At 37.7% G+C, this 218,517-nt stretch overlaps 3 protein-coding genes and 1 long non-coding RNA gene across 4 annotated transcripts; all 4 read right to left on the reverse strand.

Moving 5' to 3' along the window:
• Window positions 1-15,449: 15,449 nt before the first annotated feature.
• Window positions 15,450-51,449, reverse strand: LOC106905237 (complement factor H-like). The gene is made up of 10 exons (XM_088005790.1): window positions 51,377-51,449; window positions 46,995-47,180; window positions 46,766-46,865; window positions 40,881-40,951; window positions 40,606-40,788; window positions 36,871-37,056; window positions 24,109-24,208; window positions 21,137-21,207; window positions 20,866-21,048; window positions 15,450-15,695 (listed from the first exon to the last, which is right to left on the reverse strand). Exons 1-10 carry the CDS (start codon window positions 51,447-51,449, stop codon window positions 15,499-15,501), a joined length of 1,350 nt encoding a protein of 449 aa, XP_087861916.1. The 3' UTR covers window positions 15,450-15,498.
• Window positions 51,450-52,154: 705 nt separating this feature from the next.
• magi3b (membrane associated guanylate kinase, WW and PDZ domain containing 3b) lies at window positions 52,155-196,984 on the reverse strand. The gene is made up of 21 exons (XM_088005791.1): window positions 196,075-196,984; window positions 104,599-104,715; window positions 93,423-93,542; window positions 84,378-84,584; window positions 81,292-81,451; window positions 80,262-80,341; window positions 78,387-78,444; window positions 77,245-77,351; window positions 70,553-70,744; window positions 68,407-69,054; window positions 65,356-65,387; window positions 64,514-64,679; window positions 64,312-64,406; window positions 62,178-62,385; window positions 61,794-61,976; window positions 61,405-61,590; window positions 60,023-60,119; window positions 59,205-59,310; window positions 58,936-59,073; window positions 58,131-58,269; window positions 52,155-55,482 (listed from the first exon to the last, which is right to left on the reverse strand). The coding sequence occupies exons 1-21, from the start codon at window positions 196,379-196,381 to the stop codon at window positions 54,401-54,403; spliced, it is 4,428 nt and encodes a 1,475-aa protein (XP_087861917.1). The 5' UTR covers window positions 196,382-196,984; the 3' UTR covers window positions 52,155-54,400.
• LOC106913698 (uncharacterized) lies at window positions 138,108-146,516 on the reverse strand. Its single transcript, XR_001417403.2, has 2 exons — window positions 146,208-146,516; window positions 138,108-145,986 (listed from the first exon to the last, which is right to left on the reverse strand). It is a non-coding gene; the product is annotated as an uncharacterized LOC106913698 (long non-coding RNA).
• A 1,542-nt stretch (window positions 196,985-198,526) lies between the features above and the next one.
• Window positions 198,527-218,084, reverse strand: lrig2 (leucine-rich repeats and immunoglobulin-like domains 2). Its single transcript, XM_014968047.2, has 18 exons — window positions 217,399-218,084; window positions 216,906-216,980; window positions 214,982-215,116; window positions 214,462-214,605; window positions 214,114-214,257; window positions 213,791-213,934; window positions 213,386-213,529; window positions 211,454-211,534; window positions 210,099-210,170; window positions 209,848-209,916; window positions 208,419-208,582; window positions 207,882-208,193; window positions 206,936-207,217; window positions 205,541-205,981; window positions 204,600-204,752; window positions 203,546-203,686; window positions 202,480-202,704; window positions 198,527-201,617 (listed from the first exon to the last, which is right to left on the reverse strand). Exons 1-18 carry the CDS (start codon window positions 217,584-217,586, stop codon window positions 201,385-201,387), a joined length of 3,147 nt encoding a protein of 1,048 aa, XP_014823533.2. The 5' UTR covers window positions 217,587-218,084; the 3' UTR covers window positions 198,527-201,384.
• Window positions 218,085-218,517: the final 433 nt, after the last annotated feature.

The raw sequence follows: 218,517 nt of genomic DNA on the forward strand, positions 1-218,517 counted from the left end.
CTCAAAAAACACAAAATCGATGTCTTTGACTTCTTTCCATATTTCTGGAGCAAGCTTTCTTTGGACCGGTTCAGTGTCCTTCTGTTTGTAAGCCCCATAGCTAGATCTATTACTGGACTTGTAAATCAATCTCCATAGGATCTTTTGCACCATAACTCTCCTTTCATCTTCTGTTCCTCGCCTGAAGCCCATCCTGTTTGCGTCCCTCAAAAATTGTTCAGGGTCCATGGTTGCCTGAGTATAATCTTCACTCAGGCAGTTTTCATCTGCGTACAAGTCCTCGGTAGGAAAAAACGTCTTTCGGATCTTTCTTTTTGTGGACGTTAACATCTTCTTTGGGCGAACGGGATTCTCCAGGTGCTTTTTGAATTTCTCCACAATGACTTCGTGTCCTTCTGGGTAATCAAGCAGTGCGATTAAATGCAGTCCACTGGCAAAGTGGAATGCATCTCTCGCAACACTTTGGAAAATCCTTTCAGCGAGCTCTTCTGACACCTCAAAGAGTACGTCCACATTTAAATCTCCAGTTTTTCTCAATAACAAAATCAAAATTTTGCTATGTTGTTCCTTAAATGTGGGTCGGACAAGATGCAGAGTTGGTTCATCTGCAACCTTCTCAATTACCTCCCACAGAAGTTCGCTGAGAAACTTTCTCTTCTTATAATCTGGGCTTCTTTGGCCAGGATGGACTTTGTTGGAGAATGTCTTTTTGACTTTTGTCCAAAAAGAGGCCTTAGGCCTCACATCCATTTGCCTCTGTGGGCTTTCGTCAGTCATTTTTATTGTGGCGAGCTAAAACGTTCAAATGAATCTTGTGTCGACTGATTTGTGGTAACTGATCAGAGAATTAACTGATCAGTTGGTTATGTCATGGTCTCTATGACATCATAAAGTCATCCTCAGAAGGGCCTCATGACACAGACATCATTTGAAGTCATGCTGATGACATCATTGTCAGAATCATGGCAACTGTTGCTAAGGGTAAAAATAGCACGCATTGAGCATGCGCTATGAAAAAAAAAATAATATGTGTGCACTAAAAGCATTATTCCCACAAGTCTGAACTGGCAGTGATGTGCGCAGTTTAACAGGAGGGGTTAGGGAACCATTGGACCCTCCACTTTACCGCCCTACCCATTTTTATTTGTTATTTGGGTTCCATCTCCTAACAGGCATAGAGCAAAGTGTCAATGGAACCACAACACGACCTGGTGGGCCGGTCTATCAGTCTTGTGATGCCCACTGGTGTGTGCCCACAAAAGTGAAAAAAGAGCATGCATTTCTTTAAATGTGTATGGGATTATGATAAGAAGATAATTTATTTGTTAACAGGGGTTAAAGATGATGGGTGCAGTAACGGTGTTTCACCGGTAGGTGGTGTATTGGGACTCTGAGCTGCCTGTTGCTCTGCCATTTCTCATAAGCTGAGAGAAATTGGAGTAACACAAACTGCGTCTCCCGTGTGCTCATTTACTTGAGGTGAGAATAACCCTAAAGTTTATTTTAACTAAGTACTTTTATTATTTGGTACTGTTCAATGATTGTTTAAGGAAATGTAATGTGTTAAAAGATATTATACGAGTTTTGTTGTGTTTCAGAGCCAGCAGCGGCTAGAGGAAGTAGCCAACAGGCCATGATGCTAGTTGGTTAGCACACACTGTAGCGGTGGGAAAGAGCGGGCTACTAGGTGCAACCATAGACATTAATACAGGGGTCCCCAAACTGTTTCCTGTGAGGGGCACTTAACTTTTCCTTTCTCTGCTGGGGGCCGGAGTCAGTTTGTAACAGAAAAAGTGTGATGATTGCAGGAGTGCCTAAATGTAAAAATGTATTGTTTTCCAGAAAGCACAATCAAATAACCCTCTCTGGGTTCTTCACAGAAAAAATCCAGGAAATAAATAATAACACTATTAATTAAATAAATACCGTATTTTCCGGGCTGTAAGCTGCAGACATCTCTGCCGCTCCAGGTTTTCCACAACGATGCAGCAGCATCAGAGGGGGGCGTACAGCCAACTTTTGAGTCATAACAGGTCAATTGAATATCACATTTATTACGGTTGAAAAAGAAAAAGTTGCCAAGTTCAGATTTAACTGAACTGATTGCGGTAGTTTACGAACGGTAACTGTAGCAGTAAAAGTGCTGATCCTTCGTGTCTGCTACTAGCATGTGCTAAATGAAAATAGGGGCTTCTTTCTTCATCTTTAGATTTCAACGGTAGCTTCCATCCATTATTGTTGCACTACTGCCATCTATTGGATCCTAATGTCTATACCTCACATTCTCATAATGATCCCAGTATTATTAAAAAAAACTGAAAAATCTTCTTTTTCCCCTCAATGTGATTTAACTGATCAACAACATTCTCAAATTTCAATTCCCTATTAAAACCTAATTCTGTTTTAATAGGCGCTTTCTTCTTTTATTTCCAATTTTGACTTCCTATGATTCACTTCTTGCTAAAGAGCCCCCTGGTGGTTGAAGAAACCACCAACGTGGAGGCGGGCCGGATCCGGCCCGTGGACCGTAGTTTGGGGACCACTGCCTTAAACTCACAAGAGCAGCCTCACTGATATGCAGCACTGTTCAAAATGTTTTTATAAAATATATATTGGTATGTAGAGATCACAGAAGACTGAAAAGTGATTTTTGGGGATAATGTGCTGAGCTGGAGCAAATAAATCCGGTAGAAATCATCAAAATGTTTTTGTTCTTGTCATGTTTAAATGTTTACATGCACATTTTAAATTTAGGTAAAGATGATATGAGTAAAAATCTAAATGCAGTGTTTGAAAAAATTAAATAATAATAAAAGTAATTTATTAGGAAAATGTAACCAGAAATAACTGGCTTATGGAATATTTTTGCTCATTATTTTTCTTCTTTAAAGATTTATTTTTAATTCAGTCCCACCTTGGGCAGCCTGCTTAAGGAAAAGCCAAACCATCCATCCATTTTCTTACACCCTTGTCCCTTAGGGGGGTCAAGAGGGTTGCTAGTGCCGATCTCCAGCTAACGTTCAGGATGAGAGGTGGACAGGTCGCCAGTCTGCTGCAGGGCAGCACAGAGACACACAACCATGCACACACACACACCTAGGCTCAATTTAGACAGGCCAATTAACCTGACAGTCATGTTTTTGGTCTGTGGGAGGAAACCAGAGTACCCAGAGAAAACCCACACATGCACAGAGAGAACATGCAAAGTCCATGCAGAAAACCCAGGCTGGGAATTGAACCCAGAACCTTTTTGCTGCAAGGCAGCAGCTCTACCAACTGTGCCACTGTGCAGCCTGGAAAAGCCAAACCAATCAAATTTAAATCTGGGCTTTACCTAGGCCACTTCAAATCCTTTTTTTTTCAGCCAATCAATATCAGACCATCTATTGTGCTTTTGATCAAGTGAGTGTTAATCAAGTGAGTGTTTGAATTTCTACATTATGTTAGATTTATGCCAGATGTAACGAGATGCACACCTTTTATTCAGAACTCAGACGAACGGATTTAAGTTTTAAAGTCGTTTTATTTGAGATTATTAAGCATCACATATCAGAACTTTTCTTTGTCACCACATGATTCCCCAGAACAAACGTCCTCTTCACAAAGCCCAAGTTTGGTCATTCTTGGACAAAGAATAAAGAATAATGAGAGGGAGGCAGATGAGGTGGAGGAGGACACTCGTATGTTTTGCAAAAAAAAGTCAAAATAAAAACTATTCTCTACTCCTAATCTCCCACAAACTCACTCCCACATGCATGTGAGTACAGAACACTGTAAACCTGAAAACTGAATATTTGTGAGTAAGAGACACAAAGAAAACCAGGTATAAATGTTTCCATGTGGCTCTAAGAGCATCAGGCTAACTCTGTTGGGCCCTTCCCAAAAAAGCTTTGGGAATGGCCTAGTCAAAGTACAGTTTCTTTTTACATCCCCTAAAGATGGCTATGTAAACTTTTTAGATTATCAAGTGAAGATTCTTTTGTTAACTTGTAAAGTTTTAAGTGGGTTAGCCCCCCCCCCCTTATCTTTGGGACTTTTTAAGTTTCCGGTCTGTGTCCAGGACTTTACGATCAAATAATCAGTTATTACTGACAGTTCCTCGGACTCGACTTAAGAGGAAAGGAGATCGAGCTTTTTCTGTTGCTGCTCCTGTTTTATGGAATAACTTACCTTTCCAGATTAGATCTGCCCACAGCATGGATCATTTTAAATCACTTCTTAAAACTCATTTTTACTCTTTGGCATTTAATTGATGTATTGTTTTATATACTATGTTTTGTCATTTGTGTTGTCGTTCTTGTACAGCACTTTGGTGCAGTTTTATACCTGTTTTAAAGTGCTATATAAATAAATTTGACATTGACATTGAAGCACTTTGAGCTTTGAGATGTAAAAATTAGAGGTACAAGAATTTACACTACATTATGTAGTTTGATGTAAATTGATTAAATAAAAGGTTCAATTTTAGTAATTTTAATGCAGCTCTGCTGTAATTTAAGCATTTGTCCACTCATCAATATAAAACCTAACTTTAATTGTGTTAAATATGTTCCATTGAAACCCAAACTGAGAAAATTATTCTAGTGAATCATTATTTTTTATCACTGAGAGCAGCTTCACCGTTCACTGGAAACGTCCTGTTTTCATTCAAGATGCCTGTTCACATAATCAGCTTCTCTGCCTTCTGTTTTACATGTTTGAACTTAAATTAACTCTTACTAATGATGTTAGTATTTATTCCCATTACTAGTCAGATTAATTATTTTTATTTTAACAACCAATCAGAGATGGAATCTGGGACAGAAACAATGTCACATTAGGCAGCCAATAATAAAAAAAGTTGTTTGTTTTGTCAGGCAGAGATAATGAATTGATCTATATACGACAATACATAGAAATATAACGTGAATATTTACTGTAAACTAAATGAATTTAAAAGTAAAAAAAACATTATTCTGTACTGCCATGATTTAACCATTTTTGTAGGCTGCAGGTAAACAAACTGGGAAAGGCTTAAAGTGGTGTCTTTTATACAATGCAAATACAAATTACACCCCATTGTTTCATTATTCTAACACATTATTGCATGTAATGAAGGATTGTAATTTATCCTCTTATAATTTCATTGTATGTCAAGAACAAAAGTTATTTTATCTCTTTTATGAAAAATATTTCATTTGAACTCAGGGTAAGTTTGATTTTTAAACCTGTTAGAATTCCAGAGAGACTTTTTCAAAAAACTACAAAACAGGTGAAAATTAACAGTTAGTCCTGATGAAGTTAGGTTTCCTTCTCAGGATGGATCATTGTCAGTTTTATACAGTGGTGAAATGATAGGCTGGACATTGAGTTAACATAAGTAATTGGAAGATGGTTTACATTATTCACTTATGTATTTGCAAACTTTTTGTATGTTGTCCTGGCTATAGCAAATCTTCTGTGAAGTTAGAAATAAAACACAAGAACTTACTGAGGCATCGTGGTGGCTCGGAATCATATTTGCCAGTTTTGGTACACTGAATACTTTCACTCCCAATCAATGTGTATCCTGTGTTAAACAATATACTTATCTTTTGTTGATATTCTGGTTCATTGTCACTATTCAGTAATGTAAAGGCTGCAACGCCAGTTTAGACTTTGTTAAAGTCCACATTATTTTATTGTCAAAATGACCCAACATTAGAGGAAAAAGTGATATTTGCTTTTACATGTGACAGCAATAGCTACAGATATATTAAATCCATTTAGCCAAATTACTGAACTGCAAGTGCAAGATTTCCAATAAATAGGTACAGGATGAGGAGTTTTCTCTGTCTATGGATGTCCAGTAAAGCCTCCATAACAGGCTATGGAAGGAGATACAAACTGTCCGGAAAAAGCTACTTCTACCCCAGTCCACCTTATTTAGAATGGTAATGCAATGTGAAAACTCTCCTCGCGGTCTTGATTCTCCTTTCACTGAAGACTAATGATGAGAATTTCAGCTTATTTCGGAGAGCACCGCTGTGTTTGAAGAATGGCTTATAATGATGAACGTCTTACAAGCCGGCTCCCGTCGTTCACTTCAAAGAACCAATGCTCTTCAAGCAGAAACGTTCACAATCGACTCTCAGTATCGAACGCTACGTTCACAGAGGTCTGAAATGACCCAAATCCGATTTTTTTTTTCTTAATTCAACCTGTATCTGAACTTTTCGTGACACAGATCCGATATGACCCAAGGTACTTGGATTTGGTTCTAAATCAGAAATGCCATCATGAAATGAATAACTTCTGTGCCACAATTCAAACTGAAACATAAACTCCTCTATTTCTGATGACGATGTGGTCAACCTTGTGGGGATATGTCGTTTGGATAGAAGCAGCGCTCTCAGTGGCAAAACCCGAGGTGGTGGTGTTTGCATACTAACACCTGCAATCATGGCAAGGTCTCATTTCACGGCTCTCCAGATATTGAGTTTTTTTTTTTTTTGTTTTTTTTACCATAAACTGCAGATCATTGTATATTTGCAGGGAATTTACCATAATTATCATCACTACTGTTTATATGCCTCCTAGAGCCAACATTAACGACGCTGCTCTACTGTTCCATCAGTGACTTGCATCACTGATGGAAGTCATTGATGGATGAGGCTATTTTCATTATTGCTGGAGACTTTAATCAGGACAACATGAAGATGGTTCTCCTTCATTTCCATCAGCATGTGGACTTTTTAACCAGAGGCTCAAACCCACTGGTTAGACTCGCTGTGTCCAGGGCTCGCAGCCTGCTGCCACATTGCTGTAAGGGTGGCAGCAGGGAGAACAACCCCTCCCCATGTTCTCCCTGCTGTCCTCTGGGAAAAGGTTCAGCAGCTTCAAATGCAGAACAACCAGATTCCACAACAGCTTCATCCCTCATGCCATACTAAACTTGCATTAATTTAATGTATTTTGATACTTTATTATTATTATTTATTTTATTATTATTATTGGAGCCTTGAAACAACATTTTATTAAATATGTACATTTTTAAATGTACAATGGAATGACAATAACATCTGTCTATGTCTACCTTTTTAAATGTGACCTGACTCTAAACAGCCAGGTCACATTCATCCAATCTGAACACCATTGATAATCGACAAATGTCACTATTCTGTGTCCTGATACACGCAAGCAGGAAGAAAAGCAACAACCATGAAGGATCTTAATGAGGAAAAAGTTATTAATGAACTGGCTCGGGTCAGACAGGTCGAAATTCAAAATTACAAGATAGGCTCCATTACCACCCACTTCTGTTTCCTCAAACACCAAGCGCTTCTTTTTATGGAGGTTGGCAAAACCATAGGCAAAACACTGAGTAGGCTCTGTATGTGTGATGTTATTTCGCCCTCTACTGCGCATGCGGGACAATTTCAGGTTGTTTGCAGTTCACACTGGAGTCACATATATTTGGAAGTGTAAACGACCACAACAACAAAAAATCTGATTTAACAAAAAATCGGAATTGGATCACTTCAGGTTGCATTATGAATTTTTTGTAATCACAATTCAACGCCTTGAAATTGTGCTTCTGTCTCTTTGAAAACTCATGCTCTTCCTGGTACTCCAAATTCAGGAAATCAACACAACATTGCTCCTGTTTTAACCCCATAGTGTTTTCACCAGTGTCGCAATGAGAAAAAGCTTGTATAATGAGCCCAGCAGGTGTACAGTTCCAGCAGGTGTTTGCTAATTGCTGCTAGTCTGAAGGAGCTGACTTGTGGAGTCACAGGGTAAGGGTGCTCTGTGAGGCGGAGGCTCGGTAGATTGGAAACTGCACCTCAGAGGAGGAGCTACACCTCGAAAACAGGAGGGGTTGTGCCTTGGTTCCCCAGGCGTTTTGCAAAGCTGAATGGTTGCCGTGGGAGATTTAAGGATTTCTCAAACATGCATGAAAGAATCAAGTCAACAAACCAGGTACATGTTTGATGACGGAATGCTGTTATAGCATGATGTAAAGTTCAAAAAAGTCAGAAACCATAAGTAGTAAAAACCTTCAAGGGACTTAGTGTTTCATAAACATGTTTATCTTCATACATGAATACTAAAATATATTTTACACTCATTCTTCTATTGTCAGAAATAGAAGACTTCTTCTATTTTATCTGGAAATGTTTCATTTTAAAGATGATTTGAAATCTTTCTGAATGAAATGGTTTGTTATTGTTCTGCAAAGTGGACAAAAATCTGACAGTCAACATTCATGAAAAGAAAGAATTTTCACCGGCCAACAATACAGTCTGTAAACTGAATTAACTCCATTGTGTCGTTCCTGAACAACTTGGATTATGTGTCTGTCCTGATAAAACATCACAAAACAGAAAAACCTGGAAACTCAGGGCTTAAGATTCATCAAGAACTCTAAGCTACATGTTTTATAAATAACTAAAATAATTTCTTACATAAATAGAAAAATGGTTTACAACATAATTAGTAGAAACAAAAAGAGAAGTATTTTCAAATTTTTACTAACTTGGTAAAAATAATTATAAAAACTGCCTCTAAGGTTGCTGTGGTGGGAAAGGAATAAAGCACTACCCACCATGGAGGCCTTAGTCTGCAATCCAGACATCACAGGTTCGAATCCTGACCTGATTATCTTTGCCACATCTTCCCCTTTTCTCATTATTCACTTTTCTGTTTAACCATACTCAAATAAAGGCCTATAGTGCCAATAAAATTTTAACTTTGACACAATACAATACCCTTCACAACGTTTGGTTTTCTTCTTTTAAAAGTGAAAAGAAAAATAGAAAATGATAAAAGGGAGCCTGCTTGCTTGGCCCAAGGCTTGGTAAGGCACTCAGAGTTTGGCAGTCCTTCATCTGTAGTAGATGTCTTAACAGATGGGTCCAGTTCCAACTGAGATACAAACAGAGATAAGAAAGCAAAGACTAAGTGTTTAATCAGAGTTGCATTTTCACTGAGTGGAAAAAGAAAATTGACAACAGTGATGTTTTTTCTTGCTTCATATTGGTACTTCATATTTCACTCAGAAAAGAACAAACAGAAAAATGTTAAAACAGCTTAAACAGGATTGTTTGGTATTCTGAAAATACATCTGAAATGGATACCTGAATGAAGAAGGATACTAAAAAAGTTTGGAACTGTAATAACTCCGGCGTCAGCTCTTCTCCAGTGTCTTATGAGCTATAGTGCCATCAAATAAGAAATTCATGTGAGAATTATTGGCTTGTAATTTTTTAAAATAAATGTTAATTGATTTAATGCATTTGTAATTAGCATCCATGGAGTAAAGGGTTTGTCACTGTAATGAAAATATGTTTCTGTAAGAAACATATCGAACACCAGTAACATTTGACATAATTAAGGCTGCCTTTTACCCAATTCTACATTAGTATAACATGAAGTCGCCTTGAAGGAAGCAGTGATGGTATTCCAGTCTAAACATTGTGTGTTGTATTTTCACATCAAGAACAGATGACAAAAAAAATCCTGAACATCTTTCAACTTGTTTACGAGGCTATTTCTAAGGCTTTAAGAGCACGTCGACAAATTATCAAAAGCATCTGTAATGCATCAATAGTAAAGAGTCTGAGCAAAAATGGCATCTATAGGGGAGTTTGAATTTAAGTTGAAGAGAGATGCTTTAAGATGAGATTAAACAGGTTGATGTTGCTGTAAAATCCTTTAACATAATTTTAAAAGGAGTGGATAAATGTTCTAAAAGCAATGAAGAAAGCCTACATTGTTTTGTAGGTTTTCAATTTAGAGTTATCAATTTAGAGGAATTGTTTTCTTTTTAGCAATTTCCAATGAAATCATAATTTGAAGGCTGCTTTTTTACATGTTATCAAGTTATTTTAGATTATAATGAAATTCATCTTGGCAACAAAAAAAAAGAAACCTGTAAATGGACTGTATTTAGTTTCAAGGAAAGAATCTCAAACATTATTACACAGTTAGTTAATGTGCATTTTCCTCCTTGGCAGTATTTTTCATTTTCACCCAGTTAGGTTGACATTGCCAATTAAAATTTAAGCAACCAAATATGCCTGTCTGGTTTTACATTGGTTTGTTAGTAAGAACCAACTAAATCAATGCACAATAAAACCCCTGAAGATTAATGATTGTACATTGTTTCAGTGACTTTCAGTGAATTTAATATCCTATAATGGAATCAAAGTGTTCAATCTTACCATGCATTTGCATGTAACCATGCAGATGTTGAAGGGACAGAACATGCAACAGAGAAAAGGAGCAGGATTTGAAAAGCTGAATTATACATATAAACAAATCTGATTATTTGTAAATATAAAATACAATATCTCACCATCATCTTCTCTTTAGACAGATGTTTATAAAAATTCCAGCTATGGAGCAAACTGTGAAGAAAATGAAAGAAAATACATGTTTTTATATTTTTCATTTCACTTTCAATCAGAGAAAATGCTAATATTAATTTCACAGAGAGAAACTTTAATTCATGTTACCTATTGCAAAAATGGCCACACTGCCTATAGGAGGTGTATTTCCTGTAAAGACAGATAAAATAATTTCAAAGCCCAACCAATGATAACACATCTTGCTTACCTTCATATAGTCTCTACTATACTCTGCTCTGCAAGTACAAAACAGTGTAGTTAGTGGATTTACTTAATTACAGCAAAGATCCAATTAAATCTTTATAAGAAAAACATCTCAGACTTCACAATTCTTCAGGAAACTGATAAAACTCCTGCAGAGGTGTCCAGAGAGGAGAATCATCCATTTATAATTCTCCAAACATGCCACATTACTTGTTAGATTATCTCATAAGGCAGTGGCTCGCCAAGGTCGTCACCAAACCGGTGATCAGTGGTTTTCACTCCTACATTGTCTGAGAAATCTATAATTTATTTCCCAGTGTGGTACGCAGAAAATCCACTTGATTATGACAAAAAAACAAATAACAGAACAGAACATAATTGCTGCACTGACAAATTGTAAGTTAAAAATTTGCTTTTCACCTTGATTTAAAAATACATTTATGACATTTAGAGCGTTTTAATAATTTTTTTTCATAAAGTGGATTATGATGCACTGGTGTAGTAATATTTTCATCACACACATGGTATTAATCTATAGACTTAAAATGACAAAGTTAGCATAATTCTCATATATTTCCTAATTTGGATGAAAAAAAAATGTGTGTAATCCCTCCCTGGGCTGCCTCCATGCAGTGGTGGAGGAATTAGAGTGTTCCAATTATTCTAGGAGTTATATTGTCAGGGGCTTCATGCTTCTAGAAGGGTCACCAAAGGCAGAAAGGTCCTAGGTGAGAAACCAGACAATTTGCAGCCCAAAGATCAATTATGATGAGTACAATCAATGGAATCAGTGTTCCCTCGCCCGGACACGGGTCACCAGGGCCCCACTCTGGAGCCAGTGCTCGAGGTGAGGCAAGCTGGCAAGCGCATTTTGGGTGGACTTTCATCCATAAATCCTGGCCAGTAACAGCCCAAAGAGGACACATGGGTCCCCCTTTACATGGACTCATCACCTGTGAAAGAGGGACTGCAGACTGAGTGTGGTTTGCTTCAAAGGAATCACAGTTTTAAGCTTAAGGTCTATTCAGAGATTCGGGAGAGAAGGATTAATTGGATAGTGGAACTTCAGATTCAAGAGCAGTATGGTTTTCATCCTGGAGGTGGAACACTGGACCAATTCTACACCCTCGGGATCCTAGAACATGTGTTGGAGATGGCCTGACCATTTTACATGTGCTCTGACAACTTGGAGAAGACGTTCGACTGTGTCCCTCCCTGTGGGACTTACTCCGGAAATATGGCGTACCAGGCCCTGCCATTCAGTCTTTTAGGTCCCTGCGTGATCTATGTCAGAGCTTGCCCTAGATGATGATAGTAGGTTGGGCTCATTTCCGGTGAGAGTTGGACTCTGCCAAGGTTGTCCACTGTCACACATTCTGTTCATAATATTCACAAAAATAATCTGTAGGTGCAACTAAGACATTTAGGGGGTTTGATTTGGTGGCCTTATGATTGCGAGCCTGCTTTCTGCAGATTATAGGCTTTATCAGGTCATTTTGCTTTTGCTGGAGTGTTTTGCAGCTGAGTGTGAAGAGGCCAGGATGATGATCAGTGCCTCCAAATCCAATACCATGGCCTTGAGCCAGAAAAGGATAGAATTCCTTCTACGGGTCACAGAAGGGATCCTGCCCTAAGTGGAGGAGTCTAATTATCTTGGGATATTGTTCACAAATGAGGAAAAACTGAACAGGAGATCATTAGGCAGATTAGTTCAACTTCTACAGCGAAGAAGGCGGCGCGGTACTGGTCTCTTGTCGTGAAGAGAACTAACTCAAAGGTGAAGTTGTCAATTTACCAACATAAGTCAACTTATGATCCTACCCTTATCTATGATGATGAGCTTTGGGTCATGACCGAAAGAATGAGATCACGGACACAAATGGACAAAATGAGTTTTCTCCTCAGGGTGTCTGGGCTCCCTCTTAGAAATATGATGACAAGTTTGGTCAATCAGGAGAGACTCAGATTAGAGCCACTGCTTCTCTACGTTGAGAGGAGCCAGTTGAGGTTGCTCGAGCATCAAGTTAAGATGCCTCCTGGATGCCTCCCTGGTGAGGTGCTACAGAGACTTCTTACTCAGTGGAGAACCACAGGAAGAATCCAGACATGCGGAGGGACTATATCTATATCTCTTGGCAGGCCTGGGAACGCCTTGGAATTCCGCCAGAGGAGCTTGTCCAGGTTTCTGGGTAGAGGGAAATCTGGGACTCCGTACAGAGGCTGCTATCCCCACAACCCGACTCAATATTGTGGTGTGGTAAGGAAGTCTCTAAAGGGGACACATTCTTTTTAATAAACTTTTATAGAAATATCCTCATCACAAAGTACAGTAAAAATGTGAAACTGTGCCAAACTATTCTTGTTTCATATTCTACACATTGTTTTGTTGCAGGAGCAGATGAAATACTTTTGGTTGCAATTTTGCCTTCTGTGATTTATCCTTTAACAAAGGATTCAGCTGCAATCATCCGGAGTACATTTCTTCTGCATTTTGAAATATTCTAGACATGCAACATGCAGCTAATATTAATTTGGCATGTACAATAGACATTATCTACAACTGATATTCATGCACCATCCATTTGCTTATAGATTTCGTTCGTTCATAGTACCTTTTTTCCGCACTATAAGGCGCACCTTGAATGAATGGACCTTACCATAGGGGCCGCGTTTCATTGGCTAATGCCCATTTCACGTCACAGCGCAGCTACCACGTGCGTGACCGTCTCACAAACACAAGCCACAGTAGTAAACACATGCTAATGTACATTGTGGACTAGCAGACCGGCATAAAGTTTTTGCGTCAGGACTCGAAAAAGAATGGTTCTCCACTGTCAGTGGGGTATCTGTACAGGCAATGTCAGGTATCCTGATCGTATTTGTGGAACTAAAATTCACAGATTTCCAAAATCTGAAACGGAAAGCCTTGCTTGGATCAAAGCTTGTGGACGACCGCATTTGCAGCTCAACCGTCGTAGGATCAATAAGAACAAAGGAGTGTGTGCTGGTGTAAGTATTATTGCTTTGCTTTCTTTGTGTTTAGTGAACAACAAAAAGAAAGTCAATAATTAATACATCCATTATGAAAACCTTTTAGCTAAGTACAGCATAATGGCAGTACCGATACAACTTCTACACCTTGAAGCCTGTCTGCACAGTCTTATGTTAGCTGAATCAATATGCAATGTGTACCGTATCAGACATGCATTAAAGATTTTATTTTACCTGAAAAGGCTTTTTACTAAACTGTAATCGTGTTAGCCACGCTAGCACTGAGTACAGTGTGTCAGGCCTAGGCACACTCATCCTGTTCTGTTTTTGTTTGCAAACAACAGAAATCACTGATTTCAAAAGTAACCCTCAAAACCATGAATGCCCGACTTACACAGCCACGTGGGATTTTAGGGGGCGTTTCTGGGCGGAGCTTGGTAAGGTCCATGGCCTATTTTAAAACTTTTTCATATATAAAGCGCACTGCATTATAAGGTGCATAAAATATACCCTTATACAGGTTGCCACCGTCCCAAGCCAGGTTCCACCTATGGGGGACGCGATTTGTTCCATGCTCTACAAATGTGGACGTATAATAATAATGAAGTGGTCCGAGTACTTTATATAGTAGGCTGCCGCAGTCATTGTTTCACTCACGGTGTTGGTGTTGCGCTATTGTGCCCATCTGTACGGTGGCCCTGAGGTGCAAAGCACAACAACTTTAACGAAGCATAATTACAAATTACAAAATCACTACAACATTAACGAAAACATGACAACATTAACAAAAACACAACAACATTAACAAAAACACAACAACATTAACGAAATCACTACAACCTTCACGAAAACACAACAACATTAACAAAAACAAAACACAACGACATTAAGAAAACGGAAAAGGTAGGTCCCAGTGGAGACCTAAGAAATCGCTGATTGGACTACAGCTCGTTAGAAAACGGAAAAGGTAGGTCCTAGTGGGAGACCTAAGAAATCGCCTGGGTAACACAGACCAACCGACCTTATAGTGCGGAAAATACGGTAATCATCAATGTTGCAATCTCCTATTTCAAACCGCAAATCTCCAATTAGATATGTTAGCAAAACACATTTTGACAAATTACCAGCAGTTTAGGGTAAAGTAACTTTAATATGTAAGTTAGACAGGACTCACTCTTGCAGATTAGATCTGGCTCAGTCCAATTCCCATCAATGCAGGTTATGTTCTCAGAGCCACTTTCTTTTTCAAATCCATTGCTGCACTTATATATGACCTCGGTTCCATCTGGGAAATGCTCTTTTAGGAGGGATTCATCAGTGAGAACCAAGTTCTCTCCACCTTTAGGTATGCGGCAATAAGCTAGGAGGAAATAAAAATCTTGCATGAGCCTTGTAATTTAGCAGCATTTCACCTGCCATTATCCAACATGGTCGCTCCGGCCTGCCAACAAGACCACCAAGCCCCCATGAAGACTTGTGTAGTAATCGTAGATTTTCATACTTATTGTTATTCATTTTTTCAACTAAATAACTTCAGATCACGTTGTCAGCCATTTCCTTCCATATGTGATCACTCCTCCACTTTCAGTTCTCTCTAAAGCTAGGTTTATTGTTGACAATTTGAACTGGGGCCAAGTGTGCGCCTGCTTGATCACCTACAAATATGTTTGGGGATCGTTCTGCATACACCATTACGATGGTGTTATAGAGCAGGTTGATCTTTACCAGCATTTCTATGATCCTTTACTGAGGAGTCATAAAGAATCAGGGATGGAAATATATATATATATATATATATATATATATATATATATATATATATATATATATATATATTCTTTTTTTACACTGGTCATATAGGCTGGTGGAGAAAACTTTTCATTGCCCACATAAACATTTTACAAGCCACTTTTTTTCATGTGTGTGTGCAACATCAAGACTCACCCTTGCAGATTAGATCCGGCTCAGTCCAATTCCCACCAATGCAGGTTATGATCTCAGAGCCACTTTCTTTTTCATATCCGTTGCTGCACTTATATGTGAGCTTGGTACCATCTGGGAAATCCTTTCTTAGGAGGGATTCATCAGTGAGAACCATGTTCTTTCCACCTTCAGGCATGGGACAATAAGCTAGGAGGAAATAAAAATCTTGTAATTGAGCAGCATTTCATCTACCATTATCAAAGGGAGGTGCTCTGTCCGCCAAAAAGAGTGCCAGCCCCTTCATGAAGACTCATGTAGTGATTGTAGGTTTTCATAGTTAATGTTATTAATTTTGTCAACCTATCTAAATAACATCAGATCATGTCAGCCATTTCCGTCCCTATGTGATCGCTCCTCTACTTTTAGATCTCTCTTAAGCTAGGTTTTATTGTTGATGATTTGAATTGGGTGTCCAATACGCATTTGCCTTGAGCACTGTTGTGGCTCCAAGTTGTGGACCTTCAAATTTTTATGAGGATGACTCTGCACACACCATTTTCCACTCAAACCGTACGGTGCTGTTGCAGAGCAGGTTGGTCTGTACCAGCATCTCTATAATCCCTCTATGAGGACTCATTTTTGAAGATTCAGGAATGAAAATTTAAAATGTTCTCCACTGGCCACAGTGGTTGGTGGAGAGTGTATGCAAAATTGTCAGCTCGCTACTTCTGAGAACCTTCACCACATTCTATGTTTCCTCCATTTGATGTAAGTGGCTCTCATTGTGCTCAACTGGAGCCTGAAAGCCTCTGAAATATTTGATAACTCTTTTATATAATAAACAATGCTGGGATTTTGCTAGTATTGTTTATACACTGATTTGCAATAGGGATTTGTTGTTGTACCTTATATACAACAACAAATCCCAGTATAGTTTTATTATTATGGCACATTTTTAAAAATATTGTAATATAAGATTCTAATTTCTCCTCTTTTACAATTTTAATGCACGAATAACAGTAAGATTGTTGCTTTAATGTAGACTGGACAATGTGCTATTTTACAAGTGGTTGAAAGATGGTTTAAGTTATTCACAAATGTATTTGCAAACTGTTTGTATATTGTCTCAGCTAACCAATCTTCTGTGAAGCCTGAAATAAAGCACAATAACTTACCGATGCATTGTGGTGGCCCATAATCATATTCGCCAGTTGAAGTACACTTCATGGTTTCACTCCCAATCAATGTATATCCTGTATTACATGAGAAATTTATCTTTTGTAGATATTCTGGTTTATCGTCACTACTCCAAGAATGTTCACCATTTTCCACTTTGGCTGGTTTGGAACAAGTAACAACTGCAAAAATTAGAAAGAGAACATTGTAGTTTCAGGTTCAAAATGTTTTCACCTAAGTCTTTTTAGCCTACTTCATGTTGTCAGGCAGTTTATTTTTACTGATTTCTTGATTTTACAGGTCTTGGCAGTAATCAAGACTTCAATGAGTGACATTTAAAATAATGTTATATGGTATTTCACAAGGCAAGCAATTACTTTCTCCCATAGGGCAAGGCTGTTCCAGACAGTTTTTTCCTTAAATAAAATCATCATGGTAAGAAAAAAAAATTATGTTTACCTTTTTGTCTATGTCTGATTTTAAAAGGGATTTGATTTTCCTAAATATTTAGGCACTGTAAAGAAATCTATAAAAGATGGCAAATACTTTTTCATAGAACTTTATATAAATACATATTATCCTTTTGTGAATGTGTCACAAAGTACAATATATGAATATGAAACTATGCCAAAAATATTTTTCTTACATATTCTATTCCTTGTTCTTTTGTTGCTGGAGGAAATGAAATAATTTTTGTTGTAAATTTCCTTTCTTTGGTCACTTCTATGAATAAAGAAGTCTGCTGAGATCATCCTGAATAAATATGCTGCTCAAAAAAATAAAGGGAACATTTCACTTTAATTTTGTGTGTGGCTCCAAATCCAGGCCTCCATTGGTTAAATTTGATTTCCATTGATGATTTTTGTGTGATTTTGTTGTCAGCACATTCAACTTTGTACATAACAAAGTATTCAATGAGAATATTTCATTCATTCAGATCTAGGATGTGTTATTTGAGTGTTCCCTTTATTTTTTTGAGCAGTGTATCTTCTGTACTCTGATACAGACTAGATCTGGAGCACAAAGCTATTTGACATGTACAGCAGATGTTCAATCAATCAATCAATCAATCAATCAATCAATCAATCAATCAGTCAGTCAGTTAGTCAATCAATCAAATTTTATTTGTATAGCACATTTCAGCAGCAAGGCATTTCAAAGTGATTTACATAATAAAAAAACAGCATGTGACATTGAATAAACAGTAGGAAAGAGAAAGAGATTTTGAAAAAAAAAAGATTTAAAAAGATAAAAACATTAAAACCCGCACCCCTTTTAGGACTTCAGTTAAACGGCGTTTAACTGGGATTCTAACCCTCTGGGACTTTAGTCAAAAATGCCGTTTGACAAGGACTCCAACCTCTAGGCTTTTAGTCGAAATGCCGTCAACTGGGACTCTAAACCCCATAGGACTTTAGTTAAACGTAGTTTAACTGGGACTCTAACCCTAATTTAAAAATAAGCAAGTCTAAACAGGTGGGTTTTAAGTTGAGTTTTAAAGGCACCCAGTGCCTTATTTACAACTGACAGTTATGCAGCATGTAGCATGGAGTTTAATTCACATGACACATCTATTTATGTGGCAATCTCTTACTTAAAACTGCTATACTTCCCTTAGATGATATGTTAGCAAGACACATTTTGACAAGTGACCAACAGTTTAGTGTTAAGTACATTTTAGGTAAGGTACTCTGAAGTGGTTTAGGAGTGAATGGATGATTCAGATAGTAAAGAACCCACAGTGGATAAGCACAGGCATAAAAGGGCAAATAGAAGAGAATGGTCTGATCCTTTAGCGCTTATACATAAAAGCCAGGTTATTGTACTAGGTTTATATGGTGATCCTACAGAAGATTCTGCTGTAAAATCTGTACCGGTACACTTTCTTCAGCTTAAAGACAAACTAAATTAAGATTTCATATTAGTTAAGCAATTGCATGCAACAGGAAAAAGCCAACAGAGATGGTCTTGTGATACACCTTTAATGCTTGTAAAAAAAAAAAAAAAAAAAAAGCAACAACCCAGGAGATATTACAAGCCAAACTAAGGATTTCAGGGGAATAAACATTATTCTGTACTGCCACGATTTAACCATTTGTGTAGGCTGCAAGTAAACAAACTGGGAAAGGCTTAAAATGGTGTCTTTTATACAGTGGGGAAAATAAGTATTTAGTCAGTCACCAATTGTGCAAGTTCTCCCACTTAAAAAGATGAGAGAGGCCTGTAATTGACATCATAGGTAGACCTCAACTATGAGAGACAAAATGTGAAAAAAAATTTGAGAAAATCATTTTGTCTGACTTTTAAAGAATTTATTTGCAAATAATGGTGGAAAATAAGTATTTGGTCACCTACAAACAAGCAAGATTTCTGGCTGTCACAGACCTGTAACTTCTTTTTTAAGAGGCTCCTCTTTCCCCCACTCATTACCTGTATTAATGGCACCTGTTTGAAGTCGTTAACAGTATAAAAAACACCTGTCCACAACCTCAAACAGTCACACTCCAAACTCCACTATGGTGAAGACGAAAGAGCTGTGGAAGGACACCAGAAACCGAATTGTAGACCTGCACCAGGCTGGGAAGACTGAATCTGCAATAGGCAAGCAGCTTGGTGTGAAGAAATCTTCTGTGGGAGCAATAATCAGAAAATGGAAGACCTACAAGACCACTACTAATCTCCCTCGATCTGGGGCTCCACGCAAGATCTCAGCCCGTGGGGTCAAAATGATCACAAGAACGGTGAGAAAAAATCCAAGAACCACAAGGGGGGATCTAGTGAATGACCTGCAGAAAGCTGGGACCAATGTTACAAAGGCTACCATCAGCAACACACTACGACGCCAGGGACTCAGATCTTGCAGTGCCAGACGTGTCCCCCTGCTTAAGCCAGTCCATATCCAGGCACGTCTGAAGTTTGCTAGAGAGCATTTGGATGTTCCAGAAGAGTATTGGGAGAATGTCATATGGTCAGATGAAACCAAAGTAGAACTATTTGGTAAAAACACAACTCGTCGTGTTTGGAGGAAAGTGAATGCGGAGTTGCATCCAAAGAACACCATACCAACTGTGAAGCATGGGGGTGGCAACATCATGCTTTGGGGCTGTTTCTCTGCAAAGGGACCAGGACGACTGGTCCGTGTACATGAAAGAATGAATGGGGCCATGTATTGTGAGATTTTGGGTGAAAACCTCTTTCCATCAGCAAGGGCAATGAAGATGAAACGTGGCTGGGTCTTTCAGCATGACAATGATCCCAAGCACACTGCCAGGGCAACAAAGGAGTGGCTTCGTAAGAAACATTTCAAAGTCCTGGAGTGGCCTAGCCAGTCTCCCGATCTCAACCCCATCGAAAACCTTTGGAGGGAGTTGAAAGTCCGTGAAACAGTCCGTGAAACAGCCCCAAAACATCACTGCTCTAGAGGAGATCTGCATGGAGGAATGGGCCAACATACCAGCAACAGTGTGTGCCAACCTTGTGAAGACTTACAGAAAACGTTTGACCTCTGTCATTGCCAACAAAGGATATACAACAAAGTATTGAGATGAACTTTTGTTATTGACCAAATACTTATTTTCCACCATTATTTGCAAATAAATTCTTCAAAAGTCAGACAAAATGATTTTCTCAATTTTTTTTTCACATTTTGTCCCTCATAGTTGAGGTCTACCTATGATGTCAATTACAGGCCTCTCTCATCTTTTTAAGTGGGAGAACTTGCACAATTAGTGACTGACTAAATACTTATTTTCCCCACTGTACAACACAAACACAAATTACACCATTGTTTTATTACTGTAACCCATTTTTGTATGTAATGAAGGATTCTAATTTATCCTCTTATAGTTGATAATAATAGTTAATAATAGTAAGTAAGAGTTGATAACTTTTTTATATAATAAACAATGCTGGGATTTTGCTGGTATTGTTTACACACTGATTTGCAAGTTCCAGTATCGTTTTATTATTGTGGCACATTTTTTAAAAATATTGCAATATAAGATTCTAATTTCTCATCTTTTACCATTTCAATGCATGAATAAAAGTAAGATTGTTTCTTTAATGTAGACTGGACAATGTGCTATTTTACAAGTGGTTGAAAGACGATTTAAGTTATTCACAAATGTATTTGCAAACGGTTTGTATATTGTCTCAGCTAACCAATCTTCTGTGAAGCCTGAAATAAAGCACAATAACTCACCGTTGCATTGTGGAGGCTCAGAATCATATTCGCCAGTTGTAGTACACCTAATCGTTTTATTCCCATTCAATGTGTATCCTGTGTTACATGAGAAATGTATCGTTTGTTGATATTCTGGTTTATCGTCCCTACTCCAAGAATGTTCACCATTTTCCACTTTAGTCGGGATGGGACAAGTAACAACTGAGAAAATTAGAAAAAGAGAATTTCTGTTTCAGGTACACAATGCTTTGGCCAACTGTGTTTAAAAAAAGAGAATTCAAACACTTACGGATACAGTCTCCCCTTCCAAGCCACCCTGTGTCCAAACATTGTCTGTAGCTCGATCCACTGATCCAGTAACTGCATAAAGACAAAATAAGTCATAAACCATAAAAAAAGTTTAGCTTGCCAGTAAGATTTAATAATTAAAATTATGCTACTTATTATATATTTACTATTTACTCTTTCAACATTGACTCATACTTTGGAGACAGGGTCCAAACAACCCCCTGCACCCTTTTAAGTACGCTGTAGGTGTTTTCCCAAAATAACACTGGTTATATAATCCTTTAATATAAAAGAGAAAGTTTTGTTTCGTTCTAAAATAAAATTGTACAGTATATATGCACAGCCATCCATGGTACCTATGATTCACCCCTGAAAATAAGGGAGAAAGTTGGTAAATTTGCTTCACAATTATTTAATCAAGCAAAATCTAATCTCAATTAAAAACATGCAATTGTGGTAAAAGCTTTTGGATTGTAATGATTTTTTTTAAACAAAAATGTTTTGTTTAAAAAGTTTTTTTTTTTTATTAAAATCACAATTTTTTTGTCTGATGAAGTGAAAATGTTTTTGCAAAACAAACTTATCTGCGAATGTCAGAAATCAGAAATCTTAGGTTGCAATTCTCAAACTTTCAGTTTTGAAACTCGCATTTTTTGGTTGAACTCAGAGAGTTTTGATTGCTGGAAACATGAACATCCTGGGGTGGGCCTAAAGACGAACGATGTAAGATGTATCCCTGTTGATTAACGCTGACTAAAGCGGAAGACTCTGACACCTTCCACTTCAGAACTTTGGCCCAAGCTGCAGGTAAGTAATCTCCACAAACTTACACCTTTTAACAGCTACTAAAGTGTCCACACTTTTTCAAAGAAGAAATCTGATGAACCATGAAAAAAGTGATTAATATTAGCTTCAGGTAAAGTGCATAAACAAGGCTTGTGTAATATTCGTCTATTTTTATGTTGAATTCGTTAACTAGCACACCTTTGTCGAGTTGCATTAAGTGTGGCAATATACAAAAAATAATAATAAAATAAGAAGATTTGAAAATATATCTGCATTTTGACGATTGTTTTAAAAAAACAGATAAAGATGATTAAATTGCTTTATTTATATATTTGTGATCACTTGAACTTGTATTTGACTGTTCTGAGGAAACAATCTGTACAGGGATGGTATGAGGAATGAATTATATGCATTTCGTTGAAAGGTAAGGTAAGATAATTGTATTTATATAGCACATTTTCAGCAACAAGGGAATTCAAAGTGCTTTACATGAGTTAAAAGAAAATACAAACACAATAAACCAACAGAAAGAAAAAAAGAGGAAAGAAAACTAATCTAATGTTGTTCTAAAGTATGTAAAATAAGTGCTCCTGTTCAGGGTTGCTAAGTATCTAATTCCATTTCTAAATAGTGAGTACTCTACTGTTTCTGATAAAATAAGCTAAAGAGTGACTGATCTCATTTCTTTTCTGGGTTAAAAGTAACATAAACTAAGCAGTGACTGTTCCTGTTAAGTATTTCTGGATACCAAGTTCGTAGTTATTCTAATTCAGATTCCATTTCTGGACTGTATAATATTGATCTAAATAGTGTGTACTCCACAATTTCACTAATAAACTAAAAAAAAAGAGGAAAGGACACATTAGGGCAAATGGCAACATTCAGACAAAACAAAGGGCAAAACAAAGACACGAGTGAAGGTGGTGACATCAAAGGGCCATTAAGCCACGTTACTGAGCCTCCTGGCAGAGTCCGATAAAGATGTTGTTTATCCAGTAATGTCCTTGGGAGCGCTCAGCTTCGCAACTTCATGGATACAGGAGGGGGTGAGGAGGGAAGAGCGTTGTGTTTACATATCTTCAAGGAGATTAGAAATATGCAGCCCTTCCAAGGCCACACGGGGAAAGCCAATTCAGAAATAGAATGTCTTAGGTCGGGAAGATTATAAATTTCTATCTTCCCTAAAGTCTCTCCAATACATCTCAGTTCCCAATCATCCAAATCAATTTGGTTGTTCCAGTGAACCAAAGTCCATTGAAGTCTGTCACAAATTTGTCGATAATCCAGGAATCCACAAGCTCCAAACAGCAGAAATCCTGTTATCGTGAATAAATCCAGGGTGAATCCCACCGGGTGTGTCCTTGCAGGACAAGAGGGCTCTCCTGTGTCTAGACTTCTCGTCAAAAAATTGATAAATTGCATTGCGAGATCGGTTGACCAGATCAATAATTTGTAGATTTGGATGATGTATAAACTGAATGAAGTTTTTTGCAAAACAAATGAGGTACGATTGGCTGTTAGCGTCTGGCTTTAGTTGGGTGGGGCCTAACTGTAAGTAGTTTGTAGATAACACAAAGAAAATTGAAAAATTTTGCTTCACCCAGATTTTTAATTTTTATCTCTTGTAAATGCACATTGAGTGTTGAATGTATTGAATGGGAAATACAATAAATCTGTAGAAAAAAGTATTCTACTCGTGGATTTCAAGACTGATCAAAATACCTCAAAGATGCACACATTACGTATGGTTACGCATGCAGCTGGTGGATTCATGTCAAAATAAACCCCAAAATGCCTTATATCCTTATGACAGGACATGGGTTGGCTACACATCGGTGGGTTTAGATTTAGTTTCCGAGTTGACCAGTTAGAAATATTCCAGAAAGAATACAGGCATGTCAAAACGAGCTCAAGTCGCTCTCTGGATATTATTGGCTCGGAAAAAGCCACTTCATAACATTATTGGTTGAATGCGGTGTCAGTCAAAAGGAAGGAGCTGTAGGCTGCCCAATAAAAGCATCATAATGGACATTGGCAGAGTTTAAACTCTCAATTAGACTCAATTAGTGAATATAACCAAAAGAAACGCAAGAGTCTAATGCCAAGGCATATACTTGATTTTCTGAGATAACACAATGACATTTAAGCAGATAATAATGGAATTTAAATATTTGGAATCATACATACCCTTCCTCACAGGTTACTTTTAATAATGCACCAAACAGAGTACTCTGGCTGGTGTCAAATATCATGTGTGGTTTTGCTTCAAGGGGACCACAGTCTTTCTCTTTGATATAAAGGAAAACAACATAACCAAAATAAACAGTAGACATCAGTGTAGGATTACATAGAGTCAAGATGACCAGGTAAAGCATTTTAGATGTCAGATGTAAAATGCAAGTTAGACAGGACTCACTCCTGCAGATGATATCTGGCTCGGTCCACTTCCCATCGATGCAGTTCGATGTCCCAGTGCCACTTGCTTTTACATGTCCAAGTCTGCACTCATATGTGATCACAGTACCATCAGGGAATTCATTTATTAGAAGGGACTCATTTGTGAGAACTGTGTGCTCTCCATGTTCAGGTAGGGGACAATCAGCTAGGAGCAAGCATTAATTAAGAACAAACAAAAATTATGAAAAATCACACACAAACACACACATAAAAGCTAAGCTGTTATTGTGGTAATTGGTGTTAAGAGAATAAAAATAAAATTCTGGCTCGTTATATTCTCTTGTGCTCCCAGAATTAATGATTAAGAATTTTGTTCAAAATGACCATGCTCAATATACCTTTTTCACATATCGTAAGATTAACTGTATTAAACACTAAAAATATTCATTTTTCCTCAACATTGGTTATTTTAAAGTGATTCTACAAAATATGTTGAAAGAATAAATTAGTTGAATTTTATGTTTGCACACGCAAAGGTGAACTAACAAGGAAAAACAAATATTGACATCTTATATCTTGGTATACACATAATTAATCAAATACTCTACAGGCATAATCTTGCAGGATCCTAAATAAGGATTCAATTAAGATAAAACAGCAGACTAAAAGGCCAGCTAAAAATATTTAATGGGGCCTTACAAGTGCTAAACATAGTCTATCCTTCATATACTGTAGTTTCAGTGTTTTGAATAATAATGTTTTTAAACATCCCAGCTAACAAGCAAGTGTTCAGAGGATGTTCAATGATTGTCATCTGAAAGTCAAACTTTGTTCCAGGATTGTGAAAATAATCCAAAAATAAACCTTTTGCCTGAACATTCACTCTAAACATGACCTCACTATGGATATTATTTGATTGGATTTAATTTAATCAGTTTGTGTATCTTTAATATATTTATGGATAATTTTTTAAATGCTTTGAAATGCTTTTACAAAACTTCTATACCACACTCCTCACCTTTCAAAGCTATACCCTCTCAATTCAAAGAACGGTTACATGTCCGATTTTCTCACTTCCGTTCATGCATGATGTGCATTTCATTTATTTAGACATTTTTTGAAGGAGAACTTAAACCTCCTGTAGTCTTAAGAGACGGGGTCCATTGGAAGCTGCTTTTTACACTGTGCACGGTCCGGAGGGGTCGCATTGACCCTGAGTGTACTTTTATGAGACTAGTTTTTGTGTGTGCTTTCGAGAATTGACAGCCTGACAGGACACCACCATAACTTCCCCGTTGTCCAGCCGCGACATCTGGCATGATCATCCCGAACATTGCACAGAGACTGCAGGACAGGCGCGGAGCTATATGGGGGGTTGGGGGGGCTGCTGCCCCCCAAACCGGGCCGGATGGGGGCCTGGGCCTGGAGGTGCCAGGGAGGGAGGAATGGTTTCAAGTCATTGAAATATGTGATTATAGACAGAGAAATGCACTCTCGCCTGTTGAGAAGGGTGTATTTAATGTTAAATACACTCACCCCCCTCAACAGTTTCAGTTTCACTCCACGTAAGGGGCCCGGTGATTCGTTAGGGGCCCGGTAATTGGCTCCGCCCCCCGGCCCGATGCTGACATGTTCTGCTAGTGCTGCAGGAGTATATATATATATATATATACATATATATATATATGTAGACAAAGAGAGAGAGAGAGAGAGAGAGAGAGAGAGAGAGAGAGAGAGCGAGCCAACAGAGGATTAAACTGTGATATTCGTGCAATATAACCTAAAAGAAGTTGCCTACCTGAATCGGGCTTCTGGAACAAAGTTGAAAAGGTTTTTTTTTTTTTTTTTTTTTTTTTTTTTTACCAACTACATGTTTTAAAACGCTGAGGGTTTTCTTGATATATTTCATCTTTTTTTTATTTCTACATCCTTTGAATTAAAATCGATGCTTTACACCATTCTTTTCTTTCTTTTTTTTTTTTTTTTTTACTGATATCTCCTCTTACATACAATTATAGTAAAATAAGTATTTTTTTCTTTTTTATCGTTACTTTTGATTTGGTAGTCATTACAGATCTTTTGAGATTTAGCGAACGATGCCAGTTAACTTGGAACAGCTAACCAACGCTCGCTAAACGTCCGCAGACAACGTCTGTCGGCTGTTTAATTGTGTCCTTTTGACGTTCCGTGAACGTTGTCCTGCGTTGTCATGACAACGTGGGTGAACGTTTAATGCTACTTGGGATCCTCCTAATGTATCAACGCACACCTGTTTTGCCTTCTAAATGTTTACCCTAAACAAAATTAGTACATTTCTGTTTATCGTTAGATGTATTTTCAAAGTTAATAATGTGGCATTTAAAAGTAAAGAAAAAAAAGTCTCAACAATAAAATATTTCAAAAAATGTAAATGCTGCGACGCCAGTTTGGACTATAGTTGTTAAAAGTCCAAGTTATTTTTAAATAAAGGTGCTCTTATTTGTCAAAGTGACCTTGACATCATGAACGTAATCTGCTTTTATAACAGCAATATCCATTCTATTTGAACCCGGCTTCCCCGGCGCCGTACTACTGACCTGCAATATTCCAGATAAATAGGTACAGGATGAGGAGTTTTCTCTGTCTGCCGGTGTCCAGGAAAACCTTCATAACATATTGTGGAAGGAGACAAACTATCCTGATAAAGCAGTTTCTGCCTCAGGCCAACTTTAGACATGGAGATGGTGTGTAGAGACTCTCCTCATGGTGTAAACGATTCTCCCTCCACTTAATTCACTTTATTGGTCAAGTCAGTACTGTACACATAGTTACTAGAGGCGAACGGGCTGAGGTAAAAAATTTTCAAAATAAAAGTCTTGTTTTTTCTATAAATGCTGTTTCGGAAAAACTAATTCATGGTTTACTGTTTTTCTTCAAAGTTAAACACAACTTTCACAAAAAAATATAACATGGATTGCTATCGTTATAGAAATAAAAGTTCTGCAATTCACCCTGAAAAACTGAAAAAAATATATTCCTGTAGACATAAATTCTTCCAATCACATAAGTAGTGCTGGTGTTTTCTGTCCACCAGTATCTTCAGATCTGCTTTTGAGTTACTTTGTCTTAACCACGTATCCATTATTATGGCATTATTATTTTTAAACACAATAACTTGTTGTTTATATGCAGTTCCTCTCATTAACCAGACATTATTTGATGAAAATCTAAAAGATTCAGAACAAAGACACAGAAAATCATATTTTCAGTAAAGTTTTATTTTTAGTGCATGAACAGAATTCTATGTCAAGGTCATAGCCTACCCTTTTCAATCCATTTTAAATATTTTCTCTTTTTAATTTTTTTTTACATAAAAAATAATAGAGCAATTTTAATATATTTCTTCTCCACAAAAGAGCACTCAGCAGGTTTGTCATCCTTCAGGCTAGTCTAATGCACGACCACACAACAGGATAGACGGACGACATACAGTAGTCAGTTTCTCTGTAGTTAAACATAAAACAACCAGGAACATGACTCAAATCTGGTAAAGCTTTACATAAATTACTTTGAACCCTTGAAAACATGTTTAGAAAACATGAAATATCATTGTAAAATAATTAATATTACCAATGCATTATACAAAATGAATTGGTACTCAGTGAACATCATTAGTTAAATACAGCTCTTTCTGTTATGCTACAGGGGCAGATGCAGTGCAATGGAATTTAATAGATATCATTTGTAAATTATGACACATTCAAATATGTATATATATATATATATATGTATCTATAATATAACATATTTCTGTACCTGGTATTAGAGCTGGATTTACTCAGACACACCAATCAAACTATTGCACAAAACTCATAGCGTAAGCAGACTCGTAAACTGAAAACAACTTGATACAATCAAAGTTTACCCTCCACTTGGTTTTCATTATATTAATCTTATCACATATTTGCTACAATACTGTGTTCCCTGAGCTCATCTGAGTGTGTCTTAAATTGTATATTTCAATTTCTCAGATTTCACTGTTTTAATTTCAAATTGATCATTTTCTGTTTTCTCATAACTACCTGCTTTGCAACTCCATAATGTATGTTGATGGCTTGCCTACGCAAAAGCAATAAATCAGCAGCATGGACAGTGTCTCAGTAAAACACTACATCACTCTGGCCTCTGTCATCCTTCAGGCTAGTCTAATGCACGACCACACAACAGGACAGACGGACGACATACAGTAGTCAGTTTCTCTGTAGTTAAACATAAAACAACCAGGAACATGACTCAAATCTGGTAAAGCTTTACATAAATTACCTTGAACCCTTTAGAAAACATGAAATATCATTGTAAAATAAATAATATTACCAATGCATTATACAAAATGAATTGGTACTCAGTGAACATCATTAGTTAAATACAGCTCTTTCTGTTATGCTACAGGGGCAGATGCAGTGCAATGGAATTTAATAGATATCATTTGTAAATTATGACACATTCAAATATGTATATATATATATGTATCTATAATATAACATATTTCACAATGAGACACATTTTGAGAGATTGCAAACATTTGGTACAGCAATTTGAATTTCTATACATTTCATGAAGTACTATGAAAAGTCTATGATAATTCCTACAAATGAACCACAGTAGGAATCAGATGAAAGATCTGATAACTTTAGTAACTGGGGACATTTTAGTGTATCTCACACACACATTTGTCATCTCAATAAGTTACACGCTCTGTTATTATACACATGGTAAAATAAGATATTTCTGGTCTTTTATAATGATGCTGAAAGAGTGCCATGATGAAACCCTCAGAACAGTCAGAAGTAACCATTAAAGTAAACACTTTTACACCAGTATTTCAAATCAGCCCAGTGTTAAGAATGAGAATTATAAACAAGGAAGCGGTTCATCCTGGGTGATGTGTAGAAAACGTGCAGTAAAATAAATTTAAGGACCTAACAGCATGCACTTAAACAAGCCTGTAAGTAAAAAAAAAAAAAAAAAAAAAAGAAAGAAAGGTCTAAATGTCACCAATGTGGAAAAATTAAACCCTACGATTTCAAAACATCATTTGTTATATTTGCATATATAAGGTTAAGGTTGAGGAAAATTAAAACCCATTTTGTCCCTATTCTCAAGAATCACTGATATATCGACCTTTTAGACATACCAACAAAGTGATGTAAAAAGCTAACTTAATATAGCTGTTACTCCTCTCATGTTTCTTCACATGGCTTTAATTTTTCTTTGCAGAATGCTTATTTTTTTACCACACACTTCACTGCTTCAACAGCCTCATCTTGGGTATGGCTTAATTCTCATCCATTTTTCACAAAACTGCAGGATGAAACAGTTTTATATTAAAATGCAAGGCTTATGACTTTGACTTCCAATTTTCTGTTGCTGCAAAGTCCTATCTGGTAAAAAAAAAAAAAAAAGCAATATTAAAAGCTAAAATTGACTAATTTGTGGTACTTAGAGTTTCATTAATTAATTAATGCTATGTTTCATTTAAAAAGTAGTAAGTGTAATATTAGCTTAAAAAGTGCAGGAAGAGGGAAAAAAACTTACGGTAGTTTAATCAAAAATAATCGCATGTTCCCTTCACTCGAACAACAAATTATGAATTTTACATGGGAGTTAGCGACATCTAGAGCTGAAAAAGACAAACTGCAGCAAAAATAAATACATAAATAAATAATGTCGACAAAAACATGATTAAACACATCTTTGAGTGCGCTCTACTGTTCTGGAGACTTTAATCAGGACAACATGAAGACGGTTCTCCTTCATTTTCATCAGCATGTGGACTTTTTAACCAGAGGCTCAAACCCACTGGTTAGACTCGCTGTGTCCAGGGCTCGCAGCCTGCTGCCACATTGCTTTAAGGGTGGCAGCAGGGAGAACAACCCCTCCCCATGTTCTCCCTGCTGTCCTCTGGGAAAAGGTTCAGCAGCTTCAAATGCAGAACAACCAGATTCCACAACAGCTTCATCCCTCATGCCATACTAAACTTGCATTAATTTAATGTATTTTGATACTTTATTATTATTATTTATTTTATTATTATTATTGGAGCCTTGAAACAACATTTTATTAAATATGTACATTTTTAAATGTACAATGGAATGACAATAACATCTGTCTATGTCTACCTTTTTAAATGTGACCTGACTCTAAACAGCCAGGTCACATTCATCCAATCTGAACACCATTGATAATCGACAAATGTCACTATTCTGTGTCCTGATACACGCAAGCAGGAAGAAAAGCAACAACCATGAAGGATCTTAATGAGGATAAAGTTGTTGATGAACTGGCTCGGGTCAGACAGGTCGAAATTCAAAATTACAAGATAGGCTCCATTACCACCCACTTCTGTTTCCTCAAACACCAAGCGCTTCTTTTTATGGAGGTTGGCAAAACCATAGGCAAAACACTGAGTAGGCTCTGTATGTGTGATGTTATTTCGCCCTCTACTGCGCATGCGGGACAATTTCAGGTTGTTTGCAGTTCACACTGGAGTCACATATATTTGGAAGTGTAAACGACCACAACAACAAAAGATCTGATTTTACAAAAAATCGGAATTGGATCACTTCAGGTTGCATTGTGAATTTTTTGTAATCACAATTCAACGCCTTGAAATTGTGCTTCTGTCTCTTTGAAAACTCATGCTCTTCCTGGTACTCCAAATTCAGGAAATCAACACAACATTGCTCCTGTTTTAACCTCATAGTGTTTTCACCAGTGTCACAATGAGAAAAAGCTTGTATAATGAGCCCAGCAGGTGTACAGATCCAGCAGGTGTTTGCTAATTGCTGCTAGTCTGAAGGAGCTGACTTGTGGAGTCACAGGGGAAGGGTGCTCTGTGAGGCGGAGGCTCGGTAGATTGGAAACTGCACCTCAGAGGAGGAGCTACACCTCGAAAAGAGGAGGGGCTGTGCCTTGGTTCCCCAGGCGTTTTGCAAAGCTGAATGGTTGCCGTGGGAGATTTAAGGATTTCTCAAACATGCATGAAAGAATCAAGTCAACAAACCAGGTACATGTTTGATGACGGAATGCTGTTATAGCATGATGTAAAGTTCAAAAAAGTCAGAAACCATAAGTAGTAAAAACCCTTAATATTAAAAGGGACTTATTTTTTCATAAACATGTTTATCTTCATACATGAATACTAAAATATATTTTACACTCATTCTTCTATTGTCAGAAATAGAAGACTTCTTCTATTTTATCTGGAAATGTTTCATTTTAAAGATGATTTGAAATCTTTCTGAATGAAATGGTTTGTTATTGTTCTGCAAAGTGGACAAAAATCTGACAGTCAACATTCATGAAAAGAAAGAATTTTCACCGGCCAACAATACAGTCTGTAAACTGAATTAACCCCATTGTGTCGTTCCTGAACAACTTGGATTATGTGTCTGTCCTGATAAAACATCACAAAACAGAAAAACCTGGAAACTCAGGGCTTAAGATTCATCAAGAACTCTAAGCTACATGTTTTATAAATAACTAAAATAATTTCTTACATAAATAGAAAAATGGTTTACAACATAATTAGTAGAAACAAAAAAAGAAGTATTTTCAAATTTTTACTAACTTGGTAAAAATAATTATAAAAACTGCCTCTAAGGTTGCTGTGGTGGGAAAGGAATAAAGCACTACCCACCATGGAGGCCTTAGTCTGCAATCCAGACATCACAGGTTCGAATCCTGACCTGATTACCTTTGCCACATCTTCCCCTTTTCTCATGATTCACTTTTCTGTTTAACCATACTCAAATAAAGGCCTATAGTGCCAATAAAAATTTAACTTTGACACAATACAATACCCTTCACAACGTTTGGTTTTCTTCTTTTAAAAGTGAAAAGAAAAATAGAAAATGATAAAAGGGAGCCTGCTTGCTTGGCCCAAGGCTTGGTAAGGCACTCAGAGTTTGGCAGTCCTTCATCTGTAGTAGATGTCTTAACAGATGGGTCCAGTTCCAACTGAGATACAAACAGAGATAAGAAAGCAAAGACTAAGTGTTTAATCAGAGTTGCATTTTCACTGAGTGGAAAAAGAAAATTGACAACAGTGATGTTTTTTCTTGCTTCATATTGGTACTTCATATTTCACTCAGAAAAGAACAAACAGAAAAATGTTAAAACAGCTTAAACAGGATTGTTTGGTATTCTGAAAATACATCTGAAATGGATACCTGAATGAAGAAGGATACTAAAAAAGTTTGGAACTGTAATAACTCCGGCGTCAGCTCTTCTCCAGTGTCTTATGAGCTATAGTGCCATCAAATAAGAAATTCATGTGAGAATTATTGGCTTGTAATTTTTTAAAATAAATGTTAATTGATTTAATGCATTTGTAATTAGCATCCATGGAGTAAAGGGTTTGTCACTGTAATGAAAATATGTTTCTGTAAGAAACATATCGAACACCAGTAACATTTGACATAATTAAGGCTGCCTTTTACCCAATTCTACATTAGTATAACATGAAGTCGCCTTGAAGGAAGCAGTGATGGTATTCCGGTCTAAACATTGTGTGTTGTATTTTCACATCAAGAACAGATGACAAAAAAAAAATCCTGAACATCTTTCAACTTGTTTACGAGGCTATTTCTAAGGCTTTAAGAGCACGTCGACAAATTATCAAAAGCATCTGTAATGCATCAATAGTAAAGAGTCTGAGCAAAAATGGCATCTATAGGGGAGTTTGAATTTAAGTTGAAGAGAGATGCTTTAAGATGAGATTAAACAGGTTGATGTTGCTGTAAAATCCTTTAACATAATTTTAAAAGGAGTGGATAAATGTTCTAAAAGCAATGAAGAAAGCCTACATTGTTTTGTAGGTTTTCAATTTAGAGTTATCAATTTAGAGGAATTGTTTTCTTTTTAGCAATTTCCAATGAAATCATAATTTGAAGGCTGCTTTTCTACATGTTATCAAGTTGTTATTTTAGATTATAATGAAATTGATGATCTTGGCAAAAAAAAAAGAAACGTGTAAATGGACTGTATTTAGTTTCAAGGAAAGAATCTCAAACATTATTACACAGTTAATTAATGTGCATTTTCCTCCTTGGCAGTATTTTTCATTTTCACCCAGTTAGGTTGACATTGCCAGTTAAAATTTAAGCAACTAAATATGCCTGTCTGGTTTTACATTGGTTTGTTATTAAGAACCAACTAAGTCAATGCACAATAAAACCCCTGAAGATTAATGATTGTACATTGTTTCAGTGACTTTCAGTGAATTTAATATCCTATAATGGAATCAAAGTGTTCAATCTTACCATGCATTTACATGTAACCATGCAGATGTTGAAGGGACAGAACATGCAACAGAGAAAAGGAGCAGGATTTGAAAAGCTGAATTATACATATAAACAAATCTGATTATTTGTAAATCAGTGATTCTTGAGAATAGGGACAAAATGGGTTTTAATTTTCCCATATTTTTTTTAATTATTTCTCAACATTATGTATGCAAATATGACAAATAATGTTTAGAAAATATGAAGATGCTAAGGTACAGGCTCCCAGTTGCGAATTTTTAAAAAAAAATTACATTTTTAATCGACCTGACCCAAAACTTTGTCATCACCATCTGACAAAAATAAATCTAAAATGATTTTTAAAATACCCCATTAGTGATATTTTTACTCAATTTACAGACAAATGCTTCTCAAGAAATAAAATAAATATTATTTAAAACAAAAAACAAGAAAAAGTCCATCTGATGGAGTTGACAGTGCATGACGGAGTTGACACAGAACTGAAGGTGGTGACAAACTAGTGAGTAAAATGAAAAACGTGGTACATGTGAAGTAATGCAATTCATGTAAAATACATTAAAATGAATTAGTTGCACAATTAAGTGAGATTTGACAACAATTTCACTGAAAGAATCAGAAAAACTCTGACGGAGTTGACATCTGACGGAGTTGACGAAATGCCAAACTCGTCAGGTCCATGAAATCTTTACATTATACCAAAATTAAGCTTTTATTTCGCAAAATTTCATCAAAGTTTTGTAAATTGTCAGTTATGGAGTTGACACATCATGGCTGTGACAAACAACTTAGGAATAAAACAGGAGAAAAAACTAAAGAATAACTTAAGCTAACCGGAGCTAACTAGCCCTCCTAGCAAAGGAAGAGAAAAGACAACGTCATGGGGTCCTCAGAAGTTCTGGTGCCCCCAATAATGCCTGATTTTTTTTATATTCTTTTCATTTCTGACGGTGTTGACAAAAACTAAGGACAAATTTCAACGGAGTTGGAAAATATCTAAAAATTGTTTTTAATTCAATTTATCGATACTTTTATAATTATTTATATGACTACTTATACTTAATTGTCATAATATATAATTTTAGTATTTCTTTAATTGTTTTAAACTATAAGAATGTATTGAGTTCTGCTACTGGACAAGGGCTTTTACAGGCATCATCCACCGACTACAATGTTTAAAATAAAAAAATATTCAGCAAAAAAAAAGAAAAATATACATTGTTGTGCTCACATGACCCAGGTTAGTTTAGTTAGATATTTGAAAAAAATATATTTTGTGTATATTTTATTCAAATTTCATGCTTTATCCATAGGACCTGTTTTGTCCCTATTCTCAAGAATCACTGAAATATAAAATACAATATCTCACCATCATCTTCTCTTTAGACAGATGTTTATAAAAATTCCAGCTATGGAGCAAACTGTGAAGAAAATGAAAGAAAATACATGTTTTTATATTTTTCATTTCACTTTCAATCAGAGAAAATGCTAATATTAATTTCACAGAGAGAAACTTTAATTCATGTTACCTATTGCAAAAATGGCCACACTGCCTATAGGAGGTGTATTTCCTGTAAAGACAGATAAAATAATTTCAAAGCTCAACCAATGATAACACATCTTACTCTCAACTTTAGACTTCATATCAATAACTCACCTTCTTTTATAGTCTCTACTATACTCTGCTCTGCAAGTACAAAACAGTGTAATTAGTGGATTTACATAATTATAGCAAAGATTCGATTAAATATTTATAAGAAAAACATATCAGACTTCACAATTCTTCAGGAAACTGATAAAACTCCTGCAGAGGTGTCAAGAGAGGAGAAACATCCATTTATCATTCTCCAAACATGCCACATTACTTGTTAGAATATTTCGTAAGGCAGTGGCTCGTCAAGGTCGTCACCAAAACGGTGATCAGTGGTTTTCACTCCTACATTGTCTGAGAAATCTATAATTTATTTCCCGGTGTAGTATACAGAAAATCCACTTGATTATGACAAAAACAACAACAACAAAAAACAAAAAACAAAAACAGAACAGAACATCATTGCTGCACTGACAAATTTTAAGTTAAAAATCTGCTTTCCTCCTTGATTTAAAAATACATTTATGACATTTAGAGCTTTTTAATAAAACTTTTTCATAAAGTGGATTATGATGCCCTGGCTGTAGTAATATTTTCATAACATGGTATTACTCTGAACAGGAGCTCATTAGGCAGATTAGTGCAACTTCTGCAGCAAAGAAGGCGCGGTACTGGTCTCTTGTTGTGAAGAGAACTGAGTCAAAGGTGAAGCTGTCGATTTACCAACGTAAGTCAACTTACGATCCTACTCTTATCTATGATGATAAGCTTTGGGTCATGACCGAAAGAATGAGATCACGGACACAAATGGACAAAATGAGTTTTCTCCTCAGGGTGTCTGGGCTCCCTCTTAGAAATATGATGGCAAGTTTGGTCAATCAGGAGGGACTCAGATTAGAGCCACTGCTTCTCTACGTTGAGAGGAGCCAGTTGAGGTTGCTCGAGCATCGAGTTAAGATGCCTCCTGGATGCCTCCCTGGTGAGGTGCTACAGAGACTTCTTACTCAGTGGAGAACCACAGGAAGAATCCAGACATGCTGGAGGGACTATATCTCTCGGCTGGCCTGGGGACGCCTTGGGATTCTGCCAGAGGAGCTGGTCCAGGTTTTGGGTACAGTGAAATCTGGGACTCCGTACAGAGGCTGCTATCCCCACAACCCGACTCAATATTGTGGTGTGGTAAGGAAGTCTCTAAAGGGGACGCATTCTTTTTAATAAACTTTTATAGAAATATCCTCATCACAAAGTACAGTAAAAATGTGAAACTGTGCCAAAATATTCTTGTTTCATATTCTACACATTGTTTTGTTGCAGGAGGAGATCAAATACTTTTGGTTGCAATTTTGGCTTCTATGGTTTATCCTTTCACAAAGGATTCAGCTGCAATCATCCAAAGTACATTTCTTCTGCATTTTGATATATTCTAGACATGCAACATGCAGCTAATTTTAATTTGACATGTACAATAAACATTATCTACAACTGATATTCATGCACCGTCCATTTGCTTATAGATTTTGTTCATAGTAATCATCAATGTTGCAATCTCCTATTCCAAATCGCAAATTTCCACTTAGATATGTTAGCAAGACACATTTTGACAAATTACCGACACTTTAGGGTAAAGTAACTTTAATATGTAAGTTAGACAGGACTCACTCTTGCAGATTAGATCTGGCTCAGTCCAATTCCCATCAATGCAGGTCATGATCTCAGAGCCACGTTCTTTTTGAAATCCATTGCTGCACTTATATATGACCTCGGTTCCATCTGGAAAGTCCTTTTTTAGGAGGGATTCATCAGTGAGAACCAAGTTCTTTCCACCTTTAGGCATGGGACAATAAGCTAGGAGGAAATAAAAATCTTGCATGAGCCTTGTAATTGAGCAGCATTTCACCTGCCAATATCAAACATGGGCACTCCAGCCTGCCAACAAGACCACCAAGCCCCCATGAAGACTTGTGTAGGACTTAATGCTATTAGTTTTTTCAACTAAATAACTTAATATCACGTTGTCAGCCATGATCTGACAACATGACTGACAACAGAAGTGATCACTACTTCTCAGTAGTGATCACTCCACTACTTTCAGTTCTCTCTAAAGCTAGGTTTATTGTTGACAATTTGAACTGGGGCCAAGTGTGCGCCTGCTTGATCACCTACAAATATTTGTGGGATCGCTCTGCATACATCATCTTTCATTCAAATTGTAGGTGCCGTTATAGAGCAGGTTGATCTTTACCAGCATTTCTATAATCCCTCATTGGCCACATAGGCTGGTGGAGAAATCGTTTCATTGCCCACACAAACATTTTACAAACCACTTTTTTCATGTGTGTGTGCAACATCAGGACTCACCCTTGCAGATTAGATCTGGCTCAGTCCAATTCCCACCAATACAAGTTATGTTCTCAGAGCCACTTTCTTTTTCATATCCGTTGCTGCACTCATATGTGAGATTGGTACCATCTGGGAAATCCTTTCTTAGGAGGGATTCATCAGTGAGAACCATGTTCTTTCCACCTTCAGGCATGGGACAATAAGCTAGGAAGAAATAAAAATCTTGTAATTGAGCAGCATTTCATCTACCATTATCAAAGGGAGGTGCTCTGTCTGCCAAAATGAGTGCCAGCCCCTTCATGAAGACTCATGTAGTAATTTTAGGTTTTCATTAGAGATGTGCCGATCAGGTTTTTTCCTGCCGATTCCAATTCCGATCACCCTTAGGGCCGATCACCGATACCGATCACCGATACCAATCACATAATTATTATTTTTTTAATCATAAACACTACCGGTTACATTATGTGGAAAAAGAAACCATGAATTCACCTTAATTTAGATATAGAACTTGTTTTTAATAACTTTTTTCAACAACAAAACAAAACAGGCATTGTGCAAATTGTACTGCTATCGGTAATACTATCTTTAACAGACTTAAAACATATGAAGGCTCTGAAGAGGCTAAATAATGCGAAAAGTCCAAATAAAACCTCTCAACATTGCCAAAAAAATTCAAGTATAAAACTTAACAGTCAAAGGCTCCAGGTTCCATTACAATAAACAATCCTGAGTTACTTAATGAAAACTTCCTGATAGCATGGCGGCTAGCTGATTATTACTAGTTCTGATTGGCTGTTTCTGACTGAGCGGAGTTTTTATGCAGGACAGGGAGGAGGCAGAGGAGATCGATTATTTTTTCAGAGATTATCTATCTCATGTTATGACAGCGAAAGTTTTAGTGCGTATGTAATTTATTTATTTATTTATTTTTTAAGTTAGATTCTGCAGCTTTAAGCAGATGTTCGGTGTGAGAGTCACTACCAGGTGGAGCAGAAGCGAAGCTCCATCTGTGAAATAGTACTACCTGTAGCGTAGCAGCGGCTCAACAGCGAGAGCAGAACCAGCGTCTTACATCGCAGCTCGAAGAGTTAAATAACTTTTCGCGTTATTTGTTTAGCTTTCTGACCGTCATCCTAATCCGGGTGAGTGTTTGTAGCTGTGAGCTGCTTTACCTGCTATCTGATCGCTCCATATGTCTTTTTTACTGCGCCTCGATGTCCACACTCCGTTAAGTATGGCATTGTTTTTATGCCATATTAGATTCGTCGTGTTGATGCATTTTGACTTGCTTCACCCCCGACGGCGAGGCAATTTTCCGCCACAACACGCAAACTTCCTTCACTCTGCGTTTGCGCAGAGTGAAGGAAAGAGGAGACCAGCTGCACAGGCAGGCTGCGAAATGAGATGCAGGTGATCGGTTTGTGTGATCGGCAACAAAGAGACCTTGATCGGCGATCACCGATCATACATTTTTTTCACGGAAACCGGCCAATTATGATCGGTGGCGGATCGATCGGCACACCTCTAGTTTTCATAGTTAATGTTACTAATTTTGTCAACCTATCTAAATAACATCAGATCACGTCAACCATTTCCGTCCCTATGTGATCGCTCCTCTCCTTTCAGATCTCTCTTAAGCTAGGTTTTATTGTTGATGATTTGAATTGGGTGTCCAATACGCATTTGCCTTGAGCACTGTTGTGGCTCCAAGTTGTGGACCTTCAAATTTTTATGAGGATGACTCTGCACACACACCATTTTTCACTCAGATCTTACGGTGCTGTTGCAGAGCAGGTTGGTCTGTACCAGCATTTCTATGACCCCTCTCTGAGGAGTCATGTCTGAAGAACATTTTACAAGTAACTTTTTTTCATGTGTGTGTGCAACATCAGGACTCACCCTTGCAGATTAGATCTGGCTCAGTCCAATTCCCACCAATACAAGTTATGTTCTCAGAGCCACTTTCTTTTTCATATCCGTTGCTGCACTCATATGTGAGCTTGGTACCATCTGGGAAATCCTTTCTTAGGAGGGATTCATCAGTGAGAACCATGTTCTTTCCACCTTCAGGCATGGGACAATAAGCTAGGAGGAAATAAAAATCTTGTAATTGAGCAGCATTTCATCTACCATTATCAAAGGGAGGTGCTCTGTCCGCCAAAAAGAGTGCCAGCCCCTTCATGAAGACTCATGTAGTAATTGTAGGTTTTCATAGTTAATGTTATTAATTTTGTCAACCTATCTAAATAACATCAGATCATGTCAGCCATTTCCGTCCCTATGTGATCGCTCCTCTACTTTTAGATCTCTCTTAAGCTAGGTTTTATTGTTGATGATTTGAATTGGGTGTCCAATACGCATTTGCCTTGAGCACTGTTGTGGCTCCAAGTTGTGGACCTTCAAATTTTTATGTGGATGACTCTGCACACACACCATTTTCCACTCAAACCGTACGGTGCTGTTGCAGAGCAGGTTGGTCTGTACCAGCATCTCTATAATCCCTCTATGAGGACTCATTTTTGAAGATTCAGGAATTAAAATTTAAAATGTTCTCCACTGGCCAGAGTGGTTGGTGGAGAGAACATTTTATCAGCCACACAAATATTTCACTGTGTTTTTTTTTTCTTTGTGTATGCAAACTTGTCAGCTCGCTACTTCTGAGAACCTTCACCACATTCTATGTTTCCTCCATTTGATGTAAGTGGCTCTCATTGTGCTCAACTGGAATAGTTGATAACTCTTTTATATAATAAACAATGCTGGTATTTTGCTGGTATTGTTTATACACTGATTTGCAATAGGGATTTGTTTTCGTATGCAACAACAAATCCCAGTATAGTTTGCAATATAAGATTCTAATTTCTCCTCTTTTACAATTTTAATGCACAAATAAAAGTAAGATTGTTGCTTTAATGTAGCCTGGACAATGTGCTATTTTACAAGTGGTTGAAAGATGGTTTAAGTTATTCACAAATGTATTTGCAAACGGTTTGTATATTGTCTCAGCTAACCAATCTTTTGTGAAGCCTGAAATAAAGCACAATAACTTACCAATGCATTGTGGAGGCTCAGAATCATATTTGCCAGTTGAAGTACACCTAATCGTTTTATTCCCAATCAATGTGTATCCTGTGTTACATGAGAAATGTATTGTTTGTTGATATTCTGGTTTATCGTCACTACTCCACGAATGTTCACCATTTTCCACTTTAGTTGGTATGGGACAAGTAGCAACTGAGAAAATTAGAAAAAGAGAATTTCTGTTTCAGGTACACAATGCTTTGGCCAACTGTGTTAAAAAAAAAAAAGAGAATTCAAACACTTACGGATACAGTCTCCCCTTCCAAGCCACCTTGTGCCCAAGCATTGTCTGTAGTTCGTTCCATTGATCCAGTAACTGCATAAAGACAGAATAAGTCATAAAGAATGATAGAATCTGATGAACCATAAAAAAAGTTCAGCTTGCCAGTAAGATTTAATAATTAAATTTATGCTACTTATTATATATTTGCTATTTACTCTTTCAACATTGACTCATACTTTGGAGACAGGGTCCAAACAACCCCCTGCACTCTTTTAAGTACGCTGTATGTGTTTTCCCAAAATAACACTGGTTATATAATCCTTTAATATAAAAGAGAAAGTTTTGTTTCGTTCTAAAATAAAATTGTACAGTATATATGCACAGCCATCCATGGTACCTAAGATTCAACCCTGAAAATAAGGGAGAAAGTTGGTAAATTTGCTTCACAATTATTTAATCAAGCAAAATCTAATCTCAATTAAAAACATGCAATTGTGGTAAAAGCTTTTGGAATTGTAATGATTTTTTTAAAATAAAAGTTTTGTTTAAAATGCTAATTTTCTTATTAAAATAACTCATTTTTGTCTCATGAAGTGAAAAGGTTTTTGCAAAACAAACTTTTATTTGCGAATGTCAGAAATCAGAAATCTTAGGTTGCGATTCTCAAAAGTTCAGTTCTGAAACTCGCTTTCTTCTGGTTGAACTCAGAGGGTTTTGATTGCTGGAAACATGAACATCCTGGGGTGGGCTTAAAGACGAACGATGTAAGATGTATCCCTGTTGATTAACGCTGACTAAAGCGGAAGACTCTGACACCTTCCACTTCAGAACTTTGGCCCAAGCTGCAGGTAAGTAATCTCCACAAACTTACACCTTTTAACAGCTACTAAAGTGTCCACACTTTTTCAAAGAAGAAATCTGATGAACCATGAAAAAAGTGATTAATATTAGCTTCAGGTAAAGTGCATAAACTAGGCTTGTGTAATATTCGTCTGCTTTTATGCTGAATTTGTTAACTAGCACACCTTTGTCGAGTTGCATTAAGCGTGACGAAATACAAAAAATAATAATAAAATAGGAAGATTTGAAAATATATCTGCATTTTGACGATTGTTTTAAAAAAACATAAAGATTAAATTGCTTTATTTATATATTTGTGATCACTTGAGCTTGTATTTTACTGTTCTGAGCAAACACAATAAACCAACGGAAAGAAAAAAAGAGGAAAGAAAACTAATCCAATGTTGTTCTAAAGTATGTAAAATAAGTGCTCCTGTTCAGGGTTGCTAAGTATCTAATTCCATTTCTAAATAGTGAGTACTCTACCATTTCTAATAAAATAAGCTAAAGAGTGACTGATCTAATTTCTTTTCTGGGTTAAAGTGAGTACTCCACAATTCTAAGTTTGTTCTAAATCCTTTTCTGGGTTAAAAGTAACATAAACTAAGCAGTGACTTGTTCCTGTTAAGTATTTCTGGATACCAAGTTCGTAGTTATTCTAATTCAGATTCCATTTCTGGACTGTATAATATTGATCTAAATAGTGTGTACTCCACAATTTCTGATATTACTAATAAACTAAAAAAAGAGGAAAGGACACATTAGGGCAAATGGCAACATTCAGACAAAACAAAGGCCAAAACAAAGACACGAGTGAAGGCGGTGACATCAAAGGGCCATGAAGCCACGTTACTGAGTCTCCTGGCTCCGAAAATATAGAAAAAGACAGGACAAAAACAAAGCAAGCAGGGCAGCTCTGAGCAGGGAGGGAGCAGAGGAAAAAAGAGTCCACCTTCATCGAGAGCAAGAGATAAAAGAAAAGAAAAGTTGTGTTTTTCTTTCCTTTTAAATTGTATTATGCAAGCAAAATACAAATGTATGGAATTTTACATCCACAGGCTGCCTCAATAAGCTGTAAATAGCTTCTTTGGAGACCTGATTCACTCACTATAATTTTGCAGTTATGATCTGTGTTGATCTATGATCTGTATTATCTGATGAATGTGGCACAGTAATCGATCACTGATTACCGATATATGAATTGCAATTTTCTTAAATAAAATAATAAAAACATTAATTCCACATGAAAAAGAGATTTTTAACAATTTTCTTATTGTAACAATACTGTTAATAGACTTATATAAAATATTAATTAATATTGATTCTAAAACTAATATCGATTCCTAAAAATCTAGGTCTCAGTAAGATTAACCCAGTAACCTTCACTGCCTAAATCACTAAAAATGGCAGAAAAGGTAATTCCTGATTAAATCAGCTGCTGTTCTTGAACTATTTGGAGTACATGCAAAAACATGGTCTCTTTATGAAGATGATAAGCTACAGTCTCTATTTTTGCAGTCAAAAATACTCTAACTGTAAGTACTTTGTAGATAACACAAAGAAAATTGAAAAATTTTGCTTCACCCAGATTTTTCATGTTTATTTCTTGTAAATGCACATTGAGTGTTGAATGTATGGACTGGGAAATACAATAAATCTGAAGAAAAAAGTGATGACGATTCTAGGGGCCTTGACCAGCAGGGGGCCCTCCACAATTTAATTATTTATATTTTGTTCATAGACATAAAATAAAAAAAAATCAGGGTCCTGTCAAATACAAAATTAATCACATTGTATTTTCAAAGATTGTTTTTAGCAGTAAAAGTTGAATGTTGTCCTTCCCCACATATTTTTTAAAACGGTCATTATGTTGTGACAGTATGATATGAGAGGTAATCTGTGAAAAATTGATTTCCTCTGCCTTCTCCCAATGCTAGAAACAACCAGTCAGTGGCAGGAGAGTTTTAGTGCTGTCAATCACAATCTCATGTCTCATGGTGCTGCTCATCCTTCCTCCTCGTGTTGTGCCATGCTGCAGCTAGCATAGCACAGAGCTGTGCAGATTCAAACTGTAAATGCTCAGTTTAGTTAGCATAGCTACCAATGACGGCAGATAAATGGTTTCTTGTAATGATAAGTTGTTTCTCCACCATTAGCACATTTAGCAGTGAGTGAATGAAGTTGATTGACAGCGCTAAGAGCGTCCTAGTGGTCCTGACTGTTTGTTTTGGTCAGAACGGTGCATTACTTTAACCAGTAATAGTAATTCAAGAAGGAGATGGAGGAGATTGATTGTTTTCACAGGTTATCTGTCTCATAACAAGCTATGACATTGTGAAATATGGAGAAAACATATATTTTTATTAAAGTTATGTACTGCAGATTGAATAAAATGCAACTAAATATCTTTTTTAGAAGTCTGGAGTGCTTTATGTGTAGTTGTACATTGTTTTTGACTGTTGCTCATGGGGAAACATTTCAGTAAGCTAAAACTAATAGAAACATTTTAAGCAACCTACTTGCATACTGGATGTGGACTGTTGGATGTTAAATTCATGAGCAGTAAATATTGTGCTAATTATGAGTATTGAACCAAAGAAAGCAAGGCAGATGCAAGCCTTTAAAATTGTGACGCTTTTTATGGGTCAAATAGACTCAAAACATTGTAACACCAGCTGCGCGGGGGTGGGGATTAAATTTTTTTTTTGTCAGGGGGCCCAAGATTTCTGGCAGCGCCTCTGCCACAAAGACGCACACATTACGTATGGTTTCGCATGCAGCTGGTGGATTCATGTCAAAAATAAACCCCAAAATGCTTTATGTCCTTAAGACATGTTGGCTGCACATCGGTGGGTTTAGATTTAGTTTCCGAGTTAACCCGTTAGAAATATTCTAGAAAGAATACAGGCATGACAAAACGAGCTCAACTCGCTCTGGATATTATTGCCTCGGAAAAAGCCATTTGGTAACATTATTGGTTGAATGCAGTGTCAATCAAAAGGGAGGAGCTGTAGGCTGCCCAATAAAAGCGTCATTATTAGGCCTGTCCTAATAACGATATGTTGTGAAGAAATCAATTATTCGCACGACAAATTAAACCTATCGACCTCATTGTAATTATCGGCTTTATCGTCTCTTCCTGCCTTTTTTTCTTTCTGATGATGACACTGAATGAAAAAAGGCTCAGCTCCGATGCTCTCCACTGACCCTCCCTTCCTATTTCCTTAGTGTAATATCCAGCGCACACTACACAAGTTGTCGGCCCATTTTCAAAACCTGAGCGACACATTAGCCGACAGAAATCCTAGGTATAACGGTTCAATCGGGTTTGTCGTGCCGTGTGGTGTCCAGCCACATGGGCACAAAATAATGGCTACAAGTTCAGTTAACTCATTTTAAAACCAGGCATTAATCAATGCTTTACTAGAATCTACCTGTGATGCATGTGGCTAGAGTCAGCTTAAAGTTCTGACTGACTGAAAATCATTATAACCTATTTATGTCAAGTTAACGAAGAACAGCTGAAAAGTTACCGGGTTTATCAACTGCGGTAGCAACTTGACTCCAACTCCTCTCCTTGTCATTTCTATATTCTTTCTCGAAATGTTGAATAAACATTAATGTCGTTTCCACATATCTCCGATGTCCGCTGGACTTTGGGTTGCCCCGTGTCAGCTGTTTGGGATTCCCCTCAGTAATTTCCCCTCAGAAAGCACGGAGGAGAATCTGCGCATTCTGATTGGCTACCTGTCACATTCAACAGGCTGCGTTAAGCTCCCAGTCGGGGAAAACCACCGATTTAGATCAGAGTGGCCACGACGATCTACCATAACACAGCACACACTGTAGAATGATCGGTTATGAAATCACCAGCAAGAATCTTAGATCAGCCAACGATCTAAGATTGTCATAAGGAGAAAATAGGGGCAAAAAAATCGTGTAGTATGAACTACTGCATTAGGTAGTCGGATGTGCCCATCTTCTCTATTTAAATCTAGTGACTACTGAAGGCCAATACAATATACAAACTACATAATCTACACTCTTTTGGTTGAATGCAGTATTTATTTCCACTTTGGCTTTATCTTGTTTAGTTTTTATTCAAGTATGTTTTTTGTTAATGGAGACTGAGAATCCATTTTATTTTTGTTTTTGGTTGCTTTGTTTATTTAGTTTATCAGTTTCAGTGTTATGTGTTCTTTTGAAAATGAAGTGCGTCTGATCTATGGCAGGAAATCACATGCATTATTAGTCATTTCCATTAAATCAGTGTCAAAAGGTCTTGAAACAATATTATCGTTTATCGCAATAATTTTTTAGACAATTAATCGTCCAGTAAAACTTGTTATTGTGACAAGCCTAGTCATAATGGACATTGGCAGAGTTTAAACCCTTAAATCTGAGCCCCGGAAAATACAATGGGAAAAACAGCACGCAAGCATTCCGGTGCGGGTTAAGGGGTTAAAGTGAACTCTGGTGTGGTTCATATGCAGATGAAAGCAGACCATAGATCGTTCCAAAAGCAGAAAGAAAACCATGTTGCAGGACGCAATTAGTAAATATAACCAAAACAAACGCAAGAGTCTAATGCAATGGCTCATGGTCTTTTGCTAAAAACAAAAGAAAAATCGTATTAAAGCATTGTGTTTATATGTTGTGAAGAAGTCACACAATATGAAGCCCTCCAGGGGACATAGAAGATTTTTTTCTTAAGTACTTGGTGGTGCAATTCCACCACAGGTGAGGATGTGAAAAGGTTTTTCAATTACTTTGGATTATTTAACACAGACCAGCACCCTTCCCTATGCCACTGGGGATATGGGTGTAGGGGTGTATGTATGTATGTATGCATGCATGTTTGCATGTATGCATGTATGTATATGTAGGTATGTAGGTAGGTGTAATGTGAAAGTGAACCATGCCAGCTAAAATGTAACAAATGCTGCAAACTCAGTCCCCAATTGAACTGATTTACTGCAAGTAAAGGCATACACTTGATTTTCTGAGATAACACAATGACATTTAAGCAGATAATAATGGAATTTAAATATTTGAAATCATACATACCCTTCCTCACAGGTTACTTTTACTATTGCACCAAACAGAGTACCATCACTGGTGTCAAAAAACATGTGTGGTTTTGCTTCAAGGGGACCACAGTCTTGCTCTTTGATATAAAGGAAAACAACATAACCAAAATAAACAGTAGACATCAGTGTAGGATTACATAGAGTCAAGATGACCAGGTAAAGCATTTTAGATGTCAGATGTAAAATGCAAGTTAGACAGGACTCACTCCTGCAGATGATATCTGGCTCGGTCCACTTCCCATCGACGCAGTTCGATGTCCCAGTGCCACTTGTTTGTTCATGTCCAAGTCTGCACTCATATGTGATCACAGTACCATCAGGGAATTCATGCATTATGAGGGACTCGTTTGTGAGAACTGTGTGCTCTCCATGTTCAGGTAGGGGACAATCAGCTAGGAGCAAGCATTGATTAAGAACAAACAAAAATTATGAAAAATCACACACAAACACACACATAAAAGCTAAGCTGTTATTATGGTAATTGGTGTTAAGAGAATAAAAATAAAACTTCTGGCTCGTTATATTCTCTTATGCTCCCGGATTCAATGATTCCATGCGTGGAGACAAAAGCCACACAGAGATGACAGTGAACGCTTCACGTCATACATTTTCAGAGTTTATTCTAACATTTAAAGTGTAACATGACATTAACAACACAGACAATTTATACGGACTAAAACAGACATTCATTTACCTGAGACAAAGAGGATAGAGTAAAAAAAAAGAGCAAAGATGTGTCTTTGGAGAGTGCTGATGCAAAAGCAAAATAAGGCAGCAATCTGATTTGTTACTCCTGTGTACAAACTTTTATAGTAAAGGCATATTCTTGTCTTTTAATTTATTCAAATAATGCTTGACCAACTGAAAGCTGTCTTGGACCCTCTTAAAAGTTAGAAACTCCTTACAATTTGCTTCCAAGATCAAAGGCCATTTGTCCCCTTTGTCTAAACAAAGTGAGAGCAGAGCTTCTCCTGAACTCCTGCTGTTTTAAGACTATCTGGGCAGAGAAAAACTGAGAAAGGTACTTCATAGATAGGTGTGAAACCTGGAATCTCTCTCGCTTTCTCCCTACTCAGATACCTCAGGAAGAAACGTAAAATCCTGTAGATAGTTAAAGCAAAGGTTAACTTCACAAACCTAATTTTATTCTTCTGCATTCAGCACTTCAAAGGATTGAGTCTTGCTGTAAACCAAAAGTAATACAAAAATCAGCAGAACAGAATGGGGTAAAATTCCTTTTTCTAACTTATCAAATATAATAATCAATCCTGAGTGTAAGAATTAACACAATCATTTTCCAAAAACCTTTCACCATAAACCTGAGCAATTTTCTAATACTAAACAAAACATTTTCTTTCACACAATTTCTATTTGATTCTGATATAATAACAGATAATACAATTTCAGAATACATTAATCACTTACTAAATTAGTAATTCTAAAACTATGATTAAACTATTTTCAATCAGAGCATGCTATTAATAACTAAGAAAAATGTCTTACAAATTAAATGATAGTGGTTTTAAACATTCTATGTTGTATTCAGTTTTACACCATCCCAGATGCTAGTTTGGAAGACTTTTGATGATCTTACGTGAACCGAGCAAACTTCTCTCTCCCACGCTCATCCAAGTGATACTGCCTTCCTGCAGATGCTAATTTTACGGCCTCCTGTCCTCTCTGATAACACAACAGGAGCCTCAGTGAGAGTTCCCTTTTGATCTCTATTTTTCCTTCCCGTAAGTTGAATACGTACCCATCAATAGTTTTAGTTTAAATCATTAACACAAACCTATTCTAAATTAAGAATTTTGTTCAAAATGACCATGCTCAATATACCTTTTTCACATATCGTAAGATTAACTGTATTAAACACTAAAAATATTCATTTTTCCTCAACATTGGTTATTTTAAAGTGATTCTACAAAATATGTTGAAAGAATAAATTAGTTGAATTCTATGTTTGCACACGCAAAGGTGAACAAGGAAAAACAAATATTGATATCTTGTAATTTCTCATACACATTACATAATTAATCAAATACTCTACAGGCATAATCTTGCAGGATCCTTGTAAATAAGGATTTAATTTAGATAAAACACAGCAGACTTAATGGCCAGCTAAAAATATTTAATGGGGCCTTACAAGTACTAAACATAGTCTATCCTTCATATACTGTAGTTTCAGTCTTTTGAATAATACGAAATGTTTTTAAACATCCCAGCTAACAAGCAAGTGTTCAGAGGATGTTCAATGATTGTCATCTGAGAGTCAAACTTTGTTTGAGAAGTGAGAAAATAATCCAAAAATAAACCTTTGATGTTCGCCAAAGGTTGCCTGAACATTCACTCTAAACATGACCTCACTATGGACATTTTTTGTTTGGATTTCATTTAATCAGTTTGTATATCTTTAATATATTTATGGATAATTTTTTAAATGCTTTGAAATGCTTTTACAAAATTTCTATACCACACTCCTCACCTGGCAAAGCCATACCCTCTCAATTCAAAGAACGGTTACATGTCCGATTTTCTCACTTCCGTTCATGCATGATGTGCATTTCATTTATTTAGACATTTCTTGAAGGAGAACTTAAACCTCCTGTAGTCCTAAGAGACATGGTCCATTGGAAACCGTGGGCTTTCTAGACTGTGCACGGTCCGGAGGGGTCGCATTGACCCTGAGTGTACTAGTTTTTGTGTGTGCTGTCGAGAATTGACAGCCTGACAGGACACCACCATAACATGCTCATCCCGAACATTGCACAGAGACTGCAGGAGGATTAAATAAATGCCCAAGAAGTGCTTTAAATAACAGTTGGTTAGCGACTATCAAAAAGTCGCTGAGCGGCTGAGTAGGGGAGTGGTTGTTGACGCGCAAGCTGATCGAAACGTAAATCCAAGCTGTAGTTGCGATGATTTTATTGTCAATATCTAAAGGCAAACAGTCTTCAAAAGCAGCATAAAAACGAATCCGTAGAATTAAACAGTGATCAAGACAAAACGTAGCGGTCAGCAAAAAGTAGACCTCCCCCATCACCCACTCACTGAAGTCACCAAGGTGAGCAACAGGTGATTTACAATCACTAATAACACCACGTGATCTCACGTGATCTCACATAACCACAACAATACAGAGAGAGAGAGAGAGATAGCTAACAGAGGATTAAACTGTGATATTTGTGCAATATAACCTAAAAGAAGTTGCCTACCTGAATTTCCGGATTATGTCGGGCTTCTGGAACAAAGTTGAAAAGCTTTTTTTTTTTTCTTTGTACGTTTTTTTTTTTTTTTTTTTTTACCAACTGCATGTTTTAAAATGCTGACGTTTTTCTTGATATATTTAATCAGTTTTTGAAATTTCCAAATCCCTTTGAATTAAAACTGTTGCTCTACACCAGGGGTCCCCAAACTACGGCCCGCCCGCTTCCACATTTGGAAGCGGGCGGGCCGCTAAATACACATTTAGCGTATTTTCCGGTTTTTATTTTTTCTTCAACCACCAGGGGGCTCTTTAGCAGGAGGTGTGTCCTGTAAACTGTGGGTGTTTTGTTTTGCATGGCGCATTGCTGCCATCTATTGGACTTTTAGGGAACTGCTTGACTTTTATGTTATTTAATCAGTACGGTTGTTTGCTAGCGGTAGAGCAGATGAACACACGTGTATGAACGCCGCATTCCAGGTTGAATTCTTCGAAGCAATGCCTGCAAGTGGCAATTTATACTTCTAAACGAGCCTTTATGTTAACATATGAGAAATTAATATATTAATTAATACTCAATGGAATATATACTAGTTAGTCCCAGTGATGGTTTCACTCATGGTTTTTGCACATGCTTCATTACATGCACAGGTAAAAATCAATCGAGAAACGCACCCCCCTCACACTGCCCCCCACCACAGAAGGGAAAAGTTATGTGGCCCTCACAGGAAAAAGTTTGGGGACCACTGCTCTACACCATTCTTTTTTTTCTTGTTTTTACTGATATCTCCTCTTACATACAATTATAGTAAAATAAGTGTTTTTTTTCTTTTCTTTTCTTTTTTTTATCGTTACTTTTGATTTGGCAGTCATTACAGATCTTTTGAGATTTAGCGAACGATGCCAGTTAACTTGGAACAGCTAACCAACGCTCGCTAAACGTCCGCAGACAACGTCTGTCGGCTGTTTAATGGTGTCCTTTTGACGTTCCGTGAACGTTGTCAGGACAACATTCATGGACCGTGAACGTTTAATTCTACTTGGGATCCTCCTACTGTATCAACGCACACCTGTTTTGCCTTCTAAATGTTTCCCCCAAACAAAATTAATAAATTTCTAATATGTTTACCGTTAGATGCATTTTTAAAGTTAGCAATGTGGCATTTAAAAGTAAAGAAAAAAAAAGTCTCAACAATAAAATATTTCAAAAAATGTAAATGCTGCGACGCCAGTTTGGACTATAGTTGTTAAAAGTCCAAGTTATTTTTAAATAAAGGTGCTCTTATTTGTCAAAGTGACCTTGACATCATGAACGTAATCTGCTTTTATAACAGCAATATCCATTCTATTTGAACCCGGCTTCCCCGGCGCCGTACTACTGACCTGCAATATTCCAGATAAATAGGTACAGGATGAGGAGTTTTCTCTGTCTGCCGGTGTCCAGGAAAACCTTCATAACATATTGTGGAAGGAGACAAACTATCCTGATAAAGCAGTTTCTGCCTCAGGCCAACTTCAGACATGGAGATGGTGTGTAGAGACTCTCCTCATGGTGTAAACGATTCTCCCTCCACTTAATTCACTTTATTGGTCAAGTCAGTACTGTACACATAGTTACTAGAGGCGAACGGGCTGAGGTAAAAAAATTTCAAAATAAAAGTCTTGTTTTTTCTATAAATGCTGTTTCGGAAAAACTAATTCATGGTTTACTGTTTTTCTTCAAAGTTAAACACAACTTTCACAAAAAATATAACATGGATTGCTATCGTTATAGAAATAAAAGTTCTGCAATTCACCCTGAAAAACTGAAAAAAATATATTCCTGTAGACATAAATTCTTCCAATCACATAAGTAGTGCTGGTGTTTTCTGTCCACCAGTATCTTCAGATCTGCTTTTGAGTTACTTTGTCTTAACCACGTATCCATTATTATGGCATTATTATTTTTAAGCACAATCTTTTGGGAAGCCAATTTAATAACTTGTTGCTTATATGCAGTTCCTTGCGGACCACTGGGGGCGCCCGCGGACCATCTGGGTCAGTCTTTCATGACCCAGAGATGAATTGATAAATTAAAGCAATTTGACTTAATTCAGTGACAGTCATTAACCAGACATTATTTGATGAAAATCTAAAAGATTCAGAACAAAGACACAGAAAATCATATTTTCAGTAAAGTTTTATTTTTAGTGCATGAACAGAATTCTATGTCAAGGTCATAGCCTACCCTTTTCAATCCATTTTAAATATTTTCTCTTTTTAATTTTTTACATAAAAAAATAATAGAGCAATTTTAATATATTTCTTCTCCCCAAAAGAGCACTCAGCAGGTTTGTTTATAAAGGTGCTGTACAATGTACAAACATTTACATCTACTGGTCCTACAGAATGTAGAAGGTACCACAAGGAGTTCTTTTTTTCTAATGAAGCAATGCAAGGCCACAGTATGATGCAGAGATGACATAGAAAATGGTCAGAACAAAAGCGTCTGGAAGTCAAACAGTGCAGGAGAGATCGAGTAGAGCTGTTATCCTTCTTAGGACCAGAGTGGACAAGCTGTACCTGGTATTAGAGCTGGATTTACTCAGACACACCAATCAAACTATTGCACAAAACTCATAGCGTAAGCAGACTCGTAAACTGAAAACAACTTGATACAATCAAAGTTTACCCTCCACTTGGTTTTCATTATATTAATCTTATCACATATTTGCTACAATACTGTGTTCCCTGAGCTCATCTGAGTGTGTCTTAAATTGTATATTTCAATTTCTCAGATTTCACTGTTTTAATTTCAAATTGATCATTTTCTGTTTTCTCATAACTACCTGCTTTGCAACTCCATAATGTATGTTGATGGCTTGCCTACGCAAAAGCAATAAATCAGCAGCATGGACAGTGTCTCAGTAAAACACTACATCACTCTGGCCTCTGTCATCCTTCAGGCTAGTCTAATGCACGACCACACAACAGGACAGACGGACGACATACAGTAGTCAGTTTCTCTGTAGTTAAACATAAAACAACCAGGAACATGACTCAAATCTGGTAAAGCTTTACATAAATTACCTTGAACCCTTTAGAAAACATGAAATATCATTGTAAAATAAATAATATTACCAATGCATTATACAAAATGAATTGGTACTCAGTGAACATCATTAGTTAAATACAGCTCTTTCTGTTATGCTACAGGGGCAGATGCAGTGCAATGGAATTTAATAGATATCATTTGTAAATTATGACACATTCAAATATGTATATATATATATATCTATATATGTATCTATAATATAACATATTTCACAATGAGACACATTTTGAGAGATTGCAAACATTTGGTACAGCAATTTGAATTTCTATACATTTCATGAAGTACTATGAAAAGTCTATGATAATTCCTACAAATGAAGCACAGTAGGAATCAGATGAAAGATCTGATAACTTTAGTAACTGGGGACATTTTAGTCTATATCAAAACATGGAATGGTTTGGCACATATATATATATATATATATATATATATATATATATATATATATATATATATATATATATATATATATATATATATATATATATATATATATATATATATATACACACACACACACACACATATACACACACACATTTGTCATCTCAATAAATTACACGCTCTGTTATTATACACATGGTAAACAAGATATCAAACCACAAGTTTCTGGTCTTTTATAATGATGCTGAAAGAGTGCCATGATGAAACCCTCAGAACAGTCAGAAGTAACCATTAAAGTAAACACTTTTACACCAGTATTTCAAATCAGCCCAGTGTTAAGAATGAGAATTATAAACAAGGAAGCGGTTCATCCTGGGTGATGTGTAGAAAACGTGCAGTAAAATAAATTTAAGGACCTAACAGCATGCACTTAAACAAGCCTGTAAAAAAAAAAAGAAAAAGAAAAAAAAAGAAAAAGGTCTAAATGTCCACCAATGAGGCAAAATTAAACCCTACAATAGCCACATTGGGTGTTCACTACAAATCAAAGGCAGGGCCTTGCTCCTTTCTTTGCATATGGGTCATTGCATTGTTGTGGGAATGGTCGTTATTATTCCACAGGAGTTTGGCAGGATTGGCACATTTTCACATTTTAAGTTGTCTTTTTCTGACAAGGCCCCAAGCGTGCCGCATGTGCTGAAGTCCCACACTGAAGATGCTGAAGCAGCGAACAAGGCAGAGGGAAGTGCTACATGTCACGTGATATACTACTCCCAAAATATACATCTGACCACAATCTAAGGATAATGACAACGGGTCAGCATGTTGCACATCTCTGTTTCATGGAAGATCTCTGACAAAGAACCTACTAATATGATGAAATTGTAAAGATTTAGTAGCAGTTTGTGTCAGGGTGATTTAATGTTCTGTCACTGAGGGTCACGGAGGACTTCTGCTTTGGTGAGGATTTTGGCAGAACTTGGTACTTTCCAAGGCCCAGGGCCAACAGTTCCCTTTTGACTCTGGGTGGTCCCTGGAATGCTGTCTGTAGAGGCCACTGCGTCCTCTTTTTTACGGCGTTCTTTGAAGTTAGATGATTTACCATCTCTTCCTTTTGTCTCCTGTGGTGATGTTTTAGAGTCCTTTCTGCTCCAAATATCTTTAAAAAATGACAACGAGTCTCTTTTGTTACCAGTGTCTTTGCTGTTAGTCTTGTTTTCTGCAGGGTTGCCGTTAACTTCTCTGAGCTCGGAGTCTTTGCTTCTACTTGTTTGGCTCTCTCTCACTGTAACAGACTGCGTCCTGTGACGAAGAAACTCTCCCTCACTTCTTTTAAAGCTTTCTTTCTCAAGGCCAGGCCTTGTTCTTTTATCATTTCCTATGGTGTATCTTCTGATCTTAGGAGTTCCCTTCTCATCATTTTTATTTTCATTACCTAAGTTCTCTCTACTGAAAGAATCCTTTATTTTCCTGTGATGCGCTTGTTGATTTTCCATCTGCTGCAGGTTTGATACCGATTGAGGCCTAAGTCGAGCCATCTTGTGGTTAACAGTTTGTATTTTTGTATTACTCATCTGAGGCATTTTGCTCCTGCTTGGCGTTGCCTCCTCTGACTGGCTCACAGTCATTTTGGGACTCTGATGTTGCTCTTTGGCTTTAGGAAATGTCTCCCCTGTTTTCTTTGGGCTGCTTAACTCTCTGGAGTCTGTTATGGACCTGGTTCTCTTGGAGAACTTTGATTGATCATTAAGAAGGGGAGAGAGCCCGTTGATCTTCTTTTCTGCCCACTCATCACTCTCTTCCAACGAGCCCAAACCCCTGCTGTGACGGGGCTCATGGCCTTGCAGGGATTTAGTGCTCCCGCTGCGAGAATGTTTCAGTTTGCCTGATAAAGTTGAAGAAAAAAAAGCGGAAGCCCCAGTGGGATATGGAGAGGACTGAGGTGATGTGTCAGAAAGAAACACCTCCTCAGAATAACTTGTGGGTGATATGGATTTTTGATAACATCGATCTGAAAGAGAGACAAATGTTTTCCTTTTTTACATGTCAGCATAAGAATACCTCCATGTGGCATACAAGAATTTCATTTTGAGTATGTAACACAGAGAACTTCAGTCACTCAGGTTAGTAGAAGTAGGAAAATGTGAGTAAGAAAAGAATTACCAAGGTTAAAGAGAAGAGACCAGCGTAAGCAGTGATGGTGTTAGTGTTGGTGCTCAGTGTAATAGCACGTAGTAGAGGCTGTGTTACCTGCATCAGGGGCAATGAAAGACCCAGAAGAAGCAAATGATTAGACAACAACAAAAAAGATTTATTAAATATTAGCTACACACCAGTAAGATTTTTTTCACTTGTAACCAGTTAGCAACAATAAATATTTAATCAACCGCTTCTGTACAAGTCTTTTAAAAATAAATTACAGGTGCTTCTCAGTAAATTAGAATTTGATAATGAAGAAGTTAATTTGTTCAGGAGTAAATTTTTTGTGACCCTGAATCTCTAATGATCTCTTAAGCTGAGTTTTATTCAAAATCCTCTGAAGAATTAGGCTACTCTGGTTGCCTTTGCATTTTTTACAACACTTTTTCTTTCACTAAACCTTCTATTAATGTGCTTGTATTCGGTTCTCTGTGGATAACCAACTTCTCTAGTTTTGACCTTTTGTGACTGAACATCTTTGCAGCAGGTATTGAAGACGGATAAACAAAGGTGATAGTGTGTGAGCTATTAGCTGTAAGCCATAATATTTAAAATAAAATAGAAGAATACACTTAATATATAAAACACTGTTTATCATAATGCAACTGAACTGCTAAAATAAATTAAAATATTTTTATTGCCATTCTAACATGGAGGTGCACCTGCAGTATTACGGAGGGCTAAATCACTGTTTCTTACTAGAACATGTTTATGTTATACATAGTTCATCTGTGAATCATCTGTGTTTTTAGCTGGCATGACACACACTTAATTGCATCTCAAATGATATGTTGTGTGATGCTACAAGATATTAAGTCTTCAAGCAATTGCGATACTCTTTGATATATAACAATTATCAGTTGTGATTAATCTACTTGTTTTTCCAATCAAGTTCTACTATATTTAATTAAATGACACAGAGCAAAACCATCACATTGTAATTTCTATTCAGTTTACCGAATTACCAGGTCCAGTTCATATCCAGAACATTTGTGTCATTAGAATGCTTCATACACTCTCTGTGACCTTTATCTTGTATCTAAAGCCCAGATATCTCAGGGCGTAAGCCTCTAGTGCAGCGAGATTCTGTCCAACAGACTGAAAATACCATCGGTATGCAAAGTGTAAAATCATGACACTGACACCTGAAATATACCAGAAAACACATGTTGCATTCTAAACAGTCTTTTGTGATATATTTTTGTGATAATATTTTGCTGAAAATGCGATGGCAAATGCATTTCCTTTTTATCACTTGCGTAAACTGAGATTGTTATCTGTGAAGAAACACTTACATTTCAATTTAATGTTAAAGTTTGTTTAAAAATAAAGACAAAGACTATCTGGATGGATGACAGGAGGTGAATCCTCATAGAAAAAGGGTTTTAAAAAATCACAAAAAAACTGTGTATATGTCTGTTAAGCAGAATAAACCCTCATTTGTCTTTGTGTGTCTTCCAGTTTAAGGTCCAGGAGAGAATCAGCAATTGTTCCTGGGAGTTTTGCTGTTGGCAAAGTTTGAAAAATTGAACTGTCTCTAATATAAATCCAACACCAGTGCCTTGATCATCACAAGCTCATAAGGCAGGGCCTAACTTTGTTATTTGGAAATACAATAAAGTAACCTTGAGGCTTGAATATAAAATGCAGGTAAATATTAGTCAATGAAAATATCATTGCTTAATACATTTACTTTAGCAGCTCAGTTCAAAAAGTGAAAATCATACATATATTAAAAGGAATAATATTTGATCTGCACTGACAGAAAAAAACTGGAGTGTTGCCCAGTGATCCAAACTCCTCTTTTTAGATGAAAATACATTTTGCTTCTCATTTAGGCCCTACAATGCATTAAATTGTTCAGATAAAGAACGTTTTTGATTAAATTCTAATTTATTGTGATGCACCTGTTTGAGCAGAACAAAGTAGATTTATTCACTCAGCCATGTTATGGATACCTCTGTTACCTGATCTCATCCCACTGGGCTTGTTTGAAATAAGCTCGACTAAAGAGTCTAAACCAAGCAGACTCTCAATGCACAAATGCTCTGGGAATGTTTGCAAACTGCACAGGGAGAGATTACAGAAAGCTTTCCCTAAATAACTCAGTGCTGCCAAGGTGGAAATTGCAAAGCTGTAATTTAAGCCTATGGCGACAATTTAGAAGAAGATGGAACATTAAACATTTATGCTGACTTGAATGATGGCATTTGGAACTAGTCCTTTAATGTTCACTGACATTTTTATCAGAATCCAATGAATTAAACTAGAGTTTTCATGCAAAACTTTGCACATTTTTAAAAACATTGTCATTTATTAATACAATTCAACCGAGAGAATAAATACTTAAGTTCCCCACTCTCTACTAATGCTTTTTCACCCAACATGCTATTAAATTGCACAACAGAGTTCTTCAAGGCACAAAGCCTTTCCAAGAGGAAAACTGAATATATCACTCACTTCCGTCCTGGGCCAGGCCTGCGCCAGGTCGCAGCAGCAGCACCACTTTGTTTCCTCCAGCTTGAATCAGATCAATTGCCCGTGTATGGGAAATGCCACGAGCCGGCTCCCCATTAATCTCCACTATCTCATCTCCAACCTGTCAGCAATGCAGAAACACACCAATGAACAGCTAACGTACTCTGCAGAGTGTTTGTGCACACTGAGTCTCATTATCAGCGGATCTAAATTTTATGCTGCTTGCAGATCCAGCTTTATAACACCCTATAGGCACTTTCTTTTAGTGAAGATGACAAAATAACTCTGGATAAAGCCTGTAAACATGTCAGGCTGCTTGGCTTTAATCAACGTTGACATTCTTCACCATCCTTTGAAAGGCAAAGTCATGACCAAGGATCACAGTCTGGCAGACTGCAAGACTGCGTCACAAAAAAGGCTCTTAGTTTTTTTTTTTTGCTCATTTTAGAGTCTCATTCAAATTTTGATAATGTAATAAATTCTTTCATAATTGTAAATCAAATTATGAGAGAAAATATATAGTGCCACCTTTCTGGAAATAAATTTAGTTAGTTTCATCCCTTTTTCATTATGACCTTTCTTCTCGTAAGGTTTAATTTATTCACCAAAAATTGATTTATGCAGTTTTTCTCTCCCAGCTCTGTGTTGCGATATGCAATCATATTTCACCCTTGAGAAGATGATTGTTCTAATCAGATGAGGAATCCATGTGAACTATAATTTCATGTTGAAACCAGAAAAACTTGCTCATATTTAATGTGAAGACTAAGTTTCCTAGACTACTTACATGGATTCTTCCGTCCAGCTGAGCTGGTCCATCTTCTGCAAGCCTCAGGATATACAGGCCCATATTGTACTCTGTGCCCCCGCGCAAACTAAAACCAAAGCCTCTGGGGCCTCTCTCCAGCTCCACAGTCAGACAGCCCTCCAATAAAGAAGAAAACTCTCAGAATGCACTTAAATATAACATAAAAATGCAGTCTAAACATTATGCATTCATTACACACCTTTGTGCAATTTGTGGAGTTTTAATACACTCAAGATATTGATAATTACCTGGTTGGGTCCTGTCACACACAGTGTTCCCTGCTCACCAGGTGGAAGAGTTTTATGGTCAGACCAGTTGACTCCATCCCTTTTGTCCTCCATGTCCAGGTTATAACTAATCAAACATTATTATTTATGATTACTTACTTCAAATGGAATGCATCAGGAGACCAACTCAAACAGCCATTATGTAAATTATAAAACTGAACGTACTGCTAGATCAGGGGTGGGTCCTCGAGGACCGGTGTCCTGCAACTCTTAGATGTCTCCTTGGTCCAACACACATGAATCCAATAACTGAATCACCTCCTTGGTGCAGTCAGACTCTCCAGAGTCCTGCTAACGACCTCTTTATTTGACTCAGGTGTGTTGAAGTAGAGCTGCATCTAAAAGTTGCAGGAGACCGGCCCTCGAGGAACTGGAGGTGCCCACCCCTGTGCTAGATGCTTGCTGGGAGGAACAATTATAATGGGTATAGTCTTTTGTATTCGTTCTGTTATAAATGTATAATTATCATGTCTCTTTAGCTGACAGCATGTCTCTTTAGCTGACAGCTCTCAGCTTACTGGAAGTGTGCTTAGATTTTGTGCCTTATTGTGTAGTTGGGTTTTTTTCAGATTAATATCTCACAGGTTATTGTAACAGTATTTCAGTAAAATTATAAAATCTCAAATGTATGTATTTTTATTGAACAAAAGTAAAGTTCTTTTCTGTTTTATTACTATTCATAACTGGACAGTCATCTTTGCATGAACAGTGAATAACAACTTTTGCTGCAATAGGATATTTTGTGAGTTTTTTTTCTTATCTTTCCTTCTGTATCTTACCGTTCATCATGAAGAGCTGACCTTTGTCCAATGGGCCTGTGTTGAAGAGCTGGACTCTGTTTAGCTGAACTTGCTCCCGATGGAGGGCCCTTATATTCTGAAATAAATTAGTATCATACTGATTAGTGCCTAATAATTAGAAAAGCTAAAAAAAAAAGTCATTTCCAGCATGAAAATTAATGACTTTAATTGCAGAGATTTAATTTATATCCATATCAACCAAAGACTAAAAACTACATGTTGCCAGTTAGAAAAAAGCAAACTAAGTCTATAAAAGCTGCATGCAAGTTGAAATTATTTCAGGGCAATATATTTGAGCAGCTAGATTGAATTGTGTAAAAAAAATGTCATGTCACAAAGTTAAATTTAAAATGAAATTAAGAACTTGAAAATTAGAGTTAAAAGTACATTTATCAGCAGCTTTGATGGAATGATGCTATGAATGACTGGTCTGTAGTCAGTATTACTGCAGCCTTCCGCACCAGATACTGAAAGGTCCTTGGGCAAAATGCTAGCCACTCACATCGCTCCTATTCTGCAAATCAGTGTAAAAGGTTGTGTGTGAATGGTTGAATGAAGCTTCTAATGAAAAAGCCTTTTGAGTGTGGGGCGAGATTAGCAAAGCGCTGCATAACGAGCATCCATTCAGTGTCCATCACCTGCCTATGTTGGACATCTGTAAAGGCACCATTATTTTTAATGTTTTAAAATAACTTCTCACATCTAAACAAGATCTTTCTTTCAAAAACCCATCCATGTTTCAACAACACAAATAAAATTCCAAAAGTATTACAACAGCATCGGTATCGTAAACGTCCTGAATAACTGCATGCCACAGATTTCTTTGATCTGCTGTAAATATTCAGCTCCTTATTAAATAAAGATGTCAATAAGAAAACAAATCTCCACTTAGGGTTATAAAAAAAACATTACATCAGCCAAGAACAACCATTAAAACTATTTTCAGTTCCACAACACTTCCACAGTGTTGCTTGAGGTGATGCAACAGAGTGTTAACATAATCTTTTTAAAGCCACGTTGCTGACATCAGATTTAAATTGAGGATTTAAATACAAAAGTACAATCTTAGTTCCAACATTTGATTTTATTTCGCTACATCCTTTTCATCTGTTTATTATTCCAAGATTACTATACGTTAGTATTATATGGAGTTTGAAATAACCTTAGAATACGATTTTAATGTATTTAAATATTCTGATTAGGTCAAAGCTTGATTACCTTAATTAACATATAAGCTTGCAATAACTAATTTCTCACTTCCAAATTTTAATATTATGGAACCAACTTTAACATTGTGATAACAAAAGGCAGGGATTATTATTAGTTTTTTTTTTCTTTTCTGTGCTTAAAAAGATATTCACCGTCTTCAGGAACCACAGTGAGAGTGACGACAGTGCCAGCCTCCTTGATAAGCTGAACAATGTCATTGTGAGAGAGCTCAATGATGGAGCGGCCATTGACTGCCGAGATACGATCCCCAACGTGGAGCAGGCCGCAGCGGTCAGTCGGACTGCCTTCAATGATACGTCCAATTTTGTGAGGGATAACTGAAATGACGGATATGAAAAGTAATGAGACATTCAGATTCAACTCAGGTAGCCACATAAGATTTATCTAGCATATAACGATATTTTTGATTCACATTGATACTTACAAGTTCTACATTTATAAAACTTATTTATGTAAACATCCAGGTTTCAAATTTTAATAGATTTCTCTAAAAAAACAAAGTTTGACATTTGATCCTCACCACCATATGGGGGTTTGCTCTTTGATGTGAGGATAACAAAGCCAAAGCCCTCGTTCTCTTTGCGGTGAAGTGTGATATCAAAAGACTCGTGGTCCAGAGCGCTAGGCATTGGCAGGCGAGGTAGCTTTGGAGAACCGTTCACCAGCACAGGAGTCATTTCCTGAATGTCTTCATCTGTTGCTTCTGATTTGAAATAAAACAGATTTTAATGCATTTGTATTTTATGCAAAAAATGTTTTAGAATGTTTTTGGTTCTATTTTACAAGATTTAGTACTGTAGGGAATGTTGAATAAGAAAGACAGTCAAGGTAAAAGCCAAATCATGATGATGTTGATGCAATTTTTGATATGACCTCTCAAATAAATTTGTGCCTTTATACTAGCCTCTGTAGATGACCTTCCGACGAACAGTCAGCATGACCTGACCGTTACGGGCTGCATTGGTCATCAGGTCCAAAACTTGCTTGTGAGACCGTCCTTTGACCATCACTCCGTCGATGCCAATGAGCTCATCTCCTGCTCTGAGGCGACCGTCCTTCTCTGCAGCTCCGCTGGGCACGATGGCCCCGATGTAAACCTGGGGAAACACATTCTGATGTCGGGTTAGGAAGGAGCTAATGGGAAGGCAGAAAATGTTGCAGCTGTAAAAGCTATGAGACAACAGTTAGCACTGCCACTTTGTCAGAATTTGATTTCAGTGCACAAGATGCATCTTGTTTAACTCTTAAAATCAGATAAAGAATGCTTTCCTACAAATGTACAATTCAGAATCCACATTTTCTTAAAGACCAAGACTTAAGTGACTTCAGAGCTCGAAGAGATAAAATACAAATTATGAGTGAGTGGTATGATAAATTCTGTCTTCTTTATAATTATAATTATCTCGACAACATGATACAATAACTGAGAAAAAATAAGGCTGATGTACAAATTTATTAAAATGTATGGAGATAAAGGGCAATAGCAGTTGCTAACAGTATTTATTGACTCCATCATGTTAAATGAAAAATAGTATAGTGTTCTACTCTATTTGTATTTTTAAAGCTCTTTTTTAAAGTTTCTTTATGAATGTTGAAATCCATATTTGGATGTTTTTTATGGATTTTCTGATGCCCTGTATACTTTCAAGATAAATTAAAATCACATTTTCAGTCATGAAAGAATGTTTTCTTATGAAAAATGTGATCTGTTCAAATTTAAGATAATTACATTATTGTTTTATTCATAAGCATTTTTTTCTAGCTTCAGAAAATGTAACTGTGAAATGCATGGAGCTCCGGCATAATGGACATAGTCTTGCAAACCAACTTGACTACAGAGCTTTGAATTTGAGAGAGATACAAGCACTGGTCAGGTATAACATTATGGCCACCTGTTTAATGCATTGAGGCCTTTTGATGGCAAACCACGCCTGGCCTGTTGAGGTATGTTGCCCAATAGACCCCTTCAGCTGTGCTGCAGTTCCTGGACTAAGATCTTTTAAATGCTGTAAGTTACATTATGGAACCTCCATTCATTCTTTATGAGAAGCATAAAGATCTCAATTCCATCAATTCGATTTGACTGAGTTGAGATCTTTTTGCTTTGTGGAAAAATGCATTATCCTGCTAAAAGAGGCCACAGTTGTCTGGGAACTGCACTCAGCCATCAATGTGATGTAAAAGAAAGTGGGACTCATGAGACAAGGCTGCATTCTTCCATTGCTCCACATGGTCTGGTTCTGGTTCTCATGCTCTCTTTTAATGGTAAATAGTGGTCCTATACACAACAAACGATGATGCACTAAGTACCTTCACACCTCCCTATCAGAAACAACATTAAGTTCTTCAGCTGTTTGAGCAACAATTCCTGTTGGACTGGACCACACAGTACAAACCAGAAACACCACAAAATAATAGCAGTTTTTTAGAAGTCATCTACCCATCACAATATGGCACTGGTCAAAGTTGCTATAGTCTATAAACTTGTCCATTTTTAATGTTTCTAACACAACAGCTTTGAGTACATTTGCTCTCTAATATAACTCAGCTACTACAGAAAGAGCTTCCTCAATGAAGACATAATCAGAGCCTCATCTGCCACAATGTTATGCCTGGTGATTGTAGAGCAAGGTCTTTTGAACAGACAAAGAAGGGCTGTTAGGTATTTTTCAGGCACATAGTGACATTTTATAGCACAGTAAAAAAAAAAAAAGATGTTAAAAAATGCTGTATATATCACACATAACTGAGAGGAAATTTGATTTTGCCTTGAAATTGGCCTTTGCCTCTTTAAGAGTCTGCCACTCTTTCCAATGCTCCCCCCTCAGCAGAGAGTAGGAAATATAGCATAGGGAACACATAAATAATGTCACCAAGACTCTAAACAGGATTAAAATACTATATTTGTTTTGAATTAGTTAATTCTTACAATTCAAACAATGACATAACTTAAGAAAAACAGAAGTCTGGAGATGTACATATTTTTTTAACAGCTTTCCATATTTTCTTTTTCAAAGTAAGCTGGATTTAAAACTTACTGGCTGTTGTGGGCCTTCTCCTCCCAGAACCCGGAAGCCAAAGCCTGTTTCAATGTCTCTCTTCAGAAAAACATCTATGTCTTTGGTGTGAGGCTCTGTGAATGGGAAGAATTTCACCATCACTTAGTTTCAGTGTAGGATCACAGCGGAAAGTATGACAAAACAGACGATTAAAAAGCAGCTTATATCAGTCAACACTCACGCCTGCTCTCCAGCAGGGCTTTGGACTTCAGGTACATCTCTGTGGCATCTCTCTTGGGGGAGTCGGATGAACGTAGGGTGCTCGTGTTGGAGTGGTACGGCAAGGCCTGGGGGGTTGCGTCTGCGATGGTGTCCAAGGTTTCTGTGCTTGCTGTCATTTCCTGTCTCTGATGACATACAAAGGAGGCATCATGACCACATGCTGCTTTATGATTAATTATTACACTAAAGGACAAGCTTTGTGAGTAACTTTTTGTTGTATTGTTGAATTTTATTATATCACAAACTTTTAATGAAAGTCTGAGCACCTCATTATCTTTGACAAGTGTCTGGGCATCAAACAGTGTTAGATAACAAAAGCTGGAAAGGTCACTTTTAATATCATACACCAGTTTTACCTCCATATTTCTTCTATTGTTTTGAGGGTTAGACACTGGGTTCTGAGCGTAATATAAAATCCAAGAGAGAAAGTAAAGATTTCCCCAAGGCTGCGATAGGCCTTCTCCGCATGAAAAGGGCACCCTCTTTATCTAAAACTGTTGTATTAATAATACTGCCAAATCTAAAGAGGCTCATCCAATCCTCATTACCACTGCAGTCCCCAGACAATAGCCCAAAGCATATGAATAGCGAACGGAGGTAATTAAGACTGTTTTTGAGAACAAACAAAAGAATGAGGGCTGAGAGATAATCAATATTCAAATTTATTGCTATCATTTAATTTGACGCAACAGAGGCTTAGTGGTTAAGCTGAAGGACAAAATGTTTTGAAATCAAATTGAAGGATATGTCTCCATAGGGAAACAATGGGTAAGAAAGAGGGAATAATGCATTTTTACTCACAGGCTTCAGAGTCTTTACAGGGGATGTCTGACCTGTAGTAGCAAAAAGACAGACAAAAAGAAGAGTTTGAATTAATTATGTTCATATTTGGAACAACAATTCACACCAAAGCTCCAGCAGATGGCACTGTCTCTCTGACTAAGAGATGGTGGCAGGAAGTGTAAAAATAAACCAGTGAGCTACTCAAAACTCAAGAGGTGTGCTCGCTAAAGAATGCTCCATTAGCGAATATTTAGCCATCCATGAGATTAAAGATATGTATGGCATATAGTGTTGGTTCATCACATTCTGAGCTGAGTACATACTGCACCCCAACCGTGGAGCTGAGAAAGCAAGTAAAGGTTTTCGTGTTTCATGCATATAATTCCACAGCTGATAATTCTTCTTTCTGCTTTATAGTACACCCACATGTTTCATCTAATGCACTCAGATAGTTCCCTATAGACCATCTCGCACAGCCCCGCTCCCGTCTCCCATCCTCCTCAACTCTCTGCATTAATTGAATTAACAGATACTCCTCTGAAACTTGCAGCCCTCGGGGCAAGGGTGAAAACTTGGCCTCGTCTGAGGTTAATGGAGCCTGATGCACTGTATAGAAGAAGATATTTTTATGCAACACTGTAAAAATCCCTCATCCAACATCATTCTCATCAAAATCTCACAATGCAACGTTTGCTGCACACCCAGAACACACCCTACTGCACCCTGCTTTTACCTCCACCCAACTGCCTGATCTTTTTGTCTTCAGCGAAACTCACCAATAATAAAGACACTGTCCAATTGTGAGCCACCTCTAAGCTACAGGCCATTGTCTAATGAGTGTTAAAGAGGACATTAGCTGTTCAGTTTAGCAGGCTGGGTGAAGCCAAGCCCATATATACTTCAACAGTGGGATTCATGCAGTGGAACAGGACATGATGGTGGTGGCACAGCAGTTAGTGCAAGTAGCATGGGTGTTTGGGCAATGAGGGAAGACGACTCAGGCGTGGCTTGGGGCAAGAAAGACCCAGAGGACCTCCCCTCCTTAGCAGTTTAGCCATGGATCTTTTAGAGGCCAAAGATAAAGAGGCATGCAGAAATCCCCTGCGCTCTGTTGATGATCAAAGCCAATCTGGGGTTCACCGACTCGCGCAGTGAGTCCCTTAGGCGGCCACGGAAAGATGTAGGAGACATTTGAAGGGTGCCTTCCCTCCTCCCTCAACTATGTGGAATCAAGCGCATCCCCACACTTATGTAATTCCCTCTCTCAGACTTGTAACAGAGGCATTTAGCCCCTTTACAAGTTGTCATAAACACAGGCAGATTGAGTCGAGGTGCAGAGGATGAATATTCGAGAGGAACTTGGGATGTGCTGTCTGTATATGCAAGAGGTGGTAAGAAACAAAACTCTTAGGAACTGGCTTTAAACTGCGCCTGCAGTAGTCACAGTGGAGAAGTTGGAAATATTTAGCAAAAAGAGGATGCAGCCTCTCCAGTGGAAGCTTTGAAACACACTGCAGACACAGTGGCACACTATTACAGTGCAAAAATGTGTTATCACTCAGTGCCCCTAAACTAGCCACAACACCACCTCACCTCCCATTAGTATCAGCACTCTGACCTCACCTCCAAGCAGCACTGTAGAAGTATATCAACAATATCAACAAATTATATTAGATCAAAATTATGAGAGGAGAAAACAAAATGAAGGCACAAAGGTGGTGAAAACAACACAGAAACACAGAGACATCTGTGTTCAGAATAGCAGCAATCCAACATCTTTAATCCGATCAGTCATGATTTCTTGTAAAGATTAGAATTTAGAATTCCGTAAATAATGTACTAGTATACTAGTAAGTGATAGCATACCAACAGACGTGTATGCTACTGATTATGCATAACTGAATCATCAAAAGAAAGAGGCGGGTTCAAAATGATGGTAATGTGGAGCTCACTCACTTAAGGAACACTTGTCGAGTGTTTCTAAGGTTTCTAGTGACCCCCATTTTAGAACAAGAGAGTAAATGTTTTATACATGCTGGTTTTTGTGCTTTTCCACTCAAGAATTGGAAATAATTTGGTTGTTTTAGACAATAATCCAAAACAACCAACACTGTGAGTGTTGGAGTGCTCACAGTAACCTGTGAGCACGCCAAAAATTAGATAATGTCAGTGTGAAGACCAAGCTGTTGGCAAAGAAGACCTCTGAGAGTCTCATTTAAAAATTAGATAAAGTGGAGGTTAAATTTTGCCACAGAGCACAAAGAGAAAAAGCACATCATTTTGTTCCCTGCTGAAACTAAAATTCAGGCCACAACACACTGTGAAGCATCGTTTTTCAAGCATCATGCTATGAAGATTTTTCTTATACTACGGTGTCAGGCCTGTTTATTACATGTGAGGGGTCATATGAAAGAATACATTAAAATACACAAAGAGGCAGCAATGCGTTAAAATGTGTTTCAAAAATACAAACAGGTTTCTCAGGGAAAACCAAGAAAAACAGAAGAATGGTGCCACAAGTTGATCTAATCTGTGCACATAGAAACTTGGGTTATACAACTAAATGTTGGTTCAGGGCCATTGTAAGACATTTGACCTTTACTGACTTTTGTAAACACAATGGTATTACTTTTAGCACAATTGTTTATATTGGGCAGTACGTTAACCACACCAATAAACTTGATAGAGGTTTTTCTTTGAACTCAGAAGCATTCACCCATTTGATGTCCACTCTGTGAACAGTTGACCATGAAATACATACACACTTTATTTGTCTGTGAAATGAGGAAATTGGAGAAGTGGAGAATAAAATAAGAAGCACTAGGTCATAAAAAACACATAAAGTCTTTTTTTATAAGAAGAGGTCAGGTAATGGACTGAATTAAAACAAGTTAAATTCTGTTCAGGTTGTTTCTCAGGATCACTTTAAAAGATTAAAGGAAGGTCTAACTGCCTGGAAGCAACATTGTAATAAACGAGGAATGACTCAACATTTCTGTACAGTATACTACCTAAACATCCAGATAGGCAGATCAGATACAGAAACATATAAACACTTTAGTCTCTCACCTCCTCTCAGTACCAGCACGCTGACCTCACTGCCCACAGGAAAGTCTTTCAGGATGTCCACCACTTGTGCATGACTAAGACTTTGAACATTTTGCCTGTTGATCTCCTTGATTACGTCTCCTTTTTGCAGCCCACGGCACCACTGGGCATCCAGAATCATTTTCACCTTCTGGCCCAGAGGACAGTCAGCAATGGCAAACCCAAATCCTCCAGGCCCCTTCACCAGTGGTACGCTCACCAGCTCTGGTTGGAGCATTCCTGTGGCCCCCTCTCCCTGGTCGGGCTGTCGCCCGTTGGGCAAGGCAGCTACAACAGGCCGACCGCTTGCGTCGGTGGTAACATAGTGCAGTTCCTGTGAAGAGCCATGCAGGACGTCGCCTTTGACTAGCAGTGGTTGTCCGTTAATGAGCGGCACAGCTGTCACCACCTCCCCACCGTGGAGAGGCTGCTGTGGCTGAGTAGCTGGTGGAGGGGGTGGAGGAGGAAGGGGGTCGTCGTTGTTCAGGTCTACATCCGGAGGCAGAGGGTACCCGCGACAAAGAACCATGTCTACGTATTGGTTGATGGGGATGGACTGGAACATCTGCACCACCTCTGGATGGGTCTTTCCCAGAACACATGTCCCGTTAATTTCAACAATCACATCCCCTGTGACAAATGAAAAAAAGAAAACAATTAAAAGGAAGACATTTTTTTTCCTCATGTTTCATCTAGGAATTACTTCTCCACATCACTTTGAAAAACACTTTGCATTTTCTGTGTCAGATATGTGGTTCCCAAATCTCCTCATCTCTTACCTTTTTCCCATTTCGGCAAGTCCCTTTACTGCTTTAATTTCTTTTTTATCTCATTCACTCATTTTTATCCCACCCACGCTTACTACATTGCTCACCCGAGCAGTATTCCAGTTACAAATGAAAAGAGCTGTGAAAGAAATAGATTTCTGTCACATAATCCTATTCAAATGAACACACACACACCTTACCAGACTGACAGCTCCTGGTGTCACAGGAACCAAAGTTAGAATAACTGCTGTTATAGTCCCTATGTGTTTGACAGACAAATTACTGTTTTTTATTGCACTACTGAACCCATGGGACAGGGTTGGCTTAAAGAAATATGAAAGAAGTAAAACTAATTCAATAAAATTGTATTCATACAATATATATTTTTTTTAAATTCTAAATTCCAGATTTTTAAGCAGCTTTTTGAAAGGGATCATCAAAACAATTGCTAAAAGCATTTAAGACAACCAAGAATTTAAAAGAAATAATAATAATTTTGGCCCATATTTCTTTGGATAATTAATTCATATAGGAGGATCCTTAAGCTTGACTTACCTATTTGGCAGTCAAATGTACAGCACTTCAAATGTACCATTTGAACATTTGAAGTACTGTACATTATCTCAATTCGATTTAAAGTGAAAACTTTGACTAGGTCACTCCAAAAGCCTCAGGTTTTTGCTCTTCATCACAATTCGATTTAAAGTGAAAACTTTGACTAGGTCACTCCAAAAGCATCAGGTTTTTGCTCTTCGGGTAAAGTCACAATGATGACCGGACATTTTCCTTCTGGACTTAATGCAATTAATGCAATGACCTGCAATTCATACAGGTCAAGAAGCAAAGCAGCTCCAACCAGGCACACCACCACCTCCACTTTTGACTGTTGGTATGATTTTCTTAAAATGCTGCTGTTTTACATCAGATATGACAAGAAGCACAGAATGTTCCATTTTAGTCTAATCAATCTAAATAATATTTTCCTTAAAGCTTTTTTTTTTTTACCAGTCTCTTTACAATTACCAAATCATGAAATCTTTACGTGAAGACAAGTGAGGGCTGCAATGCTTTAGGTGTTGTTTTGGGTTATTTTGTGACCTCCTTCATATGTTGTGAACACACTCTTGGCGTAATTTTGTCAGGCTAGCCACTCCTAGAAAAGTACACCAGTGTTCCCTATTTGATCCATTTATGGAGAATGGCGCTAATTTGATGAAATCCTAAAGCCTTATTAATTGGTTTGCAATCAGTTCCAGACTTTTAAATGTTTTATATTTGTTTTACAATTCGTTTAGATGACTTCATTTCTTCATGACTTATCATGAGATTTTAATGTGCATCTTTTTGCTGGATTTGCTCACCAGAGCCCATCTTGTTGTCCTGGGCAGCAGGGCCATCGCTGAGAACATTTTTCACCTGCAGAAACTCATCTGTACGGTCGCCTCCGATGATAGTAAATCCAAAGCCCTGGGAGCTTTTCTTCAGAGCTGTGTGGTACAGCTCCCCCTTCAGCTGGCTGGGGTCTGCTGTAAATCCAAGCATACTTCCCTTACCTGTGTACAAATTGCACATGTAAAACAGTTGGTGACGCATTTTTAAGTGCAACAAATGACGCACAGCAAAAAGAAAGTGTGAAGAACTGCAACCTCTGCACAGTGCAACACATCAGTTACACTGTGCAGACCAAAATATGAAAATATTGACATTCCTTTTGAATGACTGCGAAATCCAACCATGTGTGCTGAATCTTAATTATACACACTGTGTGGCAACAAAATCAACACTTTAATCAGTCATTATCCAAATAATAGACATGATGTATGTTTAAGCACAACAAACCCATCAAAACGTTTTTTGTGTGGCCCTGTTGAGAAAGAGGCCCACACACAGATGAAGTGATAAAATTATAGCTTTTGAAGCTAATTTATACTTGCCTCCTTTCATTATAAAACTATAGAGCAGAACATGCATACAGTACCTCTGACACTATCTAATTTAGCGTATTGTCCTTTTATCCCCTGCTCTATTTAATAAATGGCTGAGGAAAAGTAAAGCTCTGAGACTGTTGTGATTGCAGGATTTATATAAGTTGAGTAAGGAACACGTAAAGGTCAGCAGCGACATCAATAAGAACCAGCAGCTCTGCGGTGGCATAAGCAATACATTACACATCCAACTCTCAGGGTTGCACTAAGCTGATGATCTTCCGTATTTAGCAGTACTGTAGTATCAGCACTTTAGATCATGGACACATTTTTTCTTTCTCTGGCTTGTGGTCTGCAGCCTTGGTGCATTATTGCTGTTGCTCAAAAACAGTAAAACAGTAAAGGAACCCAGAGAAAAAAATCGTTGTCCAGCTGGATTCTGGAGTAAAAGACAGTGTTGAAGATGTCAGATACAGTGTCTGGGAACAATATTCATCCACATTGAACTTTCTCTGTCATGTTACAACCACAAACTTCAAAGTATTCTGGTGGGTTTATATGACAGTCCAACACAGAAAAGCACATAATTATCTAGTGGAAGAAAAATGATACATGGTTTTCCATTTCTTTTTATAAATAAAATCGTCAATAGTCCAGTGTACATTTGTATTCAGCTGCTGTGACTCAAAACCCCTTTTGCTTTTATTACACCTGCAAGCCTTTTGAGTTATGTCTTTTCCAGCTCTGCACCTCTAGAGACTGACATTTTAAAATTTCTTCTTTGCAAATCAGCTCAACCTCATTCACACTAGATAAAAAAGAGACATTTTCAAATCCTGACACATCTTGATTCACAAGTGAATTTTGTGCTGAACTTTGACTGGGCTATTTTAACTCATGAATATGCTTTGATTTAAGCCATTTCATTTTAGTCATTGATGTATTTTTAGTATCAAAGTCATGATGGAAGGTGAACCTCCTGTCTCAGCTTCAATATTATTGCCGTTTCTTACAGGTTTCATTCCAAAATTGCTATTTATTTAGCTCTATGTGTATTTCTTACAACCAGTTGCCTCACAGTGTTTTGTATGGTGATCGAAATGTAAATTCAGTCTAATTAGGCCAGACCGGATTTGTGGGATGCACTAGTAACAATGGTTATGTCAACAGATTCTACCATATGAGCTGGTAATGTAAAACGGAGAAATGGAAACTCTACCAGAGTGACCATTAATGTGACCGGGTCCTTCACACAACAGCTTTTCTATACTGAGATTAAATTACATGTATTGTGTATGTGATATCATACGTACATGGCATTCAATTACAGCTATCTCCTTGAGATGTACTCAAGGAGATTAACTGGTGACGTCTGAGGCAAGTGGTTGCACTCGCATCTTAGGAATATCAAAGAAAAGGACTGAAAACATATGCATGCTACACCTTTTATTGAATATAAAATGTGTCCACATCAAAATTATGAATTGCTTTGTGTGGGTACTTATAAATCAAAATAAAACACATGGAAGTTTGTGGTTTTAACAGATAATGTGTAATGTGCAAAGCACCATGTGAAACATTCAGTGGGAATAAATACTTTAGAAAATTCTAAATTAGCTAACAATAAATACAAAAACAAAATTAAATGAATTTAAAAATGCAATAATACTATCCAAAGCTTTCTTCTAAGACCAATGTCTCAGGTAGTTTACATATTTGTGCACAAACATTAAAGGATAATATGTCACTCCTCCTTCCTTTAACAAAGCCAGCATTAGTCTCTCCTAAGCCCCATCACTCCTACTGAACATGTAAGCTTGTATATACATGTCACGGATACAAGGACTACAAGCCTGAAGCATTAACTTGAATAAACCTGCGTCATACCTTGCTTTAAATGTCAGACAAACAAGAGAATCCATTACATTTTTAGGCTCCCTACTATTGGTGGACCAAAAAATCTCTATGAATATTGGAGGACCCCACAAATTTGTGGTTTAAGTTAAATTTCAGAATATATGCTTCAACTGCTACCAAGCTGGAGGTGATAGCTCCATATTTGTGTTGCTTGGTTTGGGTATATCTGTTTCCCTGTCCTGAACTTGCTTCAAATTAGTACAAGCTTTTCCACATTTAGTTCCCAACTTCCTGTTCTGGCTGGTCTAAATAACAACTCCACACCTCCCTCTCACTTCCCTCAGCTTTTATAAATACTCCATAACTTTCAGAGTGTGAGAGCAATTTAAATGCAGACACTCTCAAATTCTCGTATGGTTCACCAGGCTAAAAACATCCAGGGCCGACAACTGCAAGTGTAAATTATAACAGCCATTGAGGACTCCAGATGTCCGCTGCTGTTATGCGGATCATGCAAAGCTTATTTACATAATTATATTGAAATGGCTTGATGAACTCTTTTTATCACTTCTCGCAAGGAGTCCTGAAATATATTTTTGAAAGGACATATTTGTATGAACAAAAAAAGGCAGCTGTAAAGAAGGGTGACAGAGAAGGAGACAGAAGAAGGAAGTGAGTGTGAGTGGTGCAAGCCTGGACTCGAGTAGGATGGTTCACAGAAAGTCTCTTGGCTGAAATATGGAGATTGTAAACAGAAGACAAACAAAACAGTATTTCCACCTTGTCAAGCAGCCACGCGGTCTGACTGCTTACATGTGAGTAGGCAGGGGAGTAGACCTCCATCTTTATTTATCATATGTGAGAAAATATCCACCGACAACTTTATTAGGAACACTTATTCAATTGCTTGTTATCACATGGTGAATCAGTCAATCACACTGCAGGAATTCAATGCATTTAGACATCTAGATGTGAAGATTTGCTGAAGTTCAAACCAAGCACCAGAAAAAAAAAAAAAAAGATTTAGGTCACTTTGAATGTGGCATGGCTGCTCCAGATGGGTTACTCTGATAATGTCAGAAGTTGCTAATAGGGATTTTTATTTGCTTTATTAACTGAAACACAGCCAACCAAATCACCAGTCAGTTCTGAAATTCCACTCTTTTTTGTTACAATATAATAAAATAAAATCCATTTCAGAAATTGAAAATGATTTGTTTTCTGGTCTGCTTACTAACATTTTCCAATTATTTTTCTTCGAAGCGTTTTTGTGCACTCCGGCATAATGATGCTGTACATTTTACATAGAAAGTGTATCGATATTAACCAGCTGTCAGCCATTGGGTGTCACGTATGTAAACAAACCTATACTTTAAAAAGAAAAAAAACAAAAAACAAGGAGAAAAGTTTCTTGGTGTGTGTTGTTGCCTTAGGTGTAACCGCCGACTGCTGATGTCTTGGTTTGATCATAGCAACCATCTGAAAGCTCAGCAGGTTGTGTAATCAGTAATCAGCAGTGAGATGGCGTTTACTCAGTCCCAACACACCTGAGCAGAGAGACGCCTGATTATGCTTGGCCTCTTTAACGGGATGTTCCACCAGCTGTTGACACATGCACCGCTAAAAGGCGGCCTCCTCCCCTTGCATTCCTTCTTTTACGGCCCTGAAACCCTGCCAGCACCACGAGCACGTCTCACTTAATACTGATCAGCAGCTTGATCTTCCATAACATGTCTATTGTAACGGAAAGGTTTTGTTATGTTTATCAGGCAAGAAAAAAAAATGTAGAAGTGTCATAACTGGAGGCCTTACAAAAAATGACTAAAAACTAAAAATGTTGTTCATATATGACGTTTCCTGATGGCTGAAGTGATGATTCTCTCTCCATTGTTTCTGGGAAGTATATTCATCAAAGCAGGCTGGCACACAGAGCAAGCAGAGTAAATCAAACTGCTTTCATATTTTAATAAATTAAGCTAATTCCAGAATCCACAATGATCAAAGTGAAAACAGAAAAGGGAAAGGAGTGAAAAATAACCATAATGACACCAAAATTATTAATCAGTAAATTATTTTGACTGATTGAAACAGTAGAGTTAAAAAAGAAGGTTATGTTTATTCATAAAGAACGCTCATAAAAAACTGCATGAAGTAGTCTGGTCAGCTTAGATGAGTCAAGTTTAACAGGATTTTCCAGATTTAAAAAAAAAAAAAAGACAGACAATGGTCGTGCACGTTAGAACTTGTGCTGAACTAATTATAAGTAGACATGAATGTGCAAGTCTTAAAAACCTGAAGGTGTTGTCAAGGCTTAACAGGTACATTACAAAAGTGCAATATCTTGTAATACTTTTACAGAATGTTGTCACACCCTGTTCTACTGTAGAAATGAAAGGACGAACTTTGGAAAAAAAAATATTAAAGCTTAAAGAAGCATTTATTTAATTTCCAGATTATCTCAATGTGGGAGGAGGGGTGGGAAGTGCAGCATTACAGCAAGTTCTCACAACAGAAAAATCTAAGAGATCATCTGCTTCAGGCTCTACAATTTTTTTTTCAAATGTTTAAAGTATATTGCTGTGGTTTATTTGTCGCAGATGCATAAGAGAGGGATGCCTTCATGGTATTCCAGCCTGGGAAGTATATTCGCAGGTTGGGAATATACTTCCCAGCCACTGTTAAATACAGGCTAAAGGTAATGAGCTACAAAGTGATGACAGAAGATGCAGTTATGGAATAATGATACGACAGTGTTGCTGAATTTTGTTTACTGCAACAGGGAAGACAGCAGCTGGAGACTGCCTATTAATACCAGCTCATGCCAAATCTAAATAAAAAAACCTCATGGCGTTAAAGTCGCATCAAAACGTAATCCTCCTTAATTTGTGTCACGCTCCACCTCTGGAAATATCCAAATAAGTCTATCTGTTGCTTTTTAAAGTACGTCTGCTGACAGACATGCAGACAAGAAACTGGAACAAGCTCAAAACCCAACTGGGAATTAATGTAAAATTCATGTTAATGAACTGAACAACAATGTCTTTACTGCCATCATTTATTATGAGCAGAGTGATGTGGAGCACTTAGTCTGTAAACAAGCAAAGTGAAAAACAATTTTTAGTGAATAAATTACATAGGGAATGTATGCAGCAAGCTCCAAGTTGTTTTATGGTGTAGATGGGTAACATTACAGTTTAGATATTTTTAATCTTATTTTAAAACGTTGCTATGACAAAACTTAGTATATATCTTATTATTTTCTAGTAATTACTTAAAGTAATGATTAGGCCATATTTTGGCTCTGACATAGTATGTTCCTTCAACTTTTGTTGCTGAGAAAGAAACTAAAACTGTCATTTCAGTGAATATGTGCCCGTCTCAGACAGTTGTGCATTTTATAGGTTGGAACAACAATGTTTTCTTTTTTTAATGTAGATGTAGAACATGTTTCTACCCCAATGTACTTTTCCATATTTCTGCTCCTATGGGATGTAACATACCATAGAGGCAATCATCCTGCAGCTCTGCTAAGGCATTATGGAATCCCAGACTGTTTTAACAGAAACATTGTCTGCATTGTTGGCTCTGCCATCTATCGTTTTCCTCATTACTCTACTCCATTTCTCTGTTGATCAGGTCAAGGGAGACCTGATTCTGATGTAGTCTCTGATTTAGGAGCAGTTTAACACAGGAAATGGAACAGCACAGCCCATGTCCAGAATACATGCATATGGAAGATGTTGTAGCAAGGCTGCAGTTGCAGCTCGTACTTCACCTAATCTCCCCCAAATTCCTGAGTGTGACTTGCTTCACAATGGTGCAGCTATCACTGTAGACTGTGCACATTTTTCTACAACACTTTTTCCTTCCACTCAACTATACAATAATATGCTTGTAGCACATCATATAATTATTTTTTTAGCCATGAAATGGTGTGATGCACCCTTCTTGTAGAGCATGACACTGACTGCCTGATAGACAACTATCTTGGTTTGATATAATAAATCATTTATGTGTTAAAAACAAATTGTATTGTTTTTGTGTAATATTAAGATTTTCTGAAAAACTGAATTTTTGATTTTCTTTAGCTGAAAACCATATCAAAGCTAGCATTTTGTTTCACTCAAATTCAGAGTGAAACATATTACTGAATTTGAGTTTTACTTTTTGAACTGAATTTCTGAAATAAATCAATTTTCTGTTGATTTTCCAGTTTCTGTAGGTATAGAAAATAAAAAATGTAACAAGATGAACATATCTGATGTTGTTACCTTGAGAAGATGCAGTTGCAGCTTGCTGAATCGAAGCAGTGTCTTTGCTTAGCTTCTTCTTTGCCTCCAGAACTGGGTTCTCAAACTGGGTCCTCTGATTGATGTGGCTGAAACAAACATGTTCAGTTTTAAGTGATGAATGACTCTCAACCATTTGCATCAGTTTCTTGTGGAGGGATGCTGAAGCAACACCGCCACCTTTTACAAACGGAACACATGTAGAAAACGACTGGACTGTATCACATTGTTTTCTGTGGAATGGCTTTTAGCCACCTAATATTCCAGGAAATGAAGCTCAGACTGTGAGAAACATCCTGTTCCTCAACAAGAAGGTAAACAGCTTGTTCCCCTCCTGGCATACAAACCAGGACCATTGTTTCAAAGGGAACTCATTTCAAACTAAACACTGGCAGCTACAAGCTCCATCAATATGGCATTGACTTTCCATGTCCAAACACTGCAAGTTTCTTCCTCTTGTCATTTCTACCTTGAAGGTTTTCATCTGCTGCCTGAGCAATAAAACAACACGAGCTTTTCCCTTCCGTTTCATCACAGCAGCGAACAGGCTCTTCCTTCAGCCCTCATTCTGCTGTTTGAATGTGTTCTGGTTAAGAATCTCCCCATTCCATTTCCCTCCATTGTTGATGAAATGCTAAACTTAATGGCTTCTTCACTCATTTCCAACTGTGATGCTGAGTGCAAAAACATATAACACACATACAACCATCATGGAATAATATACTCTCCAACTATTGCTCCATGTACATAAACTGACTGACACATAACACAGTGAGAGTCCAATCAATGTTGTGCGTACAGGCAGGCCACAGCACAGAGTTTCACTTTGCCACCCACTGATAAACAAGAGGAAAATCCTTATCAAACGCTTTCAGGTAAATGCTTCCTCTCTGCATGTTACATAACTCAACGTTTTCTCACCCAAGATGACGCTACAGCCATTTGTTTTATTTTTAGACAGAACAGATTCTTGCCAATTTGCTCTTCATAAACACAAAGCAGTAAAATCATTGCACGTGCTCTCATCCTTTATGTACATCTGGGTATAATAGGATCTAAACAACAAAAAAGAACAAGCCAAAAAAAAAAAAAGAATTTCAAAACAGAGGATTAATTACACTTACTCAACGTAGTACGTGCCATATTGTGGGTCATCAATTTCCTCCCAGCCATACGGTAGCTCTGGACGAAGAAAACAGTGTGTCATTATTTTGCAAGAAATGCCGGTAACAATCGAGAAGGACGAACTGAATAAATAGACAGAATATTTATGACATGTCTGAGAATTGTAACCAGTTCAGCATAATGATCAGGCACAATTTTACACTGTCAGATGAAAAGTTGATTATTTTCATCCCCTATTGGTTTTTTCACTGTGGATAACAACGGTCCCTTTACCAGCTTGAACAAGCATCATTACCAGGGCTTTTGCTTTTGTTCTAGTGTATATTTAATACCCTAACACACTGGAACACAAAACCCGCCTGTTTCCTGAACTGTATGATGTCTGGACTTTCCCATGCTGTTTCTACTTGACTTGATATTATATTTGCATACCATTTTTTTTTGAACAAATAACTATATTCTGGCACCTTTAGGTGCACATTTTTCTTCCTGATATCTCTTTCAGACACATTTGATTTTTGCCTTAAAATAGATCCACAGATTATTGCCAGATAATCTGTGGATCAATTGTTTAGAGGTGAGCACTCTTAGAGTACATACACTTCTGACTTTGAAGAATGCAATAAATAAAAGTATCGGAAAAAAAATGTTCTCCTTATTCTGACTTTTAGCAAAAATAAATGAACTTGGGGGATCGAAATATCTTAAAAAAGGAAATATCTTCTTTCTTGACAGACAAGAACAAAATCTTGTATTTTCATACGCTGCGTGCAAATATCTGATTTCAGTTCTTATTCTTATAAAAACTTGTCTTGATTAACATCACACATGATGTAAATCAAGTGTTTTATTGTAAAATTAAACTTTTCTTTTCCCAATTAATTATTCATATAGTGTCCAAACTGCAGGAAAAATGTCCACCAACACAAAAGTGAAGTAGAAAAAAGACTTTTTATAGAAAATAAAACCATTTTGTACTCCACTGTATGTTCACATCGATTTATCTCAGAAACAACAGAAACACATCAGAGTGTGTGCCAATGACTTGTGGTACTCACTGGTGGAAAATTGTGTCATTAGGAGACAGTTTTTTCTGAAAATAGCTGCTAGATAAAATGCTGCTCTTAACCTCACCATGGCAACCTGAACTCGTAGCAGATGGACAGCTGATAATCATCAGCATCTCTCATCTATGTTCTGTTTACACAGAATTTAATCGCTGCAGATTAAACTTTTCAGCGTCAAGGAAGCAAACATTAATATGAAGTATCTCAATTCCCTCTGCAGTTACTCCAGAAATGACATCTCTAGTTGTATAACTACGTAGCAGTTAAAGTTTGCATTAAACTTTTTTGCAACACGTAGAGCACAGTTCTATAGTTTGTAATAAGCAAGTAGACTGGAATGAATGATGCACGTAATTTCCAGTTGAAAATATAAGCCAGAAAGAGAGAAAACAGAGAGAGAAAGAAAAAAAAGCTCTCAAGGCAACAGAAAGCTTGGAGTTGCCTTTCAGAAGAATCATGTAGGTTTTTCTTGTAAAAATCCATTAAAAACTTGCTGAAGGGTTCAACTCTTTCAGAAGAGGCCTCTGTTCATTTCTGTCTGCACTTAAGCCAACACTATCATCCTGGGGATACAAAAAGAACTTCATGTCTGATATTCCTTTAAGGAGATGCCTGTCTCCAAATTTAAAGATATTTAGGCCATGTTCCCAAGGGTTATTTTAAGTGGTCAAAACATTTCAAAATTAAAAATGTTAGGTTAAAATGTAAGGCATGAATTTTATAAGACAGTAGATTATAGATTTTTCTGAATGTAGAGGTTAGCAGAACTATTTATGCTTGAGTAAACTAGAAAAGCACAACACGTACCGCCGTCCTCACACTTCTCTGGGGGCTTCGCCTTTTTCGCCAAGCGGGGGTCCAACCATGTGGTTGTCTTTGTATTGTGACTGTGTACCACAAAAACAGCAGACAGAAAATATCAACAACATTATTACCAAAAGGGGGAAAAAAAGCTGAAGCAAGAGAACTGACTGAAAGAGTCTCCAAGCTCCATGCATAATATGCTCTTATGGACAAGTCCATTGGTTTCTGTTCGCCTGCCGCTGTGTTTATGTTAACTTGGCCTTTTCTCGGAGAAGGACTAAATCCTCTGAATGTGAAACATGTCTAGTTTATTCTCAAATGGATTAAATATCTGGAGTGTGTAATCAACAGAAAGAAAATCACAATAGTCTTCTAATATCTCCAGAGATAAGCGGCTTATAACCAAATATGAATGAAAGACAACACTAATAACAAGGCCTTGGAAATGTATGTTTTCTTTTCGATAACATGAAAAGAAAAGAAACTGGTTTTGCACAAAGAGCTTAAAATATCTTCATAGAAAGTCCAATATCCAAAACCTATGTTGTGATGAACTGAACAAGGACAAAAAAATAACACTGACAAGTTTTTTTTTGTTTTTTTTTTGCTATTTTCTTTTAGAATCAGTGAAATTCTGAGATATTCCTCTGCTATCAAGAACAAAAGAAAGTGGATTTACCAAAACAACAGCTCTATTGTTGCCAACCCAGTGATGACACAAAAGCACAATTGTGCAGTGACAATCAAACCTAATATAATATCTCATGCCTTCTTTGACAGGTTGAAAAGTACATCTGTACTGAAACGTTTGATGTATTACTTATCAAATTGTGAGAAGGTTAAACAAATACTAAATGAGATTAAGTGCAGAAACTAACTTGTATTAGTTTGTCCTTTATTATATGAAAAGCAAGATAAATCAAGCCTGTACATAGTTTTAAAATAGCTCTTTTTTCATTGACTCTAATCGGTGTGTCAGATGACTAAAGTGTCTCTCAGCAGGCTATCGTCACATCAGCGCTGTCTCACTTACTCTATGAAGTAGACCATGCCAGTTTCGGTGTAAGCCATCTCCCAGTTGTAAGGCAGGGGTTCCAGGCTGTCATCGCGGGGAAGAGAGCTCCATGTACGGAAGTCCATGGTGCTGCTGGACTGATTGTAGCTGGGCACCGTTTTCCTCCAGTCCTTGTGCTCTAGAGAGAGTGGATGGACATGATAAAAAAAAGGGGAATAAAAATAGAAAAAGACAGTTAAAGGTTAGCCCGCAGAAACACAGAGGCCAGCTACTTTATATTACCTGCTGCAGGGGAGTAAAAGAAGAGGATATTCGGCTCATAAGATTTGCATGGAAGTGATGATGTGTGTGCGTGTGTGGGTCTGCCAAGGGGTTGTTTTGCATTTTCCACAGCATGCTGTTAGTCCTTTTGCCTATGTATATACACATGTATATTTCCCACAGTTCACAGTGATAGAGGGGAGAGTTCACACACGTAGACCCATTTCAATTCAAAAGCAAATACGATTTTATAATTCTTCCATTCTGTTTACACTGTAGCATACTCTTTTTTTTACTGAGAAACTACATCATAATGAACATGAAACATGCAACAAAGGCCCAGCTAATTCACTTTGCACTCAGTGCTTTTCCTCAGAAGATGATTATAAAAGATGAAAGACAAGAGCTTTTTATCCTTTCCTTTTTATGTAGAGCCAACCTCCCAACAATAGAAAATAATGTCAAAAGATGTAATGTCCAGCGCACACCTAAAGCATTTCAAAGCATTCGTGTTTGCAAAATAAACTGCCCCACATGAGCAGTAGAATTAGTTTTAATAATCTGAACACGCTGTTCTACAGCAGCACTCGGGTAATATGGTGTCGTTTTAACTGGTCTCCTTTTGCCTCTAAGATCAAAAACACACACTTGTGCTTCATCTTTACAGATACAAAATGCACATGGCATGTTTGAAGATGTGCGCTTGTCATGTAGACACTTAAAGAACCAGCCTGAGGGAATGGCCCAAGGGAAAGCTGAGTTCATCAGCAAGGTTCAAAGCAAGGTGAGGGCCCACTTGACAGTAGGACTGTAGTTGATAATGACAGTCTGAACTCTGATGAAGAGCTTAGAAACACAGAGCTCACATTTTCCATTAACCTTCCTTTTTCATTCCACCATGCTTGTTCTGTCCATCTATGGCTGGTCTGAGATCGCTCTGCAGCAGTGCTTCAGCAGGGCAGTCATTTGTGACCAGCTTTCTTCCATAAAAAGAAGTCCTGGATCATTTAGTGTTTGATTTCAATATGACAGAGCCGTTGGGTAAACAGACACTGGATCTCTGCGAATCCTTTGTGCAGCTGAGCAAGCAGTGTTGGAGCAGTTTCTGTCAAAACAATGTTTCATTCTGCAGAACTTATTTTCGGCTTGGACTTGATTCAATGTTCACCCCAATTCTCTCACTACAAAAAAAAAAAAAAGGCCAGGTATGTTACAAAGCATGTAACCTACTTCTGTCACAGGAGTTTTCTCCTTGAAAGCTTTAAGGGGAGATTTACTCTCTGGAGAGACGAGGAGCTGAGCTGATTGAACTCCGAGTCTCTGTCAAGGTGACCTGTGAAAAAGTGAACTGGCTGGACTCAGCAACAGCTTTGTTAGGTGTAGAGATGCACAAATTATATTTTTCCTTGATAGTATTTGTTTCTTGTTCATTTAGAGATCTGAGTTGCTAATTGAGCTTTTATTGTTGTTTTTCTGAGAACAATTAACAAATAAAACAGAAACATGCTACAGGTTCTTTGTTAGAGCAAGGTTTTAATCGAGTTTAACCAATGTGTAAATTTGGTTTTTGCACTGAACTCAACCTGCCCTTTCGAGCTTTTACCATTTGAATCAATATTTTATAAACATCAAACTGTGTTTTAGAGAACCTGTAGAATTATTCAGTTAATGTTTGAACAGTGTAAGTATTTTAGAGTTGCTGTCTGACTGAAAGCAACTTTATTTGTTGTTGTCTATCACTTTTACCAGTTCCCCAAGCTGTTCCAACTTTCCACTAGACAAGTCAAGTCACTCCATCTGAGTTGCGGTTTGCCAGAGAGCCTTTAGCTTTAGAGTAGCATTTTGATATTGGGCGATCTCGTGAAATGCCTTTTCACCACATTCAACATTCATTTTTGCAACAAAATGACAGAGGCGTGTAATTTTGACAAAGAAACCTAAAAACTACTTTTTCTCGCATCTGTTTTAACGTAATCCGAGTCCACAAGACACGTATATTTTTGACAAAACAACCATGAAGAATCCAAAACATTGTCCACTAAGCTTTTTAAAGTTAATCTATTTTCTAGACTATAAGTTGCACTTTCTTTCATGCATTTGGTAGTCCTTCAACTTGTAGTTAGGTGCGACATTATGACGCATTTTTTGACTGATACATTAAATATTAATTCACACTGACAGACAAGAGCCAAGGAGTAAAGCATAAACATTACCATCTGCAGCCACTTTCCTTAACAAGTTGAAAGGAAGATGTGCTGCTGGAAGACCCAAGAGTTACATCTCCATGCCCTGGTAGTTGCCAAGGAGATGAATAAAAATGTCTTTGCAGGTGAACCTACTTGGTGTTGCCACTTTATTCAATGCGTAAAGCAGTATCACCCTGGATTTACAATGCATGCGTCCCCAACAGCGAGTTGCGGAGTGGAGCTATGACTGACCACACTGACTTATAGAAAGGACATCAGTGTGTCAGAAACTACCATCAGACCTACAAGCTTTGGTTGACAGTTTCCATAAGTTCATTGAAAAGCAGGTACCCGAACCCAACATGTCACCAGTTTACATATGTTGTAGAGTTTCCAAATAAATGCAAATTATATGTTTTTTTTTTTACTCTTCACGATGCATTTTTTGAATAATGCAACTTACAGTCCAGTGCGACTTGGTGACGATACATTGACTTAACAGGGTCCACTTGAATACACAGCAGGGATTGAAAAATGTGTAAAATTCGCAAACATGAAAGAAAAACAGTTACTAAAACCTATCTTTGTAACAATAAGCAGGCAATGGTGGAATGACTGCTGTTTAATGTAACACGCTGTGCTTTGAAATGAACTGACCAGGCAATCCATTGACCAGCGGGGGCCTCTCATCATCATCCTCCTCCTCGGGTACGGCGCTATCCTTCCTATCCATCTTACTGACTGAGGTGGTGCGCTTCCTGGGAACCTCGCCACTGAAGTCCTCATCAAACAGCACCTGATCCACCAGGTCAGGCTGCACCAGGTTGGGCTCTGCTGGAGGCTTGGGGGTCCCATAGTAGTTACCTTATGAATGAAAAAAAGAAAGAATGATGAAACAATAGAAATACAGAAACTGGAGCTCTAATCAACAAGAAAGCAAATGATTAAAAAAATATATATCTGCCTGTTTGTGATAGGTGATATATAAACCAGTACATATAACATTAATCAAATAAGCTGATTATATTCTCAAAATGTCACACAGCAGTACCTCAGACTCCCAAGTTCCTTATTCCTTATACTTCTTCCTTTGCATGATTTTCACGTCTCTTAACCTTCTGCTTTGTTTTCCCTCAATAACTGCACCACAGGGCGGTCATGACTCATGTAACATTAAAATCACTTCACTTACTTGCCAGCAACTAATTACACTGATCATTGAATACAGCAATTATCTATCTCTCACTTCATGTTTTTTCCTTGATGAAGAAAGACCTTGTGTATACCTAGCATAAATATCCAAAAGACATCACAGCACCCTTAAAGAGAAGGGGATGAAGTGCAAAACTTTGTTAAATTATTTTCTCATTTAACTCGTGGGGTGATCCATCTATCTATGGGCTGGTGAGCAGTATGTGGAATGCAATTTAGACACAGAATAAGTAATTATTCCACCTCCATTAGGATTATAAATAATGTGCCCACTAATTTATATTCAAACCATTTATTATGATTATTTGTTTTTTAAGCGTTGCTCTGTCAGATGTGTTTACTCTAAAACCACCAGATTATTTTCTGGCAGTCCATTTGGAAGATAAAATATTTACATAGTTCCCACAATAAGCAATCTCGGCTAAAACAAGGAATGTAATTGGATTAATTAAAGTATGTAGAGAAATACCACAGGGAAATGGGAATCTCTGGCAATTTAATTAGCCGCCATCAACTTGATCATACTTTAAGTTACTCCCAGTTGTGAAGGAGCTGTGATATGCTGTGCTTTTGATGTACTTTAGTTTTAACACACCAACATAACAAATGCTGTTTTTGTGGAAGAAGCATTTATCAACTCTAGATCTTTTTATAGCATGAGGGGAAAGAAAAGAAAGCTGACATCAGCATGAAGTGCAAAGAACAGAGGGCTCTGAGGACAACATCACAGTCATTCCAGCAGCTTTACAGCACTAACACTGACACCACAACTGCTTTTCTGATAAGTGAGCTCATCTTGAACCCGGCCTCATCTCTGCAGGCATGCTAACGACAATACAAAGCGATCTAGGTTAATGCAACGATTGCCGATCTCCCTTCAAAGCAGGAGGAAGATTGAGGTGGAGAGGGAGGCTGGATGAAAGCCGGCCCCTCCTCTGTTGACATGCAACTCTGTGTTTACTAAATGACACTCATCCGCATTTGTCAAAGATGGCTTCATTAACAGCAGTTGCATAACGATAGCGGGGAGAGATTGGATGTGCTGCCTAATCCCTGCCTGTCTCCCGCTGCACACTGACATTCATCAGCCAGACGCTACCTCTGTGATTAATTACTTACAAACATGTGTCTTGGCCCCAGATAAATGTGTGCTGCATATAGAGAAGTGTGTGAAAGCAGTGTGTCAGTGAAGATTTGTGGCACCATTTGCCATTACAAATGACGGCAAGCCTCATAAGCAGATGAGCCCGGGAAGCTTGTCCGGCGGTACTTGTGAACCTCGTGTCACAAGGTTGATGAGCTGGGGGAAGAGTGAGCCGACTCTTTCAAAGAGTGTGCAAGCCATTTCATGGTCGTGGGCTCAGCTAGTGGAAATGAAAAGATTCCTGTCGTCAATGACACTCTGTAGAGGCTGCACAAGGTCACGAGCCCCTTCATCTTGCCACAATCAGACAGAGCAGACAGATACACAGTCAAAAAACCATTCAACTATGACCTAATGCTCCATTCACATTCAAATCCAATTTAATCTCCTTTCCTTTCTTCTGTCTCATAAAAGTGTGACTCATTAACGCTGCGGGGAGCTCCAAAACAACTGGATTGGAATAGACGTCCATTTGGGAAAATGTTTGTATTTCTTTGCGGCAAATTACACAGTAAAACCCAGTTAGTTCTCCTTACTTAAAAAAATATATATATATTTTCAATATCATTTCCCCAAAATGTTTTAGTTGTTATTGATTTGACTGATTAAGCAATGTTAACTTGTACAATTCTAGTGGGCGTTAACTTAAGTTAACTTAGTAAATTAGTGTAGAGATTAGTGAATGGATTAGCTCTTTTCTAACAATGTCAGCTTTTCCTGTCAGCTGTGCAGCTAGTCTTGAACAGGACTAGTCACTTTTGGTCCACTGGCTTAGTTCAGGTTGAAATCAGGGGACCCAGAGGCACTGAGATTGAGAAGGGACCAGCACACTCAGAAAGTCCCTCTGCGAGTCCCTGGCACAGATGGCTTCCAATTCTCCTTGCCAGAAAGTATGAGAGCCTCTGGCTCAACTAGCCTTTACTAAAGTTTGCAACCCACCAAGAACAGCAGGAACATACAAGTAGATTCTTTCAATAGTTATGCAAAGGTAAAAAACTGTATGACGAGATTAGGATTTTTTGTAGAAAATTGTGAAAATAACATTTACTGCACCACACTTTCCTCTTAACTCGATGATTAATAATGATGATGTCACCATTTCACATTCAAAGTACAGAACAGCTTTCAGCAGACAATTTATTTGGGTCAGAGAAAATAGGGAAAATGTCACATTAGTGCAATTTTAAAGTGTGTTGTGTTTATCCTTTCGCTCATTGGCTGTTTGGTGTCAAATTTATTTTACTTCACCTTAAAATTTTTCTTACCGTAGTAAAAACCTGCCCACTGGTCTACACTTTGCTCTGTACAGAGGATCTGGGCTCTCAGCTATTGACAAATGATTGCTTTCTGGAAGAGTGATCTCTGTTCAGGTATTAAATTTTACCCAATCGCCAATGTTTGGCCATGATGTATGTAAGGCGTATGAACCTCAGCAGAAATTGCCTACGCTGTAAACAACCATCCTCCACTGTGAAGGGAGAAGCGTCACTGCCATTGCTAAATCTACATGTAGACTACAATTCTGAAACAACACAGAAAATCAACGTCATCATTCTTAACAACTCCCTTATGTTTGCTGATTGACTCAGTAGAAACTCTACCAGGGAAATCAATATCAATTGGAGAAAGCCCGGACGAGACGTTAAGGCAGATTTGAATCGAGTGGATTTGCGTACTCAACTCAGCCTGTTTGACATGAGAAGGTTTCTTTGCTGAGCACAAAAACAAATTTCAAAATAGCAAGAAGCCAAAGCAACCATACTCACACAAGTCTCTGGGACCTGGCAGTTGTTTGGAACTGTGTTTGTGATCAATTTTGTCTTTGCGTCTCTTGTTATTATTTTTTTTTATGTCAAAGTAAAGCTCTACCATTTTTTGTATTTTTCACCCATCTTCAGTGTTTTCTTTACTTCATTCAGTAATGTGTCTGAACACAACTTCTTTGCATTAACACTCTCATTCCACATGAAGAGTGAAGAACCTCCAGATATTCCAATCCGAAGCAAACGAGACCAGTGTCGCTTTCCTTTCTGAAAATGACCTCTGTTGGTCCCCAGAAGCAGTGCTGTCATCTGTGGCCAGCCATGTCTCTGAGCCAAAGGGATGGTCGACAAGGAAGCTGCCTGTGTGTTGGGATCCTGCCAGTTCCTTGGGCAACTGATACTACAGCCTGTGTTGGACCTAAAAGGCACTTTCCCCTTTGTTTTAAGCAGATGCTGATGAGATTATGGGTGGATTCTTTGCGTCTCTTCTCTTTCTCATATTCTCTTTTCACGTATTAGAACTAGGTTCTAATTTCTGAATCAGCCCCTTAGACAGAGGATTATTCTTGACATCTAAATATTAGTCAGCTTGACTTGACTAAAAAAGTCCTGATTAAAAAAAGAGCCTATGCTGCATTTTGGTGCATTTTAAGTGAGCTATTAGATCTTCATATTCTATTATTTAATATTACACTTAAAATTGTGCAAAAATATCTTCTTTTATCTTTTAAAGTGAGACAGTTAAGGTCAAGAATCCATCTTCAGCTGAAATTTATGTTAAAGATAAATCAAGAGACTGATCTGTTGTTTGATCACCGGTGATATTGTTTGGGTTATTTACATTAAAATCACTTAAACTAGCAGACATGAAATGTAAAACCTTACCAAACGCTTCATCCAAGCACTTCTTTGTGGCTGTGAAATTACACACATTGATTTCGTGAAGACTATTGTGTTTCACAGAAAAGGTAGAGTTAATAGGACCATTTATGAAAGGATCATTGATAAAGAAGGATGAAAATCACTTGTGACACGACGCCAATAAAATATTTTAAAATGGAGAAAAAAATTATGTGCAGGATTCATTAACATAATAAGCATTCAGGCAAGCCATTTGGGACTATTAGTGGAAGCATTATGATTACCTAAGAATCCCATTAGCTCAGGACCTTGAGCACAACTCACTTACTGTACACTAATAAACTGAAGGTACTGTAATTCATGAGCTCTTCAATGAAGGACTGAAACCCATGTGAGCCATAAAAAGGAACAAATGTCCTTGTTTATTCCTCCCTTTTCATAGAAAAATGGGCCGCACTTCAAGCACTGCTAAATGGAATAAATCCCATTCCCCGGTCCGATTACTTCCAGCTCCTCTTTAAGTTCCCTGTGCAGCTGGGAGATCAACACTGTCTTCCACAGAAGCCGGGCAGCGCCTTCTGCTGACTGGGCTTATGAGTAAGGGAAGAGGAAGGGGCAACTGCTATCAGAGTATTCCCTCTCGGGGATACTGTACCAAAATCTCCCCACTTTTCAGGGCTAATCCACACGTCTCCTCACAACCAGCCGGTCCTGCTTACACTGCTTTCATCGGAAGCTGAGAAGCTCAGCATCCTCCCAGTTCAGCTACTGTAGGCTTGTCTGCTGTTTGCTCTCGATGTCTCCGCCTCTGCCTAATGTCAACATTTTACAAAGATGGAAACCCTCCTGGCTCCAGTTAGAGGAACATCTTCTTGTTGGCTTGTCAGCTATCGATATTTGAATTTTTGGATCATTTATTCAAACACAAAAATGGATTTATGATTATGTGAAACTTTTCACATACCATATCTCTACACCAGGGTTTTTTTTCTGACAATGATATTTTCTCATATATTGATGGTGGATTTTACCGTAAAGGGGCAGTATTATGTAAAATCTACTTTTTTGAGCTTTACATCATGTTATAATGTTTGATATGTACAGCATGAGTTTTAGTCACTGAATGTAATGTGGTTACGTGATTGTACTATAAAAAGACTATGCGGCTGGAAAACACATAATACTCCCCTTTAACATTGGCCAATTGCCCCACTGGTCATTTTATCTGTATATGTAAGCTGATAGAGATTCACAAATGCACAGAAGAAGAAATGCACCTGTGCACATCAAGCACCAAGCTGATCTCACCTGTGAACCTCCTTCACTTTGGAAAAGGATTAGACTTTATCTTTTAATTTCATAACTTATAAGCAGCAAAAGATGCAAAAGATAGGGAATGACAGAACAGTGCAGTAATGGTACATTTTGATGTAACCGGAGGTTTCCCTCCCCAGACTTTTGGAAAAATCCTCTCCCATTTCACAGCAGCTCGGATTTGCCTCCAAGAAGAATGAGCTTAAAGAGAATGGGAAGATTATCGTGTCATTGCCATAATCATTGTGCAATGAGATAAATCCTCCTTTCCAGTTCCTTTATGAAAGAAATACAGTGAGACCATCTGACTTTCCAAGACATTTGAGTCCTGAGAAAAAGCACATGTTCCATTACATTAAAATAAAAGATGCGGACAGTCTAACATAAAACATCCCTGGTTTTGTACTCTTTACTGTAAATACCTCAACAAATGTTGCTAACTTTCAAAAGCATTTACATCAATTTTTTTTTACATATGTCCACAAAAGTACAAGTATTTCAAAGAGATTTTTTTTTAATGAGATCAACAAAATGTAGGGCATAATTATGAAATGAAATGAAAAATCTGTAACTATTGTACATTGACAAAATCTGCAGCCACTTTTACCCTTAAATAAAATCAGTCTCCTTCATAAACCACCAAATTATAAATTAGAGTCCACTTATGTTTTAGTTTAACCAGACATAAACTGAAATGGTTTAGACAGCATGTGTCAAATTCAAGGTCATTGGGCCAAATGTGGCTCAACATAGATATTTGCATGTAGACTCCAGATGGCCACATATGTAGAACTTCAAGATAACAGTTATTTGCTTGAATATTATTTAATCAGTCAAATCAAGTTAATGTTGTTTGTATTGTTTGCATCAATGTGTAAAGATTTTAGGACGTTCACACAGAATACAGAGAAACTATTTTAACAGTTTAAATGGTAGTTTTATTAATACATTCTGCCACAGCAGGCCCCTAGAGGATATTCATGAAAATCACTTTTATTGGCCTACAATGAAAATGAGTTTAACACCTCTGGTTTAGACCAAATCATACGAATGTGTTAGAATGACTCAGCCAAAATTTGAACCTAACTCTAATTGAGAATCTGTGCCAAGAATTAAAAATAGAAGTTCACAGAAGCTCAACATTCAATCACTTTTCAGATGTTTATTTTTAAAAGAAAAAAATAATACTTTGCGTTGGTGCATCATGAAAAATATATTGAACTTTGTGGTTATTTTCTGAGAAAAATAAAATAAAAGAAAAGAAATTAAGGGTATTAATACTTTCACACAAAACTGTTTATTGTGTTTACCTCATCAAAGTGCTGCCTTATAAACATTTATAAACAGCTTAAGGTGAAATATATGGGGTACCGCTCTCAGAGCTGATGTTTTGGACGTCTGATGATGAACTAAGCATACTGGTTGTGTCTGTGAGCGAGGGAGAAAAATAAGGCTGCTGATTTATCCCATGAATAAAGCATGACTTGAAAGTAAGAACACAAGTGTGTCCTGATGTGTGCCTGTGTAAACAGCCGGTGGGATCAAGAGATTGGCTGGTTTACAGAAGGTCACCAGCAGGTGCTACATCTGCTTGCATATCCACACCTCGTCGACTGAATGTTAATAGTTTATGGGTCAAATTTCCACTTGAACATGCTGACACAGATAATAAATGTAAAGACAAGGGGTTGAAACAATATATGAGCTTGTAAGCCACAGGACTATTAGGATACTGTGGAAATACAAGCAGGTGTGCATGATGTGACACCAAAAAAAAAAAAAAAAGAAAGAACTTTTCCCTTTGCACGTCTTTGATTCCATTTTACCTTCATGAGATAGTTTTGCCAGGATTAAGAACAACTGATTAACATGCAACAAACATCTTCCTGCGCTGTTGGCGGAAATTATTGTTCCACCAGCACAACACTTTCATCGTATTAGAATATTTCACCCGGGCTGTCGCAGAGATTTTACAGAGGTCATGCAGTGCTTTTGACAACTAACGTGTTTGCCTTGGGGTTATGACTGGAAGGGGAGAAAGGGTGAAAACAACTGAGAGAAGAAGACTTGTTTACTCTCGCACTGTGTCATCATCTGTGAATGTGGGGTTGTGAGAAAGCCACAGAGAACCTGAGAAATGGAGAGAAAAAACGTCTGATCACAGAGTGATGCTCAGAAAGAAAGATCATTGCCCTGCTTTGTGGGATGCTATTTCCAGTTATTTTAATTATAATAAAATTGCAGCTGTTTCACTTTCTCCTATTTGTATCAGTAGTTTTGGCAGCAGAAATGACTGCAACAGCTAATTAGGAAAAGACTAGATAGCTTCCTAGCTATTAGCTGAGGCCCTTCATCATCCTTTGATTTAGCAAAGGATTTGATCTACTGAAGAAACAGTCTCTGCTCTGCATCAATGCCCAGAGTCTTGTCCACAAAATACTTCCAGGTGTCACTTAGGTATCGCTGTCCTTCTCCAAGCAATTACTGAAAGGCCTGAGACAGGATTGAGGGTTGAAGCAAACACCTCAAGGCAGCCAACTAAGGTGGTATACTTTACACTTATTTCAGGGGATAAGGCTGATTTCATGACTTAAAAGTGTAGTGTGGCTTGGTGTACTATTTGTGTAATCTGTGCACAATTTATGAAAGAAAAACAATGATCAACACATTAAATTCAAAGAAAAAGAGGAAAAAAGAAAAGTAATTCACTAACAGCCAAAAAGAGAATTGCAGCTGAGTCGATCTGACTTCACTGAAATCAGCTAATTGCTGAATTGGACCTAAGTAAAGGGTTAATTAACCATTTTAAGAAATTTAAAATAGTTAATAAGCTGGTTTGATTGATTTTAGTACAAAACCTAAACTGAATGGTAAAAGGTAGAATGACTTTACACTGCTCACAGATCTGCTAAAACCCAACTTATTGTTTGTAAAACTTTTTAATGATTTTCAAAAATACAGAAAATAGCAATGTCAGAGGCCCCAAATCGGGGCTAAATTATTGGTCACTGTTTAAAAATGCTTGAAAATGCATCTTGTCATTTAAGACCGTATTAATTGTGATTTTAGTTTACCCCCAAATTACTGAAAATGCACATTTTAATTTTAATCAACCATAAACTTTATTTTAATAGTTCTGTTATCAGGATACAAGAGTTTAGTCCCACTTTTTTACACTATAGATTTTGAAATAGAGCCGCTCAAAGTAATGCAGATTTCTTAAAATCCAGAGCAGCCTTTTCCTCAAATTACAAATTGGAAAGCAATTTAATGGATAGATGTCCACACATTTTATGAATCATGTTCCATGTCAACATAATGCTTCATCATCTTGTGGATGTGGGTGTCTGAATTGCTAACTTATAGTTTTTAAAACTTCGTATTTGTGATTTATTTATACATACATACCATCATAGGTCCCACTCTCCAGAAGGAGCCCACTTTCCTCCAGGATCCTGAAGTCTCCAACGCTGATGAAGTTGTAGTCCACTCCAGGCACTTCCCCCTCTCGAGGAAGCCGTGTGGTGCCTGAAAAGCATAAAGATGAGACACAGGTAAACATGCAGTTCTTGACATGTTTTCATATAAGAAACGAAAGTGCAGACAAGAGACCATTTGATAATGCAGCTGTTAGATGCAGAGATTAGTTGCGCTATTTTGATAAATCCGGTCAGTTAGATCCAAGCACTTTTAACGTCAAAAATCCCAGAAAATCAAACACTTATGTATTCTTGTACGAGTGTGTTTTTTTTTTTGTTTTTTTGTTATTGTTCTGCATGCACAGTAAATACAAGGTCACATCTTGTTTTGCAGATCAGTGGTGTCCAAATCTCTAGTGGATGGACTTAGCATTTCATTTTAGACAAACATCCTTGGAGTTTGATGCCATATTGTAAGACATTGACAGCTCATAAAGCCCTGTGGAACACCAACAGACCTGGGTTTTTTCATCTCCTATGAGTGACTGCCGCTTTTACAAATTATTACTGGGACTCTCTTGATATACTGTATGTGGCAACAGCTAAAATCAGAAAACAGCAGTGTTAATTATAGATGAGAATTGTGATGGAAGTAATGAGTTGTGTAACCTCCTGGTGTGATTGAGGTTCATTCACGATCATAAAGAGTAACCTGAATACAAATGACATGAAGGTATTCTGCGAGCAGTTTTTGCTCCCCTGGTGAAGCCACAGACTACATGAGTGTTGATGGGAGGAATGTTTTCTACTAAGATGAACATTCAAATGGTGTCAGATTGTTTTTGTTTTTTCCAAGGGAAGCAGAGCAGTGCACACAGAAATAAACCATTTATCTGTGCTTTGCTTCAAACCCTTCATTTGAGCTTCTTTACTGCATTTAGTTTGAATTATTAAGAAATGCAAGCATGTCACTTCCTTCGGAGGGGCTTCCTCTTCACTAAATTCAACATTGCTGTTTTTATTTTGGCTCAAATGAATTCTGCAGATCATATTTTGCAGAATGGAGTAAGTAAGCAGGATTGCTATGGCATTGCTTTTTACTTCATCTTTCCTTTTTTCATTAGAAACAACTACAAACACTTGATTGAGCCAAAAGTTTCAGCATTTCCTTGTGTAGTCATTCATTTTAAATTCAGTTGACATTGAAAAATGAGTTTGCTCAAGCCTGGAAAAAACAAGCTTTTATATTTTTGTTTTTAAATGCTTGAACAAAGAAATTGTAATCTTTCCCTTTTCCATCTTGCTGTGGTCAAGACTCCTATCACACCACAATAATACAAAACAACATATTAATCAGCCAGAACATGGATGGTCTCTAAGGGGTCTTGGATAAGACCATAAAACCCCCCAAATGTAATAAAGTGTAGTAAGACCAATGAGGCTCATTACTGTGGTGGCTGCACATCAGCATATTCAGGGCAGCAGGGTGGAGCCTGCAGCAGCAGTGGCAGCTAATCCATAATTTGTGACTCAAGTCCTGAGCCATCGTTGGGTCAACTGACCATCAAAAGCAGATCTGACAACATTGATTCTACCCACACTGGGAAAGCGGCACTCCAAATAATTTTATATAATGGTCTTGGTTGTCCGCCTATTATGCACACTGAGTTGCTCATGGATCTAAGCAGCAGAAAAATTAACAATCCATAGCCTGTATCCTAATAAATATAAACTGAGGAAAAAAGGAAAATGACCACAGAAAAAAAAACTGTGACCAATAGGTTTCTAACACTCACTACAGTTGGAATGTTGATGAGAATGTGGTCTTGATATGATCACATTAATCAGGATAAAATTATGAAGTTTGGATTTTGGCAACAGACTTGTTTTTATCTGCATAAACACATGCACCATGCCATGCCATAGTTATTGCACAAGATGACTGACACATTGATTGTCATTTGCCTTGAGGAAGAATTTCCAAACTTGGTGCAGTCCAGTGAGGGCTAAATAGTCAATTGGACCTTGGAGACCACCAGTCAGTCTTGATCTGGTGTGAACAGGCCCTTATCTAAATTTTAAAAGTGCATTCTTCAGGGATTTAATGGCACAGAGGCTTGCAAAATGTTGATTGTCATCCGAGCCTGGTGTGTTCAGACAAATCAAAGTTATAGCTCATCTTTTTTTCACTGATCAATATATGTACTGCTGTCTAGACAAGGCAAATAATCTGGTAAATATATTAATGCAACAACTGGCCTGTGGAACTGAAAACATTAAAGGAAACCGGAGCTCATCAGTCAAAGTCTCTTTATGTGAAATTCTTATTATGAATTTCTGGTATGTGAAAGAATCCTATCTAGTCTAAATATTCTCTTATGTCAATTTCTAATACATGTTAGCAACAAGTAGCAGTGACAATAAGCTGCAGTTTCATATTCTCCTCATACAACAAAGAATCCTTTTGATAACACTGTTTATTGACATAACCTTAAGTGGCATTCAAGGCTTATGATGCAACTATTTTGAAATCTCACTGAAAGAAGCAGCAGCATCTCTAAAGTAGATTTTTTGGAAAAGTATAGAGTCTGTGCCAATTAGCAGTAGAAAGACTTCTGGAGGCTCAATGGCCTATTAACCAACTTTATGTTGCTGCTTTCTTTTATTCTTTTCCCATCTTACATTTTCTCCCTAATTGGACTGTGACAGGTCCTCTGCTCAGGTACAGAGCAGCAAAAAAACAACCTAACACACAGGCATACAAAATCCCTAACACTTCCCTTTAAAGTTTATCTTAGTAAAAGCAGGTAATTTTACTTTGTGTGAAAGAATGCCTCTCATTAACAGCTTGTTTTTCTTCTGGTGATAACTAAGGTCCCTCAAAATGCCCCTTAAAGGCCAATTACTAGTCAAGCAGTCATGTATCTGTCAAAAATCTACCCAAGAAATCTTCCTGGATGTCAAACTGATATTTACCATAAGCTTATCATTGTAGAGTTGTTGCCGAGGGCAACATAAAAGCAGCACACTTTGAAACGGCCTTTTAAACATCTTGTCATACTTTCACCTTAGTACAATTAGCTTTTGAGACAAAATATTCCAGTGTTTTTTTTTTTTTTTAAACACAGAAAAAATCCATTTATGTGTCAATAGAGTGTTACTGCCAGACAAAAGGAGCCTAATGTGCAGGTGGGTCATAAAAAAGAAGACATATTTTCATTATGCATGGTGGTGAACTCATCATGTAATGTTTCAGTGTAGCTCCTCCTGAGTTAAACAAGATCAGTAAAAAAAAAAAAAAAAAAAAAAAAATATATATATATATATATATATATATATATATATATATATATATATATATATATATATATATATATATATATATATATATATGCGAACGAAAGTGATGTGAGACATGCGGTGGTTGTAAATTTGTAAATTTTACTTTCCTTCTTTTCTGAAAATACAAACAACATTCATTAATCCGACGTGCGTCACAGGATGGCTGCTATGTTCTACTGAGCTTACGTTCTTCAACACAGAAACTTAGGACCCAAAGCTGCCCTAAGCGCCTGTTAAAAAATCATATTTTTCCTAGACTCATTTCACTCTCAGCTAGAATAGTTACCAACATCTATATGAATGTTCAGCTTAACATGGACAATGAATTACAGTGCTTTTTATAACAAAACAAAACAAAACAAAAATATTCATAGGAAAGAGAATATAATCATATTTTAATGGCAGTGGGGCCTGAGGGGTTCCTTGATCTAAGGGCCCCAGCAACTTGTCCCCCATATAGGTATATATTTTACAAACTTTGTATTTATTACCTAAGATGGAGTAGCTTTCAACAAATAAGCAATGTTCCCTTGGGGATCAATAAAGTATATTCTATTCTATTCTATTCTAAAATTCATGTCTGGAGATCAGTATGGCAACCGACCTGTTTTCATCTGCATAAACACTGGAAACAGATGGGCAAAGCTAACATGTGTCTTTTCAAAGAACCTGCTAAACACATTAAAATGTTTCATCTTTTATTTTTTAGGTATACAAATTACGTGAAAACAGTTGGCAGTCATCCATACAATAATGATGAGGCTTGGAAGTAAATCTAAATTCTGATTGGAAGTTTTCCAGCTCACATATCTCCTGGGTGGTATAAAAAAAAAAATCAAAAACTGCACTCTAATTACATCTTTGATGTGATTTTCGTGATTGTTTGCATTCAGGCCTGGGCTCCATGGTGGTATGGAGTTATTGAGAAATCAGACTAAGCAAACTAAAAGAAAACTGAAAAATGAAGCATGGGCGAACAACAGAAAATCAAGGGGAAACTAAGTGCTTATACTGCAGAAATACAAAATCTTACCACGTATTTTTGTTCTACTTTTCAGGGTAAATAGTAAACTTGAAATAAGACTAAACTAACCTATATAGCATGATATAGGAGCTTGTTTTAAGTCAATAATTTCTTAATATTGATGAAAATGTTATAAGTGAATTAATCTGCCAAAGGAACAAGACATTATTCGCATATTATAAGTTAAAATGTTTTATTCCACCGGCAGGTTATTTCACTTAAAACTAGTACTTTTTCATCAATATTAAGAATATTTCTTACTTAAGCGCCTATATTGTGCTGAAAAGTTACCTTAAGTTAGTTATGTTTGCACAAGAAACTAGACCAAAATTATTTGGTAAGATTTTGTGTTTTTTGCAGTGTAAGTAATGACGATGAGTGATTACAGGAATAGCTTATAGATCAGTTAATAAGCAGAATGGTTTTCTGTTGTGAGCAGAGGAAAACTAAAGCTCAGGAGATCTGACTGATGCTACTGATGTGTGAAAACAATACAAGCCAACATGGGAGATTAAAGATGGACTAACTAGACATACAACTAAAACCAAGCTGACAGTCCACAACACCAATTCATGCTATCCAACCCACCATCACTCATGAACATGAAAGAAAATACTTGAACTTATTCATGAAAAACATACCAATGATTTCAAAATATATGTCACTTTGGCCCTGAAAGGTTTCACTGCAATCTTTTATAACTATCTGCACTGAGAGAATGTCAAAACAGGAACATCAGAGCTAGTCAGTCAGACGAGGCAGGCGATAAATTTAACATGGGGGATTTGTGCACAGTTTCATGATGGCACTTCAGAAATAGAAGCTCAGGACTTTGATGCTGAAAAAGTTGGAAAGAAATTCAGATGGTCGTTTTTTAAAGCACTTTCTGAAAAAAACAAAACAAAACAAGAAAGGCGTTGTCAAGACATTTAAGATATTAATGATGTCCTGTAGATTAGATTCCTTTTATTTTTAACCATAAATGTGATTCATTTTACATATTTACCATATACAATAGTTTTCTTTCGTCCCATGAAAGGCTGCAGTGATTATCAAATATGAAGAAAGGGAAGACAAGAAAAAAAGGAAATGAGGAAACGATATATGCAACTCTCCATTTCATCAAGTAGCGTGATCTTAGCATAAAGCTGTATGACTGTTTGACATGATGTTCTCAGTACTGCTGAGCAGTTGCACTGGTACAGTTTGTTTAAGTGAGTGAGTTATTTTGAGGTTAAACTCTTCACACCAATCTCTTATCACAGTGGTCAGTCCAATGATTGCATGTAACCTTGTGTACTCCCTGTTTCTAAATAATCCTCCTCTTTTTGCCCTCTTCTGGTCGGAGTACCAAGCTAAAAATTTGCCACACATGGACAGCATTACACTGCAAAAACACAAAATCTTATCAAAAAAAAATTTTGTTTCTTTTTTTGAAATTAGACAAAATTAAGTTACAAGTATTTTTCATTCACATACAAGAACTTGTTTTAAGTCAATAATTCCTTAATGTTGAATTAAATAGCACTACTTCCACTGGTAGATTATTCCACTTATAGCAAGTTTTTTCCATGATACAAATGAAACTGACAGTGAAACTAGTATGGTTTCATCAATATTCAAGAATTATTTACTTAAAATAAGTTCCTATATATTGCAGAAAAGTTACTTGTAAGATAGTTTTGTCTTATTTCAAGTGTACTAAGATATTTGAACTAGAAACTAGACAAAAATCCTTGATAAGATTTTGTGTTTTTGCAGAGTAGACTCTCTTGCTACCCCTTTATCACCGACTCATTGAATGCACGATGTTGCTTCTTACTGAATAGTCTCATTTAGTGTTTCAGTCTTGACGTAAAAGCCAGAATAATATTAACTACGACTTCATATTACTTTGGTTCAGCAGAACTGACCCTGTGGCGTCGGTAGAACACCAACACAGACAGAGATATGCTACAGTGATATGAGAGAACAAGTGTGTGAAGTGGACCACTGGCACAGCGACACAAACCAAGCCTGCTAATCCTCTTGCTGTCTGCATGATTGTCACAAACATTTGGGGTTAAATCCATCTTCACATCGGCTTGTTTATCATCAGCTTTGATTTTCGACAAACTGTGTGAATTGCTTTGGCTTGGACTTTGCAATTTAACGACAGTCCATGACTCCCTGAACCTGCCTTTAATACCTCTAAAGAAGACAGACAGGTATTGATTTGTCACAACGAGAAAATGACCACTCGAGCTTCAGCACCCAAAAGATGTGAAGTCGAGCCTTTTTCCTGCAAGAGCAAAATGACTGCCAAGCACGAGAGGGATTGAGCTTTGAGAGTTGAAATATAGCAACCAACATCCCCATTTTCCAAAGAGTGACTTGTCTTGTGGGTGTATTAGTCCACTCCACTGCTGCCAGCTTGTCACGCACAGATACTTGTTACTGATGCATTCGATTTTCTCTTTTCTACAGTCAACACAGCCTTTAGCATCAATTCTCAATGAACTGGAAAGTCTGATAGATTTGAACTCAAACTTCTCAAAGTCATAAAATTGTGGGCAAACATTTTCTGCAATTAGTCTCCCTTTGAACTCTTCAGTACGGTAAACGGAATAATGGGGAAGCTGTCATGTGGTTACAGATGTCAGAACGTATCATTACCTACCCTACTGAGTTTTAACATTTAAATTCAAAATACATGTGAATATTTAACCAAACTACAGCTAAAAATTAATAGAATAGCTCAAAATGAACCAAATATCACTCTGTCAGAATAGAATCAGCAGTCAGGTCTGGTTTAGTTCTGACACCATCTGTTCAAATTTAAGCGCTGGCCACTTTCTATACACACTTCTGAAATATTCAAAAACCAGATGTCTGCATAAAACTAATGAGAGTTGAGTTTGCCCAGTCTGTTCCCAAGCGTAAAGTTTGAAGAATGCACAGCAAGCATTTTAGTGACAAGAGCTGGTAATTGTCCAGGGATTTCACGGCATGCGTGTGTGTCCGCTTCCCACTACAGTTGATATGGCAGGTGTGTCCATATAAATGCCCTGTATGATTAAGCAAATTTAAACAATGTCATCCAACAACCTTTAAGGAGTCGTCCATTAGAACACTTTTGCTATAAAACTCACCCTTTTATGTGCTGTACATTAAAACATTGAGAGTAAAATTAGCTTTTTGAAATATCCTTAAGAGACTTGATGCTAAAATATGTACCTGAGGGATTACTAAGTGGGTTTGAATGTGATGCTAAGGACTCCTGACAGTGCATGGCCAATGTCACTTTCAGGTGCAGATGAGAATACTCAAATGGTGTTCTGGTAATAAACCTCACTTCAAAGATGCAGTAGATGACATAAAAGCCTAATTTGCATTTTCTGCATAAGCATAGTGATACACTCATGATGAAAAGAACGTATTTCCAATGTCAAGTTGAGGATTTCAAATAGAACATAATAAACATGATCTAGTTTTTTTGATCAGTTTCTAAAATAACTTAGACCTCAACTTCACAAGAACAAAACAGCTTAGGTTGGAATATGTTTTACAATTACAATGCCGGAACAAAAAACCTGGATGTATAAAAATAAATACACCATATAATTTAGTAGCTTGAAGAACCACCTTTAGCCGTGATAACCTGAAAGAGTCGTGACTTTTTCTGTCTTTCACATTTTTGTGGAGGACTTTTGGCCATTGCTTCACTACCAGACATTTGCTGAATGCTTATTACACAACTAAGCATTCACTTGACTTTGACTAGGCCATTGTAACGCCTCATTCCTCTTTCAATTTTTAGTGGTTTTATTTTGCTTGTATATTTAGGATTGGGTTGATAGCAGTCCCAAGCTTTAGTCAAAGAACAATTTGATTTATTCATACCTAACGTTCCAAATCTCAGTCGTGGCATCATTCTTTCTAGGCATCAGATTTTTTTTTTTTTTTTTTCTGGCAACATTTCCAAACAGGCAGCACTAGTTCAGCCTTTCTCTATCTCTACTGCAATTAACTTTATATTATATTTCATGTGATAACTGCAGCCCATAGAGTCTGGGAGGAAGCCCTTGTCCTGTCTTATCTTGTTTTGCGTTTTTCTGACCATTGCACATCTGATGTTGGGGTGAAATTCTGGGATGTCCACTCTGGGAGAAGATTGGCAAATGTAAATAAATACTCTCTCTTTGAAATGATTGAATTCCAGTTGTGTGGAAATCCCAGCTTGATGGGTAGTTACAAGTATTTCTTTACGGAAGTTGCTGATTTCCTTTCAGCGTTGTTGTTGAACAGATCTGCATGTTTTAGTTCAGTACATTTCTTTTTGAGGTGATCAAGGTGATCAGTCAAGTAAATCTGATCAGCAGAACCTGGCAGCAGAACCCCTGTGTGGGGTTAACTTTTCACTCCCATCTTTTCTATTTCTGCTTTGCTTTTGTTTAACGAATAATTTAGAGATTTAATTAATTTTAGAGCCAATTAATTGATGAGGTGAAGAGATCATTCCATTATGCTTATTACATAAAAACCAAGAAATTAGGGTATTCTTTCTTTTCACCAACCATGCAGTTGTATAGTATGTTTATGTAATTGTAAGTAGGATGCAATCTTAGGCCACGTCAGTTGTGGAGGAGGTGATGCTTCTGATATTGCAACACAATGACTTTAGAAGGTGGAATACACTCAACATTAAAATATGTTTACAATCTCATTCATGTGATCATTTTGTCCCTTTAAACCATTGTTATTAGTGCTTTATGCAATTAAAACCCCAATGTTTTTCTATTTCTTTGTATTCAATACATAATTCAGAGGTAGAAGTGACAGAAAGAGAGAGAGAGCGTAAAACTGAAACAGAGACGTATGGAAGACTGAAAGCAGGGAGTAGAATGATGGAGGTGCCGTCACTGTGCAAGTCCCCGTCTCTTGCTCATTAAGACAGTAATTCAAGCAGGGGATTAGAGAGCCAGACTCGTGGAGCTAGCCTGCTGACGGCTGCTGATGAATAGTGGTTAGAGGCTACAATTGCAATGAACAGCTATGTTAGAAGTAGGAGACACACAAGCAACAGAAGGCAGTATGTGCAGGTGTGTTTAAACTAAAGAGGTGAGAATGACAGGCAGCAGCAGTGGCAGAGAAATCCCTCTGTAATCATGTTGTGTCCAACCACTGTAACTGGCCCAAAAATACTCCCTGTGCAACTGAGCTTTAAGAGGAAAAAATCCAATAACTATTCAGTTTAAAGCCAACAGCCCAGGAAACAACACGACTCAGAACACGACTCACAGGTATATGAAGGCATAGGGGACAGACAGGAAAACCACTGAAAGGTAAGGAGAGGAAGCGAGGAAAGGGCAGAAAGTGACCAGTGTTTGCAGGAACAATCCTCTACTTGGAAAATAAAAGAGAAAAAAGAAATATAAATGAAACGTAATCGGACTGTTTTGTTAACAAATCTCACACTTGTACATACTAGTTGTAAATAGAGCATCTTCATGTCCTGAAGAAGCATGAGTTACAGTGACAGTGCTGTGTACACTGTACACAGTGTATTTCCTTAAATACACTAAATACACTGTGTATTTCCTTAAAACCTTGGAAATACGTACTTGTGGGGTGTCGAAAATACTTGTGGAAGTCTGTTTCTATGAAAATGATTTAATAAATCCCTTGTCCAGTTAAATCTGTATCAAAGTCACTGAAGCAAAGTCAGATTGTCCAATCAGTCCAGTTTAGAAGCAGAAAGTAGATTATTTTCTTTCTTTACTCTTGTAATGGGAATTAAATTTAAACTTGAATTTAAAATCTTATCAAAAATGATATTATTTTAAATCTGGAGTAGTTATTGGGCATGTATAATACCCGATAACTGTCATTGTTGCAGCCAGTGGAACTGTTCATTTGGACTTCAATGTTGCACTTTAGCAATTTAGTCTTTTATGCTGATAACTTCTATGACTCATTTTCTTTTAAAAGATTGCATCCGTAAACCCTGGAAAAATAACACAATCAGTATATCTGATGACAGTAATACATTTTCCATCCATTTGCGGTGTTCTATTGATAACATTTTCTTCCCTGAGAAAAGGGGAATTGTACATATTGTTAGACCCTCCAAACACTGTGCCATCAAGCAGTATTTCCACATACTGTGATGAGAAAAGGAAAGTTTCATTTCGAAGAAATTGGAGCCCCACGGTTGCTTTGCAACACCTTTAGCAAATGGAAACTACAAACACATTTTCATTAAGCATAAATTACTGCCAACAACACAGCTGCCATTCTTTGCAGCGGTTCTGTCGGTTCACAATTTCAACCTTATTTAGCTCTCTCATTATTGATCTCAAATAAGAAAAAATGGCGTTGACCGCACAGAATACAGAGTCAGCAAAGGAAATCACAGCCAGCCATAAAAAAAGAAGTGCTATTTGTGGGCAAAATGTGACTTTGATCACTGTGATGATACCTTATAGAAGTAAATAAGTTACATAGGGGTTCAAGAGATGTCCTTGGCTGCGTTGCTATAGTGATGCTTAAGTGTGTGCTTTTTACTGTGCCTCACAAGGAGATGCGGATAACAATGCAGGGGTGCGTTTCTTAGTGGTTGTGATTTTGTGTATGTTCGGAACTATTTAATGGAAAATGAGTGCTAATGCAGATTCTCGTTTCCCACAGCGTCTTCAATATTCCCAGAAGGTGCTGTACATAAAAGCATACATATGCTGAAAAGTGGGTTAGGATCCACATGCGTGGTCTGCAGCTGCGGTTTAAGAGCCTTGTGTAGGAGCGTGCTTGGAGTACTTACAGGGTATGGTGCGTAGGTAGAGGTTGTCTCGTATGATCTGCTGGAGTTTGTGGTCGAGCGAGCCCTTCTGAAACTGCAGACTGAGGTAGTGGCGCAGGTCTGTGTTCAACACTTTGCCTGCAATAAGCAAGAGAAGGGCAGGAAAAATCAGGCCAGAACCTAACAGCGTCTCATGTGGCATATAGCAGCATCTATATAAGACAATTCTGTTTTATAAATACAAGAATGTGACCATGATTTGAGCAAGTTTATGCAACAAGCTTGTTGAACGATATCGGAAATATTTAATCCAAGCCATACAGTTTAAAAGGTGATTCCAGAAAATGCTAGTAAGATGAAGGTCACTTCTTAGTCTCAAGAATAAATATCTAAGACACTTCAATAGTTTCCCTTCATTATGTTTTTGTCATCTATTAATATTTTAGACATTTTAAAACACAAAATGAGCTATGTGACTTTTTTTTTACTGTGAATGTAAATATCTGGTTTCAACTGCAACATTTTTTTGGCAATTACTGAGCAGAATTTTGCACAACTATATACCCCAGCAGTCCAATCCCAAGTGCTTTACTTTGGGCTCTTTTTGTCAGATTTTAGAGGGTTGTTATCAGGTAGCTACTCGATTAAATGAGATTTGAATGATAAAATAGCCTCAGATGATTTAGAGAAACTCCAACTTCACCACTAAGTTTCCTCTTCAGTCTGATTTTAGTCTTTTCATCTTTAGATTTCAGTTTTATGCCTTTCATAAAATGTTTAAATATGAAATGGGATTCAAATCCGAAAGAGTAATTTTAAAAAATGCTGTCCAACTAAGTGCTAAGTGCTCTGAAAATGTATTGAAGATTGTTTTGCTCTCCAACTGCTTGCACACTGGAAAAAAAGAACAACCTAGTCTGAGCTGAATTTATTTAATCTCTGCCTTCTTATGGCACACAGTAAATCTAAAACCTAAGCTGTTAACCATTGATGGATGCTGAGTTCATACTCAATTCCCCTTTTTAACCACCTTGCACAAAACAGCCAAAACAGCTTTCACAAACGTGCAATACCACAGCCTCATGAGGAAAAGACCATAGATTTTCATGCAGAAACAAAAACAGAAATCTGAAGAGGATTTGCATCTGCTTTTAACTCCCAGATGTCTTTGTAAAAACAAAGGAAGTTCATGCAAAGCTTGACGCAGAGGGAGATTCTCAGAGCTGTCAAACACAAGTGGGGAAAAAAAAGTTCATGTATTGAAGAATATGATGAGGAGTTTGGAAAACAAGGCTTCGTTGTCAGCTTCCTCATCTCTTGAGTGAAGGGAAGAGGAAGCTTTGAGAAAGATTGTCGACGGACAAAGATTTTTTTTTTTTCATCATTTCTCTTCTTCATGTCTCCCTCATCTTTTTAGCACTGAGACGAAACTCTACCAAACACTTTTCTCCTCTTCTTAAAGAGAAGAAATATACTGGATTAAATGATCACAGAAAACTGAAAAAATGAGGTAAAACCCCCCCAAACATTTTCATAAGTCTCCTGAGTCTTTAAAGTTTTTTTTTTTTTTCCACTCATGACAGGTATTGGTATATTTTATTTAGTTATCCTCAACCTCTATGTTCAAAACATAAGTGCTCTAATAACTTTAACATCCATCCATCCATCCATCCATCCATCCATCCATCCATCCATCCATCCATCCATCCATCCATCCATCCATCTTCTTCTGCTTATCCAGGGTCGTGCTACAGGGGTAGCAGCTTAAGAAAGGAGGCCCAGACTTCCCTCTCCCCAGTCACTTCTTCCATTTCCTCCGGGGGAATCCCAAGGCGTTCCCAGACCAAGCGAGAGACACAGTCCCTCCAGCGTGTCCTGGGTCTTCCCCCGGGACCTCCACCTGGTGGGACGTGCCCAGAACACCTCACCAGGGAGGCGTCCACAAGGCATCCTGACCAGATGCCTGAGCCACCTCAACTGGCTCCTCTCAACATGAAGGAGCAGCGGCTCTACTGGGAGTCCCTCCCAGATGATCGAGCTTCTCACCCTATCTCTAAGGGAGACGTAATGCAGTTCTCTTTAACTTTAACAACCAATTTAAAATATATGTTTTGTTCAGGATTTTCAATGTCTTCTTGAATCAGTCAAGCTAATGAACCTAGACTTTTATAGCAAGGGTTGGATGTCACGTCAGTGTTGCTTTTTTAAAGAGAATTGCATTACGTCTGTCTTATCTAAATAAATAAAATAAAAGTAAAACACGCAACATACAACAATAGGACATAGTTTGAGTGGAAAATTGTGTATTTTTTAAATAATATAGCAAATTTTATATTGAAAGCTTCGTTTTTGCTGTTCACTTCCCTCTCAGGGTTCTGTACCCTGTGTGGTGTATCTCAAGGCATTGTTTTAGTGCCCTTTTCCATTCTGTACCACTTTGAAGTATATAGTGATAGCATTCTGTGGAGTTGAACACAGAAAACTACCACTTTGTTTCTGGGTCATCTCACTATTAATACAACTAATCCATTATGATCTCTTTGCAATCATTGTTTTACTTTACCAATTAACTATAAAATAGATGATAATAAATAAATCTATATTTCCTCATCATTACATTTGGAGCTCTGCAGATGCATCATTTATAACTGTAGGCATCATTCTTTACACGTGACAAAGAGGAAAAATCCTGTACCTAGCAGCTTTACAGATATAATCACCCATTATTTAATCTGAAGATACTTTTATTTACTAAAGCTGTGAATGGTTGAAACATTAATTATAGTAAATCAAGTAATTCTTGTTTTGCCTTGCTCTGTCTTGACTCGCATATTTGTATATACTTGAACAAGTTATGCAAAGTGGACTTACGTAAAAGATGCTGAAATAACGGCTAGAAATCAGGACTTGCAATGACACTTTGAAAGCATATTCTAAATCTTTTCGCTGTGTTTTTGGTAATCTCCTCTGATTTCTTGTCACTCAGATTTTTTTAAGTCTTGTTCCTGAGTTGAATGACATTCCTAAGTTAAAAGAGCTATTATGAATCAATTTAGTTTGACTTCTTTGACAGATATGGGTTTGCAAAGCTTTTTCCAAGACTTTTTCGCAATATGTTAAAGTTTAAAATCTGCCTGACTTGATTTTTTTCAGTTTTCCTGAATTTATTCATTAAGGTACAGAAATGGTTTTGGATTCCTGTAGGTATGGAAATTCTGTCCACCAATCCTAAATACCACAATTTCTCTTGTACGGCATGTCTGACTGCAGAACGGAGAAGTAAATTTAAAAATGTATGCATACAATGTGACATAAACACACTGCAGTGCAACACAGTGAGGTCTTTGTAGCTTCCTGGGTCCTGTCAGAGACGGTTAGTGAGACCGTCACATCAGAGAAGTTTCTCATTCCTCCTATCCACAGATAACACTGCTGCTGAAATAGGACTCACTTTTCTGTGACAGTGCCAATTTTAGCTCCTCATCTATCCACTTAGTAATTGCTTATTTTTTTTTAACACCCAGCTCAGAAGAAGGCAATGCTAAACTGTAACTATGACTTAGCAACATTAAATAATGAGGAATATAATTTGGTTAATTTTATACTTTTTGTTTATTCTATCCTACATATCAAGAATACTCTTTAGAAAGCAAATAATAAAAAACATATTAATTATATATTTTTTTATTTTCGGCAAACTCTTCTTAGTGATGCCTTCTATCTTATTCTACCTTGACATTTTTGCAGCAAGTAATGACAGGGAAAGTGTCAGAAAGGAACAAGGTCACCCACGGGAATCCCTTAGGAACATGTTGCTATTTCACTGAGCATCAGCAGCACTCTTCCTCCCTAAAACTGGAAGCTCAGAAAAAATATCTGCACTCGCTTTGCAGTGAGGGAGGCTTTGCCTGGCACCCTTTTGTGAAGCGACAGACTGTTAACATAGTCACTTAGACCAACACCTCACTCTGCAGCCACAGAATTAGATTAACACTTGAAGTTGTGGATTTAACTCCTTCTCACATGCATACATTATTGATCTATTTTGAGACATCTCAGCAGAAAGCAGTCACCAATTTACACAAAGGAAACATTATGTAACGCTGACAAAACTTGATGTAAGGTATAGCTGAGATGCTACCACAAATAAAAACAAAAGAAGAAAAATATTTTCAACAGAGATAATGATTTTAGTTCAACCTTATCCATCTACCTATAATCATTGCTTTATTTGCAGATAAAATAGGTTGACAGATAAAAATGTTATTGCAGTGAGAACGTTCATGCTGAAAAGGAAAGTAATTTTCTTGCATCAGAATTACACATTTTAACTTTTTTTTCCTGAAAAAATTAAATATGATTTTAAGTTGTTTTCTCTAAAATACAATGACACAAAGAAAAAAATAAGTTATTTTGTAAGTGGGAGACAAAAGGGAGGTTGCTTCATTTATTTTATCACCAACAATAACAACTGCTGATTGTAAAGGGCTTGTATGCCAGACTGTTTCTTGGACCATGTAACTGTGATTTTTCTCACTTTCCACAATGAACAGGTGCACCAAATTACTTGTCTCTGAACTTTTTGGGATGAAACAAATTAGCACTGATGCCAACAATCTCTGTAAATTTATTGCGTGTGCATGGTTATGCACAGCAACTCTTTCTCTCCTCTTTTTGCTGCTTTCTCTAAACAGTGAAATTGGAGCAAACGCCTTGTGTCAATTTTGACATTTTATTCAGAGACATTCTCCCTCAGGCAGGTGGACATCCACCGGGAGGTCATTATCTCTGTTGTCTGACAGTCAATTAACAGTCCTCTGAATAGGGAATCTGTCTGGTCTGGATATGTTCCCTGATACTTCTCTCAGTGCACTGAGCTACATCATAGTCAGACTGATTTCAGCGAATTATGTCTGATGTCAGTAGAGATGCACCATCCATAAATATAAATGTTCATACAAAAGACCAATGTATAGCTTCCTCAACTGAAATGACCGTTTTCCTTTTTCTCCCTAATAAACACACAAGGGTCGACGTTGCAGCCGCTGTGGTTTAACAGTCATGGAGTCATTCTTGGGTCATTTGTTTGAGTGGAGAAACAGATTATCAACCTCGACTTTATTAAAGGGATGTAGCACAAGGTTCAGCTGAAAATATGTCCGTTTTCACAGGTATGGAATCTGTCAGGCTGATTTGTGGAAAATGTATTAAAATATTCACAACATGCTTTAATTTTAATGAAATGCTTCTGCAATAAAGGATGAGCTAAATCACCACTGGCAGCTTCAGTATGAGATCTGGACACTGTCATTGGTGGACAGCAGTTTCAAACAGCCAATCTCATTAATGATTTACTTTCAACTGAATGAGTTTTCCAGATTGCAAAGTTATAAATCATGTCAACATTTACGATGTGCAGGGCACATTGCATGTAAAGCGTATGCAATTTTTAAAAATATATATAATTATTACTCTTCTAATTCATGATATACACATAGATAAAAGTGTCATAAGATGGATAAAACATTGAGCAGCTGAAATAAGCTTCTGCCATTGACTGGCAAGGATTAAATAAATGAGGAGTTCAGTCATCTACAACCTCTTTCCCCACATCTCACCCTTGGCTGCCTCCAAGGATGAGGCCAACCTATGCTTTCCAAGAAGTCATTGGAAGCCTTTAATTCCCTAAAAAGCTCTCAGGAGCTATGGTCTGCCTGTTTCAGTCTCACCTGTAGGAAAAGCCTGGAGAACATCCCCATGCCAAGACAACTTCAGCTAAGGAGTGGACGGAGAAAACAGGGTGACCACACCAAGTTAATGCTGAGGTTAGCTCAAAAAGAAAGATTTCTTCTTCACAAAGATGACCAACTAAGGACATGCACACAGGGCAAGGAGTATTACCAGCTCTTTAATTCATTCAAATGTCCCATTCTCCTCCAAATATCCATTGTCCTCTATACCAGGTGTATGAAAACATCAACGGATAGAACACGAGATCTTTAATACAACACACGGTTCGCCTTTTCTTTTGTCCTGGTTCAGATCAGCAACTAAGAAAACAAACTTTGCTCACAGAAGTAAGTACAGTTTGGCTCAGGAGGTGGTGGTGCTAAAAGAAATATGTTTACCAAACCGGCTGTGTGAATCTGGAAATGCTTTTGGAATCTTGTGTATTTGATTGATGCAGCACCAGATAATGTTTTAAGCTACTTCTTCACGTGTTCTTAAAAAGTTACCACAACAGTAATTATGAATGCCTTAAAGCACTGCTAGTTCATGTTTTCAGTTACCAAGCAACATGTTTACTCAGAATCAATACTCAAGGCAAAATACTTTTTAAAATAGTATTCTGATCTGACTGTAACTATTCAATTAAAAATACAAACAATGCAGACAACCTTAAGGAACTATTTGTTCTGTGTTTCTGGGTTTTCATGCTGTGTAATTTATAAGAGAAGCTACCTTTCTACGTCACTGCCTCTTTTCCAGGTCTCCAGGACTTGCCCTGATCACCTGTTGTCCTCATTTTATCCTGTTTATTCACATATCCTTCCTTTGTTCCCACAGAAAATTTAGCAGCAGGAGAAAATTTCCCAATCATGTAACAAACCAGTGCATCAAATGCTGTCTTACCCCCTCAGTTTAAGCAATCCCCTAAGAAAGACTTGCTTTTGCACTGAGATTCAGCTTCAGCCCAAGCAAAAATGTTTTCAAATTGTTCCATACTAAATAAAATAGATGTTCTTACAACTGACAGTGGAAAACAGACAGAAACAGCAAGTCAGGGCATCATAAATTATTCTTTAACTCTACCAGTTGTCACACATCCAGAAAGGGCTGTATCTGGGACATGTCCTGTTTTTTATGTATATATATATATATATATATATATATATATATATATATATATATATTCAAATTACTCTAATAAGGGTTGAAAAGTATGGGACTTTATTTCAGTGTTTATTCCATAGTTATGTAAACTGCTCTTGTCTGTATTTTCAAAGTGAAAATCCAATCTAAACCAATTAGACATGCTGAGAATGTTCTTCTTTTGCTCTCACAAAGACCTCCAACCAGTCAGGGGGCGGACACTTCTGCTCGCTGCTGTCTCACCGTAGAGACGTCTCGGTCCTTTGTGTCTGGAGGTGTGACTGGTTTCTAGGCAAATGCAGGGTTTCGAGATTTTTCTAGCAAAACTTTCATTGTAAGAGGTAGAACATAACATCAAATATGTAGGTTATGCTGTTCTGGTTGTTCTTTATGTGTAGAGATGCACCAGTTAGATTTTAAAATCTATATTGGTCCTGATATTGAAAAAAATATATATTCTAGCTCGGGTATTGACAATATACCTGATCCATAAGGACAAATCTTTTAAGTCTAATTCTGTGCTTTGTGCTCTGAGCAACATCAAGCTTTATTGTTTGTTTTACATTATACTTAGAATTCCTAATTGCACCTTCTGCACCATTTGAAGGAAGGTTTGTTGCAGTTATTTTTTAACATTTTTAATCAAGTTAGACATCTTATTGTTTTTGTCCGTTTCAGTTTCGTTATTATTTATTTTACATAGGCTGTTATCCTCCTTATTGCACTGACTGAATAAATTAAAGTTTGACCAAGCTTGTGAAACTATCGGTTTATTTCAATGTGCTGTACTAGTGCAGGTAATTCACTACATTATGTCTGTGTTTAAAAAGAAAAAGAAAAAAAACATTTTGAGTCAATTTAGCTGTTTTTCTGTGTCAGACTGGTATTGACCAATGCTAAACCTCAGATATCTGTATCGGTGCTGGAAGTGAAAAGAGTAGATCGGTGATTCCTATTTATGAGCAGTCAGTAAAAGCTTAGATATGACCAAAGACAGAGTTTTTAAGTCTCAGACAGATTTATTTTTTTCTTATTTTTCCTAGCTTTAAATATCTCCTTTGCCCATGCTGCAGCGAAGGCAGACAGATGCTGCCTGCACCTCAATCTTGTCCTCCCTTGACATTCATCATGGAGCATAATGACAGGTCACAAACATCATCTTTGTCAGGGACTGCTCCTCCCCTGTGGCCCTCAGTCAAACCAGGCACCAACACCTCTAAGACCTCCGCTTTGACTCCTTTCATCGTTCTCCTCGAGTGACAGCATACCTCCTTCCTCTTTCCATCCTCCTCTAACCTTTCAGCTTCGTGTGGACATTTTAAGGGGACAAAACCGCCGCAGGGTGGACACCTTTGCATGAGAAGTTTACCAAAGGCTCTCTGTTCACATTTTCAGACAGCTGAACATGAAACTGGGATCAAGGCACACGTTGCTGACTTCGTCGAGAAAAAGCAGAGAGTGGTGTGCTATAAGCCTGGCTTATAATCTCACACCTCACACAGCGCCGTCAGATGAATTCTCTTCACTTATATAACTGGCATGTGGAGTGTTACTGTGGCTGGAGGCTTCTGCAACAGAGGAGTGTGATGGGCCGATGTTGTGTTTTTCAGTCTGTTTGTTCGGCCGGGTGGACACAGAGCCATGCAAACTTAAACAAGCGGTGGCCCAACATGCCTGAACCGCTCACTGCATACTTAATTTCCTCTCATTTCAGCAGCAAGTCCATACTGGGATATAAGTCTGGTGAAAGCATTTTGGATGACCAAATAGAGATGTTTGAAATTTAAAAACAGGTTATTTTTTAAAAGGAGAGGAGGTGTGTATGAGTGCGACATAAATGCATGACCATTGGTTCATGTTTTATCAAACCTTTCATTAGGACTGAGTGACATGGCCTCAAAATAAAACATGCTTGTTAACCAAGATGGGGGCTCTGTATGGGCCAACATCACCCTGAGCTATGGAAAGCGAAGGAATGCGTTAGTGGAAAAATATCCAGATTTTAGAAAATTTGATCTTCAAGTACCAAAAATTCAATTAAAATCAATTCATCTAGCCCTGCCTTTAGTGCATGATTAAATTAAACTGAACTGAACATATAAGTTTATGAGAAATTAATCTAATTTTACCCTCATTGTAAGCCACAAATGCACAGGTTAGAGCCACAGCCCCCTTGACATTACAGACTACAGATATGCCCTGCCATGATCATAACATAACACGTTTCCAGCCCACTGATCTCTAAAGAACCGAGACATCTGCCCTTGCGTTAAAAGTTAACTAACCATATGCTCTTTTCTCCTCTGCCCGCAACCCCTCCCCTCTGTCCATCACTGCTCTGGAGATGAAGGATTGACCTTCTTCCTTTAATGTGGAGCTGGATCTGCTCAACTCAGCAAAACAGGAGCTGTGAAGCAGACAGAGCAGCATCAACTGCAGTGACACCAGCACTGCTGTGATAACCAAAGCTATGTCCACCAGCCAAAACTTGTGGACATAGGTGATTCTAAAATGTAAGAATCACCTTCAGGTGCTGAGTCATGTCTTGTTTCAGTGTTTCAGTGTTTTTAAATCATTTTGTTTGTCAAATGTGCAGATTACATCTTTGTTGTTTTTTTTTTTGTTTTGTTGTCTTATATTTTAACTTTTCATGGTTTTTCCCCTTTTTACTTAATTTTTTAAAAGCAATACATAGTTATTAATGCCATTCTATAATTTGTGTTCGACTAAAATAAATTAACTCAGTAACAGAAACAACGACCTTCAGTTCACTTCCTACTGAACATCTGGTTCTGAGAATGTGCGTCACTACCAGAGTATTTATCCAGCCACAAAAAGGTGGAATGTACAGTTGAATAGTACATTTATACCTAGAGACAACTTTTTAAATTTGATTTTAGTAAATAAAATCAAGGTGGACTTAATTTTCATTTTCAACAGCAAGAGATTTGTGCACAAACATATTAATTAAAATTAGCTCTGACTGGTAATTGACAGGTAAAACCATGAAAAATGGGACTTTTTCTCTGGAGTAACCACTAAATCACAACTGAACACTAACTTTTTGGTCTGCAGCTGCACAAACAGTACAATCTGTAATGCAATTTGTTTTGAGTTTAATGAAAATCAAAGAAATAATAAGTCTTTAATCTTGATGCATGAATGAGGAAAATCATTCATGCATCTAATCTGTTAGTTCTGTTGGATTCATTACTTTCTCTAGCAAATCTCTACTAAATTTAATACTGATTACTTTATGTGAATTGTCGTCAAACGTCAAAAACTAACCTTTGAGTTATTTTTGCTGTAGCTTAGCTAAATGAAAATTAAACAATAGGTAAATTTAATTCAGAGCTTTTAATTCTTATCAATCTACTACAATTGAGTCATTTTAACAGACTTATTTTCAACTGCGTACATTTCATTTGGATTTTACTTATAATAACGCCTGTGCATCTCAAATAGAAAACACAAAATTCAGAAAACAAATAGAGTAAACATCCTAAATGTTTTCTTCACAAATTCAGTTATTTTCTTCCAGAAATAATAATAAAAAAATTGTCTTCTTCAGACAGTTTTCCATGACAAGGAAACTGACTATGTGCTACTTTGTGTTCAGGTTGTCTTGAACAAAATAAAACTTGATGGCCTTGCAAACATTGCAGCAGTTTTAGTTGTTTATCTTCCCCGGATGAGTCACATGCTTTTAGACTCCTTTTTTATGCCAATCTACATGTTTCGCTGTGCATCTTCTCGGCTGTAGACCTTTCAGTTTGGAAATAACTACTGTGACCGCTGAGCATTTCTTATTTACTCCCACTCCTCACTTCCACCTGTTTCACAGCCAACAACATGTTTCACGTGGAAAAGAAATGGCGCAAATGCATCCAAACTGTTTCTGCGAGGGAGAGAAGCAACTTTTCAGGTCATATTTAAAGAACAAGTGTGACTCAATCGGGCTGCCTTGTTCTCTGCTTGCAAAATGGTCGGCCTAATCCCAAGCTTGTTGTCAAATCGTGTCTCCATAAAAGTGAAGTCATGTTTTTTTGGGGAGGAGTGAGAATCCAACCAGAAGTATTCAATTATTCAAAGCGAGAGAAAAGTGTTAAGGAGGGGAATGTATTAGGAGCTGAAAATAGGTGGAAGTGAACTGCCACGCTCAGGCAGTAGGAACCCGAAACAAAAGCTTGCTTTTCTTTTAAAGTGGCAGTATGATGTTTTCCAGGCACACAGTGCCATTTCATAGAATAATCAAGTAACTATGTTGCCTTCAGTTATCATATAAATGCTATATATATCAAATATGACGTAAAAGAAATGTGACTTTGTATTTTAATGGCTTGAAATTGGGCCTCTGTCTCTTTAAAAACTCCTGCTGTGTCTGAAACTCCGCCTTCAAGGCGAGGGAGGAGGAGAATTTCCCAAGCACACATGAAATAATCAAGGTAACACTCCAGATATGATTGTGATGAGGGAATAACATTTTAAGATGATGTAAAGCTCATAAAGGTCAATTTTATATAATACTGTCCCTGTAGCCAAACCCTGACTGTGCCATCTGGAACACAGGTCGCTCAAAAATCTTTAATGGAAGGGAAACTGAAGTCACTTAGTTGACGGCTTGAAACAAAAAGACTTTGGGCTCTATTGTAACAACTAAGCTCATCAGGCAACCTTTTTGATATTTAATAAGTCCCCAATGAGCAAAAGGAGCAGAGTCATCCTCAACCTAAGATGGCTGGCAAGTGTCGTAGTCTGCAGCTCCGCCATTAATCACACCATTCACTGGAGAGAGATGAGAGAAAAATAGGCTATCGCAGTTATCTACCTCAATTGCAACTGATGGGCATGAACCTACAAAGTGCTCCTTAGTGCCTACAATCACACAGCAGAGGCAGGGAACATCTCTGACTCGCAGTTTATCTGAGGCATTTAACCGATTGATAGATCGACGCTGGGACATGATATTAACAATTCAACCAAATGCAGCGTTAGGCAAAGATAACCTCGGAAAACAACCATAATTGTTGCTGTGGGGGTAACACGTGCTAGCCTAGTTGTTTTCAGACAGCAGCTGCTTGGCCAGATTTTGCACAGAAATAAAACGAACAGGGCTATGTGTGCCAGAACACACGCGCAGGCCTGTGAGAGCGAGAATTTGTGTGTCACTCAGCTCTCTTGGCTCCCCTGTTCTGCAGAAGATCTCTGTCGGATGTCATTAAAAGTTATTTTACTAGGTCTGTATTGTGTATAGACTGAACAAAAGGTGCAGATCACTTCAAATTTTACTCTCCAGGAAAAAAAAGAGCTCCTATTCTGTTTGTCTCTTTTATTACCATGGTCTCTCAGATGTCTTTTCCGCACAGCTCAAAAGCAAAGCCAGCCCATTGCTCCCAATACGATGCAGTTTATTGTTGAGTGAGCAAAGAGCATCCCGAGGGCAATAGGGCATCTTATAAAAGTGCACTGTGCTAAGAGAACACAAAGCAGATATACATTTCACCCAATATACACAAATGCACATGCTGTGAACTTAGCCCTGGACTATGATCAGGAAGAATAGGTGAAATCACAAATGTACCACTTTCTATCTGCTGGGATGAGGAGATACAGGAAAATGTGCTGCCTCTTCCTCATAAATTTACATTTCATTAAGTTATGATGAGCTGAAGAGATTCCATTTTGAAAATAAGAAAGGGACTGCTATGACTGTGTTCTTCTGATATTATGACCAGATATTCAAAGACAAGGGATTCCCTGAGCACTGGTTTCTGACAATGGTAGGTCTTTACAACTGCAGCCTTTAAATACAGCAAACTGCAAGGAACTGCAGTTTAATTACACATTAAATATTTAAAATGTAGAAATAATTTAACAAGAAATTTACCCTAGATATGAGAAACAGCTCCCCCACCCCCACAAAGCAACTCAAGAAAATAAATTAAAACAAAGCAATCTGTAAATAAAGTTAGTCATAATAAAGATAAATTACATGTGGAACAAGTATTGAACATAAAGAAAAAGACATGCAAAAAGGCATATAGAGCTAAGAATTCCTCCAAACCATATAGTAATTTATAAAATATTCCTGACCGCTAGTTTAATCTGAAGTTTTGATCAATACAAATGCTCGTCATTATCAAGGAATCACAAAAGCACTTTATATTGTGTTAAATCTCAATGTTTCAGCAAGAAATATTAACACAATAATCTGGGCGTGAAATAAAGAAGTGGAAAAAAGTCACCATAAACCAGCCAGAAATAGGCACTACTCACGAGATGTCTGACAAAGGAGTCAAAAGAATAATTAGAAGAGTTGTCCCACAGCCAAGATCCACCTGGAATTAGCCGGCCGGTACAGTTATTGAAAAAGAATGTAAAAAATTAAGACAATAATCAATCCATTCAAACAGGGACCAACCCTACCAACTTATTTATCCACACAACATTTATTCGCTGCCTCATGCCACTTCATTGCACTTATAGATGGATTAGTTTATTATGATTTATTCATATATGTGGATTACTTATCATGTTAATCTGTTAGACATTTAGTGAAAAAATGCTGATATCTTAATTACAATATTTTTTCTGCTTTAAATAGAAGTATTAAGCAAGTAAACTGCAATAAAATATCAAATATTCAAATGCATCATAACGAATACATCAGCAAAGATGTCTTTTTATATATTTTTTTAAATCTCAGATTAATTACAAAGTCACGTGGAAAGAGAATCAGAAAGACCTTGGCCATTTTTGTGTTTCTTTCAATCTGTAATGTTGTTGAACGCAATTTCAGAAGAAAAATAAAGCTCTTTTATTCTGTGAAATTGTCAAAAGACACATAATACACACAACATCTTGCTAAGGCATATGATTACAGCAGGCTAATTCCAGCTCTGATAACAACCCATCATTATGCTTAGCAAACTGCAAGAAAACATCAAAGTAAATTTTAGAAATGAAGGTGGGGAGAGCTGCAAAGTTCAGACAGCCCATTTTAAAGAGTGACACCTCCTGAACAGCTGTACTTTTAATGTTTCGCAGTCGTGTGCATTCGGCAACTGCTGCGTGCAGAGCTGCTGAGGGAGCTTGGAGGTGATAAGGTCATGATGAGAGATCCAGAGGATAATGATGGCAATTCCAATAACTCTTCTCGCTTGCTGCACGCCCACTCGCTCATGAAGCAGAATCTTAATCCTGGGCTATAATCCTGCTGACTGAGAGGTCCCACAGAGCCATTTATAACAATGAAAGTAATAAAAAAGGAAGCCCAACATCCATCCACCCTGTGTTTATGACAGGACACTCAGATTACATCAGCTCTGAAAGCGAAAATATCCAAAGAGGAACACAGATGAATCCCCGACCTTGTTAAGTTCATGTTATAACCTGCCAAGCTTCTTGTGTATTTACTGCAGCACATTTTCAATGGATTATGTTTCATACACAGAAAGAGGAATGTGGTAATCTTTCCACATTGTGTTGTGTTTCAAACTCATCATACAGTGGAGGCAGCTTTTCTGATGTCATCAGTCTGCATACAACATTCAAAACCGTTAGCAACTTTAGCAGAATTGACTGCCTCTGGGTTTTTTATGGGAATGCAGAAACACTTCACCTAAAATGAATAGTATAAAGTCATTTTTACATTTTCAGAAATGCTCATTGGGGTCCAGACTGCAGAGGAGTCACACTAGAGCTTTTTGAAGCTTGTGTGTTTTTGAGATGTGCTTTTGGAGTACTCTGGTGAAAATCTGACACTTCACCTCAGCTTCAAATCTAACAGGCTCTGGAAAGGCCTTTGTTTGATGGTTACTCTGAACTTTCCTGCATTTAGTTTTGCATTTTCCGCAAAGATATCCCTGACAGAAAAATAAAATAACATAAAATGATGTGCAAGCTTCAAATTTAAGAGCAGAAGTCACGTTAGTAGGAAGTTTTCTCTGCACCTACACAATTTCCTTCTTGTGGTCTGGAGGCTTATATATGTTTTCGCTTGTGCTTCGCTCTACAATAGAACTTTGGACTTCCATTATAATAACCATTATTTTCCAGTTTCTCCATGTGCATGTGTGGGTTTTCCTCTCAGTATTCCACTTTCCTCCCACAGTCTAGAAACACACATGTGGGTTTACTGGAGATCCTAAATTGTCTTTAGCTGTGAATGTCTGAGTAAACGGTTGTTTTTCATGGTTTGCTCTGATACTGGATGCGGTTGGATGGATGGAGGGTAAAATATATCAATCTATTTTCATAAAGTCCAACAAAATGCGACTCTCTAAGGAAAAACATTTGAGAGCACAGTTGGATTCCTGTATAACATACATTTCCATGAAATTCTTTTCTAAACTTTGACCCGATTATTGTTCCACCATACAAGCATCATACAAGCATTTTACCCAGACAGGAAGTAATGAAAATATGTTACCACAAAAATCCAGCTGGTTTTCATTGGACATTGGAGTGTGCTTGCTGATCTGTAGCCTGGGATTAGCTGTTTCCACCAATTATAAATCTTTATTTTTGGCTATAGTTCAGTGTGTGGGAGACTGTAGAGAAGAGGCTTGGAAAACAAAGCGCTTCAACCCTAATTGGTAAAAGTAATTTGTAAAACAAAGATGCTAAATGACAGACATTCTACCAGTAGTAGGTTTGCAAAATAGAAAAAAGAAAAGATCCCAGTTACCATTGTGAAGTTTTAGGTCCTGAGGAAGAGTAATAAATGAGCAACTTGTTCATCATCAGTAATTGTTTTTAAAAAGTAGTAACAAATCCACGGTGTTGTAAAACGCACTAAACTTTCATTAGAATTTACTCACAAATGTGTTAACAGGTATCAAATAGTGTTCATTCCACTAAGACTCAGAATGGGAAACAGAGCTACAGTAAGCCCTGACTCATACAGCAGCAGCAGTCTCCACCAGACACAGTTGTGTTCACAAACTTGGCAAAGGGGGGCTGACAATTTTTTTGCAGCCATGAACACAGATCTGATGTTACGCTTAGTTTGATTTGTTGACTGTATTTACTTTGGGGTTTGGAGCATATGGCGATCTATTTTTTTCCCTTGTATTAGAGTCATAAAAATGTTGGTGGTACATTTGTGGCAATTTCATTAATGGACTGTGGATCATAATCAAGTTATACAAACACTTGAAATAATGGGATCACATTTGTAAGAATGCAAACTTTGACAGCACAAATTCATGCATACATTTATGCAATCACAGGAAATCCATATTTCCAAGTGGCTTAGTGTCATTTTAGTTTGGTTGAGGGTGGCATATAAATTCAAACTAGTGAACTGAATTAAATGTGATTTAATATTTTTTTAGAAACTACGGATCAAGAGAACTGCAGTTTGCAATGAGCACAATCTTTTATGTTTCAGTCCATCATGTGGTTTAGAAGCCTGGCAGTCTGCTTACTCAGGAGACATTAGCAAAAGGTGTCTTTGTTTAACTTCAGTGCAGAATAAAATAATTCACAACAGAAATAATGCTTCCAGAAGTATTTTTTTTGTGAGGGAAAATTTTTCCTTAGACAAAAGAATATCTTGTTGAATTAAAGGAGAAAATGAAAGCTCAGATAAGTGAGTTCACAACATCACTCTGACATTATGTACTGATGTACATTATGTCATGTACATAATTAACAGTTATCAAATAGTACATGTACAATGTACATTTCTTTTAAAATGTAGAAACAAACTAAATACAACTTGCATTTTGTCGCAAAACTTCATGTATTTTATTAGAATTTTTTTGTTTTTGTTTTTAACATCCTTTAATGTATTTAATATTCTTATAAATGACACTTTGTAAATCTGGAAAGTATTCCAGATGTACTGGAAATAAGTTTTGTCAACTTCACTTTTTCCATAGAAATTCCATTATGTTACAATCTTTTTCCATATAGATTTTTGCAAATTTATTAAAGATAAAAAACCAATAAATCACATATAGTCTTATTCCTGCGTATGTGTCCACAAGAATAAGACTATAACGTAACAAAACATGGAAAAAGTGAATCACTGTAAATACTTTTCGTTGTACTGTATTCAGCGCAATGATATGAATTTAGCACCCACTTTAGTTGCAATTACAGCTGTAGAATTTTTAAGTTTTGTCTCCAGCAGCTATACATCCAGAAACATAAAATGTGTCTGTGAGTAGCAATTTTCTGGTTTTTCAAAAAAATATATATATATAGATTTAGATCTATGAACATGACTTCAAGCCATTGCATTGTAGTTCTGGCTCTATGCTTAGTGCTATTCTCCTTCTCAGTCTCAAGTCTCTTCCAACTTCTAAGGCCTTGTTGCACAGAATTCCATTTTGTCTAGCTTTATGCATCTTCCAGCAACTTGACCAAAGAATGCATAAATCTGCTTTAAACCTGAAAATTAAAAACTTACTCCAACTACATGCTGGATGAGGTACTGCTGCTGGCCAATGGGCAGATTTTCTTGAGCAATTTATGTGAATTCAACTTTGAAACTTTTTTTAATCAATAAGAGGTAGCACATTTGACAAAGGCTCAGTTAACCTGTACAGTCAAAATAAAACTCTCAAGGATGCAATAAGGATTCTGGGGATCATTCCCAACCTGCATAATGAGAGGAAATACTTCAATGCTGCAAGAGGGGACGAGCACAGAAAGGACAGGAGGGTATAAATGGATAAGGAAGGAGAAATCCACAGAAGAGGCCCAGGATTCGCTGTCAGTTGCATTTTGACACTTATTAGGCAAGAAGTCAACGTCGATAAGCATACAGGGTAGGCTTTGACATGTCTGTGGCTTCGAGAAAAGTTCGTTTTCATACTCTGTCAGGACAGAGGGGCATATGAGTCAGCAGAGTCTGGAAATAAATTGAAGATGAAATAACATGTGAAAAGAGGAAAAGCTCTTAGAGGTGGCTGGGGATGTGAGGAGTACCCATGACATTCCAGCGACAATCTGGCTCAGGTGTGTGCTTTGACCTGTTAATAATCACACATGGGCTCTTTGTGACAAATGGGAGAACCTAAACATGAGCATTGGCAGCATGAATGCAAAAACGGCACATGAAAGAACGTGAATGTCCTTAAAAAGCTTCCAGGTTTTACGAAGAAATGCGAACAGAGCAGTAAAGTCATCTGGGGTTTTGGGATATTTAGTCGCCAATTTATAATTTAGATTTTCTGCTACAGTTTAAATAATCAACAAATTATTGAACAGTAAAATTTTGAGGGGAAGGTTATGAAAATGTTTGCATCCATGTAAAGGACAAGAGCACTGACTCACTACACACACCTCAAATAAAGCTGCTAACAGCAGTGATCTCTGAAGTAGAAACAATGTGTTTTCATAACCTCACTAAACCAGCGGCTCTGCAGCTCTTTTTCCTCCCCTATTTGCACATGGCCCACTTCAAAGCACATGCAAATCTACTGCAATCCGAGTGCCTTCTCTGTAGTTAACTGTGAAATCTGCAACAGATACATTGATGCTATAAGACAGACAACCTCAGGTAAGTGAGCAGAGTTAAAAGTAGAAAGAGAAAAAAAAAAAAAAAGGAGGCCATGTATTTCCTGCAGACAAATTATGTAACCGTCAGATCACGGTATCCAGACCTGAGAAGCCAAACCTAAAAGGCATTTCAGGCAGGATGTCTGCTCAGCAAGTGGATCATGATGTAATGTGATGAATCTCCGGAGACACGGAGTACGGATGGTATAGAGGCTGAAATTTTTCACAGAGTAAACTGCACTGCAGCAGGGATGCATGAGTGCACAAAACTTTATATTCACCATTATAGTAAAATGTATTTCACCAAAGACTGATATCCAAACAAAATGTTCACAATTTTTCTTCATGTTTGTAAGCTGTAAAAAAAAAAAAAAAAAAAAAAAAAAAAAAAAGCAAGTAGTATTCCATGCACACAAAGACACAAATTAGTCAAAAAATAACGTGGAATAAAGTGGAATGACATATACAGTTACTGAACTTAATACTTTAACACTATTCTTGTACTAAAAAACTAGTTACATATATTTCTAAGATGTGATTTTGATCCATTTTTCAGAAAAACCTTTAAATCTTGATGTTTTCTGACAGACTCCTCTATACATTGTTAAGCTTTTTTTTTTCTCCACAGATTTTCAATTGGATTTACGTCAGGTCACCGGCTGGTCTAGCAGCTTCATTCTCTTTATCTGAAATCATCTGAGTTTCCATCAATGCATTCAGAGTGATTCTCTATTCAACTTCCCTTCAATTACATGAAGAGTGGCAGTACCATATGCCGAAAAGCAACCATCACCATTAAGCTTCCACCTCTGATCTTCACTGGTGTTATGGTGTATTAAGAGGGATGTGCACTGGAATTACTCAGGTGTACAATCTGATATGATTAGACCAAAATTGGTATAATCATATCAGGCTATATTCTGTTTCAATGGCTTTTTTAAAATTGTCTGCAGGATATCTTAAATCCTTTCAACTTCTCATTATGTTGACATTGTGTGTTCCCAGTTCTTTCTAAAGCTCTTGTCTGTCTCTTTAATTGTTCATTTGACTTTGTTGTCAGAAATCTTTTGAGAACAAAAACCACCTTCTATTGGTGGATATATCATAAAATCTTTCCATGTCAAGATCATGGTTCCAAGGTTGCGATTGTGCCATAACTTTGTAAAAAAAAAAAAAAAAAAAAAAAACCCTTTACATGGATCATTAGTTAAGATGATGTTAGTTGATGATGACTTACATTAATCAGAATTAAGATTGCTTTTTAAATACAGACAGATTTGAACTGTCTTCTTTTTGCTACTTAGTGTGCTTAATTATGGCCCCTCTGTTATTCTGCTTTATTACGCATTATTAATGGACTACTACTTTAAATCAGTCTGCCATTTAGAAATCAGTCTGAGAAACCATTAACATGTTCAATGCTTAATGTTAAAAAAGTTTCATTGAGCTTTTTTCTAATTTTTATTACCTAAAGCATTATAAAACAAACATCATACTCCCACTATTCCTTTTTCCAAAAGCTTTATATATATGTGACCCCCTCTTGATTAATAGGAAATCTCAGACGCTTTCAATAATCACACCCAAGATGATCACAACTCTAATCCCCACACTAGTGGGGGTAATGTAACCAATTGTTTCTGTAAAGTAGTTTCTCTGCATAGTAATTATCCACCATAAACACTACTGCAAAATACCCCCACTGAGGAAATGGCTGTAATTATTTTCTTTGAGAGGAAATTTTTCACGGTGTTCATTGAAATCCACTCAGCGGATGGTAACTTTTAAGATTCTGCCGTTGCATAATGACAGGGGACATTCTTGCTAAATGGAGCCTCAGCGGGCTTCGCTTTCAAAGAACGGCACTGGCTTGAGAGAAATGGAGATGGACGGATGGCTGTAGGCAAGGAAGTAGGAGGTTTATTGTCTTCCCAAGGTTATGCTGTATCCTATTCACCTGAGAAGCTTCATTGACCACACTGATCTTCATGGGCTATAAACAACAAAGTAACAACTGCCTGTTGGCAACACACTCACACACATTTACACACTAATTCCCCACTCTAATGCGTTCTGCAGTGGAGGCATGACGCATGCTGACACCTCTGTATGAATTATGAAAGCATGGACCAAATCAGGCATTAGTCTCTGTCAGGCTGAACAAAAGGAAACATGGCCACCTTCAAGCAATGCAACGGTGAATAATATGCAGAGGCTAAATTCAGCCGTCAAAAACTCTGCCGCCACCTGAAGACCGTCAGATTTCCGCTGTGCCCACTAAAGCTCTGCCAGTGGTCTCACAACCCACCACTGCATGCTATAGAGCAAGTACGGCATACCAAATCAATTACAGCAGAACTATGCAATTTGAGGACATTTATTTATCTCCAACAATATCCACAAGGAAAGTCCATAAGGGGTTTTGGAGGACAATGATTAATTTAATCAAGTGTGAGTGAACTTTCTCCAAAAATCATGCTGCTCCGAAAGATAATCCGCTTTCCCTGAAACGTTTCCAACAGGATTAGCCCCTGAGGGAAGCTTGGATGCATTTTACAGGGGAAGAAAGGGAGCAACACCAAGAGAGAAGGAAAGTAGATGCAGAAAAGGAAACAGAGTGATGGAGATGTGAAGGGAAAGTTAGACAGCTGGACAACAATGGAAGGAGAGAAAACAAATGGAAGAAAAGGAATAGTGGGTAGAGAGCTACCAAAGACTGACTGTGTCTAAATTGTGACAAGCTGCGTAATTTCATAATTTAACATGATTTTTTTTTTCAGCTCAACTTGAAGTAACACTGGCCCTCACTGAAGCAAAGGAAGTTGGTTTATTGCGCATTAGTTGTTAGCGAAATGTGAATATCCATACTTTGTACCAATAAGTATCTCCTTAATGGGCATCATTTCCCTTTTATTTCTAAAAGACCTCATATGGACTAAATACATTTGACAGAACCATAGAGTTGAACTCTGTGTTCATGCAACTAAAATGTAGCATGAAGCAACAACAAAACTAAGCAGCATGGAAAACCTGGACAAATTAGACTTAAAGGAACCCCCGATAATTAAAGACTGCTCTTCAAAAAAAAAAAGAAAACAGGATTTCTAAGGCAACAACAGTAAAAATGAAAAGAGATATGGATAAAAAAAAACAGCCTTATCATTCAATACTGATAAGGTATAAAGCTGCCTCGATTAATTTAATTACACACTTGAAACAGTATCATATGAATAAACAGAACTGGTAGGAAGTGATAAAACAAGATAAAGTGCAAACCCAGTTGTGTGGGGTACTGACGATAGCCCATCACTGAAAATTCAGAATTATCTGTTTCTGTTGAGAAAATTCACTGTCAACAGTATTTTGGCCAGAAATTATGCCAGTTATATACAAATAAGTATATCCCACAGTCCTCTTTAAAAAAAAAATCTGTTTTTTCTTTGTTTCCCTAAATATAACCATACCAAAATGAGGATTTTTGGATCATAATTTCTGTGAAATATTAAGACCCTATGAAGCAAGTGTCAACTCAGATGGTGCTTCAGATTGATTTGCAATCCAAATATTTGCATGTACTTGAAAACTGTGCAACACCTTTGTTTATTTTAGTTTGGCACATGCAGACATTTCCACAGCCCTTTCACTTTTCTTCTTGCATTTAACACATGACTGATTCATCTTTATCATCTGCAATCTGAATTAATTAGCTGCTGACATTTAAAATGTTCTAACCATGCACTCTGACAGTACTAGTTATTTTCACGAGTTTTTGTCTGTGAAAATTTTTAAAAAGGCAAATAACAAATTTGCTGTATGGTCCAGAACATGTACGGAATGAAGCATGGAACAAATTCATGATAAACAGATTGTCCAAATATTCCACTAAAACAGGTCTGTCTTTGTTAGACAATACATCTTCCATTAAAAAATTATGAGGAAAATTAAATCTGGTTCAGAGTTAAAAGTTCCTTGTTTTTTTCCTTTCAGAGTCAGTGTGTACAGAATATTATGTTGTTGTTGTTTTGTCTGAATCGAACTTTAATCAGAAGAGTCTGTCAAACTTTAAAAAGCTCTCCGAAATCTGCCTCTCGCCTGATCGTTCAACCTTCGATTTAAGATCTCCGTTGTGCCAAACTTGAGGTTACAACTGCCAGTGGGGTGGCGCTTAGCTGCTGCCTTTGATTAAGTTCTGCTTTTCCAACCCTAATGCCCTGGCTGTGAATTATTCACCAAGTTGGAGAAGAGGGGTTGTGCAGACTACAAGCTAGCTAAGTGTGTTAGAATAAAAAAAAAAAAAAAAAAATCATAATGCAATAAAGCTCATCCATACATAATGGTTCAACGACGGAAGCTGGGCACTCTCTGTCATAAGACGGCAGAATTAAAGAGAGAGCGGATCAGGGAGGCAGATGATGTTGCCAAATTGCCGTCCTCCGAAGCCAAAACCCCTCCTCTGCTTTCTGTTTCCATCCATCCAGCAAAGCTTTAGTAGCCCTTCTTTCAATTTCTGGGGAAATGACAAGTGTAGGACATTCCTAAACAAAGAACCATAAAGTCACCAGAGGTCACAGTGGAGTAAGCGCAACAAAAAATGGATTACATTCAGGATTTAGTGGGTTTAGAATTTGGCAACCTTAAGCAGGATCATAGAACATTTTGCTGGTTATAATTAATTCTAATACACGGATAATCATCTCTGTGTCACATGATTGCATGCAGCGCATTGTGTAATCAACATGTCTCTGGTTCTAGCATGCCAACACAGCTCTTCATATTTACAATTAAAGAATTGATTATCCCTGGGGTACTGCGTGTCATGCACGCTCATGTTAGGCTTCCCGGTGCGGCATCACTCTGAAAGTGAAATTTACACTTTCAGCATCCATCACGCTCTCAGAGAAGTTCTCAGCTGCCTATGATGTTCAAGGTTAAACAGTCACTAGGCAGAGTCCTGACGAATAGCTCGAATTAAGCCTCAGCGTCGTGAGTGTTCTTGCAAGAGATTCAAGGATGTCATCTTTTCTTCAAAAATGATGAAGCATACCAGATTATAATTATCAAAGTAAAGTAATTTAAGAGCATTTAGTGAGGAAGAAAAGCCAAACAAAATACAAGAACTTAAAAGTGACCTATTTTTTCACAATAGGTCCCGTTTATTATATCCTAAACCTTTACTTTTTCTTGTCATCTGGGTGGAAACTATGTGTTTTCTTTTTTTACATAGCAACATCAACACGCCATGAAGGAAAACGTATCCATCTTGTTTTTACAAAGGTTTTCAAGTTTTAATTTTTTTAAAATAAATTTGCTGTCCTTTAAACATAACACATTTCCTACAGTAAATTATCAAAACTTAAATGTGTCTTTTCTCAAAACTTTATTTAACATTTGCAGCTCCAATCAAGTTTTATTTAGCTGGACTGAGGGCAAAAATAGCTTTTTGGATTTTTGAGGTCACGGATTCCTAATCAAGCACATAAAATCTCCGTTCAATACATTGAGAGCTGTGGTTACAATGTGACATATTATGGGAAGTTTCAAGGGGTATAAATACTACTGCAATGGAGTGCATAAAGCAACCCTGCTGAATCAGCTGTTGAGTGCTGAACAATAGGATGGACAACAGGGCTAATTGTACTTTGATGTTCTCAGTGAACGCTTTCTTGCAATCCAACAAACAAAGTAGAGAGAATCTATTATTTGCATTTTGATTTGTTGAGCTGAGGGCAGAAATCTCTCAGGAAGCAGAAGGCCCCTAAATGTGCCGTTTAGTGGCTTTGTTTGACAGGTAAATGTTTGACAGCGCTTACTGCATTGGTCGAGTCTTTGCTGTGTCTCAACAGGGAGAAGCTCATAAAAAGAGGAGCCATTTTCATTTCCACTTTCATGCCCGTGTCCTTGAGCACGACACTTAACTTCACCGCCAATCTCACGATGTATAAATTTAAAATGTAATTACCCTTTTTCTGCCTCTTTTCTGCACAAATAAATGTCCTGAAACCAATATAAAACGGTTTTGAGAATCATTTTGTCTGAGTCAAAACTGGTTTCCATTTGCGGTCTGAGGTCGGTGTGGAAACAGAAAGAGAGCATTATGCACACAGATACAGTGTGTAAATAAACTACTAAAACCAAGCAGAGTGCTGTTAAGCATGCATAAGCCTTTTGAATTAGTCTTCCTGATCTGCCTTGGATGACAGCCGCTCATGCCGGTAGAATACAATATGAGAGCATATCACCACAACACAGACTGCTCTCTTATGTCTACTCTTCCGCTCCACACAGAAAACCATCTTTGGCATTAATCACTCATTATTCCTCGCTGCAGCAAACATGCAAACTCAGACAGGGATGTGAAAAAAAAATCACCATGGTTGGACTGTGGCTGAGTGATTTGAAAAGGAGGAGTGATGAGCTGCTCTTATCGAGACACCCTGTCCCTTCAGGGTTTGTCTCCGATGCCGTAACAGTAAATTTCCTCTGAGACACTTGAAAGCTCTTTTTCTCTATGCACTCTGTTCACTACTAGACAGCATGTAAATGGCTTCAGGATTCATTAGACATTGCGTCTCATAAACCAGACCCTCTGTCTTTTTACAGCTGACTTACTACTGATGGGAAAGTATTAAAGCCTCATAAACATTCCTTAAACCCCCTTATAAAAAAGGGAAGGGTAAATCTCCATTAAAAACTAAACAAAAGTGCTACAATTAAATATTCAGATCATTGTCTTTTGCATAAATAAATAATATATTATTTCCACTGGAGTTTTTTTTTTTTTTTTTTTACTTTGCTGTGATTTAAAATCACAGCAAAGTGATTTTGAATCACTTTGTGTTTATTGTGGACAAAAAGGTCCACAATAAACACAAATAAACCAGTTCTCTTTAGTCAGAACAAGGCAATTAATGTTAGTTAAGAAATAGTTAAGAGTCAGGGGTTGTTTGAAATGCACTGTAATGCAGTTCTGCCTCTCCCTTTTTCCACCTGTTGTAATGCACTTCTATTCAGCTGGCTGAAAGAAGGCCACTATACTTTAAAATAAAGATTCATGTATAAATATTATCAATGGTGAAATTATTTACACAGAGGGCACAGATTGTGGTGGCATCATGCTGAGTGATGCTTGCCATCACTCTAATTAAGGTAGCATTGCTTTAAAAGAGTTAGAAACAGCAGAGGAGAGTTTTTTTTCTACCTTTCAAAATCAAAATATCAATAACTAATGGTATAGATACCTTTACATTTAAAATAAAAAAAAATTAAGCTGGGGAAAATTAAGTATTCATATTTCACTCAAAAATTGAGTATTCAAATCATTAAATACTTAAACTTAAAAAGACATATAAAGTGAAAATCCTTTTCACAATATTTTTTACAAGCATTCACTTGCATGACTCACTTCCAAAAGTAAAATGGCAGTCTGTCTTGAGCATGGCAGGATCACAACAATCCATCGTGGCTGAGTTTGGACACCGTAGGACAGTTTTTGTAAAGAACTTAAGAAATCCGATGAGATTTGGGAGAAAAAAGACAAGTGGTTCACCTGAACAAGTCGTTAAAGTTCATGTCTCCTTCGACCTTACAAACATTCCCTTTAGACTTTGCAAATGGAACACCAACCATGGGGGGATAAAAGAATGAAGGTTTTATTCTCGTTAAAATGTTAAAATGAACAGTCCTGATAGAGTCCTACTCTCATCACAAGAAGAGATTCCACTAGTGAAGTTTTCTTCATGGGACAGAAGAGCAGGTTTTTCCTTTAATGGAACAATAAATCTTTAGGTTGTGCAAAATGTCCCATGGTGGCTCACTACTTAGAGATGAGGCAACCCTGCAGACTGAGTGCCCTCATTTGTGCAATGAAAATGGCTTTCAACAGGAAAACACTGCAGTTTGCATCCCATTTAATATACTTAGAGGTCAATCAGAAGGGAGACTTACAGAAACAGATCTCAGCTTCAGACTGTGATTGTCAACCAGTCTACTGGAAACAATTTGACTGAGGTTGTCTAAGCCACTGTTTGAAGTAATCAACAATAACAGAAAGTCTACTCACTTCTGAATCACTTTTCCTTTGATGGGTCTTAAACTTTTGAAAGATAGATTTGTTTAGCGGGGTGTTTGGTCTCATGTGTCTGAGCATCTAATACCAGTCCGTTGTCAGGACGTTATATTTTGTTGGACTGAAGTGTCTCATAAAGGAGAAACGGGAGGAGGAACAGGCAAAATGAGCTCATAGCGAAAGACCCTCTATATTTCCTGTGCTATGGTGCTGATGTTGTCAGACAAATGTGGTTGCCAGGCTGCCCAGTATTTGTCACTTGTGGATGTGTGCAGTGGGGAGAGCTGGTGTGTGACATTGCATTACGCCCGAGGGGGAGGAGTGACACACAAGGATTTAAAAAGTCGTTATCTTTGATTGACTGCGCATATTCCCGTCACTGCAAGTCATTATGGCTGTTTATGCTAATGTTTTGTATAGAGTGGGTGCATTTTCCACATTTGCCCTTTGCATGTTTGCGTCTCCATGAGAATGTGTAAATCATGGCCTGCTACAGGGCCGTGACACAGCGTGTCATTGTGTCACAGCGAGAGCCTGGCTGTTCCGAAAGACTAGCCCCAAGAGAGGAAACAAGATGTCATGGCCTGTCAAATGTTTAATCCTCGTCCTACTGGCCAGATTCACTTTTCAAGAAGAATGGAAACAAAATCCATCTGCTTACCTTATTGCGTACCTTACAATTTACCCACTTGCGACGGCAGCAGTTCTTGCGTATTGAGTTATAGTTATTAAGTTTCATGATGGATAATCCATATAAATAAAAGAAAAACAATCTCACAGCTGGTACAGGTGCTACGGTGAAAGCAATTGACCTTCGATTGCTAAAGTGTGATAGAGCAAGAGGCTGACAGCCTGTAGGAGAAAGTATAGGTCCCCAGCAGGGACAGGTTGTCATCATGCTTGTGTTTACACTCTTTATTATAAGAAATCTAAAAAAAAAAAAAATCTCCCTTCTCTTCACAGCCAGTTGGTGATAAAATGAGTGCAATGGACGGGTTGGACAGGACAAAGGCAGAGTGAAAACAACTGTAAGAAGAATACTTGTACTGTCATCATCTGAGGCTGCATGGTTATAAAACAGAACATGGAGACAGACAGATGTGGAGAAAAAGACATTAGTATGAACCGAGGACTGGCTGATAATTAGTTTCCATTTGATATGCATTCTCTTCAGAAAATCAAATATTGGAAATAACAGTTTATGTTATAGGCTGTATTTGTAAAAGAATACCTGAAATCAGAAGAAATCAAATAACAAGATTGGCAGTAATTTAGAAAACATGCACAAGTCTTGAAAATGTATGAATTCTATTAATTTCAATTTTCTATGAAAAACGTTTATGAAAACACATCAGTGGGCAAAAATTGAAAGAGGAAAAGAAAGTAGAACACTTGATGAGTAAAGTCATTCAACTGAGATACAAAACAAATGCAGTTTAATTCCTTTTTATATGAGGAAGACTTTAGCATGAGATTAAACTAAAGAATAATCAAGGTTCAGATTCTTGTAGACGCCTTAGATATGAGCAAAAACTGTCTGCAGGTTGTTTTTATGCAACTTTTGATGTTTCTCTACTTGTGAGATCAAATGTGATATCATTTTACTTGAATGTTCAATATTGTGAAGCTTTTTTATGCATGGTTACTGATATAAGCATAATGTTTGAACCGAACTGCTAGGTTCATTCCTTACTAATCTGTGCAGCCAATTTGGCTAAAAGTCAACTTTGCTAGGAAGAATGGAAGGTGTGCCTGAAACACCATGGCTCAGACCTGCACCTTTAGCCCTGTGATGTCTCTATGTTAAACAACACATAATCAAATCAAATTCTATGTGATCCAATTGTCATCAAAGTTCACCCAATTACAAATTGGAATCTGCCTGTGTAATGTAATCTGGATGTGAACATACTGAGTTGTTCTATGAAACCACATTATCAGAAGTTTGATAAGGAACAATAGTAAACAAATAGCATCATGACATTCAAGGAACGCAATGGGCTAGTCAGGGGCTGGGCGCTGGATTACTGCCGACGACATATTCGTGTTTGTAGATAGAATTTTACCCAGAATGCAAATGGAAAAAAAACGTGAGCGAAACGGTGACTGGTACTAGGTATATATATTCCATTGAGGGAAACTAAGTTTCATATCTTCTCAAGAGCCCCCCTGGTGGTTGAAGAAAAATCCACATATATATGAAAAAAAACACTGAATGCTCTCTGGTATTGTTCAGGGGGCCGGACCAAATGAGGAGGCAAACCGGATCCGGCCCGTGTGCCGTATTTTGGGGACCCCTGACCTAAACTGACATAACTAAGAGAGCAACCTAATAGTATAATGTAATTCTGGAGCTACTGAACAGAGCCATAGCTCAACTGGGAGAATCTGTTAACAAAGCAACTGTTATTTGTGCGCTCTGGCCTTTGGAGTAAGAAGAAATTGATTAGTGAAAGAATTGAATAAGAAGTGAATTGAATAAGATCTGTTTGCAGTTTTCCACAATCCATGTGGAGGAAACTGCGAACATGGAAGAAGGTGCTTCGGTTAGAGAAAATCAAATTACGCTTTTTAACTTCCCTTCAAAATACAATGTGCAGAGGAAAACTAACAATACATGTCACCCAATCTGGTTTTCATGGAAGAGTGGCAACATTGTTTAATTGCTAAGTCTTACAAGGAATAAGTGAGAAAGGTAGCAAACATCTACCCTTGAGAAGTTTCAGGTGAGCTTATAGCAGAAGATGGTTCTTTGAATATATTTTATTGAGGTGGCTGAAAAGATGCACATCTCATATTTTTAGATTATTGTAATTTCCGGACTATAAGTCGCTACTTTTTTCACACATTTTGAACACCGAGATGTGGCTAATATACAGATTTTTGCCAACGGGTTTCGAAAAGCTGGCCTGCTGTGTGATGAAGAGGACAGCACAAGCTCAAGAGCAAATTTGCCTCGAGTTGAATGTGATATTGAGAGTGACAATGAAAGAGAAACTGAGGAAGTGAGCTGTTGAATTTTGACATTGAAGAAGATGACTTTAGTGGTTATAGTGTGGAGGAGGAAGATGGATTTTCTCAATGACTTTTCCTGCAATGCTACTGTAATTTTTTAAGGAGGCACTGTTTGGAAGTATATCTTGTTTGTTGCCAGTATTTTATTGAAAGTTTAAAAAAAAATAATAATTCTCTGCAAAATCTCTTGGACACCTGCTTCCTATAGACAAGTGCGGCCTATGCTTATATTCAGGTGCACTCAAATAGTCTGGAAATTACGGTTGAACATTTGGAAGTCACTGTGTGTGCAGTACTTTTCTCTCCAATCACAGAAAGATAAACTGCTGAGTGGATTTTAATGGATTTCAGGATTGACCATAGAATAAAGAGCAGTAAATCCCTTCAAGTATCTACATGCTCCAGCAGTAAATTGTAAAAAAAGTCATAAAGCAAGGAGAGGTCAGCCTCGTCATGTTAGAACAGACCACTTCATCTAAATCTGTCATTTACTTGAGAGCAGAAAGAATCGAATTTAGGGTCTTATTCACTTTATCTTACTGAACAAAGTAAACTGTAAATTTCATCTCTGTAATTTGTGCCACTATCAACATGGACCAAACGGAGCTAAATAGGATCACATTTATGTCACCGGTATATAAATAATAAATTATTTTCTTTTATCTATGTAGTTTGCAACCCTTGTTTCACTGATGTCATCAAGGGTCTACGGTATTGCCTTGGTGTTACACATAGGGAGCCTAAATGCATTATCTCTAAATTTGAACCCGTCTTAGCAGCCAATATTAAAGAAGCCAAAACCAACAGACTGTCAGTGTCCGTGCTAGATCTCAACAGTTCAAGTCTTTCCCAAGTTCAATCAAATTTCTGCCTTCTACGGTAGCTCTCCCCGTTTGAGATGCACAATAAATCATTACAGTGAGGCATGCAGCACAACAAAGGACTGCAGTGCTGCACTTTAACCCAACTCCATCACGCAAAGCAGTTGGCGGCACTGCAGCTGGCCTCCTCCCTCACGCTTCCGCTCCCTCATCTTGATTAGTAGCAGCAAAACCTTACGTGCTTGTGCTTCATCATCATCTGCAATGGCCAAACATCCCTCCTCCACTCCTCCTTTTTCATTCTCTCCTCCATCCCTTCCACCTTTAAAGCCCTTTACTCCCCTCCATTACACTAATAAGGCTAATCACCCCTCCAGCTGGTGAAGCCATGGGCCTGGGAGAACATGTCAGCAAGGAGAGATCAATGGAGTACATCAAAGGGCCCGAGCAACACACAAACCACCCCAGCACAGGGCCCAGAGAGATAAGACTGCTGCTCCCCTACATTTTTCATGAGATTATCCACTATTGCTCTGTTCTTGCCTGTGGTTTGAGCGTAGGGCGCTTTTAATGAGCGGGGCTGCAGCAGATACTACCCCTGATGGTAATATGCAACAGCTTGGAACCGCATGCGTATAGACATGATGACGCACTTGTGCATTGGATGTGATGGTAGCGCATGCATGGCTGATGCAGCCTGATTCACTCAGTATCTGCGCACAAACCCACCCACACCCACACAGGGACGGACATGTAGTTAGTTCCACAGACCCATTAGAAGTTCATCTATAATAGATCACTTGCTAATTAGGGGATAGTTTGCTGGTGCTAAAGTAATGTTGTGGGCAGCAAGAGGAGTAAGAGTAGATGACGTTGCCAACAAGCTCAGCAGCCCACTTTCAGCTCCACTTTACACTTCACGAAGGCCGAACAGGCATTTTATGATCCTCTGAGGCTGCAGATTCAATCTACTTGGAGGAGCTAGCAGGCTGAGATGAGAACAGAACACGAACCAGAGGCTGGTTTTCCTTCCGTTAAGGGCTAGAAATGAGGGGATAAAAGCAACACTTAAGCTTTTGCTCAGAAAAGTCACAAAGCAGGGATGAATATGTATTAGGGGATTTGTTATGGAGGTGACCTTTAAGTCTGACTAAAGTGTTAACTGGCTGATACTGGCTGAAATAGGCTGGGACCCACACACTACATGTTTTATGTAACATTTTCTTTTCCAGCAGACAAAATAACAGCTATTAGATAGAAGTTGTACAAGGGTGTATGCAATGCAAAAAAATATATTTTTATGCATTTTTTTATGTCAAAGAATTGCTTCTTATAAAATTGTGATCATGCTCTGTCTAGACAGCATTTTACTTCAAAACGATGTACCAAACTCTTTAAAGTAGTATTCAGAGCACTGTACATGTGGTCTGTGTCTCAATCAATTACTCCTGTCTGCCCCAAAATGCTGAGGAAACAACAGATAAAAAGCTGTGAGGAAACTCCTGTGCTCCACCAAAAATAATCCAGCACAAGTAAATATGTCTCACAGCAGCGGCATCGACTCCCGCAAAACAACATTTATCATCAACTCTAGAGGGTGAAGTCTGAACAAAGAGAGGCAGAAATGCAGTTTGATTTTCTTTGGAAATAAATTGAATCGTGCAGACATAAATGTGATATGCAAGATGAATCTCCAATACTCTGGCTACTTTGCCTAGACATGCCTCTATCAAGAGAACACGGACAAACTGGTTGCAGAAAAATAAATGTAATTTCACAAAACGAGCACAACTGATAAAGAGGAACATTTTTCAGAAAAAATGAATCACTTCAGTTATTTTTTGTTTTTGATTTTAAATGTCCTATATACACATCCAACTAGGTAACTATTAGCATCTGTAGCGGCAGAGCCACACTGTTTCCACATGAAATCATAATTCTTTGTTTTTCACTAGCACAGCTACTGTACATGTTTTAAAATGCTCATTTACAGAGACATTACTATCAATAAGTGTAATATGTCCCCTTTTTAATACTTTCTCTGAGATTTACTTGTTCCTTCTCTTCACATGACGAGGAGCTCTTGTGGTTTTTGTAAATTTTATCTCAACAACTTCTTCAGCATTTTGGTTCACAGTTACTTCTCTTTGCCGCAACAGATTACAGAAAAATAATGTGAACACTTTCTTTCTCTCTGTAGGACTTAGAGTACTGCACAAGCATCAATATGTGCATCCTGAATAAACAGCTCTAAAGCAGAAAGTGAGCTACGCCTGTAGAGCGAACAAACTGCTGCACTAAGCAGGTGAAAATCTTGTTTGGGGTCTTTATCTTGTTGCCTTGCAGCTCAGGGGTGTGTGCCAGTACGATGTGTGCACTTGTTGGGCACGATTACAGGTGTAGCAGAACATACAATTTACAATAACCTGCAATCATGCTGGAGAATAGGCAATACAGTGCTGGTCAGTTTTGGGGATTTTATTAAAATCTTGGCTGAACATTGGAGAACTTCTATGTGAACTTTGACTTCATATTGTTGGTGTTTTGTGTAAATCTGTTTAAATGTTAATCAGTTTTTATTGGATGCATTGTGTTCTTTTCTTGATAATATTTAGAAAACAAAAAGTCCCTTTCTAAAATAAATAAACTAAGTTGATATTTAAAATATTTGTCTTACAATTTAAATGCCTAAACAATAACAATGGCTGTAGAGGAGTTCACATGTCCACTTGACCGTTTTGTTTAGTTTCTTTTATTCAACAGGCACTTTAGACTTGTCACTACAAGACAATCTCAACTGTATTCTGACGGCTGCATTCCACCTGAGGGAGGTCCTGCTTTTCTGCTTTTCTGCCGGGTGGCTTACTGTCATGACTGTCTTGGGACAGACTTTGAAGATGAGGCAGCTGTGCTCTCCATGGAGAAGGACGGTAGAAGCAGATTCAATTACCCTTCAGCATTTATTGTTGCTATTTTCTATTTGACAAAATCTGAAGGTGAATTTATCAAAATTATTGTTTTAAAATTAAATACCTCGTCTTGACCACACCACCTCCTAACCAGCTCCACACATGCTCACACTTGGTCATCCGCATCGGTGTCTCTTCCCACTGCCCACTTGGGTGGAATTTTTCATAATTTTCCAGGAGGCCGAGGTACGCTTTTACATCGGGTTTAGTTTCACTTAAACTACTGCAGCACAACATTAGAAAACCTTTCAATGACGGTGTTTTTCATTTCACTTGTGATATAGGCCCATCTTCCTCTCATTCGGCTCCCATCTCTCTCTGATCTTTAGCATTTCAGGCAATGTCATTGTGACCAGTGTCTGCATCTGCCACCGTGAAATTTTGTCCAACAGGTTAAATATGACATTAGCATGAAAAATGCAAGTTCATAAGACTTGCAATATATTAGCCAAGAATTATTGCTTCCTTTGCCATATGAATATTTTACAACTCTTTGTGGGATATTAATATATTAACGCCATATTGTGCAGCCTTACTTTAAACAGTAAAACCATAAACATGCTGTTGTCTCTCTGACATCTTATTAAAAAAGATGTTAAAATGTGGGAACAGTCCGACGCGTTTGCAGTTTTGATATTGTGACTGTTTAAAACGTTTGTATATCTTCTGGTCGGGATTGAATTCAGTCTTGTTTCATGCTCTCTCGAATCCCAAAATCTGCAGTCCTCATTTTCACTGTGGTGGTGGTGTGTGGTGTGGTGCTTGTGTACGATGTACCATCTCCTCCGTCTAGTATCTATCTGGTTTCCAGCAACTCATCTACTTTGAAAATACAGCTTCAGACTCACTTATCTTTACAACACTGCAGAACTGAAAATTGGGCCTAACCACAAGCTATACTGGCCAAAGCAGCCCGCTTATTTAATGGTATTCATAAAGGCCAAAAAATAACAAAGAAATACACAGGTACACACACACACACACACACACACACACACCCACACACAAAACAGCGAGTGTCTAAACACACTAAAACACACCCTTAAAGCATTGAGCCATAACGCTTGCTTTTTGTGGTAATTGGAAAACATTTTTCTGTACTGAGGATAGAACCGAACTCATTTTTATGACTTAAGTTGAATCTGAATTTATTATTTTCTCACTCTCGATGCATGACCTACTTTCTCTCTTCCTCTCTCTCTCTCTCTCTCTCTCTCTTTCTCTCACACACACACACACCGTACAAACACACATACATAGACATCTGCTATTACAGCAAGGTGCGGCATTTCTCAGCGTGTGTGCGTCACCTGTAGACGGAGGCTTTCCCATTTGTGAAAAGAGAGAAGTACATGCATGCCGCCCCCGTTTTCTGTGCTACCAGAGAAAGTAGCTGTGTAGCTCCCGCAAGGCCTCTCCTGGGACTCAAATACATGCTTATATACACACCCATGCGCCCACACAACACACACACACACACACACAACTGGGAAAAGGAGTACTTAATATTGCCTTCAAAGCTTCCTTACTTGCCTGTCACCCACATTTTTCTTCAGTTGCTAACAATAATTGTGGCAAAGTCAGGGTTTCTGAGAGACAGAACAGAATCAAAAAAGAGAAACAGAAATGAAATATGTTATTTGATGTCAGAATCAAATTGTGCATTAAAGAAGAGCTTTAAAAAGTCTGAACTGACTAATTAAAGGTCGATGTGTAATTGAAACAGAATGATATTGAAGTTAAAAGGGTTCTTGTCCTTGATTCGGCAAAATATTTCAAAAAGGCATTCATGGGCACTAACGTTAAAAAAGCATTATGTGTATGGGATTGCATATGACTCACAGTTAGTCTAAGAGAGAGTAGTATTAATGTATAGTATCTTTACATAAACTGCAACAATATTGAACATTCAGTTTTGACGTTGCTACACAAAATGCTCAACGCAGGTCTTATCTTTTTATGTTCCTTGTACCACATCCGCTCATATCTCCCACCTTCCTCTCTTTAAGCAGTGGACCATGACATTATCCATCCGTGACATTATCAAAAAAAAACACACACACACACACCCACCACCAACCCATCACCATCAGGAAAGCCATATTGGCTGTCGCTCTCTACAGGGACTCAATTTCTTTTCGTTTTTTCAGTGATCGTCTTCTACAAATGGAGAAATGACAACAAAATGTGTGGTATCTATTTGCACTGGTCAGAAAAAAGAAGAGAAGACGAAAAGAGGTGTCACGGTTGAGTAAACTGAAAAAAAAAAAGCTCACCTCATAACTAAGAAGCAGTGACCCCTGCAAATTCACAAATTTGCTGGCAAACAGTTGGAGTTTTTTGAGCTGTTCTATTGTTTTGGAAGAACCACTACAGGGAATGGCAAAGCCTGCATGAAGAGGCTAAGGTCAGCTGGCATCTGCCAAGAGGTCACTACTACTGATCTGACCTATGAGATGTAATATTTATGAAGACAAGTAATGTCATTCCATTCCTGCAGTCAGAACAAGACATCTGTGCCTTTTTGCACAACGAGGTCAAGGTGGAACTGTTACACCTTTATTATGTGGGGAAAGGTAACAAAACCAAGTCATCAGCTTGATAGTAACTCTTACAGCACAATCAACAGTTCTGAGTGCAGAGACAATGTTCCCACATTTCATTAGACCAGTAGTGTCCAAACTTTTGGCCAACATTTTTGTGGCCAAAATTGTCAAGTTGAAAACACAAATAATTAACTTTTTTTTATGTATATTATTCTGCTCAGTAACAAATAACTATTTTTGGTGAAATCAACAAAAAACTGAATTTTGTAAATCAGGAATCTAGATCATAGATATCAAACATTAAAAGGCTCCTGCAAAAATAATACAAATGTCAGTTTTAAAATTTGTTTGAGTTCCTTTTTTTATTTGTTTGTTTTTATTATTATTTTTCACTCCAAAATTAATATGAATTTGGTTAACAAAATATATATTTTTTCCCTGTCTGATATTTTATTTATCTGTGAAATATATATATGACAAGGTGTCCATCTGCATCAGCTGCCTGTGCTTGCTGGCCGGATATGCTCCAATCCAGAATTAAGGTTCAGAATGTCACATATGGCCCCCAGACCACACTTTGGACATCCCTGCATTTGACACTTGATGAATTCTCTGTTAGTACAATAATAATAATTTGCACTACAGACAAAAATGTCATTAACAAAAACAATATCAGTATTGCTATCTGTAATTTCGATAATAGTAATAATTGCTGCAACAACTGCTGCAGAAACAGGTGCCATCTCCAAACAGAACAATTTGTTCAGCTAAACATAAAAAACACTTTGGTCAAAGGTTGAGGTGGAGCTCATCAATCTCTTGAAATGTTGTGAAAACTGTGTTTAAAATGCCAAATTTAGGTTGCAGTCTGCTTATATTAGGACAGGAAAATAAAAACACTGAAATAAAACATTATTAGAAATGTGGAATGACATAATATCTCTGTTTCAGATTTTTCAGGTGATTTTTAAATTTTCATCAATCACAGAGTGAATGTAGGCCAAAGAACAGCATGGTGCTGCAGTCATTGCTGTTGTGAGCTCAGTCTGTGAATGGAATATGCAGCTAGATCTATGATTATTTTCCAGGTCTTTCAACATTAATAGCTGGAGCTTATAAACATCTGTAAGAGTCAGAGATACAAGACATCTGATTAACAAAGATAACATGATTCATTCTCTGTGTAGATAACTCCCTCCGTGCTCTGCAGTACTCTACAGAAACCGAGAATAAAATACAGGGAGGATCAAAGATTGACCATAGAGACGTGGCTCCAATGTGACTGTCTTTGTTATTATCTGCTGTACTTTGTTTTGTTTTGTTCCATACATTAAGTCTGTTTGTAGTTTAGGTCTGGTTAAAGATTTTAGTTCCTGTTTTACTTTGGTGATGTGACTAATTCTAGTTTTGAACTGGAACCTTTTAAGAAGAAAACCCCAATTACTAACCCAGCTTAATTCCCTCACCGATGAATACTATAGTAGCCAGACAAACATGCAAATACTGAGTCTTTGTAGCAGTCTACCGTAATGCCACCGTGGAGTATGTTTTACATGAGTCACAGAGGCTCAGATAGCTCTGACCACTCAAAACACATATTCTGCTCAGGTGGAGAGTAGAGCAAGAAGTTGTTCAATCAATGAAAGGAAGCCATCGACGATGTTCCCACTTCGAAGTCACAGAGGACATCTTCATCAGTAAGCATGTGTTGAGCAGCTGTGAGGGTCGAGAGCGTACTCATTTTTCCTCTGTACTCTCAGGCTCTCACCGGAGCAAACAGAGGAGGCATGGTCCTTGACGAACAGACTTTTCTGCTCACAAATAATCGTCCTATACTCTCCCAGGACTATGCTTTTTCTTTGTGGAATCCTACGTTTTTTCCGAGGATGGCGTTGCACTTTCAAGGATTGGGAAAGATTTTATTTTTCATTTCAGGACACAAAAATATCCAAGATGCCTAGATTCTCCACAGTGACATTCCTTCTTCACATGTACATGCAATGCACAAACCAATGTTTGCAGGTATTTTATGTAAACTTCCTTAATATATCAGTATTTTCAGGGGAAATAACTACTTGACTACATGCTTTAAAGACGAACAGATCAAGCACATCCTTTCACATTCAAGTCAACTTCAGAGGAAAATCTTCTTTCATTTTATGTTGCACTCTGACTTACTCAGATTTTAACTTCTGGGGTGCCCTGTTACCATTAGAACCTAAAATATATTCTTACAGTTAGAAAAAGCAAAAAGCCAAACCAAAAAACCCAGAAATAAGGCAAGCAGACAGTCTGCAAGCTTCAAAAAAGTATTTCTTGTACTATTTTTCTGAAAACCAGGCAAGAAAATGATGACACATTTGGACACAAACAGACAAGCAAGCATGATATCACCTACGCTACTGTATCCACACATCACACCTCAGCTTGTAAAACACTGGCATGCTGTTTGAAAACACAGACTGGAGCAGAGCTATGCAGCTCTGTTTGGTTATTGTAAACTAGCCAAGGTGAGCTACGACAGGAAATCATATTGAGAGGGTTATTTTAGTTTGCTTATTGTGCAGTCTTTGTTTTAAAAGTGCTATAAAGAGTGATGGATTGAATCGGACCAGAAAACTAGGAGGATGGTTAAGTGTGGGCTCCCCGTGGAGATGGCACAAGCTTGAGCTGATAATGTGTGGGTAGAGAAGAGGCCGAGAGATTTTCTTAGGAAGTATTTACAGCCAGATTTGGATTCACAGTTCCCCCCATGTAAATCCAGGAAAATCCAAATTTGTGCAAAAGCCAGGAAGATTTGGCAGAATCGACAATGAAGAAGAAGCAGAGCAACACAACACAAGTTAATGTGACTAGCTGTGAAACCCGTCGAAAAAGATTCTAAATAACCTCCTTCTCCTTTTGCCTTTTTAAAACCCACAAGTCTTAGCTCCACAAACACCCTAAAAATAATATTGGCCACAATACAGGATATGACACAGCATCAGATTTTTTTTTTCCTGGTTTGCATTCTCATTTATCTCCAGTGGAAAGACAAGCAGATACTGAAATTCGAAATCAGAAATGAACCAGAATCAGTAACCGAAATTTAGTAGACTTTGTACGTCTTGTAGTTGGGCAAATATGGAGTGACTACATTTATTTGAGACAATCATTGGTGAACAAAAAGACAGGAAAAATATCAGAAAAATTGCTGGAAAACATGACATTTCACGTGTGATTTAACTTTGATACATGCTGGGCTGTTATTCCAGTGTGACTAAAACCCCCCAGGCACATCTTTTAGTTTATCCACGTATGAAATTTTAATTTGGCTAAGTTAATCTGGATATTGGTTTGCAGTGTATATTTTTAATTTTGACCTTTTCCCTTTTTCTTACATTTTTCGCTATTTAAGTCATTCAAGCAAGGACATTAAACTTACATACCTGCTAATACCTGTGGATGTTGCAACTACTGACAAATTTAGGTGGAAAAGGTTCGAAATATGAAACCCATCATTTATCAGACCTCTGATAAATGATGGGCTGCAGACAACATGAGAACAAAACCAGTGAAGGGATTCAACCTGAAATCCTCTTTGCCGAGATAAATCATAAATTGAGTGAGAATTCACAGAAAAAGGACAGTGTTTCTCAACAATAGCCCTTTTTTCTCCCTGTGAACCATCATTAGGTGAATGAGGCAGTCTGCTTTTGTAGCTGAAGTGAAACACAGACTGATGGCTCACTGTCCCTGTGTTGGTTGTGATTCAAAGCAGTTAATACCAGCTGTCTCAGCTGACCAACACATTCTTCACTGTCTGATTCACCACAATCAGAAAATGTATTAGGCTTCGTCCAGCACATGCACTACTTCCCAATAACAGATGTCTATTCAGACTGTGAGATTTATTCCATCTGCCATTTTAAAAGAGTGTAATGGAGTGATTAATGATTTTTTTTTAAGCTTGTGGTTTTATGAATCAGACATTTTTAGCCCATTTTACTTTATAAAACCCATTTACAGTATACGACCATGTGTATGGGAATGGCCACAATGCACATAATACATGTCAAATTTTGATTGTTCATTTCTTCCATCGTCTTCTTTCTTTTATTATAAGCTCATATTTTATCAAATGATCTGGTTTGCCACAGACAGTACTGTTTGTCATGCTGCGGCGTGTCCCGGCAATAAAGCAGATTGCAATCTAAAGGGTGCTTCAGTCACCTGCTTCCAGATGCCACACATTTGCATCACATACATCAAACTCAACAATCCAGGAAAACAATCTGATACAATTTAATCCCCCATGATAGTTTTTTGTTAAAAATAAGGTGACAGATGGAGCACAAGCTAAAGGTTCCTATGCTACTCCTGCAGCTGCAGGCAGAAATGTAAACTGAATGATTTTTGCAGATGCCCGTTGTTGGACTCTGTCTGTATATCCCAGGAAACAAAACAACAACTTAGATTCAGTAGGACTTTTAAAAATTGAAAGCGATGAATTTGAAAAAAAAAAAAAAAAACTGACATTGTGAGACTGTGAAGAAGATGTTAACCGTGCTTATTGATGATCTCTTTGGGTCCCTCTGAATTGAACTCTCATTGATCTCTCAAGCTTATATGTTTTATGCAGTTCAGACTTCAGACGCGAAAAAAAGATGAGAACGTTCTCAGCAACTTATATTTTTTGATCTACAACATAAAAAGCTCTAAAGCTGAGAAAGAATTCCTCCGAGCACCAAGGAGAAACTTCTTACATTATATTACATGGAAAACAGCACAGGATTTGGCTAAAACAAGATAAAAAGATCCCGCCTGATGTGTGAAATTAGAGCTATATGTTTCATTTATGACTTCACAGCAGTAGGTGACCTCTCTCTGACCCTTTCCTTGTCGCATCTGTGATTCAGTATGGCTACAACAGATGCAAGTGATGTAGAATGACAGTTATCGGTCTGGGCACCTAACGCATTTAGGGCAAAAAGGTCACTGGCATCTACAGAAGCACCGTCTGCACTATGTAGCCTGAAGGAGGGGCTGCAACCGATATAAGTATGAAGCCTTAACATCTGGTACAGAGAGTAACATTAACTGTGTTTTTAACTGGAAGTGTAGCACTATTTAAAGTGTAAAAGGACTGGATGGAAAAAATCAGAAGACTAGAATTCATCTGCTGGAGCTGTTGTCAGTAATCAATAAAACAATACAAAAGAACTACTTTCAATACCATGTATTAGACAAAAATTAAAGTTGACAATGCAAGACAAACATACATAGGACCAAAAAATAAAAAACAAACAAAAAAATATACACAGTACTGCGGCCGTCCTTCATTGATTTGTGCACAACTGGTATTGATTTCCCCGCTGGTCAGTCCAAAACCTGACCGACACACATTCAGAAGTCCATGGTTGAATTATCCGGATATTTAAGTTGATAATGTCCCAGCGCAAGTTCTTTCGGATGAAAAGATGAGTAATGGAGTGTGTGCCTGAGTGGTGAGATGGAGGGGGAATTGATACAGACCAGACCAGGATGAAGTGATTCTTGGGGCTCTCCTGGCTCCAGCCAGTTTTCAGAAGCTCGCCATCTTTTACCCTAAAAAGGGATCACCTGGCCTGTATTAAAATAAACAGGACCAGTAAATTTCCAGCCGGCTAGTTAACTAGAGTTTTCAGTTTCACTCAGAAATAAATGCAATATATCTAATCTATCAGACCAAATGAAGAAACATTTATCTCATCATCTTAAAGAAGTTAAATTACAACAATTGATCACGATTAGCATTAGTTACCAACCAACATGCTAAATTCAACAAAACATTGTGATCACTACTCACCAATTTCAATAGTAGTTGGGAGCATGGCAGCTTCAAGGCTCCAAACTCACTGGATTTTTTGGATCTACATGATTTTTATGTTGTAAGGTTAAAAAGTGCATTACAAACAAAAAGATAACTGATTGTTTGAGAACACCAACCTGTAGCTCCTTTGTCTCCAGCTCTCCCCCTCACACCTGACTGGGGAAAGCTGGAGCAAGCCTAAATAGTTACATCAGGTGTGTCAATTGGCTGCATGCATTGTGTGACTGACTGTCACTCTAACCAATGGGGCAGTAAGGCGGGACTAAGAGCAGTTTTTCCACCCTGGGTTACAGAAGCAAAAACAAAAATGCCTTCTGACTTAAAACTTAACCCATTAAGACCTGAGAAATTAGCATTTTTTCCAAGCTTACCTGATATTTGCGGGTTCTGTTCCACCTGAATTTTCCCACTTGTGGGACAAAAGGTTGTTTCTATTCTATTAAATTTCATGTCTCTTGCAATTTTCTGATTAGGTCAAACAAATGCAAAGGCATAATTGAGTGCTTAGGCTGTTACCTATTTATCAGGCAAGTCAAAAATTTAGGTACAAATCACAGGGGGAAGCGGGGAACTGCAGGATGGATGCAAAGCTATTAAACATTAGGACGATGGCACAAAGGACAGACTTTTCATGATGTCCCAAGCTAATATAAGGCTAAAGATCACTACAGAGCGTTTTACACTCATTTATTTTACAGGACTTCACTGCATAGGACTGGATTATTGTATTGGTGCCACTGGTGAACTGGCATAAATGGACTGCAAACATTACATGGCCCCCAATAAGTATAATCTGTTTTTTTTTTTGTTTTTTTGTGATATATTGAACTGAGAAAACAAATGGAAATTAAACAAATCTCTAAGGTGTATGTTAATGATTTCATATATACAAGTAATTATGTATGCTTTTCCCAGACAGTAAAAGCACTGTAGAGTTACTGTGAGCTTCAGTCCTCGGTGGACACGGCCCTGAATGTTCAAGGAAGTACTGATCACTTTTCTCCGCAATCTCATATTAAGTGTAATTACCTCTCTTTTGCTTTTTAATTATTCATGTTGGTGCAATAATTAAGAGTAGTTCAGTGGGACACTCTCAGCTCTATTCCCACCTTATCATACTCTAACTTCATTTATGTTGAAATGGTCCTGGAAATCTTGCACTGTAAGCTTTTCCTTACAGTGTACTTTTAGAGGCTGCTGCATTTTTTTAACACCTTGGAAGTGAACTTTAACCTACATAGCCTCTTTTCTTCCTAGTCAGTTTGATGCTGTTCAGTTTTATCCATATGCCTGACATAAGACTTAAAAGCTTTTCTTGGGACTGAGCAAAAGAGTTCCAAGGTGTCATCTCATAATTTAAATAATAAATGCCATTTAAACTTAAAGTACATCAGAATTTCGAGGCTACAAAATGTTTGATAGCCATTCAACTTTTGAGGAAAGAAGCTACTGTTAACGTTGAGACTTTAAATCTAAAATCTAACCAATAAATACATTCAAGACGAGAAGAAACTGTGTTTTGTTTGGTTTAAGTTATCAGTGTATGCACCATTTGATGATAAATGTATTTTGTTTTTACATCAATATTCTACCTTTTCTACTTTTTACAGTTTCCTCCAACAAGTCGATCAAGACGTGGCTCAATGATCAAAACTTACTTTATTAAATGTACAAAAGCACATGTTTTCAATGAAATGTTGAAAGTCATTACAATCCGCTACATATTTTTGTCGTTTTTCTTTTTAGGAAGAGGGCATGGAACCTACATATCTGCCCTTGACTCATTGACCATTAGTACGGTCAGGACTTGGAAATAAGCTTTTTCTTACTCTCTTCCATCAATGTGGAACTCTGCAGCAGGATCTGAACCTTTCCACTTTGACTCCTGTTGGACGATTCAATTTCAATCCTCTTATGAAACTTGCTCTTGTTTTTGGCTTTTTTAATTGAGTAAAATTTGTTAATTGCTTGTTTTGTTGCTGTGTTTGTAATTGGTTTTAATCAAAAACAGGTTTCTCTTGAAAATAAGATCTTGGATCTCAATGACTCAACCTGTAAAATTAAAGGTCAAATAAAAAAATGAAAGTAGGCACCATTTCAGTCCATTAGGATATTATGGGTTTCTAGAATACCTGCACCAAAGTGCATCATGTCCAACACACATGGAGATAATCAATGCTGGAACTCATTCAAGTCACTGAATCTGTTTTCTTTAGAGAGCAGCAGACGCTACAAGATCTATCAGCAGCCACCTGTTTGGTAACTGGGAACTACATTCACTGATATCTAAATGTTTTGAAATGTGGCTTCATGTCTGAACTCTCTTTGCAAATTACCTTCAGTCTCCTTAAAGCATCAAAATGATTAGACTGAGCATGCAAGTGTAAAATACCACAGGAACACACGGTCTCGGTAAAATGTGCAGAAACTTACATGCCACTGGGTGTGTGTGCGCGCGTGTATGTGTGTGTACTTTTCTTCAATCATTCATCCTATCTACTTCAAACTTGGCAGGTGTTTTGTTTAGACCTGAGGAAGTGCAGTGGTGACTCCAAAGCTGCGTGAGATGTTCAAATATTTTGGCTCCGAGTTGTTTTCTGGCACACTTTCTCAGACACCGCTTCCTTGCATGAGGAATAGCTTCACAGTGGTTGTGATCTCTCCCATCATCAGAGAAACCTTAACCTGAAGGGGAAACATTTCAGTAAAGTTCCAGTTGCAATAACTTACCAATGTAAATTTTGGTTCCTAATGTCTTTTTGATTATTTCTGTTAAAGCCTGAAGAAAACTGCCACATTTTTGAAGAGAAGTCACACAAAATCTGCAATTTCTTCATTTTTTTTTTCTTGCACATTTCTACCTCACAACCCTGCTACACCATAGAAAAGTTTAACTATTGATTGTCACTGAAGTTGGTATGCGAGTGGGAGTGAGAGGATGAATGAGCATCGGAGTCAGACAGGGGTGGAATGAGAAGAGCAGGCAGAAAGATGCAAGAGACACAGCTAATGGGAAACAGCAGCGCAAGCGCCTGCTGCTCAGAACCCAGTCCATTGAAAAAGATATATCGTTCTCACAGAGGAAAGCTGCAGGATGCCTGCCTTGTTAGCCAGACAGGCAGCAGGCTGGATCCCAGCAGCCTCTATTGCATATTCATTCAGTCTGATTAATAGATCTAGATTCTGGGGGTGTTGTGTTTCTCTATATGTTCTCAGTCTTTCTTAATTCTCCACAGAGAGAAAGGGATGTGCATCTGGTTTATTCAATGAGCCAGGAGGGGAGCTAAACTCGCATTCTACACTTGCAGCTAATCACAAAATCAATGTTTTTCTCTCCCTCTGCTCACTTGCTTCAAGAGCATTCTGCAATTCAAATTGAGATCATTTATAATTCTAATATCCTTACAGCTTGGATTGTTTTCCCTCTATACACAACTTTAAATCTTGCGACACCACGTTGCTCTCTGCTTCCGGCTGTAACTCGGTGCAAATGCTCAATGTGAATGTTTTATTCGCACCACACTTTGATTATTTGTAATGATAGCCCATGGTTTTCTCGTGGATAACATTTCCACATCAGCTAACAATGAAAAAAGCCCAAACACATTTTTAACAACCTGAAGTTTGTGGGATGACAGAATGAAACAGGCCTCTGAATAGGTTACTTATTTGGTTTCAATATTTTTCGGAAATCTTGCTGGAATTATTTTCACGGAGAAGCTTGCATTTATCCGCACTGCTACATTCATGACATCATTCCCAGGAAAAAAAAAAAAAAAGAGAACATTTAGTCACAGACGAATGAGCCAGAATAACAAATCCATTTTCAAAACAATAAGTCTGCAGTGTCTTTGTATTCGAGGCCCCGCAACATCTCCAGTCACACCAAGCACCAGGAGTTTTTAATCATTCTTAGAATTTTTTTTTTTTTTTTCCAAATACGAAGCTTACAAACATCTTAAGAAAAACTCTTCATGCTAAACCAAAGCATCAACTCTAATTAGTGAGATGAAGCTCTTCTGTTGGGGAGGACCCAGGCCAGGCAGACTCCTAAAGGCAACAAACTCTTCTCAGTTCATCTCTTAGCTCCAGTAGTAACAGTTGACCTTTAGACACAGAGCTCCTTTCCTTGAAGTCTTGTCCCAGCTGTGATATCGCCAGGAACATCTAATTAGTCTCAAAAAGCTGTTTTATCGCAGATGCGCCCTTAGTTTCCCCAACACTGTCTGTAACCTGTCACATTCTCCTGTGTTCCTCACAGTCTGTTGTTTGTGTCTAAGGAAACATGTTGCCCAAGTGACCCTGTGACACGAGCAAAGAGTCTTCTGGGCATTCAACCAAGTCTCCCTGTGTTTTACCTCTGTGGATCACCAGGTGTGCTCCTGGTCTCTCAGGATCTGCCAAGGTTCTGCTTCAGTCAAAGAGTAAGCGGGAGCAGCTATGAATTTAAAAGCCAGAAATAATTTTTTTGTAACAGTGCCCAGCATAACTTGGCACATCCACAAACTACAGGGCGCTTGCCGGGTTCCGCAACAGGAACTTGAGTGTTGCAGATGTGTCAGAAAGGCTGAATCTTGTGGGTCTCATCCTGCGACTCTGACAGTCTTTTGGGCTTTGCACTTCACAAGCATCAGCACTTTTAAAAACAGAAATCTTTAAGCCTTTCCTTTTAGACTCCCTGCAGTGGCAACATGGTGGGTACATTTGCTTTTCCACCAAGCACCAGTTTTCCATTTGTAAAGGTAAACAATTGCTGTGCAACACTAGGGGCATGCAGGGAGAAAACAAAATGAAGGAAATAAATGCAGTACGAAAGGATAAGCCAGGGGTACCACAAAGAGAAGGAATCCATAAGAGAGAAAAGAACAGGACACAGGATGAGTGACAAAACCTTATTGGATTTATTTGCCTTGCTCGACTTCTCAGATGAATCTCATTCATTATTGCTGACAGCGAGGGGAGCACACATCAAACAAGAGCACAGTAGAGACGAGCATCTTTTTCTTCATAATGAACAAGATACAAGTCCTTGAGTATTGTAAAAACCAGAAAGTTCACACACATAACACTAAAGTTGTATTGTGATAAAACATGAATGCCCATGAAAAAAAAATTAAAAAAATCTCAAAAGACTGCATTTTTACATTTCCTTTGTGGCAGGAACCTTAGCCACAGACTAGAGCAGCGCATTTTCAGAAGACCAGCTCAATTAATGAAACTGAGTTACAGACCTACATCAAACATCTGCCAAGGAACAGATGCACACAACACAATGTATATGTTTTAGCACTTCAGTCGTGTAGGAACAAGGTCCTAGGTAGAATTAGACAATCTTAAGTTAATTTGTCTTTATAAATAGCCTGTAGGTGTGAGTGTGTGCATGCATGGTCCTGTGAGTCTCCATGACACAGACTGGTAAACTGTTTACTATGTCTTTCAGAGTCTTAAAGGGGATCCATTATGCAAAACTGATATTTTGCAATATAAGTTCCATTTCCTCTTAACCAGTAATGTCAGCATGAGTTACATATTGTTCTTTTAAGTTACATTTTTGTAACGTCTTACTTTTTAATAGCTCATTTCTCAAATGTTGATATTTCACATGCATATGCTGTAAAAAAAGAGTAAATTTCACAGAACTCAAGGACTTTCCGACACCGTTTCATATGGTTTGATGAAAAACAATGGCATGTTTTAAATGAAATAAATAAAAGCATTTCAATCAGAAAAGAAATGGAAATATCCTTCCATAAATTCCCTTGAAATATTTGTGGGAGAAAAGGCATAATGTTCCTAACAGCAACCAGATGTTCAATTGTTGGTAGCAGCACCTCTTTCAGCAAAGTCTCTTAAAATGAGACTATGATCCCAGAACTGCTGGCAATGAACCAGCATTTATTTTCTCCCATGCACTGTTGCAAAAGAAACAGACTGTCCTTCACGATTCAACGTGAATCAACATTCAGCAGCACAAGCAGGCAGCCAGCCTTTGGGTCTGCCAAGGAAAGCATAAACTTAATTAAGACCCATCTTACAAGGTGTGTGTGCGTTGGGAGGCCGGTAATGAAAGCCTAATGCAAGTCACAAATTGGTCCAACAAGCAGCTAAAACAGATGCCTGTGAAGAGTGCCGTATAGCCCCGCAGGGGAGAGTACGGGATTTCACTGCTAATATAAAGAGATAGCACATTAAGCAAGTTGCATGCTCACAGACATCCTCTAAAGTACAATCCTGGGGTAAGTAGCGCACCAAAACAATAACTTGCAAAAAATAATTTATTTTTTGGCATGCAGAAACAAATTGCAGACTTTATAGTTGGAGAATGATCACTCAATACATTACCATTGCCTCCCTAAAAAAGGTTAGTGTGCTAATAGGTTAAATGACCAAGAACTGTAAAATGCTTATATCCACTCAGTGACAGAATCTGCAAATGATCTCACTTTACAAGTCAACAGGGATTTAGAAGAAAGATCTACATTCAATAAGAAAAAACAGATCCAGTCTCACAGAAGGGCAAGATTACACATTTTGCTGACGACTGAAGGAAATCTTTACTTTAAAGTCCCACAGGTCAACATTACTTGCAGCTTGAGCACAAGGCCAACATAGAGTGTGAAAGTACAGGAAATAACAGTGATGTTCAACCCACAGTCGCCATGGAAACATCAGGTCGACGTTTGCTTCCACACAACACCCGACAACAAGCCCTGCAAATAATGACGCTGATGTCAATTTTGATTGTATTACATTTCAGGGGAATTCATCTACAAATAACAGTGAGTGATGTGGGTATAAACAAGTCAATCCCAGATACCAAGAATACAGTCTTGCAACATTCAGTCATGAATACCGGTAGGATTACAGCTCATGTTAGACACAGAATAAAAAAAAATACTGAGCAAATTACAAGGGACAAACATCTAATTAAAGCATTTTAAGACAAGCACAAAACAATTCTCCAGTTCATTCATCTTTGCTTTTTTTTCTCCCTAAAATATTGCACCTAAAACACCAATTATGTTCTAAACTGTACCTTGTAAGAAAAACAGAAGAACTCAGAGGACATGACAGTTCTCACGGTTTTCCTGGCCCACCGGCTAAAGTAATCAATGCCAAATCATTACAAAGACTAAACATCTAAGTAAGCAACATGAGGAATTAAACAAACCTGTTCAGACCCAATCACAATACAACACGATAACATAGTGTAGATCCACGCCCCAAAGTTTAGGCAACTGATTCAAAAACATGCTCAGAGCATGTGTTACTGTCCATGCAAACACCAACAAAATATTCCTTACGTTCATTGGTTTGCATAAAGCATGTATGTTTGCAGATTTTGCATTATGATTATTACTGTAATACTATCTGAAGGCCCTCAACATTTGTACATTAGATTATATTCTAGCTCAGGACAATAACTGCAGTAAATCCCCTTTCAGTTGTTTGACATTTAAACAGCAGACATGTGCTGAGCATTGTATATAAAACAAAGGACTGCTACGGCATTTTTGCTCTATAAAACAACTCTGTCTTAAATATTAAGCTGCTTCACTTGGGTTACAAGACTAGAGAAAACTAGTATGCAGCACTTCAGGTCTGCATAGGTCCAACTTGATATTACATTTAATGGTCATTAAAACAGCTGTAACAATAACAGTTTGACAATGTCGAAAAGGAAGTTAAGTTGTTAATTGTTGTATTATCCACCTATCTATCCATCTGTCCATTCAGCAGATGAATCAGAGACTGAGTCTGCAAGCAGGATAAATAAACTGGAGAATGAGTGGAGTGCAGCCCAGTGTAAACCCTCCAGAGGCAGCAACAATAACAGAGACAATGTTCAGAATTTAACTTAATCCAGGCCAACACATCCCTTGTCTACACACTTTAGTGCAGAATCTTCTTCAGTCCTCTAAGGTTTTGTACTGTTTTTACACCAACAAGACTGTATATTTGTTCAGCAAAGAAAGCCAAAATCCTTTAAAAAAAAAGCCATGCTGTGTAGAGCAGAGTTTTATCTAAAATTTGTTACATTTCCTTTTTAAGGAGGTTTAAAATGTTACTGGTTTTGTCATCATAATTAATCTGATTATTGTCATGGTGATTACAACAAAGTTAAATCAATAAGAATTAAGTCTAAACGATTAAACAGCTTGACCCCTAAATAATAAATGCATCCAAGCAACAGCTAGCCCGTTTAAGTTGCGTAATATTTGGATAATGTTTGGACAAGTTTTCACTCACAGAACTCGAACGTGACAAATTTACAAAGAAAGGCGTTGAATGTCTTCCTAAAGTCCAATTCAACGCCAGAAAGAGCTGGGAATCAACCCTTAAAACCTTAAGCGAGAAGACAACCACTTAACCTCTCAGCCACAGCTGTCCCACCAAGTCATTTTGATTAACAAGCACAGTGTCACATCTTTATGGAGAGCCCTGGGTGAGCTTGTCAGGGAGGTTCAATTTGTTGGAGCAACATTTATTGATGTTCTCTAAAATAAAATTAACTATTTCTTTGACTTGTTTGTCCAACAGATTTCTGTTTGCTCATGTCAGTTTTCATGGCAGATCTGCCGACCCATGACATTATGAGAATTTAAGAACTAATGAGTCTTACCGATATATTCTGTGATGTTACATATGTTTAGGAGATATTTCCTGTTCTGGGCATAACCTAAATAATTTATGTTTTATTTTGGCACATGTTGGTTTTGAGTATTACAAAGATAAAACCTATGTTAGCCAATCAAAGTTCTTCAAAACAATCACAACTTCCTATTAGAAATTAAATAGTGCATTAGAAAATAAAATTACTAAAAGACAAGGTGATGTCAATTACAAATTATGTCAAAGCAAGTATGTGAATATACTTGCACATCATTTGTTGCACACTCTATTGCGTTGAACCCTAAATCTTCATTATTCCTGGTACACACTCATAGTTTTCTCAAATCTCCACTTTGCTCATTGTTTTTATAGATAGTTACTTTTAGTGATATTAATCTGAGTTTTCATGCGGATGAAAGCCAAAAATGAATAATTTTTTTTCCCCCCCTTGTATGCTACTTCATGCTGTTCATACAATTTTAAGTAGCTTTAATGATAGACCAGAGATAATGACTGGTGATTGGAGTTTTCTCTGGCTGCATGCTGCTTACAGTTGTGTGTCTCACTCTCTTGTTGCTGTGCACTGCCAGGCAGATGGCTAAAGGAGAAGACTACTGCTATTTCCCCAAGCTTACAAGAAAAAAGGTTTTACAGTAACATTTACATAAAAGTTATTATACTGTATAGATAACATTGTTATAAGTATAATAATAACTCCAGTATGCTGTTTATAAAACAGTTTCTTAATAATGTGGTACCATGAAACCATAGTAATATTAGTCAAGGTCATACCACCAGGAGATTCTCTCACTTCTTCTGTTTCGCTTTAATTTAATAAAACAATCTTATTGTAAGCAAACCACATCTGTAGCCAACTTTTTTAATTATTAGTGGTTAGGAAATCTAGAAAAAAAAAAAAAAAGTTCCTTCTCAAATATAGTTTCACTTCTTTTTCTTCTTTTCTTTTTTTTTTTTTTTTTTTTTTTTTTGCAGCAAACACTGTCAGCCTAAATTTAAAATGCTCTTATAAGTGTGGTAAGGCTGTGGTTTCCATGGTAACAGCACACTCCTTCAGATGTGGAACAGAAGAAAGGGAGACATCCCAGGGCGTGATTGTAGCCTCTTATGGTAAATGTAGTGCATCTGATTTAGAGGTTTAATAATAATCAGGCGTTGATTATGGTGTGTGCATAATGAAAAGAGGGAATATTAAATAAATCTCTGCTTGAAAGGTTCAGTAAACTAGTGCTTTAGTAACGGTGATGAACTACGTAAGTGGATTTCATGTAACAAATCTGTCCCAATTATCATTGCATTTTCCTAGTCAGACATTTCTATACATGTGTACATCAAATTGAAGAAACCATGTTTTGCGAAAAATAAGTTTTCGGTAACAAAACAAAATAAGGAAGCTGAGTGGCTACATTTTGGTATGCAGCTGAGTGGTCAACATTAGCAGCAAACAGGGTTGCAGCTTTCTCCATTTCATAAATATTACAAGAAGTGTTTCAGCTTTTTTTCACCCAACAGAATAAATTCATGGCTATCCTGTGTCCAACCTAACCAGGGTCAACAAATGATTTGAATTTCTGGAAGAGACAAAAAAAATTAACTCTCAAAAACAATGTTTAAAAATATCCGGCTATATTGGAACTGTAAGGTGCAACAGCTAATAAGAGAGCCAGTAAGAGAAAAGTGAAGTACTTCCATGGTTATTGTTTGCTGAGTGGCTGATAAACCCCATTAAGGTACGACTGTTTTGGCAGGAGCTGTGAGTTAAGGCCGAGCAACAAACACTGCAGAAAAAGGTTGTTTGTAACCTGATGCAGGTTGCCTTTTCATCTCAGCTGAAAGAGAGCGCAGCTTTCTGTCCATCCTTCCTGTCAAGCAGCAAGAAGTCTAATTAGGTAGATGACTCACTGGCACAGTCCTTTGCGTACTATAATGAAGCCAAAAATCTGGAGCTCTTCAGCACTGGAACAACACAGGCTGCAACTTATTAACACCTCCTCGTATAAGAGCTCAATCAATTAAAGACAAGATATAAAAAAAAAAAAAAGAAAAAAAATATGTGAGCTTCAGGCCTAATTGAGCAGGTAGGTGATGACAAACAGACATTTAATGCCCTCATATGATGAGCTAGAGGTGAAGAGGAGATATCTTGTGAAGTGTCAGCAGGCTCCTATCAGGGCTGATTAGATTGAAAGCCAAAGGCTGCACACTCAAAGCGCTGTTGACAAGTACCCTAATAGCTTCAAATGATAGTCAGACCTGCTGGCTGAGAGAGCGATTAGTGATGTTGATGATGATGGTCTTCTTTCACTGAATTCACACTGACCTGGATGAACAAGATGAAGAGGAGCGTCATTAGAAACAAGAGCCGGAGATCAAGCTATACCTCTGAGTTACTGGTTCGTCACAAGGAGCAGAGCTGAAAACCAAGTACGTCTTACTAAAGCACATTCTTTAAATAATGGAGGAAATGTTCATAAAGGTGATCTCTTGACAAATGAAGTAAAAGCGAGGAGAATCAGTATTTTTTACGCTGTTGGTTAAAGTGCTTTCTAAAGGTGCATTCACACCAGCTCTGTTCAGTCCAATTTAATGGAATGCTATAAGTTCCAGTTCTTTTGTGGAGGTGAGAATGTACATTTGAACTCTGATGTGGACCAAAAAAGCAAACTTTGGACAGCTTACAAACCTTCATTTTGGTTTGGTTGAAGTGAACTCAGGTATGTTCAAAAGCATATGTGAATGCCAAGTGGACCGGAGATCCCAAAGCACAAAATGAAATTCTGGGTAAATACAGCCAAAACGAACACAAGAGTCTGGTGCTAATGTTTTTCTACCAAAAACAAAAAAAGAAATCGTAGAGTTGCTGAAGTAATTTTTGTGTACCTTTTGCGAAGCAAGAAGTGGTGCTCGGAGTTTTCTTCAGAAGATTTTATGTCATTTCCTTCAGTGGTTCTTGGTGCAGCACCACCACAGGCGAGGGGGTGAACTGACTTTTCAAAGGGTTTAGTTCACTGTGCAAAGCGAACCCCAGTAGCTGAAAATGTAACAAGTGCTGCAATTTTGATCTAGTATCAAACCGCACCTACCAGACTATCAGGTGTGAGAACACCCTACATCTTATTAAAACAGTTGTTCTCCTCTCAGATGTCTCAGTGGGGAAGGCATTCACTGAATGAATCTGGTGTGCTTACATAGTTTAATAAAAACAGCAAACACACTCATGGTGGAAGAACTGTCCTTTTGTAATTCATGGACATAATGCATGTTTTTATTTATTTATTCATTTATTTTGCACTAGTGGCCTCTTTTTATTAGCAGCTTGACTGGAAGAAGTGCAGGGAGAAAGGGAGGACATGCAGCATGTGGATGGCCAGGGTCACTCAACTTGAAAAATACAGGAGAGAATAAGATATTTAACCCTTTAAACTGAGGCTTGAATGGGTCAGTTACTGATATCTTTAAAAAGTTATGGTTTCTAACGACAAAAAATTAAACCATTCTCATAGTCTAAAGTGTATTTGCAGAGATGTCTGAGAACTTTTTCACAATCAGTTTTTCACAATCACGTGTGCTACACAAGCATGAAAGTGGCATCAAAGTGGTATGGATTTTTTTCTATTAAAGGTAACACTACAATTAATCCAGTTTGTCTTGCTTACACTTGAGTTAAAGCATAGATGGGGAAAGGACAAATTCCCTCTACTTCACCATTTTTTGGGAGAATTGTACTGCATCAGAAAAAAAGTAAGATATTTTTACTTTTCAAACCTGGATAAGAAAGTACTGAAATCTAGAAAAACTGAACTGAGCTCAAACTGAATGTATGATCGTCAAGGGCATACAGGGGGATTCCATTAAACATGTAACAGTGGCACCTTAAAAACAACTACGTATGACATTTTCATAATTACTTTAATGCTTAAATTTACTTTACTTACTTAGTTTAGTTCTTTGGTTTTCACAGAGAAGTAAACTTTTCAGGGCAACCTAAGCAGTACTCCAACTCTAATAAACTCCAGCTGAGTTTTTATTTGCCCTTTCAGCAGATTATTCTATGTTAGGAGTTTTTTCACAACAATTTCACGGACTTAGCGCATTACCCAGTGTACTGGCAACTATAGTTTTAGAGGGAATTACTAATGGATGAGAGCGAAACTAGTCACTGTGGCAACAGCATACCTCAGTTTCACTTGTGTTGCTCCAAAGGAACACGCTTTTTTTTTCCTCCCCAGAAAGAATGGCAATATTCATTTCAGGTTCTTACATTCAGATCTGCAGAGATTCCTACATTTAAAAACACACACAGGAGATTCCAGGCTGTCAATTCCCACCAACAAAAGTGTCTATGTCCTCAGCAGCAGCTTCCGTAGGAGGATTTTCTTCATCATAAAGCTGGCTCAGTATGGACAGGGAGATGCTCTTTTCCTCCCAACACAGCCTAGCAGTTGCTGCTCATCTAATGAGATTAAGCCAAGTCGTGGAACATCGACTCAAGAGTGGATGGGACCAATTAGTCTGCTGTCTTCCCCTAAGAGACAATTACCACTTCTCAAACGTGTCAAACTACAAGGTAATAACAAACATGCTGTTTAAAAAATGAGAAAGCTTTTCATGACGCAACCTTTTCACCAGACATCATGCCTCAGCAGTGTGGTCGGGGTTACTCGAGAGAACGCTGACACTTAAGGCAAAGATCCAATGATAGGCTCTGTTTACTCTGTATATAGGGGGTATTTGCAATGTTCAGATTGGCCAAGCAAACAAAGCAAATACAAAGAAAATATTCCTTCCTCAGACGTGTAAATGGCTACATTCTGAGTACTGCAATAATTTAATCTCAAGGCTGAAAACTTAATACTTAAGTGGGCTAGCATATCTAACAAAGATACAAGCAGTAACAGATCATTGATCATTTGAAAACAGAAAAATTCACTAATCAAATATGTAAAAGGTCCTCATTTAATCAAAAGCCAAAATAAAATAACACAGCATACTACTTTCCAGATCTAAACAAGCTCTACCTGAGGCTATAAATAAAAAATGAGATATACTGTAGTACTTTTTTATGTTGCAGATGCACGAAAAAAATAAATCATTATAAAAAGAATTAGATCAGACCGATAGAGAAGGTAAAGGGGAAAAAAACAATAGAGCAAACACCATCAGGATGTGTTAAAGACAAAAAATGTCCTTCAGTTCATAGAAACTACTGAAGCTGAACACCGTTGCACGACTCCTTTATGCCCCAGAGACTCCATCAAAATGCTGTCCTACTTTAACAACTCTGTCAAACTGAATCACAGACCTGTGATCAATACCCACAGGTCTAATGCATGTGCGTCATTTTGAATAAAGAGCTGCTTTTTAGGACGTTTGCGGCATCAATAATCCGTTGTAAGTATCTGTGTCATGTGGAGCATCGATCACATTGAACAAGCCAGGTCTGAACGTGTTGAGAAATATTTATTCTCCTAATTGATCGATCAGTCTTTGTTGTTGTCAGAACACCTGTGGTCCTGCGCTTTGGTGCTGCAGACTCCAGCAGCGCTTCAAACTCATACCTTTGCCTCTAGAGCAAAACTCCGCATGGACACCAAATCGAAAGACTCACAGCAGACCTAAAGCGAGTGGGTGTTTCTTGGTAAACACAGGTTTGTGATAAATATATGCTGGGGATGTGTGTTTTTTCTAAGTGTCGTTCTGGTGTTTTTAATAATGTGATGATGCAACTGCGTCTGAAACTTCATCCAGAGAGCCAAGTCAGTCACACCTTTTTCAGCCTGTTTCTTGGAGTCTCTGTGTGTATCTCTGCTCCTGTGCTGCCCTCCCACTGCTCGCAGCCCCGGCTTTGCTGAATAGCAGATACAGGCTCTCAGCAGGGCTGTGTGTGGTTTCAGTTTAACCAGGCATATCTCTGCCAGCACTTCTTTGACTGTGGACATCACTCACCGCCTCAGTCTAAGAGCCAAACCCAGCTGCTCTATTCTGAGCCGCATGCATGGCTAGCCTGTCTGGAAGAGTCTGATAGCCTGACACAACGCCGTCACTGCTGTGTGACGTACCGTAGGAGAGACCTGACAGATTTATGAATAAAGTTGGGATCCATTTGTTGGAAGGAAGACTTCTTCTGTTTCATAGTCCTTGTTTATTGTTTATTGGGATGGCTGCGCCTACATCACTGCCTTGACTTTGAAGTACATGCATATAAGTAATTAGTTATATTTTAAAAATTACATTCATGAATTCTAAACATTCAATTCTTTGAAAAATAATTTGCACCCCATGAACGTTTTGTAATAGATAGGTTATGTGAACATCAATTTTTGAGTTTTGCTGCAAATTCTCAGCTGGATTCAGGTCTTGGACCAAGATGTGGATGTGGTTTTTATCTTGCTGTAAAGTGAACCTCCACTACGGTCTCAACTCAGGAGTGCTCATTATTTAGCTCTTTTAAACTTTCAATCAACTCTGACTATCTTCCATGTCATGCTAAAGAAAACATGACATGTATGATGCTGCCACTTGTTTCATTCACAGTTTGGGTTGTGTGTTTAGGGTGTTAGTTTACCGCTACATACAGCATTTTCCAACTATTCTTCCATCTCTCCATCCATGACGGTTTGAAGGGAATTTCTTTTTTTTTTCCATCTCCACTGGTCATTGGGCTAGAGGTTTGTTAAGAACTAGTATGGCCAGTCCATCAAAGGTGCAACACACTGACAAATAGACCAGTCAATTACAACTCACTCCCACTTAAAGGCAATTTAAGAGAGACCAATAAACTCAAGGATCTGAAACATGTGGCTCCAAAGCCACAAGTCGCTCTTTAATGACTCTTATTAATATTGGCAAAAATAAATAAATAAATAAATAAATAAATAAATAAATAAATAAATAAATAAATAAATGAATAAAGATCTGACTGATGTTTGTAAGCATAGATATAATAGAAAATGCAGGTTTTATCAGTTTTTAGTTCATTGGACAACTGTAGTCAAATGCCACAACAAATTGCCACTAAAAGTCAGTTTTGTTTTCCCTGTAACTTGGTTGGAAATTATAAGCCTTTTTGACATCATTTTTTAAAAAAATATCAATATCCAAACCTTGGGAAATGTTTCATATTTTTGTTTATTTTAAAATATATTGTACTGGTGGTTGCCCAGTGAATTTTATTTAGTTGCAGTCAGGGTGCATATGGCTCCCTTTTCACTCTACATTCATGGTTTTGGATTGTAGAAAGAAGCCAGAGTGTCAACTAATGATTTTTCTGTAAATGGAGCCTTTCACCTAAGCTGTAGATCTCTGCAGCTCCTCCAGAGTCAGACTTTTTTAGCTGCTTCTCTGATGAATACTCTGTTACCTGGTATGGTGGCATGTTTGTACAAGCATAGCATGTTTGTACAAGCTACACTATAAGCTGCCCATTTTCAGAAGATGGATCACACAGTTACACCATAAATAGTTATGAGAATTTCAGCTCAGGATCTTTGAAGAAAATAAAAAACGTTGAAGTTAGTGGTGCTGACATGACAAAATGAGAAAAGGCATTCATACTGCCACTGTATCTCACAAATGTTAGAAATGAAAGATGTGCACTTGTGGTACAGGAAAATTGTCTGACTTTGAAAAAGGTAAGATGCTCAGTGTCTTGATTTATTCACCCACAGTCAGCTTCTGTGTTTGTATATGCAGCAGATCCAAGAAACCCTCAGATAAATTAGGCCTCAGGAATTTTCTCTGATGCAGGAGCTTACTTCAGTTTCCATCTGCCTATAGCTTTGCAAACACCCTTATAGCTTTAAAATGCATCTTTTTTCCTGCACAGCATAAACTTACAAAAGACACAGCATTTCTTTTCTTTTTTTCATACACAATTACAATTGTCAGTTGTGGTACCTCTGCCAACCCAAGCGCTAATCTAACACCTATTCTGTCCTGTGTAGTAAGTGCCATAAAGCTCCTGGATACAAGAAGCTTTCCCAAACTACCATTTTCCTTCAGCATTGTAATGCAAAATGGGTTTACTGTTTGGTGGCCTGGTATCTCTGCTCTTCACTGCTTCTTTACTCCTTTGCCAGTTGCTGTTTTTGTTGTTGTTGTTGTTGTTTTGTTTTGTTTTTTATCGAGTTGTTATTTAGACCTTTTTGGAAGTGGTCTGGTGTCTAAAAATTTCTGTTACTGTTGTCTCCGTCCTGTTGGGCACACTGGGTATCTATGGCAACCGCAGAACGGACAAGAACAGATTGTTTTCTGCTATATTTAAGAGCATGATTAAAAGAGATTATTTTAAAATAGAAAAAAAAAACACTTATCTATAATACACTTGCAGAGATTCAATTAATCATGGCTTCACACGGTTATGAAAGGTTTGTGATTGTGTTTATTTTGGATTGCGTCTCGCCCATTTTGAATGCAGATAGAGACTTTTTAGGCTTTAGAAACTTTTTCAGATTTTCTTAATTTTACCAAAGAGACTTAAGAACTTATTGGCATAAGCACAAGGATGTTTTTTCTTCTCCTTTTGAATTGCACCCCAGGATACTGCAGTCTGGGTAAAGAGATTTTCATACCAAAAGCTGGTCACTGTAACTGAGACCAGCAAATCTCTTCTTATGGTATTAAGACATTAAGTTAGCAGCCAGATACACTAGAATGTTATCATTGGATAAGCAGATTATAGCCCTGAATATCCTTGTGAACACTTAAGTAGCAACCTTACAAGGTAATCATTTATATGATGCATTTTTTAAAGCTAAAGCTATCTTTCAAGCAGCCACTTACTGTTCAGTGCAATTTATTATTTGCTCCAGTACATTTAAATTTCTTTACCAATAATAAGAAAGATGCATAAAGATTAAAAAATAAGCGTTACTGTTTGAATCAATGATTGCAAAATACTGGATAGCTCTTGGTCAGTGCTAGTCATAACTCACTAAAGCGGTGCATCATTTTGCGTGCTGACATTCAAGGGCAACAGACAGTAAAAATTTCTACTCCTCACCTTGATCTACAGGATCACCATGAGCTGCTGCTGTGCTGTGCTGCTGGTGCAAATGGGAGGGAGGTCGGAGCTGTGAAGTGACAAGTGCTTAGCTTGAACTAGTGAGAATTTAACGTCACTAAAAGCCCTCAGGACAAGTACACACCATCTCGACAACTAAAGTGCTGACATTGGGATAATGAGAGAAGCTAACTTCAGAGTCAAGGCTTGAAATGATAAAGATCAAAGGGTCGTATTGATTAAGAAACAAGAAAAAAAGAAGGCTCTTTCCTTACAAGTTTCGGTCTGTAGCACCAGAGAAAACATTTATTTATTTTTCCCAATCTGAGGATTTAACCTTTCCTATTAAAAAGTGCCAATTTTGTGTCAGCTTTTCAGATTTCACTTTCTGTGCAGTTTGCAGCTCGTTCAATATGTTCCATTAGGTCTACAGTTTTCTAGAGCGTACTAAGCCTGAACCACAAAGAGCTTGCTTTTGATGTATAATGTAAGGACCAACACTAGTGATTCAGTGCATAGCAGCAGGTTTGAAAGAATAAAAGAATCACTGATGGAGTTTCAAGTACACTCTCTGGATGGATGGATGAATGTAATCTATAGAATCTGTAGAAATAATTATAACATCAGTCAGGTGCAATATAATCTTTGCAATAAGTTACATAAGTTAAGCTATCACTATTTTATAAAGGTGTAAAGAAGCAGGACTGCAACACAGCTTCAGTATATTTGGGTTTTACTTCCATGTAAATCCAAAAAAAACTCTCAACCAAGAAACGGAAAATTAGCCAAATAACTGATTCAGCCACAGAAAGGTTAAAAAAATATAATTGCACACAGGGCAAAAAAAAAACAGTGAAAAAAAAAAGTATTCTTCTGGTGCAGCATAAATAGCAAGTTTATTAAAGTTTGTAGAGACCGCCTGCCTGTCTGGAGCCGGTGACTTGGCAACCGTCATAAAATCAATCAAAGTAAAACTTTCAGCTTAAAATAGAAATAAAAACTTGGGAAAAAACAACGTAAAGGGTTCTGACTGACAGTTGGGCACACACATGCACACACAGAGCTACTATATCATGTTAAGTAACGTTATATTGACTTCCAGTCATTTCTTAGAGACTTGTGTGAAGAATAGCTGCTGTTTCTGCCCCGCATCTTAGCCACAAGCTAAATTTTCTGCTATTTTAAAAAAGGCTTAAAAAAGGCTTACTCTCTGCCAGAAAAAGGAAGTCCCCACAACAACATAGCTGCGTCAACAGATGTATGCCCCCACAGCATGTGCAAAACAAGTATACACACACACCTCCAGGGCTCCCACAGAGCCAGCAGAGCCACCTCTGATCCCTTTCCCCCAGTACTGACTAATGAGCTCATGATGAGAGATTTACCAAATCTCAGCTTGTCTTTTGCAGCATCCAAATCAGAGTGGAACATACAACTGGGGGTTTTACATTCTCAGGAACCTGAAGGAATAAGTGCAGGGGGGGAAAGAAATATGATCCTCTAGTGATGTTAGTGTGGAAAATAAAATATATTATCTAGGTAAGACATTTTTCACAAGCCAGTAGGACTAAATTCTCCTTAAAATAGCCAAAAAGTGTTTTTTATGCAGTGCTGGGAGTACAGCTGGTGTAACTGCCATTGTTATCCCCAGTAAGTTTTAAAGAGGGTCTTACTTAGGCAGAGTGTGAAGAAGCTCCAACATGTTATTCTTCCAACAAAGCAGTTTTGCCATATCTGTTTGTGCAAAGCTTCACACACACACACACACACACACACACACACACACACACCCCCACACACACACACACACACACACACACGCACACACGCACACACACACACACACAGACACTGTGCATATGCACAGACTGCGCAGCACACCCTCCTTCCATTCATTCCTTCTGCATCATTTCTCTTCGTGGATCTTCCCCTCACGTCGCCCGCAGGTCTACAGAATCTGTATAATCTGATCTTCCATCACTCTGTGGCTGGTCTGTGCACCAGGAGGTGGTGCAGCTTGATTGATTGGAATTGCCTTACAGTTTTGTATTTAAAAACAGCTTTGCTGACATGGACAAACAAGCCACATCCTTGTGGTGGGGAAAATATTCAAGATGTGACAGCTACACAATAAGAAACTGGCTAAATCTGTTTCGGCTTTCTGTGTGGGGAAGGAAGCAGGTCTGCTGCAGAATGCAAAGAATAAGGGAGGACGTTTTTGTGTTACTTTGTGGAAAACGCATGCAGAATGAATTCATGCTCTAATTTGGAGGTCCTTGCACAGTGCAGATAGATTCGGGTTAGAAATACAAAAATCAAGCGACCAGAAATGTAATGATGTTCTGTTGAACGGTTCAGATCAGGAATCGTTAGGTGGGGAAGGAGGCACTAAATGCATCAAAATTAAGAACTCCTAACTTGTATTTTGATGCATTTTATTTAAGCTTAAGGAATGTCCGAAACATTAGTAGCACATGTTTTGATGAATACATTTAGATAATCTTGGAATTATTTCAATTTCAGCCAGGTCAAAACCAGCACCTCTTCCAAAGGATCCCAGCCCATTGTTTTCTCTTTTCTGTTTTATAGTTCATGGAAAGGAGCCTGATTCATTCATCTCCAGAATTGGGAAATAATTATTCAATAAATTAACAAAATATTTTAAATTGCCCTCAGAAAAAGTGCATTTAAGTTTACTAAATCAATAAACTGAAAACTAAACAAATTTCAAAGAAATGAAGATAAAAAGAGGCCTCCTAACAGTTTTTCTGGTATCTAAGCTTTACACAAAGAGAGTTAATTTTGCCATTTTTTTTACATGAATTTATAAAATTAAATCAGCATTCACAATTATTTTGCCTGCTTTGTCTTGATGGGTCTGAATATAATTGGCAGCATTGTTCATCAGCGACCACACTGAGCAGGCTCCGCAGAGCGTACAAACATCTGCACGAAGATGCATGCAGCGCAGATGTTCATACGCAGAAAGAAAAGGAAAAAGCTGATGTTTTTGTGAAAAAAACAGGCCTATGATGATTATCACAAAAAAGCTAATTATCAGCCTGATTTAGCTGGAGGGCAGTTAATGGTACAAGTGCAGCAAATAAACACATAGGCACGCAGTCTCAACACTACATCTTAAGAATGTTGTTTACTCTGGTAATAGCTGACTAAATAATGACATCATCACTTTAATATGCAATCCAAAAAAAAACCCAACAAAACAAAAGATTTCCCCATGTTACTGTATATTGCTCTTCTTGAAATGATGTGTCTATAAAATACTAAAGACAATAAACATATCTATTCTGCCATGAATCATCTTGAATGGTTAATGAAAAAACCACAGGTAACACAGCACAGGGAGCCAGAGCCAAAACAAAAACAGGACTGCAGGAGAAAAATGGCAGAGAATCAACAGGGAGATGACAAGATTTAACAGGATTTAACAGGAGGAACCAGTAAGGAGGGTGAGCAGGGGAAAGGCTTAAATACTGTGAGGGTGAATGCTGGAAGAAAGACCTGGGCTGATGAGCTAACGGGCTGCAGGTGTGAGGGGAGAGAGAGAGAGAGAGAGAGAGAGAGAGAGAGAGAGAGAGAGAGAGAGAGAGAGAGAGAGAGAGAGAGAGAGTGGCACGGGGGTGAGGGAGAGCACACAAGGGACTAGGAAATGAATCTAACATTGAAGAATAACTAGACCAAGAGTAACAAGGAATAACTACAAACAAGAAAAAAACATAACTAGAAACACTAAGAAGGACAGAATTAAAGTAAAAACAGAAACAAGACTGATCTAACCAAAGAAACAGACTAAGAAACACTCAACCAAACTAGAATGAAATAATCAAAACAACCTAAGATCCTAACATATTCATTATCTGTCCATCATTCCTTTCAAAAGTATTCATACCCTTTCACTTGTTCACATTTTGGAACATTACAATCACAAAGTGTAATATGTTTTATTTAGATGTTATGAAGTAGATAATACACAGTTTTAAATGTTTTTATGCATGAGAATCTCAAAAACAAAGTATGTTATACAAATATACTGTAAAACTACCTGTTGATGATACAATATCAAGTAAGTGTGTTGACAGCTTTGCATATTCAGAAAATAACACTTGTGCCGAGCCTGCTTTGTAATCTTCAGCCTTTAGCACAAATTCCCAGTCGGATGTAGATGTGGTCTTTCAGTGGGTCATTCTGACACATGAATATGCTTTGACCTAAACCAAATCATTGAATATCTTGCTGTATTTTTAGCATTACTGTTGTACTGGCAGATGAAACTCATCCCCAGATTAAAGCCCATTTTAACCTTTAGGTTTGGTCTGTATTTAGATCCGTCTATTTTTCAATCAACTTGACACCCCTTTCATGATTTCTTCTAAAAAGTAATAAAAATGCTGCTACCACAATTTTGCACCATGGTATTTCCAGGGTAATGTGCATTTTCTGTCACATATAGTGTTTTGAATGAATCAGTTTTGGTCTTATTTAACTAGAACCACATGTTTGCTGCATCCCCTGCATAATGTATGGCAAAATGCAAAAGTAACTTCTTATGGTTTTTGTTTAACAATAGCTCTTTGGCCATAATACACAGAGGAAAACCCACATGTGCATGCAGAGAACATGTGAACTCCACACACAAAGGCCAGAGCCAAGATTTAAACAAACCATGCAAAACATGTTGAATTTTTAATCTTTAAACAATAAAATAAAGATGAACTGAAAATAATAAAGCATAAGGGCGATCTACAAAACTGTTAGGCTATAAAGTGCATTAAAGAGATGTTAAAAACACATATCCATAAAAGCAGAAAATGTCAATAGCTGAATCCCAATGAGACCTTTTAGTGATCTTTTGCCATTCTCTGTGACAGCTGGTGACAAGATGCCGCATGTTGCTCTAGTCTAGCGCGGGACCCCTCCCTCCTTCTTCTCACATACAAAAAGAACAGGTACACACAGAGGAAAAGGGGAAAGTTTGGCAGCTGGGGTCCTAGCAGTCTTTTCAGGCATTCATTATTTAGTCTGTCTAAAAATACATCAGAGACTGCCTCCCTTCCTGCACATGGTGAATCTGAATTTCACAGCATCAAACTCAAAGCTGCTCAGTCTGAAGTGAGGAGCTGCTTCATCTACTGTACATCAAGGCACCGCGTATGTGCATGCGCACCTGCACCTCAAATCTCACAAATGCCAAAAAAGAAGGGGGGAAAAAAACTGACAGGGATGCTTTGAATCAAAACAAGAATTGAAGAAACAGACGTATAAAATCTTACTTTTATATCACCCCACAGACAAATGTAAAAATACTCCCTGACACTCTGAGCTGAATTTCGTAAACATTTTCAGTCACTTGTGTAAACCAGTTAAACTATGGCAACAGCCCAGCATTGTGACAGTAACTTGTAACAACACCTCCGGAAAAAAACAAAAACAATAAACAGCTAAGTGAATCAGATCCATCTCAGAGGCAAAATCCTTTTAACACCTGATAAGTTTTTCATATTGCCTCCTGTAGGAAGGTACGCAGCATCTTGAGCATGAAATCAAACATCTAACAGGTCACAGATTGGACAGCACTCCCTGCTAATTGCATTGGGGACAGAAAGTCAACTTAATTATTTCAGCCGTAACTGGAAATGATGCCTTGAAAATCTATTAGACACATATGCTATGCGAGTCATGTTCAGAGTCTCATAAGTCAATAAGCACAGCATGCAGCGGCATAACAGACCAACCTTCATTTAGACATCTACAGCACAGTGGTGAAGCATTAAATCCAGTGAGGTTTGGGAGGGTACGGCACATGCATTTTCTGAACAAATCTCCAGGGCATCTCAGTTCCGCACAAAGGAGCTGCAACTCATTTTCACTACTGATTAATCTTTTCACCGTCATGTTGTTTCCAATAATTAAAAAAAAACAAAAACACTCAGGTATTAAATACAGAAAAGTGTCCAATCTGTTGCTGATTATTCATTGGATGTTCTTTTTGAGATGAAGCAAATAACTACCAATTTCAATAAATAAATGAAATCTCAAAGATGACATTGTTTTGCCTGAAGTTTAAAAACAACTGACACAGACATAAATAATCTGAATTAAACAGATCTTTACACAACAAATAAAGGCATCGATAGCAAACATTTTTAGAAGATTATAGTTATTTTCTAATTACACATTGGATAATTAGGTATTTTTTGACAACAACAAAGATGTGGTTTTATTGAAAAACATGTAGGCATGGTTGATATTTTGGCAAGGAAACCACCTAATTACATTGACGTAAAAATAATTATATGGCAGTCTCTTAAAGAAAACACATTTGCATGAAATAACAAGCATTATGTAAAAAAACAACATTGCAAATAATTAAAATATATGGTGGCACAGCCAGACAATAGGTCGGTTTGAATAGCTTACAACTACTTGAAAACTGCCTCTATGTTTCTACTCAAGTTGTTTTGGCTAAAAAAAATGTTCTGATTATATGAAATTGTAAAGTTTGACAAAAAAGGAAAAATATTGAAATTATTTTTCAGAACACTGTTTATTTTTGTTATATGGAGTTTCCATTATCACATTTCAATAGGACTTTAAAGGGTTTAATGGAAACACTACTGAAATTAGCCTTTTTTGTTTACTTCTGGTTCATGCTTATCATATTTGATACTAATAAATACTAAGTGAGTTGTTATTTCTGAATAAACAAATGAAATTAATGAATTTTATTTATTGCTATGTTGAAGTTGGACCTGTTTACATTCGGGGTATAGGGAACTTGAGTGTTTTTATTATTTTATTTTTTGATATTTGATAAATGCCAAATTTGGTGAGAAAAACTAGTAATAATGAGAATAAAAATAAGACTTAGTTGTCACCCAACTGATTTATGGACAACGTCAACATAAATAAACCTTATAATTATCAACACATCACAGGGTGATGTAAACAGATGAGTTCTTTCAAAAAGAACATGAGCATCAAACTAAGACTATAAGCCAACTCACATCAACACAAACTATCACAGACAGTATGTCATTTCTTGCCCGATGCAATGCAAATCAGCATCTAACATGTTTCTGTGAGGAGCTGGGGTAATTGGATTATTCTCAGATTCGGCCCACATTTATGCAGAGATGATGTGTTGAGGCTAAAAACTGCGTGCATAAGAGGAAATCCTGTTGTATGTGCTTACAACAAAACTCAGCATTATTCCACATAAAGTGCAGCACAACAATTGCAGCCATGCCCCAGTTTTAAGCGGGAACTGATGGGAGCTAAGCTTTGAGGGAGGTTAAAAAAGAAATCAGCATGGGAGAAGGGACCCGGGAATGGAAAAGCAGACTACTTCAAAGTGTGCATGTGAGCCAGTGGCTCAAAGTGTTCTGATTGTACGTGATGCGAAATCTACAACAGGATCACCCTGACAGAGAAGATGGAGGTGAGATTTTTTTTTCCCCTTAGCTGAGGGAAATATTTAATAAACATCCAATTTTACGAAGAATGTGCAGTATAAAAATATATATATATTCCCCTGAGATTGAGGCATATGTTTCAAAATATAAATTGATGTATGAATTTATTATTTCGAATCTCACAAAAACCTTAAAATAAAAAATTGCAGCTTCGAATTAATAGAAGAATAAATTGGATGTTATCCATATTGCACTTATCAAAAATGTTCTCTGACTTCTCACTGAAAGGGGGTTTAAATTCTAGGAAAGTATGACAGAGTTATAACTTTCAAAATCAAACTGAAATCTGGCCCACGCCAAGCAGTAGATCAGGTTCATTGTACAACACATGCAGCAGTAAAACCAGCTGATCAAACATGACAGAGCGCCACTTCGGTTACCAGGTAACAGGGCTGGGCTTGGATGGGGGTGCTAGGTAACCCAACTAGGGAACCACCATTTGTGACTTAACAATTAGGAGGTTTTGGAAATGGCTCATTCTGCAGATACCAAAAAACATAAACTAATTACAAAAAAATAATAATTTATGTTAAATTGGTATAAATTAAAAATCGGTGTGGGTATTGGGTACTGGTGGAGGGACATCTTCAAACTGGTCAATGTCTTTGTCAGTTACATTCTTTTTGTGATTTTTTTTTCAAACCAAAATACAAGTTGAAATGTAAATTTAGTAAATTGCTCAGTCATACCAGGTTTTCTGCTTTCTCTTCAAGGCTTACATATATTGGCTGCATTTTTCTGGTTACCTTGAAGATGCATTAACGCCTCAATTCTCAATATGCACCACTCCCTGCAACAGCTTGCAAGATCTGGATTAAGCTTCTCTCGAGTCTCCAGTTGGGTGGGCACACTCTTTTGATTCACTTTAACTTTCAACTCTATGCACAAGCTGTGCTTTCACATTGAGCTCTGTAGCAGACAATACACATTCTTCCTCCAGCCTTTTGCTGACTACCTCCCTGGCCGGATGTGAGTCTGTTCATTCACCCACCTCCATATATGTTTGCATGCAGCTGACTCCATCTTTGTCAGCACACTCCAAGCATGCAGCAGAGGCTACAAATAAACACACAAATGTCGTTTTCCTTTTCATGAGTGACGCTTGAGGGATTTTTGACTCCAGGGCTGACATGCACCTTCATAGAGTTCTCTGTGGCATTGTGAGAGAGGATGTTTACACATTTATCACACGCAGTTGGGTCATCTGTTTATGTAGAGTGCCTGTCTTCTTACCGTGTAAATCATTAATATGTAAATCAATAATAACTGAAGCAAAGCCTTAGGTCAAAGCCATGGTAATGTCAAGGATTTGTTGCTTTGACGTTATGGTGAGGTATTAGTGAAACAGAAATTTATGTAAGACACTCTTCTTTGAAGTGATTGAAGAACAGCTGTGTGAATACAATTCAGCTGAGTGCAATGTGTATGTCTGCCTGCTCCTTAGAGGCCAGATGGACGAAAAAGACAAATGGAGCCAAATAAAAAAAGGATAATAGAAACAAAAAGAAGAAAAAAGGAAGAATTAAGGAGAGAGGGAACTTGAAGAGGAAATGTTTCCGTGCCTCTGCAGCCTGCCACCTCATATCACGTAGCATCCACTGACAAATGAATGCAGGAGGACCCAATAATAGAAATGTTCAGAAATAAATGCCTTGATAAAGGGGAGGGTTTCCATCCTGCAAACTGATGCGTAAGGATGGCAAAGCCGAAGGAAGTGGGGGTAAGGGTCAGCACTCTCGACAATCCACAACCATTTCAGCGCCTGGCACAAAACCCTGAGGTAAAAACAGGATAAAGTCTGATTTCTCTGTGGAAGGTTAACCTTTCTGTTCAATGGAGCACACCTCAGCACCGTTACTATAGAAACCCAGGCTTGTTATCTCAGGTAGCATATTGTATCACTTAGCCTGCTACTTTTACTTTGCTTCGACTTTGATCCTCTGCCAAGACAAGAACTGAGGTGGAGGTTTGAGATAGATGTCGTCTGTTAGTCATCATATAATGCAAGAAAGAACAAGTAGAATTTCATGAGAGTGAAGAATCAGGCAAAAGATGGCCTATTAATGGATCTGCAGCTTTAAGGAAAAAAGGAAAATAAAGGATAGAGTTTTGTTAAATTCAAATAAATTGGAAAAAGAAATTCAGGTCTTGCAGTTTAAATCTTATACGCTTGGCCTGATTTAGACAAAAAAATAATTGGTTATGCTTAGAATTTTGAAATCCTTGGTTAGAGTTGATGATATACCAAGAGGGTAGTTTGCCAGGTTTCACACAAAATCTGAAAGACAGTGACACTAAAAAAATCTGGCTCTCCTCTAAGCTGATTAATTTATTACCTTTCTTCCAAGCATCAGAAGAATTGTATTCTTTAAACCAGTCAAGCTGTTCTAGAAGAAACACGTGATTGGGGTTTTTACAAGATGCCTGTTGTCTGTAGGTAAGTGGAAGAGAAGGTACAGTTCTGTGGCATAAAAAAATTTACATAATTGCAGCATTTTTGTAAGTTATTTGCTGTATTACCCCTGGAAAAAGAACAAATTAATCATTAATACAATTATTATGTCTGTAAGTATATGTAAACAAATTACATATCCTCAAAAAAGTACTTGTTAATGCATTACGACTCCCGTTTAAGAGTTCTGTCTTCTGCCATTGTTTGATTCCCATAACTCATCTGAAAAAAGTGGTGCCAAATAATGTGTTGCAGGCAGGATTGTGTTAGTATTTCAGGCTGGGCTTGCGTAAATTGAAAGCAGGTAGGGGTAATAGGCTGCTGAGACTCTTCCTATGTCTGTGCAAAGCTATTATAAAGACGTCAAAGTGAAAGAAGTGATAAGAGGGCATTTGACTGCTGTTGGAAAATGAAAGCCACCTCCATCACTGCTAGAACTGATTTTTTAGGCATAAACAGGAAGCCTCAGTGTGTGAAATCCATTACTACAACATTAGCTTTAGAAACGTTCATGTCGTGGAACAATCCTACAAATAGATCTAAATTTTGGATGTATCATTAAGTGGCTTTTAACATGTTGACTTTAAAAAAAGAACATGACCTAGAAGGAATTTTGGGACAATTTCGTTCAAATATGACACTCCAGAACATTATTGGTGTAGCAGAGTGGATGTGAATACCGATGCCTTAATCACAGGCTTTACATAATAGAATGATTCAATCCAATCTCTAAACAGATGCCAAGTGGGACCTTGTGGTGGCAGCTTGTTCCTCTGCACACCTGTGACGCAGGATTTCTGCTCTTTACTCACACCTGCTTCTCAGTTTTGTAAAATAGAAAATAGGCTTATTTTTGTTTATATACGACTAAATTATTCATCCATACGTCTAAACATTAAAACCTTACGCTTTGGTCCTCATTTACTTTAGGATTATAATTTTGTTAGCTGTTCTTTTAGGTTTAACTTGATTATAATTTTGACTGTGTGGATGCTGGATGAGCTCTTTGAGCTTTGCTCAAGTTATTTTATGCCTCTTGTTTCCATGACGAAGGATGCATGACTTAAAGAGAGAAAAAAATACATAATTAAAAGGCTGCTGATCAGCTCAAATTTAGTTAAAAACGGAAGGTGGCTCTTCCTCCTTTCCCTATGGCATGCATTAAAAATGAGCACAAAGTGTCCGCACACATATGAACATTAGAATTGACAAGTAACCCATGGCTAACAGTGTCCCGCATGTTATGAGTTATTTGGAATGTCAGGTTGGAGTTCAAATCCCAGAGGGGGAACATGAAAAGCAGTGTGATTATTCATCCATGATCAAATCAAAAACACTTCAAATACTTCATGCTGACATGATTTCAACAGAGAGTCCTATGTTTTATCAACACCTTGGATTCCTGTGTTGAATATTCAGATGGATCTGAATACATTGGAAAATAACTGAACTTAAACACATGTAAAACCATTACATTTGCAAGTCAATACACTGAATAACTGAAATACTTTCGTAAAAATTGCTTATAAATGAGTTCATCCAGTTAAAATTAGGCTGTCTTTTGTTGTGGTGTATAGCTGTACTTATTATATAAAGTTTTGGTAATTAATGTGCAACATTATTAATAAGGACATTTTTGTGAATTTATGCTCTAGTATTATCTTCGCTCCTCTCAAAACAAAGCAGCGCCACAATAAAATTCATTAATATAACAGCCTTGTCTTTCACTTTTAAAGGTCAACAAAGCAATTAAATCAACTCGCATCCATCTACCGTTCTCTCCTGAACGACGCAGATAAGTGAAAAGGTTGCTAACAGCAACCTTGCATGTCCAAAAGTGTTACTGGTTCAACTGGTTTTTATCAAAACGCTTCACTCTGTCAAGGCGCAGCCGAACGGATTCCATGCGTGCCGCTGAGGTGTGTTCAGCCTGTTGACAGCATGTATGCCTTACTCTCCACATCAGCCTGACAAGCACTCATGTCGTTCTCCTCTCCCACAATCCCGAGCTTCTCTCTGGCCTGTCAATGAGTCTGTCACAGTGAGCAACATCCCTGTCAGGAAAACCAATGGCTGGCTGGCTGAATGGGCAGATGGATGGACGGACAGATGGATAAGTGGATATATTTGTCTGTGCTCCTCTGCGGGGGCGCAGCAGTACCACAGTAATCTAGTCTACTTAAACTAATCAATTTTTGTTTCTGCGTTTCAGTGAAACAAAAAGCTGGTGTTGACGTGTGCGGCTGTGAGCTTGAGACGTTTGGCAAATCGACTGTTTTTCTGGTTTGAAATGTGTTTTTTTTGTTGTTGTTTTTTTCAATCTTGTATCCTTTAAAAATCTCAAAATTCAAACAGCTGAGGCTTTTGCAGAGTAGCCAGGTCACAAAAAGAAATATCAATCTGCTGTACTTCAGTCTGACGAACTGGAGTTTTGCTATTTCTTTTTACCAAAATCCACAGGAAAAAAAGAATTCCAACAATCAAAAGAGTCTCCCCTCCTGCGTTCAGAATTATTTTCTACTAATTACTTGATCCACAACATCCATGGATCGTTGTCACTAAGAGAACCACTACTGTAATAATTAACAATCATGTCACTTTCCATAATAGATCTAACACTGCATTTTGTAATCATTTAAATTTTGGATTAGTAATGTGAGAAACTGACTTTTACTGACTTCCTCTTTCGTCTATTATTAGATAACCTTTTTTTCTGTTTTATTAACTGTTCAAATGTAAGCCTCCAGACGGCCACATAATAAAATGGATTTAGATAATTACTCAACTTAGATTCTAATTGCAAAATGAATATTAATTCTAACATCCTACAGAAATGAGCTGGCTTGATAGAGCAGAAACTTTCATCTTCACCACGTTCAACCAAACGTGAACAAATTTTTCTGAGGATGTCTTTTTGGATTTGTTTGAAGGTAATTTCATGTGTGGGGGAATGCCAAAGGCAGTGCTTTTCAGCCAGGTATAAAAACAGCCGTGCAGACAAATCGAGGCTCAAGGTCAGAGTAAGCCATGTCAAAACACAAACTGGCTCAGTCTGTAATGAATCAGAGGGGAGATCATAATGCCATGTTGCATCATCTGTTCTGGAACATCAAATGCACAACCCCAGCAGCCCATGATTTAAAGAGTAATAACTCTAAAGGATTACAAAGACTGACTTTGTTTGGTAAAATACAAAATCAATTGTGAAAACCAAATTTCAGCTCAAGAAGACAGAAATTATGACTTTTCATTTCACAATAACTGAGAAAAACATGAAGGCATGATTAAAAATCAAAGTTTCATTATGTGTCTCTGCAGTGCAGCAGCGCCTGCACTGAGTTTAAGTTGCAAAATTTCAAATCATAAACCCGTTCTGCTTTGAATAACTGTGGGTTCTTAGGTCAAGCAGAGTTGGAGGTGGAGGCTGCCAGGGTTAGGTCTAATACCTTACAGCAAGACATTTTATCACTGCAATTTTAACTAGGGCCTGTGAGTGTTCATACTGTGTCTTCCAACCTTCAACTACATCTGTGGACATGAACAGTAAGCTGATAATAAGAGGCAAACGTAAAAACAGCAGTTGTTTGAGTCTATGTCGAATTCATGCAATGGAACCAGCATGCCAAACTTTACAATTATACTGAGCTGACAGAATATAGGCTTAGTGATTTGAGCATCAAAAGGTTAGATAACGTATATAAAATAAAGTGAGGTTAAAAACCACCTTGGCAACAAAACTGACACGTAACCTTGAGAACAAGCATCATGAAAGCTATCACACAAGCTCATGGATTTCCAGTATTAGTCATAACCACTCAAAGTTGATGGCAAAGCTTTCAAACAGGATCTATTTGCAGTCATGTAACCAACACAGAAAAGCTCTCAAATCAACATTGTATCTATAATCCAGTGTTGCTCAAGAAGGAAATACTTATGTCTCGACGTGTTTGAAGTGCTGCTGTCACAACTTGCCAGTTTATCTCATTAACAGACTCAACAACCTCACTGCATTTTAGAAAAACATTACCTGCTCATGTTTTCCCAGAAAGATTTTGCCCCAGGAAAATCTACTGAATATATGCAAATGTAGTTCTTGAAAAGATTTGCTTGAAAGAGACAAATAAGCTTAATTACAAAACTGAAAATCAAGAATTAATGTCAGTTCAGATGTTTTGTTTATTTTTTTCCTTTTAAAAGGATATTTGAACCATATGTATACATTTAACATTTAGATTTTATGTTTTTATTTAATGCTGTTAAATAAATTATAGTTAAGGTAATTTAAAAACATATCATAGTCGTTCTTTATTTGCTTCGTAAGTATTAAATTATCAGACATTATAACTATTTACAAAACTGAGAACTAAGCCATCAAGAAAATTAGCAGCCTATGCATGAAGGACTTTTGGTGTTTAAATTCAGCTCAGATGTTCAAATGCCTAACATAGCATCTCATTAAATGTTTCTGGTTATACAAATGGAGAGGTGAGACATGGAGGGGTAGAACAATGTCAGGGACAGAGCAAATGCATGAAAATTTCAAGAGTGAAATCACAATCTGTCTTGCATCTGCAATACTTTTTTTCTGCAAGAAATGGCACGCAAAGACCAAAGAACAGGAGGTGCTTTAAAAACCGACCAAAATTCTAACAACAGAGGTTTTCAAATTTGATTCCTAGAAAGAATAAAAACTAGCCTTCAAAACTGCCATGTTTGTTTACACAGATATGTTTTATAATAAAGCCTCTCATTGCTGGCTCCTCTGTCCTCTCACTAAATGCATGAAGCCATCTGAAATTTTATTTTAGCACGACAGCAACAACATTAAGGTTGCTTGAAATATGGATCAATAAAATAAGCTGTAATCCAATGTGAAGAATACATCTTTACAGTTCTCACATACTGCAAGAGAAGAAGCAGCAGTCAGGTGACAAACCAGGCTTTGATTAATGACCGACTGTTTCATCCACACCACATAGACCTTTTTACATGCTTACCATATTATTTTAATCAAAGCCAAATACTTCTTTATCCTTAATATGTTAGCAAAAATAATAATAGTAATAATAATCATAATAATGATGGGGGTTGTTTATCAAATTAAAAGTAAAGTTGAAAATAACAACTTTTAAATATTAAATATTATTTTCATTAAGCACACATTTCTGGTTTAAAAATGTGTTTTTATTGGTCTTATGTTAAATGCTCTGATTTCATTAGTTGTAAATGGAAAATCATTATGACTAACTGAAATACAGACTTTAAAACATAAATCTGTGTATAATTAAAATGTATAATGTGCTTTGTGAAATGAGTTACTAAAAGAAATTACAATTTTAAATGTTAATTTACTGAATATGACTGTAAATTAACAAAGGTAATTTACCAAAGGTAAATTACCAAAGGTATTTGATCACCCATCCAAATCATTGAACTCAGATATAACAATCAGTCCCATATCTGCAGACATATAAAATCCAACCACTTGTCATGAAGACCTTTTTGACAAACATGTGAAAGTATGAGTTACTTGCAAGAGCAGTCAGTTCCAGTGTGGCGGTACCATGACAGTATGTCAACTCTGCAGTAAGTCCAGTTATTAGATCTTTCTTGCGACTAAATATTCCACAGGCAACTGTTAGTGATATTACAATAATGTGGAAGTGATTGAAAATGACAGCAACTCCACAGAATAAGACGTATAAAATCCTACAGCAGGTCAGCAGATAAGGTACAGAGTGCACATTGGTCGCCAACTTTCTGATGAGTCACTAGCCATAGATCTCCAAACTTCTTATTGTCTTCAGAATAGCTCTAGATTAGTGTGTGGAGAGCTTCATGGAATAGGCTCCTATGGCCAATCAGCATCCTTGTACAGAGCACTCCAAAGTCCCTTCTCCATTAAGTCTCATTCTAGCAGGTTAATGTCTGATTTGGTTGTAGCCAAGCTGTGTGCATCTCCATTGGCATGATTTACTCACTATGTGATCATGAATATGGGCAGGAATGTGAAATCTCTTTGGTTATTTGTTTGCATTCACCAGCTTTCCGCTGTATGCAAAAGCTAGTGAAAGGTGAATGCCAATGAATGAATGCATTCACGGGCATTCATTGATTGGAATTCACTGGCCAATCGATGCATGCCTTTTGCTGCCAATCAAATCGTTAGTGCATAACACCCAGCTTGGACCACCACTGAGGTGGAAGGAACTGTGCAAGATCTGCAAATGGAGATGAATCTGGCCAGAGCGGATTGGATAAGTGGTTCAACGTTGAACTTTAAGGCTGTGGAGACGTGTGCTGTGGTGTAACGAATCCCATCTCTTTGTTTGGAAATCCAATGGATGAGTTTGGTTTTGGCGTTTACCAGGAGAATAGCATTTGCTTCACTGCACTGTGTTAAGTGTAGTGTTTGGTGCAGAGGGGATTATGGTGTGGGTTGATGGACTAAGACCTTCAGTTTCAGGATAATAAACTCTTCATGCATCATGATACCAAGACATTTTGGACAATTTTACTCACCAAACTTTGTGGGAACAATGTGGGGATACCTTCTTCCTTTTCCAATGTCCATAAAAACATGGATAAGAGGGTTTGGTATAGAAGATCTCTGATATCCTGCACTGAATCTTGACCTAAACCAGATCAAGTACCATTTGGATAAATAGCGATGGAGACTGCAAGCCAGTCCTTCTCAACTAACATTAGTTTCTGATCTCATAGACACTTCAAAAATTCTCATTTGTTCACAGTTGTAAACCTTGTGAACAGCTTTCTTCAAAGAGTTGTTGATGTTCTTCAAAACAAGGGGCTCATTTGAGTGATGAGTTGTCACTTAAGCTGAGCGAACACATTTGGCCATAGAGTCTATGTTGTTTTACTAATGACTGTAAATGGTTCACATCATTCTAAATCCTTTTGGATGTCAGACATTGTTTATTTTTGATACGCTGAGACTCAACTTTCTGATTCATTATTGTGTGGTGCATTCTAAGATTGGACTGTTTGGTCATTTTGCTGGCTTAGTCACTACTGTGTTGATGTTAAACTTTAAAAAAGAAAAAAGTCACTAGAGGATTTTTTGTCACTGCTTTTGAGTTTAAATTGGAAGTTCTAGGATTTACTGTGGCTATCTTTAAATATTCAGCAAAAAAAATCACAATCAACTGAAAACACTATAATTAACTCATCCAATAAGGAAAGCATTGTTATATTTTAATTTCAACTATACTGTCTCTAATTCTCTGCACACCACACATTATCCAGGGCTGTGATTAATTTGTAGCATTTTTGTTGTTTTTGCAACTTACTCTAGGTTTCAGTAAACAACTATGGTCTCAAACTGATTTAGAAAATAAGCAACCCATAAAGCCTCATTACAACATAACCCCTGCATCAACCCAGCAGCTTGATTAGGAGAAATTGTTCCCACTCAAACAACTACAGTAAACAAAGTTTAAGAAAGCGCATCATCATAATGCAGAACGAAGGCTTCATACATAAGAAATGAATCACAATTTAACTTTGCATTTTAAAAACAGACTGCAGGGGATTGACCCAAACACTTCAAACTGCAATCAGCGAAGGAAAAGGTCTGTTTCATCACACTAAGTGATGTTATTGTCTAAACTTCTTCAGCAAGCTGCTGCAGAGGCTTAACTGTGACCCCAAAACATAAATCAACATTAACAACAACCAGGGAAGAAATCTGCGGAAGAACAAATTCAGTACTTAACATTCACACGATTCCATCACACGAAATTAACTTGATGAAAGCATCATAATGTGCATGTTGACTGACAAAAGCAAAGAAGTATAATCTGTGAGAAGAAAGCCAACAGCAGCAGGGGAAGGTGGGAGATGAGAAAACAGCAATGGCATCATTATCAAGATTTGCAAGAGAGCAATTTAACAGCCAAACTCATATTGTTAGCAAGCTGAGACTGAACAACATCAAGACATCAGCTCACATTAGGTGTATTAGGAGTCGAATATGTTTTCAGCTTGATTTGAAAAGTGGTTGTTGATCCTCGAACCGCCTCTCAAGGAAATGAACTCATTGGGTGACAAGTTACTGGATTAAGCTGCCAAGAGCCTTACAGGAAGCTGCAAGCTGCTACCTCTGCCTTTAAAGTTAAGTGTGAGGCAAAAACTCTGAAATACAGCTCTTATCCTGATTACATTAAAATATTGTCTATATATATGCACTATTTAATAAAAGAACATTACATCAGCGTTTTATGATGCAGTTTTATGGCACTGTAAGCAAACGAGCAGGGAAAACAGAATCAGGTTGCATCATTAACTTTTATTCTGAGGGTGTAACAAAGGGTAGAATATACAATAAAATGATTTTTTTTTTGATGTTATGACTGAAATTTAATAAAGTAAAGCTTTCTTCCATATTGCATTTTGCAAAAGCTCCTGACATGCAAATTTGACAGCGATGCTCTCCGAGCACCAGCTGCCAGCACTCATCTCTGCATGCTGCTGCTTCAAACTGCTGTTAAGTCATTTTTTTGACAGGAGGTGACTAAAGAGGCAGGAAAGCATATGGAACAGGGTGTCAATCAGCATAAGTCAATGTAAGTTTTCATTTTTTTCCTAATTATTCAACAATGAATCAAATACAAGCACAATCTTCTGGAAATACTTGATTCATTCAAATAGACAGTCGGAGAAGTGACATTTAAGACCATATTAGGTGAGCTTGCAGTGGAAATAAGCTTGACTGACAAACTCTGGAATATTTACTGAATAAACCGTGGAAAATGTGTTTATTGACTGAGCATGACTGGAAAAGGTCGAGAACCACGGTCTAAAGAGAAAGTCTGATGCCAAACTGGAAGATAAAAAAGGTAAGAATGACTTTCAGAGTTTTTGTTCATAAATAAATTAGTCTAAAAGCTGTCTGAATCAATCTGGAAGATAAATTCTTTATGTTAGTTATGTCTATAACTCATGAAAGAAGAATCTGGAGATTTCTACACATTTCACATAATTAGAAGTTTTGTAAGATGAACCCAGACAACAATGCACACATATAAGACAAAGACTGATAGGAGCAAACAATTAATAGAATCAGGAATTCAATTTATTGCTACATATCCTCCTGACTACCAGTAGTTCATTTTTGTCCTCTGTAGAGGACATTTCTAAACTTGAATATCTCCCACCCCCTGCATTCTACTGAATTAATTCCTTTTGGTATCTGGAGAGGACATTTAGGGCTTTTCAATGATACCACATATGAAGGGGTGGGACTTTTGTTTGTATCTTTTTCTAATACATAAAAATTGTGTTCATCAGTAATAACACATTCTATGGGACGAGACAAAGTAAGTGCATAAAACCTTTTATTACCTTACGAAGAATGTGGGATTTAAAAAAAATGGTGATTGGACAATATTTTTTTTCCTTTATTGCTATTTTACAAATACAAACGACTGACTAATGATTAACTAAGCTAAAAAAAACACAAACACTAAAACAACATTAACTGGTTTGGGGCACTTAAAAGATTTGTGGGACTCTAAATTATTCAAATTCTGACAACCGTGATCAAGTATTTCTTATCTTAGAAAGAACTTTTCACATCTGCTGGCAGTTTTCCCACAAATAAACACAACAATAAGAATGGGCAAAGATGTGAAACCACTTATTGGCTGAGACTAAAACTAAAGTACAGAAACCATTCAAAGTGGTCTGGATAAAGATAGCTCTTACTGACGTCAAATCCAAGGTGCGTGTGCCTAACTCAAAAGGGCAATGCCACAAAGGCCTAATGACATGGTACCTTTACAAGAAAATGAAGTAGAAAGCCATTACATGCTCTCTGCTTCTTGACCCCCCACTGTACATTACACAACAGAGTCAATCGCAGCTGTTAACAACCAAGGCTCGCCCATCTGTCCCTTTCCCAATGCCTGCCCTTCAACAGTCAGGACGACTGCATGAAGCCGTCTGTAATCAGATTAGGCAATGACTGGGTAACTGGGCCTTCTGCATCCTCCCATCTTTCCATCCCACTGCTAACAACATCTGCATCATGTGGAGACCCACGTGCATGCTGCGAAAGAGACAGATTAACATGACAGAGTGTGTGTGAGTGTGTGAGAGAAACAGTGGGAGAGAGAGAGAGAGAGAGAGAGAGCCTGCTTATCCAAGAAAACCAAAGAAATACAGTTGTTCATTTACAGTCTATGTTTTATCAGTCTGCAAAAGAAGTGATCTTTTGATTTTTTTATTATTTATTTATTAAGGTGATGAGGTTTAAACATTTTTTTGTTTATTTTTACTCAGTGGTTTATACAATAAGACAAGAATAACATCCATTATGATGGATTTTTTATGTATTCAGGTATTTTCTACATAGTATTGGAAAGATAACGAAACTAAAATAAATACTTAGGTTTTATAACAAAAGGCAAAGCATAAAACACTGATCAGGCTTTTTGCTGGTGCTACCGATTTCCAGTTTTCAGAGCACCTGTGTGCTCTGATTTTCTTTCTAACATGCAGACTAAGTCTTATGTACTATTTGCTTGATTAAACAATTAAAAGTATAAAACCTTGGCAAAAAGCAGAAAATAAATTGCTGCATGTTACATAACAGAGGCAGAATTTGGAATCTAACACAAAATTAAACAAATACAATGTAATCCCAATTAATCTTATTTTTACTACACCCAAAGTGCAACATGTTCTTACAGAAAGAACGCTCAGATCCAATCCAGATAAAACTAACTAACCGACTCATGCATTGCTCTTCATAAAAGTACAGCATTCAATTGATAATTTTAAGTGATGGCAAGTACTAAAAACTGAGTTGCACTGGCTTTTTTATGTCCATTATTATTAAGTTACAGAAGAAATATGTACACTGCTCAAAAAGATAAAGGGAACACTCAAATAACACATCCTAGATCTGAATGAATGAAATATTCTCATTGAATTCTTTGTTCTGTACAAAGTTGAATGTGCTGACAACAAAATCACACAAAAATCATCAATGGAAATCAAATTTATTAACCAATGGAGGCCTGGATTTGGAGCCACACACAAAATTAAAGTGAAATGTTCCCTTTATTTTTTTTTAGCAGTATAAATTAGAGAAGAGAAGAGAAGAGAAGAGAAGAGAAGAGAAGAGAAGAGAAGAGAAGAGAAGAGAAGAGAAGAGAAGAGAAGAGAAGAGAAGAGAATCAGTGTATCATTACTGAATCAAGATCTTTCAGGTTTAATCTAATATCCCTCCCTCTCAGGGTCAGTTTGTTATACACAAAGAGTTTGGCGTCAAAGCAGAACAGAATGCACTTAGATTATCTCCCTCTTGACAGAGAAGCACAAGAGAGGGCGCACGCCGGCGATGAGGTGTGCTGAGATAACCCTGAGACACAGAGTGCCTCATGCTGTGCCGCCTCTGGGAGCCGACATGCACACTTCTCACTCCGCAAAGGGCTCTCCAGCCACCGAGATCCCGCCTGCCACGGCCTGATCCGATCCATCCCGCTTCAACCCTAATGTCTCATTGGCATTCAGCTGCATGCCCAAAGCAAGCGGCGAATGGAAAGCTTGGCACCAGCTCGCCGTTATTAAAATTCCACAAAGCCAGCCGTTCCCCCGCCGCCACAAGCACACAGCGAATCACACAACCCAGGAATAATAAAGAAGCCGAAGTGGGGATGAGCATAACAGCTGGCCCAGCCACTCACACAGCCAGGACACTGAGAGACAGAAAAAGGAAATGGTTTAAAATCTCAGCCCTGTGTTGTCTACAATGTTTATGATGCTAGTACCTTAGTTTGCTGTTCTGACAGCTGTATCTAAAGTGTAAACACATAATCACAGCAGCCCCATCACCCTCCAGTGTTTCTTCTATCATCCATAAATCCTTACTGCGATCAGTTTGAGGTCAATTATATTTCTGGGAAGCATCTCATCATGACCACTGCAATAGCACCTCTCAGACTCATCACTGCCTCTGCTGTTTATGTCCACTTGTGAGCATCACCCTGAGCCTCCAAAGCTCATACTAAATGTCTTTTGTTGGGGCAGACTAATTCAGATGTCAAGGCCCATTACCTGTGAGCTGTCTGGAGGTGACCTGAGAGCATTCCTTGCAATGATAAACACCCGCTGAAGCATAAAGCACATCTGGATAATAGAAAGGTGGGGAAGTGACAAGAGTGGCATCACCAATTGCAGCTGAACGCGAGGTGCCGAGATTATTGTTTGCGGTGGTCGCTGTAGAATAAAAATAACGCTATTAACGTGCCAGGTCAGTCAGCTGCCATATGTCTGCTGAGCCTCTGGTAAAACAAACAAGAGTCCCAGACGGAGGAGTCGAGCCAGTCCAGTCATCCCCTCCAGTGAGCTCCCAGAGACTGACAAAGACACACTCATGTTGTTTACCTCCCCCCAAAAAAATTAGGTTTCACACTTCCAGAACATGACTGATGCAGTTAGAGAAAAGAGGCAATAAACACACAAGGGACACACAGATGTGTAACACACAGATTTTAGGATTGTCCATCCATCAAATAAAAACATCTTAAGGGGATTACAGAGCAAGTTATGATATTATTTTGCTATTTTATTGGGTCTTTGTGTTCCAAGCAGAGATCGTATTTGCTCAGAGTTCAACGCAAGTCTTAAGACTGTAATATCTGAAAATGGCATTTAGCTATGGATAAAAACCATCTACTCTTCCTGCTCTGGGGTTTTGAATTCAGGAAATTTAATATCTTTATCTTTTTAAGAATATTCGATTTGACGTGTTAACTGGTGTTTATGATTTTAAAAGTGAATAAAGTAAGAAAATATGAATATGCATGTTCAAAGTAATACCAGAAATAGGTTAACATAAGCTAATGTTAGATTTCTAAATGAGCCAAAAATGAAGAGGTTTTAACTTGAAAAACCAAGCGTCATGTTATGACGTTAGCTTGACAACTAGACGACAACATCAGAGTCAAGGTAGAGAAAATACTGTGGGGTCATTGTTATGATGCTGCAATTAATATAAAGATATATTTATGTACTATTGTGGAAGTCCATGGTCCTCAAATGTCCCATGTTAGTAAATCAAACGCACCTTTTAACAGGGCAGCAGTCTGTAGCTTACTGACCGTTGATACTCTCTCAGTGGAAGCATTAAATAGGAAAAGACAAATCTGGGGCCATCAGTTAACTCCATTTACTGGCAGATACTACTGAGAGTATTACAGAGAAGCCATACATACTGTGCTTAATGTTACCATGGCAACCGTTAATCTGTATACAGTGTATCAGAGTGAACAACATTAGTCATTTACTAAAATGTTCCAAATTTAGCAGCTTACGTTAACCCAGGATTATGGGAGATAATTACTTATAATACCTGAGTCCCAGATGTCCAGTTTAAGTCACATCTCGAGTTTTTGTTTCTGCAAATTAAATACAACTTGAGTCAAAGTTGCTTATTTTAGTCCCTATTTCTGGTGGCAAGAAAATACTGATCGCACTGGAGCTAAACTATTTTTGTGTTACTAAGGAGAATGTTGTGTTTATTTATTTTTATTTTTTTTTCAATGAGTGGTGTAGGCAAAATTGAAAAGTAAAGGAGCATTAAATAATATATTTTTGTGTCATTTGGACATTAAGGCTCAGACATGCAGACAAAATAAGAAAAAAGTGTCTGCCACTGGAAAACAGTGGGTAGCAAAAGCAAATAAAATGCAGGTCAAAGCAAAAAAATACTTTCAGTGCCCATTATTCTTCATCTGCCCATTCAACAATGAAAGCCTCATCTTCCAAAGTTTCACAATCAAAACAAACAACATACAACTAAAACATAACTACATAATTTTTAACCACCTAATAAACACTTGTTTAAAAGGTCTGCATTAGAAACAGTCATTATATTGTCATTTACACACTATCGCATGTTAAGATGAGTGTTTAATTGGAACAGGGACTCAGGGCACACAGGAAGATAAATCCACCAGAGCCCCCACTGATAAAAAGAGATATATCCCTGAGGAAACAGTGTAAACACCCAAATGCTATTTGTATGCTTTATGGTTTCATGGCCACTGCTATTGTGAGCGGCTGTAGAAAATGCAATTAAAGAGACAAATCTCTAACACTGAAGATGCAATGTCCCATAATGAGCTTTTTTCTCCATGTAGTTTAGATATGAGTTGCAGAGATTATGTTGTGTGCTTGTGCTGATCCCCCACACACTTATTGTTCATTAAGCTCAAGCTACATAACCAGTGTCCACTGTTCCCTGCTTCTATTGGGACCAAGTGTCAATGAAATAACTGTGGTATTGAGCAAAAAATAAAAAAATTTAAAAACTGCTTACACTGTTATTTTTCAACATGTTACAAATTTTCCTCATTATTCTTTATTAAAATCCATGTGAGAAAAGCTATATGTCATCAGAAGAGGCATGTTTTACCATAACTGTATCGTTCCACCTGGAAATAGGCATTTTAAAAGGGTTTTGATGGGTGTTGTGAATATGCATTATTGCTTATTCCAAACTAAATAAAAAAAAAAAAACAACTATTGTAGTAACTGTGCAGCACTAATTTCAGACTGAGGTTGTTTGCAACATACTCAACCTCCCATGTCCCAGGAGCACAAACTTAACCACATAGATTTCTGCGCTCATTTTCACATTCACAAGGCAATCACAATAAAACGCTCTTCATCATCGATCTCAAAACACCCAGTGCCAGCTCCAAGCCACCTCATCAAGCATGCTGTTTACGTTGAGATTGTTGCAGGTGCTGGTGGAGTGTGTGACAAGAGCAGTGCCAATTTGATTAAAGTGGGAATAATGAAAGAGGGTTGGGAACTGGGAGTCACGCTGTGCTTTTTCACTCTAGCCCACCGCTTTACTCTAATTCCAACAGTTGTCACACACATACACATGCACATTAATGGAGTATCCAGCTCTGAAACAAAAAGAAAACTGAATTATTGAGAACTTGGAGTGAGGGAGGGAAAAACTTTTGAACTACTCGTTTTGTGGTTGCATCACAACACCATCCGCCTTCCGACATCAAAGTCCCCACCTTCTGTGCCCTGACATCTCTTCTGGAAGTTCTCTCAGCTAGGATGCAAAGCAATTTTGAAAAGTTGGTATTTCCAGTAAGGGAGAACTGTTGTAAGAATGTTATTAGAAGGATATCTAAAATGTGGAAAATGAAATGAATCTAGACCTATATTTCTTTTCATGTTTTCTCCTCATTTCAAGTTGAAAATGCCTTAAAACACAGAATTTAACTAATTTTATTCAACTCACTATTACATCTGTATTTACGGGCTTTCTGAGAAACTGGGTAGCGTTTTGAGATTTTGGAACAATATTTTAATTACAGATATATAAATATGATATGAGAGTGGTATATTTCAGGAACAGATTTGTTGGTAGTCTTGGTAAAAATGTGTAAAAAGGCTTGATAAAGCTAGTTTTTAGTTTGATAAAATCATTAAACAAATAAACTAAATATTGAAATTGTTGTTTACACAGTTTACACACACAAACACAGTTGGTACAGTTGGTACAATTGGCACACATGCTGTCAACACATCCTCATTTATGCCAGTTGGACAGGATCTTTGACCGTTCTCCTTTGCACAGTCTATCGTCGGTCCAGAGTCCAATGAGTCTTCATCTCATTGCTAAAGTTATCAAAAGGATTTAGGTCTGGGGACTGAGCAGGCCATAGAGGAAAAGAGATTCTGTGTCCGTTGAACCATTGCTTTGTTGATTTGTTCAAATGTTTTGGATCATTAACCTGCTGAAAGACCCACTGATAGGCCAGTTCTCTGGGCCTTTAGAAGAGAAGCAGCCCAACAGCAGCAGAGACTCCACTATACCAAACAGTCACATTGTACTTATACCCCAGGGGAGAGCAAAGATATGCATTACTAATTTCAATTTACTAGACACATAACAGCAGAAAAGGTAAAGAACAAGCTTAAAAAAAATACATGCTTCGATTATATTTATGTCAAAGGGAGGCTTACTATTAATCGAGCCCAACAGAAAAACTACTGTCTTAAAAGAAAATGCTTAAGCAAAGTTAAAATTGTTTTACATTTTTAATTACACTCTTAATTGAAAGGCTACAATACCGAAAACATATGGATTTATTTTAAAGCTTTTTTTATAGATCTTTACCAGAGATGCCAACAAAATTATGCTGCCATCTGTATGCTACCATATGGACACGAGCTTCCAATTTGTTTTGGGGAAATGTTAAGTTTAGATTAAACTTGTGCACTCTGTTTTGACACATAAGGTTGGAGTAAGAGGCTAAAGCATCCGGTAAACCCCACTGGGATGCAGTGTGTTTTAGTGTGAGTGCGTGTACATGTGTGTGTGAAGGAGGACTGCAGCACTTCACCACTTGCCTGACAACCGCCTCAGGCACATTCTGGAGATGCTTGATGAGAGACACAAAGGACAAACAAGCTGTACATCAACAAAGTGTTTTGTGGGATGATATACTGAGAACCAAACAGACAAAAATGTTCCAAGGACGTTAAAGAAACAACAAAAACAAATGGAAAACATACCATGTTGTTTATTGCACCACGTTACATTAGTGTATGCAACATCAAAAGGCAAAAGCTGACTACAGTTTTGGTATTTTAATTAGAACAATTTGTTCTGGAGGTATTTGCTTATGCTTTAGTTATTCCTTTGAGCTTAGAAGAAATGTTTCAAATGTTTACTCCATCCCTATTATTTTAAGCTAATGCTATCTGTCTATCATCTGCCAATAGAAAAATGTTATGATAGTATTTAGTCCTCATCTGTCCCAGTTCCAGTTGTCTCTACTAATTCATTTTCGGTCTTCAGCCTCCCCTCAGTCGATGAAAACTCAAAATCTTCAAACTGTCATTTAGATCCTCTTCCAACTGTTCTTGTTAAAGCTACGCTCCCCTCTCTGTCCCCTGTCATCACTGACTTCATGCATTCTTTCCTTACTACTGGTGTTGTTCCCTTGGCCCTCAAAACAGCTGCTATAACCCCAATTCTTAAGAAACCTAGTTTAGATCCCGATAACCTCAAGAATTTTCGTCCTATCACAAGTCTTCCTTTCATTTCCAAAATTTTTGAAAAAAAAAAACAGTTACTGCCCAACTTCATTCTCATATATCCAGCAATAATTTATATGAACAATTCCAGTCTGGTTTCTGTCCACTCCACAGTACAGAAACAGCACTTCTTAAAATTGCTCATCACTTCCTCCTTCCTGCCAACTCTGGTTTATTATCTATACTCCGTCTGCTTGATCTAACTGTGGCCTTTGATACAATTTCACACAACATCCTCCTTGACAGATTATCCTCTCTAGGTGTTGTAGATCCACTTCTGAACCGGTTTCATTCGTACCTGTCAGGCCACACTCAGTTTGTTCAGTTAAAATCATTTACATCTCATCCTGTTCCCGTTACCTCAGGTGTTCCCCAGGGCTCTGGCCTGGGACCCTCGCTGTTTATTATTTACCTTCTCCCCCTTGGTTATATTTTCCGCAAACAAAATATTATTATTATTATTATTATTATTATTATTATTATTATTATTCATGTAATAACCGAGATTATTTTCATTGAGAATGAATGCAAACCAGACCCAAAAGCATGATTAGAGCTTTTACTTTTGTTGTTTAAAAACATTTTAACAGTTGGTTTTACGTGACCATCAACAAATACTTTGCTTCTGTTTCAAAATATATTGGATGCAATTATTGTTTACTGTATTGCTGAATATTTTTACTTTCTGTGTAATCTATGTTTTACTGGTGTAATAAAGAATCATTAGTAATGCACTTTAAGTTGTATCTTTAGGACAATATTTGTATTTCTGATTTCAGGTTCATCATCATCAAAACCCATCCTTCATTGACGATTTCAGGACAAAGAATGGTTTTCCTCAGTCAGAAGCCAGACTTTGACTTTTGATTTATTTTAACTTCAGCACTCTCACCCAACATCAAGACACACGCATCAGTTAATTTCAGAGCAGATTGGGAATCAATTCCACTTCAGTTAACTCATCTTCAACATCAGATCTGCTTTTATTGTTGTCAAGGTGCCATTGAAAGAAAGCTCACTGCTTCCACCACACATTCATTTCTATTACCAGCTTAGAAGCACACAAGGAATCCCGTATGATGTATAGCCTATAAGTGAAAGCCTCTGTGGTTTTCCCTAATTTTATTACAACTAAATGAAGTGAAAACATGGAAACCCTGGAAGCCAGAAAAAACCCTCTAAAACTTTAAACACTCAACTTTGCAGCAGTCGTCGAGTAAACACATTTGCATCTGTTGGGTTGAAACATGCAAACTAGTAGGACGGTCGTCTGCCCATGAAAGCAACCCAGAGCACTTGCTTCCGGATGCACAGTAGGAGGACACAGACTGATGCAATATTCTGAAAGCATTCTGCAAAGCATCAACATCGTCTATATTTCAGTCAAATGCGTTGCCTCTTTTTTTTAATGCAAAATGTATTTCACTCTATTAGTGTAGAAAACTGTCTAAATGCACAATATATTACATGAACATCCAGGTTACGAGTAAAATTTGTCCAAAATAATCAGTGACAGAGACAAAACAGCTCAACAAGTAATCACTTGGTAAATCTGGAAAAAAATAAAATAAAATACATAATCGCTTTAAAGTCAATAAGACAAAGCTCCTGTAGCTTTAAATGACTTTCTTGTGAGTGGCAGAGGAGCAGTATATAAAATGGCTGTGCTGCTTTTCTCAGCTCACTGCAAGAAACATCTGAGGCAAGAACACGTCTTCACTGATTTGACCACAGATCCTTGAGTCTGCATTCCCACTCTTACTCTCATCCCTTTTTTTAACAGCCGACTGCAAATCTCTTCTGTGACAAAGCATAGCCTGTCAAGAGCGTGATTCCAATGAGAGGCACTTTGTGATATGAGCGGTGCATTAATGTGATTAACCCACACTCTCTATTGCTGTTTGATACATTGGCTTAGAGGCTCATGTCAGTCTCTATTCTTCTTTATTGGCATGATCAACAGGTAATGGGAAACGCACTGCTGTGTGTAAGCGGAGGCAGGTAAATACAGCTGTAATCAAGAGTAGGGAACAAACTGTTGTATGTAACAGAATTAGTGCAGACTTGAATTAACTAATCCTGCCATTTTACTTCGGAATTAAAGACAATTAACAGTAAAATTAGCCAATGAAACTAATATGCTCCAAGGAATTAGCAAGCTTGCTGAGCAATATTTTAAAGATACAGTACCTACTTTATTGGGTTCACCTGTTCAATCGCCTGTTATCACAAAGCAAACTCCATGGCCATCCAGCTCAGCGTATTAAAGCATAGCTGTCTTCTCATGACTACTTCCAGCAGGACATTGCACCACGTCACCATACATCTCAAACTGGCTTCTTGAACATGACAGTGATTTTTCTGCCTCCACAGTCAACACGTTTGAGTCATAATGAGGAGCTTTTGGGTGTGGTAAACAAAAGGTAGATTTACAATAAGATTGTGGTGCAGAAAAGTTGTCAGCAGCTAGCTACATCACGCTATCAAGTCAATTTGGATCAAAACGTATGAAGAATATTTCCAACAGGTTGTTTAATCGAAGTAACGCTCTAAAGGCAATAGAGGATCTAACCTGGTAGTAGCAGGGTGTACCTAATAAAGTAGCCGGTGAGCATATTTGTACATGTATACCACTTTCTCTCTCTGGAACTGCAAAAAAGGCAGAATGCATCAGTACAAATAAGACATCTTGTTTACATGTGTTTAATATAGTCACACAGCTAATATTAGCCTACCAAAAGACAAAAGAAGCCTTGTTGCGCCAGCTCCACCATGCACTGCAATGTGAAATTATTTATTTGCTGTCAGAGTCATCGTCCTTTCAGCTGCACATAAATGATTTCAGGTTGTGCCTACGTTCAGCTGCACAGTGATTGCAGCTGTGCAGACATATACAAGGCAGAACAGAGCATACATGTGGGGAAAAAAAGGCATTTTGGGATGTCATTCAAGAAGATATTCATTTGAACGTTTAGCTGGGGATGCAAGCAGAAAAAGATAACTGCACTCTGCTCAGAGCTTTTAATCAAGGTGCGTTTAAAAACAGGAAGGAAATTGGCATGTCCACAGCTTTGTCAGCCATGAAGCCTTGAGGCTGGATCAGTTTATTTTAGAAAAGGGAAAGACTTGTCCAGGGAATGTTCTTTACAAGAACAAATCACTAATTTCTTCAAGGTTTTAGGGACAATGTAGGTTTTACGTCTTGAATAAGAACTCTGTGATAGATGGAGCTGCTGCATGACCCACTGATCCACATCTGCCCTACATGGAAGTAAAGAGAAACCTTTTAGCAGCCACTAGAGAATATATGATACACACCAGGAAGCTATAGAAAACTAGAGGAAAGACCGTGTGCAACTCTTTCACCTCGCACTCCTCTCCGATCAATAACTGAGCGAGATAACAACCCATGTAGTGACTTGCACCGTGCATCCCGTCTCTTTATCCTTGCCCCAAATCCCAATTTCAGTCTTTGCATCTACACACCCTCTCCATCCTTTCTCCAAGCTCCGCCCCAGCTGTCAGCACCACTGGCAGCAACAGCACAGGAAGCATACCATCTCCAGAGGTTGATTCAGACAGAGCACAAGAGGATACTGGGAAGAGCAAGGCAGAACATCTGGTGGATCAAGGGACTCTTCCCCCGGTTGCTGTCAGCACCGCCGTGTTATCGGCAGCTCTCCGGGCTTCCTGGTAACAGCTGATCCCCCAGGCCCCCAGCCTCCAACTGAGTGGAGAAAATCCACTCGCTGACTCAATTATGCAAGAGGTGTGAATTAAACATGAGGTTACCACACAAGAATGTATACTCATAATGCAGAAGTGCAAGATCTGTAATAAGGCTATGTAGCAGCCCCACCTCTACTCTGATGCCAGGGGTGGGTGGGGGGATTTTTTTTGCCAAACTTATCATTAAGCACAAGATTAAACAACAGTGTGTTTATGCTGCTAAGGATGATAGTGAAAAATAAAGTGATAGGGGATTTCGCCGTCTTTGTCACTATTACTTCCCTGTGAGCTTTAAAGAGGAAAAACAGCCTTGTGTGGGAGTCCAGCCTGGAGCCAAAGGCTGGGCGGATTTTTCTCCCAGTCTCTCTCTCTTGCTTTGTGTCTTTCTCCCCCTTTGCTGGCTCATTCCTCCATGCCCTTTATTAATCATCCTTGGTTAGTCGGGCAGAGAGCATGGTGTTAGTAGCTCTGAGGAGTGCAGGGCCATGAAAGACACACACACATTCATGCGCATGCACGACTCGTTTATTTATTTAAGCATTTTTCTTTTCCTTTCTGCTTAGAAAAGATGTAAAAAAAAATCAATACATTATTAAATAAATTATAGTAGAGCTGCTGGTAAACACACATTCTGATGTGTGTCCACCCATGCAGCTAATATTCAGGGATTCTGGCCTGAGGTTTTGAGACTCAGCTGCTGCCGCTGATGTAACCTTTTGAACGATCTCAGTTGGTGTTCAGACATTCCAGCTCTAGCACATATTCAAAGAAAAGTATATCCAGCTTAAGACCCAAAGCAGCCCTATTAAACGTAAAGGGGTTGTATTCAAACCAGAGGGGAGCCGCAGCATCGTTCCTAAGAAACTCCACAGATTTCAGCCAACACAGAGGCCTGATTTTTGGAGAAACTGATTGAGACAGTCCATCGTTCCCACAAACCAATATGCATCTGTGACCAATGGCAAAAGTCTGGATGAATAATGAAAGGGTGAGACTGACCCTTATATTTATGCTTGTAAGTGCACTTAGCTGAGATGGCTCCAACTGGGCTACATGCCATTATGGCCATTATCACTCTTCGATCTTCCTGAGAAAGTGCTGAGAGAACTGGTCATTAGACTTTATGAGACAGAAGGCAGTTACAGAAGTCTGGGCAATCCTGCAAAAAGGGAAGCGGTGGGTGGTCCCACTTAAACTAACTGTTAACTTTTTGTTGTACTTTTTTACAGAAATTAATTATGGATTTCAGTTGATATATTATGCATATATTTTTGAACGTTGTCAGACAGTGTCTTAAGACAGTTACAGGTACTCATCATGTGGGTTTGTTGTGCTTTGTGGATGGCACATATCACAACGCTCATCTTACAAGCAGAGCTCAGGTGACAGGCCAGCAGCAGCAGCAGCAGCGCTGGGAACAGAGGGCAGAGGACGCACCTGGTTTGACGGTCTTCAAGCGAATCGGCTCCCGAAAGTGGCGAATGACAGCCAGGGTGTCACGGTTCGTAAGCCCGCTGACGGGCGTCCCGTTCACCTCCAGCAGGACGTCCCCGTAGTACGGCAGCTTTCCGACGTGACACACCAGCACGTCCAGCTTCATCTGGCCAATGTAGGGGAACTGTCCGAGCTCCGCTCCTCCCAGGATCTCCACCACGGAGCCGAAGTCTCCAAGGCTCCCCCATGACACGGCGCACTCCACCACTTTGGTGGACCAGTGTTTCTTCTTCTTCAGTGTTCTGGACATGATCTGTCTCCTTTTATTATGAAAGAATTAATCAAAGTGACTAAAAGCACCTCAGTTTGTGCTTGTTAAATAAGCGTGAAGTGACGCAGCCCGATGAACCCCCAGGAGTTATTCTGTCGACCTGCGGGGGATTTCATCCTCTTGACATTTAGGATGGTCACCTGCTGGGGTCTGATGCTGAGGTATGGCGCGTCAAAGGTTCACGCTCCTGTCAGTCCTTGTAATTGTGGCGATTCCAAGCGCTTCTTGTGCGTAAAGCAACAGAGTTGACACCGTCGAGGTGGTTACAAACAAGACAATGCAGCTTATGTGCTCTTGTTCTTCACAACCGCGTCCACAATTTGTATCTGGATGAGCCTTCCGGGTAACAATAAATCGAAGAAAGACGTAGTAGGTTTAAAATCACTCACTTTGCGGCGGATTGAGGAGCGTCTGTCGCTGAAGCGTCGCGCAGTTTGCGAGAATCCCTCATACCTGTGGGCAGGCTGAGAGCAGACGGGCGGGAGCGTTCACCGGTTTGGGTGTTTACGCGGCTGAGATCCGCCCCGTTGTGACTGAGTGGAAAGACATCTGCTGAGCGTTTGTCTGCTACAGGTTTGAACACACCTGGCACGGCCGAGAGGGATGTTGTTCAGCTCCGAACCAGCCCCTTTACGCTCAGCAGCAGAGTTTCCCAGATTCTCATGCTGGCTCCATCCTTCGGCGTGTCGCGGTACTAAATGATGGTGGAAATAACTCACCCATACACGTTAACAGTGCAATATTGTTCAGTGTTATGTTATGTCATTTAATTTCTTATGTAAAATCAATTTCGTCGAGGTCTACTTGTATATTTTTGCTCCATTTTAATGGATTCGTCTTGGATATTAGAAAGACATGCGCGTTACATATGAGATTATCTAAAAATATCCGCGCCATTAATCCTCATATTAAGCGTGCAAAACAAATCACGCCTAATTAGGAACCCACATTTGAAACATTTTTTATTATTATTATTTTAAATCTGGTATGGGGAGGAATTTCCAGGTGAATACAATCAATGTTTACACAGCGCCACCTGCTGATGAGATCACAGGACTGATAGGACTAGTTCATTTCATGGTCATTGATTCAAGCGTTGACTTTACTTTGTTGCAATTCCCAGATGCAATGTTTTATTTGCATTTTATGTAATAGACCACAGTGCAATGTACTTGACTGTAAGGACTCACATTAATACTTACTGTTTTTTTGTTTTTTTTGGAGTGGGGGGGTGAGGGGGATTTGCATTAATATGCTTCAAACTGAACCATTCATTTGTAACTGCGTGTTGGGAGATCATTCTCTCCACTCGGAAGGTTTATGCAGGCTCTAAAAGTCTTTCAGGATTGACCTGTATTATCTTTATATCTTCCCATTATTTGTATTTTTTGTGTGTGTGTGTGTGTGTGTGTGTGTGTGTGTGTGTGTGTGTGTGTGTGTGCTACAAGTTTTAAAATGTTAATATTGTTTTTTGACCAGCATGTGAAACTATTGATAATGCAGCATAAACCTAAATGAGGAAGACAGAAAACTTGTTTCTAGGAACGTGACCCATTCCACGTCCTTGACTAAATAAGCACCTTGGACATCGCCTGCATAATCCCTAAGCTTGTGTGGGCTGATTAACGCAGCCGCCATGTCTTTGATGGGGAGAAGGGACTGCAGCTGAGATACAAATTGTACATTTTTAAGTTTAAACACCATCTGATTTATCTTCTATAGCATGGATTTATATGGGAGAGACTTTATTGAGTCTTTTTTTTCTAGACTAGGCCCCATGCTGGCAAAATTTATACAAGCTTGATGCAATTAAGCCCACATTTAATCTGTTTGCCCTTTAAAAATTGCTCTGTGATGTGACCAGAATTAATGTCTGCAAAATATTTGCAACTCAAAATTAAATCGTGGAAACAGCATGATTGTTTTCCCAAGTTGGCACCAGCAAAGACAATGTAGAACTGCATTAGGTTTTATATTTAAGCTAATAAACTTTCAAAAATCTTTCTGCTTGAGACTGTTCAGTCTTCCCTTTCTTTCTCCTCTTTTACTGTCTGTTCAATAAAGGCTCCTAGAGCAGAAAATATGTTTCTGTTTTGTAAAAACATTGTCAAAAATCAACAGAAGTTATGAGAACTAATGTTTAATGTTGGAATATTTGTTGTGTAACAAAAAGACTCTTTAGACATGCTTTACAGAATGTACAATTAAACATACAATACAAATAAACATTTTACAAAAAGAAAAGGCAAGATTTAACAAAGCAAACAGAGCGGCATTGGATAGCGCCAGAGCAATCACTGTTAAACTTTGGTATAAGGTCAGGATGGATGTTTTAAAGAACCAAAAGCACATTTTGTCATCAGCAGCACTGGTATAAAAATTTTAAACACCCAACAAATAAATCACTTCTGGTCACGTATGAATGCAAGTTTTCCACTGACAATTTTGCATCATTTACGAAGAGTTTTAAAACACACAAAAAAACAAAAACAGAATAAACATTTAGTACCACTGAAACAAGGAGTGTGACAGAATAACAAGACCACAAAGTTATGCCAAGGCTTTATTCCTCGCTTGGATACCAGTTGGTCATTAGCTTTGTTGCTGATACCTAGTTCGGAAAATAAAAACAGGCTGAGAAAGTGCTAGGAGCACACATTGTTAAGATTAATAAAAACAAGTTGGAATCAAAAAAAGTAGATCAGAAGAGGAACTTTCACTTCATGTCTGCACACCACTGAGGATTTCTGAATACCACTTGCTGTTTAAGGCAATTGAACAGCTGATATAAAAAGAATAAGGTTCTTCCCATGATATAAATTGTGACAAAAGAAAAATCAGCATGAAGCAGCATAATTATGCACTTTAAAATTAATTTCAGCATTTCTGAGTTTAGTACCATTTAACTCATTGGATCCCAACAATGATCCAATGAGATCAAATCCTTTGAATCGCTATATGATTGAGATGATAATATATCCAAAATCTCACATATGAGGATGAATCTAATAATGGACAATTTAAAAAATGGGGAAAAGAACTAAACAGTCACACACCCAGCTAAAAATTCATCAGATACACTTTCCCAAACAGAAGGAATTTCATAACTGTTTTGTAATACAACCTATGTTTAATAATCAGTACTGGTGAAATTGTTTTGAAGAGGTTTCGACTCAATATTATTATTATGGAACGTACATTAGAGGTTATATTGAAACGCTCTCTAATGCAAATAGTTTTATCAGTGAAGACGCAACTGTGTAAAGCCGGGCTTTTTCTGGACAGCTCATGATCAAATGATCTTTAAGACTGGACACATATCTTTTATCAAATCCAACCACAACATAGCAGCTGATGAAACGGTACTGTGGAGTTTTACAATTAGTGTCTTTCATCTAGGAGTGCACCGATTGCAGTATTCTGGCCAATCACCAATCTTTAACAAGCCCGACTTGCCGATTAATTTTTTTTTTTTCTCTTAGCAACAAAGTTGCTAAATTGGCAACAGTGGGGTGACTGTTGTTCATTGCGCATGTGCAGAGGTGACCTGGTGGCCGAGTCAGGCAGTCAGTCCTCTCTTATGGCAGAGTAAAAATGGACAGTGGCTGATTTTCGGATCTTTGCGGAGACAGATAAGATCAGTTTCTTATGCAAGGACCAGCTGCTCACAGATTTCCCAAAGCTAAGGAAATCTGAGCCAATTTATTGATGCACCCCAACTTTCAACTCTTCAAAAAACATAAAATTAAAAACCATCCAGAAATAAAATCTGATTATTTCTGTCAAAACCAAGAATGTAAAATTTGTACATACTGCTCACACACTGTGGACGTTTAAGTTGCTTTGTTCAAGTAGCTGCTGTAATTCTCACCTCAAATGCACACAGAGCATGTAATTCATTAGATAACATTATTTACATACACATACACATAAAAGAAGACAATACATTCCTTTTTTCACAGTCCAGAGTGAAATCATAGGCTTCATTACTATTTATGTAGGATCAATAATTTTCTGTCTGAACTGAAAAAAACAACCTTTTTATAACCTGAAACAGCAAGTAAACTGCACAATAAAGTTTGCCAACACGAAGTGCCTGTAGCAAAGGAAACAAAAGGGCTAATGAATCAGTGCATACTGTAGAAAGAAAGGTCACTGAGGAGGCTTGATATAAAAACGAGGCCATCTGCTAGACAACCATCAGAAAATACCCAGCAAAACTGTGATTGTCTCATGTGCAAAACAAAGGGTTTTCTTCACAAACTGCTCTTTATTCTTAACAAAAGTGTAAAATTAACATGATTTTAAAACCCGAAACAAAAAATAAGGACAATACATGAAAAATGTACCCATATATATGTATACTCATAATACACACCACATTTTGGTGTTATTGTCTCTGGAATTTGCATAAGAGTCGGTCAGAATGGCTGCGGAAACATGAGAGGTAAGCCTTTAAGAGTCTTCCCAATGTTATCAACTGAATACTGCTGGTCAGGGAACTACATCTTTCTCTTTAATTACCCTCTTTTCCTCCACTTGAAAAGGAGGGCTTAGTGTTTTCTTCTTAAGACGTGGAGTACTCTGCAACTGGTACCAGAAATGCTGAGGCACAGCTGCCTCAGAGAAGTGGTCCTGCCTGGCAGCGTCCGACTTGGTTCCATTAAGCATACATTCATTCTTTTTTTTTTGTTGGAGACAGAAGAATAGCTAAGATGAAGGGAAGAGGCGGTGTCCTCCTGAGGTGAGGATGTCTGGAAAGAGGTCATTTTAATTAATCCTGTCTGAGAAATCAGTCTTTCTGAAGTACAGAACATTAGCTTGTCCTCTTGAGTTGAGCTGGGGAATGTAAACATACAAGAGAGCATCTTTGGCAGAAAGTAAGGAATCTCTTTGGAGGTAGTGGGTAAAGGTAAGGATGGAAAAGGTAAGGAGGTGCAGAAACAAGTCTGAGGCAAAAACATTGCCTGAATTTAAAGAGCCTATGTGGGAGCCCTGTGGTCCTGTGGGTTAGTCCTGTTATAGGCACTTCTGTGGTCCTGGGTGGGCTGCCTGGGGAAGTAGTTAGCCACTGCTTCACTCTGCTCTGCTGCCCTGTCAGCAGCAGAGGTCAGAGCAGGTGTCCTGTGTAATGCTACTGAGAGATGGGAAGCTCCAGGTTGAGATACTGATGATGGATCTTCATCTTCTCTCCATAAAGATCTGCTGAGCGAATCTACAAACAGCCAAAAACCAGAAAACCTTTTATCTCAGCACCAAAATGATTCTCTTTCTCTACGCTGCAAGAACACAAAATCTTAAGTATTTTTGCTTAGCTTCTAGTGCAAATATCTTAGTACACTTGTAATAAGTTAAAATTTACTTGCAAGTAACTTTTCAGCAAGATATACCGGCCTGCTTTAAGTAAATATGTTTTAAATCAATTGTAGATTTAAAACATACTAGTTCCACTAGCAGATTATGTCACTTAGATGGGAAAAATGTCTTGATATAAGTGAAATAATCTGACAGTGGAATTAATAATTTTTATCAATATTCAGGAATTATTTACTCAAAACAAGCTCTTATATCTTGGTGAAAAGGTATTTGTAAGTTAGTTTTGTTATATTTTAAGTTTAATAAGAAATGTGCACTAGAAACTACACAAAAATACTTGGTAAGATTTTGTGGGGATTTTATTTTAGCAACTTGTAATATTTTGCTTAAAATCTCTTTAAAAAAGCAGAGAAAAACATTTATATGCATAAATAGTCTTCTTTAACTGTGCACTGTACTTTTGCAACTGGAAAGAAAATATCCAGGAAGTCAATATAATATCTACAAGCAGTCTTGTGGCTTCACCTTTGGGTTTAGAAGGTCAATGGAAAATATCCTCTGCAGATTTGTTAAATCAATTACCACAATACTCATACAGCATATAAAAACACGCTTGGTGCAGTCTAATCTGTGCATCTGCAGGGTTGTTAATAGCCACTTTCCTTAAAAACCACTTCATATTTGCAGTTTATACCCGGGTGTTGGTAATTTTATCTTTTTGTGCAAGTATAAAAAACTTCAGCTTTTGCTTGATGTCTTACCTTTAACATATTGCTCTGCAGAAGTGTGGTTGTTGTGCATGAGGCTGTCCAGTGCTGTGTCCTCAGGGTGCGCAGCGTCTCCAAGGCCGTCCTTCAGGCTTGGCAGGGCCCTGTCCAGTGAATCGTCCTCCCCCAGATAAGCATATTGGCAATATTCTCGCGTTCGAGAGTAGATGTTGGCGTTGTCATAGCAATCGGAGCAGATGACAAGAGGACCTGCACCACCTAGTAAGATAAAACAATCATTTTTATTGTTGCACTTAACTTTTTTTTTTATTATTACTTTGGGGTTTTTTTTTTTAGTTCATTAATACATTTAGACATCTGATTTGATTCGATTCAGATTTTCACAGGATGAAAGTCTCAAGTACACAATTCTTAATTCTTTAATGCTCACATTTTTGCAAAAAACTAAAAATGAAAAATGCAAAAACTGATGTTATGTACATTTTTGTTAGTTATTTTAGGCCCTTTAATCATTAAAAATGCTTTAAGGTTACAAAAGTAACATCTTAATGTGTAAGCAAGAACATAATGAAAGAAGTTCAAAATAGGGCTGGGTGACTTAGAATTTGAACACGATATTTTGTGGCACTATTGCAATATCAATAAAAATAAAAATAATGATTAAAAACTAATCATTCATTCTCTCTGGGTAATTGTGTGGCAGTAAATGCATAACACACATTCATAGCACCACAAATACTGCACTCCCATTAGAAAGTAGTTTCTTCAGGATGACAGCTACTTAAATATGTGATTTATATCACTAAACTGCACACAGTAAGTGCACTTAACAATATTTTTGATTTTATTGATGCTCTCACAGAACAGTGGAGAAAATAGTAAAAAAAAAAAAAAATTCTGTCATATATATATATATATTTAACATCATTAAATGGAATTAATCAAGTCAACGATAAAACAAATTTCTTATCATGACAAGAATTTTTTCACCATAATTGATAAACAATATGAATGCCGATGGCCAATTCAAAGGTTTTTCAGAGAGAAAACATTCCAATTTTTTAAAAAAGTAAACAGAAGCAATAAAATAATGACAAACCAGAGGAGACTCCCGCTAATCCCTCACGAGACTCGCCAGGATGGAAGCTGCTACGGCCGGTGAACAGAGAGCCCATCTTGCAGTGCAGCATCCCATTCCCTTCAGTTTCCACCTCACTGCCTGTGTCTCCATAGCAGACTCCTGGGACAAACATAATAATTAGTTACAGTTTCATTCTGAGGGGGATATGATCCAAAACACAACAACAGACACAAGTGCCTGATAGGCATGAGTGTATCTCAAATCACATTAAAAAGGCACATCTGAGAAGCTGTGTTCTTTTTAAAAACCCTCTAAACTTTTTGTTTTGTTTTGGTAGGAGAGTTTCTTTAGAAAACCTGTTTGTTTATTTATGTACTCTTTATTATGTCAACATGTTTTCTTGAGATGAAAATGTTCATTAAGCCCAAACAAAAACTAGACAAATCTATTATTTTTAATCTACTCTTGCAGTACTCAAGTCAGATCTTGGGAGATTTAGTCACAAGTTATGGCAAACAACTTACAAAGGTATCAACACACCTTGAACTTTTTCAATTTATGTTGTGGGGAAAAAAAACCCAGAAAATCTAATGTGCTTGATTGGCATTTTTGTGATGGACAAACACTTTTGTACTTCCTTATTTATTACGTTGATAAGTAAAGAAGTAGTGTAAGGTGTGAAATTTATTTTTGCAGAATTTCTGAAATGCTTTCAGTGTATTGAGTATTTGCATTCAACCACTTTTACTCCTATACTCCTAAAACAATTTCAGTGGAACCAGCTGTTTCATGTGAACTAACAAATAAATTAATTCCGTCTGAAATTTACTCCAAATTGTATCAATAAACGATAAAGCTCTTGAGAATTTCCAGGCAACTTACATTACAAAACATGTCTGAGGAACATCATAGCAGTTCAACTGCATCTACTGCAAGAATCATGCATACAAATACGACAACATGTTTGTAATGTCAACATCACAAACCTACAAGCAAAACATCAGCAATTGTACACAGTATTGAGAAAAAAGGTTTGACTGAATCCTGCTGCGATTTAAAACGGAGTACATACCATCAGTGCCCTTATGGATGTATCCATTGGAGAGGGGAGGCATGAGCTGCTGGTGGCTTCCTGCCTCAGAGTTACTGTAGCCTTCCTGTGGCTCTGACAAAGTACCCTGAGAGGACAGGTAGCTTGGGATATCTGCTGGCAAATTCATCTCATCTGTAACAAAGACATGTGTCCAACCAGGTAAATATTGGTTTCATGGCAGAACGTCTGATTTTCTGGCTGAGTAAAGATTTAAAGGTGACCTACTATGCCTCTGTTAACAGGTTAGGATGGGTCTATGGACTATACAAAACATGTTCATTAAATTTTTTCTGCACAAAGTCATTCTTAGATGATATTTTAATCTGGTCAGTTCTGCATTTCAGAATGAGCTGCTTTAGGGCCTCTTGTCACTTTAAATTTAAATAAGCTTCTACTGACCACACCCCATCACTCAACGTTTACATTTCAAGTTAAAAAGGGTGCAAACAGACAGATAATTATACATCCCTATATCTTTGAAAAGCATTAGTAGACCCTCCTGCACAACCAACAAGAAGCAGCAAGTGGTTTCTGGATGGCAAGTCAGCAACATAACACACCCATTGCACAGCACGTACAGTGGTAAAATCTGCTGGGCAAATGTCTGGGAGTTCAGTTTGGGTTGCTAGGTAACAGGCTGGACTTAGCTGGGGTTAGTAAGTCCAGCTTTCCCAGCTGATGCTAATGAGGGGCAAGGCCATCTGATTTCTGACGTTACATTCCCAAGGGTTTTTGAAACAGTTAACCCATTGCCAAAAAAATGGCTGGGTGGTTTTTATTTTTTAAGTGCTTTGGCTGTTTTTAAAAGCAGTTGAAATCAAAACAGAAGTACAAAAATGTGCAAAATGTGGATTTTGCATAATAGGTCCCCTTTAATCTTGTATCTGCCTTCATTTAACAGCATTTCGAAAATGACTAACCAGTGTTGGTGATGCTGTAGTCCTCATTCTTCCTGCGCATGTGATAGATGACGATGACCCAGACGAGTGACGTCCCGACCACACAGCACACAACAACAATTACCACGATCCCCACAGTGGTCCAGCCGTCATAGTCATACCCAGCTGCTGTGTCACAGCTGGGTAATGGTGAGACGCTGAGGTAGATGTGGCCGCGTTTGGTACCCACGGTGTTAGACATGATGCAGGTGTACTTCCCAGCATCAGCTGGACCAGCATCAACTATGATGAGGAGCTGATTGGCTGCAGCAAAAAAGTGACGCTCTGTGAGCATGAGAGGCCCGTCGTCTTTGGTCCAGTTGAGTCGGGGAGCAGGACTGCCTCCGGCTATGCACTGAAGCACTGCAGTTTCACCACGTGCCACTGTTCGGTCTTCCAATGCTCGCACGAAGGATGGGGTTTCTGGAAAATAGGAGGACTGATTAAGTTTTGGAATTGGTTGGTATGAAAAGTGAAATTTGTAGCAGACAACTAGTTTGCATAAAAAAGTCTGACAAGTATAGTCATTAAAATAGTGATTAATAGAGATACACTAGCCAGGAAGATGTGAAAACAGGCCTCACACTTTTCCCACAGTAAAATTCAAGAACTTTTCAAGCATTTCTAAGGAAAGTCTTCAAACTTTTCCACATGTTGGACATAAAATAAAAGCAATGCAAACGAACTAAAACAAAAACAGTTTCTATTCACTATGACATAATTTATGACTTGTTAATAATGTCTTGTGATGGTACTTTATGTTCTAGAGCATGGACAATGTAAACTAAAAGAAAATGTTTTGAAATGTCTCTCTCGCTCTCTCTCTCTCACACACACACACACACACACGCACATAATTTTGGTACACATTTGTACCTATACAAATTATAAAAGCTTATCTCGTTTAGATAACTTATCTTATCTAAACAAGAGAAGCTTAGACTGATTTAACTTCAGATAGTGAGATGTGTCTCACTGTCTGAAGTTAACTCAGTCTAAACTTTAATTAAGGTTCAACTTTAATTAATGTTCTGTAAATTGAGGCTTTTAATCAAACGTTCGATTACACTTTGTTACAGAACTGTGCAATTCAATTATCCAGAACTTAAAAAGGACTTTATACAGAAATCAAGCACTTGAAACATCATATTGAAATTCAAGCATTTTCAAGAATTTCAACCACTCATAAGAACCCTGCGAATAATAAACATGTTAAGGTTTTCTCTTACAGCACCACTGATTCAATCTGGCAAAGTGGTAACAAATAAAAGCTTCTAGTAAGTGACACTTATAGAAAAGCATCCAATTTGAGCGGAAATGACCAAGCAGAAAACAAAGGAACAGCTATACTCTCTGCTGATAAGGAGCGTGACTCACCCAGGACGGTCAAAGTGGCGTTTGCTGAGAGACTGCCAGCTGCATTTTGAGCCGTACAGCTGTACACTCCCATGTCTTCTGTCTTCACTTTAGCGATGAAGAAGATGTCGTCATCGGGCATCACGTGCATCCTGCGCTCTCTGGCAGCGGGGAAGTCCGTGCCTCCATCCTTCTGCCAAGCGATCTGGGGAGAAGGGTGACCTTCTGCTGCACACTCAAGCCGGGCCATCATCCCAGTGCGGATTGTCAGATCCATGGGAGTCTTAAGGAAGGAGGGCATCTCTGAAAAGCAGAGGGCAATCTGAGTTTAGGGTCTGTTATCAAGAAATCTTTTGGCAGATACTTTTCCTAAAATCTTTTAGGTAATAATTTTAATTGCAAACTCAGTTAAATCACAATAGCACAATCCTTATTAAAGTACTGCATTGCAGACTAAGTTTCTAAGACCAACATTTTTTTTTTGAAAACAAACAGGGATACACTGATCCACTTTTTCCACTTCTGATACCAATACAGATATCTGAATATTAGAATTGGCCTATACAATCTAATACATAAAACCAGTGCTCAATTGACTTAAAAAGTTCATTTTTTTACAAACGGATGGAAATGTGCTGAATAACAAATTTATTTGATTACTCTGGACCAGTACAGTATCTTTAAAGACACCAAAAGCTTTACAAGCTTGGTCAAAAACAACTCAACTTTAATTTGTTCAGTAAGTGCAATCAATAAGAAGCATAGTATTAACAGCCAATGTACAATAAATAATAAAGCTCAGAGGATAAAGCATTGTATTACATTGAATAGTTCTGCCTTTATGGACCAGGCACACTGTCACCGATAATCTAGAATTTGTTTTTTTCAATATCAAGACCAACACAGATATTAACATTTCTAATAGCAGATGTTAAAAGTATTCATGAAAAAGCGGACAAGGTCTCACCATTGATCGTCAGCATAGCCCTGTTTGAGTAGTTGGAGCCAAAGTGATTAGAGACAACACACTGGTAAAGCCCTTCATCAGTGAAGTTGACATTGAGGAGATGAAGCACGGTGGTGTAGATGAGCTGTCCGTCCTGATAACGGGCATAGTTTTCCACTTCTGCATCGTAGAGAACCTCCCCGTCCTTCCGCCACGCCGTGGTCATAGGCGAGTCACTGCTGCTGGATGCAACGCAGCTCAGAGTCATGTTGTTGCCCCTCAAAGCCACAGAGGTCTCCGGGTGGGTTGTGATCCGAGGCTTGGGGAAATCATCTATAGTGGAGAAAGAGGAAAATTGGGAGAATTGTTCTACATTAACTATATTCCAATAGAACTCTTGAATAAAATATCTCTCAGAATGAAATATTTACCACACTCTATTAGAATTTCAACTATTACAAATACCTCAACAAAAACACCAAACATAGACAAGGACCTTTTTGTAACATCTTTTATAATTCATTGTATATTTCTGAGAATTTAAATATTCAAACTGACCACAAACAAACTCATCTGGGCTGATTGAAAGGATGCTGCGACCAAGTAGACCAGCAGGGTGGGCGCAGACAGCAGAGACAGACTGAAGGAACTGGCTTTCCTTCAGCCAGGGACCCAGCCACTGCATATGACAGTCACACAGCAGGCTGCTGGAGTTCAGGACACTGAGAAAGCAGAAAAATGGACAAATTGTCATAAATTTTAAAAACTTTTTGTTTTTATAATTAAATCCCTTATTTATCTAGGTTAAAGTCTCAACTTAAATTAACCTTCCAGAAAGGTCATGCCATCATAGTAGTGAAAGCAAATATAAAGTAAAAATATCTAAAGAAAGACAAAGTAACTCCACTAATTCACCAATAGAAAGTTTAAAACCAGAGTCAACATCTAAATATTCACAATCACCAAATGAACTATTTTCTTGTTCCTCTAACATAAACTGGAATTCCCCAACAAAACTCCTGGCACTTCTAGGTGTTTTGGTGCATTATCCTAGAAGTCACAGGGTACATATCAAATTTAATTTTAGTGAACACATCTTGGACGTGTATGTGCATATGAAGTGACGTGCAACATCTTAAGGCCATCAGTGTCAAGTTTGAAAGAAGTTCGTGTTGCATAAATGTTTCCAGCTATAGTAAGCTGGTACTTAACCATTTCACTGTGTTCAGTCAAATCTGTTTAGATTAGATGTGCAATTGTCTTCTCACTTTAAAGTTCCATGTTTCAAACATTTCAAAAAACAACATCCATGGCTTTAGAAGTTCTGCAAACATAATATAGAATTGATGTCTTTTTACAGAGAGCATACACTGAGATGTGTGTAGGTCTCCAGTATTGTTACAGAGGATAGGATTATCATTTTTGACTCCTCTGTAGTCTATATAGTTTCCCATCAAGTGATGTGCATTTTCACCCGACTGCAACATTAACACATCGGTAGGAGTTTAACACAGCGCTGATCTTTACTTCCAGTAATGCAGTTTCTCTTTTCAGTTTTCCCAGATTACTAGCAAAATATCCTTTATCCACTTGCAAATAAAGTCTGCTGAAGTGAAGATTGACTTATAAACAAAATAATATGATTATAAGTCAAATTCTAATGAAAATAAGAAATTGTCTAACTTTCATTACAGCATCAAGGGTACTTTATGCAAAGCCTTAAAGACTCCAAACAAGTGCTGATCAAAACCTCGAAAAAGGAAAAAATATTTCTGCAGTATTTTCTAACAGAGGACGTGGCTGTTTTTGCTAACAGGGAGTCAGCTCAAGATGTACCTGAAAATAAACACATCTCTAACATCAAAACAGAAAGTAAATTAGTGTTTTATAAGTAATCTAATTCCATTTTTAAAAAATCAGTTTAAGAAACAACTTTGTTGTATGTAAGGTTAACAAAAACTAAGACTTAAGCTTTCAGTGTACTTACAATACTTCGAGTTTTAAATGGGAAAGCGCCTCAGGATGTATGGACATGATACCGTTTTTGCCAAGGTCCCTGCAGACAAGACAGAAATATGGATTAGAGCTTTTAACTAGATCTCAGTTATATCTGCATTTACTAAAATTACATAATACTAAGACAGCTTTACTGATACATATAATCTGTCATCAATAACATATTTGTACAGTTATCAGAACTGTCAGGACACAAAGACAAAGTTTAACAATTTAACTCACAGCTCCTTCAGCTCATTCAGCCCCTCAAACGCCTTCTGAGTGATTGATTTGATTTTGTTCCGCTGCAAATTTCTGCAAAATAAAGTAATTTGATGTAATATTTTTTCAACAGTTTGTTAAGTTGTTTTACACATTGGTAAACCGAGACCACAACTTTCGTGAAGGTTAGTTTAAAACAACTGAACAGCATTTTATGGTCAGTCAGCTTGTTCAGGCTATAAAATGGCTATAAATTAAAAATTCACTATAGACATATAGTCAATTGTGCTGTTAAAAGTGTTGGTACCTGACAGAGATTTATTTTTTATTTTTGCCACATTTAAGTCAAACAAATTGTAATATCAAACAGAATTCATTCAAAGAAACAGTTTGCCAAACCAACCAGCCCTGTGTACAAAAAAAAGGTGTTGTTATTGCCTGACCTGCATAATTATGGTATTACTAAAATAGAACGTAGCTCAAAACAAGACGAAGGTTCAAAGATCTCAAATAGCAATACATCCAGTTCAATTAAAAGAAGAACAGACATGAAAAGAGGAACTCATTAACTTGTGTGTGTCTAGACAGGATTACAAAACCATTTCTAAGGCTGTGAGGCTTCAATAAACCACAGTGAACATCATTAACCACAAATGGAGAAAAAATGAAACAGGAATGAATCTTCCAAGAAGTGGCTGACCTGCCAAAATTACTCCAAGAGTATGTCAACACCACATCCACAAGATTAAAACACAACCCAAAATGCCAATAAGCGTGGGTAGCCTCACTTAGCTCAGATGATGCTTATAATTCAACAACAAAAAAGACTGGAAGATCAAAACTGCTGCGGAACAAATAAAACCCAAAGCTCCACCAAATATTTAGTAAAAAAAAAAAAAAAACATTCCACCTGAAAATCCTAAAGATTATCCAGCCAGCATCAGTTTGGGGCATTAGGCTAAACACTTGGGATAAACACCAGAACAATATTTCAAAACACACAAACTACTTTTTCACATAGTATCAGATTGGTCTGAATGGTCTTACCCTATAATAAATAAAATAAAGAAAACAATCCATTTCCATTTACTCTGCCTGTCTTTTTCTTATAATATTAGTTTTCATGATCAGAATCCTTTCACTAGGACAAAATCATCTATAACAGAACAAATGTGTTAAGGGCAAACACTTTTTACAGCACTGTAAATAAACAGCTATATGTTAGATTTATAACATTCATCACTAAAATGCTAATGGTATGTCTGAAGCACTAAGAAATAACATGTAAGAAGAGTATTTGTCTAAATAAAAGACATTCCAACAATATGCATGCATGCAAGCAGTACATAACTTCACACAGCCATGTCCATTCTTACAGTGTGTTCAGCTTCTTCATTCCATCAAATACAGCAATGGAGTCTTCAATGGCCCATGAGATTTCATTGTTGTGAATATCTCTGAAAAACAAAGTCATATCACACATTATATGTTAAATGTGCTAAACAGCTAAAAACGTCTTCTGTAAATACATTATAAATTAGTCTTTCCAACCCAAGAACTGTGGTTGCCAGTAATAGCAACTGTAGGCAACAATCACACAGCAGTTTTAATGACCCCATTCCAATCCTTTCAACCTTGAACTGCTGCAAAAAAATAAACAAATATGTAAATCAAATATGTGTCACTAATATAATACCAAATAAGATACAGTAGTTTGGAAAGCGTCTGCAGTCCAAATGGTCAAGTGACATCTTATCCAACTTTTATGTCATTGACGTGAGACATGTGTCACCGCCAGACAGACTAAAACTGGACATAAACAACAATTAAATCTATGACAAATCTGGACTTATGAAATATAATCACAATTCTACCACTCCTGGTGCCGGCAACATGTACAAAAATACTTCTTTACACAGATTCCAGTCAATGTTCTACAAAATACCATTGGTATTAGTTGTGCTTTCTTGTGACAGTACTGCCGACTCCCATTGGTGAATAACTTTAAAATAAATCCATAGATAGTGGTATCCATTATTGCTCCCGTAATCAGTGTGACATTCTTCTTCTGTGCATGCGGGTCACTCTGGGATTGTAAACCGTTCACACAGAAGTCTGGTTATACTTGCTTTAAATGAGGAGTATGTATGACCACACACACACACACATACACACACACACACATACACACACACATATGCACACAAACAATCAGATCCCAGCAAAAAAAAAAAAAATCTATCAAAATTGAGCATTAAGGCTTACTGTGTGAATGTAGCCAAAGTTCCGGACCTAACAATTTGAGACACCGAGGTTCTAAGCTGTGTCAAAGTTTGGTGGCCCTGCTTCTGAAGAGAGGAAATAATTGGCTCTGTTTATCACAGTTCATGGGTCTCCTGGAAACCCAGAGAGGCTTTGTGTTTGCAGGATGGGTCACAGGCTCTTTTGTTTTACTTCCCTCATGCATGGCCACCTTTGAAAGAAGCTTGGCTCTGTAAAATACCCCTCTTCAATGAAAGCTTTCTGGATAATAAACATAAGCTCTCCATATTTATTTTCAGCACCTTATACTTGCATCAAATAAGGAGTTTCTCTACACTTCCTAAGTTACAGAATAATACTTATATGAAAACTGCATACTTGCTTAATTAGGTTAGCATATTATTGTATAGGATTTCCAAAGCCTTTGTTGTAGTGCTAATGTTGTTGATATTGTAATCGTCCCATTAAATCTGCCACTCGTACAGCTAAAGTGCAGAACCCTCTCACATCCCACATGTATGACACGTACAGACATGTGCAAATGTGCAAATATTCCATTAGAAAGACTGATTGCATTTGCAGTTTTAATCCATCAGAGTCTACTTAGGAGAAACCCACATTCATTAAATGTTAATACATGCTAATCATTAAAGCACCTCTTCAGGCTGTCAAAAACACTTTCTTCTCCACTTGGAGAACAGATAATACAGAACTAAAGTGGAATTCTGGGAAAAATTACACACTGAGTCATTTGATTTACAATACAAATGAAATGACTAAAGCAGGATTACCACATAACGGAAACTAAAGCAGCGTGTAAAGAGGAAACAGCTCCTATGGTTTTTCTAATTTGTACGGAAAAACTGTATTCATGTCAGACTAGAAGTAAGATAAGGAACGAAAACAAGCACACTGACCGACTGTAGTCAGCAATCTGTCGGAATGCAAGTCAAGAACAAGTCAAGACTTGATTTTAACAAGCAAACTCGGCTCCATTTAATATCTTAGAACACATAAGCGTTACTGCTACAGGGCATTGTACTTACAAGGTGCGCAGATGTGCCAAGCCGCTAAAAACGCCTTCTCCCAAATGGCTGATGGAGTTTTCTCCCAGGTTCAGAGTCTCCAGGAATCCTAATCCAACAAAAGCAGACTCCTCAAGTCTCGTCAGGTGGTTGTGGGACAAGTCTCTGCAAAGATAAACACCAATTTCATAAAGTACAATTCCCATCCATTTAAATTTGACCTCGTTTGGTTGTGTAACAAATATGTTCAGAAATTAGACAATTTCACAACCTAACCTTTGCTAAATGAGCTGTGGAAAGCTATAATCAGGTTCAGATATGGCAAAGGCAGTAAACATTAAATCAATCATACAACAGTGGCTGATGAAACCATGTGGGACTGCTCATCTGTGTAGGGGTTTCAGTTTTTAATAGCAACACACTCACAGTTCCTCCAGTTTTTGGCAAAACTCCCAGGCGTCAGGACGAATAACACCTATAGCGTTGTGGCTGATCTGCAGGATGCGCAACATCCGGAGGCCATACAGCCAAACTTTATTAACCTCCGTTAGGTTGTTGTGTTCCAGCTCTCTGAAAGATGGGAAAACAACAAAAGACCAAAGAAATAATATTTATTTTTATGTGAGAAACTCCTGGCTGATAATTCACAAACCATGAGAAAAGTATTTCCCATCAAAACCAATCAGCTACTTCTAAAATAAATAGTAACTAAACTGTTTTGAAATTGAAATGAACAGCATTATACTCACAGCTCTTCAATGTTGTTTAGCCCAAAAAATGCTCCGTCCATGAGCTTTGTGATGCCATTTCTTTGCATCTTCAGTGACTTTAGCGAGTCCAGCCCCTTGAACGTCAGACTGTCCACTATCTTGATCTTATTACGCTTCATTTCCCTGTTGGGAAAGTAAATCAAAGCTTTATTTAGCCAAGCAGAAATAAAACAATGAAGTAAACTCATAAGATGGCTGGAATACTTAAAGTAGCATCATCAGCTTGATTCATTGGCCTAAATAAAAGTTGATCAAACCAAAACATAAATAAAAATCACTTTGAGGGTGCCGATTTCAGGTTTGAACTAAAATGTGTTTAATACTTACAGTAGCTGAAGCTGAGGAAGTTTGAAGACTTTTGACGGCAGCGTAACTAATCTGTTCCTGTTCAGCCGAAGCACCAGCAGTGAGCTGGAGATGTTCTCAAAGCAGCCAGGCTCCAGGAGGCTGATCTTATTGTTACTCAAATTCCTAAAAGATGAAACAAAAGCAGAAACACTGAAGCAAAAAATTAAAAAGGGATAAATATGCCTCACCTACTTTAGGTCTGCTCAGGAGTAAAAGAAGCTTCGTGCATTGATGATTTCTTTAATAACAAAAGCATCAATGCATGCAGTTTTTTCATTAAGATGTTTAAAATGCTTTACATCCCCAAAAGAAGTGTTACTATTCAGCCTAAACTCATCCGCAGAAGTGTTTTCTTATTTCTTATACTACTGATTACACAACTATTGTTAACCACTGAAACTGAGGAGGAAGTAAAAGTTGTTGTTAATGTTTAATGATGACTCCATGTCTTGAGGGGAAAAGTATGTAATGTTAATTTCAATGATGTACTATCACTTACAGATATTTGAGCTGGATGGACGGAAAGGCTCCCACTTTGAGCACAGAGATGGAGTTAGACGTTAGGTCCAGTGTTTCCAGGGAAATGTAGGGTTGTAGCTCATGCATCAACAGTTCTGAGATCCGATTGTGGACTCTGAATTATATTAAAAACAAAAACATTTCAGTTTTCTGCAATAACATTGTGGCAAGTCACAATCAATTCAAAGTTATCACGAAGCTTGACTAAACTGGAATACTAAATCCAATGACTAATGATGCCTAATAAGGATCTGTATTTTTCAGATGTTTGGAGTGACGGCTCATCTTTTCTAACTTCTGAGGAGACAGGTTCCATGAATTAGAAAGAAAATTTTTTAATATTTATTAAACTCTTCAAGTTGTTTTATGTGAACTTCCACAGAACAATTCTTTGACGGTTTTTTAAAAGATATTTTATTGCCCAGCCACTTAAAAGTTATATAAAAATCATTCAAACATTAAAGGCAGCTAAATTTAAGCGTAACCTCATACTGACAGATAAGAACCATATAACAAACAGTCAGTTTCGTACTTTGTCCTTTCTGTCACAGAGGACGTTTGTTCCCATTTCTTTTCTAAATCAGTGAAAGATTTTTGTGACCATAATTCTTTGATAGCTGGACAAGTAGAATGGTACAAAGGTAAGGGGAAATTGCCCAGGGCTGGGAATCAAACTAGGGCCAACTGTATTTGTATATGGTGAGCCTACTCTATAGTGAGCGATGTGGTGGCCCCATTAACTGACATCAAGTCAGTTATTTGGCTCAAATATTCTTGAACAAGTCTTCCATACAGTGAGAAAATGGGTCAACTATAACAGTACAAATCAAACTTTTGAGACCATATCCAGGCTATATCATTTTTACTAAATTAAACTAAATAAAGTATAGCATGTTAGGATTGCAGGATTTAATGCATTAGTGGCAAACAAGCGCCTGAAATGTTATTACCTGCCAAATACTGCATTCCAGCAGACTTTTGTTATGTCGAAACTTTGTTTTATTTCAACCAATTTTATCTATAAAGCTCCCTTCATGTTGGAGGCAGCTCGCTGGAAACGCATAATAAAAAGTATTTCTGACCAGGGTTGGAACTATCCAGGGTCATTGTCTGCAGGTCCAAATTCCAGAGATGTGAAGTAAACTGAAACTGGTGGGATATTCCCTTTTGCTCCAATTTCTGTAAGAGGGCTGGTGGATATTAAAAGCGATTAATCTTTTCTTCACTTCCCTGGACTACCCAGGGGAGTCGTTGCTCATATTCTTTGCTTAATTTCTTAATAAAATAATAATCAAAATGCATCTTGATTCGTTCTTGATTGACTTAGTGTTTCACCTTAGGTAAGACTTATTTATTTCCTTAGCACTTTCTAATTGCAATACTGCATACATTGAACTTGAAATAAAATTTAAGATTTTATATTATATTATGTCCAGCTCCAGAACAAACTCTGCCTTTGCATGTGTCAAAAAGCAAGATTAGAAGTTTTCCTGTTTACATTTATTCATGGGTAAGACAACTTTTTAAGACAAAATGACTTAGAAGTGTCATTGGACTTGTTAGATCCAAACAAAACAAGAAAATGGGAGGGCAATAAAAGTTATTCCACTATTCTCTCAGGGGTTAATAAAAACACAAATAGAAATGACCCAATTGATTAGCAACTGCTCATTATGATTAAGAATGTATTACAGATCATTTATTTTTCTCAGGAACAAAATATAATAGGTTTTTTGCAGTGGCAAAGCATGTGATAGCACTCTATGGCACATTACATCAAATGTTGTGTACTTAAATAGGTCTTAGATGGAGAATGATAATGCTACACATTCATGGCAGAAAATGATTTAAAATCTTTATATCAAGGAAGGGGGAAGAACACATAATGGGAGTTCTGTACTCACAATGAAAGTGAGGTAATGTTTGATGAAACGTTTCCAAGAAAAGGAAAAACAGCCAGGTCGTTGTGGTTCATGGTGCTGAAATTAAATTACACACAATATTAGAATCATAATGGTCAAAGTGAACTGACCTCTCTGATAGGAATAAAAAGAAACAACCCGGGAAACCTCTAAAACCTTACACCACTTTAATTCAAGATAACCAATGACAAACAAAATTTTAACTAAGAGTCCGACAACAAAGTTAACATAAGTTAAATGCAGTTGGAAACCTAAAACGTTTTTTAAATAACATTAATTATCAATTAGTTTACAGGGAATTTAATTCACACAGAAAAAACTAACAAAATATCTGTATACAACAGCCCTTCATAGAGGGTTCTGTCAATTAAATTGCATTAACATCTTCATGATCAATGTTGCAGGGTTTTGTATCAAAACAGAGCAGAGGATTTAGTTGAAACACGCTTCTGACAAAATCCGCTTGTGTACTTACACTTGAGTTATCCCATCTGGGACGTCCAACGGGGCAGCGGACAGTCTTTTCCTGTTGCACTCCAAAATATGGACCTCATCTTGTCCTTTTGGGCAGGAGCAGGGAGCAGGACAAGAGTCTGTGACCCAGGCACTGAAACTCAGCAGCAGGACAACAAGAGCTGGAAGAGTGGGCCAACCTTCCGCCATTTTAAATGTCCTCCTACTGAGAGGTAGCTACGTGGCTAACAGACCCTTTCAAATGGCACTTTTAAGAGCTACAAAAGCAACAAACTATCCGAGGTGTTTGATTTCAGTGTAATGAACACATAATTCAGCTTTACAGCTTCATAAACCCAACATAAATCGTGTAATCCAATGTTGTCCAACTTGCGCGAAACATACTAGCTGAGATTTGTTCCCTTCTTCGAACAGCCTGGAATTCGTCCTGCTCCAATCAGGGTAGCCTCACCGCCAAGCTAACCAGCTAACTGCTAAGCTGGTTTGACCCCAAAAATACAACACTTCCCGATAAACGAAATAGCCTAAAATAAATGCTCCGACGGCTTCTGTTTACAAAACAACAACAGAAACGTTAAAAGCATATTTTTCTACAAATTATAATAACGTTTTTGGAGCCCTGTCCCAAAAGAAAAACAATGCGCCGTAAACTGATGACAAAGGATAGCAAAGATCCCGCCCCATTCCAGCATGTTGACAAACACGCTATTGGTCAATGGTCAAGTTCGTCAAAGAATTTCAACGATTTGATTGGATGTAGTTTAACTGATTTAAAGTGGCGACCTTCCCACTTCTTTGGGAAAAAAGTTTGGCAGAAGAGCGTTAGCAAAAACAATCATATTTCTTGACAGTATTGTATGTAGCATCTCTAACCTGCAAGTTTTAATATTTATATTTTCAGAAACAGATCTATGCAATTATAACATAGTTTTATCGCCATTATAACACAATAATAATAATAACAATAATAATAATAATAATCATCATCATCATCATCATCATAACGTAAAGTTTAAAAAGGTTGTACTTACATATGTTTAGTTTTCTTTATACGTTTGTAGGATAAAGAGACAAGGTTCTACACACCACATCAAAATAAGTACAGTGAAATAAGGATGCA

The sequence above is a fragment of the Poecilia mexicana genome, unplaced genomic scaffold (assembly GCF_051168715.1).
Source record: "Poecilia mexicana isolate PSO_F unplaced genomic scaffold, ASM5116871v1 scaffold_5, whole genome shotgun sequence".
Taxonomy (NCBI): Eukaryota; Metazoa; Chordata; class Actinopteri; order Cyprinodontiformes; family Poeciliidae; genus Poecilia; species Poecilia mexicana.

Bases quoted from the DNA above. Each gene is read 5' to 3' on its own strand.
- LOC106905237 (XM_088005790.1), bottom strand. From the start codon at position 51,449: ATGAAGGTTTTCCTGGACACCGGCAGACAGAGAAAACTCCTCATCCTG. The intron at 21,208-24,108 runs GTATGTATGATT...GTCTTTATGCAG, and splicing joins AAAGTAACCTGTGAGGAAGG to TTACTGGATCAGTGGATCGA. The intron at 15,696-20,865 runs GTGAGTTATTGT...ATTTCCTCCTAG, and splicing joins TGAGCCTCCACAATGCAACG to CTTATTGTCCCATGCCTGAA.
- magi3b (XM_088005791.1), bottom strand. From the start codon at position 196,381: ATGTCCAGAACACTGAAGAAGAAGAAACACTGGTCCACCAAAGTGGTG. The intron at 80,342-81,291 runs GTAAGTGAGACA...TGTGGTACACAG, and splicing joins GGCATGGTCTACTTCATAGA to TCACAATACAAAGACAACCA. The intron at 60,120-61,404 runs GTGAATATCTTT...AATTTATTTCAG, and splicing joins CACTGTGGTTCCTGAAGACG to AATATAAGGGCCCTCCATCG.
- lrig2 (XM_014968047.2), bottom strand. From the start codon at position 217,586: ATGGCGGAAGGTTGGCCCACTCTTCCAGCTCTTGTTGTCCTGCTGCTG. The intron at 210,171-211,453 runs GTAAGAATGGAC...TTTATTTTGCAG, and splicing joins ATGAAGAAGCTGAACACACT to AAATTTGCAGCGGAACAAAA. The intron at 203,687-204,599 runs GTATGTACTCCG...TGTTTGTCCCAG, and splicing joins CATCCATAAGGGCACTGATG to GAGTCTGCTATGGAGACACA.